General features: G+C 39.9%; 6 protein-coding genes across 14 annotated transcripts; 2 read left to right on the top strand and 4 right to left on the bottom strand.

The window, feature by feature from the left end:
• Positions 1 to 17,096: 17,096 nt before the first annotated feature.
• GDPD1 (glycerophosphodiester phosphodiesterase domain containing 1) lies at positions 17,097 to 43,182 on the bottom strand. The gene is made up of 10 exons (XM_065418359.1): positions 43,020 to 43,182; positions 35,832 to 35,874; positions 30,036 to 30,171; positions 29,149 to 29,194; positions 26,909 to 27,027; positions 22,707 to 22,796; positions 20,528 to 20,661; positions 19,250 to 19,309; positions 18,384 to 18,435; positions 17,097 to 17,235 (listed from the first exon to the last, which is right to left on the bottom strand). Exons 1-10 carry the CDS (start codon positions 43,156 to 43,158, stop codon positions 17,113 to 17,115), a joined length of 942 nt encoding a protein of 313 aa, XP_065274431.1. The 5' UTR covers positions 43,159 to 43,182; the 3' UTR covers positions 17,097 to 17,112.
• A 2,666-nt stretch (positions 43,183 to 45,848) lies between these two features.
• SMG8 (SMG8 nonsense mediated mRNA decay factor) lies at positions 45,849 to 55,260 on the bottom strand. The gene is given in 5 exon segments (XM_065418308.1): positions 45,849 to 46,292; positions 48,847 to 49,722; positions 51,022 to 51,167; positions 53,512 to 55,222; positions 55,225 to 55,260. Coding segments are annotated over 5 exon segments (2,967 nt in total). The 3' UTR covers positions 45,849 to 46,094.
• A 1,710-nt stretch (positions 55,261 to 56,970) lies between these two features.
• Positions 56,971 to 64,683, bottom strand: PRR11 (proline rich 11). The gene is made up of 9 exons (XM_065418556.1): positions 64,574 to 64,683; positions 63,940 to 64,093; positions 63,089 to 63,211; positions 61,111 to 61,350; positions 60,720 to 60,815; positions 58,450 to 58,559; positions 58,270 to 58,329; positions 58,088 to 58,184; positions 56,971 to 57,039 (listed from the first exon to the last, which is right to left on the bottom strand). The coding sequence occupies exons 1-9, from the start codon at positions 64,681 to 64,683 to the stop codon at positions 56,971 to 56,973; spliced, it is 1,059 nt and encodes a 352-aa protein (XP_065274628.1).
• Positions 64,684 to 68,039: 3,356 nt separating this feature from the next.
• SKA2 (spindle and kinetochore associated complex subunit 2) lies at positions 68,040 to 89,414 on the top strand. Of its 3 annotated transcripts, none has more exons than XM_065418363.1 (7): positions 68,040 to 68,156; positions 81,775 to 81,864; positions 82,769 to 82,945; positions 84,434 to 84,520; positions 85,573 to 85,612; positions 88,231 to 88,363; positions 89,089 to 89,414. In XM_065418363.1, exons 1-7 carry the CDS (start codon positions 68,124 to 68,126, stop codon positions 89,231 to 89,233), a joined length of 705 nt encoding a protein of 234 aa, XP_065274435.1. In that variant the 5' UTR covers positions 68,040 to 68,123; the 3' UTR covers positions 89,234 to 89,414. The 3 variants fall into 3 exon arrangements, with proteins under 3 accessions (XP_065274435.1, XP_065274437.1, XP_065274436.1); XM_065418365.1 differs by having other exon boundaries at positions 68,041 to 68,156; positions 89,112 to 89,414; XM_065418364.1 differs by having other exon boundaries at positions 68,043 to 68,156; positions 89,107 to 89,414.
• A 7,329-nt stretch (positions 89,415 to 96,743) lies between these two features.
• TRIM37 (tripartite motif containing 37) lies at positions 96,744 to 144,195 on the top strand. Of its 7 annotated transcripts, none has more exons than XM_065418185.1 (24): positions 96,744 to 96,779; positions 99,148 to 99,249; positions 101,661 to 101,701; positions 102,802 to 102,918; positions 105,501 to 105,588; positions 107,155 to 107,277; positions 108,631 to 108,754; positions 110,838 to 110,905; positions 113,324 to 113,448; positions 115,626 to 115,676; positions 117,779 to 117,860; positions 120,853 to 120,929; positions 123,755 to 123,934; positions 124,628 to 124,742; positions 125,028 to 125,240; positions 125,668 to 125,804; positions 126,494 to 126,585; positions 128,076 to 128,276; positions 133,215 to 133,526; positions 137,364 to 137,495; positions 138,639 to 138,825; positions 139,724 to 139,842; positions 142,680 to 142,853; positions 144,107 to 144,195. In XM_065418185.1, the coding sequence occupies exons 1-24, from the start codon at positions 96,759 to 96,761 to the stop codon at positions 144,193 to 144,195; spliced, it is 2,970 nt and encodes a 989-aa protein (XP_065274257.1). In that variant the 5' UTR covers positions 96,744 to 96,758. The 7 variants fall into 7 exon arrangements, with proteins under 7 accessions (XP_065274257.1, XP_065274256.1, XP_065274251.1 ...); XM_065418184.1 differs by lacking the exon at positions 144,107 to 144,195 and adding an exon at positions 143,270 to 143,397; XM_065418179.1 differs by having other exon boundaries at positions 96,759 to 96,779; positions 142,740 to 142,853; positions 144,113 to 144,195.
• Positions 144,196 to 151,467: 7,272 nt separating this feature from the next.
• Positions 151,468 to 257,475, bottom strand: PPM1E (protein phosphatase, Mg2+/Mn2+ dependent 1E). Its single transcript, XM_065418445.1, has 7 exons — positions 257,183 to 257,475; positions 164,841 to 164,959; positions 157,589 to 157,788; positions 155,609 to 155,797; positions 153,319 to 153,462; positions 152,832 to 152,925; positions 151,468 to 152,540 (listed from the first exon to the last, which is right to left on the bottom strand). Exons 1-7 carry the CDS (start codon positions 257,473 to 257,475, stop codon positions 151,468 to 151,470), a joined length of 2,112 nt encoding a protein of 703 aa, XP_065274517.1.
• Positions 257,476 to 266,169: the final 8,694 nt, after the last annotated feature.

Here is a 266,169-nt window from a genome sequence, read left to right as displayed (position 1 = left end):
CATCTTTACTCTAGTGCTTCTCTTTCCAAGCTGGAGAAGCAAGTCCCTTGTCCTGGGTGCCTGGTCTCACCAAAGATTTTATGAGATTTATTTTCTGAAAGTACTAAAGGTTGGGAAAGTTAAGGGGTGACACTTTCCAGTGTATTATTACAGGAAAGACTGATAACTACAGAGTACCTTAGTAACTACATTGTCTATTGTTCATCATCTCCATAATATTTTGGCAACAATAACTGGTAGCAGTGACAAAGGATTAAATATGTTGTGTATATGCAGATGAAGACAGTGTAGGTACACAGTATATACACAAGGCTGACTAGGATGTGGCATTCAGTGTTTTCCCTTGAATTTCAATGGGATTTGGGCACCTAACTCTCTCAGGCTCCTTTGAAAAATGCCATCCCAAAAAACGTATGGCCCGGATTTCAATAGGGATTTTGTCTGACATTTTTTGACTGCCCAACTTGAAACAACTTAAAGGTATCTGATTTTCCAGAAAGCAGGAAATCAGCACTTTCTGAACATCAGGCCCCCTTAAGGTCTCTCAATTTGGATCTCCCAAAATTGAGGCACCCAAAATCACTGATCACTTTTGAAAATCTAGGGCTCTGCAAAGGATTTACAGTCAACCCCTGAAGAATTACAGCAATGGATGGTTATAAAGAGTCACTTTGTAGTATACAATATTGAGTTTTTAAATACCGAAGCAATTAGTCAACATCAGTAATAATGATCTTACATTTATAGAAGTACTTTACACCAAGTTCACTTTAACCTTCACCTCTGAGGTTAAATGGAGCAGCTGCCTAAATAGCCACAAAGCAACACAACAACATAATTTAAGGCAGGAAGTGAAAGGGACAACATTTAAAATTACAGAGGGAATTTGGGTAGACAGAATATATTTATCTATGGTGAAGTTTGTCAAGGACACCAGTTAACAACTCAACTTCTATGAAAAGTGCCATTGGATTGTAAATTACCATCTACAGTAAGGATTTTGGGTTTACATTTAATCTGAAAGAATCTCCAGTAGCACATTGCTCCTACTTACCACCAATCTCATTTCCTGAAGGTGTTCCTTGGCAATCTTGCTCCCAAGTACTGACCAGGCCCGATCTGGCTTTGCTTGAGATCTTGCAAGATCACAGCACAAGATGGCATGTCCCTGGGGGAGAGGGGGAAAGGTCTGTTTGTTTTTTATAGAAATGCACGAGTGTCTAAACCAGAAAAAAAGTGCCAGGGCAAAAATGAAATAAAATCCACCCAAAGCACTGTTATGAGTTAGAAAGGTAGGACCTATCCATAATTTAAAATCAAGTTGTGTCATCAGAATAATGCTTCCTGCACCACATATTTTTCATGAAACTTCAATGAAAGAAAGCTTATGGATAGGACACTTCTGGAATGCCAATAGAAGATGCAGCACTGGATACAACATTGACAGTGTAGTATGAGCCCTTTTCTTATACAGCAAATGGATCAAGTTACACAGTAGATGTATTACATTGGAATGTATTTTTCTTTAGGTTTTATTTAATGTAGTGCTTATCACTTTACAAATATATTCTGTGCTATTGTCTTAGACAATTCATAAAAATATTTCAGGTGATTCCATGGCTTGGACTCCCAGTAGCAGTGAAACAACCATCTGATATTAGCCTTGAAATATAGCCTTGAAATATATGATCCTTTATTCCATGCATTAGCTCCACAGAGGATAATACAGGTTAAATAACAGAAACTATAAAGGAAGGTGGATGGAACTGGCCCGGCCCGCCAGGGTGCTTGCCCTGGCGAGCCGCGTGCCAAACGTTGCCGACCCCTGGTCTAGATGTACTTGGTCCCTCTTAGCAGAGGGGCCTGGACTAGATGACCTCTTGTGGTCCCTTCTAGCCCTACATTTCTAAGGGCAGATCTTCACTACGGGGGGGGGGGGGGGGGAGGGTGTCGATTTAAGATACGCAAATTCAGCTACGCGAATAGCGTAGCTGAATTCGGCATATCGGAGCTGACTTACCCCGCTGTGAGGACGGCGGCAAAATCGACCTCCGCGGCTCCCCGTCGACGGCGCTTACTCCTACCTCCGCTGGTGGAGTAAGCGCGTCGATTCGGGGATCGATTGTCGCGTCCCAGTTGCAGATTCTTGCCTGTATGCTCGGGGTTCTACTGATCGCCATATTTGGGGTCGGGAAGGAATTTTCCTCCAGGGTAGATTGGCAGAGGCCCTGGAGGTTTTTCGCCTTCCTCCGCAGCATAGGGCAGGGGTCGCAAGCTGGAGGATTCTCTGCGACTTGAAGTCTTTAAATCGCGATCTGGAGACTTCAACAGCTGAGTTAAGGGAAAGTGGGTGGGTCAGCTTTTGTGGCCTGCATCATGCGGGAGGTCAGACTAGATGACCACAATGGTCCCTTCTGACCTTAAAGTCTATGAGTCTATGAGTCTAATAACTAAGTTAGTTTGAGAGTAGCAGCCGTGTTAGTCTGTATCCGCAAAAAGAACAGGAGTACTTGTGGCACCTTAGAGACTAACAAATTTATTTGAGCATAAGCTTTCGTGGGCTACAGCCCACTTCTTCGGATGCATCCGAAGAAGTGGGCTGTAGCCCACGAAAGCTTATGCTCAAATAAATTTCGTAGTCTCTAAGGTACCACAAGTACTCCTGATCTTTTTAAGTTAGTTTGCATACTGTACTCCTCTTGGTTAGAGTTATTAAAGTTACCTTGGGATGTTCTCGGACAGTCGCATTTCACAACAGTGAAATATAACAACCTCCTCCCCCCCCAGTAACACCACTGTGAAAGAGGATTATTGTGCTAGCTAACAGAGGGATTCTGTAACATGAATTTCTCAATAAGGCATTTCTCTAGGTTGTGGCTATTGCTACAAAGTATGATTTAAATATCCTGTTTGTTAAACAAATAAAATAATAAAAAGATGCAAATCTTACACTAGTTAGCAGTGACTTATTCTGACACACTTGCAACAAAACCACATATTGCAGATTAAAAGGGACATAGTCATGTTAGGTCCCAAGACAGGCCTGTGGCTGGTCTGCCATGAGTGTGACTCTCTTTGGGGAAAAGCTGACTTTAACCCTCCCCCCCCAAAGTAACTTTTGAAATCTTAAAATTCAGCAGCAAGAGACAAAAAAACAAAATATCTGACTTTCAGTACAATTTACTGTAAACAAATTAGTGTTAAGTGCACCACAAGTGACAACAGAGATAGCCAGTGCTAATGTGCAGGAGCACATTAAGAGCATCTGTCTGAATTTTAAATCACCAATGTCTCCTAAATGAGCAACTACAAAACATCCAGAGTTGAAATTACCAAAGAGAATTTAAATGGACACGTCATTAAAAGAGGCTGGTTTGTAACCGAGGCCCTCGTGTTAGATTTTTTTTTTTATTTAAGGTGTCAGCAAGTTGTACCCCAGAATTTATGGAGTCTGCTCCTCAGAAAATATGTTTGTCAGTAGGACAAAAAGAATAAGAAAGGTATCTTGAGAAGCTCACTGTTGTAACAAAGGTGGGGCTGGAACAGTGGTTAATATGAATTACAGTGGTGTGAATCCAGAACAGTGCCATTAAAATCAATGGGTTTAATGCACAGATTTTAAAGTAAAGGAAGAGCTGGTCCCCATATATTCAAAACACAAAATTGCTTCTCTGGGTGACCTGCCGCCAGCTGTGATTATTAAAACTGAAAAACTTGTAAAATGTCATTTAATTTTTATCATTAATGCTGTTTTACTTTTGGAATTTCACCCATCTTGGACAATGAACATTGACCAGTCAGGTTAATTTTGTTTTAGTCACTTTCAGATTCTGGGTCTGTGCTATAAAGTTTGGGTTGCAAACCAGGCAAAATAACATTTTTACTGATTATTTTTAAATGTCATGAATACATTCCCACTGATATTAGGTTGTGGGAAATGTATTTTCTTTAAAGAAAACCAGAATTTTGGGTCTGACCTACCTGACGGTGTCTCTTTCAGTTTGAGACAGCCTAACAATACTTAATGTCCCATTCTTTGGGGATTCTCTCTTAGGAGCCTGAAAATGTGCCAAACATCAGTTTTCTTTTCCTCTCTGTTCTGAGTGGATCTGAAATTGATATAGCCAGTATCTAATGTAAATTTCAATGTAGACTAAAAAGCTTTCCTTGTTGATAAAGCATCACTTACTGATGTCAGCAAAGGAGATTCTGGGGATAATCTTTCCCACTTCACTGTTGCTGCAGAGACAGAAGGGAAAAGGAAACTATTGTGGGAAACCTTATTGTTTCTGAATTTCTTAATGAAGCATTAGTATGAAAAGCAGGACTTTGCCTAGAGAACTGCTTAACATCCCAGTTTCTCAGGACTCCTGGATTGTATTTGTAACTGATTTGTAATGTGACAATGGAGACAAGTCATTTAACTGGCCTTTGCCTTAGTTTCCTCATCTGTAAAAAGTGTGGATGAGAATACCATCTTTCTCAGAGGCATTGTAAGGCACAAGCTTTTTAAAATCACATGAGATAATCAAATGAAAGGGGCTTTATAAGTTAATGATAATGATTTTAAGTCCCCTCCCCTCCTTCTGTCATAGCATCACCATTTTTGGTTCCACAACATAATTTAAAACTTTTAGAAGAATGGGAAGTTATCTGATTGTTTGATACTAAGAACCTCAATGGTTTCCCCTTTAAGTGTTTTACTTCTTATTTTGTGTAGCAGTATTCTGCCTTTTACAATTAAGAACTAGAACAACTGCGGTCAATCACATTAAAACCATCGTCGAGCTTAAGTGGCCATAGAAAGTTGGCAAAGCATAGAGCTCAGGATCTGAAACTTGGAGGAACATCTTCTATCCCTGCATTGCAGTTTCTGCATCATCTCCCCAGAATCAGCTCACATGCTGGGGAAGCCTGGAGCTATACTTAAAAGATGCACAAAAACAATAAAAGGGCTCTGGTGACCTCTTGTGGCAAGTTGGGCAAGGACAAGTAGATAAAAACCCAGGCTCCACTTGGGGGCAGACTGCTAGCAGAATGCATTTCTGGTATAATGCAGTGACAGCCAAAACATGCATTATTGAGCTATATCTAATCAAAATGTCATTCATATATTTCTTGATGGAACATGTTGTAGTCTAAAAGCCATCCATTCCTACGATGGATCTCAAGTTTCTTTATCTTCATAACATGAGAATAAAGCCAGGGAAGTCTGCAGCTATTTGGTTAGGACAACATGTTTTTCCTCTTATTAGCAGATAGTACAGGCTGGTGACGCCTAGTTAGTTCTAGGCTACAAACTGATAGCCACCAATATCCGAAAGTAAGGCTTATCTAAATTAGAAAACTTGCATCTTTCACTTAAATCTATTTAAAGACAGTTTAGTTACACCTTAATGTAGATGTACTTAGACAGGTTTAATAATAATACACTGATGTAGTTTAACTCATTAAATTACCAAATTAAGTTAAAATAGTTTAAGTGCATTTATGTTAGGGGTGCTCACCAGTGTAGCTAGATCTATTTTGGTTGCGTCAGTGAAACAAAATCTATAGTGGTGAAAAAAAACTGTTTGTAGATCAGCCCTAAAGCAGTTCAGAAAAATTATTCACAGACAGCCAATCAAATAAATAAATAAATTAATGGAGATATCCTATCTCCTAGAACTGGAAGGGACCTTGAAAGGTCATAGAGTCCAGCCCCCTGCCTTCACTAGCAGGACCAAATACTGATTTTGCCCCAGATCCCTAAGTGGCCCCCTCAAGGATTGAACTCACAACCCTGGGTTTAGCAGGCCAATGCTCAAACCACTCAGCTATCCCTCCCCCCTAAGTGTACCAGATTTTTAAAATGTAAAATAAATTACTGAGGTGTTTAAGTTTGCATATTGGAGATAAATGTATTTAAATTAACTTAAGATGTCTCTGATAGAACACAGTCTTCTTACAGGATCAACTAGGATGCTGGGTCCAATGGTTAGAGCTGGCAGTCAGGACTCCTGGCTTTTATCTTAAAAATAATGGTACAGTAATGGTCCAAAATCCTAAATATTACATTTGTTACACTCAGTGATTTGGGATTGTAATTTTAATATAATTTTACTATAAAATACTCAGGTAATATATATTCAAGTTTAGCTGTGCTACTGACTCATTAACACCCTGGGCAAAGCACTCACTTTCTCCATCTGTAAAATGGTCAGACAGGGCAACAGTTAATGCACACTGTATTGCGCAAATCATTTTCCATTTGCAGTTTGCTGCCATTGGATGTACAGAAAGGAACACAAATATTGAGCCTACATGATTACAGATAAGATGTACATCCTCTTAAAGAAGGGACCGTGTGTCAAGTCAATGGAATATGATTTAGTTACTTACAGACTGTCTCATTCCCACCCATTAATGCGTGTAGTGGCTAAAGTCCACCCAGCGTGGAGTGTCTAGTTAAAAAAGACTGCTTATCACTGTAGAGTTTCAATTGCACTAGAGGTAAAAAGTCTCTTTGTGTTGGAGGTTGTTCATATATTTTTTCAGGTGCACAATTCACACAAATTTCTCCCTTAGTGATTCTTTGGGGACCTTGTAGCAGTAAAACATCCTCTTGGGACCACAAAGCTGGCCCTTGCAATTCCCTCTTTACAGGATTTCTCAATCACTCACAACTTGTTTGGAATGCAGTATATTTGCTAGTGGATTTGAGCAACTGAGATTACATACCTGCCTTTTGCTCTTTTCTGTCAATAAAGTGGTGGGTTGATGTTACACTGCCATTTGCTGGTTCTTAAAGCTCTCTATAGCGTAGGCCCTTGTTATATTAGAGGTGTCTATTCATCAAGCTTCATCTATGCTCATGCATCAACCATCTTTTGTCAGATGTCAATGTCATGTCTTAGGTTGGTAGGCAATTTCCTACTTTATTATGAGGGGCCACTAGGATGGCTAACTATCCCTCCTTGAATGTTAGTCTCTCTTCCCGCATTTAAAAAAAATGCAAGATTTTTTCATCTATCAGGTTATTTTTTTTAATTTGAACACTGCTGGCCAATTAAGGGGCTATATTCTCCTTCCCCTTTCGCCCATCTTAGTAAGTTGTATTAACAATATCAAGCATTTTGTACCCTATAGTTAACATTAAAATGTGGCCTATGTACACAAATTCATTCTCCACTTACCTAGAGTTCTGTGGCCCTTGGGATGTTAATAGACTGCAACATCTTATTCCATAAACATATTTGTTTTTAATATAAAGTTAACTCCTTTTTTAAAGAATCCAAGCATACACAATAGTACTGTTTACAGCTTTTAAAGCAGGCTACAGTCATATTGTAGAACCATGTTTGAACCCTGCTGGGGAGGATGAGATGGAGAGTCTTGTATGCCATTCACCATATCAGCACTTGCGTGTGCAGATGCCCTAAACTGGTTCTGAGAACCAGTTCCTTAAAGATCAGTGAAAGAGTGAGTTTCATTGAAGATTTGTAAACAGGTTGATTTTTTCAAGTACAGAACAAAGAGTATTGACTTTTTTGGGAGGGTAGGCTATTCGAAGATTTTGTCCTGCTACCTTTTCCATTCTGTAGAATATAAACCAGTTCACTTTTCCACAACTATATAGAGAACCATGTCTCAAAACAATGTGGTACAGTGGACTGAGCACTGTCTGGAAGCCAGAAACCCCCAAGGACTAATTCTGACTCAGATACCAGTTTGTTGTGTGGTTTTAGGTAGTTGCTTAACCTTTCTTGTCTCATTTTTCCTATTTGCAAAAAGAGAGCACCTCTCTCAAAAGGAGGGTTATGAGGCTTCCTTGTCTACATGAGACTATTGTCCAATTTAACTACATCTGTTTAGAAACCAATGTAGTTCAATTAGTGCAATCCCTTTGTGTTGACACACTTATTTCAGTGGAAGAGTGTCGTATCCATTTAGCTTGAATAGACCAGGGGTTGGACTGTTTTAACTAAATTGGTTTCTAAAATAATTTAATTAAACTGGTACAATTTTGTTACATATACAAGACCTTAGTGGGCAAAAGCAATAGAGTAACACTGCCTAACACAACCAAGTATGTGCCTAGTGTCTTGGATGAGTACATACTTGGGGCAGCTAGCCCCTCCTGTTGCTCATGCCCTTGTGGCTAAACTATTTTTAGCGTGCTAGCTTGATCAGAGCTAGCACAAGTATGTTTCCTCAAGCTGGGAATTACATGCCCCACTCAAAGTGCAGACATACCCTAAGAAGGTGCCATTGTTATATGGTCACTTTACCAACTACGGCACTAGACTTTGTTCAACATATAATATTACGGATGCAGCTCTGTCCTTCCAACCTCAACTCCTCTGTACCTTTTGATTTTAAATGCCCTGTTATTGTATTTTGTCCAAAGCTAATCTATAAGTTCTTCAGGTCAAGAAGTTTCCTTTCTACTGTCAGGTGTCCAGCACACCCTTGGGTACTGTAAAATAATAATAAATCATTTGGTTACTTTTTACTCCAAGTTGCTCATTACCAAATGCTACATACAACCATTTTATTGCTTCAACTTATCTGTAGTAGCCTTGAACATTAACCTATTGCAAATTATTTACAACAGATATCTCCAGTGCCACTGTGTCTGGTGTCCCTGAACATTTGACTGATACAGAAGCAAAGAAAGCCATACGTTAGAAGTTATATTAGCTTTATACCTGGGAATTAAGATATTTCTATCCCAAACACAAGTAGTGGAGCGGTAAGTAGGTGTTCTTGGGAATGGAAAGCATCACAACTCAGTATAAAACTGAAAGGTTTATTCATATTTTAGTAAGACTTAATCTGACACTTTTTCCTGGCAGTTTAAGAACTACTTCAACTGGAAAATAAAACAGAGCAAATATTTTAAATATAGGACCACTGAAACTATAGCTTCTTAAATTTCAATATACAAGTGAACAGCAGTAAATGGCTTAGTTTTCTATTGACCTGGCTATTGCCCAAAATCAGCTTTTTAGAAGAAATTATACTTTACCAAATTAAAGTGTCAGACAGCTTTTCCTGCTAGCCAGAGATTGATCAATCATCTTTACCATGGGAATTTAAACAAAAACACCACCAACCTGCTTTAAAAATGGCCTTTATGTTTATTGGCCTACCACAATCATTACTTTATAAAAATTAACTCATGACATTACATGAAAATAAGCAGATACAACCCTGCAGCACAATATCTATCTTAGTAAATGCTACCTTTAAGCACACAAATAAACATTTGTAACAACATTTTCCATTACTCAATACCATTCATCTGAAATGACTTCAAAACATTTTTTTATGTACCACAGGTTGTAATCAACAGTGGTGCTGACAGAAGGGAATAGTGTGGTAATGCACAAAAATAGCTGCAGGCCAAGCTGTATTGCATTACACAAAGGAAGCATGCACTATAGCCTAAACTTCTTAGAATACTCTTTAGCCTTTTCAGGAGCAGGGTTATGTTACAAATCTGGGATTTGTTACCCCTTCTGAAATGGTAAATTCAACCTCAAGGTTTCAACATTAGGAAGACCATACACTCCACCTCCTCTCCAGATATGTGGTGCATCCGTCTCTCCTACCCCAGCAATTTCACAGTTAGATTTTCCAGCAAGAAATAAAATTGAAATAAAGTGCTGCCCCAAAGCAAGTGGGTAAATATCCTTCCCATCAGCCTGCCACATAAAAGCTACGGAATGCTTTGATCCCTCAAATAGCCACCCATACTGTCCTAGAACTTAAGTTTTCACCTGAAGTGGAAGATTTTAAAACTTAAAATCTACAGCTCAAGTGTTATTCAAAGGATTTCACCCTCGGAACAGGTGGAATTGTAATTCTCGAGGCCTATAGAACTATCAACCTGCTGCCCCAGTTGGGAGAAAGTGCATGGTCATGAGCATGCTCCAATGAAGACCTTCTTTGGTCAAATTTAGAGCTATGCTGAAAACATATAGAATCTCTTTATTGAAAGTGTGCCTGAAAGTGGGTTAGCTGTAATCAGAAGCATCATTTAAACTTATTACTTGGTAGGTTCATACTCTAAGAGCAGATCTTTGAGAGTATCAATACGTTTATCATAATTTTGGGACAGTTCTTTATTACTAGAGTGAGGAGAAGTATTCATCACCTGTAGGGAAATCTGTTGCAATTTTGACCAAGTATCCTAAAGAGGTTACAAAAAGGTATCTCTGCAGAGGATACATTAAAAGCAGTTTACAGAAGCTACATTGTAAGATCATGTTTCAAACTATCAAGTGACCTTCAACTTCTCATTTAAGTGCAAGTCAAATGGAAAATGTTAAATGAAGAAAGTTAAGATGAAACCATTTTTTTTTTTAAAGGCAGTCATGTCACTTTTACAAAGCTGCTCTAGTTTTCAGCCTGTTGGACCCAAATCCACAGAGACAGTAGTTTATGTGCATAGAGAATGGGAAAATTGCATTTTTCCCCCAGAAGGTTACATACAAAATCCTCCACATCTGCAAAACTGCTACATTCTAAGGTTTAGATTAATGAGCCTAATATATATAAATAGGTCAGAACAGATGCTCAAACAACCATGACACACGAGCTCCTCCTGTTGCTTTGTTTTGAAAGCCTGACCTATTCTATTACTGCATGTCACTTTACAAATGTGTGACCTTAATTATGGCCTAATTCTGATAAACCTATCAGTCACTGCTCCAGATCAATCACCAGCGACAGCGTGACATTTCTATACAAAAAAGTTATAAACAAATATTTCTTATAGCTGCTGGTGAGGCAAAGTGGTGTGTTATTGTAGTTTAAAAACTAAAACCCATAATTTCTACAACAATGTATTTACTAAGAGCTAGAAAGGGGCTATTATACAAACAATAGGTCTCACGCTGAAAGTGCTGAGTACCAGCCAAACTTAAATGGGAGCTGCATATGCCCAGTGCATCTCAGATTCAGGTCCAATATGTTCACAGATGTAGCCATTTACTAAGCCCACTTAATATGCACTACCACCATGGTTAACATTAAAATGCATAATCCACAGTTAATACTGGATGCTATTTCAGTTTCTTGGATAAATAGTCCCTTTCCGGCATATTCCATTGGGCTAATGGGTTAGACTCTTGTCTAGGGGTAGTGATTGTCTCAGACTATCACTCTTATTCCTCTTGCTCAGTGACATTCCAAACAGTTTTACCTACCTTAAACACAGTGCAACACTACAGTGCAATGCTTGCACACGTCAGAATAGTTTGAGTTAGCATGTGGGGGAAGTCTTCTGTATGAAAGGGCATAATCTAGTTTGGCAAATGGAAATTTGCCTCTTGATGCCTAAATCAATTTTATATGGCTGCTGTTGGAGACAGAATACTGAAGTAGGTGGACCACAGGTCTAAGCCAATATGGATATTCTGTAACATGTCCTGCACCCATTTGTTTTGCTTCCATGTATACCTGAAGCTATACTTGGCCAATTTGAGATGGACAGACTAGGAACATTTAGAATATATGTAGCCACTGATACACTCCTCACATCATCCCAACTTGCATTTGAATTGTTAGATACATACTCAAAAGCAAAACCAGTGCTTAAAGTGGCAGGACGGGGGAGGAGAGAGAGTCACAGACCTGGCAATTTATTTATTACATCTAGCTCTGCTGCTGAGGAGTGCACTTTAAGCAGTTTTACCAAAGCTGCTGCTCCCAGATTATGACCACCTTAAGAACTGACCAATATCATTTTCATACTACTTCCCTTCTGTAAAAATTCCCCCCTGCCAGCCCCTCACTACCTTTAACCTCCCCAATTACATGGTTTGTTTCCTCGGTACTTTTTCTGCTTGCAAATCATGTGCCAGTTCTGTGTGGTTACAAAATCTGAATGAGTTTATGATGAAGACTCAAACTCTGATCTAATGTCTTCCTGCATTAGGCCAGCAGCCTTCACCCAAGCAGACTATGGTCATTCTAAATCCCTACTCTTCAAACCTAGAGCCAGGGAGTGTGTATATTCTAGCCCTAATTGTGCAAGGTGCTCAATACCCTTGGATGGATGGTGCTAACCAATATAACAATTCAAGACAACCAGAGAGAATTGTCACACAAACAGTTCCTCCATCATGGAAAAATAATGGTGATTTAATAAAAGGCAAACCAACTGGGCCACATTTGCACTCTAAGTTTTGGAATGCCTGCTACTAGTGGTTAGATACAAGGGTTCTTCACACTTGGCCTCTCTTGTCTTAACACAATCACACAACCCCATCTCCATTAAGTTTAATATCTGTGATAACATTGTAAGAGTTTATTACGATTTGTAGATTCATCTCTCTCCTTCCACCAATGTGTGCCTGAAGAATTTTAAATAACCAAGATTCAAACCAGTCTGTCATTTTAGGAGCATCTGCTGCCTCTTCTGCAGAAGAGCCTTCTTTAAACATTCATGAAGCACCACTAACTGGATTCTGAAGCAGAGTTTTGAAGTCACTGTCAAGCACAGTCAGTCCCAAGAGAACAAACACAGGCAGTGAGATGAGCATATAATGCAGTGCTTAGTGGGTGAAACATTACTACTCACCCATGTTCAATATCTGTAGCCGGACTTTTCCCAGTTTGGTTAGCATCAGTGACCTGCTATACTGCATCTTCATCTGTCTGAATGCACGCATGCAGCGACCACTTCAGAGAATATGTTCAAACCCAGGTCCTTCAATTAAGAGCACACAGTGCATTGCTGGACCTATTCCAAGACCTATCACCGCTATACGAGGGAACCAATGCAGTTTCCCCAAGGATTTCTACGAAGTTCACAACAGGAGTCATCTCCCAATCTGAACAACCCTCCCACAGACTAGGAGCAGCACTAGATCACTGATGTTCATTGCATTTCAAGAGTATAGTAACATGATCCCAGAAATCAGTCTTTATTAAAGGCAAGGAAATTAGAATGAATGATTATTCAGATTAGATCTTTTTGAGCAAACATGTTTTAATGTGTCATTTCATAAATCTTAACCTATCTTTAAAAAGAACTAAAGACATTGCTTCATAGTTCTGCACCAGCAGCAGGAGAGGCATGTGACAATGTTTTCAAATTAAAAGTGCATGGAGTATTTTGCCGCATCCTTCATACTTAAGATACCTCTGTCACAAGAAAGAGAATGCACTGAACAAATGTTTAGAATGACAAGTACCTGAAAACATCCCCTCCCTCTGCCCCGACAGAGGGGCTGATACACAGCACATTCTCTTGGACAACAGTGCAAGGCTTGACCACATGTTCTTCTGTACAAGAATCTGGCATTTAAACCTCTACACTGATTTCCGGAGTATTCAAAATAATGGTTTAATAGAACAAACATTTCTGTGTTCTTGTATAGTTAGCTAGATCAGTAAATGATTTGTTATAGCCATAAATGGGATATCACAGTCTTACAAGTACTGTGCAACAGCAGTTCAAAACATCATTCAGCCAATGTCTTCTGGTGTCCGCTGTGTGCTAAGGGTAATCAAACTTTGGCTCTTAGCAGAAGTAAGTGGAAGTGAATGAATTACGCATATTTTCCAGAACTGACCTCCACTAATCCTCAGCGCCAACAAATTTCAGATAACCTAGAACAGATTTATGGATTATCAAGACACAGGACATTTACAAACATTGCAGGCATTTAAATGTGGGAAGTTCAGTGGTCGCAGAGTGTGCTGAGCCCCTGAAAAGAACTCAATTGTCACAAGAGGGCTGAAGAAGCCCTGAAATGTTGGAACCTACATTTTGTTAACAAATGAAATTTCCTATCATTTCACTTTATTATTCTATATTGAGTTCAGAAGTGTAGTAATTAAAGCAGAACTGTTCATCCATGTTGGGATGTGGAAATTTGAGTCTCATGCTATGAGAAAATAGCTGAGAAGTCTAAAAGCCATGAATGCTACATTTACAAAGCTTAGAGCTTTCCCCAATTTCAAACAACTTTTGGCTTTAAATTGTAGGTGATAAAGGTCATTCTCCAACAACTGAGGTTTTTTTTAAAACACAGCATGTGTGTTGTAAACATGGAAGCAATGCATCCAGAAAAGGAAAAATAAATCATTCAGGATCTTGTATCTAGATCCAAACACTGGGCTGATCTAGCAAAATAATGACAGGGGCAACTTTCCTGTGAATACAGGCTTGCCGAGAAATTAAACTGTAGTAGGCAGCAGGTGCATAGGCTCAGAAGGAGGGCGAGTGTGGCTCATTTCCCATATGTAACAAAACAGTATTCTGCAGCTCTCCATTTCTGCTAAAAAGCAAGACAGCCATATGGTCACATGCATTTATCTGGCTGAAGCTTAACTGGTCTGGACAAAGATCTAGAAGCTTAGCATATAACAAGTTACTGAAAATGCATATTTTTCATCTGAATTGTTAGAACATTACATCTATTTTGCTCTCTTTCACTGAGATGCCATAAGATTGATTGTATTAAGACAAAATTAGATCTACATCTATTTAAACCTAGCTACATATTTGCCCAAATCTCTAATGTGGGTTCACTTAAAACTTCTTCAGAAGAGGTTTCTTCCATATAATCTACTCAGGGAAAATATTCCTCAGAATACAGATGACATTTAGTAGCTGTTACATGGGGTGATTATAGTGCACCTGTGAATGTTCATCCATCCAGACAAGCTTAACATTCTAACACTTTACTTTAGAAAGCAGGCTTGCTTGTGCACTAGAACAGCTAACAGGCTGCAAGACTGCTGCTTTGGAGCACAAGATGTGGGGTGGGAGGCTAAGGAGGGACTCAAGATATCCCTTACAAGTTTAAGGAGGCAGGGAGAAAATTCTTATTTTAAGTCATTCCTTAATTAAAATATTTGTAAGTATATTATTCCTACATCTGACGGTCTTATTATTGAGTGAGGTCACATTCTCACAGCTCAAGTCCCTCAAAAGAGGTCAGGAGCAGATATTATTGTAGTTTAGTTCCAGTCATGTCTAATGACTAAGTTACTGAGCCTTTTACAGCTCATTCCATACATACAGACCACATCATCCAAAAATACATGAAAACAACAATGCCAAAGTAGTAATGCCAAAACACACAAGAAGAAATCACCAGCTCCATTCTTTGACATATCACCAGCAGGAGTTGCATGTGTAACGGGAAGAGAGAGTGTGCATTTCTAGGGCACCCTCCTTCCCTTGATACTCTGGATTTCCTGGCTTTTCCTAGTAACATTATTTCATCGGTGCGCATGTCTAAATTTCATGCATACTGAATTTATTATTTTTGGTTAGGAAAAAAAATCCCCTTAAAGATGAGACAGAGCTAATACAAACCACTGCCACTCTGATTTTCAAGATATGTATTGCAAAGTGGTGGTATGGGAGGGGTTGTTTTGTTTTTGAAGAGGCAGGATAATTAAGTAAATCTGTTTAAAGGACTTTTACACAACAAGTGCTGACCCAGTGGTTCATAATACACATTAAATGTATATTTGTCTGTCTTGGCAAATTATTTTTAATGGCTGTTTTCTTGGTTGCTCCCAAGTCCCCAGACCAATCTTAGGTCTCATCTTTGGTTCCTCACATTAAATATGATTTCCAATCCATTACCCAATGGAGATTGTGCATTAACATCTCAGTCAAGCAATTCATTCCTATGCTAAGTCTTTATGCAGATATATTCAACAAAATTGGTGTAGAGAGTGAGATTAAAGTATCTCAGAATTCCTCTGCTACCAACATTCCTCCCCAAGAGGCCCTTGGCTCACATTAGGCATCAACAGAATACCAGAATTCAGTTTTAAAAATATCTCCAAACTCTTTTGGAACTACAGGAGTGAAAAAAGAAAAAAAAAAAATCTAAACATTTATTTTCCCTTTGTAAAGATTATTTTAAACACAGAACTGAATTCTGTTTTCCTCAGTCAATGGTAAGCGCAACCCTCCTTTTCTGGAAAACTGGCTAACGAATTGCCAAGGCAGCATCGTGGGCATTATCTACCAAGTGAGCTACACTTGCTGTTACTCATTCCAGATTAGCCCTACTGTACGTCCAGCCAGAACTACAGGGCTCTGATTGTGGTAAAGATTATTTTAAAAAATCATCTCTAGTTATACTGAAAGAAAGCTGAGAAATGAATCCTTTTGTGGATTTTTCATCTTTAGCACCTTTCAAGTTTAACCTAAACTAATTAATGAAGATATACAAATATAAGCAATTTATAAAACAAGTCTGGAAACAACTACCTTTTTCAATTTTATAGCAGTAACATTGGTTTATAAATTCAGATTTAGGCCAAAAAAATTGCAGCCCTTGTCAACAATAAGTAACAAAAAAAAAAAAAAAAGTAACATAACAATATGATAATTCCATAAAGAAGGGCTAGATTCTAAAAATACTATTATTTATTGACTGAACTTGATATTATTACACCAAAAAGAGGTCCAAATTACAGCCGGAGACTAACCCCAACATTCTCATTAATAAAAGCAATTAAGTAAACCTATGTTGGTCTAAGGATTTAGTTTTAGTCAAAATACATTACTGTAAGTTACTACCTTTACTGACTACATTTTGCAGGGTAATCTGTCCAGATATCCACAGATCCAACTTCTTACTTTTCCTGTGTGCTAGTTTCTTTTCCTCAATGCAGATTACCTGGAAATCAACAGCCAGCTCAATCAATGAGATGTAAATACAATGATGCAGTGCCAGCTATTAATCTCTACCCAACAGCATTTGACTGGAATAGTTTCCAAATGCTACTTCTTGATGTATGGGTATGGGAACTTGTGATCGGTAAAATACTGTATATTATTTACAAGTACCCTTATCCACAGCCTTCTTTCTATACATCACCATTAGTATAGTGTACTCTTGCTAAACAATCTATTTACAAATGTAAACTATGCAATTAAAATTTTAAATAAATAAAACTGTATACAATCTCTACATCATGTAATGATTTAAGAATGAGGTAATATAACCCAGCTGATTACATCTTTCACCACTGGGCAAGTGATTTATCCGTATAGTGCTAAAAAATTCTGATGAAGGAATGAAATCCTTGGCTCACTCTGTCCACTTTGTAGGGTCTTGCTTGATTCCCCCCCCCCCCCCCCGTTTATGCTGAATAATTGTGTAAAAACTCCTTGAGCTTTGTTGGATAGTCTGTCATCACTCCAGTTGCTCCCAAATCAAATGCTCTCTTATATTCTTGTTCTTCATTCAGTACCCAAATATACACCTAAAGACAAAAGTACAGAATGGACAGATCATCTAGGAAGTCACTAAAATTAAAAGAAAATGTGCACAAAAATTAAATAAGGAAAATTATGATCTAAATAGTTTCATATTAGTGAAAGGGGAAGCCAGGTATATCCAAGATGCTCACATAATCATGACGTCAACATCATACATAAAAACAGGTACTTGATTGCAAATCTAGGAAAAGAAGTTCTCTAATGACAAATGACAAACTTCAACCTCTAATGGTCTATAGAAGAACGTGCGTCTCTCTGTTCAGACGTTCCCAATTAGCAAAACCAGTATTAGCTAATGCAAAGCTAATAAGGGACAAGTCGTTTAGTAGGTTTGTAGAGGTTTAAAAAAATTAAATATGAAAAGACGTTTTAATAAAATAAAAAAAAGGGTTTTCAGTTAAAAGGGCTTTTCCCAAGCATCTAAATATTTCTTTACAGTGCATGTGTTAGTGTCTGAGAAACAGAAAGCGACTATAGAATAGAACATGAAACCTATAAATCTGACTACAAACAGAATAGTATTTAATAATCTAGCTTGCCTGCCTGTGATAAACAAGGTACAAAAAGTACACACCAGTGGTGAAAAACTAGTTCGATTTGAAAACTCTGTTCAATTTGGATAATCTCTAGTGTTATTAGTAACAAAGTAAGGAATTTATTTAAAATGCTTTTATTTTGATAAAGTCCCTTTAAATAAATACTTTGAGGGAAGATACTCTTGCCCCACCTCCACTCCCTGCATGGAGCCTTATTAGAAAGTAATTTCATCTGGAAATCTGTTAAAAGCCTTTTCATATTAAAATGTCAAACAAGTAGGTAGTGAAAAGTAAACTACAAATATTAATTAGTAATCAGATGCAAGGCTTCACTTAATCCACTGCAACTTTTATAAATACCGTAAGGATTTGAATAAAGATGATGCCTACAGTAAAATTGTACACACCGAGAACCCCTTCAGTTATTAGGAAGATCTGGCTGGTCTAAGTTCTAACTGCCTTCAGTTCCTATCTTCAGGCCTACTTTTAGGAACAAGGGGAGTGGTAGTGGGAAGATGGAGTCCAACTTTTAAGAATATTAACAAAATGCCATGTAACTATGAAACAGCTTGACTTCTAGTTTTATCACACTGTACCTGAATGCCTCGAGCAGTGAGGTGATCAAACAACGCTTTCCTCATTAACAATCTGCAGCAGGGAGAAAAAAATATTATTTTTACAGGACCCAAAGCATGCTAGGCATCTTAGATCATGGCGAATTCTCAACATCTGTATGTTCTGTGGCAACTGTTCCATGTCACACAGTTTCATGGACTTCCAATGAGGAACTCTGCCTAAAAGCCTAAGTAATGAAAACTTCCAACCTAGCTACAACTAGGAAGCACAGCAAACAGCATTCCAAACTATTTGCATTAGCAGTGTATTTTTGTGATTCATTAACTCTTCTCTCCATAAACAAGCTCAACTCCAAGTAGGCATCCTTTAAAAAAATAAAATAAAAAAAATAAGGGTCTTTATACTTTATAGCAGCACCACTCTACATCAACATCAGTGAAATATGAATTAAGGAGCGCCACCATTAGGCAGGATTCTTATCTGATTTATACCCATAGAATCCTCTTTAGCCTCAAGAAGAACTTCATCCTTGATGCTAATAGACATGAAACTTTTCTTAAGTGACCAGATTGACCAGATTGCCTATCAGAGATCTTTCCTTGGGTTATGGGTATAAGCGAGATAATCTGCCGAGTGGCAGTGCTCTTTCATGCATATTTCACTGTATAAATGTACATGTAATATGAAATATAAATCTACAAAAGATATTCCCCCATGTGCTGCAGGAGATGCATACTGGCATTACCTCAAACATACAAGATACCAGAATTTGACAATATACCAAATATGGTTAATTTCACAATAGTAACTCTGTCCTAGTCACTTGAGGCAATAATCACAATGTATATAGAAAGCGAAGTGCACCAGGGAAATATTAAAGTCTTACGTATCAGCAAGCCAGATAACAAATTTTTGGCTTCTCGTCGTCTTCTCTGGTTCTTTCAGCCTAAGAAAAGAAAAAGGAACTTAAATTTACCTCAGCACAGAAAAGTGCCATTTCAGACTATGTTCAAGCAAAGGAAGTGTGCTGGATCAGTCTTGTGACTTCAAAAGCAGTTTCTCTATCACCCACAAGAGTATGGGAAGAAGAATCTTCCCCTGGCTCTGAGACCAATGACTTGGATTGTGCCACATAGGAGAAATGAGTAACTTTAGGTGGAAGGCAGGAGAGATGGAGACCTAGAGGCAATTTCAACTAATGGTTTGGGCAAAGGAATGAGAAATCAAGAGATCCTGAGATATAAAACAAGCTCTGATAATATCATGCTTTCTGGCCTTCATTGGCTCACTTCATCCCTGTGTCAGTTTCCACATCTGATAAAAGGTAGGTAGATGGTGTCAGAATAATTCCTTTTTGCAGCACTGAAGAATGTATCACTATATAAATGCTAGATAGTGCTCTTTAGCTAACCTCAGCATAAGTGGTGTCTGCAAAGAGCTGCTTTTCTCTGTGGGATGATAGGTTAGGGACACTGCTGTAAACAGGAAATGTGCTGGGTGCACATAGTTAAACAAACACATCCCACCGCTAACCACTAAAAAAATTCAAGGATGTCAAGTAGACGTTTCTTAACTAAAGAATAGAAATTTAGCAAGACTTTTGCTTAGACATACACACACAAAAGACACATCAGAGAATACATGAATCTTCATCTGTTTTGGAAGAAATGCTCTCTCTGACCACAGATATTATCTTACATTCATACGGTGCCTTTTACCAAAAGCACTTTACCCAATAATTAAATATAGTAATTATTTCTCTCACCTCTGAAAGGCAGACACCTCTTAGTTTTAATAGCACGCAGCAACACTACACAAACATTTAGGACAACAGGGGAAGCATACCTGAAATCAATTACCCAAACAGGCCTGGACACTGAAGTCAAACCCTCTACGCTTGCTAGACATGGGATGGAATCTTTGGATGTTTAAATGCACTAATTAAATACTGACTAAAGGGAACAGTGCCACATACTAGATCACTAACACCACTTATTTTAGCATTCAGATTTCCTTGGAAGTCTCCCATACAAGTATTGCCCCAAATTGACCCTACATAGCTGGAGAAATGTAACTAGATCAGTGTCCAAGACTGCACGGACATTTTATTGCCTTGCTGTTATTTCACTGGAATGACAGCCTGATGAGTGTGTAAATCACTTACTTCAGGATGATTGAGGGCATAGGAATTTCTAAGAATTCCTCCCTGATGGGAATGAATGGCAGCAGACCAGTGTAAAACAAGCCAACAAGAAGCAGGACACGTTTCAAACAGAAAAGGATAGGAATATCAGCGTTCTGTAAAAACACATAGAAAAATAATGCAAGTTATTTATCAGGTTGCTGAAACTTTTGTATCAAAACAATTTTCAGTGAATCAATGTGTTGTAAAGTTTAGCATTTGTGCTTAAAGACATAAAACATCTAGCAGAGTTGCCAACTGTTGCTGGGTCTGCCCCTGATTTGTGTAGTCCCAGCTAAAGTTCCAAGCAATTGGAAGAGGCAGTAGCTGCCGCAAAAGAGCCAGCCATTGCCTGTGGTCTCCATTCCCTGCTTCTGTAATCTGATAAAATTCTGGGGAAAACCAGGACGACATTCTGGCACTAAGCACTTCCTGTCTCTCCTATTTCCATTACCATAGGAGCTGCGCATGCACAAAGGGGCGCTGTTCGGCTTCAGAGCACGGATGAGCTGAGCACCCTCCCAGAAAACCAAAGGGGAGAAATCCAGGCACCACTGGGTGCCTACTGAGTGTGGTTCTGACTGGCTCCAAGGCAGTCACCAGCCTGGGGAAGAGGGCTTCGGACAAGAGAAACCAGCTGCCATTCTTGCAAATCCGGCTCAGCTGTGACTGGGAAACAAAGACATTCAGAAAATAAAAGACTCTGAGGAACAGAAGAGACAGCAGGATTCAGAGGGCAGAAGTGAGAAAGGTAATAGTCCTTACTCCTTCCCCACAATCCACTCCATAGATTGATTTCTCTTCCCACCCCACCAATTTTGTTTTCCTCCAGTATTATTAATCCCATATCACAGATGTATGCAATACTACTGTGCAGTGTGTAAATCTTGCTTAAAAAACCAAACAAGCCAGGGGGTATCTACACACAAAAGTTGTACTGCTTTAACTATAAAGTGGTACAACTCTCCTATTGCAGACACAATCATACCAGTATTAAAGGTGCTTGTAACTGGTATAGCTTATTCCTGTACAGGAAGAGGAATAAGCTGTATCGGCATAAGTCACCTTTACACCAGTATAAGGGACGGTCTGTATGAAAACAGAGTGCTTGGCACGCTGGGGTGTAAATCAAATCCACAGTAGCTTGCTGCACACTAAGTGTCACTGTGGACCCTGCTGCCGCACACTGTGGGTTCTGTATGCACTATGAGCTTTGAAATAGGAGTAGATTAAAGCACACTAGAGAACTTTTGGCAATCATCAGGGTTCACATGGATAGTTAGTGCACAGCAGGCTAGCACAATGTAGATTAACACCCCAGCTTGCCAGGCACTGTTTGTACAGACAAACCCTAACTGCACCCACACTAGGGGTGTTGTCCAAATTGAACTACTTTCAGTAGAAAAATTATACCGCCAACAAAGTAGTTAAATTGGTGTAAAGACTGTGTAGATCAAGCCTAAGAGTCCCTCTCACAAACATCTTACAGCCTAAAGGCATAATACCCAGGACATTACAATCCAGAACAGAACAGCACAGAGACAGTTGTGGGTAGGCTTTATTACTTGAATGTTTTTTCACACAGCAAGTGAGTTTTCAGGAAACCTGTGAAGGAGAGGAAGTGCCCTTGGTTCCCCTCAGCTGGAAGGCCATTGGTGAGACTAGCAGCACAAATTAAAGCGTGTAATAGGACAGCGTGGAATCAGGAGAGAACTTCAGTAGGATTGTAAGAGTAGGATGGGGAGTGGGAAGAGATGGAGGAGTAGAGAGACTTGAAAGCGGGGAGGAGAATATTCAACTTGATGGGGAAAGACAGCGGAAGCCAGGAAAGAGGTCAGAGAAAGATGTGGAAGAAGAACGTGTGGGTCTCACTCTCAAGCATCAATTAAATACATTCATATGTATAAAAATTAACATAAGTCATTTAAAAAAGTTAGGACAAAAAAGGAAGTGTCAATATTTTATTTAATTTATATTTTAATGTATGGAAGAGTTAATACCATATTGGTACCACAGTTCTGACCACAGGTGAAAAACCTGGGTAAATGGCTAAATACTCAGCATTTACAGAAAAATACTGTATCAATCACCACACAGTAACAGATAGACTGGGTGGAGAGACTGATCCTTAACTAGGGCATAGTTATTTCTTGGTGCTTACCTCTTTATGACACTTCTCCACAATCTCATAATTGACATTGCCCCACACTGTCAAATGTTCTCGTTTGTACTGGCTCACCAACTCTGAAACCTGCGATCAGTAATCAAAAAGCAGAATCCTGACATTTATTCACCGATACCACCCATTTGAGATACGTTTATTCTACATCACTTGCAGAATTATTCATTGGGAGCTCAATATACTGCAATTTATTATAACAAAGAGTTCCTTCAGAAAAAGACAGCTCTTCATACTCTCTCCCACCACTTTAACACAGCCACTTCTAGGACGCGATGCAGCAGCTGTTCAGCACAGCATTTCAGGACAAGAGATAAATACTGAGACATGGTGGTGTTAGTGGCTATAAATAGAGCCCCTTTTGGGAACCAGCATCCTGGTCACTTAGGACAAGTAGGGGCACTGGGTGTAGTTAAAGTAGGAGGGAGTTAGGTAATGTGATTGGGTTTGAAAGGTTAATGGAGATCACTTGCACCTGTAGGGAGTCTGATGAGCTAATGAAGTAATTAGCTCATGAGCTAGATAGCTCAGAGAAAAAAGCAAGCAGTATAAAAGGCTGAGCCAGGCAGCAGGAGGGAGGCCCCTTCTATCTGCTGCTACATTGTGTTATACATGGAGCATAAGGCAAGAAATAATAAAGACTCTTGGTGAAGGTACCCTGGTGGAGCATGTATGCTGTTGAAAAACCAGGCGGGCTTTACCAGCCAGCCATATCAGGGGTTTCTCTCTTCTGTTAAGTGCTAGCATACAGTACACATGTTCATGTCAATTCCAATTAGGTGACTCCCAAGCTCCACCCCGGACGTGGGGTCAGAGTTAAGGAACTGCTGATTGGAGCACCTCTCTACCGAATGCTGCATCATCTCTGGTGTGCGGGGTAATAGCATGAGAGGTGAATGTATGTACCAAGGACCACGTTGCTGCACTGCAAGTTTCATGTATCGGGACCTGGGCCAGGAACACCGCTGATGAGGCCTGTGCCCTCGTGGAATATGCCGTAAGTGCCAGGGCTGGCACTTTGGCCAGCTCATAGCACGTGCGGATGCAGGACGTGATCCAGGAAGATATTTTTTGAGACGAGACCAAGTGTCCTTTCATCCGGTCTGCTACCCCCTACAAACAGCTGGTTCGACTTCCTGAACGGCTTAGTGTGCTTGATGCAGAATGCTAGTGCCCGTTGAACATCCAATGAATGTAACCTCTGCTCTCGACTACTGGCATGAGGCTTAGGATAGAAGACAGGTAGAAAAATGTCTTGGCTAGTATGGAAGTGTGACACTACATTGGGAAGAAAAGCTGCGTGAGGCCCGAGTTGCACCTTATCCTTGTGGAAGACCACATAGGGTGGATCGGAGGTAAGGACCTTTAGCTCTGACACCCTCCTGGCTGATGTGATGGCGACCGGGAAGGCTACCTTCCACAATAGAGAAGGTAGCAAGTCACTAACAGTTCAAAAGTGGACCCCATTAATTTGGAGAGAACCAGATTGAGGTCCCAAGCCGGGACAGGTTGCCTACTCTGAGGATGTAGGCGTACCAGACCCTTGAGGAAATGGCCTACCCTGGGGTTAGCAAATGCGGAGCTACCAGATGCTCCCAGGTGAAAGGCTGAGATAGCAGCAAGATGTAACTTGATGGATGACGCTGCCAGTATGTGTTATTTCAGGTACAGAAGGTACTCTAGAATGAGTGGTATAGACCCCTGTATATGTTGCTGGGCACACCAGCAAGTGAACCTTTTCCACTTAGCTAGATATGTGGCCCTAATAGATGGTTTCCTACTGCCAAGTAGGACCTCCCTTACTGGTTCTGACCACAGAAGCTCCATGGGGTTTAACCATGAAGCTTCCAGGTCGTGAGATGGAGGGATTGGAGGTCTGGGTGATGAAGGCGACCATGGTCCTGAGTGATCAGATCGGAGTGCAGTGGTAACTTGACTGGAGCGTGGTGTACCAGTGTTGTCGGGGTCACACTAGGGCCACCAGATTTACTTCCGCTCTGTCCCTGTGGACCTTGAGAAGTACTTGTGCACAAGAGGGATTGGGGGAAAGACATACCGCAGGCAGCCTCCCCAGGGAAGCAGAAACGTGTCCGTGATCGAGCCAGGACTGTGCTTCTGATAGGAGCAGAACATTGGACACTTCCTGTTGCTCCTGGTGGTGAAAAGGTCAACCTGGGGAAACCCTCACCTTTGGAAGATGGAGTGTATGACGTCCGGACGGACGGACCACTCGTGATTGCAGAACGATCTGCTGAGGTGATCTGCTAGTTTGTTCTGAACTCCTGAGAGATAGTATGCCTCCAGGTGAATGGAGTGGGCTATAGACAACTCCCATAGCTGGAAGGCTTCTCGGCATAGGGGGAGGAACGGGCTCCACCCTGCTTGTTGATGTAAAACATGGCAGTGGTGTTGTCCGTCATCACTGCCAAGCACTGACCTCGTAGTCAGGCCTGAACAGTTTGGCATGATAACTGTACTGCTCTGAGTGCCTTGATATTGATATGAAGGGGGAGCTTGTCCTGGGACCATAGACCCTGTGTTTGGAGATCTCCCAAATGCACACTCCAACCCAGAGCACACCCGTTACCAGGGACAAGGAGGGCTGGGGGCTGTTGAATGGGACTCCTTCACACACTGTCTGAGGGTCGAGCCACCACTGGAGGGACTCGAGTACTTGCTCTGGTACCGTGACCACTGAGTCCAGGATGGCATGCACCAGGCGGTAGGCCGAATCGAGCCAGGCCTGGAGTGGCCTGAGCTTCAGTCTGGCATGGCGGACCACGTAAGCGCAGGCTGCCACGTGACCAAGGAGACTCGGGCATCCTCTTGCTGTAGTGGTCGGGTACCGCCTGAGGTTTTGAATAATGTCTGTTATGGCTTGGAATCGAGTCTCTGGAAGGAACGCCCTTGCCTGTACCGAGTTCAGCACCTCCCCGATTAATTCTATTCTTTGGGTCGGTGATAAAGTTGACTTGTTCACATTGAGGAGGAGTCCCAGTCTCTTGAAAGTGGATCTGACTAATCAGACTTGAGACTCTACCTGCTCCCTGGAGCCCCCCCGTAGTAGGCAGTCGTCGAGGTAGGAATATACCTGCACCTGCCTTCTCCGGAGGAAGGCTGCTACGACCGACAAACCGAAGAGGAGGACCATGAACTGATAAAGTTTTTGGTCAACCACAAACTGTAGAAATCATCTGTGTGCAGGTCGAATAGCTATGTGAAAGTACACATCTTTCATGTCAAGAGTGGCGTACCAGTCTCCCGGATCCAGAGAAGGGATAATTGTACTTAGGGAGACCATGCAGAACTTCAACTTTATCATGAATTTGTTGAGTCCTTGCAGGTCTAGGATGGGTCTGAGACCCCTCCCCTTGGCTTTGGGGATTAGGAAATAACAGGAATAGAATCCCTTGCGCCATAGTTCTTGAAGAACCTCCTCCACTGCCCCTGCTGCGAGGGGCGCCTGCACCTCCTGGAAAAGGAGTTGCTCATGAAAAGGGTCCCTGAAGAGGGACGGGGTCTTGGCAGTCCACAGCAGACTGTGGATGAAGGGCAGATTCCATGAGCAACTGCTTCAATCAGAAATCTCGCTCCTTTAGCTCTGGTTGGAAAGCCCTGCAGATCTTGCACCTTTCTGTCTGGTCCACTTCCCTTAGACACTTCAGACACGAGTCGTGGAGGTCGCTCATTGGCATAGGCTTGCTGCAGGTTCCGCATGGTTTAAACCCCGCTCTCAAACCTCACTATATTTACTAACAACCAGGACTAACCACAAATAAACTAGGCTAAACTAACTATATGAAAGAACGCTAAGGGAAGCACTTGCTAGGCAAGCGATCGCAGTTCCAACGACCATCACTGGTAGTAAGAAGAAACTGAGGAGGGGCTGGGTAAGCAGGGTCATATATTGAGCACCATGAAGGCGCCACTCCAGGGGGATCCATAGCCGACCCAACGTGAGCTGCTCAGGGATAACTTTCCGACGACTGTGCATGCGGCATGCACACCCCTAATTGGAATTGACATGAACAAGTACTCAAAGAAGACCACCACCTTCTACTGAATCATCAGTTCTACTTCCTGTCGTCTCTTATCCAAGTACAGATAAGATGTGACCTTTGCACAATTTTATTCCAATGCAACTCAAGGTGCTAGTTTTGGGCAGCAGGTACTGTGTGGTGCACCTTTTTAATCAGCACATTGTTGTTCACTTTGATGTCAATGTTGACTGGAATATTTGGAAATGCCTCAAACACCTCCTTCAGCAGTGGAATGCGATTGTCTTCACCCTCACAGTGGCATTCTGGGAAAGCAAATGGAGTTGTGTCACTGCTGTGATTTGCCTCTCAATATTTTGCAGATAAAAGCAAATCTATAGAGCACTCAACATTTTGATCAAGGACCTAAAAGAAAAATAGTTCTGAAAAGCCAGCATACTCCTTGTAATGAGAAAAAAAAACCTGCAACTATCTAGGGGAATCAAAATTGTTATCAAGGCCAATCCTATGGTCCAGCATACAGTGCAATAAGCTACCCTCAGATGCTCATACTTGGGGGAACAAAATAAACCCTCTTGGATCAGCATACTTGTATAGGAATCTGGAAAGCATATACACATTTAGTTCTAATTTTTAATCTAGATATGTGAACTCATCAGGTGGCAAATGGCAAATATAAAAATCCATCCCATGAAAATGGTGTAGCAGAGTTTTGTATCACAGGATGATGAGTTGAAGTGCTATTCTGCCCAGTAATGGTAAGAGACCATTTTAAATTTCACATTTAAGGTCACTGAATGAGAAACATTTTTATTAACTAGAACTAGAATGCATTTTTGTATTTTGCTGTCCAATTGTGTAGTAGCATGATAGTGACTATGACATCAGTTCTTATTGCTAGAATCAGTGTCTACTATACCTACGTCTTACCTCTGGAAGCTGCTCCTCAAACTACCTATGTGCACGGGGATCGGGGAGACTTCCCCAACAGGCACCCTGTTCTTGTAGGAGGGGCAATGGGGAATCCCTTGCACTACAATGCTTTCTTTGATCCAAGATATTAAAAATTAGAATAGAACTCCCACCCTCCATTCTCCTCCTCTATCAAGAATGGTTTACATACAGTTCACACCAACCCTGCCATGATGCCAGAGTGTGGTTTGGATGACACATCCTATCCCAAAGCTACTATGAATTGGCTGTCAATTAGCAGAACTCCAACACATGGAATTCAAAACAACTTAGAACAAAAAATAATGATCATCATCATCAACATTTCAATGCCCACCCTGTTCAAATCCTAAGTTAATGGTCATGGCCAACGTACCCTCGACTTCCAACAGCTCCAACCTGCTAAATTTAATGGTTAACAGATAATGATAAACAGAAGGCGGTATTGATAGAAAGAAGAATAGATAGGTATCATCTAGTTAAGAAAGTGTATTCTCTTCTTAAACTTATATTTACTGGGGAAGCATTATCTAGTGGTTGGAGAAGGGAACAGGAGCCAGGAAATCCAGGTTTCAGTCCCACAGATGCTATGTTACCTTGGGCAAGTCAGTTGACCTTTGTACCCTTATTTCCTCATTTGGGAAATAGGATGATTGTGAAGCCTCACTTAGTGTTTTTGAAATGCTTTAAGATTCTCGATGGAAATCTTGAATAACCTTAGGCATATTTGAAACAATGTTGAGGACCATTAATACTAAATACAGGTACTAAGTCCTTCAATTTAGCCCATTTGATAAAGTCTTCAGAGGTTTTGAGGTGGGGGAATTACTCTTAATTTGATTTTGTCAACATGGTGAACATGATCTATTTAAGTAGCAGCCTGAGAATCAGCACCTTGTTTTTAGGAGAAATATGTTCACCATTTGATATGCTTTCCTCCTCTCACAGCTATATCGGTGCTTCTCTTAAATCCATTAACAGAGCAACTCACTCTCTCCATTCCTTCTGCTAAAAATGCATTTGTGTCAGCCAGCATATTGCAGAAGTCTCTACCAGAACAGTGTAGTAGATCCAAAAAGTCTCTTGAAGTCACAAGCAGATAACACACTAGCCAAATGCCATGAGTTGGAAAGAGAAAAACCATTTTTCTCCCTCCCCCTCTCCCATATCAGGGACCATGAATCAACAATCTTAAAAGAAATCGCAGGGGAATTGGAAAGTGGATGTACCTATTGCATGCAAGTAACTGAACAGGAAAATCTCTCTTGCCGAGTAAACATCTTAAATTAAATCACTACCCACTGATGTGGAATATATCAATTTTTTTTTAAATCAAGGCAGATGATTTAAACAAACAATCTTCCATTCCATTTGCCAGAATAAGAACTATGCTATTGTTAATTCATGGAAAAATATTGTAAATGCTGTTGCAATTTAAAATGATAGGTTTAACTACAAAGAAACAAAAAGATTACCTTTCTGAAAGGTGACATCCAATTTGCAGAAATATGGTGGGAGTTCCTTAAAAAAAACAAAAACAGAAAAAATGAACATTAGCATAAATACACACAGTCATTGTTTTTCTTGAAACACATGGAACATAAATTTCAAGCCACAAATCATATAAACATTATTATCTTGAAAAGATACTAACATTTTGTATATATTTATAAGGTCTCCTTGCCTCTGTATTAGAAATGGTTTTGTGAGTTGTTTGCACAATGACACAAAGCAGAATGAATATTCTAAGAGCTACCCTAGCAGCGACTGAATAAACCAAAAAATGATTTTGAAATTTTTATCTATGGGCTCATCTACATTACCCGCTGGATCGATGGGCAGCAATCAATCCAGCAGGGGTCGATTTATTGCGTCTAGTCTAGACGACGCGATAAATTGACCACCGAGTGCTCTCCCGTCAACTCCGGTACTCCACCGGCGCAAGAAGCGGAAGCGGAGTCGACGGGGGAGTGTCAGTCGTCGACTCAGCACAGTGAAGACACCGCGGTAAGTAGAGCTAAGTACATTGACTTCAGCTACATTATTCACGTAGCTGAAGTTGCGTAACTTAGATCGATTTCCCCCACCCCCCAGTGTAGACCAGGCCTAAGACTTCGGTAATTCTATTAAAATGTTAGTGAAAAATTACAGTTCTCCAAGAGATGTGTTTTTAAAACAATGGCTCAGTACTTAGGTATTGAAGGACACTCTACAAATGTAAGACACACACTTTGGAAATCACAAGTGCAGTGTCCTTTGCTTCCTTCCCTAGCCTAATGTCTTAACAAAGCAATATATATCTGTCGTCTATTTTTTAACCATTAGGTGTTTTTTTTTTTTTTTTTAATTTTCTTAAACTTACCGAGTACTTGAGGTCAGATATACTGACATCAACTCCAGTTGCTCTCTTCAGATTCTCGTCATGCGATACCACTACTTGTTCGTCTTTCGTCAGATGACAGTCTAGCTCCAACATATCTGTCCCCACATTAACTGCACTGCAGCAAGCCAGAAAGCAGTCTTGAACCACAAGTACTTTGTGGGATGCACAAATAATTTATAAACACACAAACTTTTATCCAGTGAACTTGGTCCTGGTGAAACCAAGAGACTTTAAATTATTTACATTTATACCATTTGAAACTGAGGAACAGCAAAGTTAACAACTTGCACAAGACCAGTGTCAAAATCAGTGTCAAAGCTGGGATTTGAACTTGGACGCTCCTGACTCCCTGGCCTCTGTGCAGATCATGTATTTTTCCCCCCGGTACTGTCTAAGCCTCAACACACAGTCTTGCTAATCTCTCTCAACCAAGAGGGACAAACTTTAAGGGTGACAGGGTACTTCACTCTCCATGGTCACAGTTTAGTAATTTTGGCATCTGACACTTTCTAGCCTCAGCATATTTACTGTTAGGAAAATTATAAATTTAAACTCTCTTTAATGAAAATTATTTGAATGGCATAGGATTTTCTTTTAAATTAAAGATTTTTTAAGTGTTAAAAAAATTTCTTTAAATGACATACAAGAGACAGCTAAAGAAATATTGAACACTTCAGTACTGTGATTCTTTTCTTTTTAAAAAGCTTGTCTGATTTAAATTAGCAGGGACTGGATGGCTCAGGGGATTAGCAAAGGGAGATGCAGCCTTGCACCTTTTGGATACTGGCCCAAATACAGCTCAGGTTAGTACTGAACAAAAGCTGTTACCATCTGAGAATTCCCAGGTGACCTATGAGATCACCAAACTCTACAATCAAATTACTAGTGCACAGGGGCCCACACCACAAAAACCAATTCCATAACTGGCACATCTGATAGTCTCATCTGAGAGGCAAAGGACTAAACAAACCCAGGAGATTAAATTCCCTCTGTATTCTTATAGTGGGTGCCTGGAGGAAAGGGTTGATGGACATTTTGTTTGTGACGGGAAAGGTGAAAGAATGAAGAAGACTGATGAGTATTAATTAAAAAAATAAAACATAAAATTTAAGTTAGTTGAACTTGATACATCTGTTTATGTTTACAGTTTTATTTCACATAAACTGAAAAAAATCCAGAATTAGATTTGAGAGTCTAATTTCTACATGTAAAATCAATTAGAGCAGATTGGTCAGGAATAATTTGCAATATATTATTAAGGTTTATAAATTAAGCTTCTGAAACCAGTTTGTAAAAACTGTCAATCACTGACTTTTAAAGCTGTAAATATCACTTCCTTGGAAGATATGACCTCATTTTACCACCATCAACAAGTAGTCAAATGTTAAATAGTGACAAGTACACACATTATGTAATGCCTCTTCAAGGATCTAAAATTACTAGGGATTTGGACACAGTAAGGACTCTAATCTGTTTGTTTCTTGCTTTGTGAGTGAGGGCTTGTCTACACTGGCAATTAACAGCGCTGCAACTTTCTCGCTCAGGGATGTGAAAAGACACCCCTCTAAGCGCAGCAAGTTGCAGCGCTGTAAAGCGCCAGTGTAAACAGTGCCCCAGCACTGGGAGCCGAGCCGCACTCCCAGCGCTGGGAGCTACGCCTCTCGTTGAGGTGGTTTTTTTAGTGCGCTGGGAGAGCCACGACCACACAAGGCATGTTAAAGCGCTGCCGCGGCCACGCTTTAACATTGCCAGTGTAGACTAGCCCTAAGACTGACAAGGAAAGTACATTGCTTGGCATATTACACATACACACAAAAAATATTACTTTTTTAATAAAGACAAATGAGGTCAATAAAGTAAGCATTCAAACCTCTTATCTAAGCATTCTCCACCTCATTAAATAATTGAAAACAATCACTAACAAAAATCCAGGTTTAGATTTTCAGAGCAGTGCAGAGGACTTTGCCACATATCTTCCATTCTATTATTTAGATTATCATAACCCTAGTATCAAAACTTCTATGAACTCTCAATACAGTGCAGGTAAGTCAGAGAAGTATTCTTTTTAAAAAACCGCTGGATATAAGTAAATTAAAAATATTAAACTCAAACTGGGCTCCAGTCTCCAATGAAAACTGAATTCTCCATCTATCAACATAAAAGAGACCCAGGAGGTTAAGTTACACCAGACAGTTAAGAAATACAAGCCAAAGTTTGAAAGCCTTTCGGTTAAAACAGTAGAATATTTTTCTTAGCTGTTTGACAATGAATCTTAAAACATTTACCAGTGTGGCTTGATTTCAGCATTTTTCGGCCGGATCCAATGTTCATTCAAGTTAATGGGAGACTTTTCATTGATTTCAATCTGGCCTTTTATGATTTAAGCATAATATATACGCAACACTACAAACAAACATTGTAGCATATTGCCATAAGGCTACTTAACATGATTTCTGACCTAACTGTTATGATGATCAAGAACCAGGAATGTGTCAAATTAAAACCTGTCTGCTATTAGCTATCATTCAGTCTCAATAATTAAGTGCGAGAAGAGAAGAAAATACAATATCAAGAATACTCTGATATTCAGCCTGGTTTCGGCTGACTGGGTCTCTGGAAAAAACAGCATTTCTAGCTATATTACAGGACAGTGGCCAAGTTCATGAATGACAGTCCAGTATCATATATTACCATTAAATATCCAAACTTGTTATCAAATGGTAGTATTGCTTAAAAACACAGAGCTATTGCTGAATGGAAGCAGGAAAACAACAGTTCCTACTGTCAATGATCCTAAGTGTTTGCCCGCCTGTAACTAGTAGCTACTGCTAGAAGGTTTATCTTCTTACTACTTAGTGGTTTCAGCTGGAAATGGGAGGCTGCTCTACAGCACAGTCGGAACTTCTCAAACTCACATTGCCCTAAAAAAGACAAGACATTCCCTCGACTCAAAAATACAAAATATTCTGGTATTGCTGGACAACCACTTCAGTACCTGAGATGTCAAACAGACTCATTCACAACCTAATGATAAACCCCCGAACAAGCAAGACTTTTTTAGGTTTAGGGATAAACTCACAAAAATACAGCTGTTTGTTTTCATAAAGTCCCAACTTGTTCCAAGTAGTGACAGATATCAGAACAGAAGGCCTAACCTAAAGATGCATTCCCATTTGGCAATGCCTGTAGTTTATAAACACCAGACTGACAAAGTTCTCTTTTATTTCCTGAAGCCCAGCGAACTCTCTAATGATCTCTCTCACATCAACAATATAGCTTTAGAAGAAGAAACTAAAACCCAGTGAAAAGACGTGTCAATCTCTTGATAGCTTCTTTATCTGACTCTTGCCAAGATCCCAGAGACATGGTACTACGGTGCATTTTGTATTCTAGATGCAATTAAGATTTCTATTGTGATTCTTATAGCATCTTGCACGCAAGGTCCCAACATAATTTTAAAGATTTTTTTTTTAAATCACGCTGTGTTTAGAAATAATTTTAAACCTAAAATATGTATGTGTGTGTGTGTGTGTGTGTGTGTGTGTGTGTGTGTGTGTGTGTGTGTGTGTGTGTGTGTGTGTGTGTGTGTTTATATATATGTTGGGCACTTTAAATTACAAATAAGAAAAATGTGGTCCTTGGTCTGAAGAGCTTACAATGTAACTGATATTAACTGTAAATCTGACAGGGATAGATAGTAATGAATACAAAAAATACCTCAAAGTACTATTTTACTCTTACTATATTCCTTAGGGCAGGAACCATGACCCTGTACACCTCTGAGCATTGTAGGAACTTAAAATAGTAAAATCAAGTTATCCAGGTAAGAATTATGCAACACACATTACTGATATATAAATACACTAAAATGCAGATGAGAAAACATGCAAAATTTTGCCCCAGCTAGTTGTATTTAAATTAAGAAAACTTTAGATAAAGTTTTAACACAAATCATCAAAATGACAGATTTAAGACAATATACTACATAGATTTTAAGAGAATTGGTAACAGGTTGCTTTGAGGTGCGTGTGTTAACAGAGTTGAAGAAAAAATAGGAGGTAGTTTTTAAAAAAAAAAAAAAAAACACCCACCCACTATACTAAGCTGCCATGGAGATTAGAAGCCCTGTGGTGCTTTTCAATAGTGCTGTTTGGTTAGGAACACTGGCACTGCTGCATACTCTGGAAGAAAATGTACTAACTGTAATGAGGCTGTTAAATACAAATAAAGTTAAAAAAAGACATTTCTGCCTCTCTACTCTTAGGTGACTGAGAGGAATGTTGGATTTGTTTCTTTCTGGAATATTGCTGAGAACTTTGTTGTAAGGGCTTTGGAGCTGTGCTCCAGCTTCACTCCTGCTCCAGGCAAAAACCTGCAGCTCCACTGCTCCGAAGCTGCTCCGCGCTCCAGCTCCAGGCTCCGCTCCAAAGCCCTGGTAATTCACCATTTTCAAAGGCTGTAGTTTGAGGGGCTTTAGAAAAGACTTCCCAATATCAACTCAGTTTAAAACCCACAGGTAAGAGACTTTCATACAAGCCGGGTACATAGCAGGTACGAAAAAAACATAATATGCACTTCTAATGAACCTTCCATCAATTATCTCAAAGCAGTCTGCTGACATTAACTTAAGCCTCAACACTCGTGTGAAGAAGGGATTATCATCCCCTTTTACAAAGAGGAAACTGAGGTAAAGCAAAAGGAGTGACTTGCCCCAGGTTTCCACACCATGGAATTGAACACAGAACCCAAGTCTCCTGAATCCCAATCCCGGGTCTTCATTAGCATATGGATGTGCGTTGTTATTTGAAATACACTAGTGTCTTTCAAATTATATCTCACTAGTAACAGCAAATGATAAAAATTACAGAAAGCAACTGTGTAAAGATACTGTATGGTGAATAAGTTAAAGGTTGTAGTTACAAGAGGAAGAGAGAGAAGAGTTTTAAGAAGAGATTTGAAAATAAATGGAAGTCTTAAAATAAGAGACCTAATCCAAAAAGAGAGAGAGACTCAGTTCCAGGAATGCTTTTCACACAGACATGCATGCAGAACTTTACTAACTTGCTGTGTTTAATTTTTGAAGCCAAGGGGAAAAAAACACCAGGTTTGACATTTCCTCTTTCATCCATACACTATTCATTTCAATACAGAAGTCACCAGACAATGCCATGAGTAGACTCCCCTAGCCCACTTTGGTCTCCTCCCTTTGCCCTCTGCAGTAAATCTCTTCAAGAGACATCTGTGCAACACATGAACAATGCAAAAAGCTTTGTAATTTATTGAAAGAACACAATGAATCTCCATATGGCGGCCCAAGTGCAGTGCCAAGAACTGACACCAGGCTACTCTGATTTTCAAATACATTGAGGTCAGTACTAACTGCCATCTTCATAACACAAGTCTCATTCAGCTAAATATGTAGCTTTTCAAAGGCAGTATTAAAGAAACATGCAGTATGTTTCCATAGTTCGAGCAGGGAGATAGTAATCAGCTCTCCTGGGTTCTGTTCCCAACGGCCACTGTCTTAACATATGTTCATGGGGAAGTCACAACATCTGTGCCTCTGTTTCCCCATCTGTAAATGAGGATGATACTTACTGTGTGTAAAGCACCTGGATGACAGATGTTAGTTATAGAAATGTAAAGTATTATTATAGAAATTGAATACTGTATCTTAAACAGCTGCTATGTGCCAAATACAATTCTTTAATGTCTCATATATAGACAAAATTATTAAATGAGACTATTTTAGATATTTGTTCCTTTTGTACTTACTGGCGAAAAGCTGCCATTGTGTTTTCCAGGTTCTCTCCAGCACCTGTGAAAACATCAAGAACAAATTTAATAAAAGATATTTTTACTATACCCTGAGGAAAAATATACCAGTGAACGTAAATGATTCAATGGGTAAAAATGTCAATATTATGGGGCAATGTGGTCTGGAGGAATGAGCCAGGAATCCTGAATTCTAATCCTACCTGACACTGACTCATTGTATCATCTTAGGCAAGTCATGTCACCTCTTTGTGCCTCAGCTTTCCAATCTGTAAAATGAGACTAATACTTATAGAAGTGTTTTAAGTCTTAGCGTTAGTATAGCACTTTGAACACAGAAAGCACTGAAGTTCTTATTGAGTATTATATAAATTAGAGACTCAGACTTTCCCCAAAGGGCCATACTGGGAACTTGCCAGAGGTCCCCACATAACTGGCATAAAGTAGAGCAGACTACTCAAAATACAGAGTACAGAATACAGATGTGTGGTCCACAAAGACTACTACTCCCAAGACATAGTGCCCTGCCCTGAACCTGTAACTCTATATCAAAAAAAAGCAATTGAAGGCTGTTTTGTAGAACTCCCTAGACAGCATTTTATCCTCATTATATATGATCTGAAAATCACAAACAAGACATTTAGAATACCACATACTTCAGACTATTTTTCAAATTGCATTAAAGTGCAATGTCAATAGCACAGATGAAATGAAACAGACACTTAATTATCTACAATAAGACACTAACCACAAAACAAGTCTGCTTCAGACAAGAGAACTTTGACTGGTATCAGTCAAGAATAATGAATTCTATATAACTTCTTGACAAATTCTGCCGATTAACTAAAACATTGCTAAACTTATTGAACATGCTAACACAAAGCCCAGCTGCAGGATTTAAGATGAACCTAAGGCCCTTTCAAATGAGGGAAGTATGTGCTGTAGAGAAGATAATTTCAGCTTCCAGACAGAGATGATGCAAAGTGCATCCTTTAGAAACTGAGTTGAACAAACATCATCACCCCAAGAAATGGCAGGCCAATAGCGTAACACCCCACTACTGGAGAATTTTGTCTCAAGTATCTTCATTCATGAGAATGGGTCCCATGATATAGCAGTAAAAACACACAGGAGATCTATTTCAGGGACAGGGGGAGAGGGTGAGAATGAACACCGTGAAAGAAAGAGTGGACTGACCATGCTCTTGAAGCCTACTCTTCCTAACAACACAGCCCAGCCAGTGTTCAAAATACTCCTCTTCACTACTATAGCTTCCACTAGAGACATTAAAAACTTTGCTCTAAATGTGTTCCATGTTTATATTGCATGGGGAAGAAACAAAAAACAGAATATGGCTTCAGAATGAGAAATCAAGACTTATTTTTGTGGACAAATTTCGGCAACAACTCCTCATCAGAGGTTCACAAACTGCAGTCAGCAAAGCATTTGGTGGTCCACAGACCTGTTTGGCTACATAGTCCTGGGCACTGAATGACCAGAGTAAGGTTACTGTAGAATTATGACAAATTTAATTCTACCTGCCAAAAATTCATATCTGATAAAAAGTTGGAATTATTAGAAAATAGAAGCCTGTATCTTTACATTTAGGATACTTCCTGAATCAATTTGAGTAAAATAAATAGAAGCCTAATTAGCATAAAAAAGGATTTTTTTGCCAAGATAGAGAGGCCTGGCATGGGGGTAGTGAAAAAGATATTAGTTTCAGCTGGGATAAGGACAGATATACAAACCTATTTTACTCTGAGCCAGGAGTAAGCTAAAAAGAGATTTGCAAGATTAAGATGACCCTTCCCTAATGTTGAACAAGCCATTGAAATTAGCCTAGCATGTAGATACACTTGTTTTTAAACAAGGCTCATAGTCCATAAAATACTAAAAAAAACCTGGAAACATACAAGAGCTACAGTATCTGGAAGCAATGTCTGTTGGAGAAGGCACCTATGCAAATATCTGCTACCTCTTAGCTGTGACAAAGGGGTGGGGGGGCGGAGAGAGACTTGATAAAGAATATGGTACAAATTGATAATGAGACCTGGTCTACAAAGCTGTAATGGTTTAACTAGAGATCATATTTTATTCTGATTTAGTGAAACCCATACAACTGTGTGTGTGGATACTCATATCAATTTAAACTTATGTATGTTTAGCGTGGTAAATTTACAGGTGCAAGTTAAACTGAAATACTTTTAAACTGATGTAAGACTCCAGATACAAAAACTGCATGACACCAATTTAAGTTAACTGGTGCAGCTTCTGTGTTTAGACAAGGCCCCACTCATTTCCACTAGTTCACAGAATTTAACTGCAGAGGCTGTAGGACCCTCAGACTGACAGGTTGAATGGCAACAAGTGTACTATGGTTAGACTGACACAACATGAGACACTGATGGCATGATACAAACTGATTATTTTTTTATTTCATTTCCTAACTGTGTCTCTATCCATCTGTTCTGAAAAACCTCCAGGGATGGGTATTCCACCTCTCTTTGAAGCCTATTCCAGTGTGTAACTAAACTTAGAGTTGGAAAGTTTCTCCTAATACCTAATCTAAATATAAAGATAAAGCCAATTATGTCTTTTCCTACCTTCAGTGGACAGGGAGAACTGATCATAGTCCTCTTTAAAACAGCCCTTAACATATTTGAAGACTGTTGTTAGGTTCCCCATCAGTCTTCTTTTCTCAAGACTATAACATGCCCAGGTTTTTAACCTTTCCTCACAGGTCAGGTTTTCTAAACCTGAGTATCAGAGTTGTTCAAAAACTTCACACCTTATTTTGTTTTGATATTTACACAGAGCTAATTCAAGAGATGTAAATGAAATTCAGGCTCAGAAGAGAAGTAATAAAAGGAGATTTGGAGTCTAAGGCCTTGCCTACATTCAAAGTTGCACCAGTTTAATTTAAATGTATGATTTTAAACTGATTTAGTTATACTACAGCAAGATTGTGTGTGGACACATTTAATTTAATTGAAACATGGCTTATATCAATGTAGCTTAACTCAATTCCTTAGATAAGGCAAAGCCACACAGGGCCTTAGTGATGAGGACAAGAATCTTAAACTATCTTAAACTTTGACTTCGCTGCAGTAACACAGTCCATAAGCCCAAAATGTAAAGAGAAAACAAAAGCAAAAAATCAAGTTAATCTTCAGTAGCAGCATGGAAGTCCACAAGTCAGGCTTTAATTGATGGGTGTGGCCAGCCACATGGTACAGGTAGTGGTGAGACAAATAGATCGGCAGCAGACAATCATGCTTGTGGGTGCTTTTGGGGAGCAGAAAGAATAGTTTAAAGAACAGCCAGAACAGAAAGTTGGTTGAAGATTCCAAAGGCAGTGGAGTGAACACAGAACCCAACAGCCAAAGGAGGTAGCTGAGCTAGAACTGGAGTTTTATTGCCTGGCCTGCTGCTAGCCAGATTCCTAGCATAGGGGGTTTTACCAGCTGAAGTCAGCTGGTTATGCAGTGAGAAAAGAGAATATTACAACAGTCTGAATGGGATGAAACAAACCCATTAGCAATGAACAAAATCAGCAAGAAAAATGGGAGTTGCACTCTGGCAACATATCTGAAGTGACCAGGGATTTTCCACAGCAGAAACAGGAGTCAGATGTCAGCTGAGGAGATGATTCCTCCTAAAGTTTCAAGCATGGGAGAAGGCTACACAGAAAAGTCATGATGGATAGAAAATTACAACTGTTGACTAGATCCTCCTGGTATTATCTATTTTGTTTGAATTTCATTTTAAAACACATTTATACGCCAAGCCTTATAATATGGTTAGCAAGCAAGACAAAGGTACTCAAAGGCCAAAGTAAAGGACATGGTGCAAGAATTTAGACAGCAGAAGGAAGATTTAAAAATGTGTGCATCTCATGAATGTAAGAATGAAATTTAAGACCACGCTGACAGGTTATATTACCCAGTGCAAGCATGTACAGTTTAATGAGAAGAAAGCCCTGTGTGACATCTAGGACACACAGTTACCAAGTGCTCTGCACCAGTAGTTCTCAGAAAAAAATAAGTTTAATCACTGACTCCAGCCACTAATAACTCTGACAAAAATCACTGTTTAAAAAAAAAAAAAAAAAAAAGTTACCTTTACCAGAGTCAATAGAAATTTAACTCTGAAAAAAATATTTGTCCTACGGTCTTTCAACTAAAGGATTCATCTCACTCATTAACTAATATGGGTAATTGTTCAAGTACTCATTTAACCATTTTGTTTCTCAATACTACATAAGAAATTAAGGATTAATGATAAATTACACAGCTAATACCACGAAAAATGTTTAAAATGTACCTGCTGTATTTTTATGTTCCTCATCAGATCAACAATTTTCTCGTGGGCTAAGTGCCCAATCTCAGAAATATAAAAGGCTACAGTTAATGATTGAGACAAAACTTTTTGAATTTGTAGGGAGGAAATCTGGGAGAGTACCAGAGGATTAATTAAGTCCTTTCTATAGAATTACCATGTCATCTTTCAGATTCCAGGGTGGATAAAAATCAATGATTAAAAAAAAACAAGATTTTTTTTATTTAAAATCAGATTTTTTTTTGATAAAATGCTTTTTAAGGAAAAACCTATCTAAAGATAGTTTTAATTAAGATATGTTATAGCTCAAAGATATCTTATCATGGAATAGGGATTATAAATTCTAATTCTATAGTATGAGACAATATATTCATGTAATGTTTAAGAAAAGTTTTGTAAATGAGTTCCAATAGTTCATGGATTAGGGACCCAATCTTATGGGGTTCCAGGGGCTTCTGTATATATTATTTAGGTTAATCTTTCTATCTACCCAATGGGACTCAGTGCTCAGTCTAGAAAATACCATCAGAGATGCTTAGTTTTGCAGGTCTCAAACTGTGGATTTGTGTCTCCAGAGATAACATGCTTGTTAACAGCAAAAATGTTTTTAAATACATAAATAAATAAATAATATATAGAGGTGAGAAATAACAGACCTCAACCCTATTGTCCCTCTGCAAATTTGTGTACACAGAGTCAATCCCTTACCTCTCTCTAAAAGTATAGTGTGTGCCTTCTAAAAATGAAACCTACATCTATCTCTGAGTTGTGAAGAATATGTATTAAGGTTATAGCAACCAAAAAGAATACACTTTTATGTAGAAATCCATTATTAAATCAAGTCTTCCTGACTAGTGATTTAAATCAAATCCACCCTGTCAAATTCCCTGTAAATGTCTTTTGTAATATTTTGAAAAAGGAGCCCTAGTTCTGCAACACAATTTTCATGAACTAACTTGTGACAGAGGAACTGAAACAAGAAAATTAACTGCTGCAATGAATCATCTTCCTTCCTTTGAAATGCAAAGGCTGGGTTTACTACATGTATTCTGACATATTATGTGTTTAGGTACCTCTCCATAGTGATGTACTGCTTACTTACTTGGTATGTCAGCTATATAGCCAAAGGTCCAAACAAATGCAAAGACCTCCTTCCCTGCCATACTTGGCACTGAGCCAAAGTGGCCACATCTAGAGATTTTCATTTCACATTCTACTTCAGAGAACATCAATGTAGGGCAGACGAGAGTCATGAACAGAGCCCATGGATGAGTTAGATGATGACAGAATTCTACAAAAACATATATGAAATAAGAAGGCTCTCCTCCCTCTACTTCGTACATATAATCGATTCGGTACAAACCCCCAATGACCACAAGAAAATATAGTTCATTATCAATTTAAAACGTAACAAAGTGGATGCCTATTTGCAATGAGTGGGACTGGTAAGCAATGGGCTTACAACTCAATGGGCTGCAACTCAATCTGCACAGCCTGCATGGATTCTAGCATAGAATATCAGGGCTCAGTTACTGATCTTTCAGATTTACCATTTCAAAATTTAGACCAATGGAAGATTATCTACAAATAATGGATGAGGAATTCTATGCAGGTGCTGTAAACTGAGATAGAAGGGTTAGAGTTTGATCAGCCATCTCAGTACAGAGAAACTCAGACAGGTTAAGAGATATCTTGATTTCTGAATTTCATAGTGGTAACACAGTAAGGTCCTGACAATATATCCAAAGCAGTAGATTGAAGAAGTTTTATTTAGCAAACACTATGTTATATATACATCCAACTCACTTCTCACAGTATCAGTCTTACATGGTGAACTAGCTGTTTCAGTATCCTGAGGTTACTACTACTGCCCCAGTTGTACTACACAGCATATACACACTATCCTTCATTTGGGTAAAGGTTGTTTGCATAGAAGTGCCTAACAGATAACCATCCTATTGAATAAGAATTATCTTTTAAAGCTGCTGATTGGTGCAACTATGGAGGAGGTAAATCAATAGGCTGATTATATGCTAACTAACACCCTAGAAAACAGTAGGAGCAAAGTTACTTAGGTCAATCACTAATCAGAAATGTAGATTTTGTAAAAATTAGGTTTTAGGAAATGTTTCCATTATTTTAATAGGACCCAGAAGTCTGACTCCCAATGCCCTGCTCTCACCACTAGATCACACTTTTCACAAAGAAAAAACATATAGTGAATCTGGGCCCGGTTTGAGTTTGGGGTAGAAAACCACCAAAATGTGGATTCCACGCAAAGCCAGGTGGCTCCATGTGAGATTTGCCGGGAGTTGGAGAATTTGTTCAACCCTGAAACCAAGGACAATTAGGCGGTGGGGCGGGGATAAAAATGGGGTGCTGGGGAGAAGATTTGGAGGGGGGGGAGAGAGAGACCCAGTGCGAATGGAAATCGCTGGGTTACACGCAGCCAGACACACACAGCTGGCTATCAGCTGCCTAGCAGAGCCAACCCGCCCCAGGTAACAGGCAGATCAGCGTGACACAAACTCAGCGCGTCGGCCTAGGGGATTACAAGCCCTTTGCGGCACAGCCCGGCTTGCACCCTGCAGGGGCAGCACGGCTAGGGGCTGACCCCCCACTCCCACAAGAGCAAGGACCGGGCCGTGGGGAGAAGGGTCTGAGGGGAGTCCCCCACCATCGGGCCGGGGAGGAATAGGGGAAAGCCAGGCAGAGGGGTAATCCCTCGCCTCCCTGCCCTTCACGGTGCCCCCCAACCCTTGAGGCGAGAGGTGACCCCGGGCCCCTCATGGTTACGGCGGGAAACGACCCAGCCCCCGCAGGAGCCGCGCGGGCCCCGGGTCTCACCGCCGCGATGGGAGATGTGCCGGCAGCGGAAGCGCTGCCGCTTGGGCCGGTGCAGCAGTCCCGGGCATTTGAGCAGCAGTGCCGAGGTGAGGAGGTAGCCGCCCAGCGTAGAGACCAGATACAGGGCGACGCCGGCCATCCTGCCCGCTCCCACCGAGCCGGCCGGCCTGCGGCAGCCGCGCAAAGGCCCGCCCCGCGCAGCCGCAGCCACTCCCCCCCCGTCAACCCGGGCGAGGGAACGGACAGCGCAGGCGCGCAGCCGCACGCGCGAGAAGGGGGCTCGGCCCTCCCTTGAGGGGAAATTGACCCAGTTCTAACACTTGGGGGCTCATAGAATCAGAGAACTGGAAGGGAGCGCGAGAGGTCATCTAGTCCAGTCCCCTGCACTCAAGGACTCACCCCCCTCTTCTAGCCCCCAGGGGGCTCAGCCCCCCTTGAGGGGAATTGACCCCCCCTTCTTGCCCCCAGGGGACTCAGCCCCCCCCCCCCACTCCAAGGGGGGATTAAACCCTCCCCCTGCCATATACACGTGGGGGGGGTTAGTCCCCCTTTCCAGGGTCTCACCTTCCCTGAGGTCATTCCCTGCCCCACACACAGAGAAGGGAAATTAACCTCATCCCCCCTCACTATCCCAGGAGGTGGATTAATCACCTCCCCACAGATTGTACTCTGCTATTGCACACATGGGATTAACCCCTCAGCTTTTATCTTCCCTGAGAGGGCTCTTCCCCCAAGGAGGACAAATTAATTTATTTCCTCCCTTCTTCAGAGCATTTAGACCTCTTTCTTTCCCCATAGCAAGATTAAACCCTGTCACCCAGCACAGAGGAACTTTATGCCATGGAAGGAATTCCCCTTCCCATCCCTCATAGATGAGGGGCTTGCCCCCATTTCACCTCAGAAGGGGGTGCTCCTCTAGGCTTCCTCCCCCCAGCCTCTGAGGGGAACCTCAAACCCTCTCCTGCTTTCTCCAGTGGTTTAGGCACAGCATATCTTTGAATCACCTCTTTCCCCCACCCAGCATATAAGCATTTGTGTCAAGTTTTATAACTTTTCACCCACAGCCCTTAAACCTCTGGCTATGGGCATCCTTACATTCTCCCCCATCCCATCGTCCAGGCAGCCACAGGTGCTACCTCTTTAACCTACTTGGGATGGAAGAGGTAGCACCCGCACAGAAATGGAGATGATTGAGAATGTTTTGATTAAAGATGCCAGTCACATGCACATCACTGGGTTTAACGCAGCCCTAATATGGACACAGGGTAAATCAGCAGAGAGTGGCTAGCCTGGAAACAGCCAATTGCTTGTGATTCAACTGGTGTAAAACAAGTGACTGAAGTACAATTGACTGCGTGTGCCTGTGAATGCCTCTTCTTATGGAAAGCACTATGGATGTTTAATAACCAGCACTGTAAAACCCCATCTAAAATAAAATCATACTTAAAAGATTATTGCAAGAATGGTTTCTGGGATCAACAAAAATAATGTCTCTGTTAAACTTTCCTTTTTGGAGGACAGTACCAATGTGACTGATAGTCCAGGTGTGATCAATAAACACCATAAACCCAGGAATTTGTGTAATGTTTTGCTTATTTTATAGAGGGAGACCTACAGTGCCTATTACATTATCATAATCCTCAATTCATTCTGGAGTTTAAGTGCACCAGCTCTCACAACACCACCTGAAAGAGGATAGAGGCAAACCTTCCCACATACCAAGGCCAAAAGTGGGATCAAGATCTAAAAGTCTGATAGATTTCAGACAATTAGAAATTTAAAATTAATGGAGACTGGATAGGAAATTGTTAAGAGTTTAGGAAAGATTGATTGTTCTTTTGCTTGAATTGGAAGCAAGCTGCATTTGGCCATTTAATGTGTGTAAAACTGCACTAAACCCCGTCTTCATGTACTGATCATTTATGAGTTTATCAATTATGGCAAAAACTTGGTAAATAGTTATTCCACAGAGACAACATAATCTGCACCATTTTATCCTTGATATTTCCACTCCACATTCTTCCTCAAATGAAACAGATTACCTTTCTTTAAAGTTCAGTAATTTATGATCAATGACAGCATATACACAATCTGAATATGAGATTGACTCTCTGAAAACCAAGCCCTTCACTTCAGAGTTATTTGAGATGGAAGAGCCTTCCAATGGGCCAGCTGCTCTAATCTTTCTACAGCTGTATTCTTGTACATAAGTGTTATACTCCATAAGTGCCTTTCACATATGATATTTTACAAACACCATCAACTGTTATCAGCTGTTTTGGTCCCAGTGGAATTTTCCTCTTCTTCCAGTAACAGTTTAAACATCATTTCAGTTTGTGTATGCAAATTCTTCTCTCAATGATGTGTCTCTATTCAATTGCTATATGAAGAAGTTTGAACAATTTAGTAATCTGACTCCTTCTTAAGTCTTCTGCTCCAGGATCTCAAAGCACTTTCTAAACTTTCATGCATTAAGTCACATAGCAGCCCTCAAGAAGCAAGGGAGGTATTATCCGCATCTTATAGTTCAGAAAATGAAGCAGACATTTGAGTAATTTCCCATGGCAAATAATTGGAAGGGAAAAGAACCCACTTATCACAATTCCAGTTCTGTGCTTTAATTGAAAAACAAGATCTGGTTGTCTGATCCACAAATGTAGACATATTTTTAATTGCTTTAATTGCCATAGTAGTGCAAACTGGGAGAAATTCTAACCTTTTGTTATATGCTACTAGGGCTTTTTTGTTTGTTTTTTAATTTTTAAACTTGTTTTAGAATGGGTTTCAGTTGTCAGTATTTTGTATTTTTTTTTTTTTTTTTTTAAGCACACCTAACCTTGACTCAGGCGTAGGAGCTGATTTCTTATGGACACAGAGAAAGTTGCCATGTTCCTTTCTCCACTTTGATACTCAGATCTTTATTCTGAATCTGGACCCTATTCACTTTACACGCAGTGGTTTCACTATACCAAGCAGTGATTACTATTTAAGTATCAACAGTCAGGAATCAAAATCCATAATTTGGATTGAAAAAACAAGTCACCTTAAACCAGGACCAATGTACCAGAATAATTCTTATTGTGTAATGGCTTTTAGTATTCCTCGAACAACCTTATAACTCATTAACTGCTGGTTTTCTTTAGGAGGAAAACAGGGTCCACGTTCTGTCACATAAGCGTAAGGGAATCGCAGCACCCACAGTCCATCAGGCGGGAGGGTTATTTCCTGTTTCTCAGGGTAAAATACAGGGCAAGGCGGAGGCCCTGGTTGAACCTGAAAAAAACAACAGAGTAGGAAATATGTTAAGTGCTTTAAAAGATAAAATCAGCAAACTATTGGAATAAAACCCTCTCAAATAACTAAATCCACACTGGTCTATTAAGTCTCTACTAAAATGCGGTTTGAAGCCACTTTAGTGCATTTTTAGAAGACAGTGTTTAAATGCTGTTCTTGCCAGAAAGGAAATAAGTTTCAAACCCCAGTGTGATCAAGATGCTGAACTTAAGATAGCAGATTTGGCATCAGATCACGAAGGCCCTGTTTCACACTACCAAAAAAAAAAAAAAAATCTACATTTAGGGACCCAGTTGCATCCGTGTAGTGCAGACAAGAATACACTGCTTCAACTGTGACTCAAATTGTTCTACCACCTTGGATTTTTCAGGACCGTAACGTGATTCAAGAGCACTTAAAATATTGTTTATCAACTGCACTAGAAGACTGAGCGGTGTCTTAACCAGGTCAAGAACTGATGTGGTGTAATTTTTTCCTTAGGCATATTAGATTTTCACAGGGTGGACAAGGGCCTTAGAAATCATATCACTTATGGGCATAAGTATCACTAGTTGATTTAGCTTTTTCCTTGCCATTTCATCCACATTCAACCCTAAAGGGGAATTTTGAAATATCACCATTAGGGCCTGATCTTGCAGCTCATACACAGGCAAAACTCATGGAAGTTAAATGCGGGTCTGAAAGGTTAGACTACAAAACTGAATCTTAACCACTGAAGTGAAGTTACTGCATTTCGTGTATGTAATTGGTGCCATTTCACTGCTGTGTGTAGCTTTAATCATTACTACTCCTGCTTGAATTTGCAAAACAAAAAACAATTTAGTATGTGGGTCTTTAAAGTCTCCTCTAAAACAGGTTCTGTTTGCTTTGTAGGAATATAGCACTGGAAGGGACCTCTTGAGACACTGAGTCCAGTGTCCCTTGCTATCACAGGCAAATCAGTCATACAATTCCATTCTTAAACTTATCAAGCTCCATCTTAAAATTAGATAGGTTGTTTGCCCCCATTATTCCTATTGGAAGGCTGTTCTAGGACCTCACTCCTCTGATCAGAAACCTTCTAAATTTCCAACCTATCTCTCTCAAATAGCTCTTCTCCATCCCTGATGCCCATGCCCAATGCAATTATAGACAGCAATCATATTTCCTCTCAGCCTTCATTTTGCTAGACTAAACAAGACACCTTTTAGTCTCCTCATATGATATAGGCTTCCCATTCCCCAGATCATTCTAGAAGCACTTTTCTGTTCAAGTTTGAATTAATCTCTTTTGAACACGGGTATATGAATGATCCCAGGGCACTTTAGGGGAGTAGATGGTTTCTCCCCACAACTGATATAAACATACTGTGTGCTGGCTGCATTTCAGTGGTGCTGTATTATTTACTTTCGGTACCAACAAATGAAAATTTTTTGCCATATTTTACGAAGTGCTATATAAATGGTAAGATTATTCCATGACAGAGTACTATTGGAAAACACATCTTGTTCATATTTCATTACTTAAAAAAAAAAAGTAAGTGGGCACATATATCAAATATCAATTTCCTTTTCCCAGCATCTAGAAATAGATGAAAATTACTTCTTTTTCATTCTACAGATTCTCTGTCCCCAGAGTTCAGAGAATTGAAGATAAAAATCCAACTTAGCCATGAATCACCATTTTTCTGTGAAGACATTTTAATTTATGTTCCCATTGCTCAGTAGTTATTTTTAAAAAGGCAGGTTATTCTGATGCATTTTTTGTGGCATATTATTTAAAATGTCTTTTCAACCTATTGGAACCCCACTATGTCATCTGTGATAAAATGTGTATTAAGAAGAAAGTTATGCTAACAAATGCTAAAGTCATAACAGTCTTGGTGACTGAAGAAATATTTGCTTACAGAACACGTACAGCATTTGCAACTACACGGCAAACTTCCCCACACCACCATTGTACTCAAACCTGATCTGCAGGGACTCTCCCTAAGGAATGAGAAGAGACTTATCTTCATTCCCCATTCAGTCCTTGGCTGAAAATATCAAGGAGCATTCCCAATGAGGTGGTGGTTTACATGTCGTCTGTCTGCTGAGAATTTCTGAACTAAAACTGGCCTATGAGAAATGGGTTTGGTGGCAACAATCCAACAACTTTTGGCCAATACCAATTTGGATTGACCTAAAGAACATTACAGACACTCCCCGGGTTACGCAAACCTGACTTACGCAAATCCGCACTTACGGAAAAAGTTCCATATATTTTATTTTATTTTTGGGGGTGGGGGGCGCGCAACATAATTGTCAGGTATACGTTCCTGACTTACTCAAAATTTGACTTACGCAAGGCGTTCCGGAACGGGGAGTGTCTGTAATTAAATCCTGGTTCAGGTTGGAAGGAACTTCTTGGATTATCTCCTCTTACCCCCTCAACGATGAAGGATCCTACATTCCTTTGTGTGTCCCACAATAAGTGTTAATACACTTTTTAGAGTTACATTTTGCAGTTCCTACAGTCACTTACAGGTAGCTAGATTGTATTTTTAATTTCTTACCTGAGGTGTCAGTATTATCTGCAGTGGAGCATCTGGCACCACAACAAAGAGTCTTATAAACTGAGCATAATATGGTTTAAGTCCTCGTCCCTGAGTTGATGAGAGGATGTATAAGGGCATATCAGAATTAAGGGCTTTTATAGCAGATTCTTTTGGCCCACCACCCATCACCTTCATGACTTTCTCAGGCCCTGAACACATGAACCTCCGACCACGAGCGTCTTCATATTCAAATCCAACAAAGGCTCGAGCTATGTCATCTCTCCTCCTTCCTCTTCCCATTACAACTGCACTTCGTTTCCCAGGAACAGCTTTATTAGGAGCAGGCCAGGAATTAGTGTCTAGATCTCCCTCATCTTCAGCTCTTGTCCTGATGACAATGTCCCAAGGCATTAAGTAGTTTGTTCCTGGGATGAAGCCCTGTTGGTCTAAGCCTGTGTGGAAGTTATAAGCCTTAGCAGGGCCAAGTTTGACCAGTGACCAGCTAGAGAATTTGGGAAGAAGGCCCTTAGGGCAATTAGAATGGAGCATGCCAGGAAGATACTCAACAGTGGATGCCTGGCGATCTACCAAGCTTGGCCTCTTCTCGCTTTTAGACTCTGATGCTTGCCCGTGAGCCTCTGCATTGTCTCCTCCACCTTGAGGATCAGCTGGGTAGGTGCCCAGGCTATCCGTCGATTGACCCAAACTAAGGGCTAAGCTCAGGCTGGTGCTCTCTCCCTGGGTTTGAGGCTCTTTTTCTTTAAGTTTCTCAGCTTCTCCTTCTGGAGGGGCAGGTGAGGTCTCATCCTTGGCTGGTGCTGGATCAGGTGTACTCGGCTGAAATATCGGGAAGTTGATGTGGTCCAGTTTCCCACAACATTTCTCTTCCAGCAGCTGTGAAAGATGGAACACAGTTAACTTGTCATCTGTAATCTCAATGTTCACATAGCTCTGAATCACAAAACTAACTGAATGCAGTTTAATAGAATAAGCTATAGTATTAACAAGGCAAGGCAATCTAGCTTCAAGCAAATATTTAGAGGCTCTCTTTTGGTGAAGTGGGAACCAGTGCACTTCTGAATGAACTACAGACACTATGCACATAACTGTTATGCTTAGGCCTGGTCCACACACTGTTTTTGTACTAGTATAACTATTTTGGTTAGGGGTATGATTTTCTACACAAACAGTTAAAGATCAGTGCAATCCCTAGTGAGGATGCAGTTATATTGGTATAAAGGTGCCTTACACCTTCCCTTATAAGCTACACCAATATAAGCACCTGGAAGGTACGGAATAGTACTGCTTTAACTATCCTAGTATAGTCAAAGTGGTACAAATTTGTGATTGTAGAAAAGCCCATAGTTTACTGCTTTCATGGAAAATGAATAGGTTGTTCACCAAGCTATTCAGATGGCTTGGGTCTGATCCTGCAAGGTACTGAGTACTCAACTGCTGTTAAGGCAATAGGAGTAAAAGCTGCTTGGGTCTTACAGGAGCAGGATAAGAAAAAAGTAATATTTAAATAGCCTAAAACTCTCTTCTTTCTCCCATGCCCCCTTTTCACTTAGGTCTCTCTCTCGCCTTGTGGTCAGAGGACTCATTTTCTTCCATCAAATCCCTCCTTAACATAAACTAACGCAAAGACCATTTTAAAAAAGGCTATGCAGTACTCCCATGCCAGCTCTAACTCTTATTGGAACACTAGGTACTAGTTGTGTCTGCACTGTTTTGTCTGTCTCAGACCTAGGCTCCGATTTTGAAGCCTGAAGGGAGCATTATGATCATCTAGCATAACACAAGACACAGAATCTCACCCAGTAATTCCTGCATCAAGCCCATAACGTCTGTTAAAACTATAAAATATATATTTAGAAAGATATCCAGTCTTGATTTACAGGTGTCAAGTGACTGAGGATCCACCACATCCCCAGGCAAATTATTCCAATGGTTAATTACCCTTGCTATTAAAAATATGCCCCTTATTTTTAGTCAGAATTTGGCTAGCTTCCGCTTCCAATCACTTTTTCTCTTCCCCCCCCATAGACATTTATAGACCACAATCAAGTCACCTCTTAACTTTTTTTTTGGACTCTTCAGGATAAGCTGTGCCTTGTTTGTATAGCACAAGCATAGCTATGGCTTAATAAATAATATTTTCCTTTGAAGCAAAAATGGAAAGCTAATGATTACCTGATAGAAGTCATAATTGGCTGCTTTGATATCAAAGGGATCATCCCGGGGTGCTTGTTTCCTCCCACAGTTACAGGCACCAGTGGAGCGAGCCCGGCTGTTGTGATACAACACTGGAGGGTTTCTATCTGGCTCTGGTTTTTCCCCTGAAAAAGTAACAAGATTAATTGGTGTTTGCTTCACCCCATCTGGAGAGATTCTTGTATAATTTGGCTATCTTCAACCCTCTTCTGCAATGATCCCTCATACTTCCCCCCAAATTACTTTCCAAAATTGCCAAACCCTTTCCTTGTGTTTGTTATACAACCAGTTACAAAGGCCCTTTGTACACACTGAGCTGCCTTTCTTGCCAATTGCTTATTGTGCAGGATGTGGAGCTGCTATGTAATAAATTATGTTCCACCATTTGATTGTTATTGTGTTTGCTATATGACTGCAAGGGGTTAATTTAAGCAGAGGATAGATAGCCCCCCATTTATCACTATTTAAAAGACAATGCAACTACCATTTACTTTACATTTTACCTCTGACCAAGCTGATTTCAACAATCTGGCTTGGGAGTCCCCATGGGGGATCCAAGCAAAGGAAACTGGAACAGTGAAGTTTGGATGGATAAGAAGATGGTCCCTGAAGGATAGGAAAAAGTGAGACAAAGACTGCTGGGGAGTAGACTGAACCCCAATCCCTAGAGGCAAAGGGGTCAGGGATTAACTAGGACTACTAAACCTTTAAGTAAGGCAAATATGCATATAGACCTTTTATTGTGTTGAAATCCTTTTTTCTTGTTATGCCTTGTTCCTACTGTTAAGATAAAACAATACGTTGTTTTGAAGAGGCTGTTTTGGGTCACTGTGTTAACCACTGGTGCTCAGTCAGGCCTGCAGAGTAATCATGGGTGGTACACAGTGTGCTGTAGCCCAGTGATCAGATCTAAGAGTGTGAAAATTGTGTTGTCCTTTTACCAGGTGAAAGCAAGAGAACACATGTGAGGGGATGCACTCAGACAGGTCAAAGGTGCACCTAGGCCTTAACCATGACACTTACCAGTTCTTGCTTGAAAGGACAAATGGTTCTTCTGGCTATTTATATATATTCCTTGCACAGTAAGGCTCTATTTTAAAATAGCATTTGCACCTCCCTAGGAAACCATCTTTCTAAGCTGGATATGAGTCAACAGTGTGCCCTTGTTGCCAAGAAGGCTAACGGCATTTTGGGCTGTATAAGTAGGGGCATTGCCAGCAGATCGAGGGACGTGATCATTCCCTTCTATTCGATGTTGGTGAGGCCTCATCTGGAGTACTGTGTCCAATTTTGGGCCCCATACTACAAGAAGGATGTGGAAAAATTGGAAAGAGTCCAGCGGAGGGCAACAAAAATGATTAGGGGGCTGGAGCACATGATTTATGAGAAGAGGCTGAGGGAACTGGGATTGTTTAGTCTGCAGAAGAGAAGAATGAGGGGGGATTTGATAGCTGCTTTCAACTACCTGAAAGGGGGTTCCAAAGAGGATGGATCTAGACTGTTCTCAGTGGTAGCAGATGACAGAACAAGGAGTAATGGTCTCAAGTTGCAGTGGGGGAGGTTTAGGTTGGATATTAGGAAAAACTTTTTCACTAGGAGGGTGGTGAAGCACTGGAACGGGTTATCTAGGGAGGTGGTGGAATCTCCTTCTTTAGAGGTTTTTAAGGTCAGGCTTGACAAAGCCCTGGCTGGGATGATTTAGTTGGGGCTTGGTCCTGCTTTGAGCAGGGGGTTGGACTAGATGACCTCCTGAGGACCCTTCCAATCCTGATATTCTAGGATTCTAAGGACATATGTCCAACTAGCATGGAGAGAACCCAAGTAATTAATGAGTCCAATCCTGCAACCCTTATTCACACCAAGTAGCAATTAGTTTTTTGGGGGGAGGGGTTCTAAATCAAAGTTACATTTGGGGGGGGCAAGTGATGACACAAGGGACTGAGAATAGGGTATGGAGTCTTTAACCTCTAGATTACTAGTTCTAATACACCTGTTACCACCATCTGATTACTGTGTTCTGTCCTCTGTGAAATGAGTTTGGTGGTCCCATCCCACGTATACACATTGCACACACCACCACAACTGGCAGTCTCTGCACAGACAGCAAGGACTGAACTGACCATGGAAACTCAACTATTTTCAATTCCTGGGAGTGGACACTCCCAATCAGGAGTGGGCACATCAGTAGGGATAATTAAGTGAATGCTGCAACACAGCCTTTGCTATAACTATCCCTTCAATAAACAGAGAAATGGAATCTAAACCCATCATTCCTGCACTTTTCATAAAGATTAACATTAGACACAAGACCTATTTTTAGAGTCTATGATCTACTGTACCTAATAGTATTTCTTTTAAAATAAAGCCAGTTTTAAAATTCAGTGGCCAGTCAGATAGGAAAACATTTTATGGCTTAAAACTTGTAAACGTAAACTGCAAAAGGATCCTAACGCAACTGAGCTTAGTTACCTGATTTTGGGAGTAAGTGAAATTTATGCACACAGTGCTGATCAGTTAAACTTCGCTCCTCGCACAGCTGATGCCCGTTGCTCCAGAACTTGTAACAGTCTTCATGAAGTTGCATGGCATACTTGTGAAAGGCTGGTCCCCGGGCATGCTGGCTGTACACACGCAAGGCTTGTGCGAGCTGATTCTTATGAACTGTCATAGTGTAATTGTGGGGCAGGTTGGACTGGTAGGCACTGTGGGCCATGGGGAGAGCCTTTTGGCAACGGTTTTCAGAAAACTTGGTGTCTATATCTAGGTACCCCTCCAAGACTTTGATGCTTCCCATAATTTTGGAGGTCAGTTCCCCAGTGAGGGAAGCTGGGTCGTCATCTTTCCCCTCAATAGCCACTTCATACAATTTCTGAGCTGCAGCAACCCACTTCTGATATGTAGGAAGCTCAAAGTGAGAGGGCTGAGGGTTTCTCCCCACACTATCATCAAAGCCTTTCTTGCTTAGCACCAGCTCTACATGTTGCCATAGGAACTCCTTGAGGGTGCAGTCCACCAACTGCCCAGAGGAGCTGGAGCTGCTACTGCTACTCTCAACATGGAAGGACAGCTGCTGCCTGCCATGTCTCATCATCTGATATCTCCTGGGCCCCGCCAAGGTGGGTGCCAGCAAGGAATCTGTCTCTTTCATCGTGCAGTTGCTCCTGAGCTGCTCCAGCAGCATGGCCACCGGGTCCTCTCCATCCTGGGCCCCACCAGCCACAATGTAGACAAAGGCCTGGTTAGCAGGCACAGTGAAAAGGCAGTTGATGCTCTGGTTGGTCAGCACCCGACTCTTACGGAAGATGCGGTAGATCTGGTCCTCCAGGGCATGCTGCAACCTCCTCTTGGGTGAATGCTTCTTGGGTGGGGGCTTCTCCAGCTGGCCGCAGAGGTCTTGCCCCCTGCCTGGTGGGGGGTCCACCTTCAAGGCCCCATTAAGCTGGAAGAGGAAGAGGAGGCGGGGCGGGCACGGCCTGCAGTTGAGCTTCCACTCCTTGCCAACCGGGCAGTCCTTGATGGCGGCCTTGAGGGAGGGCAGCACCTTCTGCCTCAGCCCATCCAGGGCCCTGAAGACACGGTCATAGGTGATGTCGAAGGAGCAGGTGGGGTGCACCATCAGCAGGATGTGGCAGACGGAGAAGAGGTAGAGAAGGCTCAGGCAGTGCAGCTTCTCCTGGTGCTTCCAGAACTCATGGGCCTCGGCATGGGGCAGCGGGGCGCCCGGAGGGTGGCCGAGCCCCGGCACCCTGGCGTCCCCGGCGCTGAGGTCCCTGCAGGCCTGCAGCAGCTGGGGGGTGTCGCAGATGGAGGTGAGCACCAGGTACAGCACCTTGCTCTCCTGGCTGTAGTAGGCCTGCAGCAGGTTGTAGTCCTGGGCGGCGGGCTCCCCCTCTCCGGCCGCGGGCTCCCCGCCATCCTTGGGCTCGGCCCCGCCGGGCCCCGCGCTCTCCCGCTGGAAGAGGGGGAAGACCTGCCGGTCGCACACGGTGCTCACCAGCGCCGCCTTCTCGGAGCTCAGCTGCAGGGCCGTCTTGCCGAAGATGCCCACCACACACACCTCCTCCTCGGCGGGGGCCGGGGCCGGGGCGCCCGTCCCGCCGCTCCCCTCCGCGCCGCCGCCCCCAGCCAGCAGCAGCTCCCGCAGGTTCACCGGCACTGTCATCGCCGCGGCAGCGCGGCACCCCAATGGGCCAAACTTCCTTCGGAGCTACTGGGCATGCGCCACAACAGAGCATGCGCGGTAACTCCAGAAGCCGCCGGTGTTATTACGCATGCTCACAACTCTGGCGATGCTGGGCAGTAGAAGCGCCGCTGCCCTCACCTTGCCCTCAGCCACGTGGGTTGTTAGGTTGGGTGGGTGCGGAGAGAAGGACAGAAGAAGATGGGGGAAACTAGGGAAGAAGAGGTTCAGGGAGCAGATTGGTTATCCCCAATCAAACAGCAGCACCACGAGGCGAGAGACTATGCCAGACTTGTACCCAGCAGCTCTCCTTCAAATCACCCGCAATCCAGAGGAAACATGTACCTGTAAGAGCCCAACTTCTAAAACCATCCTGCAAACAATTGACTAGTACTGTAGCCCTTCCAATGAGCAGTGGGGGGACCTTTCTAGGTTATGGAACTGAGCAAGGGGTCTGACGGATCTTTCTACTGCAACTTGCAGAAGCCACATCAAGTGGAATTCTAGGGGAATTTCCACTTGTTCCAGCTCATTCCCCCCTCGAAACTGCATACGGGGTGCTGGAACAATTTTTCTAGTGAGGGTGCTGAGAGCCATTAAACCAAACTGTAAACCCTGCATATAATGGAAACAACTTCAAGCCAGGGGATCCTGCAGCACCCCTAGTTCTAGCACCTATGTTTGCATATTCAATTAAAAGGAAATAAACTCCAGCCTGTCAACATTCATGTTTATTTTTATATATAAAAATAATGATCAGGGCTATTTCAGTGGTTTAGTTTCAAGTTAATACAATAGGAAATGTGTAATCACTGGTGGAAAATATGCAGTGTAAACATGTAATAATTATAATAAACAAGACTGGATATTGGCAGTAGGAGTTTAAGGTGGCTTACAGTAACTATATATTTGTTTAGGAACCAAGCATGTTCATTCCATTCCTAAAACACCAATTAGGACCTCTGAGCTTTCCATTTTGAAGCACTTCATTAATATTATTAGTTAATTATCGTAACCTTCCTGTGAGGTCAGTATCATAAGCCAAATTTTGCAGATGGGGAAATTGAGACACATTTAGTGACCATGCCCAAGGTCACATAGCAAGTCAGTGGGAGAGCCAGGAACTTAGGAGTTCCTCACTTCCAGTCCCCTGGCTCTAAACACTGGTGTCTCAAATTGGGTATGTTAATGTAAACACAAGCCAAAATGGTACATGCTGGAAAACTGTAATAATACTTTCTTATTGAGCCACATAACTATTATTTATTTAAAAAATTGCAAACCTATTTGTTACAGGAAACATTGGAGTCTTAAATTACTTTCCTCTTTTGAATTTTTTTCCTCTACCATTACAAATATTGCCAAAGTCATCTTTAAAAAAAATGTCAGACAAACAACATTAAGTTTAAATTACTTCCTTGTACATATGCATCTATATCACAAAAAGACAACACTTTTGGAAGTTTCAGAAGAAGTCAATGTTCCAAAGGACCAAAGAGACTTCATTCTCTTCTCATCATTTGAAGATGTACCCCAGTGTGAAGACTGAGACACATTAGGACATTCTGGGGAAGGCTGTACCTTCTGTGGATAGAAGACTTCCTTCTCGAGGACCATCAAAATGGCACTTTTTATGTGTGCTAAACTTACTTAAAATAACAAATTGTTTACCCCTTAGTGATATAAAATTGGGGTTAGACAAGTAGCTACCTGACCCTCAATTGACATAAAAATATTGCAGCACAGATCTAGTTCTGTTCATCAAAGCTGCTTGCAGTATGTAACCGAGCTGGAGAGGGAGTCTTTGGGTGAGCCATCTGTTAAAATAAGAACCAAGTTAGAATTTAGATTTCAGAAACAATTACATACTTACTAGCGGGTACTTCTTATTCATCGCATCCTAACTGTAAGCGAACACCTAGTCCAAGAGGATTCCTAACATGTATAACATTTGTAATCCTCAGTTTCTTTCCAGTGTCAGCAGCAGTCTTATTTTTAGCTTATTGTTTTTGGGGTATTTTTGGTGTTCAAAAAGCTGCTACCACCATGATAGTCATAGGCTTTGAGAACCTCTGCATATTCCCACTTGTGGGGTGTATTCCTGCAACCACTGAGCCTCAGAGACATCTAGAAAGCAGCACCCTAAATAAGCCCCACCTCATGTGAGCCCCAAATGTTTGCAATCAAAGTTATAGAAGTGCCATCCAACCCCTATCACCTCAGCTCCTTCTCCTAAATTTTAAAATCCTCTGAGAAAAGAACTCTAAGGGAGAAGGGAACACAGGGGGAGACTCTGCAAGAGTGTTGTTCCCCACACGTTGGAGGATGCAGAGGCCACGTGGATGAAGAATCCCGCCTGCTCTGCATCTATTTTGAGCACTTGATTATGCTTTGAATTAAATTCCAAGATTCAAGTTTGTTTTGTATGCTACAAATAATATTTAGCACTTCTAGCATTCTTTACATTCTCAAAGTACTGAACATACATTAACTAAGTGGTAGGTAGCATGAGGCAGTCGACTGGGTATCAGGAGACCAGACTTCTGCTCCCAGCTCTGCTCATGACTTCCTGGTTGATCTTGGTCAAATCACATCACCTTTCTATGGCTGTTTTCTCATCTGTAAAATGGGAATAATGACCCTCCTTTATAAACCACTAAGATCTATGGGGGAAAAGTTTTATTCGAGATAAGTGTCACTATTATGAGTAGTAGTAATTATGGGCTCAGCTGTATGAGGCACCAAGAGCTTTCACGTCCCACTGCCAAGCTATATGATAACATTTTGGAACAATATCTTATACTGGGCTTTTAAAACTCCAACCAAACTTTATGCAACAAGAAACTGACAAACACAATGTCTTACCTGAAATTTGCGCCTCAGTGCCTGTGTCATTATTGGAGTCAATCCTGTGCCGGTTTCCATGTTTTCTTTGTTAGTTAATGGAGTTCCACCAGGACTCCTGAAGAGATCATAAAAATGGTAAGGAGTATTATTCTTAAATTTCTGATTAATTAAAAAACAAAAGAAAACAGAAAGGAAGTTACCTCTGAATACTGACTTTCTTAAGATGTTTTCTAAGGTCTATTTGATTTTTGCTGGGAGTGCTGATAAAAAACAACAAAATGTTAAAACCAACATTTTTGAAGTACTATCAATGATGATTATTATTCTGAACATATACCATCTTTTCCCTGTGACATCAAAGAATGTAGAAAGTTCCTTACATTAGGAGGTTTGTAATGGGAGCTGGTAGGAGCTTGGATTTAGGTCTCAGATTAATGCTTTGTAAATCTGAAACTGTAATTAATGCCCTGCGCTTCATTGGTGATCCTGCCTAAAATTAAAAAAGAAAAATTTTATCAAAAATACATTTTAAAAGCCCCCACAAAACATACAATCTGTTTAATATTTATACCCTGCATGTTTTTAGTGCACTATGGCTCATCAGCTGTTTTGCGTCATTAAGATTTAATGTACCATGGACAAAAATAGCCATTTTATAGAAGACTCCTGTGCACACATTGTACAAGGAAAAATATCCATATATGGTTAAAATTCAGAAAGCTACAGGAATGCTGGATGCTATTACCCTAAACTAAAAAGGAACACACCAGGCATTGACCCTGGCTCTCTCTGTGGCCATGGGGCAAGTCACTTAACCTCTCTGCCTCAAATTCCCCATCTGCAAAGTTAGGATAACAATATTTACTCACATATCTTACTGCAGATTTGGAGATAGGATTAATCAGTCGATGAGCCCAAATTCAACTTTGGTGTGAGCCCACTGAAGTTTCTGAATGAACTCTACATAAGAGATGCATTTCATCCAATGTTTGCAGAGCGCATTGAAGGTTTATATAGATCTGCTAAGTATGATTATTAGCTGAAATCTAAAATCTGTCGTAATGTATTCACTGAACTACTTTATTAATTGGATTTATCATCATTACCCCCAAAACGTGTTGTCTAGAACTATAAAGGGCATCATAAGCAAAAGAATAGAGTAGCTAAGAATATGACTGAATAAATTATTTAAAACAACTTCACACAAGAGATGGAAAAGATCAAAGGGCATAGCATATATTCAGCACTTCAATAGGGAATATTCCTTGAGGCAGGAATAATAGGTGGTGCTTAAGTTTATTTTTAGGAGAATGTTTGAGAATTGAACTGTCAAATACAATTTTTCAGCTAACCAGAGTACAGGCACTAGCCTTGGTTAAAACTATGGCCTGAAAAATTCAATGCATGGCTCTAAATGAGAACAAGAGAAGTTTTGCAGAAGCCAAGCAAGATCAGGAATATGATTCTGGTCTCTACAACCCAGATTCTCAAAGGTATTTAGGCACCTAACCCCCACTGATTTCATTGGATCTACAGCTGTACACCAACTGAGGCTGAACAACAATATAGATTTCTTGACTTAGCAAATGTTTGTTTATTTAGCCATTAGTAGGGCCCTACCAAATTCACAGTCCATTTTGGTCAATTTCACAGTCATAGGATTTAAAAAATAATAAATTTCATGATTTCAGCTATTTAAATCTGAAATTTCACAGTGTTGTAATTGTAGGGGTCCTGACCCAAAAAGGAGTGTTGGGGGGTTGTAAAGTTATTGTAGGGGGGGTTGCGATACTGCTACCTTTACTTCTGCGCTGCTGCTCGCGGTGGCGCTGCCTTCAGAGCTGGGCAGCTGGAGAGCGGTGGCTGCTGGCCGGGAGCCCAGCTCTGAAGGCAGAGCCGCCACCAGTTGCAGCGCAGAAGTAAAAGTGCCATGGTATGGTATTGCCACCCCTTACTTCTGCTCTGCTGCTGGCAGGGCACTGCCTTCAGAGCTGGGCACCTGGCCAACAGCCACCGTTCTCTGGCTTCCTAGCTCTAAAGGCAGTGCAGAAGTAAGGGTGGCAATACCACAACCCCCCTAAAATAATCTTGTGACCCCACTGCAACTCCCTTTTGGGTCAAGACTTCCAATTTGAACACTGGTCTCCCACGTGAAATCTGTATAGTATAGGGTAAAAGCACACAAAAGACCAGATTTCACGGTCCGTGATGTGTTTTTCATGGCTGTGAATTTGATAGGGCCCTAGCCATTAATGGCAGCCATTTCTGATATGGTCCTGGGAAACCAGGAATTATTTTTGTTAGAACAGAACTTCAAGACACAAATCCTGGGTATAGTGCACAGTCCAACCAAATGGAGTACGCACTGAGGGCAATCTTTCCCCACACCCAAGCAAAGGAGTTGCTTCACAGTTTCTACTCCAGACTTGAGGGGAGAAAAGGTTGCGTATCTGCTCAGAAGAACCATTAATCCTGCACTCAGATCCCCAGTGTGCACAGAGCCCCTATGGAGCCGGGCTACCCAGTATATAGGGGTTCTACAACTGCTGCATGAGGCTCCCGCCAATACACTGTGGAAGACATTGGTTTGATAGCAGGCAGGATTTGCCCCAGAACAGCACTATCCAGTTATACATGTCCTTTGGTTTACCTGGTCTGTTTCTGTGTACTTCTGTGTCTTCTTTAGTTTCACATTCAGGAGATCCTTGAGAGTTATTTGTATGGGCCCATCTTTTACTGATGTAGCCTGAAAACAAGGGGAAGTTGGAACGAAGGGTAAAATCAGCAAATTGTGTGGCTCTCATAAGACACGTTTCCCTCACTTCGTACCAAAATTCATCAAAGACCAACTGAAGAAATACAAGTATCAGGAGGTAACCGTGTTAGTTTGTATCCACAAAAATAACAAGGAGTCCGGTGGCACCTTAAAGACTAACAGATTTATTTGGGCATAAGCTTTCGTGGGTAAAAAAACCACTTCTTCAATGCCACCGGACTCCTTGTTGTTTTTGAAGAAATACAATAATTCTATTACTCCCTACCTGAAGTGCTTTTGTGCTATTGCCCCTTTTGAGTAGTAAAGGTGCAGGTGGTGGTGGTGGTGGTGGAGGAAGAGGAGGTGGTGGAGGTGGAGGAGCAGATGCAGGTTGCAGCACTCCTGCAGAAGGCAGGGATACCGGGTCTGCCAAGCCGATTTGTGCACAGACAGGAACAGCTAGTAATGGTTTATTACATTTTTGGCAAAGAGAGTTTTCTGAGGAACTAACAACAGTCCCACTCATCTGAGGAGAAAGAAAAAAAGACAAAATAAAGAACATTAAATTAACTGTTTAAAGAATAGGAATGTTTAGGGAAGGGAGTTCATAACTTCCATTGATCCAGGATGCCCGGCCCACAATGTGCCTGCTATTGGAGTGATCATCAAGCTGGCTAACTGCTGCCTTCCAGCCTCAGGGTGGCAGTATTTCAGTGATGCTGTATGTGTAGGGAACGTGAAGTGATTTGCAATGAAAGGAGCTAAAGCAGTGGTTCTCAACCCAGTGTGCTTTTCTTTTTCTGAAGAGCTCTGGCTGTCAGCCCCAGGTGGGTGGGATAAAGGTAACAGCCGGGGCACTGCCACCCAGGGTCTCTTTCCCCCCTGCTCAATATCTCACCGTGAGGCAGCCCAGGCTCAGCCCCCCCAACCCCAGTCCCTCACCTCGTGGCGGTGGGGCTCTGGCTGTCAGCCCCAGGGTGGCTGCAGCAGCGCAGAAGTAAGGGTGGCAATGGGGCGCTAAGTCTGCTGCTATTGTGCCTCAGAGCTGGGCACCTAGCCACTGCTCTCTGTTCCGCCTGCAGAGCTGGGTGGTAGCACTTTGGGGGGAGGGTAAATGACTACAAATACAAATAAGGGGGGGCCCAATCAAATAAGTTTGAGATCCAAAGAAATGCAAGATATTTTGTATTTACACAGGCCCTATAATTTCCAAACCTGAATTTATACATTTCTCTAGCAATTCTATTCCATATTAGGGGTGGGATTTTCAAAAGCACCGCTGTGACTTGGGGGCACAAGCTTCATTGTCTAAATTCATTTGATCATCAACTTAGAGAGCATTCCCTACTTTTGTTTATATGTAGTGTGTGACCCAATTATATCCTACTAAACATCATCGGGGGAAATATTTAGGCCATAATAATAATAGTTCCTCTGTCATCAGGGAATGTTATGGGCTGGAGAATTTTTAAAAAGGCAGAAAAGTTCGACCAGTGATTCAGACCCCACTCCTGCAACTTCTTCCATTTCACCAGTTCCCTGAACCCTAAATTTGGGGAGGGGGCTCTATATAGACATAGTGGTCTCTGCATGGAGCAAGTTGCAAGGCTGCAGCTTTCATTTCAACAGCATCTTTTACTATGGAAAATTACTAACAACCATTATAGCCAAAACACAGTGAAGATCTTAAAAAAATATATATATATTTCTAAAAATATTTTACCTACCATTGTCGCAAACACCACCTTCAGCCATTGGAAGATGGAGAGATGGAGCAAAACATTACTCTATTTTTTTCCAGTTTGTGTACTTTGTGCAAACAGAGTCCCATTGCCAGATCAGGACATTATTGAACCTGTTTGAGCAGGTCTTTCACACAGTAGTAGGGGAGGGAAAAGACATCTTTGAAGAATAGGAAAGTTTGGTTGTAAAGCCACAAACATTGACGGAGCGATTCAGGGACACACGTAGAACCTGAAAACTACTTTGAATATTTGTCTAATTGACTGGATTTCAAGATAATGGTGTCCCTTCAGTAGCATACACATAGCACAAACACTTTTAGTCTCCATCACTGACCACAGATCTTTAAATGCTTAGGCCAGTGTTATTAAACTTTTTTGTGGACCCCTAAAAAGTTTTGAATGGAGATGTGAACCCCTTTAGAAATCTTAGGAATAGTCTGTGGACCCCCAGATTGAAAACCACCAGCTTAGCAAATATGAGAAAAATCACACTGCTAATGGGACTAACATGTGACTGACCTGGATCACTCCTTGTAGTCTGGAAAATTCAATTTCCAGCTTTTCCACCTGTTGCTTCAGCATGTTCAGTTGCCGCAGGTAGAGCCGTGAAGGAAATATGGTGTCTTTGATGACTTCAAAACTCTAAGCATCACAAAGAAACCAGAGGACTATTTTCAGAGTTAAACACAATGGTGTGAAATTTCAAAAGTACCTAAGGGACTTGGGAGCACAACTCACATTGAAAGTCAGTGAAAACTCTTTTGATTGTATTCAGTGGCATGAAACAACATGGATAGGCCATTTCAAATCTGCTCTCATTTTTTTCCTTTCCCATCCCTGGGTCAGAGTACACCAGAAAAGCAGACCTGCTACATTCATAAGATCTCGTCTTATAATTTGCTAATTTTGAATGTTGCACGTGGCTGCAAACTGGTAGACCATCAGGAACCAAACGATGGACCACATTTCTTTGGAAAGGTGTTGTCCTGCAGATGCTCAATAAGGTTTCAAATTTTAACTCTGAACTCTAGAGTATGTTTTTTGTCTGACCCATCAGGGTCATGCACTAACATCTCCTAGGCTATTAAGAGTTACAAGCTGGGTCCTTTGTCATTGCAAATCCTCCAAATATTGCATTAAAGTCTCCAACTTCACATACAATCTCAATGTCACCTTAATTTGGGGCATTTTTACCATACCTATTCCCCCAGCAGATACCCCCCCACTTGAACCTTAATAATTCCTTCCAAACCTATAGATTCTCCAATAACTACAATTGAACTTTCACCTTAATTTTGGAGTTAGGTACTGTACACATGCACAGAGCACTATGGTAATCTCAGACAGAAATAGAGATTTAGAAAACATACCTGTGCAACACTGTTCTGGCACCACCAATACAAAGATGATGCTGTCATTGCCAAGGGCCTTACTGCATCCTTTACACTGGGGAGGACTAACGGCCAGACTGAGAAAGTGCTACTTTGGCTGTGGGGGGGATTTGGAGGAAGACCATCCAATAACCTGTGGAAGAAAATTTCAAATTTAACTTTACAAGTAAATAAATCATTTTAGCCATCCAAAAATGTAACAGTGGTCAATCAGTTGGTCATTTAGAAGTGTCAATATAACAGGTGAGTTTGGAGTAAACATCAGTGCAAGGGAAGGGGATGGTAGGAAAATTTGTGTTACACTGTAAGGAACATTCCTGCCCTGGCAAAGGAATAAGATCTTCCCAACAGTTTTTTTCAGGCTCCAATTACTGAGATTTTGTGATAACTCTTTTCCAAGCCCCATTTCCTGAGGCATTTAAAATTAGATTGGATAGGAAGGACACTGGAAGATGTACAAGAGGGAACAATTCTGCAGCAGCCAGGCCATGAAGTAGATGGGACTCAACAAGTCTCCTCCATCTCCAATTTCTGTGATTCAGTGTACTCTTTGGAACTAGCAATGGACCTATGAATTGGGTTAATGAGAAAACTAAATGTAATGTGAGCTTACCTTTGAGGGAGAGGATTCAAGCACTGCAGTTTAGTGACATCTCCCTTCTTGTTCATTCGAAGTTTTGCTCGGGCCCGCAGCTTCCACCGGCGTTGCTTATACTTTGCCATTATTTCTAGGGAGCCAAGTTCAAGAGCAGTTCAATCATTCTACAAGAGTTTATAATGGGCAAGAAAGATGTGGAGAAATTGGAGAGGGTCCAGAGAAGAGCCACAGGAATGATTAAAGGTCTAGAGAACATGACCTATGAAGGAAGGCTGAAAGAACTGGGTTTGTTTAGTTTGGAAAAGAGAAGGCTGAAAGGGGACATGATAGCAGTTTTCAGGTATCTAAAAGGGTGTCATAAGGAGGAGGGAGAAAACTTGTCCATCTTAGCCTCTAAGGATAGAACAAGAAGCAATGGGCTTAAACTGCAGCAAGGGAGGTTTAGGTTGGACATTAGGAAAAAGTTCCTAACTGTCAGGGTGGTTAAACACTGGAATAAATTGCCTAGGGAGGCTGTGGAATCTCCATCTCTGGAGATATTTAAGAGTAGATTAGATAAATATCTATCAGGGATGGTCTAGACAGTATTTGGTCCTGCCATGAGGGCAGGGGACTGGACTCAATGACCTCTCGAGGTCCCTTCCAGTCCTAGAATCTATGAATAATCCTGCTTTCATTAAAGAGCAGAGCTGCCGCAAGAAGGTGGAAAAGACGAGGGATGCATGTCAATAAATCCTACTTCAAGATATTTGGAATTGTCTTGTTTGAACAGAAGTAATACTCAGAAACATTAATTATTACCTCCTTTAAAGTATTTCTGTGATCACCTGGAGAGAATTTGTACATGTTAAAACAGCTGATAGAATGATGTTGAAACTGACATTTTAAACTCTCCCATTTTAAACCATCCCATGCAATCGAATTTTTGACAAGGAATATTGGGAAGAGAGGACAAATCATAGATTTGGTAGAGGAAATCATCATATAATTCTACACAAGATATGGAAATATAATATATCCAGGACCTATGTAAAATGCACCGCTTGCTCCATGGGTGCCAAGAGAGTGACCTCTTTGTCCTCCATGGCACAGGACTGTTTTGAAAGACGTGCATTCTCCTTGGCTTGTTCAATCTTCCTCTTCTCTACTGAGAATGCCAACGAGAGATCCCTAATTGACCTATCAACTCATTATACATAGCCATTCCCACCTGACGGCTGTTTGTTGAACTGCCAATCACTACTGACAGGCAGTTTTATTTGAACTGGTGCCCTTAAGGCAAAGCCCACCTCCATCCAACAAATATGCATGTTAATATTTTTAGTTTAATTGTTTTAAAATAAGAGAATTTAGGCACAGGCTCTCTAATAGGATTACCTGGCTTCTGCTAGCCATGGCAAGTGAATGCTTTTAGTTTGAATTTTTGTAAAGATTCTTAGAGAGACAAGATGGGTGAGGTCATAACTCTTAATGGACCATCTTCTGTATTTGGGCCTGACACATCTACAGTTACACTACACATAAAGGTTATGAGAGAGCGCAGCACAGTTTCTTATGATGTTCTAATTGAGCAACTCTGGAGCTATCAAAATATTGCAGCCTATTAGACATAGGGGCGGTCAGGGGACAAGGAGCAGAGGGGGTTGGATGGGTCAGGGATTCTGAGGGGGGCAGTCAGGGGGCAGGAAGTGGGAAGGGGTGGATAGGGGGCAGGGGCTAGGCTCTTTGGGGAGGCACAGCCTTCCTTACCTGGCCCTCTATACAGTTTTGGAACCCTGAAGTGGCCCTCAGGCCAAAAAGTTTGCCCACCCCGGTCTAGTGTATGCATGGGAATCTGCAAAGCAATTTGGGACCCTTTGCAGTAAGAGGTCCCACAGTAACATGGCTATTATTACAGCTAGCATGACTCTATTCAGCTTCTAGTTAGAGAAGAATTTTATTGTGGTTAAGATGCCAGACTGGTGCTTACACTGGGTTCAATTTTTCCAGCTGTAAAATAGAAACAAAATCCTTCTTTTCTCCCACCCTTTGTCCATCTTGCCTAGTTAGAGGCAAGATCCATGCCTTATTCTGTACAGTAGAACCTCAGAGCTATGAACACCTCGGAAATGGAGGTTGTTTGTAACTCTGAACAAAACGTTATGGTGGTTCTTTCAAATGTTTAAAGCTGATCATTGACGTAATGCAGCTTTGGAACTTTAGTATGCAGAAGAAAAATGCTGCTTTCCCTTTATTCTTTTAGTAGTTTACATTTAGCACAGTACGGCCCCGTATTTGCTGCTGCTTCTTCTTTTTTGGGGGGGGGGGGGAGTCTCTGCTGCTGCCTGATTTTAAACTTGTTAGTCTCTAAGGTGCCACAAGTACTCCTGTTCTTTTTGCCTGATTGTGTATTTCTGGTTCCAAATGAGGTGTGTGGTTGACTGGTCAGTTCATAACTCTGCGGTTCCCCTGTGTATGTGCCCAGCACCTAGCACCTTGGGGCCCGGAGACGGTAGATAACTAGGTCCCTAGACTGCACTGCCTCCCTGTAGCAGGATACCCACCAGCCTAGCAGGGCACGCATCACTCTGGGAGCCTCCCAGCACCCTCAAGCTTTCCCCGTAGGCCCCCTCCCCAGAACCCCGGACTCTGACCCCCTTCACTACCCCCGCTTGTACCCCAGCCGTGCCCCCCCCCCCGCACCACCACCCTCTTTCTGCACCCTCGGCCGCCCCGCCCCTCTGTGCCCCCCGGGTGGGGGGGGGAGTGACCAGTCACCCCAGCCACTCGGCTCGCCCCCTCCTTCACTTACTTACCTGCTCATCGGTCCGAGCAACCTCCCTGCAATTCAAAATCGCTACACCAGCCACCCTAAGCCAATCGCTGCCCCGCTCTCTTCTGCCTCCCACGGAGCCCGACACCCGCCAGAGCTATCCAAGCTCTGATTGGTTACAGCGAATTCAGGTCCAGCCAGTCGACGCCAAGAGTGTACATGATAAGGAGGCGGGGAGAAGAACCAATCCCAGCATAGGTCTCATCTGCCATCAGCACATCTTGCGCCACACGAAGGAAAGATGCCTCACGATTGGTTGGAAGGGTTTCAGTTTAACCAATCAGTTTGCCAGAGTGTTTGTTTTACAAAAGACCAATCAGATTAAAAAGTGGGAGGGGAGAAGCCAATAACAGAGCAGTGGACAAGATAAACGAAAAAGAGGCATAGTTCCCCCACCCCCCCTGCAATAGACCAATCAGAAAACAGGGGTAACCCTTCTACCCAATTAGCTAGTATAGTTCCAATATCAGCCAATCACAATTGGAGTCCACTCTCAGCCAGTCATAATTCGCGGCTCTCCTTTCCTAACCAATCACATGGTGCAGTTTTTCTTCCAACCAACGGCCGCATCCGTGTCATAAACAGGGTTTACGTCCTTCCCCGCCCAATGGGCGCGGGTCTGTGTCAGCAGAGGGCCAATCCCAATTAAGCAGTGAGTGACAGCTGCCCAATGGCGACCCCCGGTTTTCCCATCCTGTGAAAGAGGGGGTGGCTATATCTCCGCCGCTGCCTGAGGAATGTCAACTATTCAACATGGAGACGGCGGTTACCAGGCTTGAGACCATGGTGAGTTCAAGGGGCGGGGGGCCAGGCCGAGAGCGGGGCCGGCGGGTAAGAGGTAGTGGGGCCTGTGTCTGGGGGGCGAGGCTGGAGGTAAGCGCGCGCTGGCGCAAGCTGTGGGCTAGAGGGGTCAGGGGGACCGTCCCTATCCAGACTCATGGGGGTAGCTGGGGATTGAAGCGGGAGGCACAGGACTGTTCCTCCCACCCGTCGGGCCGGCCCATTCTTCTTTCGAGGGGCAGGGTAAATTCGTCTGGGTCTGTTCATTTTGTTCTCACCCTGGGGAGGGGAATAGGTAGAGCTTGGCGGGCCGCTCCATTCACCTCTCCCCGTCCGAGAGGGGGGGGAGGGGTTGTGGAGCGGCGCTCGTCTGGGTCGGTCCATTTTCCTCTCCGGCCCGGGAGTGGGAGGCGGAGCAGAGGTTGCCTGGACTGGCCCATTCTCTAGGGAGGGGGAGGGCATGGAACTTCCAGCCGAGTAGCATGTGGAGCTGACGTTGGCTGCTCTGGTCTAATCTCCCGCATGCTGGGGTGGGTGTGGAGCACAGAGTTCATTTGGGCCCGTCCATTTTTTCTCTCTCCTCGGAGGCAGTGGGGTGGGCGTAGAAGTTTTCTGGGTGGTCCATTTGCCTCTCATCCCAGTGGGCTGGTGACGGAGCAGAGCTCCCCAGGACGGATCCATTCTCCTCTTTATCTCGGAGGTGAGCTGGGGGGAAACTGGAGCAGTCCTCATCAAGGCCACTTCTTCTTTCATACAGGGCCCCTCTTGTATGGGGGAAGGAGGGCAGAGCTGTGCTGAAGCTGATCCATGCTCTCATCTGGTTGAGGGTGGGAAGAGCTCACTTGGGCTGGTCCGTTTCTACTTTGAAGGATGAGTGGTCAAAACTTGTGTGGGACATTCTAGTTCCCAAAAATCTTGTGGGGGCAGAGCTCCTGTTGGCTAGCCTATTCCCCACTGACTATGCTGATGGAGATGTTTCATGGGGCTTTTCAGTCTGGAGAAGAAGTCCGGCTTCTTACTAGACTGGTATTGTGTGCCCAGCTTAGTGGGGGAAGGATGATGCTCACTTCAGCCCTTCCAGTCCATAGGTCTCTTAATTTAATTTTAGCACTGTTTGATCCAGTCCCCCTAGGCAGGACCATAGTTTCTTTTTTTCCTACCTCCAGTCATGTTAAATAGCTGTGCTTTAACACAAGTCACTTTCATAGTGCAATTAGGCCCTAGAAAGGATTTCCCCTTCATATGCACCAGAGCCCTTCTGTGGCATCCTTCAAGTGTTAAGCTACTTTTTTTGTTTCTGGAGTTTTTATGTTAATTTATTTCAGTAGTTATTGGGATTATTATAGGCACATGTGTGTCTGTTTATAATTTTGTTTAACATGCTTGGAGACATTTGGGAATGGTCTGTGCATTCTAATTTATTATGGATATTAATTCTTACATTGTGCCATAAACATACATTTTATAGGCTTTTATATGAGAATTACACACAATAAAATGTGATTCTGCAAAATATCTCTATATTGTTTCCTTGTGGTATTTGTCAGCAAACTTCCAATTACCCATTTATCTCAATAATGCTTCTTGTTTTGGTAACCCGTCTAATAGACCAGCAATACAGGGAGTTAGCTATTGCAGTAGGTTAGTACTCTGGCTTTTAATATATGGAAACATGGGATTGAAATTTTAATTAGGTGGAAAGTGAAAATGAGTTTGGTGTTCTCCTGGTCCTTATTTATACATTTTTAAATCACTATAACAAGCTTCTCAAGAGAAACTCAGAACTAGGAGGTACAATGGCAGAGCTTTGTGGGAAAGTGTTCATGTTTTATGTCCTCGCTATCCCTGAATCTAGTCAGTGCTTTTAAGCCCTTCACTTTCTTAAGCACCAAATTAAAGCACTTCTTAGCCCCTTCTATTTCATTTAATAACTTTTTTCAGTTACCTAACTGTCCCTTCTATTCACATTTTTGAACTTCCACTTCCAATGTAATTATTTCTTTAATATGTTAACAGCAATGTGCAAATGAAGCATTTTTTGTCTGAAAATAAACAACTTAGAAGGCATTCAGCCAAAAGGATAAGCTTGTTCTTCTAATGTGCCTCCGTCATCTCATTGAGTGACCCGCATTACCGTCCTGTTCCAGTCCAATGGCTCTTCTGAGTAGTGCTGTAACCTATGTAGTGGTTTTATGACAACACCAGATTACAATTAGGAACAAAATAACATTCTTTGTATCACATTATTAGAAAATATTTGAATCTAATGCTCCAGAGTTAAAAGGTCACTGCATTAAATATGTACACTATGTAAATCTCAATTTCACAATATATTTTAAAGATGCGTGCTTTGTGTTAAGCTGTTTTGTGTTTTTTTGTTTGTTTGTTTGTTTTGTTTTTGTTTTTAAATCCCAAGCCATATTTTGGAATCTGGTAAATTATACTCTTATAGTTTCCTGTATCCAGTATCTACTAAAGTGATGTCATCATACTCAAATAATGTTTGGCGTGGTAATACTATACTGTTTGACTTGAATGACGTTTAAATTCTTCTCAAATCTCTGAAGATCAATTTTGATTTTAAATGTAAAACTGGTAGTAATGTCCATACAGTCCATTTATTTGAGATCTACCTGTCTCTTCTGTTGCTTTTTTCTTTTTAAACTTGTCCTATTTTTAAATTTAAAACTATTTTTATTGTGAAAAACTGCCTAGAAACTATCAATATGTTGAATGTCAAATTCTGTGTCAGTATTACAAATACTCACATTTTAGCCTCACTTTGTAGAATCTGATGGTTCATGATTTTTGCTTCAGGACACAAAAATAATTGCAACAAAAATAATCCAAGAAATTACTGTGCAGGAATAGTGAGTGATATCAAGGCCCCTTTAAAGTCAATCGGAATCTTGCCATTGACTTAATTGCAGCCAGGATATCAACCAATGTTTTTATGACCTACTTTCCAAGTAGACATCTTGATTTTTGCATTAGATTGCATTAGGAATGGTTTGGACCAAAATCATTCATATGATTGCACTCTGTCACTACTACCTTATGCTACCAGTATTTAAGACTATAGTTTGTTCCTTTGCTCCTATATTGGCAAGGGCCATCTTGCATTCTTCTGTTTGATTTTAGGGGTACTGTTGACTTGTTCCAAAGGGAGACATGTCCAGCTGCCTTCTGCCATTAGGAAGGATCACGAGTGACACAATGCAGAGCCATCTTGAATTTTTAGTTGTATTCTCTTTCTTTTTTTTTTTTTCATTTTACTTTGTTTTAATTTCTTGCACACAAGCTTAGTTAGGTTTTCAAAAGAGTGTGTGTGTGTTTGTCTCTCTCTGAAAGCATTCAATTATTTAAATTAATGGGAATTTGTGTCTTGCTAACTGTCCCTGGTATTGCAGCTTTGTGTGTCTTGTTTATCCTTTGGCTTGTTTGTTCTTCCTGTATTTTCTATGAAGTCGTCAGCTCTTTCCATAGAAGTGTGATAAAATAGTACTTCTAACTTCCCCAGTTTTGGTATGTACTTCATGAAAAGCTTTTAGCTTCTAGAGGAACCGAGGATAGACTATAGTTATTTTGTAGGAAAACTTAAAAAGAACTAATTTTATTAATAGCAATGTGAATGATCATACTGAATAACCATGTGGCTTAAAAGCGAGTCTGCATACATTTGAAAGACAAATGACCAAATTACAATAAGAGAAAAGTGAGTCAGAGGATCCATAACATGGTAAAATTAATTATGTAAAAAGAGCATAAACCTAAGTTGGTTTTTTTTAAGACTTGTTGCATTTCAGAAGGAGATATGCATCCAAGACGAGGCTCGATCCAATGCCCATTAAAATCAGTGGGAATCTTTCTACGAACTTCAGTGGGCATTGGATCAGGCCCTATTGAGAGTACTGTACAATACATGGTGGTGGATTATGATTAACGAAATGGTGTCTTTAGTAAGTATTATTTACTTTTAAGTCTACAGACCTTCAAATGTTGGAGGTAGCATAAAGGTCTGAGGAAAATACATTCACATGTGCAACATTTCAGTGTTCCTTACTGTAAAAACAGAATTGCTAGATTAATCTTAAAATGCTTGTTTGAGAGCGGTCTTGTTCCATTTATTTCATTGTATTTTTAGTATGTTGGACCTACCTATTACTTCCTGGTGAGTGGTGTCTGTCCAGTGCCCTTTTTATGTTGTACTACTAGTGATCATACACAAAAAGCAGTGCAATGTTAAAAGGGCATTGGCCAGTGATACTGTCCACGTTAGTAATTTTTTTTTTTTTTTTTTTTTTTATGGAATCACAATTTAAAGGTCAGAGTATTTGTCTAGTCAGACTGGAAGACTATGCTACAATAACAATAAAGTAGGATTGCCACTTACTCATTTTTCACACGTGCTGCCTTTATCAAAACTAGGATCATGGCCCAAGAAATATGTTCCAAATGCAAGGAAGGGAACATCATACTAATTTCCCTAGGAAAACAATGCAGAGGATGTCATAGGTGTGGACTTGGCTCAGGTTGCAGCCATGGTGATTTAATGCACCTTCACTCAGTTCCTCCATTTGTCTGAGTCTTGCTGTTAAGAATCTTAGAATGTACAGGTGGAGATGGCCGATGGAATTATCTAGCCCTAGAGGTTCTGAAGGTTTTTTCATATTGTAGACCAGATTTTAATAAAGAATCTGTCTTTCGGACACCTCTCCCCTAATTCACAATCCTGTTGACCCTGCTCCCATTTGTGATCATGTATCATTGCTGTGGTAACCACAGCATTTGCTAGAAAAATATTAGGAAGCTAAAATAAATTACTTTAATTGTTTTAAGTTTAACAGCTGGAAATAAGAACAAATAATTTCATGTGGCCAGAAAGTGTTCCCTGGATTACCAGTAGTCCATGGACCACAGCTGGAGAACCTCTGTCCTATGGCATCTCATTATTTTGTTCAGCTGCATAACACACATGAAAGAGAGATGTATTTGGAAATGTGATTGTCGGGCAAGAGCAGCAGCAGCAAAATGTTCTAAACCCAATTCACAACAGATTTTTGGTGTTTTTTTATCATTTTCTCTTGGTCAAGAGAATCCAGACATTCCATGATGTGTTAACAATTTCCAAGTCCCTGCATGTGTCTAGTAGGCCTGATTAATATTAACCGTAGCCAGTTTTCCATAACCCACAAGATGCCAGCATCGGACATCAACTTATTTTTACTTAAAGTGTGTATATATAGATGGTGTTGACTAGCTGTTCAGGATTCTGGTTTCCCTTGTTTCAAAAAGGGTCAGCCTACTAAATAGAAACATTACTTTTGTTCAAAATATATCTGATGTAGGTTATTCTTTTCATTACAAATTATTTCCACTTACCTTTCCTATGTCTTGCTGCTAACGAATGCTCTGACTTTATTGCACTACTGTACTTTACAGCTAGCAGTGCAATAGTATTGTCAAAGCATCTGAAAGCAGAGTACACAGCAATATCTTGATTCTTGCCCTGCAGCTTCTAACCGTTTCTTCAAAGCCTGTGAGTAAATCTGCATTTAATAAATTTACATTTTCTCATTGTTGTAAAATCTTCATTGTGCAAAGGTTCCAAATCTATAACAATATGGTGAGATTTTTAACACTGAAATTAAATTGTATTTTACTATTCTTAGATTTAGAAAATGGTGTATCTGTAGATTTAAAAAAAAAAAAAAAACTGGAATGGGGATTAAAGATCAAATCACTATAAAAGTTTAAAAGAGATGCATTTGCTGAAACAGTCACTTCTTATCTTTTCATAAAATAAGAAACAAGTGGCAGAAAGGAGGGGTGTATCTCAGATACATCTAAGCTGTTCTGGGAAGTCTTTTATAATGGGCATAATTTCTTAAATGTATGTAGGTATATTTCTACAAAACAAGGTGTGATATTTAATTATAATATTTTCATTAAGGGCAAGTCTTAAAATATTAGTTACATGATAGACAAGCAATAGCACATTAAAATTAAATATTCTCAATTATACAAGTAACCTGCAGTTAATGGTTCACTGTCAGTCTGTAAATCTCAAATTCTGCCTTGCTTAACATGCTTTATATTCTTATGAGCTGTGCTTCATACTTTGTAAAGACACGCATATTTATAATCTAGGGTGACCAGACAGCAAATGTGAAAAATCGGGAAAAGGGGTTGGAGGGTAATAGGAGCCTATGTAAGAAAAAGACCCAAAAATCGGGACTGTCCCTATAAAATCGGGACATCTATTATAATCTATTCCTTCCTTCAAACATATTTAAACAGTATTATATTAGAAACTGAGTCTTCCTAGATGCTTTTTAACATCAGTCACAGTAATCTGTATTCCTGATGTCTTCATTCTGAGATATGTGGGTGCAGATAAAGAAGTAAACAAAAAACACACTATCTTGATGGCCTGTCATTAGAAATCAAGAATATAAACTTTCTCCCACAGAGGATGACAGAATTACCAGGACAGATTTTTAAATCCTTATGAAGGTTTTTAAACAATAAAGAGTGTAATTAAAAAGAAGTTTACTGTATATTTTTATGATTAATGTAACTTTTAGGATTGGACCTCAGGAGCAGTTTTGTCAAAGTCAAATGGTAAATTATTGGAGTAAGAGGTTAAAGAAGTATTTTCTTCTTATTCCTAAAATTGGAGGATTTCTTAGATTAAACTCTTCCACATCTATCCTGTGTTTTAACTACTATGCCAAAGTTAGCCAAAAGAAGTATCCGTTGAAGAGAGTAAAAGTTTTCAGTATACTGAAAGGTGAATCTCAAAATTAAAAGTATATACGCTTTGGATATACCCTGCTCCCAAACAAGTCAGTGGCAAAATCCCCATTGTCTTGGGGCCTGCTCCAGAGCCTATTGATGTTGATGGGAGTCTTTAGAAAGCACATACCAAAAATACATCTGCATCTACTCATAGTAAAACCATTCACTCTGTTTGTGTGTATTTTTCCTGTCATCTTTATTTGTTCAGTTTAAGAAACCCATTGTAGTGACTGTAAATGACAAATGAGTCTATATTATTCATTATTTAATGTTTCTATAATCTGTGTTTTCAAGGTTACATACACATAAATTCCTGATTACACAATCTGTTGCTAACTTGTAATTGAAGGATATCTGTAAGGATATCATTGTCCTTACTGGAATTTTTAAAGCTATAAAGAAATAATGTGAGTTCTGTTAATTTTGCATTCTGTTAGAAACACAGGACAATATCAATAAGGAAATACCTTTGAAATTTGAACTATAATTTAATATTGCAAAAATAGTGACATAAGGAATGCAATTGTAAATAATCCAGGTTCTAATATTATTATAATGTAAATGTATTGGCTTATTGGGGCAACTGGAAAAACTAATATCAAAGTTCAATAGGTTCTGTGTGATGTTCAAAGATAACACCTAATTTGTAACATTTGTTTCATGTTTTTCTTTAAACTGTAATTAATTTTAATTTTAAGCTACTTAAATAATCAGCTGGTGTATTTTACCATCAATATGAACTTTAATATTTGTTATGGAAACAAGAGCTAAGTATTATGATTATTGTGAGTTTTGTCCTAGACCTACCATCTGTGTATATTTGACTTGTTAAAAATTGACTCTGCTCAGGAGAATAAGTTGTGGGTTTTTGAAATTTAATCTTGGGGTTTTTTTTCCATTAATATTTTGAAATATTTAGCAGGTGTTTTATTGTTAGACTAGAATATTTTTTTTTTCAAGTTTCTTATTAGTAGGGACCAGCACCCTCTCATTAGATCAGTTTAGGATGTGGTTGTCAGATAGGTTCAGCACTTGTATGCTACATAGCAATTTATTTGTGTACTTTGAAATTGAAAACTGTATTTTGAAGAGGTTGGTGTGACGTTATGGGATTCATAGAATTGTTTCAGTGTTTCATTTTTGTGTCTTCTCAGAGTCTTCCTTCTGGAGCAAAAGGAACCTTTCAAGAAAGTTAATTGTTGATGGAATACATAACTTTTTAGTGTTTCTTAAGCGTCTAATATTTTTGTTTATTGGCTGTTCTATTTTCTTTTAAAATAGATTTAATAGTAAATCTAATAATGAGGATTTTTTTCTACTGGTGACTGAGTTTTAAATATTGGACTTTTTGATTCTCTTATTAAAGTAATCCCAAAACAGTTTAATAACTTAAGTGATCTCCGATCATGCACCATGGTCTTCCCCCATTTACTGTTGCTGGGTGGTTAGAAAATATTTTAATATTAATTTTGATTCTTTTTGTAGAAAAGGACGTTGGAGACATTTGAGCCTGATGGGTACAGATCATGACATTCCATGTGATCTGTACAATACTGTAGTCCTTTCTGGAATAATATTCACTAAATAAAGATAAATGTTAAATAGCAACAAATGTTTGGATAAATGAGTGCAGGGGAAGGGAGGTGCCTCAAAAGGAGAGAGCGGTTCTTATGTATTATTACACATGGTGGCTAATTCTGTATTGCAAGTCCACATCATTCACCAAAAGGGTCTGATGGATGTAAATCAGAAGAGAGAAGTTAGTGGTTTTTTATAGTGCCATAAATCTGAGATAGATGGAGAAGCTTTGTCACGCATTGTGGTTTGTTTAGTTTCAAACTATTTAAGAAGAGTATTGTTAAAGGATTTCTAATTTTCAAGAAATTGTGTGTGTGTATATAGACGTAAGTCTTAATGGGCAAAGATCTTGTGATTTCCATTATTTTGTGTGGAGCAATCTTCTATCAATATAAGATAATTGGATATACTTAACTACCTAAATATGGGCCTGACCCAAAATCCATTGAAATCAATGGAAGTTAGGTTGCATTAGTGCATCACATTTTTTTGGTCATTTCAAAAGGTTTAAGTTATACTCTAATTATTGCTATAGAGTTAGATGTCAGTTCAAACAGTGAAAACCACATTGAGTTAAATTAATTCTATAAATATTTATTTTACGTTCAAAACAGTCTCTCTCAACTATAATCCCAAATGATTATATGAAGAAATTCATAGTGTTAGTTTTGTGAACTGGGCACACTGCCTTTCTGTAAACCAGAAATCCCTAATAGACATTAAAATGGCAGATGAAAGTTAATTAAGCAATAATCTTATCACTTATTTCACAGGGCAATTATCCAATTCCCTAGTGGCTCATTTATCCCAAGAAAAGAATTGTGTGAAATGTGTTGGTGATGTCATCAGTTTGATTATCCACTTATCTGTCTGATTTATCAGGGAATAATTAAATTAGTTGTGAGTATCTTGATCAAACAAGAGGACACATTCTTAGTATAATCAAAAATAAAATCTCTGATATAACCAGATCCTGAAATGTCATTGATAGTCTCTACTCACAGCTGTTTACACATTATTGCTAATAGTTTTTTAGTACTGAGAAAGGACAGTGACCAGGCTGAGAAAGCTGTAGAAATTGATGGAGAAGATTTAACACCTTTAACTAGAAAGAAAAATAATATATTTTTTTGTTTCATTAGTAAAGTCTTACATTTGAATGTCAGCTACCAAATATTTAGTCTCTAAGCAAATGATAAAACTAGCAATGTTATTGTATGAAAATACTTCTTGTATTGGCTTACTCGAGTAACAATCTTTCCAAAAAAAAAAAAAAAAGTGTAATAGAAGAGCTGGATTCAGCCCTTAACAAACTCATGTAATAGCATATGTAAGATTGAAGCAGCAGTGCCTGACTCTTAAATACAGTTACATTATCAAGTCCTGGTCTACACTACAAACTTTTGTTGGTATAATAAACTACGTCGCTCAGGAGTGTGGAAAATCTTACCCCTGAGCGACATAGTTTTACCGACCTAACCCCTGGTGTAGACTGCGCTACATCAATGGGAGGGCTACTCCTGTCAACATTGCTACCCCCTCTCAAGGAGGTGGAGAGGTGGCTTAGATAGTGTCTTCACTAAGTGCAACTGTGATGCAGCTGTGTTGCTGCAGCGCTGTAAGTGTAGGCAAGCCCTAGGTAGAGATGTTTCTTTATGGATGTGCTAGTTTTGTTGTGGCACTTCTGTCCTATATACATTTAATACTAAAATGTCACTTTTTTTAAAATGTCAAATTTACAAGTACAAATAACAGGCTGTATCATGCATGGAAGACGGTGTCTTTCACAAAGGATTTACTGTTTACGTAACACAATAAAATTCAGGTGCTTAATACATGAATGGATCAGGCAAGGTCCAGTTTTTGAAAGGTGTTTTCTTTGCTTTTTTATATAATTTCACACTTTAGATTATCATTTTAAAGCTCCACAGAAGAACTTCACCTTGAGAGATGTGAATTAAGAAAAGGTGTGTGTTTGGTGTAGTAAGAAATTGCTGGTTCCACACAGTGGGCAATTCAGGTAATTGTGAAAGACTGTACGAAGACAAGAGCAGGAGGAAGGAAAGAGTAGGTGTGTGGAGTGGGTTAGATAAAGGGAGTAAGGGAGAATAAGGAGAAGTGGGGATTCTACTTGAATAGAATGTTTCTAGCTCATCAGGGTATCTGATGGTAGCCTAGAAAACTCTTCTAGTGTGGTTACTCACTGTGGCAACACAATTATCCTAGCAGTAGATGTTGGATGTGTTACCTGCCTGTTTCTACTAATACAATATTTTGATTGTCATTTTCTTTTTCTACAATATTTGGACTCATTTGAAATTGTAGACAATATAGGGTAACATTTCAAGCTAGATGTGTGGATTTAGCTGCTGTCAAGTCTCACTAATATCTGTGGCAGCTGTGTATAAGTCTCTATGAAATAAGTCATCACTATGAAAACCTATCCTTTATACACTTAAAATATTTATTAAATTTGTCATAACATTCAGTCATTCAAAGAAAGCTCTGCATAATAAGATGTCAGTTAAAGGTGGATCACTTTGTACATTATATTTCCTTTAAAGAATAGAAAGTTACAGAAAAGCTCTTGTGATTGCTATCTACATATAATGAATGCTAACACCAAAAAGGCTGCTGAACTGACGATAACATACAAAATGTGTTTAAAAATCAAAAGAAGTTTACAATGCATCTTCAGTACATAATGTAAACAGTTAGAAATTTCAGCTGAAGTTAATACTTTAACAGTTTCCTTGACTTAATGGGAGAATTGCAATGGGTTTTTAGTTGTAAGAAATTCTTGGAGCTTTGAAAGGTTCAGTGGAAGTGATCGGGAATAGCAGCCTTACTTTCATATTTCATTATTAAATATAAATTTTTAGAAGAGTACAGAAAGCCCTTGTTCTATCATAACATCTAAACCTCTAACTTCACCAAAATAATCTAAGAAAGCAGGGAAGTATGCTTCTACAAACAATACTATTGGGGGAGAAGTTACCAAACTATGAACATCCACTGTATCTTAATTTTAAATTCCTGGAATAAATATCAACATCTCAATGACTTCAGTCATTTCTCTGACTTTAGTCAGAATTGAAAACTATTTTCTCTGATATTGTTTGGAAGAGAACTCCTTTCCTCTGACAGTAGTTGTGATATCCGATAAAGTAAGTTCTCTAAGAGAAAAATCTTCCCTAGATCCTTCAAAACCTACTGTATCAGAAAAGCAAAGTCAACAATAAACTACTGTAGGCTTACTGTATGAGTGAATACCTGTGTATATACACCATTTGTTTCAGTATCTAGAACTCTGGTCACCGCTTCTGGGTATTCAGCCCACATCCACTGATCTCAGAAGTGTGTTATGAAAGACTTCTTACTGAATAATTCTCATAAGAGCTGAGCCTGAATTTTCTGAAAGTCCAAGAGTTATCCTGGCATCATTGAAGTTAATGGAAAAACTCCCTTTGACTTCACTAGTGTCAGGATTTCACCCCAAATGGTCCACATAAAGTACAGTGCACCCAGTTCCTTCTATTTTCTTTTGAATCCCCATATTCTTCTTTCCACTTTGCATTTTCTCAGGAGCCTCCTTTCAGAAATCTAAGGCCATATAATGGAGCCTAAATGGGGTATTTCTGACAAAGGCACCTCTTAAACCTGCAGTGGAAAAATTGCCATATTTTCTTAATCTCAAATCTCTTTCCCACTGGCCATTGTGTCCACCAAGAGGGTTATATTAATATAGTAGCCCTCTTTATCAAAGGGTTTTGCCTGCAGTTTCTTCCAGACAAGGTGGTTGTCAAACCACCGTTTGTTTGTTTGTTTGTTGATATATCCCAGAGTCCTCAAACAGGTTGGAATAACAACTTCCTATACCATCTGTAGTCAGGACTCAAAATCTACTTTGAACAAAACTAAATATAAATCTAACCAGTCCTGATTTCATATTTTCCAAATCAGGAGCAACTGAAAGGAAATTCTGTTCTCTGGCTTTGTAAGCAGAAAGACATAAGCAGGATGATCTCTGTATTCTTGTTGATCAAATACTGTAAGATGTTCTTTCCCTGCTTGCAGTTCTTTTAATGCAAAGCCCTTCAGTTAGCTCTAAATTCCATGCATTACAATAAAACCAAAGGGGTGTGTGTGTGTGTGTGTGTGTGTGTGTGTACATATACATATACATATAGAAAAAATGAATAAGGAAACGTGGTTCCTGCCTGTTTGGGATCACCTGTTTTGAGGGTTTCTCTGGATAATGTAGCTGATTCTGGTTCAGTTTTTCTCCTCTTTTCCTCCTCCTTCCCTTCCCTGTTTATTGAGGATGTTCGTACACTGCTGGTTACTTCTCAGAAGTAATTGCCAGAGCAGTTGGTCCTAGTTGTGAAAGTAAAAAATACGAGTAAAGAAACTAATTTTATGTTTAAAGTACATTTGTCCTTTTTAGGTCTCCTCCAGCTCTATGGAGGAAATGGGCCTTCCTTAAACTCAAATTACAGATAAGTAATATTGATTGCAGCTGACTTGTCCTTAGAGCATGTTTTGGAAAAAAATTACTCTCCTGTTTTGAGAAGTCTTTTTCAATGGGTTCTAAATGGTACAGCATGCTACATGCTATATTATACATGTGGTAGTGTACCCAAAGAGATATTGCCACAGATGAATGCATGTCCTTATGACCGGTTACCCTAAGAATGTTACCCTGGTTTGACTGATGTAAAAAAAATTTAATTTACCCTCTCAGTTCTGGGTCACTATTTTCCTTTGTCTAAACTACATACTGGCAACAGGGGCTTACTGTATAATATGCAACACTTGCACTGTGAAGAGCAGTGAGCTCAACTATCAGATAATGCAAGAAAATGCTGCAGACTGTCTGCTCCTGTAAGTTTTTCAAGGACCTTCTTGGCCACTACTTCTCATTGCCTGCCAAGTTCTTATCTAGCTAATTGCTTTAAGGCTACTTACCTTTAATTACTTTGACTATAAAGAATTTGCAAGTTTACTCTGTGGTGTGTGTGTGTATATAAGAAGGTTGGAATAACCTACAAACATTAGTAAGTGGGGGAACAGCGCCTTGCTTATAGAACATCAGTCTTTCAAACTGAAACATCTTGATTTCTGGGGGTAGGGGTGGGGTGTTGGGGTTGTTTTGTTTTGTTAGTGCAGGAAAGAGTGATAGATGACTATGCTTTTTGTCTGTTTTTGTTATTTAATACATTGTGGTTGATCTTCAATGTTTTAGTTCCAGAAGGCAGAATCTGATCTGGATTACATTCAACACAAATTGGAGTTTGAAATAATGAAAAACCTTCCTGATAATCCATCAGCAGAGGTACTATTTTCAGATTAAATTTGTAAATTTTGTTGTATCTTGCACAAATTCACTGTAAATGGGTAGTTCTCTTTAATCATAAAACATGTTTTTGTGTGTGTGTGTGTGTGTGTGTGTGTATGTATGTATGTGTATATAGATAGATAGATAGATAGATAGATATATCTCAAAACTCCTGGTCATCTTGTTTGTTTTTTGTTCTATTTTTGCAACATACCAAGACAGTTGATGTAGATTTATTTCAAAATAACCACATCTTAGTATAATGGAATGCTCCATACTTGTGTTTTGAGAAATCAGCTGAAGTGTTAGCAGGCACTGTCAACTTCAACACCCTCCTCAAGACACACCTCTGCTATGACCCTTGCAATAGATCAGCCAACAAATGATGACTAGACTCAGGCTTGTAGGAGAAAGAAAAAGGGTAAGGGGGAGTATAATGCGTTATTTATAGTATTTTTTGGTAACTCTTCCCTCACCCACCCCATATGTTCAGATGCAGTGAAAAAGAACATTGATTTTTACAAGAGGCGTCTTACACGTTCTAACTCAGAAAAATTAAGAAAGCACCAAAACACAGAATCTTCATTCTACTGTATCTTCTGTGGAACCAGAGAGTTAGTGGCTTATTACTATTTATGTTTGCCTATGAAAAGTTATCATGTGGCATGGGTAGATGAAGTAAGATTTTCCAAAACATGAAAGATGTCATTTTATAGGTAATGCGCTACTGATTTTAGTGGAAGCACTTAACTGAAAAAGTGTCTCTTTCAATTCTTTTTTTAACAGCTCTAGTTGCCATATACTTTGGGAACATCTAATCCTATGTTTAGTCTTGTGTAGCCAAATTGATCATCTTTCTAATGTCTTGCTAGTTTAAATGTACTTTTTCACCTTGATGTAGGAAAATCCAGTGACTCTCTTAGAGAAACTCTCAGTAGTGAAGTCACGTTATAAAATGTTGTGTGCACAGCTGGAAGAAATTTCCAAAGAGCAAAGAGAGTCTATGAGCTGTATTCATGCTACTCTAGAAAACACTATGAAGATGGTGCAGGCACTACAGCGACACGCTGATCTTGAGGTAATGTTTTCAGTTTACTAATATGGGCCCCAGTCCTGTAAATGCACACGTGTAACCTTATGGATGGGAGTAGTTCCTTTGAAATCAAGAATAAACATGTATGTACAAAAATGTTACTGGAACAGGGGTTAGATTTTCTTTTTTTTTTGGTGTGGAAAATTTTCTTATGTTTTCTGTTGAGAGAGCTGATATTTCACATTACTGAAGTAACAGCTCAATATATTGTACTCAATCCTAAAAATGCTTTTGCATTTGAGCAGCCCTATTGAAGTCAGTGGGGCTACTCACATTAATTAAGGTTTCTGGGACTGGGCCCATTGTTGAACTCAAAGGTCTGATTGACCATTGTGGTAATCCAAGGTAATTCTGGTGGAATTCCGTTGATTTCAAGATGGAGTAACACAATGGTGAATCATACCCCATGTCTCTGAATAGCTTAATGGAAATTGATGTCTCAGACACTGAATTAAATCCCAATTTCTAAACTGATCTTTCAAGTGTTATCTATTATCTTGAAAGCTGCCAGGTAGAAAGTGAAACTGACTGTAAAGAAAACTGAAAATGACTAATCTATTTCACTGTCTGAGTGGCGGTAAATATAAATTGTGAACAGTCTAAAATTATTTTAAATTTTAATAGTCTCAGATGTTAGAAAATGTAAAGCTTTTATAAGCATTATCATATTTTTTAAAAGCTTCCTTGTGTTTCTAAGTGCTGTGCAAACATTGACTACTTAATCCTTGGAAACCCTCTTACTGTTACTTTACGAACAGGGAAGGTTAAACCTAGAGAAGTTAAGTGACAAGCCCAACATCAAACAGAGAATGTTAAACTAAGATATTCCTGGATCCCAGCCCTGTGTTCAGTACACTGATTGGATGGCACTGCCTCTCTCAAAATATTATATTTAATCTGACAGTGTCCCTAACCAAACATTGTGACTCTTACTTTTATATTATTTAAAAAATGGCAGTTTCCCTCACAGTCAGAGGAGAAAATACAATTACCTTTCCTCTCCATTTGTGCCAATGTTAGGCTGCCAAGTAGCATGTTGAGAATAATTTTATAGGTTTCTGTCCTGGGGTGAAGTGGTAAAGTCATAAGCCACTTACTTGTGCCAAGGAGTATTAGGCAACAAGTTTTCAGCCAGTAGTTTGTATATTTGTTTGTAGCCATCTCTATACTTACTATAGCAGAGACTGATGAAACAATTTAAAAGAAGGGATTAGAAACTTTTTTAAATGGAACACTTATTTTTCAGATGTTAATCTATAGTTCTAACATTAGAATACTATGAGTAGATTTTATTTGGAGTTTGAACATGAGTTTAATGGTGGGATTTTCAGAAACACTCAGCCCCTAACTCTTCTCCCATTGAAGTTAATGGGAGTTTATCATTGCTTAAATCTTTTCCCATTTAAAACTAACAGAGTACTTCTGAAAATCCCACCGCAAGTGGTGAAAATAGCAGTTTCTTTTTTCCCCTAGCTTTCACCTCTGTCTGAAGAAGAACAGACTGCAGCACAACAGTTAGCATGTAAAACTGTTAAAGGAACAGATCCACCAATGGAAGAGGTAATTGTGGCTTTACATGGCTTGATTCTGCAAGCCCCTTACTCCTGAGTAATCTCCATGAAGTCAGTGGGACTATTTGTGTGAATTAGGACTGCTCACTTGACGAGCGGTTTTCAGGACTGTGCCCTGAAATAGTTTCACTTTTTACTTTTCCAGTTTATTGCACAAATGTTTTGTTTGGTCATTCTCCTCTTCCCCTCCCCCCTGCGTCCTCCTCCAGGAAAGGTTTTGTTCAAGAAAATTTTGTTTTGGAAAAGCAACTTTAACCTCTTACCATTTACTAAGAAAACAGTGACATCTTTGCATTTATATGGTAGCATATATTTTAAAGTTCCAAAGGATGGGTAAATCATGCTGCTTTAGATCACATCTAGTGTGCAAAACAAACATGAACAGTACCTTGAATTCAGAAGAGTATTCTGTTTTGGTTGATCAGTTTCTTGTCACAAGTGCTCTGTCAGATCATTCAGCTATTAGTAGAATAGCTACTAAATCTTTGGGGTGGGGGTGAAGAGCATAATTACTTGAGTCAAATGCCTATAAATATGGAACATTATTCTAATTTCCTGTTAAATATTAAATGTAATTTGAAAACTGGCTAAGAATAACTTAACCACATTACAATGCTGATGGAATATAATATGAAACTAAAGAGGTCTAACGCTTTTAGGCAGAAACTCAGGATTTTTGCCATAAAACCAATCCTAACGAAGACTTTTCATGGTATTAAACAACAAATATCAGCAAAGAGTTAGTCAGGGTCTTTGTTACATTATTACAAATATGATTTAAGTCTAGGTTCCCCCCTTTCTACCTATCTTATCTGTTTGGCACTAGGATTTCTGCATGCTGACTAATAGCTAGTGTGGTAACTCACAAGGAAGCATACACTTAATGCTTAGGAATTCTACCATATCAATTCCTTGGCAATTAATTGCCAACAATCAGCCATATTTCTATATTGGTAACGGTTAGTTAAAAACTACAGCTACAACTTCACAATTGTAGCACAGTATATATGAAACTTGATGTCGTATTCTGTTTGTTTTTAGCCACTGTGTTCAGTGTCTACAGTTCCTATTCCAGATGGGGGTAAGTGACAACCCCCTTCTACTGCTTCACAGAAATCAGCTTCCTTTTCTGAGCATTAACACTTTATTTTTTTCTGGTTGCTAAAAGTGTGTGTGTGTGTGTGTGTGTGTGTGTGTGTGTGTGTGTCTATAGATGGGTGGGTGGGTAACCTTAATTGTAAGATACTCAAACATACCAAGTTCAATATTTCGGACATCAATATGTATCTTAAGAGTATATTGACATTATTAGTGTATTTCATTGTGGACCTATATATTGTGAAAGTCAAGGTTAGCATAAAAAAACCCAACTTTTTAAATACATATATAATATGCCCACAATGAAGTGCATGTGTATGTATAATAGATATTTAAAAATTTGGAGTTTTTTGGATGCTAGCCTTAAATTTAATAATATAGGCCCACAATGAAATACACTAACAATGTCAGTATACTTTCAAGATACATATTGGTGTCCTAAATATTGAACTTGATATATTCAAATATATCTTACAATTACAGTTAACCTTAAGATTTTGTCAGTTATTTTTAGTAAAAGTCATGGACAGGTTGCAGGCAATAAACAAAAACTCATGGAAACCTGTGACCTGTCTGACTTTTACTAAAAATAATGGGTGTGAGGGAGGGGGACTGATGGGGGATGACTGAAGCCCAAGCCCTGCTGGAGGGATGAGAGCCTGAGCCCTGCTGCGGAGGGGGCTCCAGTACTCCCCACTATGGCAGCTGACCGCTCCAGGGACCCCACCACCTGTGGCAGCTCAAAGCTCCAGGGCCCCTACCTGCTGACAGCTCTGGCCTCACCACCCCAGGGCTGAACCTGCAGCAGAAAATGTCACGGAGGTCTCTGAAAGTCATGGAATCTGTGGCTTCCATGACCTCTGTGACAATCTCTTATCCTTAATTATAATCATCATTACCAAGGGATAGTTGGATAAATCTGCTTCAGTTTCTGAAAGTAAGGCCTTGCAAATAATTGTAGCTGAGGAAAAAAAGGCCCATTCTTGCTCCTACTACCACTGATGGCAAAACTCCCATTCACTTCTGGGGGAAACAGGATCAGGCCCTGAAGTTTTTGGTCTGAGCTGTCTGTAGAACTTAGTGCCTGAAGTAAACAGTTAATTTACTGTAGTTATAAAATAAATGAACACAGATGTTAGTAACTAGTTTTTGACATCCACTGGAGAGTATGTACTTTAATGCAGTGGTTCCCTGCACAAGCGGCAGAACAAGTTTGGGAAAGCCCCTGGCGTGCCGAGCCGGTTTGTGTACCTGCCGCATCCGCAGGTTCGGCCGATCGTGGCTTCCAGTGGCCGTGGTTCGCTGCTCCAGGCCAATGGGAGCTGCTGGAAGCGGCATGGGCCGAGGGAGCTGCTGGAAGCGGCGGCCAGTACGTCCCATTGGCCTGCAGCAGCGAACCACGGCCACTGGGAGCCGCGATCGGCTGAACCTGCCGACGCGGCAGGTACACAAACCGGCCCGGCCCACCAGGGGCTTTCCCTGCACAAGCGGCGAAACAAGTTTGTGAACCACTGCTTTAATGTAAGAAACTGAGGGCCAAGTTCAACCCCAGGTACAACTCCTATTTACTTCATTGGGAGTTATGCCAGGACTGAAAACTGGTCCTAAATCTGAAATTGTCTTATAGTTTAAAAAGACAGTGTTAGTCTTTTAATATGGGAATAATCATTGCTTTGTCCGGACATGATTATTTATAACAGGGTTTTTCCCAGTGATCTCTTGGTAGCCTCTTGTTATACCAAATTGATAGACCCATATTAGGTTTCCATACATACCTACTTTCTCCCCAGGCCAGTAAGAGCCTTAGCACTCTAGAGGTGTTACCCAAGCCTGGGGGGGGAAAGACCATTTAAGAGTGTCCTTTAAGGGTTCTGGGAGGAACACTGTTTATTCTTTCTTGGCTGGGAGAAGGCTGTTTGGTGCCTGGCCACCAGAGGTATCTAAAGTGGGTAAAACTATAATCTTCAGGACTCCTTTGATGGTCCTACAGGAACTTGCCAGGCTAGAAAGATATGCTTCACTGATTTAAAAAAAAATAATAATAAAAATCTGTATTTTGTATTTTAAAAATTTTATTCTTCCACTTCCATGATTTATTATCAAAGAAATTACCTATTTTGCTCAGCACATCACTCTGAATGCTACAGCTCAAATGCTGAGAACTGCACATTACTGTGTAGAAATTGTGATGTATTTGAGGGGTTGGTGGTTAAGAGTATCAATCCTTGTTGAATCTACTGCTGGCAAGCATTGGGTTGCTGAGATTAAAACCAAATGGAAAATTACATTGTATATGTTTGATATTGCATATGCATAGTGATGAACATGCCAGTAAATAAATTTTCAGCAAGGATGACTGCTTCCAACAATTACATGAATACTGTTCTGAACATAACTGTTATAGTTGGTACATGGGAAGATCTGCCTTTCACCTGTCTTCCAGCTTTCCAACGTCAGTGCTGAGCAAAACTTATATAAATTAGGTATTGCAGCAGTTTAATATTCTATGTAGGCAGTATTACATGAGCACTTCTAAATATTCGAGTAACCCTAACTTTATCTGTGTATATTTTTGAGTAATTTTTACTTTAAAATTACTAGAACCACAGTTCAAACCCGTGACTAAGGAGATGTTTATGGCTGTACCAAGGATTAACAGAAGTACTGTTAAATTAGTGGATCTGAACAGCTTTTACAGGGAATTATTTAACTACTTTGTTCTAAATGGGAACAGGTAAGAATTGAAAGAATATATCATTATTGGTTTTCAAGCCTTTAATTTTTAATAGTTCATTGCTGTGACTGATAAATCATAACTTAATGTAGTCTTTTTTGAAACCAAACAGCAACTAAGTCTGGCGTCGTCATATTGCAGTCATCATATTCCCTCCCCCCATCCACACTCCTTATTTGAGTAGGGTTGAAAATATAAATTATCTTTACTCATATTTTAGCAAAATTAAACAGCAAGTTCAACAGAAATAAATTGTTTAACTTAGTTTAGACCTGGCCTTAAATATCTACGATAGAAAAGATTTGCAGGTATAGCTATACCAGTAAAACCTCTTAGTGTGGTTGCAGCTTATTGGTTTAAAAATGCTTTTGCCAGTATGCCTTTTTCCAGTTTGACAAGCTAAATAAGCTATACCTATAAAAATACTTTTACATTGGGATAACTGTGTCTACATTAGGGTTTTTGCCAGTATAAAATTGTTACAAACCCTCTACCCCCACTCCCTACATACATACATACATACATACATACATACATACATACATACATACATACATACATACATACATACATACATACATACATACCCCTAACTGACATTGCTATATCAGGGAAAGTTTCTAGTGTAGACCTGGCTTAAGATGTTGAGCAACATTTTTGAGAAATTATTTATGAGAAGAACTTTGGGCTCTGTCTTTTCAGATTTCAGTAAATACTTTGAATAGTTTGCTCTTGTCTTGCAGAGCAGCATTGAGTGTTGCACAGATGAACAAGATGAATATGAAAGCCACCAATTCCAGGCTACAAATCCTGAAAGAACTTTCCATTGTAGAAATTGACAAACAAGGAAATGCTAAGTTAACTGTGTAAATTTAAGCCTAAATGAACTAATCATATTTTGATAAAAGGAATTTGGGTGCAGCTCCTGGCGTATTGGAAGGCAAATAGTTCTCTGTTTATAAAAATGATGCACGTGAAAATTTGTTGCTAATGTGACTGTATTAGGATTCTCTTTGTAATACCGAATTGTGAATTAAAAACCATATAACAAGTTTTGTAAACTACTTTGTTTTTAAGATTTGTAGGAGATAGTGGACAGAATCACGTTTTTAACTCCATCATGTTTCAGTACTTGTTTTCCTGCGTGGGGATTAATGGCATCTAACCAAAAATTTTTCCTTCTACTTGGATTCCTGAGTAAGTGATATGAAAGCCAAGTAGGCTATAAAAGTTTTAGTACTTTATAGATCACACTTCAGGGCAATTGGCCATGTATTCCCCATCAGTGGCCCAGCAAGGGCACCCACTTTTAGGCTTCTGGTTCCTCAGCTGTTACCTGTCCTGGACGGAGACACGCATCTTACTTCCTCCTGACCAGGATATTTCCAGGCTGCACAGTTCCCTGCCTACACTGTGAATTCCCCCACAAGACCGACCGCCTAAGCAGGTTTGCTTTGCCTTCTTTTCAGAGTCTATAATCCGTGTGATTGCCCACAGTTAAGTTACTACACAGCTCTTTCTAAGTAAGCACAGTTATTCTTAAGGTAAAAGCATTACAGAGAACTTACTAAAACAATAAAAGAACCTACACACATACTAATAAGCTTACCAGAGCATACCCCTACTCCAGCAATGGCTTTGGCAGATGATTAGTCCTTCAAACCCCACCCCAAGGTGTTTTCCTCTGGTTACAAGTTCATAACCATGGTAGTTCAGAACAAGCACACTTATGAGTCTGAGAGTCTCTTCTTTATATGGTTTGGTTCTTTGATCTTAGACAGTGAATAGGTAATCAGTAAGACAATGGGTTTCTCCTCAAGGTGTAACTTCAAAAGGCTGAGTCTGAAGGTGAGGAATTTGCATTCTCTTTCCCTTTCCCCCACAAGTTTCTCAAGGAAACCCACTTAACTTTTTATAAATTCACTTTGTTTCAAATCACTCTTTTGAAACGGATAGCACTTCCCAGGGTTTACATTGATCAGGTCTCCTCCCTAGAAGCGTTACATACATTTGTAATACAATAAACTCCTAAAACACTAAAACTTAATTCAATAAAGTTTGTACAGGGTATTGCAGGAAATTTCAGCTTACCTTCTGAATCTCCCAATAACTGATTTCCGTAACCATTTTATAAGTCAATGGCCTAACTTAGTCACCATTCCAGAATGTCTTTTTAAAATGTTTAGCATTCATACGAATAAGAAAAAATGATAGAACTAGTTAAAGCCTGCCATGGTACTGCTAGGCCTGTTGCAGTTCTACATAATATCAAGTCAATCATGCAAACTACATCTCTCTTGTACACCAACCACTGATTCCAGCTTTTCGGGCTGCTCTTTTTGCAGGTGATAGCTAGGCTTATTGGCTCCATAACTATTGGCAAGGAAATGCCGCATGACTTTCTCAAGATTCTGTAAATTTTTTGTTTTTCCTTAAGGTTTTATTTTTAAACAGAGAGGACGGAGGACAGTTTTAGTAAATCCAGAGCCCTATAAATTCTCTAGGGACCACTTCCTGCTGCAGTAAAAGCAACTGTCCAGAGTTCCACAGCTGCAGAATCTGTTGCAAAAATACACTGCCCAAGGAATTGTATTACCCTTTTCAGATATCTAGTATGTTATAAGAGCTGAAATGCCAAATCCACAACTAGTTTGGAATATTGCATGTTCTTTGCACTGAACAAATAGATGGTGGGTTGTGTGGGTTTGTTTGGTGTTTGTGCATGTGAAAATATCTAAAATTTGTTCCCATCAGCTCCACTCAAAATAAGGCTGCTACTTCAACACCTATATATATATATATATATATATAGGCAAAATACTGGATATCCATGCTGGATGTGCTTGGAACAGGGGTCCTCAGTACTTACCTTTTTTGTAATTAATTTCCATCAAACCTTTTCCTCTCATATTTGTACTTTACATGTTTGTATTGGTCATTTTGTCAATTATTTTAATTCTTCTATTATTTGCTTTTCTCTCCACATCCTTGCTCTGGACCCAGTCCCACAAATCCTTCCTGTACAGACCTCCCATTGATTTCAGTGAGTTCTGAATATGGAGGGCTTGCAAGATTGGGCCCTTTGTTTCCTCTTTGACATAGGACTATATGCAACGCCCACTTAAGTCAATGGGAATCTTTCAGTTGACATTAATGGAAGTTGGATTAGACCCATAGTCACTATTAAAAGATGATTAATTCTTGGCATGTTTCGTCTGCTGTATCGAAGTCACAGGACCAAGGCATAATTTCTGGAAGCATTTAGAGCATTTATATCTATAAGTCCTTGTGGCAAGTTTTACTGTCTAAACTTCAGACTTAATGTTTTTAAATGGATGTAGTGGATTACTTGCACACCAACTGTTCATAATTTGTAGATTTTTGTTTTTAAAACAAAAAGCTTCCTGAGGAATGCTAGTCTGTTTTGTAATAACATTGTTTGTTCACCAATGTATTTTTAGGCATCTTGCAAAAATGCAGTGCAGTTAAAACTACAGTAGAACCTCAGAGTTACGAACCCCCACAAATAGAGGTTGTTCGTAACTCTGAAATATTAATAACTGAACAAAACGTTATGGTTCTTTCAAAAGTTTACAACTGAACATTGACTTAATACAGCTTTGAAATTTTACTGTGCAGAAGAAAAATGTTACTTTCCCTTTATTGTTTAGCAGTTTACATTTAACACAGTACTGTACTATATTTGCCCTTTTTGTGTGTGTGTGTGTGTGTGTGTGTGTGTGTGTGTGTGTGTGTGTGTCTCTGCTGCTACCTGATTGTATACTTCCGGTTCCAAACGAGGTGTGTGGTTGACTGGTCAGTTTGTAACTCTGGCGTTCATAACTCTGAGGTTCTACTGTAATAACAATTTACTTACAGTAGGTGGCCAGAATCTTAATTAGATCTGCTGGGGAAAAGCTCTCCAAAGGCAACTATGGAATTCACCTTTGTTTTGAATATTCTAAAGATCAACACACTGAATAACTTATCAGCGAGTGTAATAAGAACCATTGAATTAAGTATTTGGAAAATGCTAGAGTATGTGCTTCCTTTTTGAGCTTGTGAACTGATATTGTAGAAAGTGGAATAATTTCAACTTTCATTTTCTTAACATTTCCTTGTGAAATCTTTTTTGTTGTTGTTGTTCATTTTTAAAGGAATATGGATTGACATAATTTAAGTACAAATTAAATGAATAGTTTCCAATAAAGTTACTGTACATTACGGTTTATGGAATGTTTGTCTTCATACTGAACTGGCAGAAGGGAGCTGTTTTATCTTAGTTTGCACTGTGGATAAATAGCAAGCTGTAACATTTTTTAGTATTTGTGTAGCTCACAAACCTGGCCTATTGAGAGACGCATAAAAGACTGAGTAAAGTTTTGTTGCTGGCAGCCACATGTATCTCTGGACAACCAGATTACAAACAGCTGATGCTTTTGTCTTACTCTGAGATGGAGTGGCTACTGTCACATGACTCTTCTGTAATAAGGTAAAATACATCCTGGAATAGTACGTACAAAAACTTCCTATAGGATTTGATTTTTGAAGATAATTGTTTCTCTAGATATGTTCACACACTGTTGCAATATATTGTGTTTTCATATATGCTTTTTTTAAAGGGAAATGCATGAACATACTATGAGTTCAAATAGTGATAAATGGGAAAAAAGTATTTTAAAATTATAGGAAATTTGCTGTTTCACAAGCTTGCAATCATAGTAATTTCAATGGCCCATTTCACTGGGTGGTAGTGATCAGTTATTTTATTTCAGTATATGCACTTAAAAAATACAAAATAAAAGAACCTCTCCTGTACTCTAGGTGTCTTGAAAAGCAATTAAAATTACTATATATGGACTTGCTCCTTAAACTCTACCCAGAAAACTAAGTGGCACATAGTACAGGTACTGCAGCTTTTACATAGTATTATATAAAATATTAGTTATTGTATACTACAGTTAGTCCATAAATATTTATTGCACTCTGAAATAATTAACATAAGAAACAATATGTAGATATCTGAGCAACTATTGTGAATTTCAAAGTAAATGTCCTTATTCTAATTATTTATTTCAAATTCATTGTTGTTCCGATAGTGTAATGTACAATTGAATGTGCTTTTTCATAAAACATAAAAAAGAAAATAGTGATCTTTTTACTGTACCAAATTCTATTCTGCTTCAAGTTGACTTTTTAATTATGTTGCCTGGACAACCATAATAACAAACATTCTGAGGCACAACTATAAACATCAGAAGGGGAGGCTACTGATGCATTAAAGGACTTTTTTAGAGAATACCAGAACATGAACTGCTTGCTCAGCTGGGAAGCTTTTTCTCTTCAGAACTACTAAATTTCCCTTAACCTATGCAGTTTTTTTTGTATTACAGTCAAACCACATTGTTAAACTGTGCAATAAAAGAATTACTTGGTTTCTGATTCAAGCTATTGTGGCGTGGCATAGCATAGCATAGCAACCACCAGACTGCTATCTTTTTATAAACCTTCCCAGTTTAGATTACATGCAGAAATCAAACAATTAGAATACTCCACTTCTTTTTTTTTTTTTTTTTTTTTTTTTAATTTGAGATGAACTCACTTCCCAAACTGATCAACAAAAGATAGTTTTGATTTAACCAAGCAATCAGTCACTTTCTGTTCTAGAGTCAGGCTGCTTTGCTCTCCCTCTCTTCTGGAATGGTAAAGATTAAATTGCTTGTCACTTGGATGAAGTGACATGAGTGATTGAGGGTGGGCAACACTGCATCTGAAATGGTGCAGAGTGTGATTTAAAGGCAAATGTAGCTAAAGATAAACCATCTGCAGGGCCACTTTAGAAATTGGTTAAATTCTGAAAGTCTGTCTCTGTCCTTGCAGCTAAATTGTGTTTAGTGGGGATTTGGTTGCAACTGTTGCTGAAACCCACTGTCAGCAACAGGCTACTCTGCTAATGTAGACAAAGTTTAAGACAACAGAGTTTAGGATTCTTAGAACTAGGACTAAGGCCTAACAATAACTGCTTCCTGCAGTTGCAGAAACTCAGTAGGGTTGCTGGCACATAGTACAGGTAGTAAAGGTCTAAAACTAAGCTCAAATCCCTACTTTGAAGAAACATTTGTAACCGCTAGAGGGAACTGTATTTAAACTTGTTTAGGAGTTAGTGATGTCATCAACTGTAGCAGGGCAACAGAGAACACTCAGCTGTGTATCTGGCAGGTATGTGAGAGGGGTGATTATTAATAATGGCAACCAGAGGCATTAAAAAAATCATTTTCAGGGCCCCCCAAAATATGAAATTGGTATACCTGTCATGATTTCAATAAAAAGAACTCAGTATTACTTATTTCCCTTCTGTGGGTTTTTATTAACTTTTAAAGCTTTTCTTTGCAATCCTGAGCCCTAGAAACTACTTTAGGTAACAATCACACTTTTTGGGGTTTTTTAATCACATAATTGCAGGATTTGGGGATTTTACAGAAATCACCAATATTGTAAGAGTTGGCAATATTGACACTTTAAGCTAGTTGGAGCAGAGATGATGTCATGGGCTGGATTTTTCAGAGGACCTGAGCACCCTTAACTCCAATAGAAATCAATGGGAGCTGCTTGTGCTCAATACTTCTGAAAATGGTGCCCTTTAATCTGTGTGTATAGTGTCGGAGGCGGGGGGGAATTCCAGATAGGGCATTTGAGGGCTACAGTAATGTAAATGTTTAATACATTTACAGGGCCCGATGTGTTTTTAAAATGTTTACTTTTATCATAGACATAGAACTGGAATAGTGAGAAAGCCCTTTTAAACATAAAAAATCAGCTTACATTAAACAATGATAAAATGTTTAAAGGAACCATCTAGTTTTCACAAACTGTACTTTAAACGTATTTTACTGACAAATTTTAAATGGGGCAAAGGAGCCTGTGCTCTCACCCCGATACATTCTCTGAAAGCAAGAAGATGCCCAGTCTGTAACACCATCAACTCTCACACTACAGGTTTGAAACTCAGTATCCCTATTGAGCCCAATTGTATCAATTCTGGCTAATGTGCAAGATGCTCTTACAGGAGTGTGAGATCATGCTGGATGTGACATAGGTTACTTTCTATCTCAACCCTTGCAGTTGCCAGTTTGAAAATCGGGAATGGATATAGCATTCACAACTACTGTAGGGAACAAACAATCTTGCAGTGGTCAGCAGAGGGAAGGAGGTTTGAAAAGAGAAGCCAAGTCTTTCCTACTGGTAGCAGTACTAGCATGTATAAGTACTAGCATGTTACTTTCTATCTCAATTTCTATTTTTCTATAGCACGGTGCAGGGGACAGTAGACACAATGGAGGCCATGTCATCCTGCCTAGTGATTGTCTGACCTGTTAATCACCAGTAATGACTTACAGGGAGACCTCTACAATTTTACATTGGTTTTTATATTTTTTTCCTGATGAGTGCTGTAGTGAGGCGCTCAAGCCATTGTGAGAAACATTTTTAAAATCCCTATTGTCATGGACTAAATGTGAGGTAGCCATGCCAGTGCTACTGCTTGCAAACTAGGTCAGTATCCTCTTTCTGGCTCCAGTGAGATTGGAGGCTGGGGCCAAAGATGGTGCACGTTGCCGACGCTACTGCCTGCGGAATAAGGAGGGAAGATTGAAAGCTTATTTACCAGCCTGCAAAACTGGGCCAGGGTTACAATCTCCTACCTAATGCTGTAGCGTGTGGGAGAGGGGGTTACACTCTCTGTGGATGCTGCAACCTCCAGCCGTGGGAGAAGAGAAGGGAGCTGTATCTTGTCCTTAATTTGTAATGAAAGAGGGGGGTGGGAGGGGAACCTGTACCCTCTGCTGATGCTGCATCCTCAGCAGGTGGTGGGAGGTTGCATCCCCTGCGGATGCTGCAGTAGTGGGAGAAGGGGGGGGGGCTGTACGCTCTGCAGATGCTGGGGAGGGAGGGCTGACTCTGCAGATGCTACAGCCTCAGCAGGTGGAGGGGGCGGGGACTGCACCCATTGCGGATGCTCCACCCCAGCGCGCCCAAGGCAGCGTCCAGGCCCCTGCAGCAGCAGGAGGGGAGGCGGCGGCGGCGGCGCCTGCGCACTGAGGCTGGGCGGGTCACGTGAGGGAGGGGCCCGGCTCCCTCAGCCGCAAGGCGGGCAGGCGGGAGGCCGAGCTGAGGGCGGAGCCGCCGGCGCCCCGACCCCCTGGGCGAACATGGCCGGTAGCTAGCGGGTCCGGGGCGCTGCGGAGGGAGCCGGGCCGGTGAGGAGCAGCCTCTCCCCCGCGGCTCCTTACGCTCTCCCCCCCCCCCTTTCTCTCCCGCAGGGGCTGCGGCCGGGACCTGCTCCCCGGGGCGCTGGGGAGCCTCCCCGCTCCGGGTGGGCGCCGGGAGAGCCGAGGCCATGGACGAGCAGAGCGTGGAGGTGAGGGGATGGGCAGCAACCACCTGCTGGGGCGGGACGGGACGGGCCCGGCTCCCCTCGCTGCTGGGCACTGGCGGGAGGCCGCCTGCGCCCGAGCTCGGGGGGAGGGGTGCCAGGACGCCTGGGTTCGCCCCGGCTCCCTGTGCGGCCCTGGTCCCTTGTGCGGCAGGTCGAGGTGAGCAGCGCTCTGCTGCCAGGTCTCGCTGGTTGAAACGGTGCTGGCCACCTGGGCTGGCTACACAGGAAAGTTGGACCTCGCCCACCTGCTAGGATGGTCTGTGCATCAGTCTTGGGGAAGGGAGAACAGGTGGCTGATGTTCCAGAAAGCCTCCAACAGAGCCCCTTGCTAGAGAATAAGGAAACTAGGGCCTGGCCTCTACCCAAAAACTTAAGTTGACCTAGCTATGGCGCGCAGGGGGTGTGAATTGTCCTCTTATTTCACACCCCTGAGAGGTGAAGTGAGGCTGATATAAGCTGCAGTGTCAACACCGCTAGCTCAACGGAAGAATTTTTTCATTGACCTAGCTACAGTCTCTTGAGCAGATGGATTTGCTACAGCAACAGAAAAAAACTCTTCTGTCTGTAGCAAGTGTCTACACTACGGCAGCGTAACTGCAGCTGTGTCACCATCGTGCTTGTAATGTAGATGTACCAGGAGTAGTTGTAGGGTGAGAGGTCAAACAGTGCTGTAAGGTATTGCCTGAGAGGCAGAAAACAAAGTATAGGTGTAAGTGGGTGTTTTTCAGCATGTCACAAGGCAATGGCTGGGTGCCACAAGGTTCTGTACTGAGACTTGGGGTTTAACATATGCATTAATGATCTGAAAAAGGGAGTGAGCAGTGAAAGCGACAAAAAATGCAGGTGACGCAAAATTATTTAGGTTAGTCGAGGTTAGAGAAGATTTGAAGAACTTCAGAGACACATAACAAAGCTAGGAATGGAGAGCATGATGCCTGATTAACCTTAGTTTTGACACGTGAAAGGTAAAATGCACATTGGACGGAGTAATTGGAATTCATCAGACACTCTGCTGCTGTATTAGTTGTAACCACACAAGAAAAAGGTCCAAAAACCATTGTGGACAGTTTTCGTGAAAAAACATCAGCTCAGTGTGTAGTAATAGGAAACAAACAATATTATGGTATAGGAAATACAGAAAATATTATGCCACTTGTATAAATAAATAAAAGGTTGCCCTCATCTGAAATACTGTATTCAGTTATGGTCACCTTTTCTCAAAAATTATAGCAACAATAAGATTTCAGAGATAGGAGACAAGTGTTTTGAGGTATGAAAGGTTTATGTAAGGAGAGAATGAGAAGATTGAGATTGTTTAGTTTAGATAGGAGATATAAGGGCTTATGTACACTGGGAAATTGACCATCATAGCTCTAGCAGATTAACTATTCAGCTATAGTTACTCTGGAATAAGTGATTTTTGAGCTGTCCTCTGGATTCTTTCCAATTTGTCCACCTCCTTCCTAAATTGTGGTGCCCAGAATTGGACACGGTACTCCAGCTGGGGCCTCAGCAGTTCTGAGTTATGCGGGACAATTACCTCCCATGTCTTACATACAACACTCTTGTTAATACACCCCAGAATCATATTGGCAATTCATATTCAGTTGAATGTTGATACATTGGAGATGGTTCAGTGAAAAGCCACAAGAATGATTAAAGGATTGAAAAACATGCCTTACAACGATAGACTTAAGGAGCTTTCTAACTTAATAAAGGGAAGGTTAAAGGGTGAGATCACAGTCTATAAGTACCTACATGGGGAACAAATATTTGATAATGTGCTAATTGGTCCAGCAAGCTATTATAACAAGATCCAATGACAGTAAGTAGTTAGGCAACTTCAGACTGGAAGTAAGGTGTACATTTTTAACAATTAGGGTAATTGGATGTTTCTCTAAAAAATATGCTCTAGTTGAAATAGGAATTATTGTGGAGAAGTTCTATGGCTTGTGCTATCAGGAGGTCAGACTCAGTGATCACATTGGCCCTCCTGGCTTTAGAATCTGGTTCTGTATGTGTAGAGTGCTTGTTCATTCAGGCTATTCAGTGTCATACACATACAAGTGGGAATAGTGTCTTTTGGCTATAGACATATACAGATGGAAAAAAATAAAGTGATAAAACAAAGTGAGCTAACAGCATGTTCATGGAAAAGGAGAAAATGGGAAAGTGTGATCCATGGTTGTTTGTCTTGGGACATGCCACCATCATGATTCAAGTCCAACATGTCATCCATAGCCTTGCAGAGTAGGACTTATTGTTATTAAATCTGATGCTTTGACTGCTGAACATGTAACAAGCTTCAAGTGTATATCTTACCACTGGTGTGAATCTTAACTTTTTGCAGAGCATTGCTGAGGTGTTCCGATGTTTTATTTGTATGGAAAAGTTGCGTGATGCACGTCTGTGTCCACATTGCTCCAAGCTATGTTGTTTCAGTTGCATTCGGGTAAGTTCACATTTTATTTTCTAATTTCTATGTATACATAGATTACTAACTAAAGAGCTACAGGGCAAACTTACTTGTGTCCTTGTTGGAGCACTGAGAGTTTCCTTTCCTTACTCTGTGCTCCTTGTTTCTCTCTATAAAAGTTATGACTTGTACCATGACCAACCCTTTTGGATCACTCAACACCGCTTAATTGACTGGAAGAGTCACTTTTGAGCAACAAGCATACAACAGTCCCTTCCTCTAACATCTCATAAGGGGCCTTTTCAGTGGTGCTTGCCTGGGAAATGAGACCTAGACCTGCAGTACAGAGTTCTGCTAGGCCATAATACCTTTGTCATTTGTGAGGCCCTGTCCATACTAAAACAGGCTTCAATCATGGCTGCTGAATTGTTTGCCTGGCACCATGTTCAGAAACCATGCTAGAAGCCTGTTGAGTGGGTAGTTGGGTAGTCTTGGGCATGGTTTTGCCTGCCACAAAATTATGAGCACTGAAGTACCAAGCCAATCGCTACTGTTGTATTTGACAATAACACTTACAGCATGGTTTTGAGTGTAGGACCTATGACTTGTGAAGGTGGAAAATTTTGAGATCTTGGGTAGTGTTTATGGATCTGGCAAATAGAAAATCCATCCTTTGACTTGTAACTTGTGCACATGATTATAGATCAAGATATTAAGGACTCTAACCAGGCATTAAGGATGCTAGTTGGGTTACTGTTGCCCTCTGGAAGTGGTTCTTAACTTTTTTGGGCTCAGGACCCATTTGTAAACCTTGATGGGCTGTCATGACCTTGAGATATGCCCTCAGACCTAATTCTCCTCCTCCCAGTGGTCTGTCCTTGGTGAGGGGGAGCTTAGAGTTCAGATTCCAGATACTTTGGCCAGGTGTGAACAGCTGGGCAACCCATTCCCCACTGGCAACTTGGGGGAAGGGTGGTAAGATGAGACACCCACCCAAAAAAACAGTCCCCCCCACATGGTGCATGGGGCACAGAGGATAAAGCAGGGATTTGGGGTCCTGGGGGTAAAGGGAGGTCAGGGGAGCCTAGGGGTGTAATGAGGAAGAACATGGGGGTGGAGGGGTCTGAGGGAGGTACAGCAAGCCAACACCTCCTTAGAAAACACACACACCCCACACATGGCCCGTGGGAGGCAGAGAGTAAAGAGGATTTGGGGTCCTTGGAGTAAAGTGGGTGGGCTGAGGGAAGGAGTTGGTGGGCAGAAAGGGCTGGGAGTACAGTGAGGGAAGATCTGGGGGGCTAGGATGGTCAGTATGATGGGGAGGAGTCATTCAGCTGTGGGGGAAGGATACATTGGGAGGCACATTCTGGAAGGGATGGAGGGCAGGATGGGGTATGGAAAATGGGGTGTCACCTGGCAGTGGGGCAGGGGATTATCTTGGAGGGGGGAAAGTATCCATGGGAGACTGTGACACCAACTGTACTCTCCCAGCTCCTGTCCTAGGGGCCCAGCTGGGCTCAGCTTCCCATTCTGGGCATTGTGACCTGGCGCATGGGGTCAAAGTGCCCCTCATTCAAATTCGGCCCATCCATCCCTCTGTCATCATGTCAGAGGGGCAGGGTGGGCCAAATCTGCTACACTGTTCAACGCATCACAACATCCAGAGCAGAGAGAGCTGAGTTCAGCCAACCCCATGACCCTTTGACACTTTCTGGTGACGCAATTTTGGGTCATAGCCCCTGGGCTGAGAAACTTTGCTCTGGCAGATAGGAGTTTTTAATCTGAGACTTTAGAAATAGTAGTTTGAATAAGTTAAGCAGTTTTATCACTAAAGTTTGAATTTGCAGGTTATATTAAGGTGATCCAGTTCTTACCAGGCCTATATGTGCCTTTTTAATGAAATTTATCTTCCCGACCCTGCCATTCAATTCCTACTGGATTGCTAGTCAATAAATCAATTAATTGTAATATCTCCTGAAGGAAAGCTATATGACTAGCTAAGTAGCAGAATATGTGGTTCCTTGAAAACTAGACTGGAGAGGCAGAGTGAAACACCTGCAATATCTTTGCTTTTTACTAGAATATGCCCCTTAGTGTATAACTATGGGACAGATTCTGTGGCTTCTGGTGGTATGCCAGACATCTCAAAACTCCCTTTACTGTAACAGTAGAACTGTTGTTAAATCAACTCTCCTCACCCCAAAAAAAGCCCCTTCTGTTTCTTGTGGGGGTTAAAATAGTTGTATGTTAAACTGAGATTGCTTGTATTGGCTAAATCCCATGAATTTAAAATCATGAGTGTAAATAAGGGAAAAATACAGGAGGATTGGCACAGGAAAAATGACTTATAGTATAAGAGAGACAAAAGTGAAACCAGTGCGTGTGAATGTTCCATATCTTTAACTCTCTTGTGTGTCTCAAAATGTGCCTATCCTCTTTTTCTATAGCGTTGGCTGACTGAACAAAGAGCTCAGTGCCCTCACTGTCGGTAAGATATTTTTAATAAATTAAAAATACACTATAACTCTGTAGTCAGCTTTCTTGTGGTTATTAGGTGTGTGGAGTTTCTTCTTTTTTTTTTTTTTTTTTTGGTCTCGGTAAGTATACCATGTGTATCACAAGCTTCTCTTTTGAAGGTTGTTCTTAATGTGATATGAAGCCTTATCTAAACTGGCAAAGTAATTATTTTTAAATCTTTTTTTAGTATGGCCAGGAGTGACCTATGTAAAATTTTGGTGATCCACACCATGTTATTCCATCCATTTAAGGGATATAACCACATCTAGCCAGAAGAAGTGGACAGGACTCCTCTCGGAACTATTCAGTGTCACTCCTTGAATGGCCAGCACAGGGACCAAGCAACGCTTCTAGCTTTTAGACTGACTGAAATTTACCCTCTTTCTATAGATCTATGAGACAGACATTTCCAGGAATAAACATGTTGCAGCGTGCCCAAAGAGGCAAGCGGCATGCACATTCTTAACATTTGTGTCCCATAAGTACAGAGCTTGAAAAAATCCACTTCCTAATGGCAAGTAAGACACTTTTTCTTGTGAGATAGGTTAGCAACCAGTTTCTTCAGAATGTAAGCTCTTTATATTAAAAGCAAACAAACCAAAAACCTTAAAGTTCTAAGCCTGATGGGTTTTGAAGATAACCTTTCAAATGTGAACTTATGCATTGTAGACAGACAGCTTTATTGTGTCTGCTATTACTCATATGTTTTCTAGCAGAACAGTGGAATTGACAAAGCCAATCCATTTCATTGGTGTTCTTTAGAACCTTGAAATCCTGAAACTGAGTTCTTGAATCTGGGGCTTTTTTGCCTTCCTCTGCAGCATGGGGCATGGGTCACTTGCAGGTTTAAACTAGTGTAAATGGTGAATTCTCTGTAACTTGAAGTCTTTAAACCATGATTTGAGGACTTCAGTAACTCAGCCAGAGGCTAGGGGTCTATTTCAGGAGTGAGTGAGGTTTTGTGGCCTGCAACATGAAGGTCAGACTAGATGATCACGATGGTCCCTTCCAACCTTACAGTCTATGAATCTAACTTTAGCATTTTGTTTATTTTATTTATTTATTTTGCAGAGCCCCACTCCAGCTACGGGAACTTGTAAACTGTCGTTGGGCAGAAGAGGTTACACAGCAGCTTGACACACTTCAGCTATGCAATCTCACTAAGCATGAAGAAAATGAAAAAGACAAGTATGTAGTATAGACTCTTCTAAAATTTGAGGATTTTGTAGTTTGTCTCAAAAACAGCAGACATTTAATTCCACTCTCTTAAAATTAGAGAATGGATTGTAATTCCTAAGTACTGAAAACTGAAATGTGCTACCATGTAATAGAAGCAGTCAGTAAGTATGCTTCCTTTTATGCTGTCCAGCTGAAAGGTGGTAAGAGTTTGGCAGTTGATTATTTTATTTATTTATTTATTTCTAGAAATGGTACCAGTTTCTGTAAGTAGCACTAAAAGCTAAGTCTTTACAGGTCTTTCTGTTTTTATTACCTTGAAAGTTACAGTTAGATTAGCCTGGCCTAACATACTTTGAGTGAAGGGCTTGGGAAGATTGAAGAGGGTTCCTCTTTCATATGGCTCGTAGCCATTCACAGTGACCATATGGACACCAGATGATGAAAGCAAAGAGGGCATTTTAGAGATTCCTCTGATAATGCATTCAGAAACCTAAAGGGACTCCTGGGTGTGCTAGTGCATAAGCCTAGACGAGTCTTTACGTATTTATTTCCCCTATGACATTTGGTCTAAGGCATGCATGGTCTAAAATCCCTCCATGTAGGATTTGCAGTGATGTGGATAACTAAGATTTATTGGTCATATATTGTGCAATTTAAGTGTCACTTGTAAATGCCATTTCTTCTTGGATTTCATATAGTGGAGAAAACTATGTGAACCAGCTTCTTAAATCTTCTGATACGGCATTCTCTGATACTTGGATAGCATGAAGAATACAGTGTTAATATCACAGCAAAAAGGCATCCCCCTTTGGAGAACTGCAATTTGCAATATTCCATAATATTGCTGATTTTTGCAGTTTATTTTATTGCTAATCATTATAGCACATGAATAGATAAAGGTGCTGGAGTAAAGCTCATTGGGACAGTATTGAGAGTTCCTGCAAAGAATGGGCAGAATACAGCAGGAAATAAGGGAGGATGTACAAAGATGGGAAAGGGGATAGGGGAAAAAAGGAAGGGTAGGAATAGCAATTTGGTTTTTTCCCCCCAAAGTGAGAATATTTTCCACTGAGCAGTGGTGAATAAGGCAATAAAATAATTCATAATTATAACAAAGTATAGTAGTTCTTCAAGTCTGTGTCCGTGTGGATCCCATTCAAGATGCATGTGTGCCTCATGTGTATCTTGAGGGCAGTCCACACTGAGAAACTGTCTTTAAGAACCACAGTTACTATAAGGTAAGTAACTGTTCTGAACTGCATAAAGGCACTATTCCATCCTTGGTCTTTGTGCAGACTTCTCATTTAGATCATTCAGAGATCTGCTGTGATGATGCTTTATAAGCCTGCTCACAGACTATGAAGAATCTGGGATACTGTAGTGACAAAACAATATTTAAAACCACTGCCATTGGTTCAGAAATCAGCCGTTTTCATGAACAAAGGTACAGAAAAAGAAAAAAATTGAGCTGATGAAAACGATAGCACTAGTTGAAGCCACAATTAAAGACCAATATAAAGCAACCCTTCAGATGTCACATTTCCTAGTTTAACTATCTGATGGTCAAATGTATGCAAACTAAGACATTGAAATATTGAATTTCTGTGTATTTAATTTGTTGTTGCATTCTGTATAAGTAGTCCTTTTTCTTTAATTATTCGTTCTAGTTTCTCTATACTCTTCCAGTAAAAATAGGTTGACAAAAAGTCATCAAAGAATTCATCTGAATGTATATATCTTGCACAGAGTCCTGGAGACAGTATTATAAGTGACTAGTTTCACCCTTACTGCAGAAGAAGGCTGGGACTTCTTATGATACATGAATCCACTTTCTATATTCAGTGGCCATATATAGGCAAGAAGTATTATACCGTTTTTTGAGAGTCCCTGAACCGTGTGTGCTGTCATCTGGGTCTGGTACTGATAGAAACTTTACAGTAAAGCCAGGCCACCATGGCCCTCTTAAGTCTTGAAAGGAACATACTTGAGTAACTTGATTTCCCTTTATCTTGGACCCAGATTGCTAAGCGGAGCTGAGAAACCTGTGTTTAAAGAAACTCGTCATTTGCCATTTGCTTTGAGAGAGTAGTCTTGTTACATGTGAACCTTCTTCTAGTTAAAATATTGATGCCTCACTTTGGCACTTAGATGCCACATTGATCCACACCTCAGAATACTTTAGGTTTACAAAACCTTTCTGAGTTACTAGATTGTTGGCATTTCAATCATTTGAAATTTTTAGCTTCTAGAGTCAGTGAATTCAAAGCCTGGTTCGTTAGTATACCATGCAGCTAAGATGGTGCTTAAAACCAGAGTGCACTTTCTCACCTCCAGGAGAAATTTCCTGGGAAGATATTATATGTGAGACGAAGTAAAACAATGGCATGCTTTGCGATGCAAGAAGAATACATCTAATTAATTTTGCTATTAGGAAACCATTTTTAACGCCTAGATTTTGAGCTTTGCTCTCAAAATCATGTCAACAAAACAAATAAGCTTCTGAACCTTTTGCAGACTCCACACACCACTATGTAATTTCCCATCACTGTTTTTTTTTTTTTTTTTTTTTTTTTTTTTTTTTTTTTTTTAAGGTGTGAAAACCATCATGAAAAACTCAGTGTATTCTGCTGGACATGTAAGAAATGTATCTGTCACCAGTGTGCTCTCTGGGGAGGAATGGTGAGTAGAAGGCTTGTAGCATGTTATGTCCACGTGGAGCATAGGAAATTATCTTAGTAGTGCCTGAATTGTATTACAGAAGCAATGCCAATGGCATGAAACTGTTAGTATTGTTTTCAAATTACCTTTAAAATACTCTAGTTACAGTATGTGGACAAATGAGTCTTATGAATTTTGACTTAGATAATGTTTCCTATTACAAGTTCAAGCTTCTTCTGGAAAGATGCTAGAATTACCATCCTGAGTATGAATTTAGTAACCAAGACTATTGTAGATAAACTGAAAGTGACAATGAATTCCTAGCACAAAAAATAAATGTTTCACATAATCATGTAACACAAATTACATTTGTGTTGCACATACTCAGCAATAATCTTCAGTAGTTGAAAGCTAGTCTTAAATTCAAAAGAAACAACCATCTCTTTTTTTTTTTTGAAACACTGTCTGTAGGCATCTGCTCACTCTTCACCAACCTGAGTGGAAACTAGAACACACTTTCCCTCATTTATCTTTTACACAATGTGGCCAACTGTAAGAACTACCTTAGACTTCACTGTTAAGTGTTATAAATCCGAATGACTGAGGAGGCACTCTCCAGTCATGTTTGGCCCAAAAGTGAAACTCGTTAACAAAACCTTTTTTTTTTTTTTTTTTAACACAAAACAGAGAGGTATTTTTGTGACACTTTCAAATGTTCTGTTTTTACAATTCAGCTTATTTTTATTGTAGGAAAAAGTACCTGTGTTGTAAAATCCATCAAGTAATTAATTGTCTGTTTTAGGAAAAAGGGAGAACAAGATACAAAGGCTTCAGATTATGAATAATCTGTTAAACACTTCACGTTTTTAAAAAGCACTGCAGCCCTGTGAAAGCCCACAAGAACCTGAAATTGAAATAGTTAGGTTCCAGTTCTGTCCACACTGGCTTTATCTCTAGTTGACCTAAATACTGTTTTTAAAAAAAGGGGAGGAGGGAATAGCATAAGTCATAGGAAAAAAAACTGTATTTTTAATTTCTTAATACTATTTTTATAACATTGTCAGAAATAAAACAAACAAGCAATCTTTTAAGCCTGATATCCCTTTACCCCATATTCAAAAGGAGGAATATCACAGGAAAGCACTCAAAGCTTTATAAGCCCCTCAGATCTCCAACTATTTAATACTGTACCAGTTAAATCATCCCAAGTGAGACAGACACACCTCATACTTGGGAATGTAAGTGGTTGAGTGTCACTAATTCAGTTTTTTGCTAGCGCGTTAGCTCAAAATACGTATACCTCTTTCCCCCTAATTTAATTAGCCCAAGTGTTGCACAGTAAATACTGAGGCTCATTTTGGATGAGTGCTCAGTCTCCAAATAGCTCTCCACAGGAAGCATTTCTGGTGCAGAAGCCAGACCCAAGACTTGTTACTAAGGGAAGTGAAAGACACAGACTTCCTACAGACAATCTGCTCTGGATCTTTCCCACATTGAATGGTACCATAGAAGGGGAAAAAACTCTTAATTTAACAGGGGTGGATTATAGCTAAAATATGATGTTCTGTTGATCCTTTCTTTTAATAGCATGGAGGACATACTTTTAAGCCACTAGCTGAAATTTATGAGCAACATGTCACAAAAGTGAATGAGGAGGTAGCAAAACTTCGGAGGAGACTCATGGAGTTGATCAGTCTAGTGCAAGAAGTGGTAAGAAAATGTTCCAAGAAAATGTTTCCACCCTCTTATAACTGTATAATGTATTGATATATTCAGGTTATCTGTAGCATAAGAGAAGTAGGAGGTGGTATAGTTAAAGCAGTACAGTTCCCATAGCATGAGTGCAGTCATATGAGTATAAGGGTGCCTTGGAATGAGCTATACTGGTATATGGCGCCTTTTATACCAATATAACTCTGCCCATGCTAAAGATTGTACCAGTAAAAAAGCGCACCCACACACCTGTAACTGGTATAGTGTTACATGTACAAAAAGTACCAGGCCTTAGTGGTGTAAGCTGAAGATCTGAAATTCTGTTGGGGTGATTCAACCCCTCAGTTCTGGGGGAGATTTTACTGATCTCTATGCAGTCTAGTGTGCAAACCTTTTGAATAAGATATAAAAGAAAGTAAAATAGGGCTCCGTTTGCTCCGCATGGACATATACTATCTCCTTTGCACTACTGTAAGAGAAGGAGTTTGCCTGTTGCTCTTGGTCATAATTTTCTCTCTTTGTTGTGCTGTGTGCGTACTGGCTAGTTAGCAACCCTTCATCCCAGAGATGTCTGAAATTTTTTGGTGCTGTGGTATGTGTATATGGTCGAGATGATTCAAGGATGAAAGGCACTATGTAAAGTAAACTGTGTGCGCATTCATTTTCCCTTTTCTGCTTATGGATGCTATACCCAAGAAAGTACTTGTTCTATGTAGTACCCTGTGCAGAAAAAGAAACAAGTAGTTCCAAGAGAGTGTTTAATTTGTCATAGCAAGTCTCTTACATGTTTGTCTAGGATGAGAAAAATATATTCTTTTTAGCTTAACCTTCAATCAACCACCAGAGGGCAACTGCATTCTCTGCTGTTTCACTACCAGTTATGCTGTGCATCTGTAGCTTTTACAAAGTTTCAAAAATGGCTTATTATATACCTTAAGAACTCAGTTTTGGATGTGTACAATATTCTTCGTTTTGATAGTCAGTTAATTTTTCTAGGCTATCCAAAGAGAGAAAACACTTTTGGCATGTCTTTAATTAGGAATTCTAAATGTATTTCACTAATTGCATAGTAGCAAAACTAAGGGGGAAGAGAATTATAGGCAAAAGTGAAATCCTCTTCTGACCTTTAAGTTGCTGATAAGTTTACATAGAGGCCTGTTTTCCCAAACAGTTAAAACAAAAACTATTTTTGTTCTACATAAAATATATTTTCCCCCTCCTCTGTATTTCCAAATCCTTGTCAAGGGAAAAGCATTCCATTGAAATGGACAGGGTATGATGAGAGGCAGAGATATGGACAAAAACAGAAGATTATTCCTTTTTGTACGTTACCTCTGAACTGTCCTTTAGGAGAGGAATGTAGAGGCAGTGCGCAGCGCAAAGGATGAACGAGTTCGGGAAATTAGGAATGCAGTGGAGATGATGATTGCCCGATTAGACACTCAACTGAAGAACAAGCTTATAACACTAATGGGTAGGTATTCATCTTATCTGATGTAAGTGGAAGTAGCAGACTAAAGTTATATCTTCTGGCAAGTTTTTTTTCTAGAAACATAAAACTGCATACAGCAGTTTCCTGGCTTCAAGTTGAAGACAGAAGACTTCTAAATATAGCAGTGTCGTTAGTTAATTGCGTGGTTACTGTGAGGTAATGCATTTTGTTAGATGTAACTATGTTTTGATTCCATGAAGCTACTGTATGGTAACTCAGATTACATGTACCACTTCGTTACAATTAATGATTGTACAACACTTCGAAGATGTAAAGTGCCAAGTACTATTTCCTGATTGCTGTAATTTGTCACCTCTGATATCTACTATCCAAACCTAACTTTTAAAAATATTATTTCTGTATGGAATATTTCTGCTGAGTAGCATTTCAGATTGGTAAATAAATAAATATTGTCTAGTAGTGAGAGCAGGGTATCAGGGAGGAATCAGAACTTCTAGGTTTTGTTCCTGACTCTCACTGACTTTGGTCCAGCCATTTAACCTCTCCCTCTATTTAGCCTTTTTACAAATGGGAAGTAGGTAGCGTATACCCAGGGGAACTGATGCTTGTATAACACTTATTAAAAAAACATGAGATACGTGTATATAAGACTCCACTTATGTGCAAAGCAATTTACAGTGCAGTCTTTGGGTTTCCCTCTGTAAATAATGTTGTTGGGTTTTTTTAAATAAAACTGTATTTTAAATGAAATATTTTGTCCCAGATTGGAAACATCTCTACAATTGACTCTTAGGTTCATTCTTGGAGACAGCATAGTTCAATGGCTAGAACATTGGACTGGAAATCAGGAGACCTGGATTATATTCCCAACTCTGCCACTGACTTTGTGTGACTTTTTGCAAATCACTTTGCCTCAGCTTCTCCGTTCATACTTGCATTCCATTGTTAACTGCTGTGTAAGAGCTAAATATTATAATTATCCTAAATTGGAATATCAGTCTCTTTGGAAACAGGGGAGATGAGAACACTTTTTTTAAGGATTTAGTCATGCAATATACAAAACTAAATCTGTAGACTGGAAACTCATGGAGATAAGGACTGTCTCTAAGCCCAACAATAATACAAACCATAAATAATAAAAAACTATGCTGAAAACTTACTCTTGACATTTGAAATTTTGTTCAGAGGAAAATGTAAAATCAGAACTTTACATACTGGAAAAGGATATAGAATGTATTAAATACATCTTTTCAAAGCTACCATATTTTTTTATATTGCATAGAGACTAAATCATGATAACAAGTGTAATACCCTATCTAGATTTTTAACAGAATCACTTAGTTTTTAGCAAAAAAAATCCTCTTTAATTAGAAGAATTTAACTATTTCTAAGTTAAAATCTGCAATGAGTGCACTTAACCATATCATACTGAATACTGCAGTCAACTGCAAAATTTGTTTTAGTGGTTCAGTGTTTGAAGGTCAGTCATTAAACTATTTACGAATTCCCTCTTTATTTGGTTAACACAGAATAACACTTTGCACTTATATAGCACCTTTCTTTAATGACCTCCGATTCCTTTACAAGAATTAATGTGTGATTTGAGAAAAAGCAAATCCAGTGATACTCAGAATAAGAGTTGATTTTTCTTTCTTCTTTGTCTTGTCACAGCCTTAATGGTAGTTGTAATACAGAAACACTATATTTAAACATCAATGTTTAATTATTTTTTCCTTAAAAGGTTTAAGGCCTACAAAAGTCATTTTTAAATTAGATTTCAGATGTTATAAAAGGAGGTTTGGTCAGATCAGAGAGAGTTCAATGAAATCCAAATCTGCTCTTCTCTCAAAAGCCTCTGTCATTTCTGGGACACCAAGAATGCTTCATTAATGTCTTAAACCTCAAGTGAATCATTCACTGCAGCTCTAATTAAAACAACAGGCTTCCTTTAAAATGTGTTCTCCATCAACCTTGATATATTTAGAAATCCTTTACCTTAGATTTAGAGCAATCTCCAGAAGGGAGGTTCACTTCTTTAAAAAAAAAAAAAAAAAACCACCATCACCACAAAACACGATCACTAAATCTCATTTCTTTTAAACAGGTCAAAAGACATCACTCACCCAAGAAACTGAACTTCTGGAGTCCTTGCTACAGGAAGTAGAACACCAGGTGATTTAAAAAAAAAAAAAAAAAAACACCACCCCACAGTTAAAATGTTGGAAGCTACACAAAGACACTTTATGAACTTGCCTCTTTTGTTACTCTGATTTATGCATTAATGAGTAAGGTAGAATTAGGTTTGAATTGGGCTTACATAGGTCACCCAAAATTCCTTAAAAAAACAAACAAACTGGCTTCTATTTCTAAATCAGGAACAACCTTGTTCTATTTAATCTCTTTTGTTATTTGAATAGCTAGTACAGAAGTAATTAGCAGTTATGAAACAACATTTATTATTTATTCATTTATTTAGCATAGCTTAGTGCTTGGAGCACAAGACTGATTTTTGTCATTTTCACTGCTGCCCACAGGTTATGAATAGCAATAATTTAAAACAAAACAAAAAAGCAAAACTGGCCAGTTTTCACTCTGCAGTTCTGGAAAGTTATGAGATGCAGCAAAGGCTCTGGAGCTCTCAGATAGCAGCTGTGGGAAGATGGCACAGCATTGGTTTTTTTTCCCACTCAGTTCACTTTTAGAAGGTTGTTTTTTGTTTGTTTTTTTCCTCACAGTCAGAGAGTTAGAAATTTTTTGTAAGCGAAAGCTTAAATTCTGCAGAAGTTGATGTTAATCCTGGAAGAGTTCCTGCTTATCCTGAGCTAGTGTGTTCCCAAATGGATTTTTCAAGCCTTGTGTGTAATAATTCTCTCATGACACTGCTTGATGCTTTAAATTGCCAAAAAAATCTTCAAAGCTCCTGAAAAAGAAGTCTTTTCTTTCCATGCACTTAACCTTCTGTCCTGTATTCTTTTTTTCTGTGTTCCAGTGAATGTTGTTAACTCAAATTCACCACCTGTTCTGGAAATGCCATTCTCCCCTTGCACTTGAGGCAACTTTTTTCAGAACCATATTTTCATGTCTGAGGCACCAGCTAGTGTTCTTCAGCAAATCCTGTTACACGTTGTATGTGGGCCTATTTTTTTTAATTTTCTTTCTGTTTCCACTACGTTCCAAAACCCTTTTTTGCTATAGAGTGACCTCTCTAGATGAGGACTTTTTTTTTTTAACCTTTTTCACCCTTTTAATGTGGTAAGGATTTCAGTCCATGTGCATCTTTGCAAAGCAGTTTTGTATTGTATAGACCTTATTAAAATACAGTGAACTGGAACCATAAGAACATGTCCCCAAAAAAGGTAGGTAACTTAAGTTCTATTTCAAATACTTACTGTAGCCATGATTCTTAAGCAGTAGACAGATGTCTCTGTATCTCCCAAATTTCTGAGGTTTACTAGTACTCTTAAAGTTACATTACATGTGTACCAGTTGTCAAGAGGCTTTAAATTTCATATTCTTTTTATTGATGTAATATCAAAAATGCATATCCTTATTCTTGTCTGAGCATGGTAGAAAGTTTTACATTTACAGCTCAGGCCCACTGTTCCTGCCTTTCAATTATACAGAAGAAATAGAGTATATTTAGTTATTTTTGCAACTATGTAGCTATTTAAAATGTCTGTTTCCAGCTGTTCAAAGGACACAAGACTAGATTATTTCCCCTCTATCTTTGTTCAGAAGTGGTTATTACTTGAGGCATCTAGTGTTGAAAAGGTACACTTTATTACACGCTGAAAACATTTTGGCTTTGTGTGCTGAATTGAAGGAAGGGAGGTTACATTTATATTCCTGGTTATTCTTTTGTGAGATAATGTACTTTTTGATTAGTTGATTTGAATATTGGCTTAAACCTCATTTGAATGAAAAATGAATATAAAACTATGTTTAACAGTGAAAGTGCCACAGAATAACTAAGGAAGGAAAGTGTAAAACACCCTCCTTAATGTACTGGGTTATATAATAGATTAAACTTAATCATGTCAAAGCCTAGTTAAGTTTCACCTATACACTGCATAATAACAGAGGTCACAGCTGGTATAGTACTTTGCCAGGGGCAGTGACAAGCTAAAACAAACATACCTGTATCTAGTACAAATACTTATGACCTTCAGACTGAAAAGTCACCTGAGTACACAGTAGCTGCTAATGAAATTTTTAAAACACTTTAAAATTGTTTAAATACTACAGCACTATAATTCTCACATTAGGATTCAAGAGCCCTCAAAATCATGTGAGTAGCGAGAACACTGGCTTAATTTTATTTAATTTCTTGTAAAAACAATTCTGGGAACAATATGGCAATTTGTTGCCACCACCACTTTTTTTTTTTACAACCTTGAAAAAAGACACATTTCAAGGAAGCTCTAACAAACGTAACTCTCTGTCAATATGGAAAGCACTATTGTAATCTTTCTCTGTGAACCTGCAGTAGATGTTACCTCTTGTATTGACACACCTTCATTTAAAAAATTAAGCCAAAATCTGTGGGTTTTCTTTAACGGTATTGTAATTTATCTGCTTTCTTCTCCTCAGCTACGATCATGCAGTAAGAGTGAGTTGATATCTAAAAGCTCGGAGATTCTGATGATGTTTCAGCAGGTTCACCGGAAGCCTATGGCATCCTTTGTCACTACTCCTGTCCCTCCAGACTTCACAAGGTACAGCCTGGCATTTCCTTTATTTTGCAAGGTTTTGTTTGACCTTGAAAGCTTAAGCATTAAAGCAGTTTGGTTTAGCCTTAAAAAAACAAAAAAAAAAACACAACAAAAAAATTAACTTCACAAACATCTGAATGGTTTTGAGCATTGTGGAATGGTTAGTGTGGAGAAAACTTCTCCTAATGTATAAAATATTCAAAAACTGCACTGTAAGAGCAAATTCTGCCCCTGCTTTGGAGGGATGGGAAATTAGGAAGCAACTGGAGGATTTGCTGCTGGAGAGATCCCCAAATCCATCCTAAAAACTGCTTTAACCATTAGGGCTACTGCAGTGGTAGCCTGTGGGGGAAAAATTTCTCTCCAGTATCTGGCTTGGCTTCTCAGGCTGAATGCTGATAATCTCAATAATCGATCACTTACCCAATTCCCCTCACCTTCTTCAGAGTCTTGTTTTTATTCTCCATGAGGACTTCACTTGTAATTGATGTTACATCCTAGCATTAGAAGTGGGATCCAGTAGAGTAAAGGAATAGGTTTTGAATCATTTGTATACTGATGACCCTTCTTACCCTTGCTATTGGGGGCAATCAGCCTATAATTGTAGGGCTCTCTTATTAGCAAATGCTCAAGTGGTACAATAAACGTGGAAGGGGTCTCATGAGATGCCTGTACAAGTCACCTTTAGTATATAATAAAGCCCAAATGATTTGCTGACACAACTCGCTTTCAAAAAGGAGCCATCGGTGCTGGTTTATGCAGAAATCTGTGCACTTGTTGGGATGGGTGGCTGCAGCATTTTACATTTTAAACTAACATGCAGGGTTTCTATAAAATTTGGAGAGAATTTTGCATTTGAGTAATTTTAAAATTACTCAAATCTTTCTAACCATATCAATCAAACATCAGTTTGGCAGGCTTTTAAAATATAGCCTGGAAAAGAACACCCTGAAGTGTGTTCACTGTGAAATGATTCTCTGTAATGAATTTAAGTACATTTTTAAAAGTAAATATTTATTTTAAAGGAGGTGGTAGCAACTGATGGTCTCTCTTGCTACAGGCCTGCGCTGAAACATGATATATTTTGGATGTTTTGTTTCTCCAGCCACAAAGCAGTTCCTTCTCTTTAAATACAAAAAATCTGTAGTTTTAGATTTCCCTTGGTTAAGTAATTGTCATCCCTTGCTGTGACAAGGCAAATCATGTTAGGTTTTCTAAAGTTAATAATTGATCATTTTCGGACATTCTTGTCCTCCTCCCCTCTGACCACAGTTGAGTTGTTCCTGCATCATTTTGCTTAGGGGTCAAGAGGGATGTGTATGCTTGCAGTGCCACTGGGAGAGGGTGGGGAGCAGAAAAATAGATCTGACACTGGAAGCCCACAGACCTACTGTGTGCTCTAAAAATACCCTCCAAAAGCAATCTTGCTTTTTCTAACATTTGAATTCTTGTTTATATGTAACTTATGCAAAGCCTTTGTGGTTCCCATAATATAGCTGATTTCACTGGTGTTTTCTAAAAGTTTATTACCACTGTATAAATTGTATTTCTTCCTTGCCAGGTGAGAGGTCATATAATTCAGCAGGACCCGAGATTAGACAGGAATGTACAAATCTGTTTTCATTTCCACGCTGAAGGAAATGCAAACCACATACAATTTAACAAGAGAAAAATAAATTGAGTCTTAAAATTTGTCAGTGTTAATAATCCCAGATGTTATTAATGGCACATGTATATAATACATGAATGTATTCTGATACTCATTTTAAATAAAAACATTTTCACACCCTTCAAAATCAGTTGCTGCTGCTAAAGGTATACTTAAAATTGTAATATCTACCCAGGACATATGTCATATAGTAGAATGTTAACATGCTTGGGAAAGCTACTACTGTCTTCAGAAGTTGCAATTAAAAAAAAAAAAATTAGCGGTACTTATGTTCTGTTTTCTAGAGACATGACCACTGTTGTGGTGTTATGACTATAGCCTAATAACCTTCATGTCCTTTTAAAGATCTTGAGTGGGATTTTCAAAAGTGCTTAAGTGATTAGGAGTGCAAGTCCTATTGACTCCTGATGGGCCTTGTGCTTGCTTCTAAGTTACTTAAACACTTGTGAAAATCCCACCCTCTGATTTTAATGCTACTTTCTTCAACTCTACTAATATGTTTTCTCCCCAGTGAATTAGTACCAGCCTATGACTCAACCACCTTTGTCTTGGAAAACTTCAGGTAGGAATGTGTCCTAAGAAATTACCATGAATGTCAAGGAGTATGTTTCTCATTTGTTCTTTGATTAGGTTTTAAACCATTGAATAGACCTATTGAAAACCACAAGATACCTGTTTTCAAGTGTGAGGAACTGAATCACATCTCTTGACTTTTGTCTCCAGTAGTGAACAGAAAAAGTAGCTACCAATTCAATAAACTGACTGCTAAAAAAAAAATTCCATGCTGAAGGAAAATTATTTCTCTCTAATCACCCCACAAGTTTAAAAAAATCTGCAAGGAACATTTACATGATCTCTACACTTAAAATTCTGCTCAGCTTGCAAGTTTTGCATCTTTCGAGATCATCTGTTGATTTTTTTTTGTAATGCAACCATTAAATAATTAATTTAGAATACTTTGATTAAATTAGAAGTAATATTTGAGGCTAGAACTTTATAGTCCAATTTCCTGTGAATTCTGACTTATTTTAGTGAAGATTGGAAGTAGATTGAAAGAAGTTGCAAACACCCTTATACTTCTCACTCTCCTCTGGGTTTTACCCCCTCACAATAAAAGCATGCTTTAATCTCTCCCATTGTAAAATCCCATCCTTTACTCCACTTGCCTCTCCAACTACCACCCCTTTTATCTCGAAGATCACTGTATGCTCTGTTTACAATTGCTGTCTGCAGTTTCTCTTCTCAGACCAGTTTATTCCCATCTACCGTCATCTCTCATTCACTATCGAGGTTGACTCCTGCCTCTGTATTGGCCCACGAAGCCAGCCTCCATCGCTCAACTTGTTTCCATTTTCAAACAAGCCTGTTTGTGCTGTCTCCCATCCTGCTCCTCATGCTTGGGAGAAGCTGCCCATAAGCATCTGTAAAACGAATGCATTATCCTCCTTCAAAACTCATTTTCTATGATGCCTACAAGAAATTTGACAATGGCTAGATTATTGGTGTGCTGAGATCACTGCCGATCATGCTGACCAGTGTTGTCTCATTGTTTCCTTGTTCTCCCCTGTCTGTATCCACCTGTTGTCTCTTGTCTTATACTTAGATTATAAGCTCTTTGTGTCAGGGACCATTTTTTGCTTTGTGTTGCTACAATGCCTAGCACAGTGGGGTCCTAATCTTTGACTAGGGTTCCTAGGTGCTATGGTAACACAAATAATTAACCATTGAGGACAAAGAAATAATACAAAGGTATCTAGACAGGTTGGAAACATGGCTAGTAGAAGATTTAAGGACAATTGCTGCTAATACATTTGTGGGGAAGTGGGGTAGGAGGGCAAACTTAAAACAAACGTTCATTGGGGAAAATGTCGGGGAGAAAGCTGGGAAGCAATAATGGCTGAAAGATATAAGGATGATAGTGGATCTGTACCATAGGAAGGAAAAATAATCATGCACTTTTATCCTGCACGTGCAAAGGCATCACATCATGGATCAGAGAGAGAAATTCCTCTCTATATGGCTCCTGTGTGACTGCACCAGGGTTATGGTTATGAGCATTGCATCACCAGAAAAGCATTGCCTAATGAGTTCAGATAAGAGCACCAAAATGAAGGGGTGGATGCGAATGGGTGGAGGAGATGATTTCTTAAAAGGAAAGATTGAGTTAACTATATGTAGCCTGGTTAGTAGATATCTGAGTAGTGGGGAAAGAACAAAAGTCTACATCTCTGCTGCTTATGCTCTTTATATATTTGGAGTGGAATTATTAGTGTGGTATGATATAACACTAAGTAATGGGATAGTATGTAGAGGAAATTGGGATAAGTATCAGAAGAACTTTGCTAATAATGAGATATATTAGGCAGTGGAATAGCCCCAAGGGATGTTGTGGCAGTCTGACTGCTTGGAAATTTTAAAACTTTTTTTTTTTTTTTAAAAGGATAATAGGGAACGATAGGGCCCATGGAAATAGATTAGATGAAGCAATGGTTCCTTTCCATCTCTAACAGCTGTGATAGCTTCAAAACATGCTACTGAATTTTATGTGGTGCAACAAAATCGATAGTTCTAACATGTAAATGGAATGCTATTTATTCTCTGTCGCCTCCCCACATAGGGGTTTGCTCCATCTCACTGTTGAATATTCATCCCTTCTTTCAACAGCACTTTGCGCCAGCGGGCAGATCCTGTGTACAGTCCACCTCTTCAAGTGTCAGGGCTTTGCTGGCGACTAAAGGTTTATCCAGTGAGTTTGTATACTCTTAAAAATATTTTTCCTAACAAAAATTTATCCACGGGTATAAATACACTAGGTAGCGAGCTAGCTTAGACCCCAGTCGTGCAAACTCTTAAGCACATACGTATCGCTGCTCATGTAGACAGGTAACCTTACTTCAGTCATTTCCTAGCTTTTGAGTATTTGACTTCGCAACTTTAATATTCTTTTAAGGTAGTTTTGTGTGTGCATGTGTGATTTCCTAGTTTTAAAAAAAAAAATGAAACAAATTTCATCAAGTGATGTCATATAGACACCATATGACTTATCAGCAGACCTCTGTCACTGGAGCTAATAGAGTGATTGATGATAATAGTCAGTTGCCATCCCCTATGGAAGGCAGTGTGGCCTAGAGCACTAGACTGGGACTTAGCAGAATCCAGATTTCCTACCAGCTCTGCCACTGGCCTGCTGGGTGACTTTGAGAAGTGACTTCTCTTCTCTGTGTCTGTCTCCCCATCTGTAAAATGGGGATAATGATATTGACCTCCTTTTGTAAAACAATTTGAGACCTACTGATGAAAAATACTTTATAAGAACTAGATACTGTTATGTGGACTACACTAGAGGGGGATGACACACACTTTCCCATTGGATTTCACAGATACTTGCTGACAGAAGAGGAATGGGGAAAATCAGGAAGCTTGGGTTCCATTCCAGGCTCCTAAGAGGAGTGTACTCTAGTGGACAAAGACTTCTGCCAGTCTTCCCCAAGCTTGTCCCCTCTAACCTTTCCCTGTACCAGTCCTGGCTCTGTCTCATTCTTTTTGTGTACCCAGTCCACTGTCTGCTACTTGGGCTTCTCATCTAAGTCCCAGTCTTCTTGCCTAACCAGTCCCAGTTGCCCCCTCTCACTTCTTCATCCAGTCTGTCTCTTCCCAGTGTCTTCATTCTCCCTACTTGGACTCCTTTTCCAATCTGTCTCCCATCCACAACTCCTTCCCTTTCTCTCTTTGCCCAGCGAGTCCTAGGTCTCCTTCTGTACCCCGACTTCTTGTCAGAGCGTCTCTCCAGCTCTTTCACAGTTTCCTTGCCCAGCTCATTCCGGTTTCCCCCCCCAAACTGTTCGTTTTTTCTCTTCCCTCCTCATCCCTCCAGTCTCACCAGGCTCTTTGTCCCAGTCTACTGCTTTCCCTGCCCCTCAGTTAATCTCTTGTCTCCTCTGCATTCAAGTCAGGTGCCTTCTGCCTCCGCTCTACCTTGGTCCAGCAGGGGGGTCATTTAGAGGAGAGGAGACCAGCTCCCTGCTCTCACTTAAAGCCTAGCTCCTCCCTGGCTCAAAGTATCCACCATCAGCAATTGTAGGGGAAGTTGCTCTGTGAGGATGGCACATGTGCAGTCTGAACACTGGGAGCTCTGAGAGGCTCAAGCATGCTTAGTAAAGAAGTTTCTACTGAATGTGTGCAAACTAGTTTTTCAAAGGGGCAGATTTTCACGGGGATGGGAAAAGGCGTATCCCTGACACACAAGCCATGCCTGCCAAATTTCAAGTCTCTGGTCCACAGCATGGGTCACTAGAGCTGTTCAAAGAAAAGGTCTCCTCAATTTAATGTGGTCAAAGCGTGTTTTTTCCTTAACCTAATTCTCAGAAATGACTGAAATTTTCTAGTAAAATTCAGCCTGAGGCAAGTGGAAAACTTCAGCCAAATTGTTAGTTTGGCAAAGTTATAATAAGCAACAGAAAACAGGGTTTTACAGTGAAAAGTATTGTGCAGCCTTAACAGGCGTTGCTACCTGTTGCACCTATAATACGTATGTGCTTAATTGTTTGCAGGATTGGGGCCTAAACTAGTTTACTACTTGTATTTATAACCATACATAGCTGGGTCTGTGTGCGCACCCATCCATTACCTGAAACCGTTTTGGGAAGTTGGGAGGAGGAGAGGGTTTTGTTTTCTGAGAGGAATTTCTCTTGTACAGAGTCTGATATCCATCACTGAAATAGAAGAAATATCCAATGTGAATGACATTTCTTACGAAATCTCATTGAAGCGCAGCATTGAGACCACCGAGACATTGGCTCTGCATGAATGTTGGAACATGAACCACTAAGTTTTGCCTTTCCCCAATCCTCCAGTTTGGTCAGTGCTTTGAGGCAGCTCTGGGTACTATTTAAACTGTGCATGAAGTAAAAAATCTTATAGTTTACTGTTTTGAATACAGCAACAGCTATATCTTAAAGTCAGGGTCAACCCTGTACGTGACATTGTCAAAAGGTATAAAAATGCTATTTTTAAACAATGGTAGGTTATGACACAATGTCAAAATCCAGGGAATTCAAGAGAAGATTAACACTTCATCTTTGGCTTACACCATTGAGGGAGAAGGCTTTGCCATACTACTGATTTTGTTGTAATCTCAGTGCTACTTAACATAACTCTTTAATGAATCTTAGTTAGTTTTCAATATACAGATTAGAAAACACAACTTCATTTTGCTTCAGCCCCCAAAATAAAAGGGTTTTGGAATTCTGCTCTCTAGTATTTCAGATAACTGGATATTTAATATAAAAAGTCCTCATTAAATTTTGTGAGAGAGGAAAAAGGGTTGTAATACTCTCAAGCTTAAAAATCTACCAATCATTTTTATTGCCCTCCTTATTACACACATTTAATATGAAAAATCAGTTCTACAGTATGTAGAAGCACTTGCCAAACTATTTCTGTTTACACTTGTTTGAACTACTGAAATGCAAGAATAGGAATTGTAACTTTCAAGTTTTCTGTTGTGAGATACAGCCTAGCACCCAGATACTACAGTCATATGCACACTTTCTAAATGTGTGTTGATTTCTACTTCAATTCAGGCTATGGTGGCTGTTTTTAGTCATGGTATGGTTTAAGTCCATTTCATATGTTACTGTTCTGACTGAGGCTGTAGGAAATTGTGTATTGGAATTCTGAATTTATTTTCTACAATAACAGATGCTTTTAATAATTTTACCTCCTTATTTCTTTTTAAGGATGGAAATGGAGTTGTGCGTGGTTACTACTTGTCTGTGTTTCTAGAGCTCTCAGCTGGATTGCCAGAAACATCCAAGTAAGGAAATGTCTGTTTACACTTCTTTTATGCCTCTCACCCAAGGAGTTTAAAGAGCTTTACGTAAGTATATTCAACCTCATGACTCTGCTAGGACCTGATCCAAAGCTCACTGAAGCAGATGAAGATTCCTATTGACTTCACCGGGCTTTGGATCAGGCCCCTCGTCCCATTTTACAAGTAGATAAGATGAGGCACAGAGGTTAAGTGGGTCTGCAGAAAGCGACAAACAAGTCAGCAACAGAGCTGTCAATAGAACCCAGGTCTCAACTTCCAGTCCTGTGCTTGGTTAGCTAGAGCACTCTGACTCTAAGGCAAAGAGTTCAGCTGAGAGAAATGCTATAAAATGACCATTGTACAGTACTTTAGCCCTCAGATAAATCAAAATCATGTTATAACTGCCAATATTATAACCTTGCCCCTTACAGTCCACAGTTGCTCCAAAAAGTTATTTATGTGCCTGGCTCCAAAATATGTCTAAATTTCTCAAGACTCTCTTTAGTGTAACAGGACACTTTCTGCAGCATTTAACTTCTCAGAATATTTTCTGGTTCTGTTTAAAACTTAGAATGTAACTGCTGACTGGAGGTATAGAGGCAGTTTTAGCTGCTGGAGGAGCAGGAACTTGTGGGACTGAATCTCTGCTTAAAATTCCTTTGCCTATGAAAGACTGACTTGCCAGGCTTAGAAAGCACAATTTGATAGCTGAGTGACATACTCTGATTGAGGAGAGGAAAGAATTGAAACTAAGTAATGTGCTGGGCCTGCTCTGGATGGATATGTTAATAGTGATTTTGGAAGGGATTTCAGACCGACAACTGAGTGGAGAGCCTTTCAGGTGAGGAAGAGGAGTTCAAGCATAATTTTGGGTTTGAGGTCCTCGAGTCCTAAGGAGAGGATTCTAGGCCTAATTGGAGAGAGGCTTTTCATAAAATGGCGGAGCGGAGCATTCATGCTGGCACGTGAGACTGAAACAAGAGATACTGGCCGATGTTAGCAGACTTTAATAAGCAAAACATAATGCAAGCTTTTAAAAATTCCTTGTCTTCCACACATCCAGAACAATAAGATGCATTACGGGATGGGGCTTGCCTCTTCACATTAAGACCACTTTATAACACTTAGTACTAGAGCAGGGGCGGGCAAACTTTTTGGCCTGAGGGCCGCATTGGGTTTCGGAAATTGTATGGAGGGCCAGTTAGGGGAAGGGGTCGTGGGCCACCCCCAGGACTCCTGCCCCATCCAACCCGCCCCCTGTTCCCTGACTGCCCCTCCGGGACCCCTGCCCCATCCACCCCCTACCCCGCTCCCTGTCCCCTGACCGCTCCCGGAACCCCCACCCCTGACTGCCCCCCCCCACCCCATCCAACCCCTCCTCTCATTCCTGACGGCCCCCCCTGGGACTCCTGCCCCATCCAACCACCCCTTCTCCCTGTCCCCTCACTGCCCCCAGAGCCCCTCACTGCCCTCCACTGCCCCATCCAACCCCTCCTCTCATTCCTGACTGCCCCCTCCCCGGGACCCCTGCCCCCATTCAACCCCCCTGTTCCCCGCCCTCTGACCGCCCCGACCCCTATCCATACCCCCACCCCCTGACCACCCCTCTGAACTCCCCTGCCTTCTATCCAACCCCCACCCGATCCCTGCCCCCTTATCATGCTGCCTGGAGCACCGGTGGCTGGCAGCGCTACAGCCACGCACCGTGCAGAACAGAGCACTGGGTCAGGCCAGGCTCTTCAGCTGCGCTGCCCTGCCCCAGGAGCTCGCAGCCCCGCCACCCGGAGCATTGCGGCGGGGCAAGCTGAGGCTGCAGGGGAGGGGGAACAGCAGGGGAGAGACCGGGGGCTACCCTCCCAGGCCAGGAGCTCAGGGGCCGGGCAGGAGGGTCCCGCGGGCCGTAGTTTGCCCACCTCTGTACTAGAGGCACCCCGCCATCTGCAGTGAAAGTTTAAAGGACACAGTAAATTTGAAAATCCTATTTCAAGCTTGAAGCTACTTATAATTGAAAGACGTTAAGGAGAGAAAAAAAATATTTTCCTCTTTTCAGTTTGATTATGCATTTGACAGCATTTTCTGTAGTCGGTTTGACTGTTTCCTCTGTGTACATGCGGATAGGAGAATTCTCTTCTGTTCCTGAAAATGATTGTAAAACCTTAAAAATTTACATAGGGATTTAAGAGCTGGTAGGGAATCCTGGAGCTATTTTATTTATTTATTTATTTTTTAAATTCATTAGATTTCAAATTGTGTCCCTTCTTAATTCACTTGTTCAATTCTATTTGAGAAGTCTGTCTTCATCTTACAGTCCAGCTACTGTCAATCATATTGCACTTATTTCTCCTGTAGAATAGATTGGCAGATGCACAGAGCTTTGACTTCAGATTTTATCAACCCTGACACAGTTAGCCCTTGGCACCAGCAGCCTTGAGCGACTGCTGTGAAGCTGTAATGCAGAATGCATTAGAGCTTAGCATTGAGAGAAATCCTGATCTGTGGCATTAAACTGCTGTAGTTTATAAATACACAGCAGTCCTTCAGCCTGTCTTAAAAAGTAGCATTTGTTGCCTGTAATCTCAGCCTTATACCTTTCCCTCTTAAAATGTGTATATTACCCAAAAAAGCCATCAACATGCTGTTCACTTTCCACTCTAGATTCTTTTCTTGCTGAATCACCTTTTTAATTGGAAATCCTATTTCTTTTTAAAATATGATGCTTGTAGTAACTTAACTTGACCTGAAACAAACATACCGTATGCATTTTTCTTATACTGAAATCTGGTGATGTTTGTTACTGTTCCAACTAATTTCATTTTGTCCATGTTTAGGTATGAGTACCGTGTGGAGATGGTTCACCAGTCCACCAATGATCCTGCTAAAAATATAATTCGAGAGTTTGCCTCTGACTTTGAAGTTGGAGAATGCTGGGGTTATAACAGATTCTTTCGATTGGACTTGCTTGCCAATGAAGGGTATTTGAACAGACAAAATGACACTGTAATTCTTAGGTAAGAGAGATCATTAGTTGTATCTACAAACCTGTTTTCTGTGGCATTTTTTATAAAAGTGCTATAGTTATTAGCAAAGTAGGAAATAATTAAAATAATTAGATTAATGTAAAAAACATTATGGCATGCTCTGTCATAAAAGGAAAGGATTTTTTGTTCTCATGAGCTTTAAAGGAGTGTGTGTTTAGGAGAGGAGGTGGGAAAGATGTGCATAGATGAAGCAGTCATCTGCAAAAACTACACTTGACACTAATATGTCTGTATTGGGCATGCATAGATAGAGAATTAAAAAATATTTCAGGAAAATTCTGCATGTGTTTTCAAAGGGGATTAATAATGCATTCCATCCCCTTTTGGGTATTGTCATTGAGATTAGTGGAACTCTGGGAAAGGAGGGTGTGGAAGAGTGTTTATAATGGTATTGAAGCTAACTTTGTTAGTGGAAATTTCAGCATTATGGCTAAATATAGCTATCCTGCACTTCTACTTCAAGTTGGGTTTTTAAAATATCACTTGTGGTTTGTCTATTCTGGTATTTCAGAATTCTGTATTATAGAATATCTGGAAAAGTGTACAGGAATTAATTTCCTATCAGGCTTAAGCTTAATATTATCACCTGGTTTTAAGCATTGAATTATTTTAGGTGGGACTTCTCAAGCATTTAAAAAATTTCCATTTTGTGGCATTCTAAAGGTTCCAGGTGCGTTCACCTACCTTCTTCCAAAAGTGTCGGGACCAACACTGGTACATTACTCAGTTGGAAGCTGCTCAGACAAGCTACATCCAACAAATAAACAACCTTAAAGAGGTAAGTGTGAGGTTGGATGTGTATTTTAATGCAAATTCAAACATGGATTTAAATCTTTGATTATAGTGGCCACTGACCAGTAAGTTTGCTTCACTGTCAGGTTTATTTGGATACCCATTGCTATTTTTAGAGTGCTGATGGTGCTGGATTTTGTTTCCAGTTAGTTTCAATGTCTTTCATGTTAATCTGTTTAAATCTGTGAAATGCTGTTGCTTCTTGTAATTTGTTCTTAACAAATTTTCTTTGGCATATACTTACGTGTCTGTTTTTTAAAATATATTTAAGAGACTTGCAATTGAGCTTTCCCGTACCCAAAAATCACGAGGCATGTCACCTCCAGACACTCATCTTAGCCCCCAGAATGATGATGGTCCAGAAACAAGACCAAAGAAATCTGGACCGAATCCTGAAGTACTACTTGAGAGTGTCACCACTCCAGCATTAGCGAGAGATGCCAAGGATGAGGAGGAGGAGAAAATCCAGCATGAAGATTTTAATGTAGGAATTCTCTTCTGTTCCATTTTCAATTTTTATTTCATTTTATAATCCATTGTACTGTTACACGAAAATTATAGAAGCATGTGTGTTGTGTGTTACTTGAACTATTCTCTACAAGTGCAGAACTAGTGGATAATGAGGAGAAAGGATAGAGACTTTTAGGGAGCAGGAAAAAATTGTTTAAGGAGAGAAATTCCAAAGGCATGGTAAGCAAATCAGAGAATCTAGCTATCTAAAATGGTACTGTCAGGCAGGCATTTTATCTACTTGTGTTGCACTTTCAGACCCTCCTCAGCTCCTGGGTGATATTACTGACGTCTGGTTCTGCTTTCTCTGTTTAGAATGTACTGTAGATAAAATATAAAACACCCAAATACTTAAGATAAAATTTCTGCTGTACAGAAATTCTCATGTTTTGTTGCTCCAGTATGAGCTCTCGGATGGTGATCTGGATGTAGACCTTGCTGGAGAAGATGAGGTAAACCACCTAGATGGCAGCAGCTCCTCTGCTAGTTCAACAGCTACTAGTAACACTGAAGAGAATGATATTGATGAAGAGACTATGTGAGTGACTGCAAAAACTTACCCAGAATTGTTATCCTCTTGGCCTAATGTCAGTTCCCATCAGAATGGAATCAACTTACTTTGTATATCACAATGTCTTTGATTGATGTGTGACAGCTCAGAGGCCAAAAGCTGGCCCGGAAATGACACATATAGTAATGTGGTAGAAATACAAGATGCCAGGTCTTCAAGCAATTTTTTACTGGTTTATTTACTGATTTATTTCCAGTGTGTTGGCTTATTCAGTTTAACATGTTGTCCTTGACCAGCAATGTCATGTAAGGCTCTTTTCAAGAGATTAGTTAGCTCTGATCCTACAATAATTTACCACTGTGATACCCTACACAAGTACAAGTGCTGTTTAGAAGTAGAGCACTTAGACTTTAGACTATTTAAATACTGAAAAGTTGAAGGACTATCAGATCCACATATTTAACATACTATTAAAGATACATATTCTTGTAATGAATATGGAAGGCTTGCAGAATCAGGTTCTAAAATTCCACCTCTTGGAAACACGTCAGATTTTAAGACTTCTGGGTTCACAGTCAAGTGGTGATGCATTTTGACTTGTTAGTTCATGCAGTTTGGAAGCTACAAAACTGTAGTGAGACGTTTAGTTTTTCTGTTGTTGACAAACATCGCAATGCCTAATTGGAGCTGATGGTCTGATTTTTCTTCGCACCAAGGTCTGGAGAAAATGATGTGGAATATAATAGTAATATGGAGCTAGAAGAAGGAGATCTCCAGGATGATGCTGCTGCTGCTGGTGGAGCATCAGGTACAGAAAGAAACATTCACAATCAAACTAACAGTAACTTGTCAGGTTTCCTCCCCTGTTCTTTTCAGTGCCACGTCAGAAGCAATATTGAGCTGCATATTCTAGAGGCATTTTCTATTTTTGAAAATGCTGCGTCATGTACTGTACATTAATTATTGCAGTAGAGTGCCAGCTTCCCACTGGTTAGAAAAAAAGGTGGAGGGGCCTTCTATTGAACATCCTTAAGAAAAAATGTCAGTTTGAAGTTTCTCTGGGAGCCTGGATTTTAAGATGTTTCCATTCCAGTAAAAAGTAAACCAGCAAATGTCTTTGCTTCTACTCTACTGCTGTCCCCATGGTTTCTGACCGTTTGACACATTCCTTTAGATTTTGCTACACTGTTATTAGCTAAGTTTTAATTAAATGAGGGGCGTGAAATGTATGAATCTTTAAATATGGAGCAGGAATTAAATTAAAATATAAATAATTAAATGGTACTCCATAAGATCACTTGCAGCATAAAGGTGACTGTAAGTCAAAATCTAACAACACATTTTTACCAGGATTTCTAAAATGACTGAATCTACATTTAAATGCACTCGTGATGCCAGTGCCCACAGATCATACCACATACTGCAGCATAGGTCTGTTGGCAATCTTTAAGGAATGCTGATCTTCATATCCTTGCTCTCTTTTTTTCCCTTTCAGTATAAACCTGTTGTGCCTTAGATCCAGTTTCTGTCATAACACAGGCAAATGTCTGCCTCTCTTCAAAACATTTCTTGTCAGGCATTTGAGAAGCCTGACTAATTTATTTAAGTATGGCATTAATCAGTTAAGAACAGGAGTGGAAATGGGGGTGTAATGTCTGCAGAATACAGTGTTATCTAAGGTTCTCTTCACATGTCATTTTAGTGTATTTGTAAATCTTGATGCAAAGAATGCGTGTAACCCATTCACTTTTAATTGCTTATAGTGCTTTTTCACTCTCAATACTGATAATGCTGGTTTTGGTCACCTGCTTTGGAAGGAAGCTTTATTGGGCTGTCTAATCTAATTTCCCAGATTGGACTCCAGACACAGTGGCTGGGTCTCAGATCTCTTATGGGATTGCTGAACATTTCATAGCTCAAAGTAAGGCTCAATTGAAGATCTCTCTAGATCAGATAAAGAAACTCCTCATTTTTATGTTAGTGTTTTTTTTTTTCTAAATCTGCAAATCAGTAGGAACAGTTAATGTTCTTTGTATTTGATGAAGTCAAATTCTGTTGATTTTCCATTTTTGGGACTGTTAGTTTTTTATCAATGTACTTTGTTTTTCTTCAGTGCTTTTAGAATTCGTACTTCCTTGTAACAAGATTGCTTTTCCTGAGGTTATTTGGAGTGCTTTTAAGATTTGCATCCTTACTATATCAAGGATTTTCAGCTGCTCTTTTGTGAAATAGTGAAACCTAACACATGCAGACAGACATGGTGTATATGTACTTTTCCTATGGTGCTCTCTCTTTCAGGTAGTAGCCATGGCTATGCCAATGCAAGTGGCAGATCTTCAAGGCGGGGAGGAAGTACTTTAGGCTCAGCAGCCAGCAGCAGTTTACTAGACATAGATCCCTTAATTTTAATCCATTTATTGGACCTAAAAGACAGGAATGGGATGGAAAATCTGTGGGGTCTACAGCCACGTCCTCCTGCCTCACTTCTGCAGAACAGAGGTAAATGGTGCATTTAAATACAACTCTTCCATGTATTCCCTTGACATAAAGTTAGATGCACATCAAATCTAAGTAATTCGTTAAAGATTTATTTAAGAACATAAGAATGACCATCCTGGCTCAGAAGAATGGTCCATCTAGCCCAGTATCATGTCTTCCGACAGTGGCCGATGCCAGGTGCTTCAGAGGGAATGAACAGGTAATCATCCCCTGTTGACCATTCCCAGCTTCTAGCAAATAGAGGCTTGGGACACTTTTGCATCCCTGTCCATCCTGACTAATAGCCATCAATGGACCTATCCTCCATGAATTTATCTAGTTCTTTTTTGAACCCTGTTATAATCTTGGCCTGTGGCAACATCCTGTGGCAAAGAGTTCCACACGTTGACTGTGTTGTGTGAAGAAATAATTCCTTTTGTTTGTTTTAAACCTGCTGCCTATTAATTTCATTTGGTGACCCTTCGTTCTTGTTTTATGAGAAGGAGTAAGTAACACTTCCTTATTTACTTTCTCTACATCAGTCATGATTTTATAGACCGCTATCATATCCCCCCTTAGTTGTTTCTTTTCCAAGCTGAAAAGTCCCAGTCTTATTAATCTGTACCTTTTCCCAATTCCAATATATCTTTTTTGAGCTGAGGCAACCATATCTTCATGCAAGATTCAAGATGTGGGCGTACCATGGATTTATACAGAGGCAATATGATATTTTCTGTCTTCTTATCTATCCCTTTCCTAATGAGTCCCAACATTGTTAGCTTTTTTGACAGCCGCTGCTGACTGTGGATGTTTTCAGAGAACTATTCACAATGACTCAGAGTTTCCATTAGCTTTGTCTGCATTGCCCATCATGAAGAGAGACTGGGGAAAGGCCACTGGATTCTGTTGCTGTATTTTCATAATTTCATAGTAGTCACTGTGTGCACCAAACCACAAAGTACTCTTTGGCTTAATAGTTGCTTTCAGACTTAGAACTGCAGATGAGTATTGAGTCAAAAAAAAAATGTGTGGGGGGGTAGGGACAGTGTCTGTCTCTATTTAAAGATAACTTGGGGGGTGGGGGGATGCCTGAAGAGTAGTTCCAACTCCATGCACATCTTGTGTAGCTATCTTGGTATCTGTGAAGAGAGTAATACCTTATTGTTATCTAGTACTTTGCAGTAGTAGATCAGTGCCAGATAAATAATGGATTTCCACCTGGAAGGGATTAAGGTGCAATAGACATAAACAGAACAAAACACAATATACACAGTGTAGGGAATGGCTATTTCATCTTCCAAGCTTTTATCTGTTTGCTGAAAGTGGAGCTACTGAAAGGGTTATGTATGATAGTGGGGAAGCTGTTTCAGACATTTGAGGTGGCATGGAAGAAAGCACATGAGAAAGCAGGCACAGGACACAAGTGGCAAGATCAGGTGGATTGTAAAGCCAGGAAGGAAGTTTAAGAGAAGTTGAGGGTAGTGGTCATGATGGAGGGCTTGAAAAGTGAGGAGAGGGCACTTGAAAAATAGTAGAGGCTGATGCAGAAACTCATGGAGAAAGAAACATGTACAGAATGACTGAAAGGAAGAAAATAGTGGTCAGTTTCTGTGCTGATACTTATTAATTAACTTTGTTAGTATTTTGCATAACATGTATTTGAGTTATAGTATTAGGTTGATGTGCCCTAACCTTAATTTTGTGTGAACCAAAGGAAAGCTAGATAGCAAGCTGTAAATGTAATTCTGTCATAGCTAATTATTGTTGAAGGTCAGATGTTCCTCTCCTTTGTTAGTGAAGAATCAGTAAATTGAATCAAACCTCATAAATAGATTTAGCAGAGTTAATGTTTGTTTGGGGCTAATTGGCCCACAGCCACAATATCTTATTTCAGGTCACTTTGAAACAACCATTTGGTGGCTTAATAGAGCAGAAGAGAAATAATAGTCCATCTGGTACAAATATATGCTCTTTCTCTTGACATGATGATGGCATTTGCACTGTCCAATCTAAAGATAGGAAGTGAATGGTTTGAGTTTTGATGTTAACGTTCAAATTTAGTCTTGTTGTAAAATTCATGCAGTGGCAAGCAGGGTTATTCAGTCAGTTGTTCTTGTTGCATTTCCTACTTCCAGTTGGTCTCTCTGGAAATACAAAATGCAAGTTCAGGGTTAGATCATCCCTCCTGCAGGAAAACTGCATGATGATTCTGCTTAGTTTCTTTGGATTCTTCCATTGCAGTGGTGGCGTACTTTGTACAAGCCCCTGCAAAAAATGTAGGGAGGTTTCACCTCTCCCTCCCCAGTAACACAGCTCTATTGGAGCAGTGCTCTCAGGAGCTCCCCTGCCAGAGGCTGTCCTTAAGGACTCCTCTTAAAGGGATGCTCTCCATTGTAGAGGGGACTCTGCAGGAAAGCCTTTCTAATACATTCCCAGACCTAAAGAAGAACTATGTGTAGCTTGACAGCTTGTACTTTCCACCAACAGAAGGTGATCAGTAGAAGATATTATCTCACCTACCTTCTGTCCCAAGCTATTATAATGTGCTTCCATATTTCCCTCCGGGTTGGTAGGGAAATACTTTGCATCCTTGTGTCCCTGCTCTCACCTCCTTCCATACTACAGGACCCTGACCCTGCCAAACGATCATGAATCCACGGACAGATTCCTCTCAATGTCCTTTCACATGGGCACAGACAGAGATGTATATGGAGCATCCACTGCACTTGCAGATCTGCAGGACATGATCTGCTCCCTAAATGTTTGTGTTCTGTAGATGCAAAAAAAGTGGGAACACTAAAACATCCTTCCAAAGAGGCCTACTTTGTATAGTGACCAAAAATCTCATGAGCTATTAGCTGTCCACTAGCCTCTCTAATCCATTCAGAGTAGGAAATGATGCTGAGGCGGTTAGGGGACAGGTGACCATGTTGATAGTCTTGGTAGAGAGGTCCAGATTTGGATGGACCATAAAAACCAAACTTGGCTTCCTCGTGCCCTCTTGCAAAATGCAGCTGAGGTATATTGGCAGGAGACTCTGTAGGGCAAATCCCTGTTGCTGTCTGTGCCTAGGGTGACCAGATGTCCCGATTTTTATAGGGACAGTCCCGATTTTTGGGTCTTTTTCTTATATAGGCTCCTATTACCCCCCACCCCCTGTCCCGATTTTGCTGTCTGGTCACCCTATCTGTGCCACACCTGTTCTGCAGATAAATAGAGAAAAGCCTTTGGTCTCTGATGTGAGCTCTCTCTGCAAATTTGTTTAATGAAGGAAAGTCTCTCTTCTTAGATTAACAAGATTTTCATAATGATGTAGAGCTTGATCTAGCTTCCAAACTGCAAAGGGTATAAAGACAGTGTGGGGGTAAATAAGTCCTATGCAATGTAGTCTACTTTTAAAAAACAAAAAACAAAAAAAAAACCTGAAGATTGGACAAAAGAAGCAGTTTGAAGTGGCCAGTGAGCTACAGGTGATGCAAGTTTGCGTACTGTCAAGACTCTGCAGGTGCTGTCTAGACTCTGCCTTGACAGAACTAGAGAGACCAGGTGAAGGCATTGAAGAGATGGATGACCTTGCACTGTTGGCAGTATGACCCAGACTGAGGCCTCCACGATAGTGTTGTGGTGGGTAGGGTCTCTGCTTCCTTCAGCCACTTACTGCATTTGGTGTGGTCTTTCTGTTTTGCTGAGATCCTTAAATACCTGATTTTGTTCCTGTACCTTGTTCAATCACCATGTTGGAACAAGGCTTCTTTTATTTCCAGAGCTTGCTAAGTTTTGTCTCCAAGGGACTCAAAAGCCATTGGGGTTATAGCTCTGAGCCAGTTGAATTTGCAATGAGATACTTAGAATTCTGAAAGCGTAACGAATAGAAGATTTCCAAGTTGATCTAACTCTGGCTAATTAACATAAAGGCTCACCTAGATAGTATCTCTTAGAGCTGACCTGGGGCAGCAAGGGACCTAAGAGACTTCCTTTACTTCAGATTCCTCCTCTGAATCGTCAGTTAATGTGAAATGATTATAAAATTATTCTTATATCCAAGAAACGCACTTGCCAGCAAACTGATGAGCAGGTGAACTCAAATTTGTCCAGAGATGTGAAAGGCTCTCCGTCGCCATGACTGGCACACTAAGGGAAAGCAAAGCACCCAGCACGAAATAACCTCTTCCCACTGTTCCCATTGAGGTGGAGAGAGCTGCTGAGAGCAGATGCCCTATGGCACTGTAGCCCAGAGGAAGGGGATGGAGTTTGATTATGTTAGATGAAATGGGATCATTCTGCGTTGGGCACCCATTTCTCTTTCACATATTAGAGTAACTATAGAGAGCACTGTGTACACAACTAGTCTGAAACTTCTTTGAGCGTGTCTGCACTATACAAATTGGTGCTAGCAGTCTTATTCAGGGTGATGAGGGTCCTGATTCAGATTATTGCATGTTGTCTTTTTTTGCCAGTGTGAACAGGAAAACACTCTGCTATTCCCATTTTTTTAGGCAGTCTTAACACTAAAATTGTTCCCTAACACTGTCCTGTTTTCCCATCTGCACTGGCAATAAAAAGTAACATGGATTTCTCCCTGCCCTCAAGGGAAATAGTACTATCATTGATTCTTTGCTCTTATCACATAGGCAGCCTTGTGTCTCTTGCTATTTTAAAGGGATCGTCGGGACAAATCTGATAAAAGGGAAGCATTTAAAAATCTGAAACCAATAGAAATGTTCCAAGATTTTTAAAAGATGTTTATGGAAACAGTTTAACAAACATCCTCTTGTAGTATTTGCAACCAAGACCTTGCAGCAGTTTGCTAGTGCATGGGAACTTGGATGTGAAACTGACATATTCTCTACAAATCCTTACAGTCTTAATAATGAAAGAGTTTAAAGAAAAAAAAAAACTACTGATGGAGGTTACAGACATTTTTAACCTTCGTGTTTGTTTAACCTTTTCCTTGTAAAGCATCATCCTACTCTCTAAAAGACCGAGACCAGCGGAGGCACCAGGCAATGTGGCGTGTGCCACCTGACTTAAAGATGCTGAAGAGACTCAAAACTCAGATGGCTGAAGTTCGAAGCAAAATGTCTGATGTAAAAAACCAGCTGTCAGAAGTAAGAAGCAGCAATGCTGGCTCTTGTGAGGGGCAACCCAGCTTCCTCCCTGGTGATCAGGGGCCTTTGGCTGCCTGTGGAACAGAAAGCTGCAGCAAGTTACAAGAAATAGGAATGGAGTTGCTGACAAAATCATCAATTACAAGCTGTTACATAAAGAGTTGTAAGTGTGGGATGGGGGAGGAGAAGGCTTAAAGCTGTCACTTCTCTAGGTGGCAGTTGTGTAGACGGATATTGTATCTAGGTGTCTGGGAATAATGCTCAGCCTTTTTATAGTTTAAACTTTATAGCTGAGTTTGTTTATAGTAAATATCTTTTGAGAAGCAGAAACATGAAACTCGTGTTTATTGACAGAAATTAAATGGCTTCTCTAGAAACTGGTTCTAATGTTTTCAGCAAGCGCATTATAGTTATTAATAATATTCCAGAATGTGATAAGAATCTTTGAAGCCCACTGCAGATGTTATTTACCTAATTTCACGTTGACCTTATGGGTAGGTAGCATGAAGTTTAATCCTCTGTAAAGACAATTTTTGGTGGCAAAGGTTACCTGCAGACTATATGCAGATCACCTCTAAACTTTCTCAAGTTTGTTACTAAAATGTGACCGACCTTGCAAAAATCCAAGCCGGAAAAAAAAAAAATCTCAGAGAGCTCCAGAGAGTGAGTAATTTCTTCTCATCACATGAGAATCTTTTTCTTCGAGTGTGTCTCAGTGTGAATCCCATAGTAGGTGCTTGTGTGTGAGATGGGAGTCTTTTGAATAGCAGTGTCACACACACGTCCCCTGTGCCTCTTTATGCTCCCATACAAAGTCCTAAAGGCCAGGGCAGCCACAACTCTCCCTCAGTTCCCTCTTATTGCTCATGGCAGCAAGATGGAACCTAACCACTATCTGACCTGGTAGTTCTTAGCTCCGACTAAAGTTCTCAAAATGCTTCATAAATCTTCAGAACTCTTCTGATCTACTGGTATACGAACTTTGTGAACACCTTTGACCCATCTGGATTGAATACTGACTGCCAGACACTTCTGTACGCTCCCTTGGTGTACAAGGATTTGAAACCTGTGGGCTTCAAGCTTGCACATTCTGTGATGGACTAATTCTTTTGAAAGATGGACATAGCAGGTGCCTCTTGTGTTTAGGAGAGTCACATATACTGAGTAGATGTTCGGTGTGCATATTTTTGATCACAAGAATGTATAAGTCACATGGCCTGGGGTTGAAACTTCATCTCCTGGAGCAATCTATGAAGGCCTCTTCAGATCCTGAGGAGATGGCACCAGAGTCCCGACAGCGGACAAACAGACTTCATCAAGCAGCCATCTAGCAGACAAACAACTCCAAAGACCAGTGCAGAGAAGATGACACCAAGAAAAGACCTGGCATCAGCACCAATGCCCCCAGCACTGAAGCAGACTCCACCTGTGTTGCAGATGTTGGCACTAAAGCAGACACAGTGACACTGAAGTCTGGTACTGAAGTCCAGCACCAAGAGGGGCCATTCTAGACAGGAGCAGAGACTCCACACAGTGCTCAGAGCCTTCCTACAAAGATAGACCACATAAAGTTTCTGGGGACAAATCCACAAAGTCCTGCACGGCTCTGAGGGCTGATGAGCAGCCTGTGGCACAAAGGAAAACTTCTCCAGCACCAACTCAAGATTGGGTGTCGTGTCGCACCGCTCAGCAATGATGCCTATAGTGGATGAGCTAGGTCTGTAACCATTATTGAGGCACCTGCTGGTACCGGTACAGACCCTGGTACCAGGAGCGCCATCCACATTTCTCTGTACTGCCCATATAGGTGGTCTATTCCTCCTCTCCATCACCAATGCATACGTTCCCAATGTCCTTAAGCAGAGAGCCCTCTCCTCTACAATCTGTGATCAATATCCCAAAGAGGCCTGCCTGCGCTCCCTACAGGACCTAACTACTATCCCAAAGGAACGGCATTGGACTAGCCAATATCAATATGGGGGGAGGGATAGCTCAGTGGCTTGAGCATTGGCCTGCTAAACCCAGGGTTGTGAGCTCAATCCTTGAGGGGGCCACTTAGGGATCTGGGGCAAAATCAGTACTTGGTCCTGCTAATGAAGGCAGGGGGCTGGACTCTATGACCTTTCAAGGTCCCTTCCAGTTCTAGGAGATAGGATATCTCCATTCATTCATTCATTCATCAAGCTAGCCAGCGATATCCCCATGACATGCCACCATCACCTTGTTGGGCTCACTGGGGGTTGCCATATCAGTGTGCTAGGAGCATGCTGGAGAGCAGAAGTGATCGCTTCCCCATCACCTTTCTGCCAGACCACAGGGAGGGCCATCAAGAATAACCAGATCTGGGGGCTGAGGAACACCAATGTCTTGCTTTACCACCAAAAGACTTCTCATCCTTGTTGCCTGCTGAAGTGGTGTCTTCAGCGTAACTTCCAGTTTTCCAGGAGCTCCTTCTGAGAATTTCAGACCCTCTAGGGAGGGCTGCATTGGAGAAATGTCGTAAGTTTTGATATTTTTGACAACTGTGAGTCCATTCAGAATTGCTCTTCCCATAAATGAGGGACAGCTTGACCTAGCTAAAGCCTTGTGGCAGATGCTGGCCCCTGTACCAGGTAGAGAAGCAGTATTAGGATCCTTAAGCAGGTTTTGAGTTCTTTATGCCCACCCCAATCCAGGTTCCTTGGTTGAAGATCTAATTTATACTTGGGATTTTATCTTTGAGCCACTGTCAGATTGTTCAATACATCATACCCTTAAGTTGGTTTTCTTGGTAGCTATCACCTCTGCATGCAGGGTCAGTGCACTCCAAGCCCTTACTCCTGGACCTCCTTATGCATCCTTTTATAGAGAGAAGGTGATTCTGAATTCATCCGTAATGTGGTTTGGGAGTTTCATCTAAATCCATCAATTAACCTACCAGTTTTCTTCCTGAAACCATTCAGCACAAAGTGAGAGAAAGATTGGTACTTTGGATTTTTCCAGAGCATTACTCTATTACATTGATAAGACTAAAGTTTTCAGATGTTCTCTCCCCCTTTTCATGACTGTAGCTGGCTTGTCAAAAGGTTCTCTGAGTGGATCCCACTCTGCAACTCCACCTGTTATCAACTACTAGCACACGTCTCCCTTCAGTTGTCAAGTTACGCTCCATCAGGACACAGGCAGCCTGTCATCAGCCTGCTTCAGAAATGTGCCTGAATCTGAATCTGTAAAGCAGTGATGTGGAGCCAACCCACTGACTTTCGCTGAAGATTGCACCCTTTCTATGGCAGCAAAGTCTGGTGCTAAGTTTGGGAGAGCAGTACATCAATCCTTTTTACCAATGCAGCTGATGCTTCTTGCTCCCACCATCAAAGGAGAGTACAGCTTGTCAGTCACCTACAGTGGGATCAGCACTGACACATACTTGAAGAAGAGAGAACAATTTCTTACTCTGTAGTAACTGTGTTTTTTTGAGATGCTGTAGTTAGTGTGAATCCCATGACCTACCCTCTGTCTCTGCTTTTGAAGTCCTCAGCTAGCATGGGCTTTAAATTGTGAGGGACCTGAGGGAGGGTTGGGGGACTACTCCGCCTTCTACGCGCTCACACCAGGAACACAAGGAGACTTGGGCCGCATGTGTGGCCTCAACAGCCATTGCTATTGAAAAGACTCCGATCTCGTGCTCACGTACAGTGGGTTCTCACTAACAATCCCATCTCGAAGAATTAAAGTAACCATTCCTGATCTGGTCTCAGGAGCATTATTGATTAAGCGAGTGGCTTCTTCCCAACATACCTTCACAACAGGAATAATATATAATGAAAACCTTGAAGGCGTTTGAGAGATTCGGAGAGAGGGGGACAATATGGTGGCCTCAAGAATAAAGGGGAAGAGAATGTCTAGTGCCGTTGCATCAGTTAGTTCCACTTCAGGCCAACATAAAGATGGGATGATGCAGAGAATTGACTGGATGCCTAGGCAGTACATTCACACGCCTTTCGATTAAATATCTTTGTAGTCACAAGTAAGAAAAGTCATTCGCCCAAAGCTACTCGTTCTGGAGCAGCAGGGAGCCTGTCTCTTCGAAGAGCAATGGACTGTGGAGACAATAATCTTCGCTCAAAGGGAGACTGTCAGACTTCCTCTGAAGGTAAACCTGAAATGTGGGAGTGCTTTAAATATGTTTTGGAATGCATCAGGGAAGAAGCTTTTTAACAGCATATCCTTGCTCATAAAGTTCCCGTCTTTGATTAAACTTTGTACGTAAACCAGATACTATTTCCCCTAAACATGATTAACATTATTGCACCAATACAGACCTTTGAGAACCCATTACACCATCTTACTAAGCCTTTGTGTCTAGCGTTCATGCTCAGTGTTCCTGGGACTTCCATTTTCTAACAGTAACCTGCCTATCTTAAATAGTTTTAATACCCTAAATTGGTGTTTGTAGTATTTTGTATTTAATTACTACATTTACAAGCAAGTTACTGCTGTAAATTACCAGCCAGGATTTAAATTCTGGGTTCTGTTTTTTCTAAAGGAAATACAAGAAAATTCTGCTTAAGTCCTTGTGAGACTTACTCCTGCACCATGTGGTAATAGATTTGGACATTATGGCCACCAGGAAAACTCTTACACTTTTTAGTGCAGCTCTACCAGTGATAGCAACAGTGAAAACTGTAATGCAGCAGTTCTCAAATTGAGAATTGCAAATGGATTTGGGGGCAGGGGGTTATGGTTCATGCTAATGGGAGTGGGATCCCAGGGAGAGGTCCCAGAACAGAAAGAGATTGAGAACTGCTGCTCTCGTGTATGCACATGGGAGCAAAATCATCTGTACCCTGAACTGTACAGTTTTCACCATTGCTATCTCCAGAGGTGCTGCACCAGTGCAGAGAAACACCTCTATATTTTCCCTATGTAGACCAGCCCCATAGATGGATCTATCTCTGTTAAAAAAACAGATATTTATTTTTCTGTATTAGTGCACCTGCGGAATTGCTGACATATGGGAAACTAATTTTCATAGTTCACACAAATCCAAAAGGTTAATCTATACTGTACTGGGAAATCTTGTAAGTGCTTTTCTGAACCTGTGCTACCAGAAGTGGAAGCTGGAGGTGGCTTTTCTGAACCTGTGCTACCAGAAGTGGAAGCTGGAGGTGAGAGGATATATGTTTCTGGAAGGTACACATTAAGTGATCCTAATGGCAAACGCTGCTCAGATGGTGACTTGAAAAATTTGAAATGTTTCATAAGAGCCAATTATCTTCACCTTTTCTCTTCTTAGGTTGCATAGGAAGCTCAAAGTCGGGCAGTAGGCATGGCTCTCCCAGGTCCCTGACTAATGGTAATGCTCCCGATGCACTGCCTAAGCCAGAGGAAAGGGAGTGTGAAGGCTCAGATTCTGATGTGGGCGTTTCTGCTTTAAATGGCTTAACAACTATGGAGAAGACAAGAAAAGCTACCGCTCTGGGGTAAGTGCTTTTCTCGCTGAATTATAAATGGAACATTCAAAACTGCTCAAATCGAGCCTTTTATGTATCCAGGAACGTAAATTACTTTGAAGTCATTCACATTTTTCTGCTACTCCCTTTGGACATCCAGCTTTGGCCCATAAGTGAGTTGTATGTCCTCATTTTTCTATTTATAGAACTTTTGAGGGTCATAACAGCTCATTTTAACTAAAGCTGAAGCATCAGTAGCTGTAGTCTGGCCATTTAGATTTGCCCATTTAGACTTGCAAGTTAGACTTTTGTCCGTTTTTCTAATATTTCCTACTTTAATGTTCTATCCACCAGGATTTTACATCTGGTTTCCTTATATCGGAGAGGATATTTCACTGAGAATCCACCTTTCCTTTCTTTTCCTCACTTCTGATTTTTCTGTGCTTCTCCAAATACAATTTATAGTTACACAACATGTATAGTAGTAGTTTTGAAGTATGCGATCAGGTTTTTCTAAATAGCAAGCCAATGAATGGTGGGGTGGGCTGTCTCTTGGTTCTTTTGTGCAAACAGACCGTTATGTTGAATTCTATGCTTGCTTTCTGTCATTGATGCTAGGCAATAGTATGAAAGGGTAGCTTTAAGAAAACTTAAATGTACGTGCTGTGTAGAGGTACAAACTCCAGGTGCTGAATGTGACATAGCATTGTGGGTCAGGGGAGGATGCGTTCTTTGGAGAGCATCAGTTATGTACTTTCAGATCTCAAAATGGAACCCTGTAAATATTCCAAATAACTTCCAAGTTGGAAGTTCCCAGAAGCTCCCCGATGCTAAACTGCGTGTAGCACTAGGAGGAAAAGCTGCCACCATGGTTGTGTTTAATGCTTTAGGTGCTAATGCTGTTTTTTTCCCCCAACCCCATTTTAAGGTCAGATTCTAAAGGATGTCATACAGAAGGAACACAACCAACTGATCAAGAGAACAACTCGGAAACTGGGGAGCTACAGGCCATTCTCTCTGAGGGCACTTCAGCAGAGCCAGAGGAAGGTAAAGGCAAGATCAAAGAAAATAAATGCTCAAATACTGTAGTGACACTTTAAAACAGAGGTAGTTAATTATTTTTTGTCAAGGTCCCAATTTCTTGGTCAGGGTATAGTCAAGGTCCAGACTCCAGGGAAGATAATAAAATAATAACAATAATGATAATAAGTAAATAAAAAGGTTGTAGACGTTCAAAAGCGTCTAGCGGTCTGGATTTGGCCCACTGTCTGCTTATTGACAACCCCTTTAAAACAAGAGTGTTTCTGTAAACTATGTAAAAATCTGTTTACTTGGAGGGCTGAACTTATGTTGCAACATTTGGTAGATTTATAACGAATAAAAGGACGACTCCTCAAGTGTATGACAGAGCGGCGTGATGGAATTCAGAGAGCACAGAGAAACTTTTCAAGGAGCTTTTTCTTAGTTTACGTTTCTGGTTTATTTTTCTACCCCTGGATGCCTGTTTTCATCTTAAGACTTAACTTTAGAGATGAGGTTTGGCAAATTACTAATTTAAAAGATGGACTGCACTTGTGTTCCTATTAAAATACAGCAAGAGACCTTTTTGGGTATAAGGCTTCTGCTTGCAGGGGTAAGTCTGGTGGTGACTGGGACCATGTCTGCACTGGACACCTCTTAAGTCTAGTTTAAATTGGGGTTTTGCAGTATGCAAGGTCCACTAATTCCTTTGAAAATCAGAAGAAATCTCAGTTGTTGAAAACGCATTCCTGTCTCTTTCACCTTGTCTTTCCATGCTGGAGAAAATATTGTTGGCTTTCTTATTGATATTCCATGCAGAAGTGTTTTTCATATCTTGCTAAAACTCGGCTGCCTTCCACCCCTGCACTAATTTGAATTTCAATGACTGATGAATTGTAGCTCAAAGCCTATATTAAGGTGCCAGCATCCATCTCTATCTGCAGTGTGCAATATTGTGTAGGTGTTGGCATTTGCAGAAGGTCTCTGTGACATAAAACTGAATTTCTTCTCTTAGTCACTGCAGCGTGATCATGATGTGTTCCTGCAGTTCTCCTGTTACAGGAGGAAGCATTAAGAGGGATTTTTTTTTTAAGTAAAATATTTCATTGTTAAAACCCCAGGAAACAAATATTACAATTTATTTCCTTTCACAAAGGAAAAATTGCAGTAGCATAACCACTTGTTTTCAGGTAGCTATGATTAGCTGTGAATTTTGAGAACTAGCTCTTTCTTTGGGAGCATGTTTCATACACCGGAGCAAACCCAGTTTCTCCATCTGACTTCAATGTCAGGTCAACGTGTTGTGCTTGTGCGTTTATACGATTGTAATTCCAGAAAGTCTTCAGAGAAAAGGGCGGTTGAAGGAGTCACGTTTACATTTTTCTTTCTTAGGTCTGCTCAAAGATGACAGTGCCTAGAATTTCACAATATGTCAAGGAAGCTGCTTTATGCCATTTTAAGAGTTCAGTCAACTCTTGGGCAAGGCAGTTGGAAGAGCACCTGGAATTGCTGTTTTCTCAGAACCATTTGCATTGGATCTCGTGATAAGATCTTTTGAAATAAAGGGGTTTGGGCAAGGGGTGAAATTATATGAAGTTGTGGAAATCTTACTACTCATTTAGTTGACCTGGGGTGTATGGGCAAGGAGTGGAACATCTTTGCTCTGGGGGACTGCACTGCAAAACCATTGGCATCTTGTTAGTCATCAGTGCCACTCAGTCCATCAGCTGATAGCCAGCACAAAGCAAACCAATCCAGACACCATAAAACCTGTGTAATATCCTGTTTTGGTTAGTTTTCAACCACTAATCATTAAGGCTACATTTTAGTCACAGGTATTTTTAGTAAAAGTCATGGACAGGTCACGGGCAATAAACTAAAATTCACGGCCTGTGATCTGTCCATGACTTGTACTATATACTAAAACTCGGGCTGGCGGGGGTGCTGTTGGTGTGCAGCCCAGGATCCCTGCTAGGGGAGGGGGGCCGGGCTGCTCGAGACCAGTGCTGGGGGAGGGAGGCTGGGCAGCGGCGTGTGGCTCGGGACCCCTGCTGATGTTGGGGTGGGAGGGTTGGTGGGGCTAGTAGGCTCCCTACTGGGCTCCGCACAGCTCCCCAAAAGCAGCTGGCATGTCCCTGCAGCTCCCAATCCCCTGCCCCAGCCCTGAGCCCCCTCCCATACCCAAAGTGCCCCAGCAGCGGCTGGTCCGACTGGCCTAGGGGCTGCCTGATCTGCTCGGACAGCCCCAGAGCCAGCTGCTGCAGAAGTCACGGAGCCTTACTAATCATTAGTTTCAAGTAGTGGCAAGACAAGGGGCTGTCTTCATTTGAGAAGAATAGGATGAGATATATTTGTAGGAAAATCATGTTGTCATGTGTTTGTGACCTCTGAATAGGAAAGTTAACCTGATTGAAATGTGTTGCTGCTTGGAGGAGTCGGCCTGTAAGTCTGCTTAAAAGGCCATGACACGTCTTAAAACTAGTAAAAAAACATTTGGACTTCAGTTCACTTACACAGTGGTCCACTGAAGCATTGGTAAGAATGGGCTGGCTGCCAGCTGAGGAAAGCCACTAAAGCAGAAAGGAAATGCAGTTATACAAGTTCACACTTACACCGTTTAGTTGGATTTTTATAGAGTTGCTCCTTTAAATTAAGTCTCCATTGAATAAGATAACCAGACTGAGAACATTTTTAAAACTGTTCCCCAAGCATGTTCTGCTGTTGATCCCTTAGTGCTTTGGTAAATAAGTTTACACACTGCTCACTTTATCTTGTTCTCCTGCCAAGCCCGAGAATTTGATGTTGGTGCGTCTTGGGAAAGAAAGGAAGCTAACTTTGTGGCTACAGGAATCTCACTGCAGCAGGTTCTCCTTTGCTCTTTGCAGCTGGGCTATGTCAGAAGCACGTCCTTCACCTCCTGCCAGGCATGAGCAGCGATAGCGACATTGAATGTGACACAGAAAACGAAGAGCAGGAGGATGCCACATCCACCTCAGATGCGTTTAATCATGCCTTCGATGTCCAGCCCTCAAGTGAAGGTAGAACAATTATATTGTGCAATCAGAGGGGCAGCTTTCCAAATGCTACTCCTGACATGGCTCATGGTTCTTGTGGGTAAAGGATACTATTCGGGGCTAAGTTATTGCCAAAACTGTGCAAGTGTTGGTGCCAAATGAAGCCTTCCAAATATTATCAGTTGGTGCTTGAGATCTCATTTTAAAATGGAGGTAAAGAAAGTGAGAGTGAATTTTTCCTAACATTGAGATCTAAGACAGGACCAGTCTCCCAGCAAAAGTAGCAGAAGTCCCCTTGCTTGAGTTACTTCAAAGTGGACTTGATTAAGTACTAGAGAGTAGACTAAATAACTTAACAGTTTCTTCTATCTCTAACTTGCCTCTGTCCAAGGCTGAAAGCCACAGAACAGGTGTAATGTTATGGCATTGTGTGATGGCAGGATGCAGAGAGCATCTGCTGTGGACGGCAGGTCCCCTGGTCACTGCAAAGCTGTGGTATCAGAGTGGTGAGTTGGAGAAGAGGCATGGGAACCTGTGGCTTCAGATTCACCATCCCAGTTGTGGATGAGGGATACAGCTGTTTTGGAGGCTACAGTAGCAGCCAGCATGTAGGCTGTAGGATTGTCTCTGCCCTCTGCATAAAATCTGACTGGCTTTGGGGCAGAAGAGTGGATTTGGCCCCAGTTATGTAAATTCTCAATTTTCATTGCAGAAAATAACAGTAAATGAGTGGTGGTAGCCTAAATGTCCCCTAGTAATGAGTTTGCATCTGAACTGACAGTAAACTGCTTTTGAATACTTCAGCTCAGTTTTAAAAGTATTGAAAGTGTCTACCATTTTGTTCTGTGAAAATGTTCAAAAACATCTTAAAGGGTACTTGTAAAACCTTTACATGATTGCTAATTCTAAATAAGTTTGGTTAATGGTTTGGAATAAATAACAATATTAATAGTCTAATATAATCAGTGGAAGATCAATGTCTTATTCTGAATTAGTAGTTTACTGCAGAACTCCACAGCATAACATTGAATGTTACATTGCTGACTCACAAAAAAATTGAAACCACCACCAATTTGTACTCCACCATCATAGTTTTAAAATTGTAGAGCAGACTAATTCAGAATAAGGGTTCCAACTTTGTATCTGTCTTTCATATGTTAAGAATGAAATCTTAATCTCTCAAAATTGCTGATTATAGAGCTCATTAAATTACAGATTTTTAAATGTAATTGGTTTGGGGGCTTCGTCTTTAAGGATGCCGTATAATTGTTTTTCAGTGTTAGAGCTGTGTTCAGTTTTTTCTGAAGGTGATCAAATAGGACCTGAAGACCTCAGCTTTGGTACTGGAGAGGACAATACAAGGTAATTGCTAAAATAAGAACAACATTGACTTAATGGCAGTTAAAACTTAACCTAAGTTTTACTGTAATTTGGTTTGATAGTATAAAGTTTTGCTGTGTCAAGAAACTGACCAATCCATCTGAAATACTCCCAATGTGATGCAAATGCTCCCTGCAGTGCTCATTTACATGAAGGATATAAAGATGGAAGGGCATTATGTAATAACTAATATCCTACAACTTGTAAATACTTCCCACTTTCCCATTGCTGCTGAAAGTAGATGAGATCCTGCTCCATTTCTTTGATTTACTTAAAATGTCAAGACCTGTTAACTAATCTGCTTTGTCGATAATGCAATTGCTAGAGGTAATATAGCACCAAAGCAGGGCTGATGGGGGGGTTCACATTCTCCTACTCCTTGCCGGTTGTTAATTTAGTATTTATGTACTTATCTTGGGAATTTTTAGATTTAAGCACCCTAAATCCTTTCTAATCCACAAAATAGCGCTACTACTATGGGCTCTTTTTAACGACTGAGATTGCATATGAACTGTCTCTTTTGGGCTAGGTAGAGGATTGGCTTGTTGACTGCAGAAGACTTTGAAGAGTTGGATTAACACTAGCCTGCTTGTGTCCCTGAGAAGAGGCACACTTCATAATGCTTATTTATTCCATCTGTATTTTTCTCGTAGGGTGTGCACATTCCATTGTGCTGAATATAAAAGATTATGTAGTTCTTCCATGGCTGTTTTAAACCTGTTAATAGGGCAAGTTGCCCTATGAAAAACCTTAGCAAGACTGTATTCTTCATGGCTTTGGCAGGTTCAAATGCAGATTCTGAACAAATGTTCAAAAGGTGCTAGAGCCTTGTTCATATTTGTCTCCTTACGATTGATACAGCAGAGAATGTGGGGGAAGATCCTTCCCTTTTTATTATTAATGGTATGAAATAACATTGTAGTTGTATTCATAGGGATCTAAGCTATTTAAAGTTAGGGTGAAAGTGGCCTGCACAAGAGTTAGTTTGTATTTGTTTTCTTCAGTCTCTAATTTGGACCAACTGAGAACATTGTTGCCAAACTTTTTACCACTGTGCATTGCATTTGAGCAGCTAAAATGTTTTGTGAAGCTATAATGAAAGCTGAATAACTGGCTGGTGAAAAAGCATGAATAAGTGTATAAATGTTAGGTGAGTGTTCTCATCTGACTGTACTTGCTGAAACATTTGTTTTGTATGTAATGTTCCCCAGTGTTTAAGTGCGTACAAATCATAGTTTAGTTTAAAACTGTTTGCACTTTTTGTTAATAAAATGAACATTGAAATACTGTGTGAAATTATTTTGAAGGGACAGGTATGATTGCAGGTGCTGATTGGAAAGAAATATGCTGCTACCTAGTTAGTGTTCAGTCTGGGTTTTTTAAAATCTACATCCTAGTGGCGCTGAACCAGTATGTTCAGGCCACAGTCTGCTCCAAATGAAATGCTGTGTGTCTTCCACAACCAATAGTCCTTAAGCACTCCCTCATGAACCAAATACCCACCCTCCCCTCCTTAAATTCCACTTCTTTCAGTCTCTACTATAATGAGGATTTCTTTAGTCATTGTCTTGAGCTTGACTGCAGTGGTGTTCACTGTATCATCAGTTTGTGTATCAGTGTTCTAGGCTCTCTCAAATACAGTACTCAGATAGGCTGTGTGAAGAGGATGTAGGTAGAAGCATTCATTGTGAGTAGTTTGAGCTCTCCCATTCTGTTGAATTTTAGCCTTGGCTTTTGAATTTATGTTAAGGTGTATTTGATTTAACCCTCTTTCACTGGTTTTGCTAACCGGGCATTGCCTCCTATCCTGATTACAGGAGCAGTCCAAGTTGATTCTAAGCCACGTGAGACTTGGGAGGGATAAATTGACTCCATGTCTCATGTAGGTCTTTGGTTATTCGAGTGTTACAGGGCCCCAGAAGCCCATACACTTTGTTCCCTACATGTCTTGCTAATAACAGCTTTCTCCAAGTTCACTAGCAATTGTACTGCTGCGTTTATGGATCCAAACCATTGGTCTGTATTCTCATGCTTCTAAGTATCAAGGAGCCGAGTCCTTTGTGAACATCTCCAAGTCCAGAACCTTGTGTCCTGCTTGATAATTTAGAAATGAGGACCAGCAGCCACCACTAGAGATATGGGAGCAGCTCATTATTTGAAAGATTGACCTAGGTGCTACACTTTCAACTAGAAGGGGTCCTGGGGCAAGAGCCTGTTCTTGGATTAAAAATGAAAGCTAGGTATCTACACCTATTTCCTGGAAAAATCTTTATTTTAAACAGCAAAAAAAACTAACCCATTTGAGCTGCTCTGTGTATGACTCCCTCTCCACTTGTGATTTTTATAGTTTCCTATGTGTAGTGTATTCTGAAATACATTAGCTCCAGTTTCATAGTGAAACTCTCATCTAGAAGCTTTTGCTTATATACTGTTCAATACAATTGAGTGTGAGGGACTGGTGTGTTTTTAGTTGAAGTGTTAAGACAGCTTGTGAATAATGCTCAGGCAGCTAGCGTACCACTCATACAACAGCTAGTGCCAGGTCTGCAGGGCCCAGCCAAAATTCTAAGCTATTTAGTCCTTGAAGCAGTGTGGAAAATTTAACGCTAACAGCAATGTTTAAAAAATACAGGGGATCTAAAAATGTAGGTTTGAAGTATGCAACTGTTGCACTTCCACTAATGGGCTATTGCTGAAAATGGCACAAAGTCAACTGTTACAACTAAGTGTCGTTCAAATCCTGCACATCCCTTTCTTCGTTATAAAATAGATAAGAGAACATTCAATACGTGGCTCCTCTAGAGAGAGGTAACAAGATACCAATTAAGCTACAGTTTAGGGAGCTACAACCTACTCCTAATTCTAGATTTGTTTAAATTGCAGCACAATGGTCAGATGCTCCTGCTTCGTAGTCTGCGTATGACAGTCAGATGCATTTTTAGTAGTAGGTAAAAGCAGTTTAACCCTAGATGGAGGGCATCAATTTGAATTCTAAACAGTAAAATCCCATTAGACTACTGTACAGAAGCAGTTTAGCACAAGGAATGTGAGTTTGCTATTCTGAATTTGCCTTTAAATAAGTAGACCATTGAAAAATGTTTTAAATTGTTTTATTAAGATATTGATAAAATTTCAACATAGTCCTTATCCGTAAACACTTAAATAAAATATGGATGACTGTTACATGGATTACAACTGACCTAATGAGCTGTAGAACAAGGTTGCAAATGGAAAGATCCGAACACTGTAGCATAAAAATGATTAATTTAATCACTTTATAAAGAACATATTAGAACTTTCATGAACAAGAGAACAAGTATCTCTCAACAGAAGCACCCAATGTAGGAGCTGGCACCACACCTGGAGTTCTAAAAACAAGTTACTACTTTAAGAAAACAGGATCAATCTCTGCCAACTTTCCCTAGTCCTGTTTCAGTTTGCTGCATTTCTTTACCTTTAAATTAGAAGAAAGAAAGATGTAAGTAAAAGAAAACAAATGCAGTCAACTTGTAAATACTTGAACTAAGTCTTTGAAGTGGGGGGTTTCTCTCTGATGTTTTAATGCTGGCAGCTACAGTGCTTTAAGCCTGATTAACAATGACTGGAAAAGGACATGAACATTTACGTTAGAGGTTGCATTTATGTTTCACTATTATTTATTGCATGCTATAAGGGTAGAACGTTTTATTTGCTGTTGCAGAGTTATGATCCAAAGAAAGATTGCCCTAAATTGTAGGCATGAACAAAGCTGTAGTATCCCCTTTAATGGCTTTGTCTATGTGACTAGTGTTGAATGAGTGAATACACTGTGCTAAAACAGCCACTAATTTAGATCAATCTTTCTCAGTGCTACAGCAGGACACTGCTAGAGTAAGAATTACCCAGTGGTAGGTAGGATAGCATAGTGGACTTGAACTACAGCAGTCATATCTGTAAACTCTGAATTTCTTGTACCTCATGTTTATCTGTCCATAACACAATGCATTTTTCACTGACTGTGTTCCAAAAATGGAGCAGAGTTTGACAGTGTACCACTGTAAATGTGGTATAAATTAAAATCTGCTTTGACATTGTCCTTAAATGTTACACTCCAGACTAAACTAAATAAATAGTGAATTACTTTAACTTGCAAGGACAATTGATGGCACTTTTAGGTAAAGAAAAGTTATTTACATGTTTCCACTCACCTTTAGTGCAAATTGAAATGGGTTAACAGCTCCCTGGTCTGGTGCTATACTGCTCTCTGCAACAGCAGACATTCCTCAAGAGTTGCACATTTAAAAAGTGTACACTGGAAACTATTAGAGGGGGGATTAAATTAATCCCTTTAAAACTCACAGTGAATAGCATACCAGTGAGTTCTGAACAGCTTCAGACAAAAAGCCTGAAGTCCATTTCTCAAAACCAACACAATATTTTATTTTCACTACCTACCTTTTATTCCTGCAAAACATGTTTAATAGGTAAACTGAAACTGATGCAGATTGTGTTAACTTGAAAAAGGGATACTTCAGCTCTTTATTGGAAAGGTTATACAAATTTCACCACTACTAAGATACACAATAAAGTTACAAAACACAAGTCACAGACAATCTTAGAATTAACAGTTAATAAATACATTTATATAGATACTTTTATATTTGTCTAACTTTTTTTTTTTTACATTATCACCAGATAGACGATCAAAATACAAGATACAGAACATTTAAATACCATTAGTTAGAGGGGAACTTATTGCTTACGTTAGCAAGCAGCAAATAAGGGCACAGGATTTTGAACTGAAGAGAACTACTTCCTATCACCAGTGGCATTAAGAGAAAACATTGCATTTCACAAAGCACTGCTCTTTTGTCTAGTGTGTAGAATCAAGAGCAGCATATATCAGACCAATAACCACTACTTTTATATGTATTATAGAAGTTTAAAAGACTTACCTTACAAATGGTTCCTATCTACTCTAAATGAATATAGTGAAGAAATGAACACTTGCTATTTATACAGTATTTTGCACTGGACCACACAGGAACTATGATGGCAATTTCCCTCCTAAATGGTCTGAGAAGCAGAATGATCATTTATGAATCCACATCTAAAGAACTACACTCTTGACAAGAGAGCATACACTCACTCCAGTATTTTTCAACCAGTCTTGCACATTGGGAAGTTCCATCATCCATAACTTTATCTTGACATATTTACTTAGACAAGGAATTGCACTTACATCACCTTCCAGTAAAAGTACAACTATCAAACAGAAGAGACTTTCAATGCATCTTCTATATTAGTGTGAGAAGTTTAAACAATGAAAAGGCAACAGCAAGATGCCCAAAATTGCATACTTTAGTATTCGGTGGTTTCTCAATTTCCTTAGTAAATTTGATTAGAAACATACAATACATCTGAAGAGAATGTTAACAACATCTAAGGCTTTGTAAGATGACAAATGTAAGAGCCAATGACTGAATTATATTTGTGGTTTAAAAAAACTGCAAAATAATTACAGGAATCTAAAACCACACTTCAACTCCTGTTTGCTTACAGCTTTTTACTATTTCATCAAATGACTTTTAAAAGACTGACTCAAAGAGCAAGCTGAGATCAGTAAAGTTCAAGTCTTATGGTTTCAAATAATTTAGACTCTCCTGACTACTTATTTAAATATTTTAACAAATTCTAGCTAACTGTAAGGCTGATTTTTAAAGTGTTACTGCTAAGATTGAGTGGTATATTAAATCATTACTAAAATTAAATGCCGTTGGAGAATTACATTTTATATTCATACCAGTGCCAAATGAGTATTCCCATACTTAGTTATTGTGGCAAATAATCGTGGCAGGAGGCCTAATATGTTGTCTGATACATTCAACTGGAACAGTTTTAAATTACTTTTGTGTTCTAATTAACTATTCCTTTAAGAGTAAGACATCATCTCAAGGATAGGTTAGTTGGGTTTTTTTTTTTAAATAATGGGATAAGCAAATGGGCTCAATGGGATAAACAAATGGGCAACCCACATTTTTCATCTTTCTCTGCAAATTAAATTTGTTGGAGCAGAGCTCTGGATTGTCAGTGCGTTTTATGATCTCAGCTAAGCAAAGCAACCACCCTCATTCATCTACATCCACAGCATTTCCATTCACTTCGTGTTAATATAGCAGTCTCACATCCATTTTCTGAATCTATCGGGAATAACAAGAATTCAGTAGTAGTGTCACACTCACTCCAGCATTTTATCATCCCTAAAAACTTCCACTTTATTTTAAATTATGCCCTTGCAGTCTAGAAACTAACCTAAAACAAAATCCTGATCAAATTGTTTATTCTTCTTAACAAGCAGTTCTACAGTTTGATCAGTTTAGTGACAGCATATTGTACCTGGACAGCATCTCAGATTCAGTTTCTTTCAACACCTGAGATGAAGGTGTGATGGCGTTCTCCTAGCAATTAACCACGGTCCTGTTAGATTCAAGCCAGTTGACAACAGCCTCCTAAACTGACAAATAAAAATGCCACTAAAAGCACCAAAAAGTTATGAAATCCCCACATACTATATCTCTAGCCACGGGGAATATTTTTTAAAAAAATACAAAAACACTTTTTTTCATATTCCACATTATATGTTACAGGAAATAATAGCTAAATTAATTGTATGTACCTTAATCTGAGTCTGAGAACAGAGTAGATTTTTACAGCACGAGTCTCTCCATTCCTAAATTACCTGTTAATACCCTGTATGGCTTTTAGTCTTTTACCTGCAAAGTGGATGGTTTTCTATAGATTTCTCTTAATATTAGTCTAAAACAAAGGAAAATAAGAAAAAAAACACCACCTGGACTTCTATGGAAACTCTCCCCCCACCCTTTACAAAATTCGGCATTCTAAAACAGGATAGCTTTCTAAAAATATTGCTCCATAGACGTATCTCAGGCAGGTTCAACTTTATTTTCAGCTGCATTTTTTTCAATGGTTTCTAACTGTGTCTATTCACCTGAGCCAACTAACCAGCTTGTCTAGTGAATGAGAATATAGATACTTACGTGCATGTGTTTGTGGGGGTGTACTTAGATAGAGTGGCACCACCAGCAGTTTTATTGTGACAAACTATTTTTTTTAATTCCTTGGTCTATTTACATCTGAGCTGAGTTTTACAGGGAACCATAACACAGTTCTGAAATGCTCACCTTTTGATTTTTTGATGCCATTTTTATTCTGGGATTGACTAAACTAGTTGTCTAAAGGGGGGATACAAGGAGGATGGTTATATTTTGCAGCTCTGATAAAGGTATGGATCTGGTGTACAATTACTCTGTCTTCGACTCAAGAGCATATTCTCACCATAAACTTTGTGACTATTCATCCTCCACCACAGAGAACTTCTTACCAACATCCTAATTTTACTGCCACTTCGGACAGGTAAGGATGGACCTAATCCTTCCATATGGGAAGGTTTGTGAGCAAAGAGATATGTGTGAACCTTTGGTTTGAGCCTGGCTCCACGTCGCCTCTTTGCGTTATAGAAGTGGAAATGAGAGAAAGCAGAGACTCTTTTCCCCAAGGATCTGAATTGTTCCTTTTCCAATCCAGAAAAGTGTGGAGATAAACCCTCCATTCTGTAAATCTGCTGCCCTGTGGAACTCAAACTAAGAGAAGCAGAATATCCCCTTGGATCGGTCAGTCCAGACACTGAAGATGCGGTGCTTTTTGGAGATTCATTCTTTACTGTTGAGCCGTTAACCATATTGACTCCCTTTGGTAGGCCAGGACTAAACACTTGAACTGGTAACAAATGTTTGGCATTCTGAGGTTGGCTTGCTTCTGTTTTCATCAGGTCTAAATAGCGTTGGTCTTCAAACAGGTTAATTTTGGACCCTATGCTCAAGCTAGTTCTATCAGTGAAGGAATCCACTCGCCCATCATACCCTAGATCTGCAGGCGCTGAGCACTGGTGTTGAGGCCATGGCCGTTTGCAATCTCCATGGTTTTCTTTATCTTCCCCACTATCTTCTTGTCCTCCTTGAAAAGAGTTCTCTGTCCAGTCTGAGTCCTCACTAACATTTACTGCTGTATTCATGTCCCTGAGAAATACCACAATGACAGTGATGTTGTCACTGGAGCCAGCATCCCGTGCTGATGCCACTAATTTGTGTGCCACCATGCTGCTATCTCCATTATTCTCCTTCAGGTGGTCAGCCACCACCTTCACTGCCTCATCAGGATTTACTGTGTCATAGAAGCCATCGCAGGCTAAAATGAGGTAGTCTTCAGACCCATCCAGTACGGTGGAGGCGGAGTCTGCATCTCCACAAATATATGGCTTGTGCTCAGCATCCCCTGTGGAAAATGGAAAGCAAAGATATTTCAAATCTCAGGTTTTTGATTGGCATGCTGAGTGAGAGGTGGCATCCTGGGAACCCTTTTATTAATTCTCAGACCAGGAACCAATTATTCTTTTCCCTAAATTAGAGGAGTCTCTTGGAATAACAGGCTAGACCAGCATCTGTTTTCCAGAAAAATTGAGAGAGTTGTTCCTGGTTCTATTTATCTGTTGTATTACACAGTGTGATCAATAGAAATTAAAACAGGGAAGAGGAATGGATGCAAGAATTAAAGTACATTTCCTACCAATAGATCTGGAGACGGACAAACTCCCATTCACTCTCCAGGCCCCAAACCAGACCACGCAGCCTCCAAGGGCCTCAATACGCTTCTTCTCATCCTAAACCGCAAGGCAACATAAGAGTTGATCAGGTCTCTGTTGCCAAAAAAAGACTCTGGGTGCTTTCATCAATGTATTGGTGTTTTCACATGCACAGCAGTCCTGAGCCCATACTGTAAAGATTAGTGCTTCAATTTCTGCTGAGGTTTTATCCTGCCCCCTTACCAGATCAGAACAAAAGATTTTGACAAGTCAGTAATCTTATCCAAAGCAATTGGAGTAACTGGACAGGTGCTTGCTCAGCTGTTCCAAAGGAGATAGAAAAGGCAGTTGATCAATAGTACAGAAGTTCTTTTATATGCAGACAGCAATCATAAATCTTTGTTTGAAGTCAGAAAATAAATATGAAAAGTGAAAAGCTATCCATCTTCAGTTAAAACAGGCCAGTCTTACCTCTCTATCCGGTTTATGAGGCTTCATTAGCTCCACAGCTTGGCCCTGTCTCACAAGCATCACCTGGGAGTCACCAAGCCAAGCTACATGCAGCATATTTCCTCGGATGAATGTTACCACACCAGTGGTGCCACACCGTAGGCTCTGGAAAAAAATATCATCTACTAGTTTTAAATGGGCAAATGAAGGTGAAATGCCTTGGAACAGTTTTCACGGCTTCCCTCAAAGCAGAACATGCTGACAGTCAAATAAGCAGGGTTGTTCTAATGCCGGAGAAATGGGGCTGCATTTGTCCTGCATTTACTACCATTCCATTCTCTCCCCCAAAGCCAGCATGGCTGAATGCGAGTAATTGAAGGCACAATTTTGTCCTATATGTCGGGTGAAAGTCTAATGTTCAAATCCTGTGCTTTGCCACTGATTCACTGTGTAACCCTCTCGGGCACCCAGTTTCCCATCTGTAAAATGAATTAGTTTAACTTAACTACCTCAGAGAGTGACTCACTCAAAGTATCTCGAGATCCACCTTACATGAACAGTGCTAAGGAATGTGATGTCTTTGTGACACTATGAAAGAATTTTAAAAAAAGTAATCCAAGACCAAACACAGTAAGTATAAGAACAAGAATGGAACCACTCCTCCCCCTTCATAAATGTATTTTAGTGGTTGTGAAAGGTGCTGAATTGACAGTCCTGGAGAATGAAGTGCTCTGCTTATTCAGTGGTCAACTATGCTGTGAACAGCAGCTGACTCCTGACCTGGAGTGATAGTTAAACCTCTTTGACCCATTCACTCATTGACCTCTGTAGTGAGAATGCCAACAAAGGGGAACTTAGTACCAACTGTAATGGTGGTTTCTGTGATGTAGACAAACCCACTAACCAATAGACTCAGACCTTTCCCCAACTAAACACAGTCATTGAGTATCTGGCCACTGCCACCGTGAGCTTGATTTGAACCAGTGTCCCATAAGTGGAAGAATCTGTATCCCATTCCCATACCAATGTCCTATTTAAAAATCTGTGAATACTCAAGGCTGTGTGTGAGGTGAGCTAGTGCTATTTAAGCAAAAGCCTTCCCCCTAGAGCCCGAACTGAAGTACTAGGGACAGGTAGTAAGGGAAAGTATTTTCAAGAGAAGGAGAAGGGTGTCATTGACAGCATAGATTCAACCCAGTACCTACTGGCCATGTTTGTGAAGATTTCAGGTTCATTAGTAATCAGTTGGCAAATACAATGTACCATGGAATCTAAGAGGCCTTGTGAAATTTAACATGGAATTGAGGATTTTGACCTTACTTACTTCAAGCTTAAAAATTCCAAAGGGACCTGGGCCTGCCCCTGCAGTCTGTACATGCACGTGACTCCCAAAGTCAGTGAGTATTGTTTGCATGCACCTGGACTGCAGCATCAGGCCCTACCTACATACTCATTCTACCAAAACTTCTGGTGGATGCTAAAATCTAGTGCTTCCAGTTTGTTCAGAATCAGCTGGCTTTAGTCAGTGACTCTGTGAACTTACACAGTGCCATTGGTATGCTGGCTGCAGTTCTAGGTGCAAGAGAACCAAAAGGTGACTAATAAGTAAGGTTCAATCCAATAGCCATTTTTATAATCCTTAGTTGTTTCCTTTCCCATGATGCTAAGTCAGTAACATCCATGAATAAAGCAACATGAAGAAAAAGATTCCAATTTGGCTCCTGGGAGACAGCGCTGGGTGTAGGATAACGTGCATCTCTTGCACAGCCCGGGGCCTTTTGCTCCCTACTTTAACTCCAACTTCGAGAGAGGCAGGACAACTGCACGTTACTCCTTTCCAAATCCATTTCTGTCATTTCCTAATCCTCGTGAGGGCTCACTGAAATGATTCATGGCAATCCCTGGCCATCTGGTGATTTTATCATCCTGAAGACTTGGGTTCAAGGACAGAGGTGGATTTCCTGCTTTCCAGGTTCATTACAGAGGTGTCATGCATGAGCTCTAGTGAACAAGAGTCAATGAGGCTATCTGTCAAGCATTGGCTGCAGAAAAAGCTGCCTACCAGGTCTGAGGAAGCAAGGGATGTGGTTGTACAGGAATGAAAGGGAAAGGTGATAGTCAAGTCCCATCCCGAACAGGGGTGCACTGGTTGTTGAGAGAGATGCTGAACTCAGATGTGTAGGATGTTTGCTCTCCATCTCTCCCCAGCTTGAAATTCACGTAATTTTTTCATTTTTAAGTAGAAGTAATAAAAAAAAAATCTTCAGTCAAAAACTTTCCCCCTCTCTCCAAAATGATGATACTAACTCACCTCTCTGGCTGCTTTCTGAACAAAGCGTTCATCTGTCACCCGGAATGCTCTACACAGTGCCTCCGCTGGGTCATGTTGAAACATCTCCTGGTGTACCAAATTCACATGGAGATGGATAGAGGCATAGATGGCAGCATCCACCCCTCCATGACCATCAAATACTGCAAAATATGCTTGCTCCTCTTGGTCCTGCTAAGAGACAACCTTGAATCAAAAACTGATGAAGATAAGCAGTGCAATTGGTTAACTGAACTGTCATTAAAACCATTTAACTTGAGATTACTGGTGTCCCCCTTGTGCTTTCACATTAGTGGTATAATGCCGTTAGAGAGGCAGAATCTCTACTTGAGAACTCAGCTATATAAATTCTTTGTTTATCGTAATGTGGGAATATGCATACACAGTCAGATTATATAGTTGACAAATTGCACTTGCTTAGCATAGGCAGGTATTATCCATGCATCACCTGCATAGCTCTGCTAATGCACCTCACATCTGTTTTGTTATACCTTCAGTTATTCAATCCCTAAACTTTTCCTGAATAAAAACTGTCATTCACACCAAAGTGTGGCAAGGCTTTGTGAGCTGAACAGCAGGATGAGACCACCATGTATTGCAAGCGAAATGCATAAATCCAGATTTGAATTCAGTTTCTTAGAGGTAAAATGCTAGGGCATTAAACTATGAAGCCACATAGCTCTAAGGTTTTTATTCAATCCACATCAGTTCAAGTGTCTGTAATTAATACATTAATATGTACTATCTCATCAGGTAATTAAGTGTGATCACATTCTCAGATCAAGATAGGCAGAATCCTTCATCTTCAACTCAGGTTTCTTATCTTGCCCAAACTGCTCACGGAGGAAACAATGCTCCAGTAGCAAGAGACATCAACTTCTGCACACAATTCATACACACAACTCACCAACCCACTATCAGTGCCCACTCAACCTTGACAGCCATCTAAATGACAACAATATTTATACCTTGTAATTTTTAAATGATAGGCTCCAACACAAATTTGACTGAAGAAAGGTGATAATTGACAGGCAAAGGAAACAAACCTACCTCAGTTTGCATTAACAGAATACATCTTAAAGGCAAGAACTAAGATAGGGTGCAAGAAAATGGTTATTAAACTGACAACGCATAATACAAATCAATTTTTCCATCATACTCATCCAGGTTGTGTAATTCTTGCTACTTCACATACTTGCGATTTCACAATGTCTCAGATTTTACATCTGAAGAAAAGCTTGCATGAGGGTTTTGCTGATAAGTGATATGAAGAGATGGATGAAAGTAAACCTGGGCCAGGATCTACCAAAAAGTTGGTCTTGGTGGCTTTTTTTGTGAACCTACTCTCCCAGGAGGACTGTTTTTTACTTCCTCTCCTTCTCCTGCCTTTGACTTCTTGATGTTTCTCCCAAGAAACATGGTAGTCCAGCAGCACAGGCCTGGCTCAGCAGGCAACTAGACAGCAGTAACAAGCTATGAGTTGCACCATCACCTCTTTCTCTGTGATTCACTGCTATCTGGGCAATCTTCAGTCAAGTAGAGGATCCTGCCTTAGCTTACTCCTTAGTAACACAATGCACTGGCTGCCACTGGGGGAACTCTGTTACTGTTGAGTCTCAGGCCACTAAATCCTAGGAGCATTGCAGAACCCATGCTGCTCTCAATCTCCACCATGGTGAATGCATCCTATATTGTTCTCTCTGCTCTTCTATTGCCAGCAGAATGCAAGTTTCTAGATTATAAGAAGGCCACCCATATCCTATGTAGGGCATGGGCGTTCTGTGAGACCCATAAATATTTGCACCACGCTCACTGAACTAAGTTAGATGAGGTGTCTCTCTCTTGGAGCCCAACTATCTAAGGCCCGTCATATATACGTCTTTCGTTTTCACAGTAAAATGCTTACTAATTTCCCAAAACCCATATTCAGTAGGTTAACTGACCCACACCAGCCCCCTTTACCTCAAGGTTGAAGAGCATGTTGAAGTCAGGAATGCAGACATGCTTGTCTTCCATCTTCCTGCGCATGTTTTTGATGGCATGGATGGATGTCTCATAATAGCGGTAGGGCCTCCTTTGCAGTGGAAAGTCTTTCACCCAGCTGCTGCAGATCTCGTGGAGTTTGCTGAAAACTGAGCGGGCTAGCTTCACTGTCTCAATCTCTGAGGAGGCCAAAAGAAATACAAGGTTTTCTAAGAATGCTAGTAAATGAGAATTTATCACTCAAGTGCATTATAAAGATGAAATAAAATCATGCTGGCCGGGCAAGTGAGATTCATCTCCAATTTGGAAACCCTGGATTCTGGTTGTAAAGGGAAAAAAGGAAGCTACCTACAGTATAATTAGCATTCACCAAGTAACAGCTGATTGATAGTATCCTACCTACTCCTGTACCTTTACTGGACTCATCAGCAAGACGCAATGAATGAGAAGATTTTATGCTTCCCCTGATAAGACCCATTTGCAGTTCCAGACAAGAGGATGCAACCATGGCTCCTACAATGTCTGGATTTAAACACTTCATGGTGCAACATTAAAAAGCAACTCAAGGGGCACGATTCACCACATTTTTGCTCCAGTTTTTGGTCAGTGGAGTTACACCCCTATAGAACTGGAGCAATGCAGTGATTAATAAGGCGTAGCAGGGTTTATAACATTTCTTTTAAGCACATGTTCATGGGTTTTCATTCAAATGGTATACTAACTGAGACATGTTCATAATTTAATGTTATTTTGTTTTCAGATCCCGAAGTAGGTTGAGCCCAAAAGAAATCTGTGTGAGCAGGTGAAAAGTCCAGAGCAGCCTTCAATTAAAGGGTGGATGAGCTGTCACCTTGTAAAATAATCATTCTTAATATGTACAGAGTCAGGCACTCTAACTATTCTGCAGTTATGAAAGTCTAGTTAGCTTCTTTTACTGGAAGAAAAAGCAGCAAGTAAACACGGGAGAACTGAACACATCTAAGGCTCTTTTCATATTACAATTTCACCAGTCTGAATCTCCAGGGTCCAATTTCAGCAAAAGTCTTTGTGTCTAGTGGTTCCAATCGCCCTGCAGAAGTACCATATCCAAAGGGAACCATTCCACATCTGATTTCACAGAAACAGCGTCAGTATCAATAAGCAGCACCTACTAATGATGGCCTAGTTAACAGTCACTGATAGAGTTAGGAAAAATGTGGTGTCTGGTGGTTAGCAAGCAAGACTCCAGGGATCTAGCTCTGCTTATTTTTCCCTGTGCCATGATGGGTAAGTAATTTATTCTAATTTCATATATGGAAAACTGAGCCTCAGTTTCCCCAAGTTTAATTACTTGGAGCCGGAACCGAAGACAAAGAATCAGGAAAGACCCTGGATGCCTCCCAGTCTCCAGCCACTAGACCACGAGAGTTGGTTCTACCATGTTCAGCTAAATAAGCCATAGCAAGGCTGAGGAAGGAGACTGAACTTAGTTCATCAGTTCTTGGAAGCAGGTGGGCAAGTACTGATACCATTAGGTCATCAGAGTAATAGCACAGTGAGATACTCAGCTGATCTTCTGCAACAGATACCTGGAATATGCAGGTCTTCTCAGTGCTGTCAGCAATGTCACTGCTGGGCAACATGTGAAACAAGAACACAAATACTGCCTGAACTGTCCAAATCATATCTTCAGTCAACTCTTCATACCAGAGTTCGTCGCCCACTCTTTCCCATGGGCATGTTTAAGAGCGAGAACCTGTTGATTTTAATGTCACCTATTCATTACAATTCAGAAATCCTTCTGAAGGACGAATGGAGAAAAAACATTCGCTGTGCTGAGATATTAAATACCCTCCCCCTGTGAGGAGTGTACACAGTGGTAGCAGCATCAATAATTGCTGCTTGAGATTAAAAAAAGGGGAGAGGCCCATAGCAGCTGATCCACCCCCTCACAGCTGTAAATTACTCAATCGTTAATGTCGCGGTGCTGAGCTGGAGCTGAGTCAGCTGTCATCATGGCTGAATCATGGGGAATTTCATCTCCCTCCTGCTGCTGCCTCAATGCTGCTCCAAGAATCTTCAGTGTCGGAAGTACAGCTTAATTGCACCACTGCTAGGAGGAAACCCAGGTCAGACATTTTTGTCCCTAAGGTTGGTTGATTGGTTATCTTTGCAAAGGAGACTGGGGGGTTGGAAAAGCAAGTTTGTGTCAATTTCTAAACACTCCAGTCTCTCTCACTGTCAATATCAGGCCTGACTCACTGCAGCAGATGGAGGAGAGATTCCCATTGATTTCATACAAATCATTTCTAGTGACAGCCAAATAATGAATGGCAGTGCTTCATCAATATGTATGGAAAGAAAAGTACAATTTCTGAAGTGATATTTACATTTCCACAGCACTTTTCATCCACAGGTCTCAAAGGTCCTTCTATTAATAACCGGTTTAAGCTAGGTCTCTATCTTTGTTCAACAGTTTTAGTAATACCCATCACTTATATTAGAGAGATAAGGGAGATGAGTTAATATCTTTTATTGCACCTACATCTGTTGGTGAGAGAGATTAACTTTACACAGAGCTCTTCTGACCTGAAGAAGAGCTCTTTGTAAGCTCAAAAGCTTGTCTCTTTCACCAACAGAAGTTGGTCCAATAAAAGATATCACCTCACCCACCTTGTATCTCTAATAGCCGGTGACCAACATGGCTACAACAACACTGCAAACAGTACTTATATAATATTGAATATTTTCAAAGTGCTGAACCACCATTACCTAATCCTCAAAACACCGATGTGAGAGAAGTATAATCTCCTGTTACAGATGAAGAAACTGATACAGAGAGGTTAGGCCCAAATTTTAAGAGGTAACCTCTGATCTTGAGTGCCTCAGTATTTGGGTGCCCATCTCTGGACACCTGGAGCCAGATCCTTATAGGCTCTAAATTAACATCAGCACTAGATGTAGTTGCTCAACACCACTAATAATCAGGCTCTAAATGTCTCTAGCTGGATACTCAAAACAAGAGGTACCCAAAATTGAAGACCACGTTTGAAAATTTGGGCCTTAATGACCACAGAGCTGGGATTAGAATTCAGGAGTTTCTTGTTTGTAGCCGGGTGATCAATCCATTAGATGTCTCAATCTACAAATTTTATTTGACAGTTTATCTGATTGGGTAAAAGCCTCTATTGTTGTAATCCAATTTAAGAATTTTTGGGAAAATGGTGCACTGGGTCTTTGAGATCTGTTTTGTGAAATCTACTGGCTATACATGCCCTTATTCTACTGTCAGTCTTGTCTTCCGAGCCCCTTTTGATCTTTATCAGCCACGTCTGCCACAATGAGTTCTGCCTCCACTAAAGGTTTCCAAATGTTATGTATTCCTGAGTTGTCCTCTCAAAAAAGAAATCTCTGAAGCCCGGTTTGTTTTAAAAAAAAATTAAACTAAACACATACTAAAGATTAGTAAATTGTTCATGACCAATTTCACCTAGAACTCATAATCCCTTTTGGTTTGCAGACTCACGGTCTCAAAAGCTTGGAGAGTCACTCTGAATATGCTAATTCCACACTCTTACTTTCATATATCAGTGGGTTCATTGATACCTTTTTTGTTTTAAGGTAAGGATCCTCCCTGCATCAAACCTCTGTTCAAAAGGTTGCCTTCCATATGCACACCTCTGACTCCTTTTACCAAACCTGAATAGTAGAGGACTCCACAGATTCCATCATCCGCCTTCACCCAGCCAAACCAAATGTGTCTCTTGAGGAGAAACTGAGATTAGGAGACAAATTTGGGCAAATATTAAGTCCTCCTACTTTTTGCATTATATAGAGCAGTAAGCTTGGTGGACCTCTAAAACAAAAGCCTTTCCAGTATAGACCAATGAAAGGTGGACACCAGAAGCACCAGGGTACAATCCATCTTGTTCTTTAGTCCTGTACTAATCTGAGCAGCTTTAAAGTCATCAGTCTGGTATAAACTCAGATCAGAGTTTTAGATTACAACAGGAATCCATCCTCAAATAACTGTGTCATAGATCTTCCATAGCTTCCTCTGTTTCTCCCAAAGTGTAATGGCCTCCCCACATGAACACTAGTCAGGACCAGGCACAGGAAAGCAGTCAATCACTACATTCTTCTAACTATCCCAGGTTTCCTAAATCTCACTGAGAATATTAGTCACAAATTAATATCTGACCCTTTGCAATGAAACCTCCGTCAGTTCTGTGAATTGCTCCAACTAATGTTTTTATTCAAGACACCAACCCCTCATTCCTTGACTTAGTCATATGTTTGCAAAACCATGATTTTTAGTGTATTATGTGAGATGTAATTGCTTAATCTTACATTACCCATAAATCCAACTCATCACTTTGCTGTGGTCCAGGACATCAGCTTTTATTTCTCTTTCTTCGCATTTCTTATTCTTTAATTTGCATTATTTAAAGTGTATTTAAACCTCACTTATCTACATATGACCACATCATTACGATATGGTCCTGCATGGAGTCCCCAGTTTCATTTGGCTAACTGCTACACCAAGGTACAGATAACAATGTATGATTGCTTCTTTGTATTACAGGTTTAAATACATTTTAAAAGACACCTACAGATGTTTTCATTTAAAACATCAGCTTCCTTAGATATTCTGTGTGGAGGCTTAGTTTGAAAAATGTCAAAATTTCCTTGGAGACTGTCAAATATTTATGAGAGTCTAAGAGATTTCAATTTGGAAATAATGAGGGCTGCTCAGCCAGAACAATGACAAATCTATTCCATTCACCTGCTTAGGGTGAGATGCAGCAACACCTACAAACAGCAAACCCAGAGCAAATTGCATGTTTTCCTCAGGTTTGTGAAGGCCTCTAAGAATCAGACCAGAAACTTCCTCTTCAGAGGGCCAGAATTCTAAAGCTTTTATTTTCCCATAGCGCTATTTATATCTTTTTATCAAAAGTAAGAGGGAGGGAGGGATAATAAGGGTTGCTGAGTATATGTGTTCCAAACCGAATGAAGGACTCCTGTCAACTCATTCTGTGGAATGTTATCCATCTTAATCAGCATCCCAGCGGGCTCTCCAAGGGAATGTAGTCAGCAGAATCCTGAGTGAGTTAGAACTTGTGGCCTTGAGCAGACTGATGGGAAAGTCTTGCTTTACAATAAGTACAAACAGAGAAAAGGAAAATTCCTCTTGTTTTTACATCAAGCATTTTTTATATGACAGTCACTGAAACCCAAGAAACTGCAAAGCTTTTGTAAAAATAATTACCAGCTGAAATCATTCAGAGTGAAATTCATTCCTTCCCACACAAAGCTGGCTTAAGGCAGATGGATTTCACCCTGCCAATATGTGCACAGGCAAGAAATTCAGGGCCACTGAATCCAACCCTGGGCTACTTGGGGTTGGTATGAAGACCCTTTTTGAAGCACACAGGAGAGTATAGACACCCCTCACTTGCATGGCCACTCAATCTAATTCCTTCTTCTGACAAGAGCCTCTCACTGCAGAACTTAAGTAGTGACACAGATGTTGTGTGAGATATCTGCATCCAAATTAATTTCACCTCAAGCAAATACAGTGGTAGCCACTCCAATGTCTGAGCAGCCTGTGAAATTTTCTGGGATATCACAATATAGATAATACAGTGTCTATTATGTGTCTAAGTATGTGTAGGGTCTGTTTGCATATGTGAAGACTTAACAGTTCAGCCATATTATAAAACAAGGTATTTGAAAAGCAGCCAAACAGCTGAGTTCAGCTTTTTCCCCCATCTAGAAGCATACAGAGAGGCGCTGTTTCTGATGGCAGTAGATTTTTCAGATAGGATCTAATTACAGACTTTACCATTACAAATACATTTTTAAACAACCTGATACTCATTTGCAATCTTAAAGTGTTTATTTTAAAGCTTTGCAATTCACTTTTTAAATACCCTTTGCTCACATTTTGCTTTTAGAACTGTGATTATGGTAACATGAAAACAGAAAAAGGAACATCCTGATGCTAAATATATACCTCTTCCCCTCTACTGCCCTCAATACATCTGTTTGTATAGAATTGGTCTCCTTTGTCCCTTCCCATCATCTCACCTCTGGTGGTGCGAGAACCTTCTCTTCTACAACTCCTTCTCTTACAATCTCATTTAAAAACATATATTTTCTCCTTTTATGCCCCTAAATTTTTTCTCCCACCGCTATGGAAATATTGAGTAGGAGCAGAGAGGTTATATTACCTCTGCATTCGGCACTGGTATGACTGCTCCTGGAATATTGTATCTAGTTGTGGTGTCCACACTTCAAGAAGGATGTTGAAAAATCGGATTCAGAGAAGAGCCACAAGACCAGTGGTTCTCAAACTATTGTACTGGTGACCCCTTTCACATAGCAAGCCTCTGAGTGCGACCTCCCCCCTTATAAATTAAAAACACTTGTTTATATATTTAACACCATTATAAATGCTGGAGGCAAAGCAGAGTTTGGGGTGGAGGCTGACAGCTTGTGACCCCCCCCCCCATGTAATAACCTTGCGACCCCCTGAGGGGTCCTGCCCCCAGTTTGAGAACCCCTGCACAAGACTGATTAAAGGATTGGAAAACGTGCCTTATAGCGAAGGACTCAAGGAGTTCAATTTATTTCCTTATCAAAAAGAAGATTAAGGGGAAGCTTGATCAGAGCCTATAAATACTGTACCTACATGGGGAACAGACATTTTATAACAGAGAGTTCCTCAATCTAGCAGACAAAGGTCTAAGATGATCCAGTGGCTGGAAGCAAGACAAATTCAGACTGGAAATAAGGTTAACATTTTTAACAGTGAGGGTAATTAACCATTGGAACAACTTAGAAAGGGACTGTGGTGGATCAAGACTGGTTGTTTCTCTGGTGAGATGAGATATGCTCTAGTGAACACAGCTATTGACTTTAAGTAGGAATTAAGTCAGGAAAGTCCTATGTCCTGTATTATGCAGGGGATCACAATGGTCCCTTCTGACCGAGGACATATGCCCCCTCTCCCCCCAGAATTGCTGCTTGGCTTGTATTGAGCATGCTCAGTAACTTCTGCTGAAGCCACTGCCCTCACTCTGCCCCACAACTAGTGGCAGGTATGGGTCGTCTCTGCCTTCTGGCCTTAAAAATCTATGAATTATCTCTGAAATTGTACTGCTTTACTCTGCAAAGTTTGCTGGGACACAGTTTGCATAAAAGATTGTATCAAAATAAAGTATGTATAATGCATATAGGCACTTACGTATGATGCCTTCTGTACTATCCACATGCTTTGGTAAGTAGTGCACTGAAAGATCACTCTGAAGGACTTCATCTGATGTTGCTCTGGCTAAAGCAGCAGCCAAAAATGAAGGGCAATTACTGAAAAAGAAAAACACAGGAAAGATATTTTCAAACTGATTTCACAAGGTAACTGGCAATCAGCATAATGCAGAACAACACTTACATTTGTAACACCTACATTTGAAGGTTGTCCAATATTTGTGAGAGTGCAGCAGATTCTTTTTTGATAGGTAGCATTGCACTTCTGCAGCCTGAGGACCCTTCTGTGGATTTTAGTAGGCTTAAATTTTACTTCCAAGGGCCCTTCTTAAAAGCCTTTATGCCTCATTTTGCACTTTTAATTTACTCTTCAAAACTGGGGCTTTGAGCACACATGCAGAGCTTATGAATCCCACTACATTTACTCTATTTGCATTTACAAACCCATCCTGTCCAGTTTCTCAGTCTCTGCTCTTGATTCAAATTCTCAAAGGGCAGGGAGTTTGGAAACATTGCAAACAGAGACCTCCAGTTGCTCCTGTTAAACAGTAGGGGTAACATTTGCACAGCTAGCTAAATCAGTTTTTAACACATCTTCAGTAACCAGCAGGGACCAGGCCTCACTTGTTTAAAAATGAGTTGTAGTCTAGATTCCTCGCTACATAGGCTAGGTTAAAATATAGCTACTGAATCGGATTCTACCACCGTTTGTCTCATCCAAAATGACTGGCTGAACTAGGTTAGAAACAGTTTTAGCTGGCATCATATGTTTAAGTACAATTTCTTAATCCATGTCCTTGTCCTGTGTGGACAGAGCCTTAACCTCTGTTTAGGAAGATGTTTTTCTTTTCATCATAAAAAAAATTCTGTATGTTCAGTCAAAGGACTGAGGGAATTATCTGACTAGTAATTAGACAGATGGGCAATGTCAATCCAGAAACGTCACCCACCCAGACCTGAGAAATCCAAGCATGAGGCGTTCCTCATGGTTCTAATTTTGAGCATGATCTCCTAGTTTCAACTAAAATAAAATTCAGATTTGCAAATGTATTATTTTCAAAATCATAACTGCACATTGCTTGAAACTACCTCAATAAAACCACAGAGAATTAGAAAGCTAACCTCTAACTGATAAGGGAGCGAGAGAAACTTCTCCTATGGCAAACTATCCCATCATTGTCTACTACAGAGTTTCTTACACCTTTATCTGAAGCATCTGATACTGACCACTGTCGGAGACAAGATATTGGACTAGATGGACTCGGGGATGAGATGGCCATACCTCATTTCTATCCTATGCACCAAATATGGATTTTGATAGACATGTCTCTTGAGATCTGAGACGCATAAGGCAGTACTCCGAAGTACTTACATTTGGACTGCTGCCAACCAAAGAAAACCAATGCTGTTCTACACTGACCCAATGGTAGCTTAGTTAATGTGGACTGAATTCCACAAAAGACTTCAGTCAAACCCATTTTGCTCAGTCTCTTTGAAAATCCACTTTATCACAGTGCTTTCCGATACCATATTTGACAATGAACACCATTACAAACGGTAGATTTAGAAGAAGATATGAGATTTTCACAAAGCTAAATCTTCCATCTATTTTAATAAATAGTATTTAATGTTTACATAAAATTACTTAAACAGGATTAGAAATAAATACCAGCTTTTCCCAAAAGATACATTGTCATGAGGCACCTTCTGTCTCCAAGTTACTCAGAAAGCCACAGCTATTCTGATGTTACATCAGTAAGAGTCATTCCTTGAATTAGCAGTTGAGCATTCTACCCATACAGCTACTCCAAACCTCAGCAATATGTACGCTAATGAAGCATGACTACATGAGAACATTAACTATCTTAGGGCTGGATCTTCCCAGCACAAGACAAGAACTCAGATCCCATTTACATACAGCAATACCTTTTGGAAATGTACAGTAATCAGCAAGAAGGAAAAGCTCTGTAACTTCCTTTATTTCTAGTGCATGTAGAAGTTGATTCTCCAGATAGCCTTGTTTGTCTTTAGATCATAAGGCATTTTTTTGTCATTTCTATTATTAACTCCTACACATCCGAAAAGCACTGTAGGTTACCAGTCATATTTTATGCAGTTTTCATGTTACAAGAGAAACAAGAATATGACAACTCCTGAGCTAAAAGAATTACAAACAATTATGTAATCAGAGCCAGCAACAATGTTAGAATCTCTATCTGAAGACAGTTTGAAGCAGAAATGTATGAACATAATTTTGCCTAGTCAGAACCTACACAAACCTCAGCAAAAGCAAGAAAGCTTATGCTGTACATGTGTTTCTAAACACAACTCTCTCAGACAGAGCTCACTTTACAGAGGAATGAATAGAGTCTATGATACTATGTGTGACGGGTTGGATCACAGAAACCCCCTTGGGAGCTGCCATCCAATGTGCAAAGACTACCCCTGCTTCTGTTTTCCCTGCCAGCTCAGGACTCCAGCACCCCGTCTTGCTGAGCCAGACACTCCAGTCTGCTCTAACACAGACTCAGGGTCTGAATCACTTGTCCCAAAGCTGCAAGTTTACCTGAAAACCAGCTCACAGGAGTGTGCTTGTCTTTAGCACTCAGATGCCCAACTCCCAATGGGGTCTAAACCCAGATAAATCCGTTTTACCCTGCATAAAGTTTATGCAGGGCAAACTCATAAATTGTTCGCCCTCTATAACACTGATAGAGAGATATGCACAGTTGTTTGCTCCCCCAGGTATTAATACATACTCTGAGTAAATTACTAAATAAAAAGTGATTTTATTAAATACAGACAGTAGGATTTAAGTGGTTCAAAGTAGTAACAGACAGAACAAAGTAAGTCACAAGCAAAATAAAATAAAATGCGCATATCTATGCCTAATCAAACTAAATACAGATAATCTCACCCTCAGAGATGCTTCAGTAAGTTTTTCTCAGACTGGACACCTTCCAGGCCTGGGCACAATTCTTTCCCCTGGTACAGCTTTTGTTCCAGCTTAGGTGTTATCTAGGAGATTCTCCATGATGGCTCCTCTCCCCCTCTCAGTTCTCTTCCACCCCTTTATATATCTTTTGCATAAGGCGGGAACCCTTTGTCCCCTCACTGGAAAAGCACCAGGTTAAAGATGGATTCCAGTTCAGGTGACATGATCACATGTCACTGCAAGACTTCATTACTCACTTGCCAGCACACACATATACAGGGAGACTCACAGGTAAACAGCCATCTGCAGACAATGGGAGTCATCAAGATTCCAAACCATCATTAATGGCCCACACTTTACATAATTACAATAGGCCCTCAGAGTTACATTTTATATTTCTAGTTTTAGATACAAGAGTGGTATATTTCTACAAATAGGATGATCACACTCAGTAGCTTATGAGCTTTGTAATGATACCTTACAAGAGACCTTTTGCACAAAGCATATCCCATTTGCATTATAGTCACTTATTATCAAATTTTTTATAAAACTATCCCAGTTACATTATATTCACTTATGATCATGTTTTTATAAAACCATGTAGACTGCACAACGTCACACCCTCCTCCTGAACTTACTGCCAGAGACTTGGACACTGACCATGGCGGAGGCAGTATACCTAAAATTCGTTTTTGGGCTCCCCTACTGGGCAGACACTCCTGTGTCCCCCAAAAGGGAAAGAGACCCTGACCCAGCTGTAGGCTCACAGCTACCAGCTATGAGGGACCTTTCGCTGGCCAGCAAAATCCCCCCCCTTTCACTCAGGTTGGGTTTGCTTCCAGCTAGAGTCCTTGGGGTTTGTTCCCACCGCAGCAGTCACCAGGACCCCAACTTCCAGCTCCAGGATACATGTCTCTGTGCACCTCTTCCACTCCATTACAGCCAGGTCATACTTCTGGGTCTTACTTGCTTTGTCTCTTAAGTCCAGGCTGGTGGGCAGCCTTTTCTTTTTCCAGGTCAGCCTTTTTCCAGGCAAATTGTACATCAATTTCCATTTGTTTTCCCTTGAGACCATCACTTGATGAGCTGGGATACCACAGAGAACACCCTCCTGCCAGAACAGGCACCCCTCCCCTCCTGTCTTGCTAGGTTAGACACGCCAGTCAGCTTCAGCACAGACAGAGGTTGGGCCACACCCATCTGCAGTTCACTGAAACTGAGATGTACTCAGCTCAGGGGCTTCTTAGTTAACAGAGACATTCCCAGCGCCCATTGTTCAGTCTTTCTGGGCAATTTGCAACTTGTGTAGTTTTAGCTTCTTTTGATCTTCATTCTTACTTATTTTGCTTCCTTTTCTGTCCCTAATTCCCTTTCCCGAAATAAGCAAACAGAAAATAACAAACCAGTAACCACTTTGTCTGTTCTCCAGCCACCACACTTAAAACTCACTTAAAATCACTACCAGTATCTCAAAGCAATCAGCTGTGCACAGATCCTGCTCGACTACGCCACTGTGACGGGTTGGATCACAGAAACCCCCTTGGGAGCTGCCATCCAATGTGCAAAGACTACCCCTGCTTCTGTTTTCCCTGCCAGCTCAGGACTCCAGCACCCCGTCTTGCTGAGCCAGACACTCCAGTCTGCTCTAACACAGACTCAGGGTCTGAATCACTTGTCCCAAAGCTGCAAGTTTACCTGAAAACCAGCTCACAGGAGTGTGCTTGTCTTTAGCACTCAGATGCCCAACTCCCAATGGGGTCTAAACCCAGATAAATCCGTTTTACCCTGCATAAAGTTTATGCAGGGCAAACTCATAAATTGTTCGCCCTCTATAACACTGATAGAGAGATATGCACAGTTGTTTGCTCCCCCAGGTATTAATACATACTCTGAGTAAATTACTAAATAAAAAGTGATTTTATTAAATACAGACAGTAGGATTTAAGTGGTTCAAAGTAGTAACAGACAGAACAAAGTAAGTCACAAGCAAAATAAAATAAAATGCGCATATCTATGCCTAATCAAACTAAATACAGATAATCTCACCCTCAGAGATGCTTCAGTAAGTTTTTCTCAGACTGGACACCTTCCAGGCCTGGGCACAATTCTTTCCCCTGGTACAGCTTTTGTTCCAGCTTAGGTGTTATCTAGGAGATTCTCCATGATGGCTCCTCTCCCCCTCTCAGTTCTCTTCCACCCCTTTATATATCTTTTGCATAAGGCGGGAACCCTTTGTCCCCTCACTGGAAAAGCACCAGGTTAAAGATGGATTCCAGTTCAGGTGACATGATCACATGTCACTGCAAGACTTCATTACTCACTTGCCAGCACACACATATACAGGGAGACTCACAGGTAAACAGCCATCTGCAGACAATGGGAGTCATCAAGATTCCAAACCATCATTAATGGCCCACACTTTACATAATTACAATAGGCCCTCAGAGTTACATTTTATATTTCTAGTTTTAGATACAAGAGTGGTATATTTCTACAAATAGGATGATCACACTCAGTAGCTTATGAGCTTTGTAATGATACCTTACAAGAGACCTTTTGCACAAAGCATATCCCATTTGCATTATAGTCACTTATTATCAAATTTTTTATAAAACTATCCCAGTTACATTATATTCACTTATGATCATGTTTTTATAAAACCATGTAGACTGCACAACGTCACACTATGCATGGAATATGAGTTTGTTTCCCAACCCTAATCTCTTCCTCCTTGCAGTACCAATGTGGGAGAGCTATGGAGAAAGCACACTTCTTGTGAAAGAAGTGTGCTTCCCATCACTCTCAAACAATCCCTCTGGACAGTTAAGGAGTAGCACTGATGGACATCAAATGGAGAGTCCTACTAAGATGATGGCAGGTACAATTAAGATTCTCAAGGACATAAAAAGCTAGGGCAAAAATATAGTAGGAATCTTGTTTCAATGGGGACCCCACGTAAGGGGAAAATAAACACCCTGTCATTAGCATTCACACATAAATAATTGCTTTTATTATTTTACCCTGTAATGGCATGTTACAAGAAGTGAGGTGTATTAGAATGCATAGAGGTAAGTGGCTGGTCAGAGCCTTTCCCAGCCGGCTTGCCAGTAGCTAGCTACATGTCCTCGCACAATACAAATGTGATGCCTGCAGTCTTGAACTGGAGCTCTTTATCTAAACAAGGCATACATTTCCATTACAATGCCAAACCTACACAAAAGCTACTAAATGTGTTATTAGACAAATTAGAGGTTTTTAAGTACATCCTTCCTGATTCTTTGGCAGCGTGGGTGTCTGTACGACACCCACAGTTGCATTTCAACAATCTTGGGATAACTCTGCTAAGGTAATAAGCAAGCTTGAATGTGGGCAGCCTCCATCAATTAAGTTTGAGAGAAACAGTCTGAAGTAGGCTTAACTCAGCCCACATACTATAATGATACTTGCTTACCACACACCTCTGCTTCTTGCCGATAGCACTGGAGTGATGAATTTCCAAACATTTCCCCTCAGTTATTTATCTGTGTTCTAAATCTAATATAAAATCCTCACCTAAAAATGGGAAAGGCAGATTTAACACTCTACTGTATAAAAGGCATCACAGAACGTAGACTGACTTGTTTATCAATTCTGATGGACAAGATGGAGAAAAGCAGCTCTCTTTTGTACAGCCGGTTATTCTCTGTTCTAACAGTAACCGCAGACTGCCACAGAATTAATTGACTTTGACATTTGTACCTCACAAAGCCTCTTATGGAGCCTTTCTAGGACTATGCAGTGCAAGCAGTGAAGTGACCAGTTGGAGGTGTGTGTGTCCTTGATTAGTACAACAGAAATTTCATTTCTGCTGCTTCTGGCAACGGACCTTAGGTGGATTGCTTCTCCCCTACAATGTCAAGAACAACAGACTAAACAGGAGGTGGGGATGCCTGTTTGGAATAGATTTTGAACTCAGTTACACTGTAGTAAGTCCAGAATAACACCATTTATTTCAGTGGTGTTACTCTGGATTTATCCCAGTGTAACTGAAATCAGAATCAAGTTCAGTACCTTTGCTTTTATCACAAAGAATGAATGTTCACTAGAGTGCTTGCAGTACCACTTAACTCACGAAAATGGTCATCCACAAAGACTAGTACTTGAATTGTAACATTCCGTCACACTCGATACTCCTAGTCTATCCTCACCTCACCCTATACATAGAACAGGAATAGAAATGATGCATTAGATCAGTAGTTCTCAAACTTTTGTACTGGACACCCCTTTCACATAGCAAGCCTCTGAGTGCAACCCCCCCCCCCTTATAAATTAAAAACACTTGTTTATATATTTAACACCATTATAAATGATGGAGGCAAAGCGGGGTTTGGGGTGGAGGCTGACAGCTCGCGACCCCCTGAGGGGTCCCAACCCCCAGTTTGCGAGCCCCTGCATTAGATTTTTGGGTGCAGTGCAGCTGGTTTGCACCGCACACCTGTGCCAAAGGATTCCCTCCGTCTCAGGGGATTATCCACTGGCTGGTTGAAAATAAAACATTTTGCCAAATTTTATCAATCACCAAATTATGGCAAATAAATTGAAAGAGGGAGAATATGATCCAGCAGTGTAGCAAAGGCTGGGCATTAGGCTTCCTGTGTTTATTCATTCCTAGCCATGACAATAACTCACCATGTGACCTTGGACAAGTCACATCACCTCTCAGTCCTTCAATTTCCTCATCCATAAAGGAGGGTGATAATACTTAATATATCCCTTGGGCATTGTGGGAGGATTAATTAAATGTTTGTAAAGCAATTTGAGATTTCTAGATAAAGACACTATTGAAGGGCAAAGTATTGTTATTCTAATGAAAGATTTTCTAGCCAAGATTTATGGACCTTTCATATTTTCTTTTTTGTTCTATCTTCCCTGCTCTTGAACATCGTGCCAGAAACACTTAAGTGGCAAGCCACACAAGGCACATTTTGTCTCTTTGATGTGCACAGCCAACATATGGGCATAACCAATTGCATCCTTCCATCATATTTGAAGTAAATAGGTTTTTTGGAAGCTCAAGCTTCTCAAAGAAAAAAATGTGAGAGTAAGAAAAGATCACGTTCTTACTTTAAGCTTAGCAATGCTGAGTTCAGCTGGAAGTTGCTTCTACAGCATCAGATATGGCATTGCTGATTAAAAGGCTAGGAAAGAACAACAACGTTACAAGCAAAGGGGGTCCTCTCCTCCTCCTGCCTCACCACCAGTCAAAATATGTAGATTAAGTGACAGCAGTCTCAGGAGGGTCCTTGTACTATCATCATCCAGTGTAACTGACTTTGGCATTATTGATGCAAATAAGGTAAAAAATGGGAGAAGATACTCTTGTGGCCTTCAGAGATCACAATGTTCAGAGGGTCCTGTGGCACCTTTAAGACTAACAGAAGTATTGGAGCATAAGCTTTCGTGGGTGAATGCCCACGTCATCAGACGCAAGTGTCTGATGAAGTGGGCATTCACCCACGAAAGCTTATGCTCCAATACTTCTGTTAGTCTTCAAGGTGCCACAGGACCCTCTGTTGCTTTTTACAGATTCAGACTAACACGGCTACCCCTCTGATACTTGACACAATGTTCAGTGAGTCACACCACACACTGTAGAGCTAATAGAAATATTAGAAAATATCATCTTTGCTTTAGTTCTCCCATGACTTATCTGAAAATGTCTCTCTGTCCACTATGGTACAGAATGAACCCATAAAACCACCGGCCAAGCAATGTAAAGTATTGCATGTAGTTAAGTATGGGAATTTAAGACTAAGGACAAGACTAAATAAAGAGCACTCCTGTGAGGACTATAATGATTTATTGTATCTGTGAAAAATTTTATAGGAATGACAAGCTAACTGCACCCTTACCAACAGATAATGTAACGCCATGGATGCAATTTGGTGAAAATTCTAGCATTAGTGTAGCCTGTTGCAAGATATTTGCAGGAATTGTATTTTTGCATGACAGGTACAAAATTCATACAGGTCCCCAAAGCATATTTGCAAAACATTCCAATGTCCAGTCAGTATCTCCCAGACAGAGCCTCTTGTAGAGTCTGGGAGCTCTTTGGAAAAGTATGTAAGCCATTGTCATTGTAGGCTCCTCTGTCACGAATGACAATAATGACAGAGCAGAGGGAATTCTTTGGATGGGAACACCCCCTGCTATTTACACATCCGTCTGCTGCAGCAGTCAACTTTTCAATATGTGTTTTAAAGGCCATCTATAGGCGCACTGCACCAGCCAAGGATTTTCTGTTTCTCTCCAAGGTTCAATGGTTCAGACAGCATTCAGAGAAGGGAAGAGGGAGGAGCACCCTGATAAGCTGCCTGGAGAACCTGAAAGGATTATTGGTGTACCACAAGCATGGCAATAGAATGTAATTCCCAGCCTCCATGTCACTGTAGATTCTCCCCTCTTTACTCACAAAGCAGTAGCTTCCTCTTGTTAGAACACTGATCTGATCTGACCTGTGCCAGCTTGTGGCTTTTCACAGCAGGTGAAAGCTCTGATGCTTAGTTTAAGCCAGGGGATCCTGAAGAAATGGAGTATATTTTTCTGATGCAGGGAAATGCTGAGCTAGATTTGAGCTACCGCAGTGAGGCAGAAGCAAAAAAATTGCATCTTTTACAAGATTGCATAACCAAAGCTGTGCAAAGTCATAGAACTGACAGTGTTGAAATAGCAAAATGTTTGATAAATCTGTTTGGGAGAGCTGAAAAAGTGCTAGATGAGGAAGCTGCTATCTGTGGGCTTCACAGACAGTTGTCTAATCAAATTCAAGATGAATCTGTCCTTGCAGTGGCAGTTGTAGGAAAGAGTGATAACATATGCAACCATCACAAAACACTGCACCACTTCTGATTAGTTTATAATACCCATAACGTACGGGCAAACATGTCACAGTAGTATCTGTTAACAGTATATCCTAACCTTTCAGATCACACTATCACATTCTAGCGATATTAAGGGAAACAGATTGTAGTTTATGAAGAGTTCTTTCAGGTCTGAAAATGCATGAAATCCTGTTATAACTCGTTTTCCTCTTCTGTATGGTCTGGTCTCGTTACTTAAACTCTAGGTAGAACATTTAAGAAGCTGAATTGTCAAATGCAAATGCAGTAGAAAAAAGGCTGTCTGTACTTTGGGAGGATTTTAATGCTGTAAGAAGCAATGGGAACCTCAAAGTGAAGAGGTACACCACCAAATGTCTCATTAGATAATAATGTATTAAGTAACTGCAGTAAGATGCACCAGTGTGTATCAGGCTCACCATAGGAAACCTGTTTGTTTTGTAACACTGATACCTTTTGCATCCCTTACTTCACAAAGCATTCACAAGGGCTGTGATCTAGGAAAACATTCTAATGAGTCAGTTAAATGTAGCAAATCAGAACAGAATTGCTTTCACAGGAAGCAAGGTTTGCAAGCTGCTTTTGGATTCGAGGAATTTTGGAGCTGGTGGTGGTAAATAATACAAGGCTTCAACATCCCTGGCAAAAACAACGAGGAGTCCAGTGGCACCTTAAAGACTAACAGATTTATTTGGGCATAAGCTTTCATGGGTAAAAACCCACTTCTTCAGATGCATGGAGTGAAAATTACAGATACAGGCATAAATATATATTGGCACATGAAGAGAAGGGAATTACCTTACAAGTGGAGAACCAATGTTGAAGGCCAATTCAGTTGGGGTGGGTGTGGTCCACTCACAATAATTGATGAGATGTCAATACCAAGAGAGGGAAAATTGCTTTCATAGTGAGCCAGCCACTCCAAGTCCCTATTCAAGCCCAAATTGATGGTGTTAAATAGCTCTGAAGTTTCTCTTTGAAGTCTGTTTTTGAAGTTTTGTTGTTGAAGAATGGCTACTTTTTAATCTGTTATAGAATGTCCAGGGAGATTGAAGTGTTCTCCTACTGGCTTTTGTATGTTACCATTCCTCATGTCTGATTTGTGTCCATTTATCCTTTTACATAGAGACTGTCCGGTTTGGCCAATGTCAGAGGGGCATTGCTGGCACATGATGGCATATATCACATTAGTAGATGTGCAGGTGAATGAGCCCCGGATGGTGTGGCTGGGTCCTATGATGGTGTCGCTAGAGTAGATACGGGGACAGAGAAAGCAACAGGGTTTGTTACAGGGATTGGTTCCTGGGTTAGTGTTTCTGTGGTGTGATGTGTAGTTGCTGGTGAGTATTTGCTTAAGGTTGGGGAGGGGGGGTGTCTGTAAGCGAGGATTGGCCTGCCTCCCAAGGCCTGTACGAGTGGGGGATCGTTTTCCAGGATAGGTTGTAGATTGTTGATGATGCGCTGGAGAGGTTTTAGCTGGGGGCTGTACGTGATGGCCAGTGGTGTTCTGTTATTTTCCTTGTTGGGCCTGTCCTGTAGTAGGTGACTTCTGGGTACCTGTCTTGCTCTGTCAATCTGTTTAATCACTTCCCCGGGTGGGTGCTGTAGTTTTAAGAATGCTTGATAGAGATCTTGTAGGTGTTTGTCTCTGTCTGAGAGATTAGAGCAAATGCAGTTGTATCTTAGGAGTTGGCTGTAGACAATGGATCGTGTGATGTGTCCTGGATGGAAGCTGGAGGCATGTAGGGAAGTATAGCGGTCAGTAGGTTTCCAGTATAGGGTGGTGTTTATGTGACCATCACTTATTTGCACTGTAGTGTCCAGGAAGTACCCAGCTTTAGGCTGACAGGTTGAGGTACTCAACAGTCTCAACTATAGTAGCTCTGCCAGAAACAGATTTAAGAATGACACACTGTCCTGCAACATAGAATATAACAGGAGCCAATATTTGCTGAATGGAAAAACACTGCAGCTTACTGACTGGAAAAAGAAACATGGAAAAATCTCTAAACCCTTCAGAGCTGTATGTAGATGGAGAGGAACAGAAGGCAGGCTGAATTACTGGTGCTGAAGGAATATAATGTAAATCACAAGTGATGGTGTGAAGCTCCTGCTGCATTAGGCTCACATGAGATCTCTCAGTCAGCGTGCTCCAATCTGTAAGAATCATCTTATCACCAGAAGGATAATCAAAATTAGAGATGGAAAGTCCTGCAGACCTTCAGAACCCTTCACTTGATGGCACTGCCCTTGGCACTATGCAATACAGAATTATTTTCTACAGTATAATTCCTAATGCTTTATCCAACCTAGTTTTAAATAATCCTGTTTTGTTTTAAATAACCCAAGTAATGGAGTTTCCAACAGTTATTTTGAGAGACTATTCCACTGCCTAACAGAATCACTGTTAAGAAATTTCACTTGAAGTTCAGACTAAAACTTTCATTTGCTCAACTTCTCCAAATACTCCCTCTCACTCTTTAGTGATTATACCCTTCCAATGCTTAATTACTTTGTATCCAATGCTTTATCCATTTAAAGCAATGGGAGTTTTTCCATTTAATTAAACAAGTACAAGAACAGGTCTGTATTCCCTTAGTTACTATTGTTGCTCTTTTTTGAATTCCCTTCAATTTGCCTACATCATTCTGATAATGGAGTTGCAAACAAGTTGCTCCCCAATCAGCAAAGAGCTGGTGAAACGAGGCAGGCCAGAGGAGGGAGCAGGGTTGGATACTCAGTGAGATCTGGCTATTGTCAAGATGCTCTTAATCCCTAGCTCAAGGATATGTAGAACAGCCCTGGAGTCCCTTTTCCTCCATTCCTGCACTGAGTGCATCTCACTTGGAATGGAGCTTTGGGCCCTGTATCTGGAATGCTTCCATATGCTGAAGCAGCAGAACTCATCCTCACTGGGTAAGAGGACTAAAGTTTTTGAACCAATTCACTAGGAACTCATTGGTCAGATCCAATCAGACAATCAGTCCATGATAAATGGAGTCCTGACTAAGGCAGTACAGAGAGAGAAAATAAGGAGCAAAGAAAAGATGGCAGGCACAAAGGCTCCAGTGGCATTTTTCTATTCCTTGGGTTTGCTTGTGTAAGAAGCTTTCCTGATGCCAGAATCCAGAAAACAATAGACTTACTATTACACAAAAGCAAACACCAACGAACTTGTCATCTGGAGATTTGCTTTCAAACCCATAAATATATTATAGACACCTTCTGCACTTGTCTTCAATTGAAGCAAGTTGACTGTGCTTAAAGCTGCTGGGGAAACTGAGGTATATAAGGTTTAGCTGCTGTAATAGCTATGACTTTAACTTCACAAAGTACAATTTCAACTTAACACACAATTCCCAAAGCCACTTTAACTATGCAGTAAATACAGTACTGTAAAATACAGTCATCTAGTTTATTAATTCAGATAAATTGGAATGATCTTATATACAAGTATTTGATGACATGAACAGATTGTATATCACAATCTAGAATACTATTACAGCAGCTTTGATTTTAAGTAAGGATTTTGCAAACTATCTGGTAATAAAATTGTACCTAGGAAATAATTTTTAATACAGATGACCGGTTTCTATGATGTGCAGTTCAATGTAATCTTCATATATACCAATAGTCTACGACATATAAAAATATTTATTTATAAAAGAAAAAAGTTATATTAGAAAATATATTTTGTTTAAGATTTAATAAAGTCAAACTAGGATAAAATGAAAGAAAATACAGGGCACTGTGACCATTATGTTTATATAGCTTGATAGCCTGTTTTAGAGGAGAGAATAATTTCTGTTGTAAAACATGCAAAGTGCTATAATTGTGGTTTTATTTAGTTACTATATTGTAAATTGTAATAAAGACCTTTGCCTGGTCTGTTGCATTTGCTGCCTGGTGAACAGACCTTACCCTTAGTGGAATTCCCCCAGTGGTGACTGTATTCACTGTTTGTACCTCCCATGTTTTAATTATATAACAAATAGTGTACAAAGGTAATGAAAAATTCAGAGAAGAATGGAAGGATTGCCGTGTTAAAGTGCTACCCATAACTGATGCTTACATGCCTTGAAGGACCACATTTTGCTTATGTAGTTACAATTAAATTTCATGTCACCTCCTGTGTTAGCTTTTAATTTGGGGGGAGGAACCCTTTAGTTTTGTTTTGTTCAACTTCAAAGGAATAAAACACTTTATAGTAAATGGTGCATTGCCTCTGGTGAGGCCTCTCACATCTAGCTACAGCTATGTCTAACATCTTTGTATCTGCAAACCAGCTGCTCCTAGTATTTCAAGCTCAAATTGCCTTTGCCAAACTGTTTTTATCAAATTAAGACTTGCAGCAAATCCCAGGTCAATTCACATACACCTAAACAACATCTAATAAATACTAAAGCTGCCCACACCCAGACAGAAAACCAAACTCTGTCCATAGGTACAAACACACAACTATGCCTGAAGTCAGTGGGAGCTACTGATGCCAGAATCTGGCCGAAAGAGTAGACAAAATTTGATAAAGTTTGGTGCTGTGTGCATGTGCTCATTGCTCACTAGATTAAGAACTACAAAGAACTTCAATTGAGACAAAAAATGTTCAAGTCTATGTACCTTCATTTTATGCAGATGTGATGACTGGTCTACCGACACGTGACTCAGCTCCTAAACTTAACTGGGACTGGGCCATGGCGTCTCAGAGTTGTGAAAGAGTTTAATGTAGCAGAATTAATATAAATATGTGACAAGTTCTATTCACATTTCTAGTGATACCCAAGGTAACAATATGAAATAATACTTTCCCCTTCTACATTAACACCCTCCAGCTAACGATCGCAAAGTGCTTTACAGACTCTCATTAAGCCTCACAACACCTTGTGAAGTAGATAAGTGTTATAGAGAGAGGATGAAGCCTAACATTACTGCAGTAACAGTTGTGGGTATTTAGCATCTGACGTGTCAAATTGGGCACCTAAAAATTGTGGACATTTTGCAAATGTAAGCTTTGTGTGATCTTGGCCAAGTCACATAGAAAGAAGAATGTGGCAAAGCCAGAAATAGAACACAATTTCTCATCACTCATGTTTTAACCACTAGATTATGCTCTCTCGTGACAAACTGGATCGCTGCAGGAAATATGGTTTTATGAATGAGGAAAAGCTATATGCTGATAGTGACGTTGACCCCACTGCTACTCTAGCAGTATTTCCAGTCTGCCTCCCCCTTATACATCTTCATGCTGTCTCCCATGCCACCCTTATACATGAGAAAAACTACCTGATAAAATCCAAATGGCCACTGCTTTATCCTCCCTAAGACTCATCTCTGCTACAATGCCTATAAAACCCAGCCCAGATCCTGGCTGAACAGAAGGCAAGCTGTGGCTCTACCATTTCCTACTCCCTTCCTCCCTAACTCGAACCCCAATTATTAATAAAATTCTACCGTACATGTAACTAAGCCCATTCTTCACCATATTTGTTTGCTTCTATCTTATATACACGTCCCCAGCTCTTTGTCTGTTTGTGTCTTTAGGCTAAGCCAAGGTATTGAGGGCAGAGATGGTCTCTCTTCTGTGTTGGCAGAACATCCAGAACAGTGGAGTCCCAATCCCAACTAGGCATGCTACTGTAAAATAAGTGTTACTACCAACAACACTATATTCCATATTTATGTGCAGTCTTTCCTATTCCTCTGGTCTTTATATTTGAGAGACCAAATGAATTAATTTTTCAGGTAACTAACTGAACTCCCCACATTTTATTTTTGCTCTTCCTATCAAATTTTGAAAGGCTGTCCAGAGAGGAAATATACATATTAGAATCTTTAAAAAAATATTTTAGTTAAATTAATAATTACCCCAAAATTCTGATGCAATTTTAATCTCATTGAAGTGTGCAATATTTCCCTTTGACGCATTTAACACTAATCCACAGTCTTTTAGGTGACATGCAGAAATAGGATACAAATACACCTGTATTCTTTTCTTATTATGGATAATCAGAGTTTTGTGGAGATCAGAAATTCCATTTCACAGAAGATTTCTGATTCAGAACAGACCCAAAAATTTCAGAATTCTCCATGAAAGAAAATTCCAAAAAAGATTTAATTTTGGATCGATCTAAACATTTCATTTTGATTGACTGTTTTCTTTTATATAATGCAACATTTAAAAGAAAAGTTGTTTTGAAGGGGAAACTCAAAACATTTTGTTCCAAAAATATCAAAATGGGACATTTCAATATTGTCTGAACTTTCCCCCCTTTTTTTTCACCCCAAATGAAATTTCAGTGAAATCAACATAGAAAATGTTTAGATTTTGACGGAACTGCATTTCCAGAAAGCTCTATTGATAATGTAGCTGTTTATATAATTTTTTTGCACTTCACATTGACTGAAAATTTTGCATACATAACATATATAGAATATAGAACGCCAAAGTAACAATACAAGAGAAATAGAAAACATAACTAAAAGATTTACATAACCTGAATCAAAAAGAACTAAGTGGACAATGGTGGGCATAAATTTCAGATCAAACCAAAGTTTACAGCCCAGAAAAATACTACAGAAATGCTACTAGGTGGATTACAGACTTGAACAAGGAGAAAAGCATTACAGAGGGAATTAAATCATGTGATTTGGTAATAATTAAGCAAAATTATATAGATTTAAAACAAAAATACAAAGAAACCACAGCACAGAAGCTACATAAAGAATGTTGATTTTGAGATACTGTGAAAAACAATCCTGCTACCAAGATTTATCATAGTTGGGTTGGTTAGGGAAGAATTGCTCCAAATGTATGAAGTTCCAAATAAGAAACACATTCCAAGAACCAGATTATATATTTTTTTTCTGAACAGCTTTATAAAGGGGCAAAAGGCTAAGCCACATCATTAGTCATGCTTCAGTGGCCCAAAAGAAATTTCTTTCCATGTGATCCTAGGCAAGTTCACTGGTTTTGAGATGTTTATTAACAGCAGAGACTGGTGGAGCAGTGTAAAGGAATAGAGCAGGAGTCGGCAACCTTTCAGAAGTGGTGTGCCGAGTCTTCATTTATTCACTCTAATTTAAGGTTTCGCGTGCCAGTAATACATTTTAACGTTTTTAGAAAATCTCTTTCTATAAATCTATAATATATAACTAAACTATTGTTGTATGTAAAGTAAATAAGGTTTAAGAAGCTTCATTTAAAATTAAATTAAAATGCAGAGCTCCCTGGACCGGTGGCCAGAACCCGGGCACAGTGTGAGTGCCACTGAAAATCAGCTCGCGTGCCGCCTTTGGCACGCGTGCCATAGGTTGCCTACCCCTGGAATAGAGCCTAATCATTTGTATGTCTCAGTATGAAAATCTACTCTTCAAGTATGTTTAATTAAGTTCTTTGTATGGTAAATTCAGGAAAGAAAATAAACCATTAATGATCTTTAACCATCCAAAAAACTCATTTACCAGAAATAGTGCAGGCAAATATAAGCTCCCTCGAAGACCCAGAGGACTGTTACTATTACTTCCATTTTTCTGTCAGATTGAGTTAGAGTGCTTATCACAGGGTGTTCAGACAGTTGCCAAAGTGAAGTTCTTGGACGAGGCCTCAGTGATGTTGAAATAATGCAAGCTGCTGTCAGGGATAAGCCCCAGTAAATTCAAGGAAGAACATCTGATACTTCTCATTATGGAAGCTCAGACTAAATAAAAATTATGACAGCTAAGTATCAACTCCAAAAGTCCCAGTGAGTTCTCAGAGCCATCACAGTCACAAACCTTTCAGTTAAGCAAGAGAGACAACAGCAACATACTGGCTAGTATGTGTATACCACGGACCTACTACTAAGCACAGCTAAGAGAGACTCACCTTTAGGTCAAGTGGCAAAGACCTGTGTGCACAGTTGATAGCTTTGGGTCCTATCCCCCATGCCCTGTGTGTGGTTTCAAGGTAAATTATCATGCTGTCTGTACATAAGCAGTCTCAATTTGTGTTCAACACTCCCTAAATTCCCTTCTTCCCTGAAACTGTAGAAATTCTCCTGAGAGTCTCTAAACCCATCCTTTTTCCTGTTATTGGATCAGGAGCGTTACTCACATTTGTTCTTATGCCATAAGTAACATCTTTTGACATATGCGGGACACCAAAGTAGGTAGGCTAAGATTAGAGTAAAAAGTATCAGAGACCACTATCCAGATGGAGACAAGTTGTACCTTTGCACAGAAGTCCCTCCTTCCCATGGGGAAGAACAAGAGCAGATGGCTGTACAGACAGACGGATCCAAACAGATTTAAGCAGAAAAACAACTTCTCTGCTCCCTAGTAAAGTTGTGGAAACATGGAGTACATTGAGGAAGGTTGCTAAACACTCTTGTGTATTATGAAAATAAGCTGTTTTAGTGATCACAAACCATTTATCTCAATTTAACAATTTGTAGTCCTTTATAGACATTAATGAATGATTCATGCTAAAGGGATGTGAACCACAAAGAAAACAAGTTACATAAAACAGCTTCTCCAGGGCTGTTTTATGCAACAGAATGTTTTCTGTATGTTTTCTCTGAAATCTCTTTCTACTTTATCCTCCTAAATCATTCTGGGAGTAGGATAATTTTAGAGATATGAAATTACTTATCTCTACTGATTCCCAAACATGATACCATTTACATTAATACATGCTTATAAACTGCTACATAATAGGTCCACCATGCAGGACACAAGCCTCAAAACGCACCTTTGAGGAGCTGAGAGTGAGCCACTGCAATAAGTTAAATTCCCAGTATGAACTCCAATTATATGACAGTTTCCTTCATTATATAAATAAGCCTTATCTGCAAAGTTTAGATTTGAATCCAGCTGTTTGGATCCAAATTTAAATTCTCATATTAAAACAAAGGTAATTCTGCAATACAGAGAAAGGTGAAGTCTAGTTGTCTGATCAGAGGAATGGAACCTAGAAACTCTTGAGTTCCAATAGTCTGACACAGATTTCTAAAAGGCTACAGAGGACGTCAAATTCACTGTAGCTCAGTCTCCCCATTTGTAAAACTGGGCCCATACTTCCCTCTCTCATTGGACAGTGGAGGAGAGGGGAGGAAAGATGGTTTGTGGGGCATTAAATAATTAGCTCTTTGTAAAATAAGTTTTCAGTATTATTACAAATTAGAAAACTATAACATATTCTAATTATATAGGTTTATTGGGCAAATACCATATTATGACACAGTAATTACTCATTCAACTTATTAATTAAGTGCACCTAACAGTTCCCAAAGTACAATGTGTATCAGAATGCGGAAATACCCACTTGTTTGATTGGCAGTTATGTGATGCTTACTCTGTAAATCCACTACTCCTGAATGGGTAATTGCTAAGTAATTAAATGCTCAGTTACCCTGTAATTAATAAGAGAGAGAGAGAGTCAAAACTGGAATCATATACCTGAATCACCAATAACTCCGAATGTTGAAAGTTCAGTTAATAGAGGACCTGGATCCAAACCACCCCTATTTTTGATTCCACAAGGCAAAAGGTCTGACAAACTACTATTTTTATTTTTCCATAAGGCACCTACCCTCTTGGAATCTAGCACCTTCTCTGCACAATTTTTTAAATGTGTGAATGATTTTTGTGTCCTGTAACAAACCTTCTTACCAACTTTGCAGATATAAAATTATCATCATTACCTAATTAGCACCACACCATTCCAAAGGAATAATGAAAACCATGTATAGTCATGCACTCTTGCCCAAGTGATATCTTTCCCTATGGAAAACTAATGCCAACAACAACAATCTTCTCATGGCTAGTTCCCCTACTTGACCGGGCACTATTTAAAAGCTCTCCAGGAAGTTAAAGAGTGTCTTATTGATTTCCCTCTGCTTGGTTCTCAGTCAATATGAAAGCCAGCATGATTCTATATCTTTATAATAGCTCCATTAGCAAATAAAGGAATCCATCCTTCAATCTCTGTTGCCTTATTGAAAAAACTAATTTAATTTTAAATCTGAATAGAAGCCAACCCTAGCTCCAAATTTTATTTACACTGTATAAGGCTTTCTTTAGAAATTATTGATTTTGTCCATACAGAACCCTGAAATGTCTTCTAAATCTGATGAGAAAACCATCTTTCTGTTCTGGTGACGCTTACACATGTTCTAACCAACGAGCACAGAAAATGTCCAGGGTAGAGTTTAAAAACAGCAGCTTAGGATTCCTGAATATGATGATTTCCCTTCTCACCATATTGTGCTAATGAAATACTTTCTAGAAGAGTTCATGTTGCAGCAGAATGTATTAGTGCAGGCAGGTTTTATCTGATCTTTTTTGTGGGGGGGGGGGGGGAGGGAAATAACTCTCATTCCATTGATGGACTCGTTTTGTTGCATCTGCTCAAAACGGTTTTCCTTTATATTTTTTCTTAATATTTCTATCTGGGGAGATCTACTATACAAATTCGGGATATCCAAATAAAGTTAACCAAGAAGGAGCATTCATTTGAGTGTCTTTATTACATTTCAAGGTCAATCAGCAAGCACAAGTTGACTGATTACTAAAGGCACAGAGAAAACTGCATTGTACTATGTCATGTAACTACCTTGACTTCAAACAAATAAAATTAAATTCTTTCTTACAGGGTTGTGGAGTTCATACCATGATATTCACTGCTCTAGGAGGTCACTGAGACAAATAATTGTAGAAGGGTTTAAAAGAGGGTTAAGAGCCCCAGTCTGCAGCATCCATTCAAGCGAGTAGTCCATTGACTTCAGTGGGGTTACACATTAGCAAGGGTTGCAGAACTGTTCCAAGTAATTCTATGTGCATTATAATATTTTCAGTGTTGCAAAGTAGGGGGGAAAAATCTAACAAAGCTGTAGACTGGGATTTTCCAAGGGGCAACGGAAGTTAAAAAACCAACTCCAATTGAAAGACATCTCAGCTATATGGTATAAACTTACTACATATGACTAGGAAGCAATATTTTCTCCTTCCTTACCCCCATAAAATATATTTCACTGTTCAAATGTCTGGGTAAATTACAGGATGGGGTTCCTTCCCTTAAGTACTGCATATTGACTACTGCCAGATATAGGATAGTAGATCAGATGACCAGCAGTCTGATCCAGTTTGTCAAATTCTATTTGATAGATTATTTGAAATCATTCTGTTTTCAATTAACGGCCTATCAAAGGCAACATACAACTAATGTAAAGTTTGAATCATCATCAGCAAAGGCATACTACAGCTTTGTAGTAATAACAGATCTTTTTAATTATGTATATTGAAAGATATAAAAGCCCCTTACAAATATTATTTTAGCCACATAACACCCTCGTAAGGTAAGTAATTATTATCCCCATTTTACAGATCAGTAGTGCTGAGATACAGAGGTTAAGTGATGTTCATCAAAGGTCATATATTGATTTCATACAAAGCCAGGAATAAAACTTAAAGAACGGCGACTCAGTGTCCTGCTCTAATCACCAGAAAATACTGCCTCTCTGTACTGTACTGACTTTCCTAAGCATTACATAGAAGATAGCAGTGTTAGGAGTGGAACTGAAAATTCTACAATCTACACAAAATGTTACAACTAAGCATATAAATCCATCCAAATAATCTTAACATTGCACAATGGGGTGAACTAAAGTTGCATTTTCTCAGTCTTACTTCCCAAATGATTGTCATTTAGGGTGGTCTATTGATTGCAATACTGATGACACACAAGGCAGTAGAGGGAGTATAAACTCATCGAATATGCTATTGCACTGGGATAAGACCTTGACTAACTCCAAGTGATCACATGCTAACTCCCAGAGTCTATTGCAGACTTGCAATGAATATTGGTAGTAAGGTTTTATTATTTACCTCAAATAATAATCAAAATGTTTTAGCTGCTCTTCATATTTAAGTCCTATATGTATTCTGTTCTACTGAGCTACACGATTATTTCAGTCATTCTTCATAAATAAGTTGCCAGTAGTAGTTAAGCTAACTGAACTGAATTATTTATAGTGCTGAGGAACAGAAAGGTAGGTAATATGCATAAGAGCTTTCAGATGTTCTCGTTTGGAAGACACAATGTCAGCTCTTAGACATTTTTCCACCGGGCAGAAGCTGTAAGTGTTCAGTTTCCAATCTCAGTCTAAAGGATTTCCTAGAGGGACCAAAGCAAAAGATGAGAAAAATTAATACAAATCTTCCCTCATTAATAACCACATTCACAGTTTGAGAGGGAGGCTTGAAAGGGAATAACTGTAAAAAAAAAAAATACAGCAAAAGTTGATATAAGGGACCAACACATTTTCAGTACGCTGTACTCCAGTTTCTGCTCTGAGATAATACTTAGCATGTCTACAGCATCTTCTAGCTAAAGATCTCAAAGCACTTTATAGTATTAAGCATCAATGCTCTCCCCCCTCCGAAACCACTCCCATTTCCTCTGTGAGGAATTATAGCTATGCACTAACAACTCACCCCAGCGCACATTCAGTGGCAGAGATGGGAACAGAACCCAGGAATCCCAACTCCCACACTCCCTCTCTAATCACTATGCACTTATGTGTGTCTTTGCCTTTAAAAAGGATGCTTCATGTAATGCTGAAAGAGGAAGTGTGATGATGCAAGGCACAATTCTGCTGCAGTGTGGCAGACTTAGTACTTGAGGTGATGCTTTTTGTGACTTCAAAACAGATGCATCATGGAGATGATGGACTTGACTGAGTGTTGGGCAAGCATGCCCCTATCAACCTATCCATAGACAGAAACGTGGGGGACACTTCACATCACCCTATTGTCTTGTGGGAGTACACTAATATGAAATTTGCTACACACGGTCAAACATGATGTGAAGGGAATAGTGCCCAACAATTATTAGAATGCATTCATGCTTGAATGCCAAACAGAGTAGAATGATAGGTTTACCACAAAATAAACCTAAACCAAACATTTTCCTTTTATGTTTCACCTTCCATTTCCTATGATTTATTAAAGCAGGAATTGCTGCAGCATTTTCCATTTTTGAGGAGGAGAAGAAAGAGGTTAAAAAGCCAAGGGTAAGGAGTAGGTTTTAAAAAAATCACTTTATGATAGTTAAATCCAGATGTGATGAGTCTGGAATTCCCATCCATCAGGTGTTTGATTGCAAAAACAAGCAATAATAGAGAGACTGGTTGCCAAGCAAACTAAAATGAGACAGCTCTCTTTGTAGTTCTTCCCCCTGCCCTCTTTCTGTTCAGTTAGTTATAATTTGAATTTTGATTTTATCCAGACAGTTGCCTCGAATATTAAATAAGATGTCAGCCACTGAATGACAAAATGTGAAAGAAAAAGAATATGAGATTTGTTTTGTTTATTAAGCATGGTTTGAGCCTTCAAGACCCACAGCACCATTTAGCTTGCCTGCAGTGAGCATCTATATATAGCTCTTTTACGCACAAAGGTTATATGGATTGATTCTGAATTAAACAAGTCTGCAGTGTGCGTTACACAATGCGGCTTCTCTTCTATGCTTAAAGCTATAGTGGATTACCTAATATTTTGAAACATCATGTAAATGTTTTGGAACACATTTTTTAAAGACCAATCTACACACACATGCTCCATCGACTATTCTGAGGTCAACTGACGGGAAGAGCTGTACCCTTTTATAGCTAGTAATATTACTCTGCAATAAACCTTGTAAGATTATAAACAAACTACTTTTATTACAGATATCAAAATATATAACAGGCAAACTCCAAATATAAGCAAAAATGCATTAGAAAATGTCCCAAGGGATCAGACAGCAATCAGTGGAGCCCACTGAACCTGATGCTCCCAAGAATCAGAGAGCAAACAACTGGTTATAGGTCAATAAAAATTAAAATGGAAACATTATTAAAGGCATCTGTATTCCTTCTCTCCCTTGGGTCCATCCAGTCCATCCTGGGTAAGGGAATCCCATTGTGTATGTGTGAAAATTTTATTTTTGATTTGTATTTAGGATAAATGAATGCAAACAAACAATATTATCAGGAGGTTAATTTGGGTTCGAACAATCAACACATTCAAATCAAAAGGCTTCTTCTGCAAACAGAACAGAATTTGTTTGAAGCCTCAGGCACAGGGGTTGTAAATAATACGCTACTGGGGGCTGAGTCATCCACACTGATGAATAGGCTCAAAGCTTCTTCAAATGGAGTAATGTCACAGTTATAACCAGCATCTAAGAGTTATTTAGGAGTCACACTATCAATTACAATGGGTAATGCCTATGCAGGAAGTAATTGATATGCAGACAAAGGGAACACAAAATCAAAATGCTAAAGGAGGCGGCTTTGGGGACTAATGATAATCTTTTATATCTATAGTGCTTTACATCCCAAAATTATTTAGAATTTAAACACAGGGGTCACTTCAACCAGCAGTGAAACGTAGCCACCTCTGGGTGAAATGCAACAACTGATTAACAATGGACAACAATATTACACGCTTTTGGGGTGGAAGTGAAGAATGCTGTTATTCAACTGACCCTAGAGGATGATATTTCCTATCCAAATTCCAATTATCAACCTAGAATATTGCCAGAACACTGTGGCCAGCACTCTGACTCTAATCACAAATACCAATGGATTTTTAATGGTCACAAGTAGTCAGAACTTCCAGCTTCACAGCACTCTCTAGAACCATGCTGAGGCATTGATTCAGTACGACCTATTAAATCAACATTTAATACTTCCTGCTTGAAGCAAAGTGTTCGTTGGAGGGCTCCCCACACCACATACTGACCCAAACTTGTATGTTCTGATATTTGGAGTTCAGATATACTTTGCACTAGACATTTGTTTACTGTACTCAGTAGAATATGCCTCTCTTTTTTACATGAATTTCCAACCTGCTCCAGAAAGATCCACTGATAGCCCCGATCATTTTGGAGCACTGGGAACCACCAGTGCAAGTGGCCAGACTTGCACCATTCCGTAAGATCATGCACCAGAGTCAGAACTGGGTACAATGTTGAGAAATTCCATCATGCCGGGATTTCATTGATTAGACAATTGGTCGACAGGCTTCTTATCAGTCAATAATTACAACTAAATTAGCCATGGTCACCAGGAGGCCTCTGCATCTAGTTCTCTGATAGGTGTAGAAGGTGAGTCCCCACACAAGACAATTTATTATAGGCATCCAAAACCTGGATTCTAATTGGTGCTCTTAATTAGCGCGCCTGTCTTTTACAGGTTATGTCTGCAACGGTCAACTAAATCTTATCCTACTAAATGATTATCAGTGGCATGAGGAATCAAAAGGTGTTTATGAATAATTACATCTATATTATTACATACAAAAAAATTAGGTTAAAATAATGTTATTTAGCTTGTAAAGTCAAGCACTTGAAAGTGAGGAAATGCCAGATTTCCTGTTACTCATGCAATAGCTAATTCTCTTCTCCCAGTTAGGAGACTCAACCCAGGCAAGAAAAGAAATGGGGCAAATTTCAGAAGGAAATGCCAGACAAGCATGGAGAAAGGGATCCTGTGATATGTTTCAACTTCTGCACCACAAGCAGTGCCATGGAGAATTTCGATAGAGTGTCCCTGTGGTTGATAAGTACATACTACAGTACCACATACACACAAATCCAGGTGCGCAAAAACCTCGGATGCAGGCAAGCAAATATACATTTTATTTAAAAAATAACAGACACTGAAGAAGTCAAGTCTAACTACAAGTGTTATTGGCGATCATTTTCGTACAAAGCATAACTTATGAAGAGAGGAGAACAAACAAAGGATACTAACATTTTTAACCCTAACATTTCCAACTTGAAATTAAGAATGTAAGCAAGCCAGCATGAAGGGAATGCACATGCATGATTAGGCAACCAGAACGTAATACAGCTACTAAGGCCTCAGAGTTTCTGTGTTGAATTTATCATTACTGTCTTCAGCTACCTAATATGGCCTACTTCACTTAAGCGCACATTTGAGTGGTTCTGACAAAAATCTTTACTTATTCCATAAAAAAATAAATAACAGACACTATTTTGGCAAAATACACAAGGAAAACCTACCCAAGGTGAGAACTCTCTGTTCTGGCTATTTTCAGAGTAATAATAAAGTCAGACAATGCTAGTGAACAAGAAAGTAAGTAAACAAAGAGAGGTGTTAATATCAATCTTTATTAGTAACACAGGAAGGAGAATAAAAAAATAAAATCACTGAAAAAGAACAAAATTAGTTGGAAAATAAATTTTATTTTCTGTCTTTTTATGAGGGCATTACCGACATTTTCGTTTTAATTTAAATTAAAGAACAAAAATAATCTACGGCCTAATATCTATTAACCAATTAAAACTCAAGTTTTCTTTTAATTGTATATTATTTGAAAGCATGTGACTTTGCATCTCACTATTCTCTTACGATTAAAAAACACAAACATTAAATTGATATCCAGAAATTGTATAATCTATGTTTCCCCACGTACACCTGCCACACAGTATTATACTGACTATCCAGTGCCCAAGAGTGTGTTAGGCACTTCACTATACAAATAAGAAGAAATGGTCCCTTCCCTGAAGAGCCTGTAGTCTAACATATAGTTCCAACAATATGTTGCCTGAATACAGTATCCCACTCAACAATTTAATTAAAACTAGCATCAGAAACTAAAGAACTCACTCTATATGCTCTCATTATTTATGTAGCATGGAGGGGAGAACATATGGAGTGGTGGAACACTTAATGGAGGGGGAACGTACCAATAAAGAATTACCCATGCCAACATCCCCTCTTCAAAATAACCCGTAAATGAAGTTCCACTCAAATAAGGTGCTGCTTGAAGGAAGAAGAAATAATCAGGGAATATTTACCCTGTGTCACATGTAATCAGTGAATAGTATCAGTAAAGTTTGTGAATGGTAGTGTTGATCTGAACTCAGTGTTTATGTTTTTCTGAGCAGAATAAATTCACCATTCCTGATTTGTGACCCCAATGGAAGAATCATATAAACACACCCACCAGGTTTGGGACTAGTGCCAGCTCAACACAACAGATTCAGTCATGGTGCCAGTACTGAGAGTGGGTAGAACCTGGAGCTACATTGAGACCCAGCACATATCCAAGACTATGCCTGAGTTCCACTATGTTTCAGTAACTGTTTGTGTATATCTCCAGCCTGCATGATGATTTGAAAAAATTTCCCCTTCCCATTGTGCACTGCCACTGGTCAGTTCCATGTGCATAATGTGGCAGAACGACTCCTCAGTATTCATTATTATTTTTGGTTAAGTGGTCTCCCCTCCCTGCAGGTGGTGAGGATATGCATCTAAGATAGGAAGTCCCTATTCAAAACCTGAGACTTCACTTCACATGTATACCAAGGTATAAGAAATCCTACCAACATATTTATGGAGCCAAGCACAAAAAAGAACGATGACCAAGGGACACCATGGAAAATGGGAGACCGAGGAAGGTTATTAAAAAAAAGACAGCAGACTGAAGGGCATATAGAGATAAATAAAAATTGATTGATCTAAAAAAAACACACCATGAAGGAATTGTGCCATGAAACATTTTAAAAATCAACAGCAGCATTTTACAATCAATCCTGCCTCCAAAACCCACAGCCAATACAAACTCCACCAAAGACGGTGACACCAGAAAAGTCAAATAATGTAAGTGAGGGGGAAAAAAAAAATTAACAGAGATATCCTATCTCCTAGAACTGGAAGGGACCGAAAGGTCATTGAGTCCTGCCCCCTGCCTTCACTAGCAGGACCAAGTACTGATTTTGCCCTAGATCCCTAAGTGGCCCCCTCAAAGATTGAACTCACAACCCTGGGTTTAGCAGACCAATGCTCAAACCACTGAGCTATCCCTCCCCCCAGGTCTATGGAAACACAGTTCTGGATGTCGTGAAGTCTGACAATAAACCAGCAATGCAATTAAATAATCCATCTGAGCACATCCCATAGTCACAAAGGCAGAGGGAACCAGATAAAGGTATAGAATAGATATATTTCCTCAGGTGGAAAAAGGCATTTTATGAAAGAATTTAGACTTTAGCCTTAAAAACAGCCATGAGGTTCCTAAGCCTTTGACTACCATGACTCCCTGAGTCACAAGGTTATGTAGAAAAAACATGCACTGTAAACAATATGTTGTTTTTGCTACATTCAGTTGCAGAAAATTGGTAATATCATCCAACTGTGTCTATCAGAAGAACAGTCAGACAGCACGGAGAGTGCCTTGGGGACAGGCACCTTTCAAAAGAAAATACTGGTGTGCAACAGTGCACATGTGAGCATTCATATGATGCACGGAATCAGAGTCTAAAGGGACACAGTAGTGATCAACTATAAATGTTTAAACTGAAAAAATTATTGGACCAAGAAGAGAAAGCTGGGGAACACAAAATGCTGAGCTCAGACACAGCTGAGAAAAAGTTTCTACCACAAACTAAGATTTGAATCATACTAATGCAGCAATAGTAAACCAAAAGATGTACCCTGATAGGAGATCTAGGTCTGTTCCCAGCTCTGCAACTGACTACTATGCATCTTTTGTCAAGTCGTTTAACCTCTGTACCTCAATCAGACTAGCTGTAAAATACGGATAATACGTAAAAGCTTTGAATGAGTGTGTGAAGCTTAATTCATTAAAGCACTTTCAAGATCCTCAGACATTGCTAGAATGGGTTTAGTAGTAGTATTATTTACAATACAGACTTCCCAGAAAACTGGAGACCCACTTTTGTGAAAAACCCCAAACAGTTCCTCTTGTAGGGGGTCCACAGAACTTTCTGCAAGTTTTGTGACGGAGGCAGAACAGTGTCAAAGAATTCAGCCCAAGCTCCCCTAATGTAGGCAGGTTCTCTGGGAGGTGCTTATGCAGAATGCCTGCCTGAATGTAGTCCAATAATACAATATACAAAATGGAAAACAGAATAGTTCTTTGCTTATAAAAATTAACCATCATATTGCTACAGGTTACATGCCATAAATCTTGCATTACATACTGCCTAACAAAAGCACTTAAAATGATATTTCATAATATAGATTGGGAATTGCTTATTTTGTTTTCCTCCCTTTTTTTCTAATAAAACTTCTGAACAAGATCAATGTTCAGGCTTCTTTTTATTTTACTAAGCTATTTGGGCCTCCCCCTCCTATCCCAATTCCTGTACTCCACAGTACCTCAGGATTGTGTCATTTTCCTTTGTTTCATATCATCAGTAAATGACAGCTGTTGTCATGGCCCAGGAACATCAGAGCGCCAGGGGGAACAGATATTAATGCAGTTGCTCCAATAGTGTGGGTACTGCGTAGAATACACTGGCAGACAGAGACAAAGACATAGGCTACAGCTGCACTTCCTACAGCAACAGAAGGGGTTCCTCCATCGCTGTGGTAATTCCACTTCTGAGAGGCAGTACTTGCTAGGTCAGGGATGGGCAAATTTTTGACCCCAGGGCCACATCTGGGTGAGGAAATTGCATGCAGGGCCATGAATGTAGGGCTGGGGCAGGAGGTTGGGGTGCGGGAGGAAGTGCGGGGTGCAGGAGGGCTGCAGGGTGCAGGAGAGGGCTCAGGGCAGGGGGTTGGGGTGCTGGAGGGTGCAGAGTGTAGGAGGGGGCTCAGGGGAGGGGGTTGGGGTGCAGGAGGGGTTCGGGGTGCATGCTCCGGCCCAGCACCGCTTACCTGGAGCGACTCTGGGGTGGCAGCGGCGCGCAGTGGGGCTAAGGCAGGCTCCCTGGCTGCCCTGGCCCCACGCCACTCCTGGAAGCGGCCGGAACCACGTCCCTGCGCGCTGCCCTCGCCTGCGGGTACCTCCCCCGAAGCTCCCATTGGCCGTGGTTCCCCGTTTCCGGCCAATGGGAGCTTTGGGGGACGTACCCGCAGGCGAGGGCAGCGCACGGAGCCCTCTGTCCCTCCCCCTCAGCCCCCAGGGGCCGCAGGGACATGGTGCCGGCCGCTTCTGGGAGCGGCGCAGGGCCCAGGCAGCCAGGGAGCCTGCCTTAGCCCCGTTGTGCCACGGGGGTGGCAATCCTGTGGGCCAGAGTTTGCCCACCCCTGTGCTAGGTCGACAGAAGAACTTTTTTATTGATCTAGCATATTCTACACTGGGCCTTAGATCAGCTTAACTACATATCTCCAAGGTTGGAATTTTTCACACGCCTGAGCGATGTACGGGTTCGGACTAACTTTCTAGTGTAGACCAGCCCATAGATTATTCTAGAAGGTTTTGAGAAAAGTAGATGGGAGAGTAAAAGAGGATCTAGATCACTGAAAATTAAAGACCATGGGCTTGATCATGCAAAGTACTTTGCAGAGTTGAAGGTGCTCAGAACCTTGCAAGAGAAACTGAGCTCCTTGCAGCACTACACACGATTTTCACCTCTCTTACACTAGAGTAAATCCAGAGCAACTCCACTGTTGTAAATGGAGTTGTTCCAGATTTACACCAGTGAAACAAGGCATAACTGGCCCCACTATCATCTTTGACGTCTGTACATATATTCAATAGCTGTTGACTTTCAATTTCAAAACCAAACAATGAAGAAAAAAGCAACCTAAATTAGCTTAATAAACAACAGCAAAGTCAAATAAGGAGGAATGCACAGGCAGCAATGTGAACTCCCTCAGTGATCAGAGAAGTTAAACAAGTATAATATTTTAGGGCTTTGTTATAAAACAATAATAGACTAATGATAAAACCTTACCCTTTTAGCAAAGCTGTTTGCGTTTTCTGATGTTCAGTCTGCTCCTTCTGATCAGGGTTAGGTTATATAATCAGGACATGCCAGATTTCTCCTCAAATGACTCATTTTTGTGTTGCATTTTATTAGTGCCAAAGACAGCTATAAAACCTGCTCATCCTTAAACAAAAAATAAAGCTGAGGCTTCAGGGTATGAAACCCACTCAAGATACTTGCATATGGGTTGGGTGGTAATGGAAGGAAGATGGTTATGATAATGAAACAGATTCACATGCTCAATGCAATAGAGAGATGGAAAACAATGTACATTTGATAAGAACACAAGCCCCCCGCCAGCCAACCTCCTCCGCTGTTAAAATTCAAGACAGAATGCAGTTTCTTACCCGAAGGACAGACTATGACATGGAATTCTGAAAAATCTCATCCAGAAAAACTGTCTAAGCCCCTTGTTTATAGCTGGATATTAATTTAATGATATTTAGCATACGCCTGTCATGTACAGTGCAATACTTCACTTTATGCATATCTTCTGCCACGTAGCTATGAGTCATCATCGATACATTACATTAGTAAAATGTAAGCTTAATTTAGAAGACTCAGAGGAGCATATTGTTATGGGCTGGGCAAAACCTTGTTATGGGTTGAATTAAAGCCTCACTGAGATTGGTAAGTGTGAACTCACCCTTCAATTAACATGACTGAAAGCATAAATTCCACCTAAGACAAAAGGTATATGTGAACCTGCCCAGGAGCTTTTGGTTGAGTATTATTCTGGTTAGGTTTGTGGGAAGAGAGATCACACAGAACCTGACATCAGATAAGAACAAACTGAAACTTTGTCTACACTAGAATTTACGTCGATATAATTTATACTGCTCAGGGGTGTGAATAATCCGCACCCGAGTAACGTAAATTATACCAACCTAAGCACCGGTGTAGACAGCGCTATGTCAGCGGGAGAGCTTCTTCCGCTGCCATAGCTACCGCCTCTCATGGGAGGTGGAGAAATTAAGCCAACGAGAGAGTGCACCCACACCCCTGTAGTGCGTCTAGTATAAACATAGCCTGAAGGAAAGGCACAGCCTAAGGGAGCAGCTGAAAGCAGGTGTTTGACCCTGGAAGAAACCTGGAAAGAGGTTTTTGGGTCAGGGGAGCAAGTTGGAAAAAATGCTTTTGTTCTTGGTGCTGTGAGCAAAAGAAACTATTTCCTGCTTTTTGATTCCATCTGCATTCAGAGACACAGGACTTTGTACATTCTTTGTAAATAAACAAAACTGCATGAAAGAAATACTTGAATATCATCAATTTCTACACCCAGCTGGAACACCCAAAGGGCCACAAAACTTTGATAAGATGCTCGGGTCAAAAAGGGGCAACAATATTATACATTTATTTCAAGTCTTTGATCCAGTGTGGCTGAGCCTACAACGTTTTTGGCAATTGTCTCATATGATATTTTTCACATTATTTTTAATAAAGAAAACTGCAGAAATTCTATAAATATTAAGCTAGCTGCACCACAGCAGACAGTCAGAGTCTGGAACTCAAGGAAAAGGGGGCTCCACTTTAGACTAAGAAGTTTAGATCTTTGGCCATTGAACTGGATGGCTTCAGGGAGCACAGGCACTAAGGGTTTCATAGAATCATAGGGTTGGAAGGGACCGCAAAGGTCTCCCCACCCAGGGGTTTTAAACCAGATTAAGTTTTTCTAGTTTCTTGAGTGAGGAATGATCAAAATCTCACAAGTTCTTCACAGAGCAATTTAGGTGTGGACCTATTATATAAGAACTGAAAACTCCCCCTCCCCCATTTCTTAAATATGGTGGATTTCTTCTATAGACGAGGTAACCACAACATGGCAAAGAGTAACACAAGCATACTCTTTCTCTCTCTCATATATCCCCTACCCACCCAGCCACAGAGTAAATTAACTAATCCGGGGCATTTTAGGTCTGTGCTGCCAGAGCCCTGTGATGTTGATTACTAATAGAGAGGACCCTTCAGGATTATCTCAGGACACCCTGCTGGAATAGACTGTCTTCCTCTAACAGGAGTTGCTGTGGCATGAGGATGCAGAGAATATATTGGGAGACGTGAAAAGGGGAGGGAGGTGAATGGAAAGGAAATGGAGGCAATGAGAGTATTAAATCTTGGCACTCCTTCTAAATGTTCCACTAGTTCACTCTATTCCGCCTTCATAGTTTAACAGACATTTTATTTGCAATAGCAGATGGGATTGTAATTTTTTTAAGATTCAAAGCAGCAGCCTACTTTCACAAGAATATAAGAAGATGCAGATTTCCCGTTGGGTATTAAACATTTATTACTATTTCATTTCCAGATTAATCCCTTAGTAAGCAGGAGGATCCACAGAGACACAGGCCTTTCCCATCTCAAATTAATATGATTCTAATTGCCTAATAGATTGAGTTTATCACCCTGCAAGATCAGGATACAGACCTCCAATGGAGGTTGTGTCAGTTATGATACTAAACCTGATCTTAGGGAAGGATCCATAATATATCTTCTAAAAAACATTCTTAAAATCTTTCCAATGACCTATCCTTGACTGCAGCACCAGCAAATATTTTTATGTTATTAGTTCATAAAATATACACTGCTTGTGAATGATTACAATAAACTGGTTTAAATGAATAAAACTGATTCACAGAAAGTACACTCTATAAAAGTTGTAAGTACTCAGAGGTGTCTCTATAAAATATTTCTGAATAGATAACCAAGGATATTTTACCTCTTCACAAGAAGAAACAGTTCAAGAGTACATGTCACAAAGATGTTAAACACTAATACAATTCTATATACATCTAAACAAAAAAATAAAAAAATGTAGTGTATTTTATTTTAAAGCTCTGTTAGAGCTAACTTGATATAATGCATTATCACACTGTAGATCCGGTAATGACGACTACTTAATTTTTTCATTATAAACCAATAAGATGAAACATTAATAATTTCTTTATAAAAGACTTAAGAACATAAAGAACCTGTGGAACTCATTGCCATGGGATGTTGTGAAGCCCAAACGTATAACTGGGTTAAAAAAAATTAGATAAGTTCATGAAGGATAGGTGCATCAATGGCCATTAGCTAAGATGGTCAGGGATGCAACCCCATGTTCCGGGTGTCCCTAAACCTTGAATGACAAGGGATGGATTGCTTGAAATTGCTGTTCTGTTCATTCCCTCTGAACCATCTAGCACTGACAATTGTCAGAAACAAAACACTGGGCTAGATGGACCATTGCTCTGACCCAATTTGGCTGTTCTTATATGTTATGCTCAAAAGAGATTCAAGACAAGGGGCATCTCCAATACAAAGCTTGTTCACACTGGATCACTAAATGGACAGATGTAAGGAGCAGGTACAATCCTAAACATAAACCATAATGCTTATGTTAAGAGCACTGCTACATTCAGTGATGCAGCAGAGTCTATAAAGAAGGGATTCTAACAGTGCCTATTTGTCCATCACCAAAAGATACTGTCCCATTCAAGACAAAGATACAGCATTTCCCTTAGTCCCTTCAGAGTAAAGCTAAATTATACAAAAAATGTTAAAAGGTTTTAACACAAAAATGTAAGAGTAACATATTAAGCAGTTGCAGTCTGTGTGATAAATAATAACAGATGGCCAAAGAGCAAATACATGGCTCATTTCCCTCTTGGGCCTGTGCTACCATTCCTAAACCAATGACGTCAGCAGAGCCCCTCAAGTGAACACAACATTGTTTACACCCCCGTGCCCATTTATTATTCTATATATTATGAATATGAGATATCTTGTAACAGCAGTTGTTATGCACCAAAACTCCACTCAAGGCTGCAGCCATTCTGCATACAGCACCTCCTCTCATTTTAGCCGAGCTCCAGGAATCATGGCTTGTTTCGGTATTTTTTCTGCAGTCAGACAAACACTATTCTCACAATTTCTGCCAGACTGAAGCATATCTCCACCTTTTTCAAAAATCATGTGAACATATGACATTACCAAAGTAAGTAACATCAGGCTTCCCATTCACATGGAGCTGTATTTGACCCACACTGGGCTGCTCTGATTCAAGTTACTGAGAGATGAAAAGTTTATGCAGGTCTGTTACTGCCTCCTTTCTCTGGAGCAGTTATTTGCTCCCTTCTTCCCTCCTCAGTAGATAGACACTCTCTTGCCTCCACTGGCCCTTTAGAATATATGTCTACACAGCATTCTGAAGCGAGCTTCCCAGCCCAAGTTAACAGACTCAGGGTGGGGCTGATGCTAGTGCTATAAAAATAGCTGTACAGACAGCACTTTGATATTGCAGCTCAGGCTGGACCTTGGTCTCCGAAGCCCACCCTCCTCCCTAGCCTTCAAAATGCTCTATAGACATACCCTTAGATCCTAGATCCCTCTACATTTCCAGAACCAAGATCCTTCCCAACAGAAATGTGACACAGTGTTTGCACCGACTGCCGTGGTACCTCTCTGGAATTGCCATTGACCAGCACAAAGAGAAGTTCTAGGGTGCCTCTGAGATGGAAAGAGTCTTAATGCTTCAACTGGCAAATAAAAACATAAAATACCTGGAGCTTAGATTAGCTATGCAATGACTGATCCCTGGTCTGTCACGCTACAGCATGCGGGAAGCCTGGAGGTACATCAAAGTGTCATGATTAAGAGTATTTTGAAGGTCATGGAATTCTCTATCTACTGGTGTACTGGCAGTACCATCATTAAAGAGGTCAAGAATTGGATTGAATTAATCTCTAGACCAGGGTAGGCAACCTATGGCATGCATGCCAAAGGCAGCACACGAGCTGATTTTCAGTGGCACTCACACTGCCCGGGTCCTGGCCACTGGTCCGGGGGGCTCTGCATTTTAATTTAATTTTAAATGAAGCTTCTTAAACGTTTTAAAAACCTTATTTACTTTACATACAACAATAGTTTAGTTATATATTATAGACTTATAGAAAGAGACCTTCTAAAAACGTTAAAATGTATTACTGGCATGCAAAACCTTAACTTAGAGTGAATAAATGAAGACTCGGCACACCTCTTCTGAAAGGTTGCCGACCCCTGCTCTAGACTGAACTTTTACCCCTGGTCCCAGCAAGTCCGGGTCATGGCACCTTGATAGGATGGTGTAAAGAAAGCTTGCCTGACTATTGTTCATGTTATATCTGTTCTGTGAATAAACAGAAGACTTCAGTGTCAAGAGCTGTCTATCTGGCATATTTTACCATACTAAAATTCAACTTAAAAAGCGATGGAGGGCAAAGGTAGGAAAAAAGAGAAAATTCCACAGGAATGATTTTACAATGTAAAAATAATTTATTTCAAAGAAAGATTAGAATAAACACTATGGAAATTGAATTTGTAAACAGTACTGCATTAGAGTAGTCTAGTCGGAAATGCCCTGACTGCTGAACTGATTAGCATATTGAATGCTTGCCTGAGGCATAACCCACACACCACCATTCTAACAGAAAACAAAAGCTAACATTTATAAGGAAGATGTATTATGATTAAACGTGGGACTGAAAGTCAGAACTCCAGAGGTCTATTTGTGTGTGTCCTCAAACAGTAATAAGTAAATAATAATAATACCTAGCTCTTATATAGCACTTTTCACCAGTAAATCTCAAAGGAGGCAAGTATAATAATCTCCATTTTACAGATGGGGAAACTAAGGCACAGAAGTGAAATTACTCGCCCACGGTAACCGCAGCAGGCCAGTGATACAGCCAGGAAATAGAAACAAGGTCTCCTGAGTACCACTTCAGTGCTCTATCCATTAGGCCACCCTTCCTATCAAGTCACAAATTCTCTATGCCATCTGTAAAATACTATACTTAACAACCTTGACAGGGGAATTCTATATATCTATGCATTTCTAATATGCCCTTTACTGTGCTAGCTGCATGTATTTGTTTGAGATGAAACGAGCAAATATTTTATATAATATTTATTTAATGTAATCAAAAACCAAACCAGTTCTTTCAATCTGTGGTAGGCATTATAAAAATTAGCATATATATATATAGTATATATATCTAAAGAAACATGTGCAATTAAACCCAGCTCTTCTTCAAAGGAGAAAGGATATTTCAAGTCACATCTCTAGAGCATGTCCCCTATTAATGACCGTACTACGGTAACTGAAGTAACATGATGTGGATCTTTGTACCCAGCTATTGGCTGGTCTATATAAGAGGTAGTCTTCCAGCTACAGGACTTGGTACATTAGCTCAAGCAGTAGACACACATGTTTTTAAGATCAGATGCCTGAGATTAAATCCCTAACGAAGAACCATCTAGGGGCAGGGCGTCCATCACAATAACATACAGACTTTTTATGGCCACTACATCATATTCTTAGAGCATGAATCTCCACTGCCTTGCATTGAAAAATGCAATCGCACCTGTGCAAAGTGAAAGTAAGACACTACCACATCAGAATTCACCAGTCTCTTTCACTGGCAATGTAGTAGCATTTTACACTCACTTCCCATATGTGGTAAACAAATATGAAAGATGCAAGGCAGTGAAGAATCCGACTCTCCAATCATCTATGCAAGTCTGCCTATATGAGGTGGCTTTGTATCCAATTCACATAAACCTGGCATAGAGTGTGGCTCCAATAGGTTTTAAAACGTGGGAGAAATTTTGAGGAAGTTTCTTCAACATAGACAGGATTTTAGAGATATTACACAGCTAACCTCTTAACTGAGCAACATCCTGTTGCCTTTTCTGTGTTCTCTTCACAGCTAGTAACAATTATAACTAGAAGAGTTAATTACTGTACCTTTCAAGCAGGGCTTTAATTTTATTTTTGTTCTTTTCACTACAAATGCTGGTGAATCACAGGGTCACTTTAAATACAGAATTCACTTTAATTATACTCAGGGACTTTTTTTTAATCACATGGGCATTTACATCATCAAACAGATCAGGTTATTTTAAAATATTTTCTTGATTATGAATATAACCAGTCTGTTAACCACCCCAGAATGAAGTTCTCCCCTTAGAACTCAGGAAGGGTCTTTATGCATGAAGACGAAAGTGTAACTAGAGTCAGATCAGCTAGAATTACATCACAAATATTTAAACATACGTGGATTTTAACAGTGGCCTATTAGTGTTTTCAAGAGTATATTTATCATTATTTGGAAACTAGACAATTATCTGTCAATGAAGCAGATGGAGAAGAAAACCACAGTGACTTAGAATATTATTCTCTCTCTCAACCTGCCAGAGCTACTTTTCAAAAGTGAAACGAAACTCCAGGATCTGGTAAAATGACTCCTTGACTCTTGCATGCTCAGGTCTATTTTTCAGATGAGAGACAGTTTAAGTGATTTGTCAAACATTTTACAGAAAGACTTGGAAGGGTAACCCTGATGTGAGATGGAACATATACATTTGTCAAAATCTCTAGAGTTAGTTATGCCAACTATAACTAATAATGCTTGCCTGCCTTTGTTGAATGCTTTGAGATCTACAGATGGAAAAGCAATAGGTAGGTGCAAATAATTATTAGCTGCTTTTTCTTCTTTAAAAAGTTTTGAGAAGCTCTGGAATTTCAAAGAGGAAAATCCACACTATTTATAAAGCTTAAATGACTCAATGCAGAATCTTAAAGCCAGAGAAAACACTGGGTAATGTACTATAGGAAAAAATACAGTTGCATTGGCAGCAGGGATGGACTGGTCTCCTATAAACTTTCACCATCTCTAACCTACATTATTCTGAATTTATCTTTGTAGAGTGCCACACAGTATCATTTGATTTTAAGATAATTTCATTAGACTCTTTTCAATGTCCTACTTTTGCTTTTTCAATTTTTATTTTCATAATATTGCTATGCTTAGTATGGTTTCATATATATATCTACTAAACTTGACCAGAGTGATGTGTAAATTATGTACTCCCCCCCGCATTCTCATGAAAAAAATGTTTAATAATAGAGAAACCTGTTCATGTAGCTAAAAGTCATGTCAATAACTTTCATTCTGCCATTGGATCTTTATTTTTAATCATTTATTGTATGTGTAAAACAGCATCAAGGGAATCAGTTGGATCTTTCCTCTTCAATGGGCTGATTATCTCTTGCATTTTTCATTGTGCAAGTCAGTGTTTTTGGTGACTTGAACCATAGACAGTGCATCACCTTCTTTACTTTCTGATGACACATGGAAGGGAATCAAACTGCTGTGACAGAAATGGTTATCCTAATCACTTACCTAAAAGGACTCCGCATGCAAAGCCAATTCTCTCCCCTTCACTTGAAGGACAGAGCTTTGTTTAAATCATCGCCTTTCCCAGGCTGACATTTTTAGGTCTGGACAATCAATTATTCATTTGCCATTTTTCCATTGTCTTCTTCCTCTTCTAGTGCTTTCATAATTGGAAGGATTCATGGACTTGTGACAAGCGGGCGTCAGCCAGCATTGTTTTGTGGGAGCGTTGGTGAAAGACTGTCGTACTACATCATAACAACCTTAATGCTTTTTATCATTAGTATATTCTCTATCATAAATCCAATTACAAAATTACCACAATACTCTTCAGAAATAACCAAAATGTTACTGTGCTGGCAGAAATAATGAAGTAGCCACAACTACCTCAGAATCCACTAAAAGTTTTGTACAGACTTTTTAATAACTGAACTCTCATTTGCAAAATATATATTTTAACCCTGAGTCATGGCACTATAAAATCCCATGTTTTGTAGATTATTAATTTTTAAATATGTACTGTATAACAATAATATTAATACTAAAAGAGAGGCTGAAATTGAAAAGCCTATATCCAAACACCTCTGAATTTTGGGATGTCGCAGATCCACATTTTACAGTTTGAACCTGCTTCCCGTAAGATATTTTACGTATATATACAGCATTTCATCTGAAGATAAATAATTCAGGCTTAAAAAAAACCCTATTTGCTAGTGATGAATAGTAAACTTCCCCTAGTAAGGGAGAAGACAAAGGCATAAAGTTCTTCAATTTCTCTTGAATGTAAGATTTCATATGTGTGTTTGCAGGCATGCAGATTTATATAGCATTTTTAATCTGTAGATTCCAAAGCACATTACAAAAGAAGTTATCATTCTTCCTATTTTAGGGATTGGAAACTGAGCATCGAGCACTGAAATGACATGCCAAGATCATCCAGAAAGCCATCAACAGGACCCTCCCAGGTCTTTTAGTTCCCAGCCCAGTGTCCCATCCACTGGACCACCTTGCTTATAGCTGAAAAGAAACTTTCCAAATGTGAACTCCAATATAAAGCAATGCAGTGCTGTCCTCCTGCATCCACAGACAAACAGCTACAATACCTCTCATTTCTCATAGCTTTCCTGAGCATCAGCAATGTCAAATTGGTAATTTTCAGTGCTACTGTTCAAAACTCTCTAGACAGCAGTGAAACTGAGAAAAATCATGTCAATTTCACTATACTGTAGCTGTGGAAAGCTATAAGCAGTCAGAGTACTGCAGCTGTTGAGTGGGGAAGAGGATCCCAAAAACAAAAGCTGGTGGACACACAGAATAGTCCCCACTCACTCAGGAGGTTCTAGAGTGTTAAGTGTGAGAAAGTTCTCTCAAGTAAGGAGAGAGGCAGAGACAAAGAGGCTTCACATTTATCACATGCCTCCTAGCTAGAAGCTGATGCAAAAAAATTCCGTGCAACTGGACTTCTCTCACAATTTTTCGTGCTGGTCTCTGTCTGGGGGCATCTGGTAATTTTTGAAGTCCTAATAATGACACTATAAACAGTGGTACCAACATTTTTCAAAATCACAATTTTATTTTATGCTGCTGATGGAGCTTTTGGGAGGCTTAAATACATTTCATAGTTACTTGCCCAATAACACCTACTGAGTACGTAGAAGAGCCAAGAATCTATTTTATGCATTTGTACAGCACATATCATTGTAGCATGCCAGGAACCTGGAAGCCAGGAATCCTAGTTCTCATTCCCCTGCCCTAACCACTACAGAACACTGCCTCCTTCCAATACACACACACATATATATCCTTCCAATACACACACACACATTATATATATATATATATATATATTATATATATATATATATATATATATATACACATACACACACACCTCCCCCTCTACCCCGATATAATACAACCCGATATAACACGGTAAAGCAGCGCTCCGGGGGGGCGGGGCTGCGCACTCCGGCGGATCAAAGCAAGTTCGATATAACGCAATTTCACCTATAACGCAGTAAGATTTTTTGGCTCCCGAGGACAGCGTTATATCAGGGTAGAGGTGTATATTTTTATATATTTTACTGTATTGTACTTATGACCTGATTTTTAAGAACTTATTTAAAAGAAATTGCAAACAGACAAAATAAGTAGGACACATGGAAGTCTAGACTGGAATAAGCAATTAACAGGCTGACATGTTTGCCTGGAAACCCCCATCCCACCAGTTAGCAGGAGGTGATGATGCTGGAAAATGCTGGGTGTGTTTTGCTGACACAATATTCTAGATATGGATGGGATTGGCTGTCAGAGAATCTAGGATGTGGGCTGAGCAGTCAGCAGAGAGGAACTGTGGGAGCAGCCAGGCCTGGGAAGAAGGTTTGGGCAGGATTTTGTGTTTCATTTTTGAGTTCTTTATCTGAATAAAAAAATTCCTCAAGAAAAGGGTAGATTTTGACTAAGATTTATGTGGACCGTGTCTGGAACATGGTAGGGATATCACCTGCTCACAGTATCACATAGGTTCCTTATTATAAGGGTCATCCCTTATTTTTTCATTACTCTACAAGATCGGGAGTTCCTGAGTGCTGCAAAAAAGCAGCAAGAAATACTCCGGCGAACATAGGTGAGTACTGCTTATTAGTTATTATTATTAATAATAATTAATACAGTAATTATATCAGGAGAAGGGTTAGAGTGGAGGTGCTAAGCTAACAGTCCCTTATTTTTTAAATGCAATGTTGGAAACCCTAGTATCATGTGCTCTCAGAACTGTAAAGACTTATGCAGAAACTCCTTGTGAAGTGTTTTGAGATCTACTGATGAAAAGCATTATGGAAAGAATGAGGAGTGGTGCCGTCATGTAGAAATGTGACCCTGGGTTTTTTTTGTTTTGTTTTTTTATATTGCTGTGCATCATCCAATCAGTAGTTGATTTCAGAGCCTTGTATGAAATCAGTTACTGCTGGAGAGAAATTGACGTTACAGAGTCAGGTATGGTGTACTTATTTATTTTAAATTACATACATGTTCTTATCTACTGTAAATACAAGAGTTCTGTCACTCTTAAGTAGGTTATATCCACCAGCACACAGGAAACTCCAGTAACCCCAGCTCAGTCACCATGAGATACCACCCGCCTTTGCAGTTCCCCAGGTTTCCAAATGTCCTCCCACAGGCCACAATTCCTACAGCATTCCCCCCACCCTCCCATGGCCTATCAGTCTTCAGCCTGGAGCCAGAAGAGGAGCAGCAGATTTGTCCTTAACAGATTCATCATACTGCACTCTGCTGACCTATGTCTGCTCAATTGATTCATCACAATATATTTCTAGAATGTGAAGGGCTAGGATAACTTTTCTAGTGATAACATTATGCCATAACACATTAGTTCTAAAGATTTCCAAAACCAAGTTCCATACCAGAAACTTCCCCCCAAGAATTTGGGGATAAGAATTAGAGACAAATAAGGACATTGGCTACGTTCCAAGGGTTTTTTTGTTATATGAGTCTGACGGGAAGGATGGAGCAGTCCAATGATATGAACTTGCTTCTGCAATACAGACTTTACATTTAGCAAAAGTGAGTTGAGTTTAATGGTCTCCACTTAGTCCTTGTTCTGCTTGGACTAATTTTGCAGGCCTAAAGTATTCGCTTAGCGGAAGCCCACAAATAGTAGCAGGGATGTTTCACATTAGAACTTAAACCTTGAACAATATAAGCATCTTTATACTTTTCAGAAACGGAAAGGCCTGATTAAATAATACATCTCTTGGGCAAACCAAGTCTGTGAATAAGATTCTGAACTCAGTTACACTGGTGTAAACCACTGTATCAATAGTTACCTCAGATTTATACTTCGTTAAATGAGATCAGACTCTGGCCATGAATGATTTCAGGACAGCAATTTGAACTATGCTTTTCAGTGAAATTTCAAGCAATTCAAGTTGCATTTAAAGATAAGTTTACTATTTGGTTCCCACAGGTCTTGGTCATTCCCACAGACAGATATTTTGTGCCTGCCTCCATTCCTCTATTATTTTTTAAATTTGCATACTGGTTTAGATTTTGAAGAATACACACACACTCACTTGTAAGACACTTCCTTCTTACAAAGAATTTAATTCTCTGTAGTGCTAAGTTATTTAAATCTATCTGAAATGCCTATATGTATATATCCCATCCTTTTTGTTCAATGCCAATGCATATCCTATTACTGTAGGTTTATACGAGGGCTCTGTATAGTTAGGAACATCATAAAAAACAGGACAAAGCATAGTTTATTAAAAAAAACCTCCATACTTGTCTACTATGTTGTCTTTTCACTTTCCCTCTATGTTGCTCTCCCCCTTGTTCTGCATCCGGCCCCTTCCCATGCCTCTTCAGTCCCTATGCTGTTCTCCTCTACATCTCAGTATGTATTAGCTGCCTAGTGAAACTGACTAGACTCCTGATCATGTAAGCTCTATCACAGAACACCTCAGAGGCTGGGATTCTAGTCACTTCAACTCTACAGCAAGCGCATACCAAGAGGAGGAGCTGGAAAGCACAACACAGAGACTGGCTGGGAAGAGGAGACAGCAAAGGCAAGGCACAATGTGAAGGACGGTGGGAACAACGGTGCAGCTGCCAAACTGGAAAACCCGGGGGTTGCCAAGCATGACCCTAAAACTCAATTGCACGGTATTTTTGGTCTAGCCATCTTTGGATGCACTCAGCATAAACAGTCAGAAATGCACTAAAGGATCCTGCATTTAATCATTATTATTTGTATTCCAGTAGCACCTGCAGGCCCGAGAGCCCCATTGTGGAAAACACTGTACAGAGTAGAAGATGGACCCTGCCCCAGACAGCTTACAATTTAAATGGACAAGAAAGACATAGGGTGGGGGAAAGGAATGTAACACTAGTATATTGGCTGGAGTGATGACTTACCAGTATCATGTTATTTCCACAATTTAAAAAAAAATACACATGTACATGTTATAATCCGAAATCATTAACTGATAACAGATACTATTTTGTTCATTCAAATATTTTGGCTATTACCTGATAGTTTAAAATGAAACCTGTATACTATAGACCCTTTCCCAAAATAAAAATGCAATCATGAGCACTGAACTAAAGAATTATTCTAATCATCTGAAAGCGTGGCCATCTTCTATGCAAGAAAAATTCTGCCTTATGGTTTTATTCCTCTCAAAATGACTAAAGCCCAGTATTTACATATGAATTCCTTCAGTCTCCCAGAGGGTCTACTTCATTACTATTGTATAAAAGTTGCTATATAGTTGGGATTTGGTTTAGATATTCATCCAGACATGAAGTTGCTTATCCATCTGAGCTAACAACATCTCTTTAAACTCCAGAACTAGAATGGAAATCTTATGCGAACAGGCTCCCAGAGGTTTGTAACACTTCCATGTCAGCACCAGCAGGAAATACCATGGAACAGCACACCCCTTTGCAAGAAGAGGGAGGGGAAAAGCAAATGCTGCTTCCCCACTTCCAGCAGTGCATTGGGCCTGATGCAGCATAAGGGTCTCACTCTGCTGTGGAGGATGTGATAGGGGAAGACAGAGCACTTTGGACAGTTTAACAATGGATGCCAGAGGCAAACTAAACAACTAGGACTTATTTGTTAGTGAAACAAAAATCCACTTGTGCAGACTTAAATCATCTGGTGCCAAGTCTTGATGTCGTTACGCAGACAAAACCTCTATTTAAACTCGGTGGTAGTTTTGCCTGCAAGAAATGAGTAATGACCAACTGAGCAGACAATCATGAAAATGAGAATACCAAAACCATTTTTTTTTCTAGTGAAATATTAACACTGCTGCCATATTTGTCAAGCTGCAACATTCTGAGGGTAGAAGTCCAGGGTCCATATACAGAACAGAGCACAAAGCATCCTCAATCTAGGAGCAGCTCCAAAATAAAGATGGCGCTGCCTTGGTAGCCATCAAATACATATTTGATTAATAAAGGAATTACATAGTGGAGAAGGAACACTACAGCTTTAAAATTACACTTTAAGCTATTAGAAACAAAGCATCTATTAGTTTCTGCATCACATCTCCAAAAGTTCAGCATTAGCACAACCACTTCCCTGCAAAATCTAAAAATACACTATACACAGGTTGTTGAAAAAAATGTGTAGAAAAGCAGATGCAACATACCAAGAGATGTACAAAAGTCAAACAGTTACATGAAGCATGCATCAGAGCTGGACTGGGCTGTGAATTAAAAAACAAAAAAAGATGAGGAGATGGTAAATGTAAAAAAGAGTGGAAATAACCTATATATTGAGCACTAATTGTGCACTAAGTAATTGCTTTCACAGTATCTGCAAGTACTACTTCTCTAATCAAAACACATTCTTTATAATGTTATAATGTGTTTAAATGTATATTCAATTGAAAATGTACAATATCGCCTATCTTGAAGTTTTGCTGAATTTCAGTTGCTATAACAACATGTGAAAACCCTTTATTGCTGAGGACATCTGTAGCTATTTTTAAATTCAACAGCTGGATGTGTCTGTCTGGATTTCACTCATAAAAGAAGACAAAGTATTTTTAATTTCCTCTGAATAAGCTTTTAATATAATGACAGAAATGTCACAGGCAATTAGACTCAAAGAGCTCCATAATCTGGTTTGAAAACATGGAGTATGCTGCAGGTTGGCATGATGAGGAGCAATCTGAGAGTGATGAGAAAATCTTGCATTCTTTTTTTCACAGCTTTGCACCAAACTGCAATGGCACTGCAAGCCTTTTAAATTGGGAGACCTTTCATATGAGCAGATAGTACCTCCAGGTTTTAAATTTTCTCTCTAAAATTAATGTAAAATAATATCAAGAAGCAGACATCCGAGAGTTTCTATAAAGCAAAATTTGTCAAACAGCTAAAGTTACTGGAGAAGACTAAATGCATTTAAAATTTTATAGCTGATCCTATTTCCCTTCACTTGGAAAGCTACTTTACTGACCACACAGGGTCCACAGCAGTCAAAAATAATTAGCTTGCATGGTTGTCCAAACTTATATTTGACAGTACACTGGGCTCTCAGAAATAACAGAAAATTTGAACAGCAGTTTCTAGTACCTGATTAGCAGGATTATAGGTGAGATCAATGTCTCCTACACAGCACTTGATACCGAGAGTCACAGTAAGCAATTGCTGGGTCAGTCAGGTCAAGGATACAGTGAATTTCCTAATTAAAGCAACATATTAGTTAAGATACTTTTTATTCAATTCTGGATTCCATCATGATTTATTCTTGGTTTAAGCAAAGAGAGAAAAATATTTTATTTTCCAGGCACTTAACTGCTTACTAATTTATCCTCATTATACCCCTGTGATGTAGATAGGTAAGTCCAATAATCGTTCCTAGTTTATAAAGGGGGTGGGGGGGGGGAAATGGAACCAAAGCAGCAGAGGGTGGTGACATCTGAAAGTGATTAGACAAAATTAACACAGACCTAACTTAATAGGCAAATTTACAGCATCAGGTAAAGAAGTTACTCAAAACAGGACAGGCAACATCCACCCAGCAGAAATCTCCCCTGAGGCAGAGAGATCTTAGCAGACTCACCAAAAGCCAAAACAGTCATCAGTGAAGCTGGGATTAGAACTCAGGAGTTCCCTACTACCATCACTTTGCTCACACCAGTAAATAATACTGTCAGTAGTGAGACAAGGGTAAGGATGTAATTTTTGAATATGCCAAATACCAAACTCCATCTGCTTTCCATTGGATAGCAAATATGGATCTGCAAAGGCTGTGAGGACATGGCCAGTGTTACATAGCAATAGCTCACAATAGCATGATTGTCCATGGACAGCCCAAAATCTCTCTCACCCAACTTGGATGCCAGAGCATGGGAAGCAATGCAACCAATTAACGACTAATTTGTAGTGGCATTCTCTGGGGAAAAGTTCACATATCAAGTCTTCATTTTTCCATTAGTCAGAAAAAGACCACCCCCGCCTTCTCCTATCTGTCAGGTCTTGCTTCCTGGCTAACACTTGCCATGGCAGGATACTGACATCTCTATTAGTCATTCTCCTTGTAACTGACAAAAATCACTTTCAATAACAAGAACAGGACTGCAATCTGAATAGACTAAGGTCCTTGCGTAGCAGACATAGAATTATGGGAGAGCTACATTTTCGTTTCATTCCAAGAGCTGCATATTTAATAGGCACCTTCAAAGACTGTGACCTGAGCTGAAACACCAGGTAAAGCTGCTACTGTTACAAATCTGAGGAACTTCTTCAGCCAAATACAGTTTGAGAAGGCTTCAGAAGTGCCTGGAAATTTCACACCACATCAGACCAGTGGTCCATTTAGTCCATTGTCCTATCTCCAACAGTGACTAGCACTAGATGCTTCAGAGGAAGGTGCAACAAACCCTGAAGTGGACATCTATGGAATAACCTATCTAGGCAGGGCTGAGTTAAGGCATAGGATCAGGGCTTACATTCTCAAAGATTATTTCCTGGAGCGCCCCTCACCCCATTCGGGGCTTGGGGCTGTAGCCCCGCAGGGGGCGGTGAGGGGGAAGGGGTGCCTCCCTCGTGGCTGAAGATGAGTAGCTCAGCACCTTACAGGACTGGGGCATATGTGACTTGCCCAAGGTCACGTGCATCTGTTGCAGAGCTGGGAATAGAGCTCGGAGCACAGACCTCCACATTCTGTAGTGCTATACTCTAACCACTAAACCACACAAAGGTATTTGCACCTAAAGCAGAAGGAGTAATTTTATTTCATATTCATTCTCATACCCTGCATCTAGGTGCTTGAAACACTGCACACTCATTTAAAATAAAATATAGTTATTATAAGTTACTGAGGCAGCCTGCTCAGCCACTGTGAGGAATGAATTAAATGCCAATGCTCATGAACAGCCGGCATCTCCCTGTCATGGGTGGGATAAAGCATAGAGAAGGCTATTCTTCCTTTTAAAATACCAGTAACTAAAATCATAAACTACAAACAGGGACAGGGAACAAAACTCCACCATGACTTCAGTAGTAGTAACTATACACATTCTAAATGGACATACTAAATCAGTGGTTCTCAGTCCGTTGGCCACGGACTCTTGGGGTCCACAGACTATATTTAAGGGGTCTGTGAAAGGTTGTCATTACCATAGAACAATGATTTTCAACCTGTGGTCCATGGACCCTAGGGGTCGGCAGACTATGTCTAAGATTTCCAAAGGTGTCCGCACCTCCATTTGAAAATTTTTAGGGGTCCGCAAATGAAAAAAAGTTAAGAACCACTGTACTACATAAAGGATATTCTTTGATCTTTCAAGTTCAAAGAGGGAAAAAACATTGAGAACAGGGTCTTCTTTTCCAGGTTCTGGTGTTAGCTGTACATACATAATTACAGTAAATGCATCCAACGCCCACACCACTTCTAAAAGAGTATAAAATCGTTCACTTTGTGTCTGGTGATCAATAATTACTAATGTCGTGCAGAGACAGGTAAATTGCCAGTGTTTTAACAAAGGACATTTCATAGTCACACAGACGCCTACAGTTTAAGTCAACAGCTAACAATACAAAAGGCAAAATCAGTCTTGATTATTTTTCCCAATAATTTGGTTCTGATGCCACAACACATTAAAATGTAATAATTATACATTGAAAAACCTTAATGGATGCAACTCAGATGTCAAGAAAATTGCACCTGTTGATTATTAATGTAAGGGATAACTGTGGGAAGTTCCATAAAAGTAGAGTCCATTTGCTATATATTTCTCTTTTCTTTCCATAATTAATCTATTTTTCTTTACCAAACTAGATATTAATTTTTACCAAAAGTTCCAAAAATGACAAATTAATATACGAGAATTTAGTTCTGAAAATATACTCAAATAAGAATGGAAGAGTACATCTTGTTGTAGGTTTATTAATAACTATTATTCACCGGAGGAGTTCAGCCGTGATGCTAGTATAATAATAATAAATAGTTGGTATTTATATCCCTTTCCATGTGCAAAATACTTTATAAACATTATCTAATTAGTACCACAGTGATGCATTAGACTTTTACACCTGCTATCCTAGGCCTCTTCCCACACCTTATCAGTGAGCTTCTGTGCTATGATCTGGTATGCTGTTGCTCGCCAACCCTTTCATCTTGTTTGTGCTCAACTTTTAATGGCGTTCAGGCTGTACTGTACATGGTAACATGAATCAAGTGGTCTGCCTACATGACATCATCCCTAAAAGTAATGGGCACATTACAGCCCAAGAATCTGAGATCCAGTAATTACAATAATGGAAGCAGGCATGTTTCACTGTAAATGGAAATGACACATGCTTCCAAAAGTTGATAGTAATGAATATAAATCAAAAGTTAGGAATTGTAGAAAATTGATAAGGGAAGCCAAGGGACACAAGAAGAAATCTATGGGCAACAGAGTTAAGGACAATGAGGTGTTTTTTTTTAATATATTAGGAACAAAACAAATCTTAATGATTCTGGTCCATGACTAGATGGAAATGGTAGAATTATCAATGATGCAGAAAAATGCAGAAATGTTCAATAAATATTTCTGTTCTGTACTGGGTGAAAACAGATTATATAGTCTCCCCATGTGGTGAAAACACTCTTTCCATTCCACTAGTAGCTTCTATTTAACCTCCTCCAAAGATACTAAAGTCAGAGATTTTTAAATCAGCAGGTCCAAGAGTTTTAAAGGAGCTGGATGAGGAGCTCACTGGACTGTTAATGTTGATTTTCAATAAGTCTTGGAGCATTGGGAAGTTCCAGAAGACTGGAAGAAAGCTAATGTGCCAATTTTTAAAAAGGGTAAACAAGATCACCCAGATAATTATAGACCTGTCAGCCTGCCAATAATCCTGGGCAAGATAACAGAGCAGCTGATACAAGACTTGAGTAATACAGAATTAAAGCAGGATAATGTAATTAATGTAAATCAAAGTGGGTTTATGAAAAATAAATCCTGAAAAACTAAATTTATATCAAGTTTGTTTATAAAGGTAATAATGTTGTCATAATATACTCAGACTTCTGTAAGTTGTTTGACTTGATACTGCACATTTTGATTAAAATATAAAATTAACATGGCACATATTAAATCTATCCTAAATTATGGTGACCAAAATGGGACACAGTATCCCCGCTAGGGCCTCATTAGTGCCAAGTAGAGCGAGACAATTACCTCCTGTGTCTTACATACAACACTCCTGGTAATACATCCCAGAATCATATCAGCCTTTTTTACAGATGCATCACATTGACAACTCATATACAGTTTGTAGTCCACTATAACCCGCAGCTCCTTTTCAGCAGTACTACCACCTAGCCAGTTATTCCCCATTTTGTAGTTGTACATTTGATTTTTTCTTCCTAAGTGAAGTACTTTGAATTTGTCTTTTTTGAATTTCCTCTTGTTGAATCCAGACCAATTCTCCAATTTGTCAAGATCATTTTGAATTGTAAACCTGTCATCCAAATATTACCCCACTCACTTAAAGGCTATTAGACTTCAAAATATGCATGTGACAATGTCCACCTGAGTCTAAACTTTAAAAAGACACATTTAACAAGACTGATCCATAAAAGACCAGATTAACAACACTACATTATAGAGTCTCTGTCTAACCTTTATTTCTCCATTTTTATTATTAAAAAGACTCTCAACCCAGGGATCTTCAAGAGTATATTGTCAACTTCATTCAGTTACCCAATGATTCTTAAAAACTGAAATAAACAGCTGCCCATCAGATAAAAGTAATTATTGTTAGCACATCTAAGAATTAAATTAAAAGAGGAATTGCAGCAGAAGATAGCTCTGAACAGCAATTAGACCTCTGAAATTTCTCTGTAGACATTTCTTTCCCCATGTCTCTAACAATTAATTATCTCTAAAGATAAACAGGGAAAAGAGAAATGATAAAATTTACACCTCCACACAGACAACTTTGGTTAAAAATAAAGCAAAGCTCTTTTCACCAGAAAGCACTGTTAGAAATGTGCATCATAAAGCATGTCACGTATTCCAGTGCTTGGCCAATCTCATTCTTAAGAATGTGGCTTAATGTGCAGGAAGTCCTCTCTGAGCACATCATGTCATTCCCAATTGACTGCCTCTGGCCAGACCTCAGAGCAGCGCTGGCAGGCTCTGTCCAGTGTTCTCTGATTGAAGGCTGGGTTGCTGTTATGTGCAAGCACAGAATAACAGAGGAATAAAGTGTGAGAAATGTGAAGATTATGGATGAGCCTCTGGAAAATTTTGATTTGATTACATTAAGTCAGAAATAATTCCTGATGTACCAATACTTTACCAGCATTTCATATGGAGGAAAGAGGGAACACCATTCTTCACATTATTTGATCCAATCTGTACCCTTTTCAATATCAATACAAAACAAAGAGGAAACATAGGGGAGCCGAACTGAATATTTCACTGAAAAATACCAAGGCAGTTTACAATGGTTCTTCCTGTTGTTATGGAAACATTGAAAGCAAAGGCGAAGAAAAAAGGAAAATGAACAAATGCTTCTATCCACAGTAATGTACACATACGTATGTCTGAAAAGCACTCCCTTTCAAACAGGATTTCATTGCTGCTACTGTACTCAATTCTGGGGCTGAAATCAGTCACTGAAAATAACAAATGTTAGGATAACATTTGTTATTTTCAGTGACTGATTTCAGCCCCAGAATTATCCAGGAAATATCCAGGAAAAAAAGAAATACCCTAGAAATATCCAGGAAAAAAGTTTGAAATTCACTGTGCCAAAAGAACCTAAACATAAAAATCAAGAACAAATTGTGCTAAGTCACCATGGCAGAGAAAGAAATACTTTCAGGCCCTTAGCTGTTCAGGGCATCAACAGATTGATGAATAAAGGCAAAATTTTATGTTTATTTGACTTATTATTCTCCGCATCACATATACATTTGCACTGTGCACATGCTGTGCCAATAGTTATCAAGATAAAAGCATCATTCCACTCTGAAACACACATTTAATTACTCTCTCTGATACATTCTATTCAGCAAATTTGTATCTGTAACAAATACGAAGTCACCCACACAAACAAACACAAAAATAAGGTAATTCAGGTGTTGCAGGGTTTGCTTGCCCTGCAGTGTCCTCTGTTGACCTAGTGTGGCATTGCAGGCTCTCCCTGCCTCAGTTTCTCTTCTTTCAGGGCCCTTTAAGAACTCCACACAGTCCAAAAGAGTTTTGAGACACAATTCCCTTGCTAGGGTTCCACTTTATTAAATACAAATAAACTTGAAATAAAGTATTTTCCCTTGAATTGAGGGGTTGTTCAACCTGCCTTCTTAGGGTCTGTGGTCTCTGGGAGTTCCTCTCCCTTAAAAGAGCTTCTCTCTCTGTAAGTACCTCCCTGCAACTGAGTCCTGATGGTCTTTTATCAGGCCCAGGTGCTTGTTATTCAATTAACCATCCAGGTGAATTTTCCCCCCTTAAATTAGCTCATTACAGGTATCTGGGCCCAAGCTCCCCTTAACAGGGCCAGCAACCCCTTGACAAGGATATTTAGTACAGAAGACTTTGTTCTCAGTTATGCACATTAAGTCATACAGGTGTAACTGAGGGCAGAATTGAGGGCATACACATGGTACCATAATGGAATAGACTAATCAGTCATCCTAGCCATAAATGTGATATAAGTACCTAGACGATAGTCCATCTAATTCAGTATCCTATCTCAGAGAAAGCATAAACCCTCACTGGACACTTATTGCGCAATACTCTAGCATAGCAGAAACTTCCATTCTGACTCTAAAGCATGAGAAAATTTAGTCTAATTATTTCAATTTATTACCCACTCTTCTGACATGCTCAAAGTACTATATGAGCTGCAATAAGGCACAATAAAGGGAATTAAAGATGAGGTTTCAGCCACAACTGCAAATTTGTGGCCTCTTGTGGTTTTAAGTGTAATGAACAGTTTTAATCTATAGTGTAAATCCATTAAAAGACGTTTTAAGAACAAAGATAGGCTGTCCCTGAAGGATTTACCATGACAGCTACACTCATCAGGTATTATGGATCTAGTCAATGACAATGGTCAGATTATTAAGAGCTTGGGATAGAACTTTCTTTGCAGAGCTCTAACTCCCTTTCAGAAGAGTTGAGAAGGCCCACAAATACAAGCACCTTCACTTCTAAATGTAAAGTTCAACTCTGACTTGGCCTTTCCACTATGGCGATGAAGCAATGATGCTCTATTACATAAATTAATATTGGGGGGTTAGGGCAAGGAGGGTTTCATATTCCTACATAATTGAAGTGGTAGACTGTAAGTGAATCCTTCAAAGGTTTTACCACCTCTTTTGGGTCAAACACCTGTCCTGTCTGCATGTACAGAAAGTCCTTATGAAACTGTTGTTGGAAAGAAAAGATTGAGTGTATGTACAATAACCACTTTTCTAAACAAATGAATCAGCTGGTATAGTTTCTCCCCTTCACAAAAAAGGGCAATAGACCAAATGCCCTACATTAGGGATTAGTGACCTGCAAAATTTCATTTTGGAAAGGAGCCATTTTAAGTTTAGACATCCATCATTCACCCAGTTCAGTAGCTCTCTATCCCCTGCAGGGCAAATGCCTCTTCAACTATACTTCTGTCATTTTAGGCTAGAGAAGAGCACAAATTAAACATCTGGGACCACAGATATTTTTGTACTCATGCTTTAAAATTGGCTGAAACAAGTTTTTCAAAAAGTTTTATTTTTTTAAATCACTCTCAGGCTGAACACTCTGAACTTTGCCACCTGAACTTTGCTGGCAGTAATTCTCAAGTAATAAATGCAAAGAAAAACTCCAAGTTCTCAGCATATAAGCAAACATATACATGTATACAGTCAAGCATTTCTTCATGTGGAGGTTAGCATTGCCTTTATAGAAAGTGGTAAAGAAATGCACTAACTTGATAATTATAAACTCACACACACACACTCTCTCTCTCTCTCTCTACCTGTTCCATCTTAGCTACAAGAAATCTGTCATACAGAAACCCTCTTAGCTATTATTCATGGACAAGTAAGTCTTCTGGAAAGTAACCAGGACGTTGTCAAGAATTGTAAGTCACAACATTTGAACTACCTGATTTCTCTTATATCTTTTTTGCAAAATCCATGTAATTTTTTGTATGCTTATTTTTCAAACATATTTTTCATTGTTTTTTCTTTAAAAGAAAATCACTGCCAGCAGCCCAGTATTCATAAGTAAAACAACAACAAGAAATGTCGTTCTTTCCAATATTTAGGAGAAACCCACCTCTTTTTTCCCCTCAAAGAAAATAAATATGATCACAAAACTGAAGCAACAATATACCATAATATACCTATGTTATTCATTATAATTCAAGAAATGAAATTCAGGTCTCATGTTTGGTCCCTTGCTTCCCAGCCTGAAGTGGAGCTTCCTGAGTCACTCCAGCAAGTGTCTGCACCTGACTGATGGGCCGTATTGTTGGTTCTTCTTAGCTGGAGGGAAGATTATTACAATGTGAAGCCTTAGAGATAGTAGAAGTAGAATGTGTATTTTCCTTTTTGGGGCAAGGGTGAGCATGCTTATTTAGACTCTCTCCTATTTAAAAATCCCACCTTTGACCCCACACGACTCTCCAATTACTGCCCCATCTCCCTTTTGCCTTTCATCTCCAAGCTCATTGAATATGATCGTTTACCATCATTGCAGTTCCTCTCCTCCAATTCCATCCTAAAATCTCCAATCCATCTTATCCCCAACTACTTATCTCTCATTTACTATCGAGATATCGACTCCTGTCTCCAAATAAGCCCTCGATGCCAGCCTCCATCGTCCTCTTATTACATTTTCATACAACACCTTTGTGCTTTCATCCAGCATAGCCCTCATGCTTGATCCCCATAAACATCTACAAAATGAACATATTATCCTTCTTCAAAACCTCCTTAAAAACTCTCTTTTTCTGTGATGCCTACAAAAAAACCTTGACATTGGCAAGACTGCTGGTGTGCTGAGGCCACTGCCAGTCACGCTGATCAATGCTGTCTTATTGTTTCCTTGTGCTTCCCCATCTGTCTCCATCTGCTGTCTCTGTCTTATACTTAGATTGTAAGCTCTTGGGGCAGGGACTGTCTTCTTGTTCCGTGTATGTACAGCACTGAGACCCAAGAACCTCTTAATGCCACTGGCAAAGGGTGCAGAGGGCTACGGTGATCTCCTGGGTCTGGTAAGCACATTCTACTTTACCGGTGTCATATGAGGTTTCAAATAAAAGCCAGAATCACAGTGGTCATCAATATCATTGCAAAATGCAGGTACGGATGTTGTGTAAGGAGTATGTTCTAAAGTTTGTGTCTAGGGACTGGTCACCAGCAAAGGTGAGAAACAAACATTTCTCATCTGACAGAAAATCTATCTATCTGGCTCTTAACATGTAAAGTATGTATTGTATAGTTCGCAATAGGTCTCCTCTCACCAGTCTAAAGCAAATGCTAATGAATAAGGCTACGTTTTACTCACAGGTATTTTTAGTAAAAATTATGGACAGGTCACGGGCAGTAAACAAAAATTCACAGCCTGTGACTTGTCCATGACTTGTACTATATACCCCTACTAAATCTTGGGGAAGAGGGCGGCCTGCGGGTGCTGCGGGTGCTGGGTGGGGTGGCCCGGGGGGTGCCATGGTGCTTGGGGGTGCAGCCCGGGTGACACCACGGGTGCTGGGGGGGGAGGGGGGCATGGAACCCCCGCTGGTGATGGGGGCTGGGTATTGGCAGGGCTGGCAGGCTCCCTATCCAACTCCACGCCTCCCCGGAAGCGGCGACATCCCTCAGCTCCTAGGCAGAGGTGTGGCCACGCAGCTCTGTGCGCCGCCTCCTCCCCGAGCCCCGGCTCCGCAGCTCCCATTGGCCAGGAACCGCGGCCAATGGGAGCTGCAGGGGCAGTACCTGCAGGCGGAGGCAGCGCGCAGAGCCCCCTGGCCGCACCTCCCCCTAGGAGGCCGAGGGATGTCACCATTTCCAGGGAGTCCCCCAAGGTAAGCGTCACCCAGAGCCCTCACCCACTTCCGCACCTCAGCCCCTAGCCCTGAGCCCCCCGCCAAAACTCCTGCTGCTGCTGGGGGTGGGGCAGTGGCCCGAGACTGCCCCAGCAGCGGCCAGTGCAGCTGGTCACTGCAGAAGTCACGAAAAGTCACAGAATCCATGACTTCCGTGACAAAGTCATAGCCTTACTAATGAAGGTTTGTGAAAATTTCAGAGAGAGACAAGTAACAGGAAGAAGTGAACACCCAGCTGTTCAGGGGAACCCTATCTGGAAGTGCGCAAGAGATTTGCTTTGGTATATTTGGGGGACAAAGATGACACCCTGTCATCCTTCACCTAGTAAGTAACCAGACAATGAGTAACCATGTCTTGACCAGGCATGGTTAAAAATTCTGGAGAGAATTTTGGATGAGATAAGCTTAGACAGTAGAGTAATTTGTTAGTTAAGTTTAGTCTCTAGAAACAGTGTTATTACTTTGTTGTATATGTAACCATTTTGTTTCTCATAGTCTTATTCACTATCACTTGAATATCTATTCTTTGCTAATAGATATATTTATAATGAAAACAAGAATAAGTTTAAGTGCTGTGATGTTAAGCAAAGTAGTGATCCTAAATTGAATCTGACAAGCTGATGTGTACTGTTCCTTTGGGAACAGCAGGCCTGGTAATTCTGTCAGTGGTCAGGGAATAAGGGGCTGGACATTACGGGGAACATTCAGAGGATTGAGGGCTGGCTTGCACCTTTTGCTAACCTGTACTGAGAAAGCAAAGCCTGTTGAGGCCTGGAAGGCAGTGCCTGTGTTGTCAGAGGCTGATCCACAGCAGGCACAAACAAGACTTCTTTATGCTAAGGGAAGGTGGTGGTGAGTTGCCTCACTACCTTAGAGAGCATCAGACGCACATAACACAATGGGGTCCTGATCCATGACTAGTGCTCCTAGGCACTATGATAATACAAATAATAAGGGTAGGAGTTAAGGGGACCAAGGAAACTCCCATAACACTCACCTATTCTTACTCTGGATGGATTATATTAGTACTATTACTTTGCTAAATTCAGCACAAGATATACAAACCACTGATCCAACCCTAACTAAACAGGAACTGTAAGAGCAACACTTGATTGCTGTTTACCTTATGACTTCTGTTTGCATCTTTCAAAGATAATGATTTGAAAGAAGGTGAAGAAACACTAATTGCTCTGAGCTGTGCCAAGAGTTCAGGCTTTATGTTTCTATCCTTTTGAAAGGATGAACTATGTTTCAGAGGCAGCATGTGTTGCTATGGTAATTATTATTTTACTGAACAGCGTACATTAAAAACTGATTTCAAATTGTCAGAGAGCAATTATACCGATTAGAATGTGTGCACTCACATTTCCAAAATATTTCAATTTTTCTTCCTTAATTTTAGTGGTTTTGATAGGTCTTGGAATGACAGACCTGGAGAATGAAGTATTTGACTTAATCAAAAGGGTATCTACAGAATGAACAACAGCAGTGCAAGTTTTCTCTACACTGCCCATCCAATGGGCAACCCAGGAAGTAGCATCAGGAGGAATGAGATGGGAGTTCAGACTCCATGCTCTATTTTGCCTCTCAACTGCTAACCAGCAAGGGAGATGTCTAACTGATTATAATCATAGCCCTAATACTGCAATTGGATCCCTATGAGCAGACCCGTCTGCCTCCACAGAGTCCCACTGAAGAGAAAAGCACTATAAATATGTGCAAGGATCCAACCACGTGGATCCAATTGCAGGATCATGGCCCATCACAGTAATTTTGTTATATAGACATCTGTATACTGGGAACAAAACTGAAAATGCCAACTCTTATCCCACTAAACAACCAACCATCAGACGGTAATGACTTTTGGACCAGATCCAAAAACATGTAACTTAGACATATGGCAATTCCCTGATCTATCCGGGCATCTCTTTTTGAATAGCTACTTAAGAAACTAATACAAAAATGGAAGGAGTTTGAGACAAGGAACATATTCACATGACTCCACCTCCTTTTTAGCTTCTAAGTCTTCCAGGACAACTGAAAAAATGATTTTCTGATTAGCAGAACTAAGTATATGAAATATCTTTACCTTATTAAGGTATAGCAAACACAAACCCTAAAAGAAGGATGGTCTTATAGATAGGGACCAGAAATGGGAATCAAGAGATCTAAGTTTTGTTCCTGGATCTAGTACAGGCTTCCTGGTTGACTCTGTGCAAGTCAATTAACATATAAACCTTAGCTTCCCCACCTGAAAAATAGGAATAATAAAACTTGTATACCTCATAGAGTTGGTTAATAAGGCTGATATCAAAAGAGCTTGGAGATTCTCGGACAAATGGCACTAGAGGAATGGCAAGAATAATTATTGAAATAGTTCAGAAAGAATGGCTGAAATGCTTACACTAAGTGCAGTGAGATCTAAAGGCATAGCAAAACTCAGCATTTGACATATTCAGTATTAATTATTATTACCACTTCTTTAGCAACATCAGAGTGCATTGTGCTTTACAAACAAAAAAAGACATAGCACAGCAAGAGAACGGGCAAAATTTGTTGGTTCCTTTTATTGCTATTGAAATTATTTTCATAGGCTAACATTTATAGTTTGTAGGAGCAAAGTCAGTCAAGAGAGGGCAGGAATGAGTCAGCATCAGAAGGCTGCTGGAAACAAATTAATCAAGGAGGGAATTGAAGGGGGAGAGCAAGACTGCCTGTCACATAGGATCAGGAAGGATATTCCAAACAGAAGGCAGGAGCTGAACAGGCTCAGAGTTGAACAGAGGAATGTCAAGCTGTGACAAGTTGGCAGAGCACAGGGCATAGCAGGGGAGAAACCAAAAACCATAGGTAGGTGTAGCATTGAAAATGAGAATAAGGAGGTGAATTTGGCCGCAAAGGAGATCATAAGCCAGTGCAGGGATTCAACAGCAATGACGACATGACTAGAGCAACAGACTGGCAATCTCCCATTTCCCTAAATAAGGAAAAATTGTAAATATAATCTAATAACAACGCTGAAGACATTTCAGAAAGTGGTCACAAAACATGTGGCATTCATTTAGGAAAGTCTTGACTTTGTTTGTCCCAGTTCCCAATCCTGTTAATTCTGATTCTCTAGTTTGACAGTAAGGAATCTCATTTGTTTACTGAAGTAATCACCAGCTAAGATCACTGTAAGCAGGAGGAATCTTGCTTACGCCTCTTGATATGGATCAAGATGCCATATTGATAAAACATCTGGGACAAGTAAGGTATATTCTGTCAAAGCAGCTTGGGTTCTTTTCTTTTGTATGATCTACTTTCAAGGGAAATTACTACGTAAGAACTACAATGAAGGAAAAAGGTCATGAAATAAGCCAATATTTCATGCAGAAGAAACTTGCAGCATAAATACTATTCTAATGTCTGTTAAAAGTAATTGTTGGGTTTGATATTCAGGCAAATTGTAGCAAGTCCATTTAAAATAATCTGCAGAATGATAGCTTTCTACCAAATCGTGTAGCAAAATGCAGAAAATTAGGCGGAAAATATTTAAGGTGATTGCCATTGTTCTTGAACAGATTAGTGTTGGACATAGTATATTCAGGAAAGCTTGAATATTTTTTTTATTTGTCTTGCTAATACGTACAAATAGGGATAGATATTAGGGCATGTCTACACAGAAGCTAGCGAGCTAGCCGCCTGAGTAATGCACTTAGGGTTTCAGATGGGATCATACTCACGGCAACTAGCCCGTTCCACTGCTCACACTACTGCGTCCACCCTTCTATTTTTAGTATTCTTGCTTGATCAGAGATATCATGGGTATGTTTACCTGAGCTGGAAATTACACCTCCAGTTCCAGTGCAGATACAGTGAGGCTACACTATAAACAGTGCAAGCTAAGGAATATGTATAAAGGTGGCTGAAAGTTCACCTTGCACTCTGTTGAAGGAATAATCAATTACACAAATAAAAAATGGGAAATGACTGCCTAGGAAGAAGTACTGCACAAAAGGATCTGAGGGTTATAGTGGATCACAAACTAAATGTGAGTCAACAATGTAATACTGTTGTAAAAAAACAAACAAACAAAAAAAAAAGAATATCATTCTGGGATGTATTAGCAGGCATATTGTATGCAGGACACAAGAATTAATTCTTCCACTCTACTCAGCACTGTTAAGGCCTCAGATGGAGTAGTGTGACCAGTTCGGGTCACCACACTTCAGGAAAGATGTGGACAAACTGGAGAAAGTCCAGAGGAGAGCAACAAAAATGATTAAAGGTTTAGAAAATGACCTATGAAGAAAGAGTTAAAAAAAAAGGTTTGATTAGTCTGGAGAAGAGAAGACTAAGGAGGTACATAACAGTCTTCAAGTACGTAAAAGGTTCTTATAAAGAGGAGGGTGATAAATTGTTCTCCTTAACCACTAAAGACAGGACAAGAAGTATTGGACTTAAATTGCAGCAAGGGAAATTTACGTTAGATATTAGGAAAAACTTTCGAACTTCAAAGCTAGTTAAGCACTGGAACAAATTACCTAGGAAGATTGTGGAATCTCCATCATTGGAGGTTTTTAAGAACTGATTAGATACACACCGGTCAGGGATGGTATAGATAATACTTAGTTCTGCCTCAGTGCAGGGCACTGGACTAGATGACCTATCAAGGTCTCTTCCAATCCTATATTTCTGTTTTCTATGAACCTTGTACTCTGTGCAGGCCATTTCTCTGCGCAAGATGGAGATCTTACAAACCTAGAATCTGATGTATTATTGGGGAAAATAATACTATTTATTTACCTGATTTTGCTTGTAAACTAATGACCTTACAGAGAGACAGGATAATTTAATAATTAGAGCAGAGAACTGGATTATTTTCAGTTTTGGCACTGATTCAGTGTGCTCTATTCACCTACCCATAAAATGCTTCTAGTACCTCAATAGTTTAATGGTCCTTAAAAATCACTGCTCTAATACCTTAATGTTTTATGGTCTTTAAAGTCAAAGTAGAGGGATTTGAGATCCTTTTATGACCAGTGCTATACAGGTCCTTAATCTTACTCTGTTACTCCAGTGTAAATCCATAACTCCATAGAAATTAAAAAATTACTCCAGATTTACACAAATGCAATTGAGAGCAGAATTTGGCCCAAATTACATTATATATGATGTAAACATATGACAAGATTCAAGTCCACTCAGAGGGTGAAAGAAAGGTTAAAACAATTTCAGGAAGCATGTGGCATGAGCATGTGAAGGAAAGGCTTAAAATGCAGAAGTGTGAAGAGAACATGAAGCATGCAAGAGTATGGGTGCTAACATTAGTCAGTGAAACAGCTACAGAGAAGCCATAATATTAGCTAGAAGTGAATCTTAACAGCACCTTCTGAGCCCAAGGCATGGAAGAAGAGGATGGAAGAAAAGAATACTAATAGTTCAGTAGTGGCAGGATTCAGTGCCAGTACTGTTAGCCCAGTAAAAAAAACACTCTGTTCAGCATTCTGAAATGGCAATAGGATGGACGTGCAGTGGCAAACTAATGACTCATTCTTTGAGACAATGTTAGATATTGAAGCATTGATGAAATGATTATACTTCAATGGGAAAATATTTTCTGTTTCTGCACAACAGTAAGGATAAAAGAAAGACAATCCCACGGTTTCTGTGGCCAATTCATTTGCACAATTGCTTTGGCAATCATCTCAAAATTTCCCATGGTCCTAGGGGTGAGCAGCTCACAATGTCCCTAGCTTTCTACTGAAAATCGTTCAAAAGATATCCTGCAGTCTTTTCATAGTTAACGAGTGGTCAGCACGTGTGAATCTGAACTAAATCTACCAAGAGGTATTTTAGGGGCTATTTGAAAAGGAAACTCAGCCTTTCTGAATTGAATTGTTTTCTATGGCTGATCACTGTGTTTCCATGGAGAAACCACAGAATACAGACATCTTTAGTTCAAATGAACATTGCTGTAGGCTTATCTTTGTGAAAGCGCCACAGTGGGAAGGATAATTCAGGCCAGTTATTTAAAATTCATGTGCACTCTTCTATACTTAAAAACAGCTATTTGTTTTCACCACTTCAATCTGTGAAAAAGCAACTTAAACACAGCCATATATGCACACACCTTCTTTTAAAGTTGAAGAAAGTGCAGTGCTTAGTAGCAAAGGGAGTGGCCCCACTGTCTTCATAAGAAGTTTAAATAAAAATTCTCAGTGTTTTCTTTAAAAAAAGAGAGAGAGAGAAAATACATAGTACAATAGTATGTAGGCCAATGCTGCTGGCAAAATGGTGGGGTAACTGGTATGAAATACTAGCAAAAAGAAAAATGCTATTTCCATCCTTGCAAACAGTGATGCTTCAACTGCAAGGTTAAGCCTACCCCTGAAGAGCCAAGTTCTTAAAGGGAAGGTATCAGCCAGTCCAAGGCAATGTAAAACAGAGGGGAAATGTTTTTTCCTATGTTTTGCTTAGGATTTGATAAATCCTTTCCTGGATATTCAGTAATGAACACTTCATACTCAAAAGAGGATTCCCAATTTGTCCCACCAAAAAGTCAAATTGAGCCAATAAAACAGAAAAAATTGAACAGGCTGCTTTATGCTCATGCATCTTCAAAATATAAATCTAAAATTCAACCTTTTATCAATATTTTACTAACGAAGGCCATTCTCCCCACTTGTACATTTAAAGTGTTCATGTTGACAAATGGGGTTTTATGTGTGGGAGTGCCTGTTTCAGTTCTCTAAACTGCAGTTTGCAGCTCTCCCCACAGATAGTGCTGTGTTGCAGTTGCATTCTCAAACTACTACTACATAGCAATCTGTATTGCTTTTTCCACTTCCACAGCACTTTACACACTAATAAATCCTTACAATACTCCTCTGAAGTTGGCAAGTATTATCCCTATTTTACACATGGGAAAACTAAAACACAAAGAGATTAAATTACCTGACAAGGCAACAGCAGGAATCTGTCGGGACCAGGTTTAGAGTTCAGGAGTTGGAGTCCAATCCTGAACCAGTCACCATGTGACCTGGTTTCAGAAAATTGAGTGGATATAATAAATGATCAGAGATATTTTAAGAGCTCATTAAATCAAAAGAAATTTCAATAATATATTTTGTTTAGTGTTTTCAAAGTGATGACAGATTCCTACAAAGTACCTCAACTACTGGGCATTGAAAGAAAGATGCTCAAATGTTGCAGCAGCTTATTCAACAATTGTGTCATCAAATATTGTTCATCTTAATTTGTATAAATATGTAACATGAAACCCCACTGACCTTTTCCTTCCATTCTCCTGTCATTGCACCTAGCCCACCAGAGGATTCAGTTACCTTTTCACAACTTCCACATTTCATCTAGTTTTCCTCTACTCCATCTCCATAAGCCATTCCCCTTTTCTCTGAATGCTGTAAAGTGTGCTGACTCTAATTGTCTGTGAAGCATTGTACCATATTTTGTATTCTAAAACATAAGTTCTTCAGGATAGGGATTCTTAGTTATTTGTCTTGTAGAGTCCAGAGTACTCTGTTCTCACTTAACTGTAATACCAAATATATTACATATAGTATTATGGTATGCAGATTATGTCTATCTTTGCAGAAAAGTTTTGAAACCATCTGAATTTGTTCACAACTGAAAAATATACCTTGTTCACATCAGATATTTGATTAAAAAATACTAAAATCACATTTTTTTTTATCAAATATGATCCTAATGTAGAACGACCACTGTTCTGTGACAATGGGCCAGTAGTTCAAGGTCAATCAAAGCTGACAGCCCCAGACTGCAGCCTTAATGGTTCTCAGTGATGATCCTGCAATGAGGCGTCATATGAGGGTAGCTGTTCGGAGTGCAGCATAACAGGTTGCCCTTGGCCAAGTCCAAATTAATGTGACCACACTGCCAATATTTCCACACAGATATTCAAATAAGACATCACAATTTGATACAATCATATCCCACTACACCACAGGTGCAAACTATATTTAATGTCTACAATTCATTTTAACCCTTACCCATTCCCAAGAAATGATCTGCCCCAAACTGAAAAAAAAATTAATCCAGACAGGCACCCGTTGTATGAGTCAGTCTCCATAAATTGGAGTTTATAAATTGCTCCAAGTTGATAGTACCATGTTTGGGCTAGGAGTCACCACCCACAGAAAGAATTATGAGTGATTATTTAAATACTGGGCAGTGGATGATGAACAGCAAGAAAACCATCTCTGGCAAGTCAGGAGGCTGCCATTTGCATTAGTATTGTTCCTTGCTCTACTGTGCAGTACAAATGTTAGTGTCAAATTCTTATAACAGAGGCCCAAAGTCAGATAAATACCCCGCAGACACTCATCTGATCTGAGAAGATTTATTGTGATTAAAGAGGTTCAGTAGAATTTAATGTCAAAACATTTACCTCGGACTTCAGAACTTTTGTACACGATGAGAGGAACAAATTATGCTGACATTTTTCACTGCAATGCCCTTTGCAACCCTTGTCAAATACACCAAGTCTTTCCATTCTTATGAATAAAAAATTATTAATTTAAAAGTGACTTTTCTATTTAAAAAACTATGATGAATTATCACAAAATTAGTGAAGTTACTGAAATAAACATGATAATTTCCACAGAATAGAAAGTTAAAACATTATCCACTGAAATCTTATAAATTATAGTGAGAGGCTGTAATACATCACAAAAAATGTACTGATTCAAAATATGCATCACGGTAAAGTACAATATTTGTAAGTAAATGTGAATATCATTTGTCATTGACGTAGCTTTTCCAGGTAAGTAATACTGGTAATACTTGATAGTGAAAGCAATAGAACATTTGCTTATTCAGCTAAAAATCTTGGGACATATATGATGGTAGTTAGAAGCAAAAAGTAACATTTTGGACACCAAATGACCTATTTTAATCCACATTCAGTCTTAGTTTTGTGCTTCTGGACAGAAAGAGGCAACGGTGGATCAAGACGTGATCAAACAGCTCACGTGATCGGGACTCCCTGGCTTCAAAGGGTCTTCCAGTGCCCTCTGTGCTCTGACAAACAGATTCCCAAAATTCTAGCTGTTACTTTCCTACCACCAACTTCTGTGATGAGGCCCTGTGAGATCACATTTAGTCTGTCAGCAGAGGATTGACAGGTGCATTACTCTTTCCCCTGGGACAGAGGCTATCTCAATAGCATATACAGATGAATAAAGCAGGAGCGCTAAAAGGCTACTAAAGTAATCTCATTCATGGTTTCATGACCCAAGGATAGTCATCTGAAGAGAAATGGGAGTATTAATCAGGGTATACCGCTATGAGTGAATTATCAGGACTTCACTGGGAGGAAGAACACCTAGGAGGAAAAAATAATTACACATAGGTCTTGTAGACAATTATTTTACTATTGATATATAGGTATATGCTAAGAAAGATATAGCTATGGATTAAGGCAGTAACGCAAAAGCCTACAGGCCTCAAGTATGTAAGACAACAGTTTAGCCAAAATAACTGAGACCTAAGGCCTAAAGACATTTCGTAAGCAACTAACCAATGAGTGATCTGTATCATAACATTTCACAAGAAAGAGTGCTGCAATACACAAGTATGCCTAAACTGGTGACAGGTGACTGCAAAGTACCAGTTTATGGTAATTTTGGATATTTTAAGATAGGAACATCAGCAGATGTTCAACCACAAGAATGCGATGGTAACTAGTTGATGTATATGTTAATATTAGCTGAGTTAAGTTAGTAGGCAGCCTATAAGAGAAGGACTCCCCAATACTGTTAGATATGGATAAAGAGAATCAACCCCCCTATAAATATGTATGATGGCTGTGTAAATTATAATTAAAAGGGCTGACTGAGGGATTTCCTCAGCTGTTGGGATTTCCTGAGTATGCCAGAGTGATGACCACTTGCTAATCATCTATCTTACCCTACTTCAGTTGCCCACAAATGATGATGTGAGTATGCAAGTCTTGGACATTTTGCATTATCTCTGATTTCTTTGTTATGTTGTAGTGTCTCCAAAAAGCAATATTTCAACAACATAGAAAAAGAGAAGTAATTAGTAGCATTGTCCAAACAAACAAAATTATATTTGTCAATTTTATGTACAAACTACACACACAAATCACTTCACCCACTAATGAAATACAGCTACCTCTAGTGTGGAAAAAACAGTAGTTTAGCAGTATACATCAACACTGTGTAATCGTGCAGGAAAGGAAGTAAAGAATATTGTCTATAATTAAAATTGTGCAGCAACAGTCTTCACTTTAATCACATCAAATATTTTTAATTCAAAATTTGATTTGCTGCCTCCAAGTTTGACATTTTGCCCAACAAATAAACCAGAACTGGTCTTAGAGAGAAATACATCATCAGTGTCACGACTGGGACAAGGGCCGTCAAACCTAGTAGTCAGACCAGGAATCGTGAATAAGGCCAAGTACTTGGTACTTTTGTAACATGAGGTCAGAGATAGGCCATATGGTGAACCATGAGTCAGGTGTCGGGAAGCAGGCCAAGGCCAGGTAACCAGGAGATCAGGGTCATGAGCCAGGTTACACACAGCAATCTAATAGCAAAGTCAAGGACAAACCAGGGTCAGAAGCCAGAGTCTAGGATCTACTGCAAGCAGGGTCTGGAGGAGAGAAAGGCAGGCAGTCTGTGTTGTTCCTCAGACAGCTCCCCTTCATGGCTTCCTCATTTAAGTACTGGTATCAGCCAGAGGGCTGTGAAGGGCTGCCACTCAGGTCCTGCTGGGTGGTACTTCCTGCCGAGCCCAGCTGTGCAGGGTCCTCCTTTGGGAGCTCAGCCAAAGCCTCCTGTGGGGATGCAGAGATGTCAGCAGCCCAGAACCCCCATGGTCCCAGATTCCAGCCCTGCAGATTCTAACAGTTAGTGAGGATAAAGGAAAGAACAAGGAGTCTGCCTTTCAGAGGAGGAAGCAAACACCAGCAAGCTGGGATGTACGCAATTGTCCTCAGAGGATTGGACAGGTAGGTGGCATAGCAATGTCCTCTCCTGAACATCCCGCTATAGCAAAATCTGAAAAGGAGCCCACTCATGTGTAAGGCACATTTTTTGTTACTACTACTTCATTAACCTTCATGTATGTATATTTTATATATATATATTTTTTATAGAGCATTACAATGGGGGATTTCTGCTAGAAGAGTGTTGTGAAACTACAGCTTCCTCCACAAACCCTCTCTACCAACAGCTGCTCCTTGGTGCAATGGGCTGTTGTCAGTGTGCACAACAGCTTAGAATGGGTTCTCGTTAATCCCCTATATGTCAAACTTCAGAACTGAGAGTGACCCTTCCTAGACACATGGTGAGATCAAGAACAATGTGAGATTTATTACTTTCAGGAACTAATCTAGCTCATAAATTTGAGCTATGTTCACATGATTCTGATCAGATAACCACAAATTTTCTTAAAGCAGTAGCTTAAGACCAAAAGCAAAGAAACCTAGGGTGGACACACTTTGTATAGAATGAGCCACATTAAATGCTCCTTTTTCATCTGCATCTCTTGGATAGGAGTGAAACAGGAAGTGGTGAACTAACTGAGTGAACACTTTGAATGATTAAGATCAAGGACAAATAATGCATTCAAATGATCAGCTCAACCTTTCAGAAACATGCATTCTTTTACTGAAACTTAACAGCAGAGCAATGGTTGACTGCTTATCAGAAAGATAGGTGTCTTGTACATACACTTCAACTGTTATTTGTTGATTCAATAAATCAGCTCCACCGATCCCTCCAGTAGAACCATTCGTTCATCTATTAGGATCTGCAAGTATTCAAAGAAGTTTTAAAATAAGAAAATAAGCTACCCCTTTATGCAGATTAATATTTAGCCACAGGCATAATAATAAATCTCAAGTTCCAGTTAGTGACAACTCTAAACCTTATGACAACAGTAATGCTTGTTTTAAATAAAGTATAAACGTGCCTATTCTACAAATCCAAATACTGTCCCACTGAAATTTTGTAAGGAAAAAATGCTTTATAGTAAACTGTTTAAGAGCTTGGGAGGAAATTGGGCAAATAGAATGACCATGGTAAAGTATTACTGCACTGAGCCTGGTAGTAAAAGCTGCCAACAAAATTTTCAAGAAAAACATTATATTACTCTGATCATTAATAAAGCACTAACATTTTGTCATCAAAATGATTCAAGATCAGTCTTTGATAAAACAGTAACATATTTCACATGCAGCTAGTTCAGATGCTCATAAAGCAGTTTGTTATCTCACATTACCAAAGATATGAAGACAGCCAGGATTTATATAATTATCATTATTAGAAGCAGGACACTAGGTAGTTGAATAACTACACTGGCCCTGTTTGGTACCGCTATCACAGGCTTTTCCCTTTCTGATAATATGTAAGCCAAGACAGTTGGCACTCTATCAAGAATTCCAGACTTGGAAGGATTATAGATAAAGGCATACATTGACAGTTAAATGGAGCTGGAATCCTCTGCCAGAGAAAGATAAGTAGTATGTATTCTTTGATAAGTTATCAGAACCACAGTCTCTGACATGAATTCTTTTACAATGCAACTATTAGTCATATGCTATGGACCTCCTATTATATATTGCGAAACTCTTTTCCTGCCGCCCCCAGATGAAATATACACACTATGTATTATACTCTAGATCCAAAAGAAGTGATGAGGCAATGGGGGTGGGAAGTTGTTATAAAAGCATTCTGAGATCTAGAATGCTTAATCTGGTGAGCATTAAGATGAAAATCTGTCTGGTGGCTTTGTGCCAAGGGAATGAGGTTATGCAGTTCACAGCAAATAGTTTTTTCTTCATGTTAACTTGGTTTATAATTAAGCAGTAATCCCTAAAATATCTCTGGAAACAAGAGCTATGTCTCCTTAAACTACAGACTGCAACAAAAAGGGAACCGCTACTACTAGAAGATTGAATTATACATTTAAAATTGAGAGTGATTTCCCCTTACAATACTCAGCTATAAATTGTGTTGATCAAGGCAAAAAGTAGTTAGGCACTCTTATTAAGAGTTAGGAAGTCTTATGTGTGGCGATATCACGTGTGGCTCAACCCCCATCCTATTGCATTGATCTAATCGCCTATTTCAAGCAGCAGTATTTGAGACCTGTGTGTGCTTACTAAGCGGGTGGCTTAATGTTTATTTCAGAAAACAGACTCCCGGGAGGCACTGATTCAAATGCTAGCAGATTCAATTCTGCCATTCATCCTCTTCCAAGGTAGAAAAACAGAGTTCTAAACAATTTACTATGTGTGTGGGCATTTCAGATGAGTCCTTTGAAAATGAGTTTCTATGTGGTCATTATCGATCACAGGGCATTTTTTCTAATGGTAATAGTTTTCCCCAGTATCCTCCGCCTCAGAGTCCCTTCCACACCCCACATGATGTTTAGATTTTTATAATGTGGTTATTGGGAGGGTGGGATGGGGAGATCACATTCAGTATGAAAGGGGCTCAGACGACTATGTCTTGTCTCTGGGCCAGAAAACCATGTGGTCAAATTCCACAGCAAGACTTGATTATTTACAAATCCTTAACTAGTTGAGTATTGCATAGTTAGTGGTCCCATCTCTGGAGTCTCTTCTGCCCATTTCTGATATAATTTGGTAATAGAACACAAGCAAAAGGATTATTGTATTTGTAATGAAGATCTCAGATAAAACAGCTCTCAAATTTCATTAAGAACCTCTATGTTATTATAGCTTATTACATTACCACCTGCCAACGCTCAGTGGGTGGTCTCTAAAGACCTATGCAGTCAGGAATCCCAGATTCCTACAATCCTGTCATGACTGTCTATATCCACTGTTTCCAATTTCCCTTCTTTTGCAGACAGCTGCTTTGAAAAATAATTCCCATGTTAGCTGTCACATTAAGATTTTGGGTCCCAGCCTCTCTGCTGCAGTTTTGAATCCTGATCTAACCTGCCTATCAGGCCCACTAACAGAACACGAGCACAGTCCACAGCACCTGTCTCTTGAGATTGGCTTGACACCAGCTAATGAAAATGAATTTGTAATTTTCATACTTAATTCTGATCAATAAGGCTTGAATCAAAGAAGAGGTTACTCATCTGGTGCAGTAACTGGAGTTCTTCAAGATGTATGTCCCTATGAGTGCTCCACTTCAGATGCACATGCGACTTATGCACCTTTGATCTGAGATTTTCCGTAGCAGTGCCTGTTCACCCCGCACATACATTCCAGACATCCTCATGCTCTGTACTAAGGATATATACAGCTGCATGGGCAAATTGCACTAAGTTCCTTCTCTAGATTGGACAAATGACCAGGGAGGAGTATAAAAATATTGCTCAGGCATGCAGGAGTGAAATCAGGAAGGCCAAATCACACTTGGAGTTGCAGCTAGCAAGAGATGTTAAGAGTAACAAGAAGGGTTTCTTCAGGTACGTTAGCAACAAGAAGAAAGTCAAGGAAAGTGTGGGCCCCTTACTGAATGAGGGAGGCAACCTAGTGACCGAGGATGTGGAAAAAGCTAATGATTTTTTTGCCTCTGTCTTCACGAACAAGGTCAGCTCCCAGACTACTGCACTGGGCAGCACAGTATGGGGAGAAGGTGACCCAGCCCTCTGTGGAGAAAGAAGTGGTTCGGGACTATTTAGAAAAACTGGACGTGCACAAGTCCATGGGGCCGGATGCGCTGCATCCGAGGGTGCTAAAGGAGTTGGCGGATGAGATTGCAGAGCCATTAGCCATTATTTTTGAAAACTCATGGCGATCAGGGGAGGTCCCAGATGACTGGAAAAAGGCTAATGTAGTGCCCATCTTTAAAAAAGGGAAGAAGGAGGATCCGGGGAACTACAGGCCAGTCAGCCTCACCTCAGTCCCTGGAAAAATCATGGAGCAGGTCCTCAAGGAATCAATTATGAAACACTTAGAGGAGAGGAAAGTGATCAGGAACAGTCAGCATGGATTCACCAAGGGCAAGTCATGCCTGACTAACCTAATTGCCTTCTATGATGAGATAACTGGCTCTGTGGATGAGGGGAAAGCAGTGGATGTGTTATTCCTTGACTTTAGCAAAGCTTTTGATACGGTCTCCCACAGTATTCTTGCCACCAAGTTAAAGAAGTATGGGCTGGATGAATGGACTGTAAGGTGGATAGAAAGCTGGCTAGATCGTCGGGCTCAACGGGTAGTGATCAATGGCTCCATGTCTAGTTGGCAGCCGGTTTCAAGCGGAGTGCCCCAAGGGTCGGTCCTGGGGCCGGTTTTGTTTAATATCTTTATTAATGATCTGGAGGATGGTGTGGACTGCACTCTCAGCAAATTTGCAGATGACACTAAACTGGGAGGCGTGGTAGATACACTAGAGGGTAGGGATCGGCTACAGAGGGACCTAGACAAATTAGAGGATTGGGCCAAAAAAAACCTGATGAGGTTCAACAAGGACAAGTGCAGAGTCCTGCACTTAGGACGGAAGAATCCCATGCACTGCTACAGACTAGGGACCGAATGGCTGGGTAGCAGTTCTGCAGAAAAGGACCTAGGGGTCACAGTGGACGAGAAGCTGGATCTGAGTCAACAGTGTGCTCTTGTTGCCAAGAAGGCTAACGGCATTTTGGGCTGTATAAGTAGGGGCATTGCCAGCAGATCGAGGAACGTGATCGTTCCCCTTTATTTGACATTGGTGAGGCCTCATCTGGAATACTGTGTCCAGTTTTGGGCCCCACACTACAAGAAGGATGTGGAAAAATTGGAAAGAGTCCAGCGGAGGGCAACAAAAATGATTAGGGGGCTGGAGCACATGACTTATGAGGAGAGGCTGAGGGAACTGGGATTGTTTAGTCTCCAGAAGAGAAGAATGAGGGGGGATTTGATAGCTGCTTTCAACTACCTGAGGGGGGGTTCCAAAGAGGATGGAGCTCGGCTGTTCTCAGTGGTGGCAGATGACAGAACAAGGAGCAATGGTCTCAAGTTGCAGTGGGGGAGGTCTAGGTTGGATATTAGGAAAAACTCTTTCACTAGGAGGGTGGTGAAGCACTGGAATGCGTTACCTAGGGAGGTGGTGGAGTCTCCTTCTTTGGAGTTTTTTAAGGCCCGGCTTGACAAAGCCCTGGCTGGGATGATTTAGTTGGGAATTGGTCCTGCTTTGAGCAGGGGGTTGGACTAGATGACCTCCTGAGGTCCCTTCCAACCCTGATATTCTATGATTCTATACCCCAAAGTCCCATGAGATGAAATTCTGAAGCAGAAGGGAAGTAGGGTGAGTAGGGGAGCACCCATAGGGAACACACATCTTGAAGAACTCCATACCCCGCACAAGGTAACTTCTCTTTCTTCTTCAAGTAGTGTTCCTATGAGTCCTCCACTTCAGGTGACTTCCAGAAAAAGGAGGGGGATTTGGAGTCAGTTGTAACAATGAAGACAGAACTGCACTGCCAACCGCAGCATCTATTCCAGAAGCGTGAACCAAGGCCCAATGCTTGGAGAAGGTATGTACTAAGGTCCAGGATGCAGCTCTGCAAATTTCAGTAACTGTCCTGAAGGTCAAGGGCCACAAACCAATCCCTGGAATCTAATGATGGAATTATACCTGTGAGAGTCACCATCCTAAATTTCTGTGATCTCACAAAGATGTTTAGAAGTCTTCTATTAGAAACTAATATCAGTTTCCATCCCCTGTTCTTTTTGCGGACCATAAAATATTTGGAATAGAATCCCTTGATCTTGTGCTGGATGAAACCATTTCTATGGCCCCATGCATAAAAAAGAAATGACTTCCTGTCTCAGCAAAATATCATGAGATGAGTCCCTGAAAGGGACAGGAAAGAGGGGGCATGGAGGATGGAGGTGAAATGAATGGAATAACCTGATGTTATGGCCTCAATAAACCATTTGTCTGACATCATCTACTCCAGAGTCTTCAAAGGGAGAGAGGTGTGTGGGATGATACAGCTGAAGACTCACAAGGTGGGAATGTTCTGGACCCTCAACTAAACCATCAAAATCGACAGCAGAATGAAAAGGACAGCTGGGTCATGGTAGCAAATATGGTAGGTGTTCTTACATTTTGGAATTTCAGACTCCTCTTAGGGGGTTCAGAAGGCCTATGATAAGTATAGAATTAAACCAGACAAGCTTTCTGTACCGTTTATGACTGGACATTTTCTTTTGTTTGCAGGTGCATATATGCTGAGGGACCTGATAGTGGCCCTGGAATCTCTCAAAGTATGTAGAGATTCATTGGTGGACTCAGAGGAGATTTCAAGTCCATCAAAAGGAAGGTCTTTGATGGTGATTTGGACCTCCCCCAGGAAACCAAGACAGCTATATAGCCAGGATGACTGGTAGAGATGGAGGGGGCTGTAGTCTTGGCTGCAACTCGGGAGGGAGTAAAAAAATACTGGTCAAGCTGCAGTACTTGAAAATGCTATCCAGCTGGACTCTATTCATGTTGTGAGAGAAACACTCAGAGCACAGACAAATTGGACTTTGAAGCTTAAAAGATGTTACTATTCTGAAAACCTGGATTTATAACACCCAGTTTAAGTGTGAGACATAATTCCCTCCCACTTAAACCCTTACATAAAGAGCTGAATGAGCTTTAATTATGGCACAAGTAAATTTAATGCATTCACTGAAAAACCAAAAGGAACAAACAACTAATTTTTTTATACTAAAAAAAAAGAGGAAAGGATTCCTCCAGTGTTCATTGATCTCGACTGTCCAAAATTTAATAGGAACCTGATCAGGCTATTAGGTTCAACAGCATCCTACTCAGACATTTAAAAGCAGCCCATTACAGAAGAAGCTAGTAGGTTACAGACTAGAGGAGCAAGTCCTCTAATAATTTATTTTATAACATTTTTACTAATCTGATGTTTCACAAAAACTGGTTTTGTTAATTTATTTGAAGCACTGTAGGTACTGTCAGTTTTATTTTCTCACATCCAATGCCTTTATTCTGAGAGTGTTAAGGGGTGCTCTCTGTATTATGTGTAGCAAGTTAAAGGAAACACCCCCATTTGAGAATGTCTCTGTTATTAAAGATATTACTACTGTCTTTCCTTAAAGCTCTGTTTTTCCATGCCTAATTTGTGGAATACCTGAAACAGCAAAGTGACAACTGAGTTCCATGTACAAATTAAAGGACAGAATTTGGATATCAAAAATGAAGGACTCAAACATCAAAGAAGGTTCTGGAAGATCCATCATCTTTGTCTATAAGACATTTTAACTCTACTTTTATGAATTTTTTGTACCTTGGCTACTCATCTCATGCCAAGTGCCTCCTAGTGCTGGCGTGCTGTTCCTTTCTCACACTCCACCCCTGCTCTCTTGACAGTACTTCCCACAGCAAAAATGGGGTGGGACAGTTATTGAGTTTGTCCATACAAAGCAGCCAGAGTACAGCAGTGGGACCCTACGACCCACTCAATGCCAACTTGCAAAGAGTTCACGCCTATCAGGCTTTGACAAACCGACAACAGTTAGCACACTGTTTTCATAGTATTTATCCAAAAAGGGTTGCGTGAGGTGTCTAATAAAAGATTATGTCATACTGATCCTCATAATCATCATGAGATTTATGTACAGATGATATTTAAGGAGTTGTCTATATGTACTGAAAATATATTTTAGAGTCTGTATCCTAGGCAGGATTGACAGGTTTTGCCAGACAAAGGGATGTCTGCCTAGATTCAGACATAGATTAAGCATTGTAAGCCAACACAATGGAAGGCTGTTTTGCATATGGAGTCAACACAAGGATGTGAAAACAGCTTGGACCCAGAACACCAGGAAAGGAATCATGGGGCTATCCTGACTCTGGGGATAAAATAATGAGTTTTGGGAAATAAGGAGAAGTAAAAGGACATTTTGTTATCCATCACTGAGGGAGCAAAAAGGACAGTGCTTTTTTAATTCATGAAAGGTGGATCCCAGCCACATTGGTGACACATTAGTAATGCTGGGAGATTGCTTTAGGTGAGAAACTACTTTAGACAAGGATTTTAGCCTGTTAAAGTTAAGTTTAGACTCAAGAACTGTGTTATACTTTTTTGTTTGATGTGTAACCATTTCTGTCCATTATCCTTATTCAATATCCCTTAAATCTTTATCTTTGATAATAAACTTATGATTGTTTTCACTATAACTATATCTCAGTGCTATGATGTTATAAAGGACCTGAACCTGAGTTGTACCAGTCAAGTTGTGTATACTATTTCCTTGGGGACAACAAATCTGTGAGTGTCCAGTGGCTGGGGCTGAATACTAAAGGGGAACGCTTTCAGAGGGGCTGGAGGGCTGATGTACACCTATTACCTGCAAGGTGAAGTAAGGGCTGGCCCAGCCCTGAGGAGATTGTTTGGGTAGCTAACAGACAGGTTGTGCCAGGGAGCTGACATCCAGTTAAGCACAAGCAAGTCTTTCTCTCTCATTGAGGTAGGGCGGTAACAAGATGACTCTCAGTCTTGGGCACCCTGAGAAGCTGCCAGAATCAGGGGCGTCGCTATTTTTATGATCTCATATTCACAAGGTATCTTTCAACTCAAAAGATCTCAAAGCACCATATAGACTACATTTTATACATAGGGATCACTTCTCGTCTGATTAGCTACTCCTACTGCTTGTGTATGAACATGGCAGCCATTCTGCGCCAGCAACGTCTACTCAACATTTTTTAGAAGGGGAAGTATAGAATAACTTATTCAACTGAAACTGCTAGGGAAAGTTTAGGTATGCAAAATATGACTGCCTGAGCTGAACTTTGGTCAGTAAGCCTTTTCTGAAACTGAAGATTTATGCTTACCCTTGTGAAGAGTGCCATGAGTTTTAATTATTTCAAATTATATGGATTGTGGTTCTAGGTTTCATCTGAAAGACAGCCTAGCAGCATGCTAAAGCACTGGCTTAGTTATGACCCAAAGGATACAGTGCCATCTACTGAATCACCAACCACTTTTAAGTGAAGCCTTTCACACCTGGCTTTACTTAACAGAAATCTACACAGAAATTCTGGCCTCACTGAAGTCAGTGGGAGTTTTGCCATTGACTTCAGTGGGGCCAGGTTTTGTTTGTTGCCAGCTTTCATGATTTTGTCATGAGTCTAACTATATCTGATGTTTTACTTAGAGCCCCTTTCCTGGAGACAAGTGAATACCTGAGATTCTCCATTTTCATTTAAAGAAAGTAAGATTCTAGTTCACACGATTGAGGAGTAAAGCTTGAAAATGTGATAACAGTACACCCTGCAGGCTCAAAAACTAGAAGACAAATAAGAAGAACCAGGAGTTTATTATATTTTTAAAAACTGCATAATTCTAAGTCAATCTCATGATTTCTGGTGGGCTGACACGGTTTTTTACATTCAAGGCTGGCAATACTACTTTACTTTTTATTCTACATATTCCTCTCCAAATTATGTAGTAGCAAAGTCATAAGAGACCCACAAACCAAACAAGGCTATCAATTCTGGATTTTTAGTTTTGGACTACAGCATAAAGTTACTACAGAAGTATTTAGATTTCACAGCAAAAGCTATTTCTGTCATGTAAAATCTCAAAGCAAATTGCCACTATAAAGACATTGTTAACACTTTGCTCTTTTATCTGTTATTGAAACTTCACATAACCTGAGTAGTATAACTATTAAAAGATGATTAAAACAAACAAAATTTACCTGAGTTACCATTTTAATTCTATTCCTGAACATCTGTTATCCTTACAAGGACTTTAGTAAAATCTGCTAATTTCTTTCTGTCTTCCCACAAAACAGAAATTAACTTGACTGTTCCTAGTTTCTTATCAGTTCTTCAATCTTTAGCCAAAATATTCATTATCTCAAAGTCAACATAAACTCTCATCTTTTCATCTATTGGGGATTACCATTCATGTCTTGATATTCTAAACCTTCTCTATTTCTAATTTGCTTAGGATCTCATCTTTTACCACCTTTCTCCATTTATTCAGGATTCAGTAAGGTCTTTGACACAAGGGAGTAACTGACCCTTTACCTATTAGCTGAGTAAGTATGTTTCTCTAACTATACAGCTGTTTAAACTGATGTTGATGCATTTTCTTCCTCAATGTGTCTTTTGGATATTTTTTTCTTAAGTCATTCTTTATTTGATGTTAAATTTACTCAGGCCTGCTGCCCTGTTTTATGCACTTGGCCTGCCTTATTCACAGAACAGAAAAGTAAAGCCAGCTATTCTGCTTCCTCCAGTACTGAAAATGGGAACAAAAGCATGGTAATGAATTAATGTACTGCTGCAGCCTAAGAGTTTGAATCACAGAACATGCTAGTTTATTCCCTGGCAAGTAGCACATTTATGTATAATATTAAATTTCTAGATCCTGCATTCCTTACTCACACAAAACTTTGACTTTGGTTGGGTGTGCAAAGAATGCAGAACACAGCCATATGTGGTCTTTTCTACATTAGCATTTTACTTAAACTTACCCAGAATTGTAGTTATGCTGCTGGTGGCAATAATGGGAGAGCTAATTTAGACAGACCTCTGCAATCACTTTTTCATCACGTTGCCTATATCAGCTCTAAATCATATTACATGATATAGTGATTAAAACACTAACAGCCACCATACATTAGTGTTTTCATTGGTGGAGCTGCGGGAAATGTAAAGAAAAATAAGTGTTGATTTAACTTGTGAGTTATAGTACAGTTACATACTTTAATAGTCAGTTTAGGTAGGTGTATTTTCCTATGTATGAAATTAAGATACTGTTTCTGGTAAAACAACATATCCTACAGTTTTGCTATCCTTTCCTGTCTTCTTGACTCCTTCATTAGAACAATTTTACAGTTCTAAAGAACTATATTTCTCTAACAGTTTTATCAGTTTCCTCGTGTCTAATCAGTTCCTCAATTCTAGAACTTTCCATGCTTAAATTCTCACATACTGCAAGACTCTGACTTGAACTACAAAACACATTGTGAAACCATCAGGATAACTCACACACATATTGTTTTATCTGTGCTATTGGGTACATATGGTGCATGTATTTACATGTACATATACTTCTAATTATTATTTCCCATAAGTGATCTTATTGATAATTACCTAATTTTAACAAGCTAGGTTTCCATCCTCTTCAGCCTATAAAAATGCAGCTTCGTATTCCCATTTTAATAGGAACCTTTTAGAAAATAGGTTTAATTCTGCACATCCAGATAACAACTGATTTAGCACCTTTTGGATGATGTCTTGTCTATGTGCTAGCTGGGCATAGACATGACAAAATTACATTGCTCCTGTTTATACCACTGACAGGCCTTGTGTTTGCTTTTATTGCTGGCAAGGCATTTGGGACATACTGTTCACACTATCTGTGCCAGAGGGTAATCTGCCAAAGCTGTTGCTCTCCTCCAAGTCCAAGGACTGTGTACTTTGACTGAGGCCTATAAGTGTTCTAAACAGTGGTTCTCAACCAGGGGTACGTGTAGCCCTGAGGGTACTCAGAGGTCTTCCAGAGGGTACATCAACTAATCTAGATATTTGTCTAATTTTACAACAGGCTACATAAAAAGCACTAGCAAAGGCAGTACAAACTAAAATTTCATACAATGACTTGTTTATACTGCTCTATATACTATACTCTGAAATGTAAGTACAATATTTATATTCCAATTGATTTTTTATAATTATATAGTAAAGATAAGAAAATAAGCATTTTTTCAGTAATAGTGTTCTGTGAACCTTTTGTATTTTTATGTCTGATTTTGTAAGCAAGTAGTTTTTAAGTGAGGTGAAAGTTGGGAGTACACAAGACAAATCAGATTCCTGAAAGGGGTAGAGTAGTCTGGAAAGGTTGAGAGTCACTGTTCTAAAATAATCTGAATGAACAGTTCTAAATTATGTGCTCCAGTAATCTACTGAAGTTCTTGATTTCTGGTTTAATCTATCTGTTGAGAAGTCCTTCCAAGAAGCATTCAACAACTCTTGATTTTGGTTACCTGGGCAGTGCAGCAGGCACAAACTTTTCCCAGTGGGAAACAAAGGAACACATTTGTAGGTTGGGAAAAAAAGAATGATGGTTGTAATCTGTTTCTCATCGTTCCCCAGTAGCTTGCAGTGCAGCATAAAGAGCCCCTCTGAACAGAACCCTGACAGTGGCTAGAGTGCATCAATAGGGAGATAAAAGGGATAGGGAAATATCAGAGCTATATGTGATCCAAAAGTAATATGGTGATGGGGAAACGAACCCAGAGATCTTGCCTCAGCCTAGTAACAGGTCAAAGAAATAGTAGCTACAGTAGGACAGAACCAACATTTGATGCCTGGAGTGAGTCTACTATGAAAGAATTAGAAAAGGTTAGCTTCCAGAAATCTCTACACATTTCCTATGTCCATTATACTGTCAGGCAGGCAACCACTCCATGAAGGTAGGAGGGAAGGAAACAGGCAATCTCCTTTTTGGGACTCTGTGGAACTTAAAGGTTTGGAACCTCTACCATTTGTTGGTACTTTGGGGATTTTACTGTATTAGTGAACACTATGGGTGCCATATTTTTATCTAAAGTTGTGGCATTAGCCTATTCTTTCTTCCCCTTTCTACTTTTTTAATCCTAACTCTTCTTGGTAGCTTATTTTTATATTTTAAAACAGTGGCTTTGAAATGCTGAACACTGCTTCATTAATGCATTCATCTTCCTTTCTGTGCATTCTCAACAGATGTTTTTCTGTGATATCTACCTCTGAAAGGAATTCTCTTGATTTTTAAACACACTGTCTAATCTTAAACTTTGGTAGACAAAGCCAAACTCTTAACTTTAGGGAATCCTAGTGGCTGATTTATTTGCAAATGCATTTGTCCAATATCAACTTAGATTTCATACTGAATATAACAGAAACAAGGTGCAGCACTATCCAGTGAATAATTTCAAGTGCACAGTGGAGTAAATATTTAGTTACAAAAAGTACACATTCTAGGAAGGGGAGATGAACTGAGGGGGAGGCTCTTTATTTTTGTTTTTGTTTTAAACAGAATTGTTGCTACCAGTGCCCCATATTCCAGCCTGCTTCCCTGGCAAGGAAAAATAGGTTTGTTTCTAGAAAAACAACAACATTTGTCACCTGCATGTTCTGAACTGTGTATTCCATTCTGAAGGAGTACCACATTTCAAAAACAGTATACAAATTTTGTGATGAAGGGGTTACTAGGTCAAGCCTTCAGGTCCACAAATAAATAAAAAAGGCTTCACAAGCCATTGCCTGTGCCCAAATCTGTGTATGCACTGGTATAGTATCTCCAAAGTAACTGCAGTATTTTAAATAATGGAGTTTCTAGGTGTCAGATGACACTGCTTTTCATTTCACTGGGCGCTTTTTTGACTAATGTATGCTTGACTTCCCACTATCCTCCAAGGTCATAAATAAAAGGATGACACACAAAGAGAAAAGTATTTTTTTGTAAAACCTAAAACACACAAAATATATGCTCAGGACTTAAAGTATTTGCAGGAAAGAGATCCAACAATTGAATAAAACCATAGAACTGAAAAAAATATATAAATATTTAACTTTTCCCCTGGCAAATTTTGCTACTTAATGGCTTTTTGCAAGTGTGCGCTCCCGATTTAATTTCTTGTGCCATTCTGTAGTAAATAGGATGACACCATATTCAGACATTTTGCATTACCAAACAGAATAGAATTGGAAATGGAAATGTTGTAAGTAAGGAAAAGATCAGAGCTTGGAATCCAAAACAAAAAAATAAAAAAAGACTCTAAAGTAGAGGTAAGGGATGAATTTAACATCTTCTCTATAACATATCTTCAGCTATGAACACATTCATAACTACCGGTAGTAACATGCTGTCCAATGCCACAGTAGCAGTGTAGAGTTGGGAACTACAGTAGAACCTCAGAGTTACAAATACCAGAGTTACAAACTCTGGTCAACCACACACCTCCTTTTGAACCAGAAATACACAATCAGCAGCAGCAGAGACCCAAAATAAAAAGCAAATACAGTACAATATTGTGTTCAATGTAAACTACTAAAAAAAATAAAGGGAAAGCACCTTTTTTCTTTTGCATAGTAAAGTTTCAAAGCTGTATTAAGTCAATGTTCAGTTGTAAACTTTTGAAAGAACCATGTTTTGTTCAGAGTTACAAACATTTCAGAGTTACAAACAACCTCCATTCCTGAGATGCTTGTAACTCTGAAGTTCTACTGTATGTTGCTGCATCAGTTTTCTGAAGATAATAATTTAAAGTTATAGATATGTATTTGAAACTTTTATACAAACCAGGTCTTAAAGAAAATCTGTACAAAAACTTACACACTGAGTCTGAGAGAGACAAGGTGGAGAGAGACCAGAAGATCTCTGTATAGCTCAAAAGCTTGTAGCATCCACCAACAGTAAATTGCTCCAATAAAAGATATTACCTCACCTACCTTGTGTCTCTCATATCCTGAGACCAACAAGGCAACAAAAATATTGAAAGGATATCGAATCTGCTCATTTTGATTATTAATAAGAAAACATTTAGCTCATAAATCAGACAATTAAAATAAATGAATTCTGTGCTAAATTTTCAATAATATTTAGGTGACATGCAAAGAACAAATCAGAAATGTGTTCTGTGTTTATGCATACTACTGTATAATGCTGGTATCCCATCATTTAGAAAGCGTCTTTTAATTCCTTATTTGGACTTCTCCCCTCCCCCACAATACAGAGGTGGGTTTTATTGTTGGAAAGTATTTTAGGACATTCAATAATCCTTTAGAGATCAATACCTAATCTAGAGAAAACAGTTTTCTCTCTAATCCCAGGAGATAGATTTAGAACTCAATTTGTTGTTTGCTCTGTGTGTTTTCTATTTGATTCCTTTACTAAAAAAGGCAACATATGTCAGCACAGCTATCAGTGTGGAATGCCTGTTTTACAGGATTTAAGATTAAATGCATGTGATCTGAAAATACTTCATTTTGTGAGGGACTATACCGTTCATACTAATATCCAAAATTGTTATTCTAAAACTAACATACAATTAATTAACAAGATCTTAAATATTTTAAGTGATCATTTGGGTCATTTGTAATCAGTGAAACTGAAGAAAGGTTAGCACCAATGAGAAAAGCTTAAACCATTTCAAGTTTATTCTCTAATGAACAATGCACCGGGGAAGAGGATCAGATTAGTAAATGCAGGTTCACTTCTCCTTTTCAACCAGCTAGCCTGATGGTACACTCTGGGCCAAATTCTCTCCTAAATTACACCTTTTCTTCTCCACAGATTTCAATGGAAGTTGCACAGGTGTTCAGTAACTTTGGGTAAAATATGAACTTCTGTGCAGATGGTAAAGAGTTACAGAATTATCTTTATGGAGCACACACAGTCCAAACATGGGGGGGAGGAGAGTTTAAGGGAAGATAAGAGAATGACTGGCTTTTCTTTGTGCCAATGTTCATTATGTGGTCAGGCAGAAAAATACAAGGTTGCTCCTTCTCTCTCAAGAAAGGTCCCAATGCAACAGTAGGTCTCTCAACTTTACTTTAGTCCTCCAGAACCTGGACAAACCACAAGTTTAGCTCCTTTCTGGCAGACCACATCTCAAGTGAATACTACTTCTATTTGTCTCCACTCCTCCTTTGTCTCTCATTGAGGCACCTCCTAATATATGGAAATATACCTATCTTGTAGAGCTGGAAGGGACCCTGATAGGTCATCAAGTCCAGCCTCCTGCCTTCACCAGCAGGACCAAGGACTGATTTTGTCCCAGATCCCTAAGTGGCCCCCTCAAGGATTGAACTCACAACCCTGGGTTTAGCAGGCCAATGCTCAAACCACTGAGCTATCCCTCCCCCTCCTATGTACTGGTAGCACAGCTTAATGTTTTTCTGCTTTCTGAAACTTTAAAATAGTCTTCCATAGTAGTCCACAGGATTTCTGCACTGTAACGGTATCCACCAAACATCCTGTGTTCCAAATGAAGCTTGAGCTGATGGACCCTCCGTGTAAAATCTGTTGTAAATATCTCTAAGCTTCTCAAATTTTATGATTTAACAACATACTTTTGGAAAAACATTAACAATTAAACTCACCTTGTAATGGCTAGGTCTGTTTAGTTATTCTTTCTCTGACTCTCTGAGCAATGGATTACAATTAAATAAAATATTTAGCTGAACTGTTCAGGAATGTGGGCTAGGACAACTCAAGTGAAAAATCCACTACTCCATAAATAGAAGCCATATCTACTCAGAACATACCAGTATGTCTCTATCAATCTTTAGATAAGTAGAACTCTTGACGCCTCTCCTTTGGTCAATGTAGAGGCTTTATTGTAACACTTAGATATCTCATGCTCAACAGAAGAAAGTAACAGTAGTACAAAGATTACTTATATTGTAAGTCTTTGGGAATGGAACCATGTTTTGGCATATGTTCATTCAGTTGCTAGCCCAATGAAGCCCTGATCCCTGATTAGGGCCCTTAGGCACTACTGCAATAGGAAGACAAAAGGTTCATGGTAGCTATAGTTCAATAATAATATTTAATATTCTGATGATATACTGTGCTTCCTACGCACAGGATGTAGGGTTTGAACTTTTACTTTTTAGATAGAGAAACAATGGGCTCGTTCCTGCTCCCATTAAAGACAATGACAATATTTCTAAAGATTTCAGTGGGAGAGAATTGAACAAAAAGTTTGGAATTAGAAAAAAGTTACATAAAATTTGTTGCATTTCCAAATAATTTTGTATGAAATGAACATCGGTTCCTACTTTCTCCCTAATTTTCAGGTCACCTAAAAGGTTTTAAAAATCATAAGCAAAATTTCTCTTTTTAAAAAAAAACAAATGAGAATTAAAGTATTTTAATAAGGTTGTATTAACATTATTATCCAATTATAAAACTGGTAAGGACTAAAGATCTTCGATCCCAAACCAATGAGTAATGCAACAGTAACTTCTTCCATGCCAATATGATACACTTGGATGGGTTAATTATAGTCTCCTACTACTTCCTCTGTAGAGAAATAGAGAATAAGAAAGAAGTGTAACTATTAATTAAATACCAGAATAGATCACTTTCTAGCCATCTATCCCTTCAAGTTGGGGCAGTAGGGGAAGAAAATCCATCCTGGAGCTGAGCTCTTATAAAGCATACAGTACAGTATTAATAAAACTATAGTTAAGGATCACCTGCCGCTCTCTTTTTTAAGGGGTTGGTTTGTACCTCAGTAAGAAACTCTTAGCCTGAGGGGACAGCAGAGCCCTAGAGCTTTGGCTAGGGAATTAAGATGCCAACTTTTATTCTGATATGTTGCTTTTCTTTTTAGTTAACACATCATTTTGGAAATATAGAGCCTATACAAGCTGGTGTTCTCAAATGAGATGAAAAGTTCCAATTCTTTACTGTAAATTATACAGCAAGAGAAGTTGAACTTGCATCAAATTTGGGTAATGAATTTATTGGATTGTTCCTAAAAGAAAAAAGGCCAACAAAAATACTGCAAAGATTATGCTATATGGGGACTGGATCTTAATATTCCTGTTTTTATTTGTGGAGGGCTGACCACTAATGTATCCAATCTATAGCACACTTCCCTTCCTGTAATAAAATCTGCTAGAAAAAGACAAGTCTAAGTGCTTCCCAATTCAGACTTGCCTAGACACAAGCAAGCTTTTCCTATGATCAGAGGGATAGCAGCAGGCAGCTTTTCAATCCTGCTGGACCACTGGATAGCTAGAAGCTTTCCATGCAAAGTTCAGAACTGATGAGCAGTGCCAGAGCTTGAAAACCTTGGGTTGTTCAGTCATTAATTGCCTGCAGCTACGTTTTCCATTCAGTATAAACATGAACAGAGCTAATACCGCAATCTAGTTAACGTCTTCAATTTCAATATTAATTATTGAAGTACCCAAGGGCAGCTATTTTCCTTGCCATTTCTAATTTATGACTCTGGTGTTTACTTCTCTACAAAATGCCTTATTAGAACTGGGTGTATTTTTTTCTTCCTAACGAAGTAAAAAAGGCATAACTGAAATATTTTTGTACAGTTAGCTTGCAGTCTGCATTCATTTTATAGGCTCACTGAATATCTTGTAATGTTAAAGCCACTAAAATATTTGTATAGTAATATTTCAGTTAAACAATAACCAGAGGCAGACTACTACATTATAGTTTATGGCAACAATGAGGTATATTTTAGTAATGTGTCATGGATTACTAACTTGTAAGCAGACATATACTGTCCTGGGACACATGTTATTTTTATAACCACTCACATTACATAATCATGATAAAATTGCATAAGACAGTCTGTAACATGGCTCAAAGAGCATCAGATGTTTTAGAACCCTAATTCCATATCATCCAATTTTTAACATTTTTTTCTGGCCAGCTACAATATCACAAAGGAGAAAAAAAACAAAGTAAAACACAGAGAAAAAGTGACATAGAAAAGCAAGGATAATTTCTCAGTGACAGCAGAAAAAGGAGACATTGGCAATACCATTTTTCCTGCATACTACAGCCGCTTTTGCTTTTAGTGCAATCATGTGAGCAGTTTGGCAGAAAAACAGTAAGAAGACAAGCACACTCCAACAACAGAACAGACAGTCATTACAATACCTATTAAAAGCGCTCTGGAGGTTTAGCTGGAGGGTCAAGAAAAAATTACCTAAAATCCCTCCTCAGAATTACAACTGAATGGTCTATTACTTCTATGCATATGTGGGGAAGTAGTTTCAGCACTGAAGAGGGCAAATATAATCAGGACTTTTAAAGTAAAAATATTCTGGCCAAACAAGTGTTTTATGCACAAAGCTGGAAGCACAAACCCTTTGGAGGACTTATTTCTAATGAACAGTAATAATAATTAGTAATAATACAATGCACTTTTATTGAGCTTCTCAGGTGAAAGGCTCTAAGTCGGGGTGGCCAACCTGTAGCTCTGGAGCCACATGCGACTCTTCAGAAGTTATCTCATAGAATAGAAGATCAGGGTTGGAAGGGACCTCAGGAGGTCAGCTAGTCCAACCCCCTGCTCAAAGCAGGACCAGTCCCCAGACAGATTTTTGCCCCAGATCCCTAAATGGCCCCCTCAAAGATTGAACTCACAACCCTGGGTTTAGCAGGCCAATACTCAAACCACTGAGCATTACTTCTTGGTAACTCCTCTTAGTGTTAATGATATTCATGTGAGACTTGAAAGGAGACTATAGTGCTTGCTATAGGATTAATTCTTCTGTCAGTACACATTCAAAATCCCATTAACTTCAATGGGAGTAACAGGAGTTAGACACCTACCAGATACGTCATATCATGATTCTTCCATCACAAGATGCATAAGGTTCACTCCCTAGGTTTGCTGTATTATCAGAAGCCTTCAGTAGAGTAATAGGCTTATAATCAATTTGTGACCATGCTCTGTTTTTTATGGGTGATATTATCAAAAGCACCGAAGTCACTTAGCAGCAAAAGTCCCATTGTACCTTGAGAGTAAACAGGACTTCTGCTCCTAATTCACTTTGGCACTTTTGAAAATTCCATCCCATATCACTAAGTCCTTACAAAATGAAAGTTTATCTTTCCAATACTTAACTCACTTTGAGCTGATGTTCCTTTTTGTTAAAATATATCTCATTTTGATTAAATTAGAACAAGTCTTCTTACAAAAAAATTTCACATTTTTATAAAAAGGAAAGAAGGAAGGTTTGATTTGGAGATATTTTGGTAGCAACCTAGAAAAACTCTCATTTTACAGGGCAAACCCCCTCATCCCCCATGTACAAATTTAAGGAATGTGGACATTTGGGGTTTTAATGAGGAAACTCAGCCCAAATTTCAAGATCAAAGAAATACAATACTGTACCCTCTGTGTCATGTGGCCATTAGAAGGATATTCTGTGTTGTATCTCCCTGTATGAAAATGATTTGATACAGATATGCCAAAACTACTGAGGTTGCATTCACTAATATTGCCTAAATGTTAAGCAGAAATCTTCCTAACCTCTTTTTGAAAAAGTAAACATAACTTTCTACAATCCTTATATGCATGCTTCATTAGCATTGTTTTGAAAATTATCATCATCACTGTAAATACAACCTATTTGCAAATGATGATAATTTTCAAAATAAATTAATAAATTGTGCCCACAACACTTATTGTCAAACCTAAGGACAAAGTTTCATTAGGAGATAAAATTAACCTCTCATAAAAGAGAAGCAACAGTTCTCAATTAATGAGAACACTGAAGTTGCAGTTTCCTCCCAGTTCTTCCGTCTGAGACATTGTGATTTCGCTCCAAGAAAAAGCAGGAAGTTCTGGTATTAAAATCATGTAGATCTCAGGGTATCCCGTAGAGGCCAAAGCTATGTGCATAAGGTCCTAGTCCTCCACACCAGTTCAGGGGCCTCACTGTTGCTCCCCCATGACTCCCTGTCATTGTTCCAAATCCAACCATTCTGACAGGGTTTTTCTTGGCAACAGTTGTCCCCCACAACTCTCCTTAAAAGTCAATTCCTGAGCCTGAAAGGGGCTCTAATCAAGAGTCGATATAGCCACAAGCCCCCAATGTATCACACTCATCCAACAGTGCAGTAAACTGAGGGAAATTAAGTAACAACCAAGGTTATAAAGCAAATTGGTGGCAGAGCTGGAAACAGAATCCAAAATGGTGTTGACTGTCAGTCTCTCATTCTACAATCAATAGACAATTCCCAACACAGACGTAATTGATATCCACAGAATCCATTTACTGTCAGCACATGCAAACATCATCATCATTTCTATTCTAAAACCAGGCAAAGGATTAAACAAGTCACCCCTTAAAAAGGGACAGTGTTCCTTTTGTCAATCTTTTTGCTGAACGAGATGGGTAAGTACTATAGTTGTATTTCCTACTACATTACCTGTATTCAAACACTTTATTGCAAATGGATGGAGGCTTTTTATATCATCAATAGAACCTACAGTATAGAACAGGAAGCCATAAAACAGAGGAAAATATCTTAGTGAACCGCAAACATCTGAACAACGTGAAATGCTGAAATATCTACAAGCTTGCCATGTTGTAACTATCTAGGATGATTACAATAGATATAAGGATAATAAAATATTGGTTAATATCACAGCAGACAGAAAAGAAATCAACATCTGCCCTCTACAGCAAGGGGGGGGATGAACCTTTATTTATTTAAGAGATAGCTGGAGATCACCCCTTCCCATGGGGGTACATTTTCAAAATGGCTGCTTTGAAGTTTATTTTCAAAACAGACAGTTGGATGTAAACTAATATTAAACTATAGAATGTATTTTTCTGTGTACCTAGTAAGACCCAAAATCATTAAAACTGAAATGTTTAAAATGTCTGTTAAATGGTCACTGTTTATGCTGTTTGTTTACAGTTCACATTCACTCAGTCCAACTTGAACAATTAAAAACAGCTAAGTCAAACTGACTTTCTAGTTCTTAGAGCACTAACCTCATGCTGCAATGTCTTGGTTGCAAATATTGCATAATAGTATTTACTTTTGGACAAATAAATTGCACTCTCTTAATTAAATGTTTCTGTTGATCTTAGGTTTTCTAAAACCTTGTTTTTGTCAATCCTAAACTTGGGGTCTAAACTGTCCCACAGTATCCCTTTAATGTTCACTAGCCACATTTATACTTTATCTTCTGCAAAGGAAAGTAAAGAGATAATGCTTACATGTTTCCCTTTTCAAGATAGAAATTGCAAGGAACATTCTGTGTTCCTCAAAATAACTGTTTGGTCATTGTCACTTTGAAGTTAAATGGGGCCTAAAATTTAGATTTTGTAAAAACATGCTTTTACAGAAGTTGAGACTAGATAAATTCTTCTATATTTTAATTCCAATAAAACTACTGTTTTTTAAACAAATTTAAAAAACAGAGCATTGCACCATTAAGAACTTGAAACAGAATATAAACAGAAGTGAAAGTGACTACCAAGATTATTATTGTCCAAGCTGAGAAATACAAAAGCACACAGTGACAGGTCAATTGGATTTTTTAAATTCTTTGACTTTGTAAGGCATAACAGCAACATTTGTTCTTTCCAAAGACAACATATGACTTTTAAACAGACAGCATCCCTTTGTCTGTTAGAAAACCAATCCTTCACTTACTGCTGTTTGTAGTTCCTTATTCAAGAATCAGACTAGTATTTTGTATTTAAAGTTTGACACAGGAAGTTTTAGAAGGGCATGGGTTAGGGACCTTTGCCTTTGACTTCAATGGGCACAGGATCAGGTCCTAGAGTCTGCTGCTCATTCTTCTCTCTTCACCCCACCCCTCTACCCACTTTACGAATATCCATTTGTTTGCTTTTATAGTACATACTTTCTGTTGTTTTCATGGTTTGTGCAGCTTTTCAAGTGCTTTGGCAGGAAATGGCTTTATAAATATGTGTTATATATTTTAATTAGTATTAAGATAGTGAACGTTAATTTTTTTCCTATACACAACTTATTGTACATCTAATTTTAACCACTCTTTCTATTAAAAACTTCCAGAAAAGGTCAGACTTAAGACCTGATCCTGCTCCCACTGAAATCAGCTGGACTGTTGCCATTGATTTCAGTGAGAGGAGGATTGGGACCTTAATGTTTACTATTTGTTCCTATGCAGAAACTTTTCAAAATACACATTTTGCACAATCAGCAAGCAGTTACACAACAGAATATGAAAATGGATGAAGACTTTCAAAGCCACCATTCCAATGCATGCTCCAAAAGAGTGACTCCTATTAGCTTCTCTCCCTCTTGGACCTTATCTTCTACTGCTCGGTTTGATGTGCATCATTCAGAAAGTGAATAGTACAGATATAAAGATTACATAGATCTAATTTTCCAAATATATGGTGTGTTTAGAAAGAAACCGTGAACTGGAAATTTCAAGAGGAAATGTAAGGGTAGGAAACAGCAGAAAATCGAAACAGGAGCTCTTCTGAGGCTGAGCTACATAGTAAGGTAAAATTGCTATACTTTGTCATCACAGGAGGTATGATCTCATTTCTGAGCCATGCCCCCTCTAATTAAAAAAAGAACAAAGTAGGATGCATGAAATAACTGAAAAACAGCTGCTGAATTTTGCCCAGTAGTGGGTCTTGACTGCGTATTATGCAAGCCAGTCATTTAACTACTATAGAGTTATAGTCACAGAAAATATGCCTTGACAACATATACTTCCTTGCCAGTGAGATAGCAGTAAAACATCACTTCATTTTTATGTTCACATTGAGTTTAAGACCATCATAACCATTTGTGCCTGTGAGTAACTTTACTCAAATGAGTATAGCTACTCATCTCTGTAAGCAACTGCAGAATTGAGCCCTTAGCTTGCAAGTGGAAATCATTCCACTTTGGTTTGTTGTTTTTTATACATGTGCTTGTTTAAAAGAATCTTTGGGGTTCTTTTGCTAAGAAACTAAAAATGTGCAACCTACATCTGAAGACCATTTAGTATTACTTGCCCTTACCTCATATGCCATCATCACTTAAGAAAAAGCTATTTCAGTCATTTTAGTGCTCAATATTTAATGTAATCACATTGGGCTTGAGTGAATACTTTGAGAAATTGCTTTTTTATGTATTTTAAATGCTAGCTTACATAGCTGGATATACAACAGCTATAAATCTACAGTTATGATTGCATAATCTAATACAGAAATTCCATTTGCAAAAATTGGAGGTTTAACAATTAAAACTGTGAGTAACACCTCTTCAGACAGAGGACTATTGCAATAACATAGTCCCTGTACTCCCTTGGTTTTGAGGCAGATGCTGTCTTCTGCTTCATGAAACAGGTAGCTAGAAGGAGATTTTGCGTTGCCGTCACCAGAAACAAAACTACACCTATAAAGCAGTTCATTCTGAAGCCCATAAAGAGATATACATAAAGGTGAAAAATCAGCAAAAGATCAGTCCAGGATCGAGAGATCCCTTCAGAATGTTTTTGCTTAATACTCTTGTCTGCTGAGTCTGAAAAGAGAGACATACAAATTGTGCTATAGAGCCCAATTCTTCGAGCACTGACTTAACTGAGGAATTCAAGCGTAGAGGGGCTTACAGAATTGGGCCCACAATAATTTGTTAAACTCTCTTTATTTCTACCAAAAGGCAAATAAATCACCTGTTCCTATTTCTCACATCCTACTGAGATTTACTTTTCCTTTTTTTCCCCATGCACAAGTCTGGCTTTTAAAAAGGTATTTCCAAAATGAAGAGAGGACTTTTCACACCCTTTCTATCACATTCTATGAATTTGCTGCTGTACTGAAAGGAATGACTCTCTGGGAGGTAGTTAGGAGGTGTGTGAATGGAAAAGCTTTGTCCTTTATGGTCCTCATTCTGCTGTCCCTGCCATCCACAAATGCAGAAGGCAGATCAGAATTTAAGAGAAGCGGATTATGTAGTTGTAAAACTTGCTTTTCTCTCTCTCTCTCCTTTTGTGTGTGTGCACGCAATGGAGTAACACCTTTCATTACAATTATCAGCTCAATGTCAGAAAGCTCCCCAGCGTGCTGTGCATATTTTCACAGGTTCATTTGTCTCCTCCTATACCATCAGTTTTTAAAAGATTCTTTTTGAAAGAAACACCATTAACAACCATGCCTATTTCAAACCTACAAAGTCAAACACAATACACAGCACTGGTAACTGATCTTTAGGTTTCAGTCCACCGACTTTTTCACACTGAGAATAGGGCCCATGTGCTTTCCCTTTATGGTCTAGTCTTTTACAAAGCACAGATCTGGAAACTGCCTCTGCCCTGCATAGAACACAGTATATGTGGCTTTCCTAGCTCTCTGGCCGACAGTACAAATAGCCCCAAGATCACTAATAGCTTTCTCCTAGGGATTTCTCCTGATGTTGCCTCTTGGTCTGTAAATACATTGCCTCTTTTTTCCCCTTGCATTAGAAACTAACTTCTTGGCAGCTGATTCCACATTTACAAACCTTCTGTTGGGAACATGCCATTTCAAACCTCAAACAAGACGCCATGGCAGAAGCCTTCCTGCTCTGGCACCGGATCATAAGATATTATCCCCTTACCCAAGCTGCTCTAGAGACTGATGCCCACGGCTTCAGCTAGCTCCCTGTCCCAGCATGATGGAAGGAAAGAGACAAAAGGAACGGGGGAGAGACAGACACAGAACAGGAAGAGGCAGCCATGGGTCTCTCACTGCTGTCCTGTCCTAGGCATCTCAACACCAAGAGTGGCCTGTCCCCAATCCCTTCCCCTGTGGAGTTCTGCCATTCAGCGCCCTCCCTGCCCCTCATTAGTCCCCCCTTTCCTACTCTCTGTACCCCCAAAAGTGTCCCTTCCACGCCACGCCCATTTTGCCATGGTCCCACTGCCCCTTCCAGACCCCACCTGGTCTGCCCAGGTCCCCCTCAGCCCCTGCCCGGTCTGCCCTGCCCCCCGCAACTCCCCCAGACCCCCTCAGCCCGGTCTGCCCTGCCCCCCGCAACTCCCCCAGACCCCCTCAGCCCGGCACTCACTACTTGTAGAGCTGCTGCAGGCAGAGGTCCAGGCACTCGCCCTCCACCTCCTCCTCGATGATGTGCTCGGAGAGCGGCCGAGGCAGCGGCGGCAGCGGCGGCGGAGGGGTGGGGGGCTGGGGGTCCGCGGCGTCGCTCTCCTCCGCCTCCCCAGCGGCTGCCCCTTCCCCTTCTGCCCCGGCGGCGGGGGGCGAGGGGGCTGGCTCTGCCCCGAAGGGCCCTCGGAACTCGCCCAGGAAGAGCTCCAGGAAGCGGCGGTAGGTCTTCTCCTCTTCAGAGCCGCCAGCGGCCATCGCTTCGCATGCCCGGCTGCCTGCCGGCGGATCAGCACTGAGCCCGCAGAGAGCTCCCTGCTCGCCCGCCCGCCCGCCGGCCGGCCAGCCTCCCTGCGCGCGCGCTCCCGAGCCGGCCCCGCGGGACCGCGCACGCTGCGGGGGCGGGGTGGGCAGCGGAGGGGGAATCGAGGCTCGCGCGCCGCGCGGGAAAGGCAGCTGGCCTCGAGGGAGCTGACAGAGAAAGCGCCACACCGAGGGGAGGGAAGGAGAGGCAGACAGACAGGACATGAAAGAGCATGGACGCAGAGAGAGCGAGACTGTACAAAGAGGAGCAAGCTGGTCTCTCTAGTGAAAAAAAGGGAAGGGGAGTAGGCAGAGAGACGGACGGACAGACGGACAACAAGCCCCCCACAAACGCTGACAGAGCCCCAGAGAGAGGGCTGGATACTCAGTCATGCCCATGCTGCCAGCCAAGCCGGCAGAGCTCCCACTTTCTCTCTACCACGCTGGCGCCAACGCTGCAAACAGATGGATTAGAGACAGACTCTGCTGGTGTACTGAACGGGTAAGTGCTCAGAGGTTTTTCCTAGCCCTGGCTGCAGGGCTGTGTGTGTGCAATGTGGGCCCAGAAGCGGGCCACCTGAAAAGAACCAGCTTAAAGCAATGGGGGGTGGGGATGACTTGTACCTCACTGCCCTTGGGAGCAGCCTGTTTTTTCTCTCTCTGTTTTTGGGTTCCTGTGTGTGTTATAATTCGGAGAAATAAAATAGTGTTGTGTTGCAACCTTCCATCAAGAGTATTTCTGTTTTTAATCTAACTTCTCTGTGTGTGTGCTGTGACCACAATAGAGACAAGCAAATTTCACAGTATTCTGTATTATAACTTCAACAGAAACTAAAGAACAAATTCCTAGTATGTAATCAGTTTTAGAATTTCTTATATGTCCATCACCGTATATTCTAGTATCCTAGAGGTTACTGCACTAGCCTTTCACTTCTAGGCGATCAAGATAGTTAACAAAATTCTGTAAACATAGCAAAGCGCAACGCATTAACTTTTCAGTAATTAAAGGTGTAATTACCCATCTGAGCATACAGTAGTTTTTGCTATGTAGTCTCAAAGTTTTTCAAGTCAAAATTAATTAGCGTGATGGAAACATATCAAATTAATAGCCATTGGAAAGGCATTACAGCAGAAAATGACTTATCTGGAATCAGTCAATTGTTCCATCTGGAGCCATAGACTACTGCAGAGTCAGAAATGGTCTGATTGATTTATGGGCCTAGTTTCTGGGCTGATCTAAAGCCTATTGAAGTCAATGGGAAGAGACCAATTAATTTAAACGAGCATTAGATCCAGCCTTCTGTGGAACAAAGGAACATGGAATTTTATGGAAACAATCACCACATTTCAGGCCTCACATTGGAATGGGTGATTTCAGGCAATCAGGTGCTCATCTTCTGAAGTATGATTTGACCAGCAGTTGTAGTTCTGATATTATTTTCAAGATTGAAGTGATATATGAATGATGCTTCCACATTAGATGGTCTGGATAATGGGAATTCACAGTGGTCAAAGATGTCACATAGAATATATCAGAGAGATAGCCGTGTTAGTCTGTATCCACAAAAACAACTAGGAGTCCAGTGGCACCTTTAAAGACTAACAGATTTATTTGGGCATAAGCTTTTGTGGGTAAAAACCCCCACTTCAGATGCATGGAGTGAAAATTACAGATGCAAGCATAAATATACTGATACATGAAGAGAAGGGAGTTGCCTTACAAGTGGAGAACCAGTGTTAACAAGGCCAATTCAGTCACGGTGGATGTGGTCCACTCCCAATAATTGATGAGGCGGTGTCATCCACCCTGACTGTCTTTCATCTTTCACAGTCAAAAATCATTAAAGTGATATATGAATTATACATAGATGTAGCTGATATTGAAAATACATTCCTTTTTTTTTATTATTTTTTTTATTTTTAAGTATACCACTTACATCCTTTCTAATTTATAATTCATTTCTATAAGTCTGTGAGGCAAGTTTGAAGAGCCAAATAATAACATTTCTGCTTTCGCTAATGACAGTCCACAGCTGCAGTTGATTTTTTTTTTTTTTTTTTTTTTGGAAGTCCATGTGTGTACAGTACTGCAACATCAGTGAAAGAGTTAAAGACCTGTAGAGAATAAGTATCTAAAAATGGGCTGCAAGAGAGCCACTGATCATTGGTTATAGTCCACTGGTAAATCATGGGATATTAGGGTTTCCAGTGGGTTAGGCTCCTGCAAATATTAATGTATTTTCTGTCACGTATAAAATACACAATTCTAAAAATTACCATTACACTAATACTATTAGGAAAGCACTTCATATTTCAACAAGCTGTCTGATCATCTACATATGGCATTACAAAACAGCAATTAAGACTTGCCTAGGAAGGTTTAAACAAAAATTTACTTTGACTCTTGCTTCATTTTGTCTTAACTCCTAAAAAAAATAAAAATAAAATTGTCTACTTTAACGCCATATGAAAATATTTGAGAATAGCAGTTCTGTTTCATATTATGTGAAAGTTACCAGATGTCTGAGATTCACCTTGCAGTCCCCATGTGTTTTCCATCATTTGTGTAATTGCAAAGGACACTAATTTAAATTAAATAGCATATAACTTTGTACTCAGGATACTTGGTTAGGTTTTGGTACTATAGATCAAGTTAGCATTATTTTGTTTCTAGTATTAAATTAAGAGGTTATGGATCTAAATCAGGGTGACATTTGTTTCGGGAGGTGTGTGGGGGGGGATGAAGAACCATTCTCATTAACCTACAGTACAGACCATATGGTAATCGTGGGTGGTGTGACTACATTAGGCAGCCAAGAGTCTGGCATTGATTCACAATAAGACACTGTGGGTGTGCAATTACCACCAAGTAGCTTCACTGTTATCTTGCTTCTGTCCCGAAAGGAGAATCCAAATACAGTTTTCTGTCTTGTATAGGACGAATCTAAGTCACATGATTGGCTCCTACATTATATGTTTTTTGTTTCCAGCAACCCTGGGAGCTAAATTCTAGAGTGCTTTGATGAACTCCAGACTGCTGAGTAACAGCATTATGAATGGTTCCTGTGCCCCAAGCATAGCTGAAGCAAATGGATTCACAAATCAAGGCAGTTTGGGGCAGACGACTTTGGATTGCAGCATATTGTCAAATAGAAGATGAGTTTAAAGGTGACCGCCAAAGGAAATCAAAGATGCTTGTGTGATTTTTGACTTCATCGTGGAATTTGAAAGGTTAGAAAGGTTTTGTTCTCAGAAATGTGTTTTTATTCTCCTTTATTTTAGCTTTAGAAATATAAAGAATGTCATGTTGTCCTTCCTAGTTTTGCTGGACAACTAGAGAACAGGAGTAGGAGTTTTCTCAGCTCATGAGTGAAGAAGGGACGGGTATTGAGACTTCCACAAAGAAATATTTTCTACTACCTGTTTGTCAAGAATTTTTCTAATGTTTAAAGTGACATTACCAAAATTAAGAACAAGGACAAAAAAATCTGCTCCATTGAGTTTCTGCTCTGCATAGCAAAGAGAGAAAAGGTACCAGGGAGCCTGTTATGGCTCCCCATTTCTCAGGGTGGATCTGTCTCAGCACCAGGGTAGGTAAGAGCAGCCCGGGGTCACTAACTTATCAGCTGTCAAGAGTGCCCAAAGGACTATATTCCAAGAAGGGATAGTAGTAGCACAGAGCACTCCAGTCACACCCTATCCTAACAGCTTCCTACCCCTTATGCTCGGATAGAGAGGCCATCAACCACTCAGGAACTGGATGTGCCAGGCAAGCACCAGCTGAGATCTCCCCTATGCTGGGGGAATTCTCAGCAGGCTAGATCCATTTGCTTTTTTCTTCCAGAGCAGCATAAAAGGGCCAGAATTCATCAGAGAATCTACCCCAAGAAGTTTTAAATAGTCTGACTAAAAATTCCTTGCCCCGCTAAATTGTTCCGGTTTCATTCTTTGTACATGTGATATTACAATCTTACTAGGAGTCCAGTGGTTCATATGGTCTTCCAGGAAAAACAGGGTAGGCAAAACCTGAAATGCAAATATAAAAAGCTATACCGAAAGAAAAACATACAGCTTATCCCCAATCCCCCCAAAAAACATTCTTTACTCAGCATGTAGAAGCAATAAATAAATGGCATACACTTTTTTCCTCTCTCGGTTACCTTTAAAGTGTACCTATAAAAAACTTCTTATTTTAATATCTTCCTGCAGAGATGCTATCTAGTCCTCAGGGCCTCCTTTACGTAACACATTAGTTTTCTTTATGGCCTATGTGGAAAATGGTGTTAGTAAAACTGACATTTACAATCTGATACATATCATTCCTACTTAAAGAGTTAGTGAGGTGTGTGGCATATTTATCAACACATTTGCAGCCAAATGTTCAAAGCAGGAAAACAAGAATGAAATTTCATGTCATAGGTAACATTTTTTAATATTACCCACATCCTAATCTCATGGTCAAATCCCCAATTGATTTCCTGAATAAAAAGCAGAAGTACAAGTGAACAGTGTAGCAGGATTTGAGCAGGCCTTGGGGAGGTGACCTGAATTGTTTGGAAGAGCATGATGAAATGCTTCTTTTTAACCATGAAAGAAACTTTAGTACATTGGCATGTAGAATATACTTGGGAACATCAAATATTTGGAGGTGTTTCAATATACTTATTGTGATGTGCGCCAATAGTGTGTCATCACAGAAAAGCCTATAAACAAATTATTTTGACATGAACTTTTAAAAGGTCTTTGCAACAAACAAGAAGACCTTTTGGAAGCTAACTTTTGTGTCCATGGTCAAATGGAGCCACTGTTAAAGCAGGCATTACCAAACCTTTTGCACATAGAACGTAATGTTCTCAGTTTTAAGTGACTACTGCTGTTGGGTTTGACCAGCTTACGTTTACAACAGCACTCTGTACACATTTGTATCATGAGAATATATTGCATTACACTCTGTATTATACTATTGAAAGATACTACCATCCTTGTATTGCATTATTTGTGCATCTTGCAAGCATGAGATGAAAGACACTGTGATTCAAAACCTACTTCCACTTTTTCACAAAAATATACCACTATGGTATAATAAATGTGTCTCTGAAATGAGTGACGCATAAGACATAAGTGTTCTATATTCTTATGTCTACCAAAATCCAATAAGCCAATCACGCCTCAAACTATAATGATTGTAATTGGATCCAAACAAGTGCAGCAACAAAGTGAACCAAGTTAGTACAGGGAGAAGGCTTTTGTTTACAAGCAACATCAAGTGCCAATTAATTTTTTAGGTTCAGTCTCCAATAACCTACAGCTACAATTTTTTTCAAGTGACAAGTCTCTGAACACTGAATCCAGAATTTCCTAGGTCTTAAAGACACAGTAATCTAAGTCACTACTGTCCTTATACCACAGTAAGTATTCTATTGGCACACTCCTAAGGATCTGTGTCCATAACTTTGTTCCTTTTCTCCCAGGCCAAGTCTGTTCTTAAGGATTCAGGTCCAGAGATGGTGCTCAAATACCTAGCTGCATTCCAGAACAAGGGGTTTCCAACCTACCATTCCTTCTCATCCTTTAGAGGTATTACTCAAAACATTCAGCTCATTGTTTGAATAGCACAAGTGAGAAAAAGTCCATGTGTTACTGAGGCCAGGTTTACGCTCAAAAGTTAAATTGAAAAATCCACACCCATGAGCAACGTAGTTAAGACGACCTAACCCTCAGTGTAGATGGCACTAGGTTAACAGAAGAACCCTTCTGTCAATGTAGGTACTGCCTCTCGGGAAGGTGAATTAACTAGGGCAATGGGAGAACTCCTCCCATTGCTGTAATGAGTGGCTATGCTGAGGTGCTACAGCAGGGCAGCTGTGCCGCTGTCGCATTTTAAGTGCAGACGTAGCCCTACTTAGATTTGAAAAACTATTAGAGAGAGATACACAGGAGGGAGAATGAATGAAAAGCAGCACCCCAAGAGGCCTACCCCTGGAAACTAGCTGCGAATAGAAGAAGAAATACTGTAGTAGCAGAGACAAACATGTGTTGTGTTTCCTTTTAAGCAAAGGCAAAGATGTTGTGCCAGAAAATCATGTGTGATTGAAGTGTGGTTGCAGATAAGTGCCAAAGGGATGGTTTCTGTCTCTTGGAAACACTCATGACCACACCAGGGTTGTGTGTGCTGGATGCTGTCAAGGCCTGCCATCATACAACACACAGGAGTATCCTACAATCCAGTAAGTTCCCTCTGAGGCTGATCCACTTCACTAATCAGTCACTCATAAGAGTATCAGTTTTCTCCCCCCTGCTAAATGGAGATGAGTGGAGCAGAGCTCTGGGCTATCAGCAAACAACAAGGCTTACTGACAGCATTGCTGTGCTAGGCCCTGCCTTCATACTTTTCATTTTTATAGCACCTGTCATTTGAGATAAAGTAATGATATTTTAATCACTAAGAGTGAAATTCACCCCAGTGCAGCGGATCCAGTTTCATCCTAAGGTAAGAGAGAGGTTAAGGGCTAGATTGTTAAAGGTGTTTAGGCACCTAAAAATGCAGATAGGTGCCTGGTGGGATTTTCAAGAGTGATTTCAGTGGGAGTGAGGTGCCAAGATGCTTTTGAAAATCTCACTAGGTACCTCTCTACATAGGAGTATATCTTTAAATACAGAAATGTATAAAATGAGTGACTGTGTTGGAGAGATTAATACAACCTGCTGTGTAATGTGTTCCAAATCTTTTACCAGGCAAATGTAAGATGAGGCCTGTGGTGGTGTAAAGGGTGTAACTAATTGTTATAATCTTATATTCACATGCAATATTTTATAAGAGGCACAATTTGCATGTAAAAAACCAACTTGTTCTTTTATCCAGAAAGTTTTTTTTTTTTTTTTAAATTATGTTGAGAAACACTGATCAAATGTATTTGGTACTTTGCTGCTAAAACTCCAGTGATTAATTTTAACCTCCCAAATCAACCAATGTGAGATACCATACTAAATTAGAATTTCACCCGCATAACTGCAAAGAAGCTGCATGGGAAGTGCCAAGACCTAGTAAGAGCCACTTCATTACCTCTCCATAGTTTCCTTTCTTTCTCATATGAACTATATTAAAACTTTATTTTTTAAACATGTCCTTGCTTTCTGATTGGTTGAAACTAAATTATGTGATTTCTGTAATCTGACACTTATCCAGTGTCCATTGAAGTCAATGGCAAAACTCCCACTGACTTCACTGAACATAGAAACTGGGCCTTAATAAAATGAACAGCAGGCAAGAATCAGCTATAAAATATTGCTTGGAAAACAATGCCCTCAGGTAAGACATAATATATTGTCCTGTCGAAAATACAGTAATCTTTCCAGCATGATACATTTCTACTCCTTGTACAGTAATTTTCATCTCTTGCTCTTAGCACTGATAACTAATTATTTGTATAATTTCTACATGACTATGTAGACTAGTATTTCTATAATATTACAGTAGCACAAATGTTATTAATAAAATTTCTTGCTTACAGAAGACAAGTTTGTAATTTGGTGCTTTATAGTGAATATATTTATGGGTAAAATTCACTCAAGCCCCACTGCCTTAGGAAAAACAGATCATTCCAACCCTCATTACCTCATAAAATAAGTTACAAATATAATCACTGTAAATTAGGGCAGAATAATACTGTTTAATGTGTCTTTTTACCTAATTATGATCCTGAACACAGTATTAACAGTCTGCTAAAACCTTGGTCTCAGTGATTTCTCATTCCAATTTACACATTTCATACCAAATAAAAAAGATGGGCTTCGGGGGAAAGGATTTTGCCATGGACAATCTATCAGTGAAATGTTTTACAATCTCATTCTAAACCTAGTCCTAAAAAAGTACATTAATTTTGTAAATGCTGATAGTGACAAAAGTTAACTAGTCAACTAACCACTATTATAAATGATTAATCTCATCTGACATGATTTTTTTTTTTCAGCAACTCTCTCACTACATGTCCACATGCTGTTTAGAGTCAAAAACTTGAACCTCTCCCTCGGGATGACTTTAACAAAGAGATCACCAAAAAGAGAAAGTTCAGCTCAAACCTTCTCCCCGGGCTTGGCTGCCTATTGGGTTCCTCTGTCTTGACTGGTCAGCCCTAACCCTAGAACATCTGTCTTTACAGCACCACTCCCACTTTCCTCATAGCTGTATGGGGCAATAAGATACTTGGCTCAGTGAGTCAGCACAGCAGAACCCACTTTCTAGCAGCATCAACACTTTCTTATAGCATGAGAGCCAGATAAAGACATTTTGGGGTAAGAGGATTCAGCTGAGGAATGAGCATCCAGAGTCTGACCATCTGCAGGGCATGCTGCAAAATTTTTATAAAGCTTTCCAGCCATAACCAGCTTCCAGTATCCACTGCCAAAGAAAAAATACTTTAAATTCACCAATAAGTGAGCTGGTTTCACATTTTAGATTCCCCCCCCCCCCACTTTGGCACTTTATTCCAAATTTTGACCTCAGCAGGGACAGGAGTTTTGCCATTGACTTAAATGGAGGCACATTTGGTCTCATAACTTGAACCCTGACTCCACATCTAGTCAAAGCTATTCCACCCCCATGCATTTTAAGTTTATTCTTCTTGGAAGCTAACTGGTTTCCCAGTGATT

The sequence above is a fragment of the Emys orbicularis genome, chromosome 17 (assembly GCF_028017835.1).
Source record: "Emys orbicularis isolate rEmyOrb1 chromosome 17, rEmyOrb1.hap1, whole genome shotgun sequence".
NCBI classification, from domain to species: Eukaryota; Metazoa; Chordata; order Testudines; family Emydidae; genus Emys; species Emys orbicularis.
The sequence above is the reverse complement of the archived record's forward strand: the minus strand, read 5'-3'. Positions and strand labels throughout refer to the sequence as shown.

Coding starts and splice junctions, on each gene's coding strand:
- GDPD1 (XM_065418359.1), bottom strand. CDS start 43,158: ATGGCCGGCGTCGCCCTGTATCTGGTCTCTACGCTGGGCGGCTACCTC. Junction 29,195..30,035: donor TATCTGACCTCAAGTACTCG/GTAAGTTTAAGA, acceptor GTTTTTTTTAAG/GAACTCCCACCATATTTCTG. Junction 27,028..29,148: donor GGATGTCACCTTTCAGAAAG/GTAATCTTTTTG, acceptor TTGCTTTCCCAG/AATGCCACTGTGAGGGTGAA.
- PRR11 (XM_065418556.1), bottom strand. CDS start 64,683: ATGGCAAAGTATAAGCAACGCCGGTGGAAGCTGCGGGCCCGAGCAAAA. Junction 58,185..58,269: donor AAGAAAGTCAGTATTCAGAG/GTAACTTCCTTT, acceptor TGATCTCTTCAG/GAGTCCTGGTGGAACTCCAT. Junction 57,040..58,087: donor CACTGAGGCGCAAATTTCAG/GTAAGACATTGT, acceptor TTATTTTAACAG/ATGGCTCACCCAAAGACTCC.
- SKA2 (XM_065418363.1), top strand. CDS start 68,124: ATGGAGACGGCGGTTACCAGGCTTGAGACCATG. Junction 68,157..81,774: donor TTACCAGGCTTGAGACCATG/GTGAGTTCAAGG, acceptor TCAATGTTTTAG/TTCCAGAAGGCAGAATCTGA. Junction 85,613..88,230: donor AGTTCCTATTCCAGATGGGG/GTAAGTGACAAC, acceptor TAAAATTACTAG/AACCACAGTTCAAACCCGTG.
- TRIM37 (XM_065418184.1), top strand. CDS start 96,759: ATGGACGAGCAGAGCGTGGAG. Junction 105,589..107,154: donor GTGCTCTCTGGGGAGGAATG/GTGAGTAGAAGG, acceptor TTCTTTTAATAG/CATGGAGGACATACTTTTAA. Junction 110,906..113,323: donor TACAGGAAGTAGAACACCAG/GTGATTTAAAAA, acceptor TCTTCTCCTCAG/CTACGATCATGCAGTAAGAG.
- PPM1E (XM_065418445.1), bottom strand. CDS start 257,475: ATGGCCGCTGGCGGCTCTGAAGAGGAGAAGACCTACCGCCGCTTCCTG. Junction 153,463..155,608: donor TTCAGAAAGCAGCCAGAGAG/GTGAGTTAGTAT, acceptor ATTTTTTTCCAG/AGCCTACGGTGTGGCACCAC. Junction 152,541..152,831: donor GTCCGTCTCCAGATCTATTG/GTAGGAAATGTA, acceptor CATTTTCCACAG/GGGATGCTGAGCACAAGCCA.